This window comes from Brienomyrus brachyistius, chromosome 2 (assembly GCF_023856365.1).
Source record: "Brienomyrus brachyistius isolate T26 chromosome 2, BBRACH_0.4, whole genome shotgun sequence".
Lineage (NCBI taxonomy): Eukaryota > Metazoa > Chordata > Actinopteri > Osteoglossiformes > Mormyridae > Brienomyrus > Brienomyrus brachyistius.
The window spans coordinates 2,871,203-3,134,112 of NC_064534.1; the positions used below are offsets into that span (position 1 = coordinate 2,871,203).

Consider the following 262,910-nt stretch of genomic DNA (forward strand, 5'->3'; position numbering starts at 1 on the left):
CCATAATTCTATGTTACTGCATTACCAGATCTTATCTCATCCCTCAGGTTTTATACTTTAATGAAAGATGCTTTACTAGCCCCCCACCTCGAGCCCCATCAGGCAGGAGGGGTGAGCTCCAGGCTTCTCTGCACTCTGCCAGGCTGCAGTCATCGCCATGTGCCTCAGGCAGGACGCCGGAGGCCCAGGGCTTCCAGAACATTCCATTCACCTTCCCTCCTGTTCTCGGCTCCGCCGGATGCTGGGAGCTCGTCTCGCCTCATCCTGTGTACCTCTCAGGAGACCCCGAGGTGCCTGCCGGTGCTTGGGGACCTGATTGTGCACAGGGGAGGGTGGCTTTTTGCCTCTGCAGTCACACACAGCTGCCTCAGTCCATCTGTGTGTGAACTGTGTAGCTTCCTGCTGCTGCGGGGGTCACACTCCCCAGGGTAAGGCTGAATCCTGGCTTGCATCTCTGAATTCCATTGCATGTTGAGTCACACACTCGTATTTATATATGCCACTGCCATGCTTTAATAATTTGTTTACAACACTGCAATATTTCCCTTTATGTAACTTCTTGCAGGTTGCATTAATTGCAATGGATTTGTTCCTCCTGGGGATCCAAGAATGTCGGTAGCTGTAGTTCCCCCCACGCCATTGGCTGGTGGGTCCCCAGGGCTGCTGGCCAATCAGGGCCCAGCATTACCAACCCTCTGTGAGTAACCTTGGCCCATGTTTGCATGCCTTCCACTCCAACACGTTTAAACTAAATTTAAAAAGAAAGATCTGCGCGATATTTAAAAGCTCCACGGACAGAGAGATGAAGGCATGTTTCCTACCAGTTCTCACTGGATTTATGTTCAGGGCAGCTGCCATCACACTGAGATTAAAGTGATAGGAGTACAACCCTTGACTATTGTTTCATTTGACCAGGTTCCAACCGAGAAAGACAGTAAAACAATTTTTGAATTTGACTACAAAGCATTGAATATGCGCTGTAATTATTTAAGTAATTAAAGGGAATCATGTGTCAGTGCAGGAGTTTGGCTCATTTATATAAGTGTTTTTTTATGGAATTAACACCTAAATTGCTCATTTCACATTGGTATACTGGCTTCATTCAGCAGGAAGCAGGAATTTAGGCTCATTAGCGAAACCCCTCACTGGGTTAGATAACGGTTCCTCTTTGCTAACAGGTTACATGATTAACCAGCCGCACATCCAAACCAGGACCAGTAAGGCTTTTCAATGACAGCAACGAAACTGAAAGTTTATTTAGCAGCCTTCAGAAAATTATGTTACGTCTGCAGGTGTTTAGCGCAGTAATCAGATTAATTTGTTTAAAAAAAATAGGTATTTATTACAGATAAATACCACTGTTTCATTTTAAGGTTCAACAGCAGTTTCTTGCACATGATTTGCCTTTAGCTTTTAGAGGACAAGCGCAGCTCTTTAAATGCAACGCCTGATCTTGGGCGGATGGACATTAAATCAGACATATATTTAAAATGTTCTAATCTCCATGTACATTTTATTGTAACTTTACATCAAAACAAATCTACTTAGTCTTTATCACCACAGTAAAATGAGGCCTGGCCATTCATAACTTCACATAAAATCTCACATCTTTCGTTGGAGATGTAATTTCAGTCACTTAAGGATCATTAGAAAGAGATCATATTAAATATCGCTTCTCGAGAGCAGCAAAGCGAGGGAGAATGAGAAGATTTGTTTGTCAGTCAGTCCTGGCTGCCTCAACCCCCTTCGCTGTCTTTGTGCGAAGGGGAGGGTCGGCTTTCTGTAAATCTGCCGATGAAATGTCGACAATACAACCGATTTTCTGTCATTTCGGCTCGGCAGGCCTCGTCCGGTGGGCCTGTCACTCAGGGCCTCTTCATTTGGCGGGAGCGCTGTGCTGTGGCCTCTGACCTTCAGCCCATCCACCCAGTCCCCCTCCCGGTTCCCGCACTCTGCCAGGAGGGGGGCAACAGTCGCGCCTTTCAGGTCGGGTGGGTGTCGGGCCGGAGCTGGGGGCCGGGGTCTGTGCTGAAGGGGGCTTTTGTTCCCCGGCTGGGCAGTTCTGCTGGGCTGCAGGGAGAGCGATACGGAAAGAGGCTGAAGAGCTGGGAGTGGTCCGCATCGCCGGCCACCACTACGGCTCCAGTATCACCGGGGATGCAAGGCTTATCGATAACAGCTAGACCCAGCTGAAGCCTGGTCCTGCGGCGGTTTGATCTCTGGGCCGCTCAGTAAGGCTTCGCCGGGACCTGCGGCGGATGGGCGGCTTCATAGCTTGCCAGGCTCCTCTATCGCCCCCAGCCCTGGCCGCTCCTTCTACGCTTTGGCTCGATTTCTCAGACGAATGTGATATGAGGGCACTGAAAGAAGGGGATTAACGCTGAGATGTGTGTGTGTGTGTCTGTCTGTGTGTGTATGTGTGTATCTGTGTGTATGTCTGTGTGTCTGTCTGTGTGTTTGCATAGATCACATTTGGTCCCCATTTGGATAACCTCAATTTTATAAAAATATGTGAATACAATCAAAAAAGTAAAACTGGCAAAAGTTACTTTTGGTTAAAGTTAGGATTGGGTAGATATTAGGGGTCTCATGATTGAGATTTGGGTTTTTCCCATAGAAATGAATGGAAGGTCCCATTTAGATAGATTGGCCGACGTGTGTGTCTGTATGTGTGTCTGTCTGTATGTCTGTGTGTGTGCGTGTGTGTGTGTGTTTGTGTCTGTATGTGTGTTTCTGTGTCTGTATGTGTGTGTATGTGGGTGTGTGTCTGTATGTGTGTGTGTCTGTGTGTATATGTGTCTGTATGTGTGTGTTTGTGTGTGTGTGTGTGTCTGTGTGTGTGTCTGTATGTGGGTGTTTGTGTGTGTGTGTGTGTCTGTATGTGGGTGTTTGTGTGTGTGTGTGTCTGTATGTGTGTGTTTGTGTGTGTGTGTGTCTGTCTGTATGTCTGTGTGTCTGTGTGTGTGTCTGTATGTGTGTGTATGTGGGTGTGTGTTTGTGTGTGTGTGTGTCTGTGTGTGTGTCTGTATGTGGGTGTGTGTGTGTCTGTATGTGGGTGTGTGTGTGTATGTGTGTGTGTTTCTGTGTCTGTATGTGTGTGTTTGTGTGTGTGTGTGTCTATGTGTGTGTGTGTGTGTCCATGTGCTTTTTCAACCAGCACTTGACTCTCATACATTACTGCACTTGCTCCTGTCATAACATGGAACGTTTTAAAGGAAGGGTGGGTTCTGCCAAAGCCATTTCTTTAATTTCAGTCTTCAGTTCAAAGGGGGGGGTCCTCTTTAAATCTGACAGGTATTGTAATCTGACAAATAACATGATATGGGGTAATAACGAGACATCAGCAAAATAATTTGGTTTTCCTTTCTTACTGTAATTGAATAGGGTGTCTAGCTTATAAAGGCGTATGATGCTTTTTATACTAATCAGATGGTATCTTGGGTAATAATACTTCTGTATTTGTAGCAGCATATCACAGGAATAACATTGTTTTGTCCAGGAATCTAAGAGAATACTGCCAAAATCATACCTGTGCACTGTAAGAGATCCGCCATCTATTTTTACGTAATTAGTGTGACCTTCACATTTGGTCAGGCAACGTTAATTTTACCTCAGGTCACTGTGGCATGTGACAGTGACACGGTTAGAGTGGCTGCACTGATCAGAACCATTCAGTACAACATGGAAAAGCTCCCCAGACAGACAGTGTGCTGTTTTACAGAGCAGTGTGCATATTAAACTGCCAATATATAGTCAAATCACATCCTATAACCATCGCCTTATTAAAATAATGCATTTCTTTAATAGCAGACAATAAAATTTTTATCTCGATCTTGGTTACATACAAAAAAATATTACTTTGCATTACAATTCAGTACAATTACCATTACAGGAGTTCATCGACTATGGAAATTGTTGAGAATCTCTAGAAGATTCTGTAACCTGAACATGGTTGAGCTGCTGGCATGCCGAGGATGGGGGGTGGGGGGGGTGGGTCCTGTTTCGAGTGGCACTCTGCCACATACCCACCCCGCCGGCCTTCCCAAGGAGCACACCTGCAGAGAGGAGCTGGGAATTAGGAGCCCTTGAGGAGACTTTCAGCAGAGGAACTCTTTGTTTGAAAGCCCCCCCGCCCAAGGTCTCCATGAATAAGTTCACCAGGCAAACTGACCTCAGACTGTCTGATAGGTAAGCTGCCAAAATGAAGGCACACAGGCTGGCGACCTTTAATGGGCGGCCGAGAGGCCTGCCCCGCACTGGCAACAGGAGATGCTCTGAGGTTCATAAGCGGCTACATGTTTTGGGTATATTTTGTAAATGGAATCGGATCAAGAGTCACTTTCTAGGTGCCTTTAAAATGTTTTTGCTGCCAGCATGGGCTGTGAAATGTTGCATTACAGATGACGGCATGTGGTATGAGTTGCTTAGGTCATTATTTAATGATGTACCAGAGCTCTCTCCTTCCTCACCATATCTCGGGGATGGATGCATTAATTGTCACAGAAGCGATGGTTTGTGGTTTCTTTGCATGTTCGGATGCAGACAATCATTCCTCCCAGACCTCGCAGAGGGTGCTGGTTTCTCTCCACGTGAAGGTGTCTCTGGATGTGCTGAAATGCCATTACTACCTCGGTCCCGACTGCCTCCACTGATACAGGCTGTGTGCATCAATCTGAAATACGATTATTTTTCATGAAACTTCCTTCTGAAGCGTTGCTTATGTCTACAGCCACGATTTGAGCCGAAATTCAGATGAAGGTGTCTCAGAGGGTATCAACGCTCCAGGGCTGAGGAGTTTAATCTCACATCCGCTCTGTGTGTAGAGTTTGCATTTTTCACCTTGTCATGCAAGTTTTCTTTGAATTCTCTGGTTTCCTCATGCAGTCAAATTAGCAGTGAGTAGGGTAACTGGTTTCTCCAAGTTGCCTGTAGTGTGCATGTGTCTTGCGATCGATCGGCATGCAGTTCCGCCTGGTGCCTGCTGGTGTCTTCCTGACCGGGAAAAGTGTTTGGCTGGTGGGTGCTTGGATGCATAACTCAGACAACTATAACTATTAATTAAGCTGAAGGTAATATTTTCTTCATGAAATATCAGAAGTGCACTGCTGAGCTGACCATCAGCACCAGTGATATATTCTTATGACATTCGCAAAATTCTGCCGTACTAGAAAAAAATCAAGCAAACAGACGACTTAAGATTCTCAAGGTTTGGTAGAAAAGCTGAGGAATGATTTCAGCTGCTGTGATGGGAATTTCTAAGCAGTTACTACGGAATCGCATATTTTCACTTCCACTTCGTTGTGTATTAAAATATGGGCCAAGATGGTGAGGATCTTACATTTACAATAATATCATTTTTATAAATGATTTAAAAGTCTTAATTATGGGATGGAACACAGATGAGTGATTAAAATGTCTTTTATTACATCCCACTGACAAATGAATCAAAAACGACACTGTTCTTTTTAAAAATGTGTTCAAATCCATCTCTTCCACCATTTTAAAGATGAGTGCAGTTCTTCACAGTTCTTTGTTCATTAATTTCAGTTAATAATTCATACGCTAAAAGCTGTTCTCCTAACTTCATCTGGTTATTTCAGGCAACTCTGACCTGTAGCAAATTTCACTTTTCAGATTTTTTTGTAATTAAATGTAAAAACTGCACTGTAACACAGGTTACGGAATCACTGTAAAAAACACTCTTTTTAGGTGTAGTTAAGGTGCTGATACCTCTAACTCTGACCAATGGATAGATGGTTTCGTGCGGTTGACTGGACCCCCCGCCCACCCCCACATTAGCAGGGTGACGCTAGCAGGCTGAGCCGGTTGCATAGCAACACGATAAACTGTGCTGTCGCCTCCAGCAGATCCACAGAATATTTTTTTTAGCCCCCGGCTCAGCTGTGGGGCCTGAAGTCGCTAATGATTATTTCCGGAAGCTGGTCGAAGTCCACTTCATCCTTACAGCTTCTAAACGGCCGTTAATGGCGTTTCTGCCCTCTCTGGTCAGGCTGAGAGCAAAGTAGACGGAGGCTGGGCGCTTTGACCTGATTCACACTTACTGCGGATGCACCATGATGAACGTCGGCCATCCTGAACGTTCACACGTCCCACTCGTCAACGTCGGCCATCTTTCCCCCATGCATTGTGGGTGTAACTGCAGGCAAACTGGGGGCTTCGACTCACCCGGCCTCTGTTTTCGATTCGTCCATTCATCAGCTCCGCCACCAACCATAGGGGGGTGCAGATTTGCTGATTGGCCATTTCATTTCCGTCAATAACAGCATAAGCGTGGGGGTTTCAAGCAATAGGCTCTGGAAAATGGTGGGATGGGGGGGGGCATGTTATCGGGTCTTCACATCACAACAACCACAAAGCCAATGGTGGCAGTTTAATTTCCGCAAATGAATGGGGTTCGCTAATGCAAATGAGCATCTGGGATGTTCTTTGAGCCTGCGCAATACCAGCGCGTCGGACGCCAGTCCCACGCAGCCCCGAGAGAGAGGTGCTTGTGGCGCATGCTCTGACGGGGGTAAAGTGTTTCGTTATCTGCGAAATAAGAGCGGCGGCAGGTTGCCATGGTGACACGAGCAGGCACTGGAGGACAGGTGGAATGAAATCTCGATGGGAAATCCACGGATAAAATACCCATTACTGCCGTATTGTTTTGCTGGCAAAGTGATTGAATTATCTTAGGGACGTTTTTCTCCTACAACAGATATTGCTGCATACTGTTCCCCCGGCAACCATCTATACAACAGTCTCTAATATCTTCCGTATCTTTTCTAGCCATTTTTTTATCTGAGACACCAGATCATATAATGAAAGAAGAAAAGCCCCCCCTTCTTACTCCTCCCTTCTTTATGATTCATTTCTAATCTCTCCTAAGTTCAGGCACCCACCCCCCCTCCCCACTTGGGCTCAGTGGAAGGCTGGGGGCTCCTGTGATGAGTAACCCGATAAGGGTAAGATGGGCACTAGCGGTCACACGCGCACCTGGCAAGCGCGCACACACACACACACACACACGCGCGCGCACACCTGGCTGCCCCCAGCCTTTCATAGCTGGGCCGTGATGAGGACTGGCCCCCGACGGACTCAAACACCTGCTGTTGCAAAATAGGTTCCCAGTCGGCGAGCCTCCCTCTCCCAGCACTGGGGGCCCATTGTTTCTGTGCGACACAGCCAGTCAAGGTATTCCAGGACTCCGGCCGTTTCCAGGGAAACAAAGAACGGTTCATCTCATGGTAGCCCTTAAGGCCCCTGTGGACATGGCCAACACTCCAGCATGACTTCACTTCGGATTACATTTTAGAAAACTTTCACATATCATAGATGTACTTTATTGCACATTTTGACTGGTAAATGTCAAGGGATCTGACTAAGTTTTGGAGTGTAAACATACAGGCTCCATGAAGTGCATATGCTACTAAATTTAGTAATTTATAAAAATGATCAATAACCAAAATGACGGATCAGCTGATTTGGGGATTTCATTGGTTAAGCACTTATTACTCAGTGGTGTGTCCCAGAATGCACTGCTTGTTGGTTAGAGGTTCCCAATGGTTATTTTCATTCTTGAAAGACGGATATTCAACCCTGTCTCCGCACTGTGGGGATCAGCGACTTGCCCGCACCTCTTATATCAAGCCAAAGATGAAAAGGGGAAAATGACACATACAGTACAGTCCCCATGGCCCAACCTGGCAAGGCAATTAAAGGATTTAATGAAGTGATTGTCATTGTTGACACACCACAGCACACAGTGCAGAACAACGTAATGTGTCCTCTGCATATGGGTTAATATGCTACAGAGCCCTCGCTGACAGACTGGTGTCACGTTTTGTCGCAGATGGTGCTATTGGAACTAGAGAGGACCTCTCCGACACCGTCGACCCGAAAATGAAAAGGTGCTCCGGGTTTTCCTGTCAGGAATGGCAGAACTCGGAGGCCAGACGCGATCCCGCTGACGGGTGACTGATCACAGACGCCGGAACGGGGAGACCACACAAACCGCGATTCTTACGACGCTCATGAAGGGCCAAAGGTGGGGGCTGCTCTTAATGCAGCCTTTCATCTGCAGAGATTTACACGGATAGCTGTGTGCATGATGTAGGGAGGGCATGCAGGTATGGGGAGGGGGACGAGGTCAGGGGGACAGGCATCCCACTCTCCTGCCATCTATTAGTAACAGTATACAGCAGTGTCACTCCGTGTGTGTGTCAGAGATAGAGCAGGAGCTACCGGCAACCCTGATGTACTTCTGCTTTTCTCATGTTGGTCAGGGAGATACAAATACTTATTGTATTATGTTTCTAATTCCCCCCCCTCCCCCATATCCGAAACATGTCAATAAACATTCTATCCTTCAAACCCCCATGGACTTTTCACTATCCATCAACATCAAGTTTTTCTACGTGGAAACTTACCCGTCTCTACAAACTTAATGTTAACCGAACCAAATTACATTCCAGCAATTACAGCCGCTTACAGCAGTGCTTCCCAATCCGATCCTCGGGGACCCACAGACAAAGCTGGGAGGGAGCAATAAGATGGACTATCTGGCATGGAGTTGGGAAGGAGCAAAAATGTGGACTGTGCTTGGTGGGACGCGCCTCGGCGTCCATAAGAACGAGGGCGTTCCGGCGCTCAGTGGGACGCCCAGGCGCGTCCATAAGAACGAGGTGCTTTGGTGTTCATTAATGCAGTCGAGGGCTAATGCAGGCATGGCGCGTGTCAGGAGCTGACCATAGCGTGAGATCCACGCTGCTGCCCGCATGCACCTGTCGCCCCCACCCCCACCTCCAGTACACGGGAGACCCTGCACCGTGTCGAGCCCCAAGGCTGGCCTCGCATGGCTTGCTCTCTTTACATCCCCATGTGTGCTTACCCTCTCACTCTCAGCTGTCCATGACAGCAGATGACAGATCGATGGGAGGTGGGGGGGTGGGGGGGCGGGGTGGTGGAGGGAAGTCGCAATCGCTGTACCATTGTGCCGTGTCTCCCACCTCCTTTGCTGTCCACGCAAACATCACTCTTTGTCTGCTGTGTCATGGCACAACTTTATTGTCCTGGCCAACCCCCCCCCACCTTTGTTAGCGCAGACGATGTTAAGCAGGAGCAGACGCCAGCGCTTTGTTTGCAAGGCGCTCGTGGCTGTTTGTTTGCGACACCGCAGACACATCTGCACAAACGCAGTTGCTGCAAAAATGCAGTTCCAGTCAGCAGAAGACACAGAAAACAAACTACTAGCTAGCAGGCGCTTATGAATGATGGTTCTGCTGCCATTCTAAGCATATTTCATTATTTGACCCACAATCCATCCAGCATACTGTCCTGCATGTCTGTTTACATTATTCCAGCTCAACTTTCCAGATAGTAAATATTTTTTAAAATACAAGCTGACAGAAAATACAGAAAATGACAGTGTGCCGGTGTTATTAATTATAGCTAGCAAAGTTAGACCATGAAAACATAACTGAGGTTTTATCCGAATGTCTGAGACATAAGGGGAAATTTTTTTTATGAGTTTCATGTCAGCACAATGTAATAAAATAAAGTTTTAGAAAATCGGTTGCAGATTTAGCTTTTTTGCTGTGTTCGTTTATTGAATCCCTTGTGAAATGTGAAGTCCTGCACAGCTATAATAGAGCTGTGTTACGTACTTGAACGTGAACCGTCCAGTTTACATGCATCTGAACTAACTCCCTGCATGGACCCGGAGCTCTTCCCTCTCCCTGCCAGTCATTTTTGGTCATTGACCTAAAACAGCAGGACTCTGAGGCCTGTCGTTACCTGAGATCGTGACCCGAAGTGGATGACCTGTTACTCAGGCTGGGGGGCACAGAGAAAATCTGCCAAGTCACATGGAATAAAAGCAACAGTAAAGCACCTATGAGCCAGAGCAACGCTGTCATCCACAAAAAGTCGCTCTTACACCCCCATTAGATACCTGGACAGGCTTCTTGGTCAAGTGAATGGCATGGTAGCTAACAAAGCCCCCCTTCAGAGAAGATTACAACTTCAACAGGAAAGCCTTTGACTAGAGAACTGTTTGAAATTTTATCAATACCTTGATCATCCCCTTGAGGTCGGTAAAACCATTTTCTAATCAGGGCCGCCTTGGCTCTGCTGCCTGGGCGGCGTGTTGCCTTTAATAGCGAATTACCGGCGTGGACGGTGCGCCTGGCTTGTTTAACACGAGCCGCCCGCGGGATGACAGAGCTGCTCGGCTCCCTCCCGGCCGGTCACCCACCTGCAGCCACATTAGGTCAGATAGTCATCGGGGCTGCCAAACTGTCACTCGGCCGGTATGACAGTGAAAAGGGGGGAGCTGAAAGGGAAACGTGCTGCAGATAACATTCAGAGTCCGTGTTTTAAACAGCGCCTCACGGTTCAGCGGAGAGAAGCCAAAGCCGGGAAATAAAGCGGACTTGCAGGGCGCGTCCCCGGCCGCGCAGCTGCCTGTTTGCTTTGGTGCACGGAAACGGTAGAGATCCCGGCCTGTGCGCAAATCGCCATCTCCATGAGCACACGTGTGTATTTGCATGTTTCTCAATGATTTTACAACCAATCTCAATAACAATTTGCAGCACAAACCGGTTGAATCATTCGCTGCATTCATTTGTCCCGGTTAAATACTTTAAAAGTGGAGTTTAGCGGTGTGTCGGGTAGATACGGTGAACATCGAGGTAACGTGGGGAGGAAGGTTTCCATTGGCCTTGATCTTTTTTCCTGGGAAATATTTACTTTTGGCAAATAGATTTCAAAGGGCCACGCGTGGATTTCGGACTCATCTCTTGACAAACATCGATCCATATACAAAGACGGTATATTCTGCGCCTCTGAATACGAGCGACAGTAATGAAAAGCCCGATTTATTATTATCTATTATTCGTGATTACAGGACGTCTATATTAATACTTTACACACTTATCCAAGTGCATACAATATTATATCCTCGAAAAGTTGTTGTGACGCAAAAGCCCTGCCCCATTTGTAGATTATAGCAATCTTCATTCTCATTTGGATACAGATGAGAGCATGTCGGGGATTTTTTTTTCTGGAGTAGAAAAAAGAATAAATTAAAAAAACAAAACTCATCAACATTGTTATGTTATATAGGGGGCACAACTGAAATACTAGACGCCAAAATTGCAAAGCGTTATTGCTTGTTTTTCTTGTCCGTAAAGCGGCTCTTGGCGGCTGGTGTAATTACTCTCACACCATACAGCAGTCTAATTCATCGCCGCTGATTATGCATATGAATTTGGGAGAAAATCACATTAGCGAACATACATTATTACAAGTCGTGTCACTACAAATGTATTTTCGTGGGGTTTTTGAGGGAGCAGACCAGGGGAGCGCAATCTAATACAACTGTACAATTAGTCTTATTTCCATCGCCGGTCTGCTGCTTCGTCTGCCTCTCTTTCTAATCAAATAAAATTGAAATTGCCATAAACAGCGTGTGCTCGCCTCTTCTGCCGTGATTGGCAATATCACTGCTCATCCACAACGACAGATTTTATCGTTTAGGTGGATAAACAACTTACATGGGGACGCCCGGTTAGGTTTGAAGTCTCCGCCATATCCACGTCTCTCACTGTTATTAGTCCCAGTCAGGGACGGATTACGGACTGGGCCAGCGGGGCCGCTGCCCAGGGGCCCTTGGGGTGCAGGGGGCCCGTGGGGCCCCTAGCCCAAAACAATTTGCAACGCTTATCAACAATGTATTTTCGTTTGTCTATTTTAGAGGGCCTACATTCTTTGATCCTCTGCCTACAAGGGCCCCTGACCCTATAGGGAGGGCGTTTGGCTGCCAAGGGCCCTTGAATTGTGGTGGTGGTGGTGGTGGGGAGGGGGGGGGGGGCCCTCGCGAACGTTTTGCCCAGGGGCCCACACAACCCATAATCCGTCCTTCGTCCCAGTAAGTAAAAGGGACCCACACTGGACGCAAAACGGTGTGGCCATATGTCTGGGGCAGCAGGTAACACAGTGGACAATTACTCTAACATGAAAGTCGTTGAATGGAGTCGTGGACTTTGTTAAATATGTGTGATTGCTAGTTATCGAAATAACAAATTAATAATATAATTATATGGCACACTGCTGGATACACGTTGGAAGCATTCAGATGGCGAGGTTAATACAGAATCACGGATATGGCCAGAGTCTGCGTCTTTGGAAGGCGTGATCAATATGCAGGGATAGCATGGGAAAAAAAATAATTCCATACATAAATACACGCACTCATAACTATAATAATTACATTTCCAGTTGTCTCAATAGCAATATTTATGCGACATTTACTTGAAAAGATACAGATGTCATTTTGGTGTTACAATACTTTTAAAGGATTCTGCTCCATGTAATGTATTATCTACTGATGGGGTTTATTGCAGTGAACTGGCATTAAAAAAAACCATTTAGCGTAATACAACGAGGCCTATTACAAAGACATCAGAATGACAAAAATGAATGAAGACAAATAAACATCGACACTAATTTCGCAAATTACAATAAAATAAATATTCTTCACTTGATGTGCATCCCTGATAGCATTTATCCTGTCCCAGTGCTGGTTTCGGCTGCCTTTTTTAACTGTCACTTTTGTCTGCACTGCGCATGTGCAGTGTGTGCCTTCTCCTCATGTCCACTGGGCAGTTTGGCTTCTTCTTGCAGCCCAAAGACATGTGGTAAACTGGCACCTCTAAATTGCCCGTAGTGTGTAATCGTGTGTATGAGCTCTGTGATGGACTGGCACCCTGCCCAGTGTGCACCATTGCCTGGTACCCTATGCTGTTTGGGATAGTAGCCAACCCCCCCCCCCCCCCACACACACACCCACATACACCTACCCCTATCCATGATAAGTGGTATAACCTGAATTGGTTTATAGAAGAAATATCCAAGCAACAACAAATGAAAGATTTTAAGTAATATGTAAAAGTTATTAAACAACTAACCATTGGTAATTATTGATATAAATGCAAGAAGAAGAAGGTAAAAGCGTTTGTCACCGAACAATGTTCAACAATAGTGTCACAGGATTTTCACGATAAAACAAAAAATTCAAGTGTCAAGGGTGGAGGCAAATTACACTGAGAAACATGAATCTCACGTTCCTGTGAAACTTGGATAATTTGAGAACTCCAACGTTTAATCTGTAGCATGAAGTTATATAATGCAAAACTGTCGTTTCATGTCAATTAACTGACAGCTACTGAAAACCAGTACATTTATTGTTCAGACTAGCCTGTAGCGCCCTCTAGCGTTTCAATTTATGAAACGTGAACGAAAGCCGTGCGACTCATTTTGCACAGATGAAAAAGTAAATTGATATATCCTAATCCACATGATAACAAGCATAGGAAAACATAATAAATGCATTGTATATCGCAGTTATTTTCAGAAGCCACAAATTACGAAATTCTATAAAAAACAATTTTGGCGCATTGTTTAGTTCTTTAGATCTTCCCGGAGAATACAATATATGCCATTGGATAAATGGTGGGACATTTGTGAGTTATTACTAGACAAACAGAACAAAGTAGAAAACGGAGAAGTATTACAAGTGATCATTTAGAAAGAATGGAAATTCCCAGATCCTCTCCTGCGCGAATAAGCGCGTGCTCAATGCACCCACCGCGGGGCACGAGCGGGCCGTGCGTGATGACGTAGACGCAGCTCGCGGGCAGCCGAGGCTGAGCGGGTCCAAGAGGAGCGGAGAAGCTTCTGGGCTACTTAGCTAAGCCTGGAAAATGATAAAACATGACCAGGGAGAGGGTCGGCTCGCTCCTTACCAAGTAGAGTCAACAGGTATTTGCACCCTGTCGCTGTCCCAACCACCGCCGACACGAAGGTGAACTAGGGACAGGCAGTTAGCATTGAAAGTAGCCGTTAACATGGGAAGGGACGGGATCGCGGAGCGGGATGGGTGACAGTAATTTCGGGTGTCCGGGCGTCCTTTAAAGCATAAACCGTCGTCTGGGCCATGGGCACGGCTTTTATTGTATAAATTGCGCGATTATCCAGGCCTCCTTTCTGCCCGATTTAGCTGAACAGCTAACTGGCTAGCACCGCACAATAGCCCGTGCCAAACAGTAAAACGGGTGTCGGCCATTCCGGCTCATTTGTTCATATTTTTAATAAACACCGTCATTATTAAGCATGCTTGTACGTGTTTACTTTGACACATGCATAATATCAGCAAAAATGCCAGCTGCAAACTGCTACATAGTGATACCAATGTGCTTCATCGTAAGGATGCAAGTATTGAATACATATACTAAATACTCCAGAACGAATGAATAAGGCTTATAAATAGTGATGTTGAATCATGACAAATGTACTCTTATTTTACTGCATGAAATAAAAAGCGCTTTGCATTGATTTCAATTAATTCTGTTACATTGCGCACAAATTTATACTTAATGACGCTGGATCCTAAGTACATTTCTTTGAATGCTGTCCTTCAAAATAAACTGGAAAAGTATATAACATTTTCGTTCAATTTCAGATCTGTAGCGCAGTAGCTATGGAATCTGAGGCTAACTTGTACCATGTGGAGTTCCCAGACTTCTCCTGCTCCATCCTCCAAAAGTTGAATGAGCAGCGTCAGATTGGTCAGCTCTGTGACATCACGGTGGTCATCCAGGGCCACCGCTTTCGGGCCCACAAGGCCGTGCTGGCGGCCAGCTCGCCGTACTTTTGTGACCAGGTCCTCCTTAAGAACAGCACATGCGTGGTGTTGCCGGACGTGATGCACCCCGGCGTGTTCGACAGTCTGCTTCAGTCATGCTACACAGGATCGCTCTCGCTTCCGGTGGGGGAGATAGTGAGCTTCCTGACTGCGGCCAGCTTTCTCCAGATGTGGCACGTGGTTGACAAGTGCACCGAGCTCCTTGCAGGGGGCCAGGCCATCCTGTGCCAGAAACCTGGCCCAGGTGGTGACCATCCATCTCCAGGTTACTGTGGTTACAACAGCCCAAGGCTAGACCTAGACCCAGCTGCCGCATGCCGGCCGTGTGCCAAGATCACGGGCTACAAAGACAGGGAGATGGAGCGATTGGTGGAGAGCTGCTTCTCTCCTCGAGCCCTGGAGCGGGACGGCATCCTCGCTGCGTCTCCACCCTCTGAGCAGGACCATGGGAGCACAGAAATGGCCAGCCAGGACGGGGAGGACGGAGGCAGCGACGTGACGGAGTACCGCTACCCCCGGTCCCTTTACATCCGTCCCGGCGTCTTGTACCACAAGCGAATGGTCCTGGTCAAGCCAGAGAAGATGGAGCAGGATAGCTGTGAGTTGGGTGGCGCAGACACATTGGGGGCTGAGGCTACCGAGGAGTTAGATGGGAGGGACCCTGAGGGAGTGAACCCCTCAGAAGAGGGATTCACATCGGTTGCCAGCACCAGCTCCCTTGATGCCAGCATGGAGGAGAAGATAGAACTGGAGGAGACGCAGGGAGGTCAGCACTCGTACGACGAACCCCTAGACTTTTATGGTGCGTCTATGGAGGAGTTCTCTGCTGACAAAGTGGAGGCCCCTCCCAGGGCATCCAGGGAGGAGGCTGGGGGTCCCGAGAGGGAAGACAGCTTGGAGCCGGCCACCGGGATCCGGGAGGAGACCTCCCACTCGGGCTTTGCGGCCGTGGTCTACAAGCTGTACCCCTGCCAGTGCGGGAAGAGCTTCACCCACAAGAGCCAGCGGGACCGGCACATGGGCATGCACCTGGGTCTGAGGCCCTACGGCTGCGCTGTCTGCGGCAAGAAATTCAAGATGAAGCACCACCTGGTGGGCCACATGAAGATCCACACCGGCGTCAAGCCCTACGAGTGCAGCGTCTGCGGGAAGAGGTTCATGTGGAGGGACAGTTTCCATCGGCATGTGTCGTCTTGCACCAGGGCTCAGCAGGTCAAGCAGGAGGCCCACATCTGCTGATCCCATCTGCCTCAGCCTTGACAAAGGTGCTTACTACTGAGTTGGGAAAGGAACTGTTTTATATATAAATATACATATATATTATATTGCCTTTTTTCCCCCCAAGTTTCATGTTTGTTGCTGACAGGGACGGAGTACGGTGGTGCCTGCGGTTCACCAATGTTGTGGTCTGTGAACAATTTGGTTAACGACCAAAAAGTTCATGAAAAGAATGCATTGGTTTGCGCCCAATATTTGGTTGACGAACAGATTCCTCGACCAGATTCATTTTTTATACTATTGTAGCACTGTTGGCACGCGTGTCCCAGCATGCAATTGTAAATAGAAGGACCACAACAGGCAGCCGACGAGCACCGAACCCAAATACACAGACTGGAAACACAAGGTTGTCAGCCGCCGAACTGCAAGATGCACACGGTGGAACATGTACACATGCTAAATACACACAAGAATCGGACCAGGTACAAGCACACGCCTGACAATAGGGAAATTAAACCATTAACATTAACAACAACAACAATACAAGGGTTAGGGACTGTTAATAAAGAGCATGATTTCCCCGGCAAGCAAGTCTCCATGTCTCTCCCTGCTCCCGCGATACCATGTTGTGTTTTTTCTTTAAAGTTTTTACTAAACACCAAAAAATTAACAAAAATTATTTTGTTTATATATTTAAGCTTGTGAACAAATTCATCGAATTTCAATGCTTATGGGAAAAGTTGCCTTGGTTTGTGTTCAGATTGGTCCACAAGTCAGGAACGGATTGCATTTCATGAACCTCAGGCACAACTGTATTAATTTTCATTATATACTGTACATATGAAACATTTTACTATGTTTTTTTTTATTCTTTTGTAGTAGTTATCCATCCATCCATTGATTGCTGAACTGCTTATCTTGGTCATGGTCAGCTGGACCACTTTGGAACATTCTGTGGGCAATTCAGAGAGGGAGCAGCGGGGGATTGGAGCCCTTGAGCCTGGAGGTGTGCGGCAGCAGCGCCGGTCACTGTGTCCCGTTAGCAGTTATGTTAGCGCTTATTAAGGGCTTAATCACACGTGCACTAGATGTGCAAAATGATTCCTTTATGACTTTAAGGCATTCAGATCCCCTCCCAAGAATTTTCTTATGTTGTTGCATTTTTAATAGTAAATAAAATACCTTCTGTTCCATAAATAGTCATCTATAGACAACTTAAATGTTGGGTTTTACATGCTTTAAGTAGGAGCAACTTATAATATATTGTCCATCATTAATAATTTAACTAAAATCTGTTTAATTGTCTTTGAAGTCAGTCGTTGATTCATTTGCTGGCATTAATAATGCTTAACAATGGCTGTGATTAAGTACAGGAAGTCCCCCCCCCCAACATGAAGTCATTCAGTATTTATTCTGAGAGATATTTTGTCTCAACTCCTGGTTAGTAACTGTCTCTATACGGGTATTCTTTTCAGCCTAGCAGCATATGCAGTCATTTTTTTAATGTATGCATTGATGCCAATAGACTGACACTCAACATGCTGTTTTATATACCAATTCCAGTCTGCTGAACAGAAAAACAGCAGCTGCAGGTATTGTTTGCACAGTGAAGCTTATGGTCAGTGCTGTTTTCCTCTTGTTTTTGTTTCAAGTGTGGAGGCGGAGTGGAGACCCTATTAAGACTGCACACAGATGTGTGTATGTATGTATATGAACATCAGAGGTGTTTTTAATTGAAATTCCTGATTTTTTTTCTTTCTTTCAGAAGCATGTAAATAATACACAAATGCCTTTGGTAGATATTAAGTGTCATTTTTAAAATTTGTCATTGCTGTCACCTTGAATTTCTTCTGCTGAAACAAGTGCTACTGCTTTACCTTCACTGAGTACTTACTGCTCACCATATAAGTTAAATTACAAATAACAGTGGAAAATAAGGCATGAAAAATTAGTAGGTTTTGAAAACCAAGAAAACGGATTGCAAAAAGAAAAAGTAACGGTTGATTAAGATTTGCGTTCTAAAATAAAATCAAAAAGGTGTATTATATAGCATTTAACAGAGATTAATGTGTCTGAAATGTGAAGCGCCTGGTTTTGCCAGCCCAGAGGATGAAGTGTGTCACTGTTTAGGTTTCTCATTGTAGTTACAGGAGCTGCTGCATTCTAGGTAAAAGGTACTGACGTCTGTTTATGGTTTCTGATAGTACAGATTTTACAGTGCGACGTACTGGATTATTTTTAAAAAAAATCTATTTTGGTACTTTCCAACAATAAAAGGCTGGAGTGTCACATGGTATTTCCTACACCTCTTTTGTAATTTTATTTGAAATAGCGGTGATTTGGAACTCAAATTTTTCAATTTACTTTGCATGTTTTAGTACTTATTAATTATCCATAATTGCTTTGTTATGAAACCTATTTGGTTTAATCAGACATATTGGTGTATTTTGCTTCTTTTTTCCTGGCACTCTCGTGCCATTTCCTCGAGCTCACACTGCATTTTGTACTTTCCCTTTATAAAGGGGGATTCAAGTAAATTTTTTGAGCAGGATGACAACTACATGTGATTTATAAAACGTTAAACCTGTTTTCAGTATTTGTGTTCTGTACTCTAGTACTTAGAAATTTTACACTATGATTGTGTTAAAAATAATGGATATATCACAGTGATACTAGAACACTTTGTGTGTAGTTTAAAATGGTACTTTTTATTTATTGCTTTGTTTATATGGTTTGTGGGGGAAAGTCTGCCTACTCATAGAATATTATTGCCATTAGAAATTTCTTCTCATAGAAGAATATTGTGGCTCTTTTGTACAGAACTGTTGAGCAATAAATGTAAGCTGTTTTAATTGTATTTTTCCGGCATTTCATTTCAAGCGATGGCTCTCCAGGAAGGACCTGCACTTCGAAATGCCGCCACAAGGGGGCCAGTGTGCTTCGTAATTATTGCGCTTGGGGTCTGTTCACAGACGACATTGAGCGTGGGAAACGATAGCATGGGCCCTATGGGTCCCAGACCTCTGTTACATTACGGACAGGAAATATCATCACATTGGCTTTTGTTGGTAAAAAAGTAGCTGCTGTCTGGAAAGGATCCCAGTGATGTATTCACACCTGCAAAGTCCAGGTGATGATATTTTCTGTCTAAACAATCATTTTATTCAGTTGAGCAAAAGAACACATGCACCACTGTGAGCACCTGTAGCCTTTGAAATGTTTTATCTAGAATGAGCGCAGCTGAAAAGTTCATATGGGTATTGAATTCTACTGTTTTATATTCTCACTATAAATGTGTGTTTTTGTGCTTGAGGTGGTTATCAGTAGTAATTGTAACCTGCTGAGGTTTACAATTGACTTGCAGTGTAATTATTTTCCAGCATATTTGACTGCTGTTTTACGTAAAGGCATTTTATTTAGAGGTTTAGTAAAAGTTTTACTGATTTTTTTTCACATATAAAACATCTCATACTGTACATGAAGAACAGTTTGGTGTTTTTCTGTGTTTTTTGTAGTTTTCTAGAAAATTTGACTAGGAAAACGATGGTAAGCCAAAAAATTCTCATTGAAATATTGTGGTTTGTTGTAAAACATTTTCTTCTAAAGCCTTTTTTAAAAAAATAATTCAACTAAAGAAAATGTTACTATATATGGCAGTTTAGGAGTCACCTTTTCCAAAGTTCTGTGGCAAATGCCTGTCCTGTATCACGGGACTTTTAAGGGTTATTCCACAAATATCTTTAGATAAGGCTGATGAATAATAGTGGACCAGCAGAACATTGATTTGCAAGATGCATATCATCTGTAGTGTTTTATTCATTCATTCATTAGTTTTCTTGGGGTGGAAACTATTCTATCTAGATTTTTCTTAGTAATGTTGCTCGGCAACAAGTATTTCTCCAAAGGGGATCAATAAAGTTCTGTCCTGTCCTATGGCAGAAACTTTATGAAGCTTTAATCTTACTCGGTTATACTGTAGCAAACAATTTATATGGTTTTGAAAGATAAGTAGAATGTACTGGCCTATTCGCTGATGACGACATAAATTTCCTAATGTACACACACTAGTATTTTATTTAATCGTTTCCTTTAAACCGTTTTTTAATCGTTGGGTATATCAAACAAAACATACTTAAAATCTATTTATAGGTATTGGCGAGGGCAATAAAATATCCGGCGTTTTTTTGGCTATTCGTGGGGGGTATGAGCAGCCCAGCCCCATAAATACCAGAACTGTTTGGGCGCTCTGCCATGTACTGCTCAGCAGTAGCCTGGAGAGCCGGGGCTATGAGCACTCGCGGAGGGCGGAATTAAGGGGGGGGCATCAGTCATGTTTCCAACGGCAACCAGCGGAGGAGCCAATCGGAAGTGAGCTGATAAAACAGGATCGGCAACTGACAACTCTTCGCAGCTCCGCCCACCCTATTTCTCCTGGCAGTCCGTCACAGCGACATCCTCGACCCGGAAGTAGGCCCTCGCTTTACTTCCGGTGAAGAAAACCTGGAGAGGAAAAAAAAAAACATCAGCCGCGGGCGCGTAGCTGGAGTAGGAGGAGGCCCTGAGTAAAGTCTGCTGCTGTGGGGGGAAATGGGCGGCATTTGATCGGGGGAAGGTAAGGTTATTTCGTACATTTGATTCTGTCATTCGGAAAATAGAATAAATCGACTTCGGACGTCTTTAAATGAGCGTAAGGAAAAAAGTCGAAAAATCAGATGGCTGGCTCGATAGCCAAGAAGTTGGCGGATTTCCCAGGGCGAGCCTAGAAATCCTGTAATGTCAGTTAGCTACCAGGTCGGGGCTTTTAATGGGCTGAAAATAACCGGCTTTGGGTGATATCCCGTTGCAAATGATATATCGCCGCTGGCTAAACGGCTAGATGGGCTGCGACTTTGGCTAGGCGAGTTGTCCCCCATAGCAGTCAGAAACGCTGGGTTTCGAGCTATGCGGTCGGCACCCCGGAGAACCGGAGTCGGCGGCTAGTTTGGCTAACTAACGCAGACGGGGCCCTGCAAGTGACAGTTTTTCATTTTTCCCATATCCACCGCCGGCTTCCCCTGTACCCCGATGTTGTAAGGGACGCGGAGGCGACCGCTTCATGGGTCTGTTTGCACGAAGTCCACTTTTACTGGCGGGGTAAACTTGTTTTATTCCTCGTAAAAACCGATTTGTGTCACATTAAACCTTGAACGGTTGCACAGACATGTTGGGAATGTCCTCCGGCATTTAATTGAAACTGCAATTCGCCTTCGCCGTATTGTACGCAAAATCATACAAAAATTTCGATCGAAGGAAAACTAAAATACTGATAAATGACAGAACTGGTGGCTGCATTAGGTCCGGAATAGCGCTAGATTAAGTCCCTCGCATTTTGTAGCCATTGCGGTTCTCCTTATTTTGCCCTTAGCACGGCAGTCTATTTTTTGCCATATTTTTTATTGCGCATCCAAGAAATGTGTCAGAAACTTTTTGCGTTTATGAACTGAAATTGTGGGTTTCAAGGAGGCTCCGTGTCCGTATTGTGCGGCGTCGTTGACACTGGTGTATAGTTTCATTTGCCTCAGCGTTGCGCCGACTGCTAATTTTGTAAGATTGCGTTGGATTTGCTCGCACGATTTACATGTATGTATGTGTGTGTGTGTTTTTGCTTATTCGTACCTCCTTTAAATGTCGTTTTTTTAAAAACGTCGAATGGGGGTGTTGCTATGGAAACGTGCAGCGGTCGGAACCACGAAATGTCATTTTATGGAGCACGCGTTTGCACCGCGGGAGGTGCAAATGGACCCGTCACAGCTTCTGCACTGGATCCAATAAACCCTTTTTTTCAATTGCTCTCTTTAATATTTCTTTTAAAGAGAGTGTCATGAGTGTTAGCGGTCTACCAGCTCGACCATTCCAAATCCCGAAGACAATTTAATCGTTAAAAGTACATACTTTTGCCCCTTGTCCAGTTCCGTTGTCAAGTGATGTAGTTAAAACGGTGTCCAGTAGTAAATGTCAAATGACAATTAAGAATTTTCATTTTGTTCAGTGAGGGCAATGTCGACAGCATTCTGCCCATGTTAGGAAAAAATCCGGTTTTACTCTAGACATCATCACTCCCTCTGCAGTGACTTGGCTCTATTTTTCAGTCAGATAGTGCATACCTGTGTATGTTGTGCATACACATAATGGTATTGCTGCTTTTCGACTTTGCCTGGTAGGGTGTGTCATGGGACGCTTATTGGACTTGCCTAAAATGGATGCTCTAATGACAATAATTCAGAAGATAACCAAGGTGAACTGCTACATCACTGTGCACATTTCTTGAACTAACTGTGGAGCACAGCAAAATCAGGTGCATTATGTGATGATTTTTGTGTCATTTGAATCATGTGGTGCAGTCAATAAAAAGAGAATTGTGTTACCATACGACCCTCAAGGACCTCGATTTAAAGGTCTCCATGTCAGTTGCTCTTTACCGGGATGTATTTTTGGGTGATAGAATCCAACCATTGACATGTATACAGTAAACATTGTTGGACTAGCTGAATATTCTCCAGAGTTCGCACCTTGCATACATAATGTGAAATGTCTCATGATGAACTAAGGAAATGAGATTTCTTGAAAAACAGAGAATCAGGTCTGGAGCGCATGCATATTAAAATTTTCTTTAGGCGCATATAAAATTGCCTGATTAACTTTCTTGTCAAGCAATTTTCACTTTTCAAATGACTGTCTAAAATGAATTTATACAGCTTTCTGTGTTTTTTTTTCACCCTAGTTTACATATAAAATTGAGCTGTCAAACTGGTGCATGCAAATCTTTTTGCTTCTGTTGTAAGTAAATACTGCAATAAGCACCCATTGATTATCGAATATGACAGTATTTAAATATCACATCTAGGATCAGCCAGGACACACGGAGCAGCCTGAAGTACGAATGCCAGCCTTGTATTCATGTTTTTATTTGGTAGTTCATGGCTGTTTTTAGCCGTTTGGCCCCTTTGCAAAAAAATGTGTTTCTCCCATGAGAGCATAATTAGCAAGCAGCAGAGTGAAGAAACAGTTCTTGTATGAAGAAGATTTAATGTGTTCATGTCCCGGTCTGGCCTTTGGTGCTCTGTCCTTCAGCAAGGTGTGGAGTATGTACTGCTCTAGTGAAGTACCCCTCCCCCACCAAAAATCAAAGCTTTCAGGTGCTTGAAAAGCTGCTTCAATCTTATTAAACCTTAAAGATTGTGCAAGCGCTAATTCGTTTTCATGGCAACCAAAATCTTGGTATCTAGAGCACTGGTGCTACAGAACTACTGCTCTGATAGATTTCACATTTCAGGATATTTGTTATGGTAAGGCTGTCACCCAGAGGAGGATGGGGTCCCCTTCCGAGTCTAGGTTCCTCTCAAGGTTTCTTCCTGCTAGAGGGAGTTTTTCCTTGCCACTGTCGCCTCAGGCATGATCTCCATCGGGCTCTCTAAGTGTGATGGTGGTGTTCTGCCGTGGAGCTCCTTATTTGCAACCATTTGGTGCCACTCCACACAGGCCCATATAGGCTTGATGTTGCAGACTGCTGGTCTTCAGGGTAACTTTAGAACGGCAGCAGTTTTCCTTTTGATTCTCCAGTGAATGTCTACCATGTGCTGTCATGACTTATGCTACCTGTCTATCATACCATCTCACGGTATTTCTGCGAAATAAGGCGAAACTAGCAACCAGTGTTGTTGTGTGAGTAGTTTGCACAATGCCATTGTATACAATCTTCTGGCTAGATCTGGCATTGATGTTGAGGTGTAGATATGTGGGTTTGACCACATGTGAAGACTGGTGGTACTTGAACAGTGAAATGTTGCGTAAAAGGAAGGTTTGTTCTTAACTGGAAGTCTTTGCATATGAAGATGTTCCCAATCGTCATCATAACTGTGCTACATCTTGGTAATTATGACTCATTATGTAACTAAAGGATGCCCTCATTACAGAAAGTCCTTAACTCTGTACACGCAGAATTGCAAGATAGCATTGTATGGAAAATGTTTGCGAGAATGAATAATTAGTGAATAACATGCTGCCTAGAAAGTCTTTCTTTTGTGGTTGGTCGGCTTTATCATCAGGCACTATCTTACCTGCAAAATGTCTTGGCTAACCGAACCCTTTGGTTAACTTTGTTAGGTAGAGCTATTAATTGCTTTGATTTTTATTCCTGCATTACGTTCAGCAAGAATAGATTTTGAATTAAATGAATATTTTTTTTCCTGCCATGCTGAAAAGTAACCAGGAGAAGCACACATCATAGTAGGTACATGAAATGTTCTTATTTCTGATCCACTCCTTCACAGCACCCGAACAGCAGGCTGCAGAACAAAGCTGTCATGTCGGTTTTTAAGAAGGAGTTTTCTGCAAATGTGGCGTCAGATATGGCATTTACAGCATTTAAGTTAATTACATGTTTTTTGGAAAAAACAGAACAGCAGCATGCTGTGTAGGTTAAAACTCAGGATTTCCATACACATACTTCATTACTAACTCAGGATTTCCCATCGCGTACTTCAGTACATAAACTTGCTATTTGTTTTATTTAAGATGTTTAAATAATGAAGTATGCGATTTTCAATTCACGGCATGCTGTATGGAGGAAAAGGAATGAAAGACCGGAGTATGGGAGTATAGACTGTGAATGGGCTCGTGCAAAACTATAAAAATGTATAGTGCCTTTACAAGACAACCCAACACCCCCCTTGTCCATCGTGAGGTTTCACTGTAGATGTCATCATAAGCTAGTTAGGTAGACATTGCCCAAGCATTCTGGTTTCACTTATGTAGACAGTGGGCCATTTTCCTGGTTGTCCACTCTTTTTATGGATTTTTCAGATCTTGTTTGAATTATGTGTTGTGTGAGAAGGTGCTGTTTACTTATGAAGTCACTAAAGTGCATGACGAAATTGGCAAAGGGGCTCACCTTTGAAGTTATATGCAGAAATAGGTGTTTCTCGTGCACCCTTTTCTCTTAAATCAGTGAACCTACTGCAAAAGCAATAGTTTCCTTCTGCTGTACCAGTCTCCAACCAGTGCCATATGCAGAGTGCAAGGGCTTCTGGGAAGACAGTTGTGCATATCACATGTTCGGCGTGTATGTTTGCTGCATGTTTTGACCCGACGCCGCACGATTCTATCACGCCCCGGGGTCGGATCCGCAGTACGCTGATATCAAGCTATACATGCATTTTATTTTCTGGTATATCCTCCGCATGATGAGAACCAGGTTGATGTGTTTTCATCGTTGGCAATATTAAACAGACTTGGCAGTACAAAGTGCACAGGAATGGCTCTGGGCCAGTCATTGGGTACATGCTGGCCCTGTTGATTACAAATGGGCTCAAAGCCAGGCCCCTAAAGGACACTTTCATATCGAAGTCTGGTGATGAAATTTTAGTCACACTCTATGCACCATGTTCTGTATAACATGGGAAAAACTGGAGACACCTTTATTCACCTGATCAGTTATTTTTTTCTGAAATCCTTATTGGTATTGTTTATGTACACTGTGTAATGCCTTTGCAGAGTTTTGCAGGATATGGATGTTCCTCTGCTGATGTATGCAGCTGAAATTCCCTTTGGGATCAATGAAGTATCTATCTTACTGTATTGCAGGGAAATTGTCTTTTTGTGTTTTTTTTTTATGAAAAAAACGTCAGATAAGGCTTCACCTGCACAGGGTCTTTTTCTTAGCTGTGGTGCTGCTGTCATTGACAGTTTGGTTTGGCGATGATGTTTTTTTATTATTTTTTATCTCCGTCGGAGGCTGCCACCCCCAGGGGAACCGATGTGGCGTGTTTAAATGAAACCCCGTGCATGAACAGGCACTGTAGCGCCGCAAACATTAAACCGGAGTCTGTATAGGTGCATTCCTGAGCCGCTCCTGTGAGTCCTGCCCTCTGCTGTGTGACGTTCCGAGCTGACTTCTCATGTGAGAACAAAGGCAGGCGGGTGGAAGAAACCTGAGCAAACTCCTTGGTGCCCCCAGCCCTCTGCCCAGAGACCCCAGTCTTCTCTCTCTGCCACTCTGAGTTTCGCCCTTTCTGTGCCATCAGTGATGCATGTCAAACGGTGGCTGTCAAGTCAGTCAGTTGCTTCGCAAAGTCCCAGCCTTGGGACGTTTGGGTTATACTTAGACTTTCATCTAAACTGAGCATTTTTGTCTATATACCGGCTGAACACAATAATGTTTGTCTTTGCTGCTTTTTAACAGACATTTCCAATCCGCGTTAGAAAATGCGATGTTTTGAGAAGGGGGTTCCTCAGGGCTTGGCTGCAGGACACATTTCTGAGGTCTCTTCTGGCAGTTATATATCATTTAGTGTGTGCTGATAATACTGTTTTGTGATTCAAATTTTTATTCTGGATAGGCTTGTCAGCGATGAAGCTCGAGTCTAGGAGGCGATAGAAGTGTTTTCTGTGCCGCTGATGGTACAGCGTTCCTCCTTTGGCACCGAACCATGACTTTTTTGCCAAAACAGTTTCAGTGCGGCCAAAGAAATGAGAGAAGGGACAGCTTTGTCCACCAGGACAGAGGCAGAACAGTTAACAAAGTGCTATTTTTATCTGTACTGATTGCACCTTCCAAACGTGGGAGGTCTCGTTTTCCCTGACCAATTTGAATAGCTTTTTTTTTTTTTTTTTAAATATAAATTGTGCAGCGATTCAGGCACAGTGTAATTATCACCGTGCACTGAAAATTCCTCTCCGTGAGACTTCTCCCCTTGGTCTCCACGCCTCCCACCGACAGTGGCCCAGGTGATGCTAGAAAGCACAGGCAGATCACAGGGTTGCTTCAGTGCAGCTGTCCAAAGTGGAAGATGTTTTTTCGAAGTCAGCTGGCCTTGAAGCATTCTGCTTATCTCAGTCTCTGGAGTGAATTGTGTGCGTCTCTTACAGACTGAGGAGTGACCTGGGGCTGTGATGGAGTTCTCCTCGGTTAGCCTCCTCTCACATTTGGTGGGCGTCTCCTGCTGCGCCATTTACACATTCCCGCATTCGGCACGGTGGCTGAGACACTTCAGATCCTTCCTCTTAGGCCCTTTCCCCTATGAGCGTGTGGACCGACTGCTCTGTGGTGGACGTTGTTGGTCAGGATTGCAGTTTCATTGTTTGAGCCGTACTGTCTTTTGGGGGGTGGTTGTATGAGGCTATCCTGCATTTCAGTTGAATATATCAAAATAAGGAATCTAGCCAAACCACGGCCACGGGTAGCAAGCAGAGGACCTCACTCTGTTGCATGTCAAGTTCTTCCCACCGTGATTTGCTTGTCAAGCAAATTTGGCAGAACCGGACCTGCAGTTTTTGCAAAATGCGCAAAACCCTGCTTATCTTAAAACGGGGCTTTTTACCCTGCTTATTTGGCAGTATTTTGAATTTGCTTTTTATTACTTTATTAACATGTGAGAAGCAGGCACTGAGCCCTCTCTTATAAGGGCATTTTAAGGGTGGAAATGTGTGGACATAAATTTGCTGCAGACCCAAGTGAATTAAGAGCAGGTGATGGCGGTTACGGTCCACTGAACACTGAGCCTCGAGTCCACAGGAAATCTAGCCTGTAGTTCAGCTATTTTTCGTTCTTTTTTTTGGAATGCAGAAAAACAACTTTTATGTAATGAGAATAAAGTTAATTGCTTTTTTGTTCAGTATTATTAACAGTGCTGTTTCTTTTGTCTGTTTATTTAGCAGTGTATTTTTGAATGCACGTCTTCTGAAAGCATTGAACATAAATGAATTTGGGATCCCATGGCTTGACCCACATGGACCGGGTAACTGTTTCACTAGATCAGCAGAAAGTGCCCATCCCAGCACAGCCCCCCCCCCCACCTCCACCCCCCAAACCCCGGCCTTTCTGGGAAGAGGGTCATCCTCGCGGAGTGAAATGCTGAAATAGTCAAGGTGCTTATGTAACACTGGCAGGGTGATCGGGGCCACTGGTTTGCCATGTGGGCGGGAAGCTTTAACGGGACTGCAGGGTGCCTGGGTGTTTGCTGTCCGGCAGGGGGGGGGGTCGCTCCGAACCATGGGCGTTCCTAAACCTAAGATCCCATACTGGTAGATATCTAAGAAACAACTTACTGTTCCATATTTATAAACTCGACTCTTGTCCAGAGACTTCTATTTTTTATCAAAGAATTTTTTTTTCATGGAATAGAGCTTTGTGTTGGGGAGCCTGGTGAGAACGATATCGGAATACTGGATCCCAGATGCCGGCCCTTTCCTGCTGGACTGGTTTAGCGGGTTAGGAAGACACTGTATGTGTCTGTATGTGGCTATCTTGGCAAGGCAGGCTGGCGTGCTGCTGGAGGCTGTATAGGTGTGTGTTGATATGGGGGCGGTGGGGTGTTGTAGAGCCAGTGTTATCACTGTTCTGGCTCATCGGGCTTGTGGCTTATCTCGAAGCCGCCGCCTCGTGTGGCCCCCGCTCCTTCGCCCCCTCCCCCTTACTCTCCTCCTCCCCCTCACCCCTCTGCCCTGCCCGGATGGAGGAGTGCGGCTTGGGTGACAGGTGCCTCGGCAAGCCCTGGCAACCGGAGAAAGTGTTTACGTTCCCAGACTGCTGACTGGAGACCCTGGCACGCTGGAGATGTCTCTGGCGATTCCATGCATGGGGGGGGTGTTGGAGGGGGGGGGTAAAGCCAAAATGGGCTGCCTGTATGAATCCTGCGATTTTGTTTTGTTGGGAATGCTGACATTTCTCTTCTATTCTTCAGGTGCTCAGGTCGCCTGCAGCAAATCTACTCCTGCTGCCTCTTTTGATGATGAAAGCCTGTCTGAGCTGGCTTGGTACTAACCTGCTTGAGTAACTTTACCCCAAGGGAGAGAGAATCAAATGTCTCCAAGTTCTTTGTGTGTTATTGAGGCCCTCTCCTGTTTAAGGGGATAACAGGCTTGTGTGGAGGGTGGGATGAGAGGCAAGCTGGTCAGTGGGGCTGCGGTGTTCAGGACATGCGTACTCTTCTCACACACGTGTTTGCGGAAATGGCAGAAATGTTTCAGCCGCGCAGGCCAGCGAGTGTGAATGGGCAGCCTAATGTGGGACCTTCACCCTCCGCTGCCTCATGAATTGGATCATTGAGCTTGCTGTGGACTCGTGGTTTCTGACTGCACTGTGCAGGCCTGTCTGACAAACTTTCCTCTTGGAAATGGTCGCAGAAATACTCTGTAGCTTCTATTCTGCCACCTAAATGTATGACTTGGAATTTGTAGCATAGGGATTGTGGACTTGAGGTCGTACCAGAAGTAATCGTGCTGAAGATTACAGCGCGTTTCAGAAGTGTGCTTGTGGATCCGTTTATGGGCTGCCTGGAGCGTAGAGCATGTCTGAAACGTGTTCATACATGGAAGGCCCCGGCTATGCAGGCTAATTATGGCAGTGTACCAGTGGGGTGGGGGGATATTAGTGCAAAGATCTGAATTGGTGGTGAATTGAACATGGGTTGTCCTTAGGTTCAGTGCTTAGGGCTAAGTCTCTGCGATATTGGGGTCTCCTCATTTTGACTAAAGTTCATTTCCCTGTGCTCTCCCCTCCCCAGACCATCTACGGGAAAACGTGAGACGTGGCCCAGTCATGGAAGACGGCAGCGGCCTGATCGAGTTCGACGTGCCAGAATTCAGCAGCACGGTGCTCAGCCAGCTAAACGAACTGCGGCTCCAGGGGAAGCTCTGTGACATCGTGGTGCACATCCAGGGCCGGCCCTTCCGCGCCCACAAGGCCGTGCTGGCGGCCAGCTCGCCCTACTTCCGCGACCACTCCGCCCTCGGCACCATGAGCGGCCTCTCGCTCTCTGTCATCAAGAGTCCGGAGGTGTTCGAGCGCCTGCTTGCCTTCTGCTACACTGGCCGCATGGCGCTGCCGCTCAAGGATGTCGTCAGCTTCCTTACCGCCGCCAGCTTCCTCCAGATGCAGGCCATCATCGACAAGTGCACGCAGATCCTGGAAGGCATCCACTCCAAGATCAGCCTGCCCCCTGGTGGTAGTCCTGGGGGAGACAGCCCCCAGGGCAACCGCGATGGCTTCAAAGACGGGGGTGCCTTCCTCAACCCCGTGCAGGTCTCCCCCCCCTATTTCCCACTGCAGCCGACAGCTCTCCCAGGCGCTGCTGAGGCCCGGCCTGATGCAGGAGGTAAGGGCCCGCCCCGGCCACGCGCACCAGAGGAGGGCCAATCAGACCGTGGCAGCAGCAGCGACGGGGCCCCGGAGCAGGAGGCGGAGCTGGAGCAGGTGGAGCTGATCGGCCGGGACGGGCAGGTGACAGACGTGCGCGTCAAGATGGAGAAGGCGGAGCGGCCTAGCTGCTCGGACAGCTCGTCGGCCGGCGATGACGGGTACCACACAGAGCTAGTGGATGGCGAGCAGGTGCTGGCAGTCAGCGTGGGCTCCTACGGCCCCATGTTGCAGCCGGCCGGCTACACCTACCCACCGCTGTCTGCCTCCGCCTTTGTCAGCCTCAGCAGCGCCAGCCCCTCGCGCTCCATACTCAGCGGTTTTCGTGGTGGCCGTGCCCGTCCCAAGCGGCCTGCCGCCACCTCCCCTGAGGCTCCAGGCCGCCCCAAGCCTTTCAGGGAAGATGGGGACGCTGTCAGCGCAGCAGCAGCGGTGGTGGCGGCTGCCGCCAGCCCTGCGGCGAGTTTTGAGAGCGACGTGCGGGAGCGCAGCCTGCGGGGCCAGTGGTACCCATACAGCGAGCGGCTGGTCTGCATCTATTGCGGCAAGTCCTTCAACCAGAAGGGCAGCCTGGACCGGCACATGCGGCTGCACATGGGCATCACGCCGTTCGTCTGCAAGTTCTGTGGCAAGAAGTACACCCGCAAGGACCAGCTGGAGTACCACATCCGCGGGCACACAGACAACAAGCCCTTCCACTGTCAGATCTGCGGCAAGTGCTTCCCTTTCCAGGGCACCCTCAACCAGCACCTGCGCAAGAAGCACATGGGCGCCGTGGATGGCGGCAACCACGCTGACTCCCCCGAGAGGACGGAGGCCCCCGCCACCGGCGACGCCCCCCCGCCGGCCGAAGAGCCATCTGGGAACGGCGAGGAGAGCACCAGGGGCAGCCCGGAGGAGTCTCCGCACGGCTCCCGCTGTGATTTTTAGGTCTCGTTTGCGTTTCCTTCGTCGTTTCTCGTCGGAGCGTCATGGGGGGTGGGAGGTGGAAAAAAAAATTCATATAATTTTAACTGTCAGCAGTTTTAGCTCGGAATCCACCCTCCCGCCCCGTTATCCGATGCGTGGCTCGCATCCTCCGTCAGGGTTTTCTATGTCTCGTCAGTCGTTAAAGGGAGTCGATGGACAAAAAGTGGAAATAAAAGGTGCTTTTAAAGGATTCTCTCAAAGGGAAGGTGGAAGTTAAGTATTAATAATTAACGTGGGGGTGGGCTGAATAATCAAGGCCCCCCCCTTTCAGTTTGGTGTTTTTTCCTGTTTTAATCTTTGTGTGTTAAACATATTTACAAAGTAATATAGGCATGATGCAATAAGACAAGTAATAATGTGAAAGCTCAGATAAGTGATTCTCGTCATATCACGTCTTTACCTGACCTCTTTTTGCACACCAGGTTGTTGATGAAGCAGTAGCTTTCTCACGAGGAATGTCGTGGTTTTTGTTTTTTTTTTTTTTTTTGGTCACACATCCATCTCTTACCTCATGATACATAAACATGCTCATAACAGACAGTGTTGTAACATTTTCCGTGGGTTCTACCTCATAGCCAAGGACCCGGAAGGATGACGTTTACTTTAACAAAAAAAAAAATATATATATATATATATATATATATACATACACATGGGGTTAGGGTTACACTAGGGGAAGCCTGTGTGAGCCGCGTGTCTCTCTCTCGGCCATGGTACGCCGTGCCGTGGGGGCATAAGGTGCCATCAGCCCGAGTCGCGTGGTCCGGCGCCTTGTAATTTACCCGTGAGTGTCCACAGGAGTCATGCGTGATGTAGCCTTGGTGTGTGGATGGCGGCAGAGCACGCATGGTTTGCTGGCTCTGTCTACCGGGAAACTAACCTTACTCTATATATATATGAAATATATACTCTATATATATATATATATATGAAATATAGAGGATAGTAGCCAAGAAGCCCCCGCACTGGGCAGACCCGTGTGCAGTTATGTCATTTCTTTCACCTCTTAGCAGCCAGCTCACATTAATATGAAGCTTCTATGAAGGGGTTTCTCCTGTTTGATGGTGACAGATGTGGGCCAAGCCGGTCAGGGAGTGTACACTACACACAGGCGCACACGTGCAAATGCCATCGAGCAAACAAGCGAGTGGCGAAGGACTCAGCGTGCATGGTGCGTCTTGTTAAAAGGCTCGGAACGCTTGGACACAAGCGGCATGCCGCATCAGGCTTCCCAGCCGCGCTTAACCCCCCCCCCCCCCCCCCCCCCCCCCCCACCGCTTTTTCAGGTAATTGTATTCAGGACATATTTCTCTTCCCAACTGAATTGTGGCGTGATGCCCTGTGTGAAGGTCTCCCACGTGGCTTTCTGTGTTTTTTGCTGTTAGCCGAAGCGGAGGTGTTAGAGGTAGAGGATTGAGAAGAACTTGATTGAAATGATCCAAAGTCAAACCGTCGGTGCAGTTTGTATGTGGAAGTCGAGCGGCGGAGGTGAAACCGCGGTGGTGGTTCTGCCCGTCTGAGGAGGTGAGGTGGTAGAAGATGATTATTTCTATTATAGATCTGTTGGTTGAAAGTAGCTTTGGTTTTTGTTGTAGCGTTGACTTTGGACAAGCTTAGCCCCCAGCCTATTAAGTAACCCCTGTGAAACAGCACTTAGTCTGCCGGGTTTAAACCTCACAAACTGCTGGTTATGAAATAATTCAGCCGTTTGTGGGATTCCCAAAGTTTTTGCCTCCTGGCACTTCACTTGGACCTTGACACTCATTTTGTATGTGTGTGTTATCTCACTCATTCACTGTACTGTAAAAGGGCAACATCTTACTCTGCTCAGAGAGTCCAGTTATGTGTTTGAAATATATATCCTCTGAACTGTGTCACCATCTTGTGTTCAAACATGAGTATGGGCCAGGCTATTAAAAATTGGAAATATAATACATAATATTATGAGAAAAATATCATGGAGAGATGCAATTAAAATTGCACTTGGGTCTATGATATCTCTTGTGGTTGTCTAACTATATCCAGCTATCAAGCATAACTACATGGTTAGTTTTTAACTTAATCCACACGTCTTGCTGCTTCCGTTGTGCGTGCTCCGCATGCATATCCCGCAGCCGCTCCGTCGGTCCCGGCAGCTTTACTGTGAAGTTGTGACGTTCCCAGACACGCCGCCGTCTTAATCACGGTCATCGCCCTTTTTCATTCTACATTAAATGCCATAACAGTGTTTTGGTTTACAGCATAAAGCGTGCTTCAGAGAACATGTGAAATCTACCTTTGTCGTCTTATCCTTCTGGTCTTTGTGGTTGAATGTGCCACCACACAAGCTACCATGTCAGTCTGAGCTCTGTGGAACACCCCCCCCCCCCCAATCTCAGAACATACCGATTTGGTTGTAATGCAGACAGATGTTGCTCTAACAGGCAGGACTGTCCTGCAGAACCTAGAACTTTACTATTCCCCTCAAGGGTATAAATGTTTGCTTTATGTGAAAAGCTTGGCTTCCTCTGTACATGGGCAGGTGTTTAGCCAGAGCACACTTAACACCCGCCTTGCTTTCGCTGCCTCTAGGGGCTTCTGAGTGGGGGGAAAATATCGTGGAGGGGGAGTGGGGTGGGGGGGGGGGGTCGTCTGTTTGGTTTAAGGGATTTTTTTTTGTGAATAACACCCCTCTTTTTTGGTGCAAAATTCAGCATGTAGTTTTCAACCAAAGACCCCAACCAAAAAAAAAAAAATCCAGGTGTCACATTTCATTTTGTTTCTTTGTTTCGTCCTTTGCTCTTTTTGGATGGTCATGGACATGTGAGTGTGCAGATGCTCAAAGGGGAGACAGAGGAGATAAGGTCTGCGAAGCAGTAACCTGTGTGCTGCCTGAACACTTTACCTCATTGCATTTGAAGGTAGACTAAGCCATACCCATAATCCTCTCCAACATGAGGCTTTTTAATGGAGGGGTGCTTGAAGTACAAGAGGTTGCCTCCCCAACCCAGTACATCAGATCCTCATCTTAGCAAAAGACGACTTGTCACCTCACTCCCGTGCCGTAGCCTCCCTCAGAGCCAGTCTCTGCTCTTAATCGAGCCACACTAGTGCTGTGATCTGCTCCTCGTGCAGATAAGGGAAGGAACCGTTGCATAGAGACATTGCTGGCAAAGAGGAGAGTGACCTTTAGGCCATCTGGGCTGGTGTGGCACCATTTTATTAGAACATCTGACACATACTGTGATACCAGACGAACACCGATTTAAGGTGTTCATCACACAGTTGAGTCATTTGTGTACAGTCTGGTAATCATATTGTCTCCTCAAGGAACTTAGCATGCATACATACATGTCCGTATGTATGTAAACGATCTACACATGTACATATATAATGTAAATAATTTAACTTTTTATATTGCTACTGAGTTTGTTTTTTTTTTTTAAATTCCACCTGCCTGTAAGGGTACAGAATCCTCAGACGTTCTTCTGTGACAGTACTGATCGCGTCTCGCGTATACGCCATGGTGCCACCTCCATCGCAACCTGGCGTTACGCGAGGCCGTCCCACTATGTAATTCTGACGAGTGAGCTCAGCTCTCGACTCACTCTTGGATTTATATCTTATTGTTAAAATGTTCCTGTTCTGCCAGCGCGCTACTTTTTGAGGGAGCGTGGAGCATAGCGGTTTGGTTTCTCGCCGGTTTGTGGACGGGTGGGCCGGTGAAGACCGAGGCGGCCGCCCCTGCTTCTCAAGGTCCTCAGATGCCAACGGCTCTTTGGGAAGCCCGGGCATGCTTCCGAGATTCCCGCCGTGTGTGCTGCTTCAGGTCGCCAACAAATCCACTTCTGTGACCCTCTTCCATTTTGAAATGTGTATTCCAAAGGGTGTTTATGGAACGTACTCAGATTCCCTCTTTGAGGGACTCAACTATTAAAGGCCTCAAAAGGTTTATTTTTAGGGATGTTTTATTTTTACCCTCGAATGGTGCTTTTAGACTGGTCAGGTTTATTTATTAATTTTCTATATAAATGAGTATATGAACATATATACATGCATAAATACACTCACTATCGGGGGCGGGATACATGCAATACTTATTGAAAAGTATACATACTAATACAGCCATATTCTCAAGTCAGCTGACACTGACACAGTTGAATTCACTCTTTTTGTTCAAAACTTCACAGAAAAGGCTAGACGATTGGAGGCCTGAAACAATGTATGAATATAAGCGAATTAAAAATGAGTTTACAGGGAAGGCTGTTGTACTAATTACAAATAAAATTACAGCTTGCCCTACTTCTTTCTTGTTTTAAACTGAATAACTTCAGGTAGTTTATGAACACTGATCTGGTCAAAAAAAAAGTGAAGTCTTCCATTGCTTTGAGAAAAAAAAAAACATTTTCCACTGTGTATGATATAAGAGCAATAAGTTGTTTTGTAGGGCAGTGCACACGGTGCGCGCGAGCCGCGGGGCTGCCTGCTCTCTACGCGCGTGGAAGCTAACTGAGGGAGCCGAGCGGCAGATTTAATACGCTGATTTATTTTTCTACGTTTTTGTGAATGTTTGGACAGGTCGAGTGAACCATGCTTATAGGGTGCAGCCTTTTTTTTGTTTACCCCCAAGCCCTCCGTCCCTCACCGTCAGTGCTCTCCCCGTCCGAATTGGCCGGTGTGCTCCACGGTAATGTGGTCACGGGGCACCGGGCCCTGGTCGAGTGCAGTGCTGCACGGTGTTTTTATTAATTTAAAAAAAAAAAACTGCACCTCCGTCTGTGTCAAATACTAAAAGGAAGGTGAGCAGAACACCTGGGCTACCGCCACCCCCGTCCCCTAAGTAAAAGGTCATCTTGTACTGATACTAATCATTTGAGCTGGCCTGAGTGAGAGCCTTAGCGATTAGTCTTTTAATCCTGCTTGTCATTGTCGTTGTTATTTTATCAAACTAATTTTTCTCAAACTCACAGGTCAGTTTCTGCATGTCATGTTTCCTAACGGGACAAACAAAGTAGAACTCAGGGTTTCTCAGTACTGCGATGTGCCCGTCGGCACGCACTCCGGGAAAATGCACTTATCTCTCGTGGGGCTGTGCTGCCTCACGCCAGCGTTGCTCCTCTGTTTTCTGCCTCAAGGCTCTCTGCCCACCCTTTCTACCCCACGTTCCATTTCTAGGGAAAGGGGGGCGGCTTTAATTCCGTCTCTGTCAGGTGTTCGGCCACCTCCTTATAGTCCACTGTAACTACAACCTCACAACCCAACTGTGAACCTCAGAACTCTACTGTTTTTATATGACTGAAGTAAATGAAGCTAGTTAGAGCTGATGCTGAAACTATTAACTTGCCATTTACGAATTTATTTTATAGCATGAAATATATATTTATTCAAATGATATATATATTTTACCCATAATCATTCTGTGCTGCTTTATATTTTGTTCTTAAGCTTGTAAATTGCTTTTTTATGATACAAAGAAATGTCAATGGAAACAGTTGCGTTTGTTTGTAAAATAAAGATGCTGATTTGGCAATACCGGTGTCCAGACTTTTGATTGTTTTCTGAGACACGGGGTGGGTTTGTCTACCAGCTATTACCAGCAGATGGAGCTGTTGTATAGAATGAGAAGGCGATATCCCTTATTAATAACTATGGTGATTAACGTCAGAAGTTCAGATAGAATACATGTAGTTGTAATGTTATTGGTAGTAATATTCGTTTAAATTATGTATTTGTTTATTATTATTATTTTATTACTATTGTTTTATTATTATTATTATTATTATTATTATTATTATTACTGCGATGGGCTGGCTCCCCATCCTGGGTTGTTCCTTGCCTCGTGCCCATTGCTTCCGGGATAGGCTCCGGACCCCCCGCGACCCAGTAGGAAAAGCGGATTGGAAAATGGATGGATGGATGGATTATTATTAAGTGTACCATTAATATGAAGAGGGGCAGTTTTGGGCGGGAACTCTGTCCCCAGGAAATGTGCGCGTTAGTTTTTATTTTCTTGATTATTACATTATATTCCAAAGTGATCTAACTAACCAACCTTGTAATTTCATTTGAAAAGGTTATAGCCTAATTTATAGGAAAAATCGTGGACCCCGACATGATCACGTCTTAAGTATATTTAACATGTATATTACAGTGACATGGCAGTGTGGCGTAAAATACAACACACGATAAAAATAGCCGTATCGCCAGCGGCAGGCAATATGATTTCCAGGAAATGCCTATTACGTGGGCTTCACACAGACAACAACGGCGTGAACATTGTCTAAAACAACACAGAAACACTACTGTGTGTGTGTGTGTGTGTGTGCGCGTGGAGTGTATTTCGTAGAAAAATTTTATTAAAACTGGTCAGGATTGGCTGCGTAACCCATAAAAGTGAACAGAGCTTGACTGAAAAATCCATCTCAAAATGCATTTCGCAGGATGTGAGTTGTTTTGAGTGAAATATAATATTATTAGAGATATGTACTCAATAAAATAAATTATATACTCCTTATGGCATCCCATTTTGTATGCAATCTATATAGCGCCCTAATTATGCAGCTCACGTTAAAGCTCCAGGTCGAACAGTGCAAAAAAGCACCTGCGCACTCAAGGAAAACTGACATAGACGATTGGCTGTGCCATTGTTGGGCGTGGCCGACACGCAAAAGAAGATGTCTGATTCGCTGCTACATCTATCCGTCAAAGCGGCCGCACCTACCTGACGGATCCGTCTGTCAGGTCCGCGTTCGCACCGTGTTGGTCCTGCGCTCTGCTCCCTATTATATGCTGCCATGTTGCTGGCCGTGCGTGGATGATACGGCATACATTCCCTCCATGAGGAAGTGATATAAATGCGTGCAAGAGGCTAATGCTCTTCTGGGTTCGTCATACGCTCTCCGCGTGTTTCCGTCTAGCTGACCTTGCGTTTTAGGGCTTGATTGTGGCGCTCCCATTCACTGTGGACGGGATCCATTGGAGCGGTCAGACGCAACAGCCAAGGGACACAATCCGAAAAAGGTAAACGAGCATTTATTACATAAGGAGTTTCGCCTCATTGAATTGGCGTTTTGAAAGTGGATCACCCACGAATACTGAGAATGACATTTAACGGGGGACGGGAGGCTGTTTGACTTGCGTCATTGCATGGGATTTCGGACGTGGTGCGTGGATGTGAGAGTGAACTATTGCCATGCACGCATTTATCCGAGATGCCGGTTGGTGTTTATGCATGTCTTTAAATTTTATTGCTTGCCTGTGGTCTACTGCATGGGTCATTGAGCGTATATGCGTTTATTGCCCTTTATATATATATATATATATATATATATATATATATATATATATATATATATATATATATATATATATATGGGAGGGAGGTATCCTTGGCTTTGGCTAGGGTCATATGGTGTTTTCGCATGTGGGGAAGTACGGGGTGCTGAATAACTGAGTATGGAAGCAGCCTTTGCACCACCCGGGTTTGAGCGGTGACCCCCCGGTTAAGTGTAACGCAGCGCCGGAGACCGATGGTCCCGTTTTGATGGGCTGAGCTGGAGGCGCGTCTTCGGCCAGGGAAACCTGACGGTGCGCCTTGTGCACGTTTTAATGAAACCGTTTTGTGCATCTGTGTCTCTCTGTCTATCTGTTTCTGTGTATCTGTGTGTGTTTGTGTATCTCTCTGTGTGTATCTCCGTCTGTGTATCTGTGTCTGTGTTTAAATGGGTTTACAGTAATTCTCTGGCGCTAACGACAACACAAATGCACCATCGGTAGTCAAACACCATTTTATAAATTTTGCTTATTTATACTTAGGAGTGCAATGATTAGGAAAAATCGGGCTATTTCCTTTGTCTTTACCTGTTGAGGCGTAAAAAAATAAAAGGTGTTAAGGTTTCAGAGAGCCCTGTCCCTAGTGTGATATTTTGACTCTGTCTTGGTTAAGAATATTTCTTTGAAAAGCTTGGTAAGCAGAAGCAACCGTTGATAAACACGTAGCATCTTATCTGTGGTCTGTTAATCAACTTTCGTTTTTACTTTGCTGCGCGAAACGGCGGCGCGGTTCGCGGAAAATCCCTGCGCGCCGGGACCGGAGCAGCCGGACATTCTGCCTTTGCGTCCGCCCGTCTGTCTTCTAGGCGGCCTTGCGAAAGCGAGATGGGGGGGGGGGGGGGGGGTAAGAAAGAAGAAAAACCAGAAAGGGCACCTCGGCTCTGCCTACGGGCGTCAGGGCGCTGCCTACAGGCATACAGGCACGCTCCCCCGGAGGGCGCTCATTCACTGCAGAGGCATTACAGTGTTCCAAATCCGGAATGGTTCCGTCGCCTCCCAGCAGCCCGCATGAAGCCGGGTGTTTTTTTAAAATCAATTTCAATAATATGGCTTTTATAATATATATTATAGTTCAGCGATATTGAGGATAGAATGACCAGTAGTTAACGCTGTTTACTGATTATATACATTTTTGCAGTTGCTGTCAGTTTACTGACATCTAGTACACTTGTTGACAGTGATATCTCACTTTCTGTTCCTTTGTCAAGCAAAGCGCACGGTCAGCTAATGATTATGATGACCTTCTTGCTGTTTTTTTCCGTTTTGGTTCCCCTGTAGTCCATCTGCACTGTCTCCTTAACCTCTAGAATGACGTATCGCCAGACGCTGTTCGCAAACTTTCTGCATGATCCAGCCGACAGCTAACGTTAATCCCCGTCTTTGAACCTGCATGTTTAATGTTCCCTCTGGGCAGGAAAATGACGTTGAGCTATGGAGCCTCGCCTTTCTAGCAGGCGAGGATGTGGTGCCGAGTGTTTTGTGGCTTCCTCGGGTGTGTGACAAGCAAGCCCAAGAATGAAAACGCATTAATGTGATTGCTGCTCCTTGCCGGTGACGCTTCGGCATGACGTGTGGTGCACGCTATGGCATTTGCCTGCTGAGAGCTGCTGGTCATATGGATACCCCCCCAAGGCGAGGCTTGTTATTGGGTCCAATGATATTAATATGTAATATATAGGTCAGCAGCAGGGAATCCCATCCTTGTGACCTGTGCTGGGGACTGTGTGTATCTCAGCAGGTAAGTCTTCTGTGTCTGATCAGAAGGCCACTGGTTCTAATCCCAGGATCAGCAAAGTTATTTCACCGTTGGGCACTTCAGTAACGTCTCCAATTTGCTCTAGGGACTGTCTGACCATGCTTGTCAAAAAATGTGTGGAAGAGTAAAGAAGAAAAATGTTGCCCAGGTAACCCCCGGTAATAATAGTAGTTGGGTTTTGTCGATGTTGGCCACTCATCCCAGAATGTCCTGCATCTCTCCCTGTAGTTCACAAACCCAGAGCCTGCATGGATCATGGAGCAACAAAGGCCTGCAGCCAAAACGGCAAATTAATAATGTCCTGATTATCTAGTTAGTTTGGCTGTTGTGTAACGCTGCCTTACCCCTCATGGTCACGAGCAAATAAGTCAATAATAAATAATAATGTCGTGTCGAATTCTGTCATGTTGTCATCTTTGGCTGATGTGTAAATTGGCTGTAAAGCACTCGGAGGAGTTTGATATTAACAAAGGTGCCCCTTCTCCTTTCCTGTTTTCCGGAAATGTGAATGAGCAGAAGCTGTTTGAAAGCGTGTGAACCTTCCAGTTGAGGGCCGTGTGTTGGCTCATGCTGATGATGATGTGCAGGTGGAGCACAGGCTAATTCTCAGGGCTTTTTGTGAGCTGCCGAACTTGTCGTGAAGTCTTGATTACAGTAAAATGTGTCATGTACACATGCATTGCTCTGGAACTGAATGCCTCCTGAATATGGGGGTGAAAAAGCATGGGAGCCCCTGGAATCTGAATCGGCTGCGTACTTGCAGTTATTTTCTCTTTTCACTTTGCCGAGTTAATAACGAGAATGCATTGTTGGTCTGCCAGCTGTGAAATTGAAAGACTCTTGGATTCCACCCACTGGTGCTGCTCTGTGTAGTACTGGGTTGCAGAGACTTTTGGACACCAAATTGATTTATGTTGCCGGTGGCAGCAGTCGGCAAGGCGTTCATGACTTCAGGCTAAACGACAACCAGAAACGTGTGTGGAATTGAGCTCGGTTTAATTTTTAAGTGTGTGCTGGTGGCAATCGCATAAGAAATGTGAAGTATGTCACTGTGATTACGCTGAAACCTTGAGTAATGTGATAGGAAGCCGCAGCATGTTTTCTCATTTCATTCTCTGTCGAGTTCACTTGAATCTTGACTCTGGTCCAAAACGCAGGTTTGCTCCAGCAGTCCTTTTGCTTCTCGTTGGGTTTGTCTGATTCATTTGGCCAGGTAATCACAGTGAGGAGACCCCCCCCCCCCCCGTCAATCTTCTTGATTCAGAAGCTTGTCAGACACTCGTGGTCAGAGTGAGGTTTTCTGGGTCGAACGGCACATTCCTTTCATGAGTGTGAAGGTGTCTGGGAGGGGTTGTTACCCTTTCATATATGTTTATTCTTTTTTTATAATGGAAACCCTGCAGGTGGGTTTAACCGGATTAAAATCTGCTATAAGCTTGTCGGGATGTTGCTAAATCGACCGAGAATTTGGGCCTGGTGTAAGCTTGTGGCCTGGGGGGAGGGGGATCTTGAGCCATTTGAGGACTTGGCCAGACGACACAGTGCTCTGTTGTGAGTGGGTGAATTCATGTTCTCAAGGGACAACTGTAAAATCCTGGGGTCTGTAACGTTTTTAAAGACCGTTTAAGATGATTAATCTCATCAGAAGAGGCTGCTGTACCTCTGTGCATATTATGTTGCTCTTTCTTGATCTGAAAATTAGCAAAAACAGCAGTTAAAGTTTTATATATCAGAAAGACAGAAAAAAGTATTTTTTAATATTTCAGTGTTTAGTGGCTCCTGCCGTGGTGTTTCTGCTCGTCTGAGACGTACAGAATCTGTGACCCAAATGGGATTTTCCTTCTCTCCCACAATCGATCACCCAGCAGTGGTGTGACGTTCCTTATTGTGCTGTGTGAAGGCATCATGCATGCTTTGGCTTCTGTGGGCCTGCGTCTTGCTGAATATATTTGTCGCATTTTATTTATTTAGCTGATTTCTTTTATTGAAAGTGACACAGATTTTCGAGAGGCAGCAGGGGGAGAAACAGTCCCTGGAGTAATTTGGGGAGGGGGCATTTAAGCCCAGGGGTCCTACAATGAAATCATTCTGCTGACTGTGGGATTTGAGTTGATGACCTGCTGATCAGATGCAGCATCCTAACCCCCTGAGCCACACGCCTTCCCTCCAATAAATCAGTGCAGTTTCCGTACCGAGTCCTTTTTCATTACATTAATTTAACAGAGCCTTGTTGCCCAGTTTTATTTGGGGATGCGGGACAGCTGCCCTCGCCCACCTCCAGCAGAGCAGAGCCCCAGACAGTCTGAGCAGGACGTGCACCCGTCTCTCGCTCCATTCCGCCAGCATTTGGGGGGGGGTGGGGGGGGGCTTGGCGCCATGGCTACCCAAATGTCACTTCCCGCCTCGGGCGTGGAACAAAGGAGCATGCGGCCTGGCGCATGCCAAATGTCACGTGCTTGATGGAGCGGCTCTGCGGCCCCTGTGGGCCAGAGACATCTGTCAGGACACTGTTTGGAGGAGTGTGCGTGAGGGACACGTGTCCCTGCTTAGCGTGTGGCCCATGCGTGTTTACCTGAAGTTTTGTGGCATTGTGATGCTATGTACTGGAAAAGTATTACTGCCTTTTAGTGTCAGTTGCCGTTATTTTCAGAGGCTTTCATCTAAAATAGCATATATCTTTAACGTTAAACAATAATGTTTTTGAGAAAGCAATCTGTGGGGCAGGTGGGGATGAAAGGTCTTGCTCAAGGGCCCAGTAGTAAAATCACTTGTCCGACTCTAGGATTTGAACCAGTGACCTTGCAGTTACAGGCTCTCCCTGAGCTGCATGGTGCCCTCCAACTGCAAACTTGGGTCTAGACCAGTGGTCTCCAACCTTTTTTATTATTATTATTTTTACAGTGAGAGCTACTTTTGCAAAACAAATAATCTGGCGAGTTACCGACTAGTGGACATCTCGCTTGGCCTATTTGGCCAATGGGGGGGGTGGAAGGTGTCTTGTCTGATTAGAGATTTCTTGGTGATCGACCAGCTGGCGGATTCTGGTCTAGATGGACGGTGATGCGCAGTGGAACTCGCAGTGGGGTTTGTGGAGTGGGCAGGAAAGACATCCGTAGACCTGTGTGGGAATATCGGGGATCAAGGAGGAAGCGAAGTGTGAAGAGCAGAACCCAACAGCAGGAGATCGAGTCTTTCAGCGACTTTCAGTGCTCAAGCACAAATATCATATGCTGAGTAAACGGTACAAGTATTTCAGCAGCTGCATTTTGTGATTAGAATATTCTGCTAACTCAAACGCAGAGTTGGATGGTCTGGGGGTCCGTCTCCATTAGTATGGAAATGAAGGATCACAAACCTGTGCGATGGGCATTGCCTTGGTGGACAGTGGCCCGCTGTGGAAGATGGGGAAAGGTCCCATTTCATTGATGTTCTCCATTGGCTGGAAATTAGGAATGAAACGAGCTGCCTATGTGGGAATATGGATGACCAGGAATTGTTCGAGTGATTTGCCACTGCGCCAGATATTGTAGTTTTTGGTACTTCAGAAAAGTACCAAAAGTACAGTACTTCCTGTGCTGGTTTTCCACTGGTGTAAAAACTGGTACCAATGCCGAATGACATCACAATGCAAGGCGGGGTCTTTTGTACCGAATTTGGAAAATGGCTATAGTATACTATAGGGTTGGGCGATGTGCAGTATTAATACCAACATCACATGTCATGCACGTGCAGTTTTCACATCGCAAAGACCGTGATGGTCAGCTGGGTTTAGATCAGGCTTTTTCATACCTTCATACTGTCCGGACATTGTAGTGCAGGGGGTTTAAGTTTTACTCTTTACTTTGTCATACCAAAACTTAGCAAATGTTGCAATTTTAATGATTGTTCCTTTTCAAGATTATCCAGTACTTGTTTGTTTAAAAAAAAAAAAAAAAAAAAAGTTTTAAGTTTTTCCCCACGGCTTTTGCATGAATGCTACATGTCATCTCCGAGCCATTCGTAATCATTGTCATCCTCGCTGTTTAAATCAGTCGTAGGTGGAACTATGAGAAATGATTTATTTTAAACTCCCTTTTTGCTTTATAAATACCCCAATATTTATTACAACAAAAATCACGATATTTGCTTTTTTCCCATCACCATTATCATGCAGTCTCAGTATATTCCAGCAAATTCTTCATTTCTTGTCATGCCATCCAGATCATATTCTGGTTCTTCTGACCAAATTACAGTTAACTTGGGTTTCTTCATTTGTCCATGAATATATTATTATTATTATTATTATTATTATTATTATTACTATTATTACTTTTATTATTTTTGTCTCATTGTTTTCTGAGTTTGCCTTTTTGCAAAACGGCAGATGTATTGCATTTTAGAAGCAGGCTATTTGCAAGTCCCACACCAAAGTCGCCCAGCTGGTACTGGACCGGAAGTCCAAGGAAATGGGGAAAAAAAAACTTTTTTTTTATTACGATGCCTGGTACAGTGCTGCCTTGGCGTCAAAGGTCACATGCAGTGATGCATGCGGTCATTTTACCTATGACATCACTGTGTGACCCTCACCCCTACTATCCTGAACACTGGTCGTGGAGGACCAGTGGACATCAAAAACACGGTGGTCAATGTTTTGCCTAACATACATAACATCTGAAGATTTTAGTGATCAGTGGTCATTGTGGACACACCACAGCACACAGTGCACTACAACGAAATGTGTCCTCTGCATTTAGCCCCTATGTGACATTGCAGGGGGCAGCTAATTCAGCGCCCGGGCAGCAGTGCTGGGGGGCGGTACCTTGCTCAGGGTACCTCAGTGGTGCCTTGCTGGTCAAGGATTCGAACCTGAAATCTATCAATTACAAGTGCGCTTCCCTGACCATTAAGCCACCACTACATACAGATGCCCCAGATTTGGGGAGGCCTGACGGACCTTGCCAGAAGTCCTTATCCCTTACCGCTTGGCTATTGAATGTTACCGGAGGGGAAAATGATTCTTTTAAACACCACCTACTACAGATTTATTCAATTTGAACTTTGATTCTGAGTAATGGGGAAGCTTTTAATCCCTCTTTTGTAAGCAGTCTTTAAAAAATCCTTAGGCGTTTGGGTGATGAGCAGAATAATGAAGTGCAGATGGATTTTGGGCCATCCTGCTCACTGAAACATTTAACTCATTGGCCGTTAATGCCAGGCAGCATGTTACCCCAACTCAATACTGTAAACGCCGTCAACCACTGACGGCTCGATCGTAGACAGGGGTTTGACTCTGTCGGATTAGCAGGTCAAGGTAAGATCTGAGTATCTGTGCAACATGTTCACTGCAGTGTCAGGGAGCCCCGGGTTAAACTGCAGCATTGATCTATTTTATAAAATTGCCGTCATTCTTTTGGCTTTAGTTAGTCGTTATTTATGACTGTAAACTGAACTGTTAGCATTGCCTGCATTCCAGGGGGCGCTGTGCAGCTTAGTGGGTTAGACCGCTGTGTTTGTGACCAGACGGTTGCCAGTTAGACGGTCGCAGGTCCTTCTGGTCCCTGAGAAAGGCTCTGAATCGCCAAAATGTTTGAGGCACTGGATAGTACTTCTGACTCTATGCTCGACCCCTAGCTTTTGTACAGTGTGTGTGTGTGTGTGTGTGTGTGTGTGTGTGTGTGTGTGTGTGTGTGTGTGTTAAGAAAGAAGCAATCCAATATACCTGTACTCATACTCGTGCAAATTCATCACTTCTTTTTCTGTTCGTCATATCAGTCTGTGAAGCACATTTAATAGCATTACAATACCGGAATCTGATCCGGCATCCGTACCCAGTCTGCAGTGACATCAGTATCCTGGGAAACAATGTGAAATAGGCCTTAGCGCAGTGCAGAATCGGAGTGTGGTTAAGGACAATACTGAATATTTTTTTCTGTTTATTAGAGACCATGATTTGGAGGCTTTTGGGATGGGGGGGTAGTAATGTGCAGATATTGGAATTGATCTAAATCCAGTAACGTAAAATGGCCAGTGCAAAATGATCAATCAAGCCCGAGGAATGATAAACCGGGCAGTGTGTTTGGCACCCTCTTGGATTTCGTGAAATATGAACACTGTGAATGGTGTGTGTGTGTGTGTGTGTGTGTGTGTGTGTGTGTGTGTGTGTGTGTGTGTGTGTGTGTGTGTGTGTGTGTGTGTGTGTGTGTGTGTGTGTGTGTGTGTGTGTGTGTGTGTGTGTGTGTGTGTGTGTGTGTGTGTGTGGATTATGTTTGTATTACTTTGTGGGGACCAGATGTCCCCTGGAATGAAAAAAAAAACTGGATTTTAACATTGTTAACATCAAAATTTTTTGGGTCCACACAAAAATCTGTGAATGCAGTCAAAAAACTAAATATGGCAAGACTCATATTTTGCTTGGTTACTTATGGTTAAGGTTAGGGCTGGGTAGGGGTTAAGGTCATCATGTTGGGATTAGGGTTTTCCTCACAGAAATGAATGGAGAGTCCCCACAAAGGTATAATTACAAACCTGTGTGTGTGCGCGCGTGTTGAGGGGAGTGCATTTATGTATTAGATGGGAAGTTCATTAATTGAATAGTGTCAGTGATGATTTGCTGTGTCTGCTAATGGTCTGGACCAGTCGGATGTTGCTTTGGTGAAAACATTATGAATTTATGTAGAGAAACCAGTAACGCCGTTGCCAACAATCACACCAAAAATGTTAGATGGAAATTCTTCCGCTTAAATATCTGCACTTGGTAAGATTGAGACCATGCCTGTGTGATTCTTCCTGTTCTGATCTGCTGTCGTATTCGTTGGCCAATATTAAGGTTTCATCGGCATTGGTGGAAAAAACTCACTGATAGAAAGTGTCTCTCTGTGGGCTGGGATGACATTAAGTACTTTACACTGCTATTCATATTTTTTCTATTTTTGTTTTTCATTTCATTTTCAAGTCGCATCAGATTATTCAGACACGCACCCATAGTAGAAATGAGTGTATCACAAAATTGTGCTGTGGTCTCCTAATTTTTTCCATGGCTGTACATAAAATACTGTTCTGCCTTGTTTGTACATCGTTTTTGAGGCATTTGCGGTTCAATTTGAGAATCTTCCACGCTGGGATATGCAAGTAGCGAATGCTTAAAATGTTTCACAATTTTTTGGCAACAGCGTCACTTGCACTTCGCTGCGATCGCAGCCCCTCGTGTATCACAAGCTGCAGCGAGTGTGCAAACAGCCCGAGCTGGCGACACGCAAACCATACATTGCTTCTTTCCATATTACTCGCATTGTCTCACACCATCGCGTGCGCTTTTCTTAGAGGGATTTTACACTAAACGCTACTCCCACCTCGCATAGCTTAGTTTTTCACAAAGACTGCAAATCGCCGTGCTGCTAGTTGTTTCATATGTAAAATACTCCCAGATCGTCACAGCCACCTCCTGATGTTCTTATGCTCCTTGTCCTGCGGAGGGTATGCGCATGACGTCACAGCACGCGGAAGTCCCTGCGTCACCCCCACTGAGTGGCAGCATTAGTGTTCGGCTTGAATGCCGCAAAAAACGCATGCAGAACAACAGCGTGTGATTGTAGAAATCAGTTTAACAAGAAATAGCAAACTGCCGAAAACCAAATAAGTAAGTATCGGAAGTGGATCGGTCATGTTGTTTGTTCACCATGATGGTAAATAAAACAAGTCGCATTGAAATATAGTTTTATTAACAGGGAGAGACAGACTCATAACATAAATGTGCTTCCTGCATATATCATTTTGGTACGTGCCACCACGCTCACTCTAGTGCGCATGTTTGTAGACCACAGTACACATATTAGGACAATAATCACCAACTTGGTCACATACGGCTGAAAGCCGATCCGTCTGAAAGCCGGTTTAGATCGGTGCCGATGCTGATCCGAATATTAGATCGGTGCACCTCTAATTTCTACGATAAGAAATTATTTAAGATGGTTACGGCAGAGAGTTCGCGCTGTAGATAAGTTATATTCCTTGCCTTTCCGGTACAAATAAAGACCTGTCTCCCGATTTGCCGAAGCAGATGCAAACCAGGCATATTTAATAATGTTTGTGTGTGCGCCTGACGCAGAGACTGGCATAGTAAGGGTGGACAAGGCTGGGGCAGGGGAATCACGATGATGACTCAATATCGTGATGTCTGTCAGGATGGACGAAGCCCAACCCAGCTCTGTTTAATTTTGGCCCATATGAAATTGGTCTTTTTCAAACACTGGAACTCATAGCTACTGAGAATCTGTATTGCATTCAGAGGGAGCTTTTTGATCTCAGCCGGGCCCTAGTGCCAACAGAGTGAATGTCAAAGAATGTGGCGTTAATCCCAGTGGCTTGGGGCACCGCAACTGAGATCACAGGTGATGCTCCTGGGATTGGGGGTGCATGAAGCTGGTGGCCATGGGATTGGGGTTGTGCTGAGCCAATGATCCTGGTATTGGGGGGGGGTACAGGGGACCAGTGGCACTAGGTATGGGGGAGGCAGGGGGGTGCGTGGAGCCAACAGCATAGGATTTGGGGGTGTGGGCAGCCTGTGGCACTGGGATCGGGGCATGCGGAGTGGGCTGTGTTGACGACAGTGAATCTCCCAGAACTCAAAGCCTCATTTAATTTTTTTTCTTCCAGCCGAAACAGGAGCTTCTTTCTTCCTGCTTGGTACTGAACAGTCAGAAGCTGTGATGAATGATGCTTTGTTCTCTCCTCCTGGGTTGCCCCACCCATCCTCTCTCCCCTCTGGAGTCTCCCTGACTTCTGCCCCCCCAAGTCACGCGCACAGACACACTCCCTCTAGGACCGGGAGGCTGGACTTTGTTATTTGAATTAAATTTTCATATCCAACAGCCAAAATCCCTGTTTGAATTTTTGCAGATTTTATGTAGGTAACCATTAAGTCATCTGACATGCATTTCCTTGTTTATGTCGTGCCTAATGGCCCTTGTCACTTAACACACAGTACAGAATCTGCCACTATCCACAATGGCTGAAAGTAGCCTGCAAGGAAACTAGAGAAACACTGGAGGTTTCGCCTTTCAGGATGGCTTTGGCTCAGCACTGTGATGGGCTGGTTCTGTGGTATTACTGTAATTAATAGTCATTTCTTCAAATGATGAATCTGTTATAAAAATCTGAATGCCTTTTAAGTTTCTCAGCCCAACCACAGAGACACACACAGAGACACACACAGAGACACACACAGAGACACACACAGAGACACACACAGAGACACACACAGAGACACACACAGAGACACACACAGAGACTACCAGCTGTTACATGGTAACAGTCTCTGGTTAACAGTGTCAGTCAGGATGAGGCTTGGGGGCGAGAGGCTTTGCCTGTTTAACCACAGTTTATGCCTCTTGCACTTCCTAACACTCTGGCCCACTCCCCTTAATAGCAACAGTCAGTGTTTTGCTAGATAGGCAACGCTGCAGGAAGGAGGATAAATAACAGCCATAGCTGCTGGAGGTGCTGGTGAGATTGTAGAGGATGCAATGTTAGGTGGAGCTGGAAGGGTGTTGGTGATGTAGATGAGGTTATTGCAATGTTAGCTGGGTAACTATAGTTGCAAGGTATAGCTAAGGTTATTGCTGTTTTAGCTGGAATTGTGGAATGTAGATGAGGTTATTACAGTGCTGGGTGGAGTTTGGGAGATGTTGGGGTGTAGATGAGGTTATTACAGTGCTGGGTGGAGTTTGGGGGATGTTGGGGTGTAGATGAGGTTATTACAGTGCTGGGTGGAGTTGAGGTTATTACAGTGCTGGGTGGAGTTTGGGGGATGTTGGGGTGTAGATGAGGTTATTACAATGCTGGGTGGAGTTTGGGAGATGTTGGGGTGTAGATGAGGTTATTACAGTGCTGGGTGGAGTTTGGGGGATGATGGGGGTGTAGATGAGGTCAATTTAGTGCTGGGTGGAGTTTGGGGGATGATGGTGCAGATGTTGTTAATGCAGTGCTGGGTGGAGTTTGGGGGATGATGGGGGTGTAGATGAGGTCAATTTAGTGCTGGGTGGAGTTTGGGAGGTGTTGGGGGTATGGATGAGGTTAATTCAGTGCTGGGTGGAGTTGTGGGGTGTAGCCAGCACTGCTGCCTGTTAGCGAGGACTGGATCTTTTAATGCGGTCTGTCCCAGTGAGACCTGTGTGGCTCGTGGCCCGGCTGACTGGTGTGAGTTTCTCTCCGCTATCCATCTTTCTACGGTATCGGTCGAAAGCAGAGTTGAGCTCCGGCGTTCATGTGCTGGACTAATCCAGTTAGTGCCGTTGTGCTTAATCTGAGAGCCGAATCTGACAGTGGCCCACGGGAGGGCTCCCTCCCCCATATTTGTGGGGGGGCTCCCCCTGTTTTCATACTGCAGTGAACAGAACACATCACTGAATAAACCAGGTGAAAATCCAAGTATTTAACAACATGGAGTCTGCATGGATGTTATTTGAACAAAATCCACCCTTCCTAACCCTAGTGGATTTCATTTGACTGGTGCTTGAATGTGTTTGAATTCCCTTCAGTGATCTGAAGCATTGAAAACTAAAAAATAAATAAATAAAAAAAGGCTGATCCATACCTGAAGGAAGTTGAATTCTAAACGAGTATCTTTACACGTCTACACCATCTGCTCTCAAATTAACGCGTCATTTTGGTATCTGTGGGGGGTTTGTCTCGAGGCCAGTGCTTGTTTTAATCTTCTTGAAAAGCCATTGTTCCTGGTTAAACCAACTGGCCAAATTTGCAGTAGAAGCAACATTGTGTAATTCAGCAGATGCCAAAATATAACCTAGCAGCTAGAAGAGAGACTCAAATGCAGCCATGGAGAAGGCAGATTCTTGGAAGATGAAGTGGATAAATTTGGCATCATTCGTTTGGAGGCTGACTTTGTTCCCTGCAGGTGCTGTGTGAGGGGCATGGATGGGACACAAGGAGGGTCGAGGCCCAGGGTCGCAAACCGTACTGCCGTTTTCATTTTCTGTCACATTATTTTCTGAGGAAACCAAACATCAGCATCTAGAAAATACTGCTTTTGTTGCACTAAGCTGACCCAGCACTGTGTTTCTTAAGCTTGCCTACTTTATCTATGCATTCATTTGTACTTTTGAACACTTTTTGCTGCCTTTTCGATTTTGACTAACTTGTTTGGGGAAGAGTTTTTTTTTTTTTTTTTTTCCCCTCTGCAGATTTCCCATCAGTCATTGCAAAGCACTGTGTGACAAGCTGGTCAATAGTGTTAGACTGTGGCCTGATTATTCTCTTTGTCTGCCAGATGCCTTTAGATATGGCGGTTAGCAGGTGTGTGTCCCTGCACTTTGGTAAGCTGGGAAATTGGGGCTGTGTTAGGGTCTTGTGACTGTGAATGGGATGTCACCAGTTAGAATCCCAGGGTCACCGCTGAGCCCTTGAACAATGCCCTTAACCATCAGTTTGCTCTTAACCCCCAGTTGTTCCAGGGACTGTTTCACCCTGCTTTCTCAAAAAAAATTGTAGTGAGGCTAACTCCTTTAGCCTTTATTCTACAGGGTTGAAAAGGTAATGAGGCTAACCGCTTTAGCCTATAGCATACCGGACTGGGAAGGCGGTGAGGCTAACTGCTTTAGCCTGTAGCATACAGGGCTGGGAAGGCGGTGAGGCTAACTGCTTTAGCCTGTAGCATACAGGGCTGGGAAGGCGGTGAGGCTAACTGCTTTAGCCTGTAGCATACAGGGCTGGGAAGGCGGTGAGGCTAATGGCTTCAGTCTATAGCATACAGGACTGGGAAGGCGGTGAGGCTAATGGCTTCAGTCTATAGCATACAGGACTGGGAAGGCGGTGAGGCTAACTGCTTTAGCCTTTAGCATACAGGGCTGGGAAGGCGGTGAGGCTAACTGCTTTAGCCTGTAGCATACAGGGCTGGGAAGGCGGTGAGGCTAACTGCTTTAGCCTTTAGCATGCAGGGCTGGGAAGGCGGTGAGGCTAACTGCTTTAGCCTTTAGCATACAGGGCTGAGAAGGCGGTGAGGCTAACTGCTTTAGCCTGTAGCATACAGGGCTGAGAAGGCGGTGAGGCTAACTGCTTTAGCCTGTAGCATACAGGGCTGGGAAGGCGGTGAGGCTAACTGCTTTAGCCTGTAGCATACAGGGCTGGGAAGGCGGTGAGGCTAACTGCTTTAGCCTGTAGCATACAGGGCTGGGAAGGCGGTGAGGCTAACTGCTTTAGCCTTTAACCCACAAGGCTGCGGCGCCCCATATGTACAGAGTGTGGGTGTCTGTTTGCTTCTCTTGGAGCCTCCTGCTCCACTGCCTGCCACATGACCCTCTGTACCAGCAGAGCTGTGAGAAGTCACATGTACTGAGCCCTGTGGGTTCGAGGGCCGCACTCTTCTCAGGAAGGGAAAGCGTTGTGTTTTTTTTTTTTTTTATGTAAATGATGGTACACAGTGTGTTTCTGCCTGCCAGTAAATGTCTGTGTTCACTATTTGCTGTCTGCCCCCCCATAATTGTTTGTCCGTCTTGCATATTTGCTCGGGAGGCCAGTCAGAAGGTCTGCTTGTGACCCGCTGGATGGCGACAGTGTGTCTCATCTTACCGATCTGGGCCCCTTTTCCCTGCTGAAATCATGACATTCATGAAGCTGGTCTTTTTTTGTGGGGGGGGGGGGGTGTTGTTTGCTTATGGATGGTGCGGTAGGTCAGACCATTTCCAGGCGAAAGGTCAGATGTCATCATCTCTGCATCATCACTTGGGAGTGGGGGCTGACAGGCGAATCGGCAGGAGAAGCGACTCATTTCAGTTTTGCGTCTGTTTTTCTTTCTGGTATCCTGACTCGATACAAAGCTGGATCCAGGAGCCTTGGTGGCCGGAAGCGTGATGCCGGATTATGGCGGCGGCTGGCTGGCTGGCTGGCTGGCTGGCTGGCTGGCTGGCTGGCTGGGCTTTCCGTTTGCGATCATAGCACCGTTTGTGCTACCTTGTCATCATGCCTACCTCCACCCCCCGAATTTATGTCGGCTCTGGAAGCTGCTAAGGCCTCAGTTAAGTCCTACGTGTCACCAGAGGCTGTCATCTCCCCCCCCCCCACTCCCCAGTTAAATATAGACCCAGTGGCCGGTTGATTAGGTACACCTGCTCATTCTTCTAGTGGCTGCATTCGAATGTGTGACAGCGGAAAGGGATTCTCTTCCTTTGCCTCTTAGTGTAAAATTATCACAGGTGGTGGTTCCCTCATCTCAAACAGCTGGGTTGGCGGCAGATGTAACACAAAGGGATTCCATGCCGCTGCATCCAGTGCTTACGGAGGCCGGTGCGGTCAACCTGGACTTGGGGTTTCCCTTTCCAAAAACACCTGATTTGGCTTAGTTTAGGTTAGATGGATGTCGATTACATTTAGCTTTGTCATTACACAGAGTACTCAGGCAATGAAATGCAATTTAATGAGGAAGTGCAATGTAGCGCATTATAGCTGTACAACATATGTGTATGATAAATAAATGTCAGTGTACATCTATGCAGCGGTGTGGTATACGTGGTGTGGATCACTGTTTCCCAGCCAGTGGGACCCATTTTGATTTGGTCGTGGAGTGTGTAGTACACAGGGAGAATTCAGAGGAGAACGGCCATTGTTAAAGCCAACGGGAAGACAGGCCACATGTGCAGAAATAGCGGCTGAGTTTACGTCTTATTTTATAGCTCCGGTAATCTAACGAGAGGATTTATTCCGAACCGTCAGCCCCCTTCAGCGTGAATTAGGCTGTGTCCACATGGCGCCCAGCGGGCAGGTGTGTTGAGCAGCTTGTGTCCGGCCCAGTGCCTGGCACACTTCATTACCCCCTGACCCGGGCATCTGCCATCGGCTGCTCCTGTCTGACGTGGAGGTGCATGCGGCTGCCTTTCTCGCGGCTGTCATGGGCCCTGGACGACCCCATATCCATCAATGTGACCATGTCTGGAAAACGTTACTCGCTTGTTCCACTCGTGAAAGGATTTACGACGAACGTTTAAAAATTGTGCAGTAGTGAAGTGGATGGATGGGATTAAATCAGGTGCTTGTAGGTGTGTGAAAGCGTTGTGCCTGAATTTTCTGGAATGGGGGGTGGGGGTTTCTCAATAACTGCTGCTGAACATGCCTGGAGGACTGCTGCATGGTTTTTAAGATCTGATTTCGCTGTTTGGCCATTTCCCTTTTATATTTATTTATTTATTGTGGTTATTTGTTTTAGATGTTTGCTTTGACTCATACTCATAGCGTGCTGCCTGCGGGCAGCGCCGTGTCCTTCCCGCGTGCTGCCTGTGCCGTGTCCTTCCCGCGTGCTGCCTGTGCCGTGTCCTTCCCGCGTGCTGCCTGTGCCGTGTCCGTCCAGCGTGCTGCCTGTGCCGTGTCCTTCCCGCGTGCTGCCTGTGCCGTGTCCGTCCAGCGTGCTGCCTGTGCCGTGTCCGTCCCGCGTGCTGCCTGCGCCGCGTCCTTCCCGCGTGCTGCCTGCGCCGCGTCCGTCCCGCGTGCTGCCTGCGCCGCGTCCGTCCCGCGTGCTGCCTGCGCCGCGTCCGTCCCGCGTGCTGCCTGCGCCGCGTCCGTACCGCGTGCTGCCTGCGCCGCGTCCTTCCCGCGTGCTGCCTGCGGGCGGCGCCCTGGGCTGGACAGCGTGGCAGATGGTGGTACTTGTACCAGAAATCATCCCTTTTGGTGAAGGCCAGTTCCCATGGTGACCGACTGGTAAGTTGGTGGGGGGTCTGATCCCCCCCCCCCCCCCCCCCCATCTGATGGTGCATATAAGGAGGCCGTTTCGCTTGAGCCGTGATGATGTACTGCCAGAGACATGGAGAGAGCACCTCACCCTTCATCCCTTGGTCACCACTGTCTTTCTCACAAGCTTCCACTTTTGATTTGACATCCCACTGTGTCGCTTTTGCTCCCAGAAGGGGGCGTCCTGCAGGCTTGTGCGTGTGATGTATGTGCGTGTGATGTATGTGCGTGTGATGTATGTGTGTACACTGACACACAATGTGCTCAGAAATCGCCAGCCCTGAATTCTCCTTTTCCCGCAGCCTGTAATCAGACTCCGCCCTGATTCCTGTGTGGCTTCACGCTCAGAGAGGATCTCTCCTTTAGAGGAGACCCCCCCCCCCCACCCCAATCATCAGCTCCTTCTCATAACCCCCCCCAGAGTGCAATTACATGGAAGAGAAAATGAAAGAGTCATCAGTCACTGCTGTTTCTGCGTGTGCCTGTGCGGGTCTGCCTCTGGTGGGGCCAGCTGGCCTGTTATCAGTGTCACGGACACCGTAGGACAGTGTTTCTGGGCGTTTCTGCAGCTCATTCTGCGTCTCCTTTGTAGGCCTGCTGTGTGCGAGGTTCAGGCCTGCTTTTAGCGTGATCCGTCACGTCTGGCAGCCTCGCTGACGTGACGTGGAGCGGCGTACACCGAGAAATGCAGTCCCAGGTCTGGCTGGATCTGAAATTTCTCTGAGACGGTCGGGCCTGACTGGATGCTTGTCTCTGACTGGCCAGAGGTGGCGCCGCCGCGCTCTGACAGCTCCCCCTGGCTTTGATTGGTCGCCGTCCACTTCAACAACGCAGCCTTTGGTCAGGCGGGGAGACCGGGATTGGACAAGCACACTGCTCCCCTGTGTTAAGCTGGGTTTGCCGCAGGGTCCAGTTCTGGTTCTGAGCGCAGATGGACTTAGGTGCTCTTTGTACTTGTCCCCTGTTGTCCCCCCCCCCACACACACACATACACAATGCAAATGAGGGTAACTTCCTTAGTGAATATCTACTGGTCTGAACAAAATAGTACTCCAAAGGTAAACTTTCACTGGGGTTTCCCTGCACGGGCTTTTGTTTGGGCTGTGCTTCCCTGGGCTCGCGTGACGACGTGCGACGGTGGCAGGCTGTCACTGTCCCGCTGTCCCACTGGCTGATGCCGGCTTTCTGAGACATAGGCTGTCGTCCTGCACAGTGGATTGGGGATTGGCTCCTTGGGGCGCGTACGCCGTACCGTCTGCTGATTGGGGGACGCGTACGCCGTGCCGTCTGCTGATTGGGGGGCGCGTACGCCGCGGCGTCTGCTGATTGGGGGGCGCGTACGCCGCGGCGTCTGCTGATTGGGGGGCGCGTACGCCGCGGCGTCTGCTGATTGGGGGGCGCGTACGCCGCGCCGTCTGCTGATTGGGGGGCGCGTACGCCGCGGCGTCTGCTGATTGGGGGGCGCGTACGCCGCGGCGTCTGCTGATTGGGGGGCGCGTACGCCGTGCCGTCTGCTGATTGGGGGACGCGTACGCCGTGCCGTCTGCTGATTGGGGGGCGCGTACGCCGCGCCGTCTGCTGATTGGGGGGCGCGTACGCCGTGCCGTCTGCTGATTGGGGGGCGCGTACGCCGCGGCGTCTGCTGATTGGGGGGCGCGTACGCCGCGGCGTCTGCTGATTGGGGGGCGCGTACGCCGCGGCGTCTGCTGATTGGGGGGCGCGTACGCCGCGCCGTCTGCTGATTGGGGGGCGCGTACGCCGCGGCGTCTGCTGATTGGGGGGCGCGTACGCCGCGGCGTCTGCTGATTGGGGGGCGCGTACGCCGTGCCGTCTGCTGATTGGGGGACGCGTACGCCGTGCCGTCTGCTGATTGGGGGGCGCGTACGCCGCGCCGTCTGCTGATTGGGGGGCGCGTACGCCGTGCCGTCTGCTGATTGGGGGGCGCGTACGCCGTGCCGTCTGCTGATTGGGGGACGCGTACGCCGTGCCGTCTGCTGATTGGGGGGCGCGTACGCCGTGCCGTCTGCTGATTGGGGGGCGCGTACGCCGCGGCGTCTGCTGATTGGGGGGCGCGTACGCCGCGGCGTCTGCTGATTGGGGGGCGCGTACGCCGCGGCGTCTGCTGATTGGGGGGCGCGTACGCCGTGCCGTCTGCTGATTGGGGGACGCGTACGCCGTGCCGTCTGCTGATTGGGGGACGCGTACGCCGTGCCGTCTGCTGATTGGGGGGCGCGTACGCCGCGGCGTCTGCTGATTGGGGGGCGCGTACGCCGCGGCGTCTGCTGATTGGGGGGCGCGTACGCCGCGGCGTCTGCTGATTGGGGGGCGCGTACGCCGCGCCGTCTGCTGATTGGGGGGCGCGTACGCCGCGGCGTCTGCTGATTGGGGGGCGCGTACGCCGCGGCGTCTGCTGATTGGGGGGCGCGTACGCCGTGCCGTCTGCTGATTGGGGGGCGCGTACGCCGTGCCGTCTGCTGATTGGGGGGCGCGTACGCCGCGCCGTCTGCTGATTGGGGGGCGCGTACGCCGTGCCGTCTGCTGATTGGGGGGCGCGTACGCCGCGGCGTCTGCTGATTGGGGGGCGCGTACGCCGCGGCGTCTGCTGATTGGGGGGCGCGTACGCCGCGGCGTCTGCTGATTGGGGGGCGCGTACGCCGCGCCGTCTGCTGATTGGGGGGCGCGTACGCCGCGGCGTCTGCTGATTGGGGGGCGCGTACGCCGCGGCGTCTGCTGATTGGGGGGCGCGTACGCCGTGCCGTCTGCTGATTGGGGGACGCGTACGCCGTGCCGTCTGCTGATTGGGGGGCGCGTACGCCGCGCCGTCTGCTGATTGGGGGGCGCGTACGCCGTGCCGTCTGCTGATTGGGGGGCGCGTACGCCGCGGCGTCTGCTGATTGGGGGGCGCGTACGCCGCGGCGTCTGCTGATTGGGGGGCGCGTACGCCGCGGCGTCTGCTGATTGGGGGGCGCGTACGCCGCGGCGTCTGCTGATTGGGGGGCGCGTACGCCGCGGCGTCTGCTGATTGGGGGGCGCGTACGCCGCGGCGTCTGCTGATTGGGGGGCGCGTACGCCGCGGCGTCTGCTGATTGGGGGGCGCGTACGCCGTGCCGTCTGCTGATTGGGGGACGCGTACGCCGTGCCGTCTGCTGATTGGGGGGCGCGTACGCCGCGCCGTCTGCTGATTGGGGGGCGCGTACGCCGCGCCGTCTGCTGATTGGGGGGCGCGTACGCCGCGGCGTCTGCTGATTGGGGGGCGCGTACGCCGTGCCGTCTGCTGATTGGGGGACGCGTACGCCGTGCCGTCTGCTGATTGGGGGGCGCGTACGCCGCGGCGTCTGCTGATTGGGGGGCGCGTACGCCGCGCCGTCTGCTGATTGGGGGGCGCGTACGCCGCGGCGTCTGCTGATTGGGGGGCGCGTACGCCGCGGCGTCTGCTGATTGGGGGGCGCGTACGCCGCGGCGTCTGCTGATTGGGGGGCGCGTACGCCGCGGCGTCTGCTGATTGGGGGGCGCGTACGCCGTGCCGTCTGCTGATTGGGGGACGCGTACGCCGTGCCGTCTGCTGATTGGGGGGCGCGTACGCCGCGGCGTCTGCTGATTGGGGGGCGCGTACGCCGCGCCGTCTGCTGATTGGGGGGCGCGTACGCCGTGCCGTCTGCTGATTGGGGGACGCGTACGCCGCGGCGTCTGCTGATTGGGGGGCGCGTACGCCGCGCCGTCTGCTGATTGGGGGGCGCGTACGCCGCGGCGTCTGCTGATTGGGGGGCGCGTACGCCGTGCCGTCTGCTGATTGGGGGACGCGTACGCCGCGGCGTCTGCTGATTGGGGGGCGCGTACGCCGCGCCGTCTGCTGATTGGGGGGCGCGTACGCCGCGGCGTCTGCTGATTGGGGGGCGCGTACGCCGTGCCGTCTGCTGATTGGGGGACGCGTACGCCGCGCCGTCTGCTGATTGGGGGGCGCGTACGCCGCGGCGTCTGCTGATTGGGGGGCGCGTACGCCGCGGCGTCTGCTGATTGGGGGGCGCGTACGCCGCGCCGTCTGCTGATTGGGGGACGCGTACGCCGTGCCGTCTGCTGATTGGGGGACGCGTACGCCGTGCCGTCTGCTGATTGGGGGACGCGTACGCCGTGCCGTCTGCTGATTGGGGGGCGCGTACGCCGCGCCGTCTGCTGATTGGGGGGCGCGTACGCCGCGGCGTCTGCTGATTGGGGGGCGCGTACGCCGCGCCGTCTGCTGATTGGGGGGCGCGTACGCCGCGCCGTCTGCTGATTGGGGGGCGCGTACGCCGCGCCGTCTGCTGATTGGGGGGCGCGTACGCCGCGCCGTCTGCTGATTGGGGGGCGCGTACGCCGCGGCGTCTGCTGATTGGGGGGCGCGTACGCCGTGCCGTCTGCTGATTGGGGGGCGCGTACGCCGCGGCGTCTGCTGATTGGGGGGCGCGTACGCCGTGCCGTCTGCTGATTGGGGGGCGCGTACGCCGTGCCGTCTGCTGATTGGGGGGCGCGTACGCCGCGCCGTCTGCTGATTGGGGGGCGCGTACGCCGCGCCGTCTGCTGATTGGGGGGCGCGTACGCCGTGCCGTCTGCTGATTGGGGGGCGCGTACGCCGTGCCGTCTGCTGATTGGGGGGCGCGTACGCCGTGCCGTCTGCTGATTGGGGGGCGCGTACGCCGCGCCGTCTGCTGATTGGGGGGCGCGTACGCCGCGCCGTCTGCTGATTGGGGGGCGCGTACGCCGCGGCGTCTGCTGATTGGGGGGCGCGTACGCCGCGCCGTCTGCTGATTGGGGGACGCGTACGCCGTGCCGTCTGCTGATTGGGGGGCGCGTACGCCGTGCCGTCTGCTGATTGGGGGGCGCGTACGCCGCGCCGTCTGCTGATTGGGGGGCGCGTACGCCGCGCCGTCTGCTGATTGGGGGGCGCGTACGCCGTGCCGTCTGCTGATTGGGGGGCGCGTACGCCGTGCCGTCTGCTGATTGGGGGACGCGTACGCCGTGCCGTCTGCTGATTGGGGGGCGCGTACGCCGTGCCGTCTGCTGATTGGGGGACGCGTACGCCGTGCCGTCTGCTGATTGGGGGACGCGTACGCCGCGGCGTCTGCTGATTGGGGGGCGCGTACGCCGTGCCGTCTGCTGATTGGGGGGCGCGTACGCCGTGCCGTCTGCTGATTGGGGGACGCGTACGCCGCGGCGTCTGCTGATTGGGGGGCGCGTACGCCGCGCCGTCTGCTGATTGGGGGGCGCGTACGCCGCGCCGTCTGCTGATTGGGGGACGCGTACGCCGTGCCGTCTGCTGATTGGGGGGCGCGTACGCCGTGCCGTCTGCTGATTGGGGGGCGCGTACGCCGTGCCGTCTGCTGATTGGGGGACGCGTACGCCGCGCCGTCTGCTGATTGGGGGGCGCGTACGCCGTGCCGTCTGCTGATTGGGGGGCGCGTACGCCGTGCCGTCTGCTGATTGGGGGACGCGTACGCCGTGCCGTCTGCTGATTGGGGGACGCGTACGCCGTGCCGTCTGCTGATTGGGGGGCGCGTACGCCGTGCCGTCTGCTGATTGGGGGACGCGTACGCCGTGCCGTCTGCTGATTGGGGGACGCGTACGCCGTGCCGTCTGCTGATTGGGGGGCGCGTACGCCGCGGCGTCTGCTGATTGGGGGACGCGTACGCCGTGCCGTCTGCTGATTGGGGGACGCGTACGCCGCGGCGTCTGCTGATTGGGGGGCGCGTACGCCGCGCCGTCTGCTGATTGGGGGGCGCGTACGCCGCGCCGTCTGCTGATTGGGGGACGCGTACGCCGTGCCGTCTGCTGATTGGGGGACGCGTACGCCGTGCCGTCTGCTGATTGGGGGGCGCGTACGCCGCGCCGTCTGCTGATTGGGGGACGCGTACGCCGCGCCGTCTGCTGATTGGGGGGCGCGTACGCCGTGCCGTCTGCTGATTGGGGGGCGCGTACGCCGTGCCGTCTGCTGATTGGGGGGCGCGTACGCCGTGCCGTCTGCTGATTGGGGGACGCGTACGCCGTGCCGTCTGCTGATTGGGGGACGCGTACGCCGTGCCGTCTGCTGATTGGGGGGCGCGTACGCCGTGCCGTCTGCTGATTGGGGGACGCGTACGCCGCGCCGTCTGCTGATTGGGGGACGCGTACGCCGCGCCGTCTGCTGATTGGGGGACGCGTACGCCGCGCCGTCTGCTGATTGGGGGGCGCGTACGCCGCGCCGTCTGCTGATTGGGGGACGCGTACGCCGCGCCGTCTGCTGATTGGGGGACGCGTACGCCGCGCCGTCTGCTGATTGGGGGGCGCGTACGCCGTGCCGTCTGCTGATTGGGGGGCGCGTACGCCGTGCCGTCTGCTGATTGGGGGGCGCGTACGCCGTGCCGTCTGCTGATTGGGGGGCGCGTACGCCGTGCCGTCTGCTGATTGGGGGGCGCGTACGCCGTGCCGTCTGCTGATTGGGGGACGCGTACGCCGTGCCGTCTGCTGATTGGGGGGCGCGTACGCCGCGCCGTCTGCTGATTGGGGGACGCGTACGCCGCGCCGTCTGCTGATTGGGGGACGCGTACGCCGCGCCGTCTGCTGATTGGGGGGCGCGTACGCCGCGCCGTCTGCTGATTGGGGGGCGCGTACGCCGCGCCGTCTGCTGATTGGGGGGCGCGTACGCCGCGCCGTCTGCTGATTGGGGGACGCGTACGCCGCGCCGTCTGCTGATTGGGGGGCGCGTACGCCGCGCCGTCTGCTGATTGGGGGGCGCGTACGCCGCGCCGTCTGCTGATTGGGGGGCGCGTACGCCGCGCCGTCTGCTGATTGGGGGGCGCGTACGCCGCGCCGTCTGCTGATTGGGGGGCGCGTACGCCGCGCCGTCTGCTGATTGGGGGGCGCGTACGCCGCGCCGTCTGCTGATTGGGGGGCGCGTACGCCGCGCCGTCTGCTGATTGGGGGGCGCGTACGCCGCGCCGTCTGCTGATTGGGGGACGCGTACGCCGCGCCGTCTGCTGATTGGGGGACGCGTACGCCGCGCCGTCTGCTGATTGGGGGGCGCGTACGCCGCGCCGTCTGCTGATTGGGGGGCGCGTACGCCGCGCCGTCTGCTGATTGGGGGGCGCGTACGCCGCGCCGTCTGCTGATTGGGGGGCGCGTACGCCGCGCCGTCTGCTGGTTGGGGGGCGCGTACGCCGCGCCGTCTGCTGGTTGGGGGGCGCGTACGCCGCGCCGTCTGCTGATTGGGGGGCGCGTACGCCGCGCCGTCTGCTGATTGGGGGGCGCGTACGCCGCGCCGTCTGCTGATTGGGGGGCGCGTACGCCGCGCCGTCTGCTGATTGGGGGGCGCGTACGCCGCGCCGTCTGCTGATTGGGGGACGCGTACGCCGCGCCGTCTGCTGATTGGGGGGCGCGTACGCCGCGCCGTCTGCTGATTGGGGGGCGCGTACGCCGCGCCGTCTGCTGATTGGGGGGCGCGTACGCCGCGCCGTCTGCTGATTGGGGGGCGCGTACGCCGCGCCGTCTGCTGATTGGGGGGCGCGTACGCCGCGCCGTCTGCTGATTGGGGGGCGCGTACGCCGCGCCGTCTGCTGATTGGGGGGCGCGTACGCCGCGCCGTCTGCTGATTGGGGGGCGCGTACGCCGCGCCGTCTGCTGATTGGGGGACGCGTACGCCGCGCCGTCTGCTGATTGGGGGGCGCGTACGCCGCGCCGTCTGCTGGTTGGGGGGCGCGTACGCCGCGCCGTCTGCTGATTGGGGGGCGCGTACGCCGCGCCGTCTGCTGGTTGGGGGGCGCGTACGCCGCGCCGTCTGCTGGTTGGGGGGCGCGTACGCCGCGCCGTCTGCTGGTTGGGGGGCGCGTACGCCGCGCCGTCTGCTGATTGGGGGGCGCGTACGCCGCGCCGTCTGCTGGTTGGGGGGCGCGTACGCCGCGCCGTCTGCTGGTTGGGGGGCGCGTACGCCGCGCCGTCTGCTGGTTGGGGGGCGCGTACGCCGCGCCGTCTGCTGATTGGGGGGCGCGTACGCCGCGCCGTCTGCTGGTTGGGGGGCGCGTACGCCGCGCCGTCTGCTGGTTGGGGGGCGCGTACGCCGCGCCGTCTGCTGATTGGGGGGCGCGTACGCCGCGCCGTCTGCTGATTGGGGGGCGCGTACGCCGCGCCGTCTGCTGATTGGGGGGCGCGTACGCCGCGCCGTCTGCTGGTTGGGGGGCGCGTACGCCGCGCCGTCTGCTGATTGGGGGGCGCGTACGCCGCGCCGTCTGCTGATTGGGGGGCGCGTACGCCGCGCCGTCTGCTGATTGGGGGACGCGTACGCCGCGCCGTCTGCTGATTGGGGGGCGCGTACGCCGCGCCGTCTGCTGATTGGGGGGCGCGTACGCCGCGCCGTCTGCTGATTGGGGGGCGCGTACGCCGCGCCGTCTGCTGATTGGGGGGCGCGTACGCCGCGCCGTCTGCTGATTGGGGGGCGCGTACGCCGCGCCGTCTGCTGATTGGGGGTGCTTATGCTGTGCCGCTGTTGCCAGCAGTGTAGTCGGGTGGTGGTTGCCACAGCAACTGTAGGTTTTTTTTTGGTGTAAATTTATTTTTATTGTATCTTGTATCTTGCACTTCGATGGGGTGGAATTTCTAGTTATCACGTAGATCTGTGCTGGATCGATTGTGGGCTGTGACTGACTTTGCTGTGATTATGATCTTCGGTGAGCTCCGAGCTCTGGGAGTAGCAGTAGGGTTTTGTATGATTCCTCCGGCTTGCGCTTTGCCTCGTAATTTTTCCTTTTATCTCTGAACTTTGTATGCACTGTTAGGCGAGTTAAGCCTTTAGTGATATTTCCTGCTATCAGAATAATGTGTCCTGTCCCTTTAAGGCTGCGAAGGCCTGACTTAGTCCTGGGGTGATAGCGCCTCAGTGAGGCTCACAATGCCGCTGTCAGCCCTTGCCATTGGTGTCAGTGGGAATCCCCGGGGGTTTCCGAGTGTCTTGAGGATCCTTTCAAATTTACCCACGTCAGGTGGTTTCCTGTCAAACTTAACAATTCATCAAACCGAAAGGTGAAAGTGAAAATTGCAGTAGTGCCCCCCCCCCCCCCCCCCCCGTCATCGAAGATTCACTCACTGGGGCAGGATGGGGTGCCAGGCTTCAGTGGAAAGCTAGGTAGTGTCTGGAGCGGGGGCTACGGCATACAGCAGGGGCCACAATTTGGCCAGCTGGGGTCCGGGGTCCGCCATAGTAAACAGGCCGCGGCAGGCTCCGTTGCCCTGGTAACCAGGCTAGCCTGAGAAGTAGGCCATGCGTCACACCAAGCAGGGAGCGCGTGTGAAACGCAGGGGGCACTGTCCGGGCACCTCGGATTGCTGATGAGGGGCGTTCGGCCCTCGGTTCTCCTCATTATTCCTCTATAATGTCTGCCTTGCCCCCAGAAGTCGCAAACGCCCCCCCCCCCCCCCCCCCCCCGTGTGCTGCAGCTTTGGAAAGCAGCCGCTGATGTTCTGCTTCCTGCAAAGTCGCTCATCGGTGAGCCTCCATTTATAAAGAAGGTGAGATGCTGGAGCAGAAGTGCTGCTGCCTTCTCTGATTTTCTCGCCCCCCTGCTGCCTGTCGTGCGGCGCTTGCTGCTTCCTTAATGCTTCTTGCCGTGAGGCCGCAGAGAAAGCGGACAGCCACGCCCCCCCCCCCCCCCTTGTGACAGTGCCCGCCTCTGCTGACTGCCATTTTCAGTATTTAATTACCTTCTAATGCATGCTGACATAACTAGGGTAGCTAGTGGACTTTTGTTTCGCATACTAAAGTCCACAAAATTAACATCACAGTATTGTATCAGGAATATTAATGCACAAGATATTGGTTCTAATTGTACTGGGAGAAGTGATTTCCTCTGTCAGGGATGCGATCTGCATGCAGAAAGGTGCATTCTGTATTTAAGTAGATGCACAGGGACTTTGTAAAGGTAGGGCACCATTTATTTATATGAAACATACGATCTTTGCAGGTTGGGGCTACGGTCTACATTTGTCGGTTTCTTCTTAAGACGACTAATGGGAAGTAAAATGACTGAACCAAGAATTATTATTTGAATTTATGGTTATAAAGAGAGCAGACTGAGGGAGAAGGATCAGATGCGTCAGAGCTGGGGCTGGAGTAAATGGGAATGACCCCGAAGCGCAGACACACCCCCTGGCAGGTGTGCACTGCAGTGTCTGCTTTCGGCTAACCTGCGTGCCAGCGATCACCCGAGCGCTGATGTCATGATCTGCAATTTAAATGGAAAAGCTTCTATTAACAAAGGATTCACCGTCGTTCAGCACTCGTTCCAGTGTTCCAGTCCTTTGTGTTTATCTGTCAGTAAATTAGTAAATCAGTTTTCATCCAAGTCCGTTATCTTGATGGGTTGCGAGTTGGTCTGGACTGATGCATTGTGGGATTCTACGCCTGGAGATTTCAGCCGTGCGCGGCGGAGACACCGAGGTGCCACTTACTGGTGCTCTGCAGCTCGCATGTGCAGCTCGCATGTGCAGCTGCATTGCTGGCTGCCTGCGTATTTGCGAGATTGCAATCTGCACACGCTGGCCCGTATCTCCAGCATCGACAGCCCTGCTTCCTCTTCAGTCCTGAAGAATCAGGCCCTTGTTTGTAGGCCTCTGTGTAGAGCTGCAGGTGCCTGGGACCTTCCGTCAGTCTGCCCCCCCATTCCAACCCCCCCCTGGGCTTTTGGAAATGGTCATAACTGGAGATGCACCGATCCAATATTCGGCTGGAATGATGGCCTTTGCTCTCCTTTTAATAAGGATTTTATTACAGCGGTAGCCTCTTGTTGTTTTAATGTGTTGTTTTAGATGTTCAGCATGAACGCTAACGCTGCCACTCAGTGGGTGTGAGCGCAGTGACTTCCGCATGCTGTGACATCACACGCATACTCTTTGCAGTACGAGGCACGTAAGAACATCAGATAAGAGTGACGACTTAAGAGTATTTTACACTTTTAAGTAGGGCTGCCGCGATTACTCTATGTAAAAAAATGTCGACATCAATATTTTAAATCGAGGCATGTTTTTTTTTTATTTTAATAAAATTACTGTTATGGTTTTGAAAACATTTCATTATAATAAATGTTTTCCTTTAATGTCACTGTGTAAGTATTAGAGTAGTTCAATTGTACACCGTGGGAATTTTCGATCGCACACCATGGCGCCACTAGCGTTAAGCACGAGGACCTGAATCGAAAAAACACTGGTGCTATTCTGGATGATGGGCTGCCAAGTCGACAAAACCACCTTAAGTGTTGTCTATTCACGCTTATTAAATTAGTATGTGGAGAACTTTTTAAATATCTTTTGTCCTAGTAGCTGCCAAATACACTCACCATTAAAGCCATAAAGTTGTCTGCCTGCTATCTTAGAATCTCCGTTGAATAAGTGTTTGTGAAAATGCTTAGGCTAACACTTGAGCTTATTCTATATTGATTGACGGTCCTGGTGTGTATGTTCATGCCGATTGGGCTTGTTGGAACCAGTGTTATCTTAAACTAAAACTTAAAGGAAAACGGACATAAAAAAAAAATTGTGAACTGAAATAAAAATAAAAACTATTTACCAAACAAAAGCGTGTTGGACTTTAATCTGCGAGAAGTATCGCCGTACCGCCGACGTCTTTTACCTTGTGTGACCCCTGTATCTCCTCCTGGAAACTGAGCTGCCTGCGTCTTCACCGGCACTTCAGTGCTCATCACTTCCATGATTTACTAAGTCGCATTTGGTCCGCTCCGCTAACTTAATTTAATAAGCATAAGGATACGCTGAAACGTTTTCGGTATCACAATACGCATCTCATTAATATTTTAGTAATATTACTAATCTGGTTATCGAATTGTGTGTGAAAATAATGTATGCACAGTTCTGAAAAGTCGGTATCCATTATCTAAATTCCTGCAATGACATGCAGTTGGTGGTTGTCGAAATAAAATGAACTCAAATTAAATGGTTAAGTTGATTTTCTGGAGAAAAATTAACCATTTAGATCAATCAACCAATCGGCAAAATAGTCAATAGATTAATCAGTAGAAAAGGTCATTGGTGGCAGCCCTACTTTTTAACGGCAACTAGTAGCGCAGCGATTTGCAATCTGTATAAAAACAAAATTTTGAGATGTGAAAGTAGCGTTTAGTGGGAAAAACCCACTAAACAAAGCACACGCGATTGTGTGAGACAACGAGAGTAATATGACAAAAGCATTGTGATGTAGGAGGGGCTGTTGTCGCAGCGATGTTTAAGTGACGCTGTTGCCAGTGGGAGAAAAACTACTCTCATTATAAGCATTTATACCTAAAAAACACTTTAAACAAGATGTACAAATGAGTTGGAACAGGTCAGTATGTATGTAGCCTAATTAAAGATTTTGGCATACGTTTTCTCATCTTTATTTACTAGTTTAGAAATAATAATAATATTTAAAGTATGTCTGTGTATGGCCTTTGCTCTCCTTTTAATAAGGATTTTATTACAGTGGCAGTCCCCTGTTGTTTTAATGTCTTGTTTTAGATGTTAAAGACAGGTCTGTCTTCAAAACGTTGGACCAGTGCCCTTCCAGGTTCGCCCCCCCCACTCCCCCCCTTAATATCGATATTAAGTGTGACATTGTCTGTCCTGATCTCCCCCGTGTTGAGTTTTCAGTCCTGTGCTTGGGACCAGAAAAGCGTCCATTCTGTTAGTCTCTCCTGCTGCAGAGGGCAGTGTTGAGAATGACTTAGCATCGTTTTGGCCCTTGGCGAGTCGTCAGAAGGGAAAGACCCCCCCCCCATGATTCTGTGGCGAACCGAGACCTGAAATGCGTGACCTTTGCTTCCCCGTGAGGAGGATGCCGGATCAGAAATGGCGGGAGCTGAAAGCCGTCATCGGAGGAAAGTAGGCCTTTCCCTAGCAACCGGCCGCGCATAAAGGCCGCTGTTTATGCTTGACTGGTTGCCATGGGAACTGGCAACGGTGGACCTTTTTTTATATATATATATATATATATATATATATATATATATATATATATATATCACATCTTCATCTGTTGGTTAATAAGATGCCTGAAATGTTCCACAGAGATCTTCAGCCTTTGTGTGATCCTCCGGGCTGCAAACAGGCACTTTGGCGGGGCTGACTTCCCTGTATAAGTGGGAGCCCAGGCCCAGCCCCGCAGGAAGGTCAGACAAACGGACATAACACTGACCCTAACCCTGTCCATTCACTTGTTCGCTGGTGTCCTCTCTTTCCGATTCCCTCCTACTGAATCGTCTCAGGAGATGCAGCTACGTCTTTGAGGGATTGGTAATAGCAAGGCTGATTCCAGTGATGGACCTCAAGAAGTACTGGTTCTGGATTTGCTCGTGCTAGTGCCAGACAAGCAAGTCTTTATAGCTCAGTGTGTGTGGCAGATGTCAACTGGTCCAGCCTGCACAGTGCTGGTTCATTCATGGTTCCTCATTGGGTTAAAATGGTGATTGACACAGGCTGGTAAATCCTGCCCACCTCCTTTCTGTCCAGTCGTCTCCTGTGATTCGAAACTCCACAATCCCCCAGGCATCCGTGAAGCATCCTTGCTTTGGTTTCTGCTGGGATGCTGGGTGTTGCTTCTCTTCAGTGTCCCCTGCCCCTGTAACCGGATGGTTCTCTGTTCGCAGCCCCGCCGCCCCAGCCCCCGGCAGTGCATCGCTTTTGATTGAGGATGATGCCAGCATTTCTGCTGTGACTGGCTCGGCTATGTAACACTGGAGAGAAGGCCAAAATGGGTATGTACTGGTGATGGTGAAGCATGATACTAATCCATCCATCTTCCAGAAGCAGAGATCCAGTGCTGGGTCAGGCAGAGACTGCAGCCTATCCCAGGATGCACTGGGCGTGAGGCAGGGGACACTCTGCATGTGATGTCAGTCCTTTAGAGGATGCCAGCTTTCGTCAGCGAGCTGGAGTGGGATTTTCAATTCGAGACAAGTCTGCACAAACATGGATATTTATGTATATGTAACTGTAGTCTGTAGGGTTTGCAAACTGCCCCAACGCTTGTGATGTAGCTAATTTTAGGTTTATAATGGAGTAATATAGATTTTCTAGTGTGAGTGAAAGAGCCTGAAAGCACGAGTGAGACGGCAGATGCATGAGAGGAGGAAGCCTTGCACAGGACTCACAGGAATCGAACCAGGAACCGTACGTGAGGCCCAGCTTCTCCCCTCAAGTCAGTCCCTGCATGTGGTGCTGCTGATATTCCTACATCTAAGCAGTGAGGAGCTGTTCCATGAGGTCAAAGGTCACATTCCCATCGGGGCCCTTGCCTGTCGGTTGGGGCCCTTCTTCGTCCTGCGGGGCATTTTCCCCTGGGGGCCCTTCGTCACTCGAGCCCTTCCCCTCTCCTAAAGCACTCTCATCTCGTATCTTAGCAGCTCGCACATCTTCACCCTTGATCTTCTCTTATCTCGGGTCCATGGTCCTGCTGCACTTGGCTTCCTTGTCCTTTTCCCTGGTTTCTCACGTGCCTCATTCGGCTCCCGTCGTCTTGTCCAAGCTGGGATGCTGGGCTTAGGTGGAGATCGAGGGTCGCTGGAGTAGCTGGAGTCCAGTCCTTACTACCCTTCTTTTGTCTTACATTTTTTTTAACCACCCCACAGGTTTGTTCCCCGTGTTTAAGGGATACTGAAACCAACCGAGCTGAAAAAAATCAAATAGTTTGTTAAATGAACGACCCCCCCCCCATTTCCTCATGCTGAAATCCTTGGCTTTAGAAGCAGGAGCCTGCTCTTCCAGAGCCCTTTGCGGGTCTTTGATGTCTGTCTTTAATGTGCCCCTCCCACCCCCTGCCCAGCTGTGTGTTTAACCCCCCCCCCCCCCCCCGCCTTTCATCTCGGGGCCGCAGCCAGATCAGAAGCGTGAGTCATAGCATGTGACTCATCGCCTTGGACAAGCCTTGTGTAGCTCACCTGTGGCCCCCCCTCCCTACACACAGAGCCCGAGGGAACACCGATGTGCCATTATGGCCCCTCCCAGCATGGCGCGGTGGTAGGTGAGCCAGTTCTTTCCGGTTCCTACTTATCGGCATCTTCCCTCAACCTGGTTAGTTATGAGAGGGGTTACCTGAAACCAGCACTGCACAGCTTTTAAAACAGTCACACTCAGTGGTCAGTTAGCTGGGTTAGTTTTACGTCCTGAATGACATCTAGACACTGTTTTCAAGTTGGGGATATGGCAGGAGAAAGTAAGCAGTTTAACATTGGGAAATTTAGGTTATGCCCATAGCAATAAATGGAAAGTCCTCACAACGATAGGAATGTCTAATATGTGTGTTTGTGAGACTCGCATAGGAAATACTGAGAATAAAGTCAGTTTCTTGACTGTCAAGAATGTGAAAAAACATCAGGATACGGCAAAATAAAAACACAAATGAAATGGAAGGGATTCTATGTTGAGACGATATTTCTCTAATTGGGGTGTTGCTGCTGATTGGTTCTGTCACGTGCGTGTGCGTGTGCGTGAGTGTGCGTGTGAGTGAGCGTGCCTGTGTCTCTCCGTCAGGCCGCCGCCCCCCCATCCCACCAGGACAGCCTGGTCGCCTCGGTAACGGCAGGGCGCTCTTTCTGTGCTACTTCACAGTTCGTTTTTTCTCACCCCCCCTCCCTGTCCCGCTCTGTGAGTGAGAAAATGCTAAATTAAACACATCCTTCACCACAAGACTATCACAGTTTTAAAATTTCCTTAATTCAGAATTTTTACTCTGTCTTTTGTGTCCTGGAAGAGGGAAATAGACTCATCATCCAAGCAGTGGTTTCATTTACACGCAGAAGCTGATCCCGCACATGCAGCTTCTTAAAGCATCAACTCATGTCCCTGTTGTCATTCACCTCCTCTGGTCTTTTTCAAGTGCATTTTCACGGCTCTGGTTCCTGGTCCGCGGGCTTCCCCTGCCTGCTGCGTGTGTGTGTGTGTGTGTGTGTGTGTGTGTGTGTGTGTGTGTGTGTGTGTGTGTGTGTGTGTGTGTGTGTGTGTTTGTGTGTGTGCGTGCACATTCATGTGTGTCTAAACATTCGTTGGAAACCTGGGGAACTTCAGCGCAGTTGGAGCAGACCAGCTTCCTGCTCTCGTGAGGACAAAGCGAATAGCTCTCCTTACCTGAAGCAGAATCACTGAAACTTCCTTACCCTCCTCTGTCCCCCCCAGTGTCCCACTGCTGCTCTTAATTCCTTTGGGGGTGTGAGTTCTTTTTCTCTATCACTTCTAAAATGAAACTGACTCACCAAATAACTGTCAGCTGCGAGCTGAATGATTGTCTTTTTACCCACCCAGTGTGCAGTGTGCAGTGCGCAGTGTGCAGTCCTCCACAACAGCAGGTGGCGAGCTGTAGAAGGACATGGTCCTATGAGAGCCTCTGCTCTTCTAACCTTGGGAATGGGTGCTTGGATGTGAAGGTATTAGGGATCTTAGCGTGATTGGGTTAAATTTGGGAAGTGGATGCCATGTTCACGCTATTCCTCAGACTGCTGGCCTGTAGAGGGCTTGTTGCTTTCCTGTGATGACACCCCCTACAGGAGAAAGGCGGTTTTGCCCCCCCCACGGTCTTTTTAAACAGCGTGTGGCCAGACACGAGTGCTGGAACCCCTATCACTGTACCAAGTGCCACCATGTTTCCGGAGATAATTACTGAATTTAATTATGTACTTAAACCGTTTTTTTGACTGGTTCCTCATCCAAGATAACGATGGAGACGGTCACCTTTGGGTCCATCCCCATCCTCCATTCAAAGCTACTTTATCTTCAGGAACAGGGTCATAAACGGAGTTTGAATGTTGCTTTGAAATGGATGGTCTTGACAAAGAAAAAGGTCTAGTTTGTCATATCAAGGGAAGATGATTAACATGTTCAGCGTTATGTTGCTAACCTGTGTCTCCCTCTTCTGGTTATGCTAAGTATTGCAGGGTCCTTCCGTGTTGACTGGAATGTTTGCGTGATGGTTTTCAAATAGCAGAAGAAATACTTGTATATTATATTTATTATTATTATTATTATAAAATTTCTTTCTCTGAGGATGAGTTCTGCTAGTGTGTGCACTATTTGTTTTCAGAACCTTCTTGTTTTTGTTTGAGGTGACCTATAGCTACAATGCCAGTCAGTACTGATAACTGGGCCAGGTATTGTGACAGTGTCTTTCCAAGAGGGGCAGTATTGACCTGTGTACAGAATGTGATCGTGTGTTTGTGCTGCAGAGTGATCTTTTAAACATTAACGCTTCAATACCCCATTTCTCTTTTGCAGTTAACACATGGATAAACCAAATGAAACTGCTTGTCAAAATATTTTCGTTGAACTAATGTAGATTTAACTGATGCCTCATATTAGTGTGTTAGTTTTAATCAGTATCTCTATACTGAAGTCACTAGCATCTTAATGGTGCCTGCAGCAGTTGGCGTTGATTTTGAGCCCCACCTGACGAAGTCTGAGGCGTCTCATTGTTTGTTAACTTAGGCAAATTTCCTGTTACTTACATTCACACTTTATTTTAATCTCACTGAATAAATCACAAATATCACCATGGGAACTGACACGGATCAGCCATAACATTAAAACCTGAAGTGAAGTGAATAACATTGATTATCTCATTACAATGTCACCTGTCAAGGGGGCTGATATGTATTATACAAGTGAACAGTCAGTTCTTGAAGTTGATGTATTGGAAGCAAGAAAAATGTGCAAGTATAAGGATGTGAGTGACAAGGGCCAAACTGTGATAGCTGGACGACTGGGTCAGAGCATCTCCAAAGCGGCGGGTCTTATGGGGTGTTCCTGGTATGCAGGGGTCAGTACCTACCAACAGTGGTCAAACGGTGAACCGGCGATGGGGTCATGGGTGCCCAAGGCTCACTTATGTGTGTGGAGAGCAAAGGCTAGTCCGTCTGGTCCGATCCCCCAGGAGAGCTACTGTAGCACAAATCGCTGAAAACGTTAATGCCGGCCGCGATAGGAGGCTGTCGGAGCACAGAGCGCATCACAGCTGGCTGTGTTTGGGGCTGCGAGGCTGCAGATCGGTCAGAGGGCCCATGCTGAGCCTGTCTAACGGCGAAAGCGCCTGCAATGGGCATGTGAGAGTCAGAACTGGACCAGGGAGCGACGGGAGAAGATGGTCATCTCTCATTTATATTAGTAATATTTAAGGAGGAGAACAAGCCAGTGTAAATTAGAAAACAACCAAATATTGAACTGTACAGGGAAAAAATAACACAAAAAGGAAGGGCAGCCTGGGGGGGCAGATGTCAGTGGAGGAAGTCGCCGGTTGGGGGTGCAGATTAGCAGAATGACGTTACACTGTTTGTTTTATTAATTCTATGGAAAACTAAAGATTGATCTGTAACCCAGATCGGATAATGATTACAAATGGCCTTGTAGTTTGCGAGTGGTGACTGTGGTGACGAGACCCTCATCCTCCATTACGGACAGTGGCTGATCTTTCAGTGTGAACATCTCCGATACTTTAGCACTTGGCTTGTGTGCTGTGTTGCAGCTAACTTTGATACTGATTAAGTGTAACTATCAGCCGATAATTTTGATCAGAACTGACACATCAGACTAATGCCAATATCTTGATTCTTAGTTAATAGAATCATCTGATAACCATATGTTAATCAGTATATTTTTTTCTTAAGGTAAACATTACGTTTTACTTGGTTAGCTAGCTAACAACTTCATTGTCTTGACCATTGCTACTGTACCTAGCAAAAAGAACAACTTTTTTGCACTACAAAAGAGTGGTATTTACCAAAGGCGTTGTAGAGCAGTAATCATTATCGTACCCGCAAAGATCAAGCACTTTCTACATGATTAATGAACCTTCCGCTGTCATCCTACATTCTGAAAATGTGCAGGCCGTGCACTAGTGCTTTGTGCGTTTACTTGCAACACTTGAGTGTGAAGTGTGCAACCTGAAATTACCTCCAAAAATCGATTCTAAAGTTATGGATTGATTGCAGTTGAATCACTGCCTTATTAATCGATTCATCATGATGCATAAATTCAGCACTAATATTTAGTGGATGCCCATCTTGCAGCACCAGTTCTGTTAACTGGTAAAATAAACAATCCTACTGGGGTTGCGTTTTAAATGTTAACTGTAATACGTGTTTAAGTGCTGCTTTTCCGCTTGTGTGTCATTGTTGCTGTGACTTGTGTTTTTAGCATGCAGTTCCCCATATGACCTGTGGGTGGTGTTCTTGCGCTGCAGTACACTAAGGCTCGGAAATGATTCACTGAGTCACTGTTCCCTATACAGGAAAATCTAAAGATTCAGCTATTAAGGGGAATTAGTCAGTGAAACAAGAGCGTGCTTTCAGGCATTCCAAGATGTTCAAGACTGATATGCTGATAGCAAAATACAGCCACCAAATAGACAGAATGAAGGTGAAAATGTGGATGTCGTTTGATAGATGTATGATAATGTTTGATTAATGTCAGCTTCAGTCCCTGCAGAGATCTGCATTATCATACATATTCTAAAAATACCCTAAAATGTGCTTACTTTTATATACAAATTTTCCCTCTTGCTCCCTCTTGGGGCGGCACGGTAGCACGGTGAGTAGTGCTGCTGCCCCAATAAGAAGGTCCTGGGTTCGGGCACCGGGTCGGCCGTAGGTACTTTCTGTGTGGAGTTAGCACGCTCTCCCTGTGTTTATGTGGGTTTCCGCCGGGGACTCCGGTTTCCTCCCACAGTCCAAAAGTGTGCAGGTTAGGTTGACTGGCCCCGTAATTGTGTGAGTGTGCGCCTTGTGGCGTGTTGACCTGCCTATGCCCAGTGTTCCCGGAGATGGGCTCCGTCCCCGTGACTCCAGTTGGGATTAAGCAGTTACGGTAGGGATGGGCGATATGGCAAAAATGACACATCCTGATTTTTTTACAGTTAAATCACGATTTCGATTTTATCGCAGTATTTATACTGATTTGAATGATATTGATTTTTTTTTTACTATTTTGCAAGTTACTGCACAGTACAACCAAATATTTTCCTTTGTAAAAATATAGTCCTAAAGAACAAATCAATTTTGCCAACAAACTTATGTAAAGCTAAATAAATACTTAAAGTTACTGCAGAACAAAATATCAACAAGAACAAAACGCGCGAACCTTTTCTCTGCAGACTTTGCAAATAACGACTGTTTGTTCCTTGTCGTTTGGATAAAAGCCAAACCACTTCCATATCACCGATGTAGAGCTTTTTTAGGGACCAGCTCATCCATTACATCCTCACTTTCAGCCATCGCTTCCCGCTACACTCAGAATCAATGAGAGTGGTGGAGTGAGAACTGCACGTCACTGACGTAGTTCACTTTGGTTGGTTGAGCGCCGTTTCTATAAGGCGGGCTTTAAGCGGACTAGCGAATAGTGCGTTTTGGCTGAGGAAAAAAAAATTAGTAAGAGCATAGAGCCGCAATAGATAGAATGTAATCTATGTAGACGATTCCACGATCTCTCTGCTTTGGCAGGTCGTCAACACATAGATCGTCTTCGCGATCGCATATCGTCATACCGCCCACGCCTATGTTACGGTGATGGATGCTCCATCTTGGTGGTATGAGTAGTCAGGTGACAAGATCCCCATCACGTTGCATTATGGTGTAAATCTAGTATGCATCATACACTATGTTTTTTTTCAGTGGCATTTGCAGGAAAGAATGTAAACAGCACTAGGGAGCTGCAGGTGCCTCATATAGTGTGTTGTTGCTGTTATAGTGAGTGATTTCAAACCCAACCCGACCAGAGTGGTATACCAGGGGGTTATAGTGTGTGTGTGTGTGTGTGTGTGCGTGTGTAACCTGTCTGTGTTTGGTGTCATCACTGTTGTCTTTTTGATGGTATTTATTGAAACTTTAAACAGTGCTCTCCCTAGCCGATGTGCAAAAGTTCTTTGTTTAGAACGATTCGTGTCGTTATGTGGTGCTGTTGTGTTTTGTCTCACTATCATAAACAACAAATATATTTCTGGACGCCCTCCTGGCTGCGGGTTTATTCTCACCACAGGCCTGGCTTTGTGCTTCAGCCCCACGCTTCGCATTGACACACGTGTACACACACACACACACACACGCATACACACACGCATACACATGCATACACACGCATACACGGACACACACACAGACTTTTCCTTTCTTTGGTGACATTGGTGATGCTGTTACGATTCATGTTCCATGGTAAAAAGTGGACATATGGTGACCCGCTGGTCCGTGGCTCCTCTCGACCGTGTGGCTTTTGTTCGCTGCCAGTCACGATCAGTTGGGGTCGAGACGTTTTTTTTTTGAATGACGTCACCCCACTCTGTCTGAATGGATTTTCCGTAAAACAAATCTGTTTTTTATATACAATGTTTTTTTTAATAAGTCATCGTTCTCTGGCCCAAAAGGGTTATTTTTAATCTGTTTAAACATTCCTAATAAGGCCATTGCTCTCTGGGAGGGGCTGCCCCCCCACCCCCATACAAGAAAAGTGGATGGATGGATGGATGGATGGATGAATGGATGCTTCTAACAATAACTTATCTCTCTCCGTTTGTTTGTCTGTCTGTCTCTCTGTCTGTGTCTCTGTATGTCTGTCTGTGTCTCTGTATGTCTGTCTGTGTCTCTGTATGTCTGTCTGTGTCTCCGTCTGTCTGTCTGTCTGTCTGTGTGCATGCATCCTTCCTGCAGGCATGGATGAGAGGTCATGCATGTGCTGCAGCTGAGGCCGCTGGCCAGCCTGCCCCCCCCGCCTGGCCGGGAGCATGTACAAGAGAAATGGGCTCACGGCTGGTGTTGCCATCACTTCCCCCACTCCAGAGGTGAGTCTCGCCGCTGACTCCCTGCCATGTGACTTCGTCAGCTTGGCGGTTTGTTATGGCTCTAACAGTCCTTGTGTTCATCATGTACCCTTTGGTACACACAACGAAACAAATTAATCATTTACTGACACGGGCAGAACCTAAATTCTCACATGTGTTCAACACGGAAAATATTAGGCTAATTGTGGCTGTGAGTTGGTTATGGATAATGCTGGTAAGAGTCAGTCATTGTTGGCGGTTTGCCAACATTTTGGTTTCCCAATAAAACGCACCAGCACTATAGAGAGAGAGTAGCTGATCAGGGCAAGGCTGTCTGTCAGCTCTGTTATACCAAAGCCAGATATGTTGCTGGAAAGGCATCCAACATGCTCGCTCTTTTGAGAAGACATCATCCGAAAGTGTGTATGACCATAGAAAGGCAGATACACCCTCAGCAAGGTGGTCTCCCCCTGCTATTTAAGACGTTTCTGTCAGGAAATTCAGACTGGGCTGAAAAATAACTACGGCTATTGGGGTGTTTATCGCCACAGATGTGCGAATGTACTTTGTAGCACATGGGATTTAGTTCATTAGGATTGTTGTATTTCAGATTCTTTTTCATATTTAATTTTACAATGTGTAAATAAGCATCTCTTTTGTTTCTCAGACATGTCGGCTGTCCTTAATTGTCTTAGTTTGTAGTTTATTGATAAATAATTTCAAAACATTCCACTTTCCCCCGATGCTCTGCTCTGAAATTGCAATGAACCATGAACCAAAAAAACGGAGGTTTGTACCGAACCGTGAGTTACACCCCTACTGTTTGTGTGTAGAACAGAATAAGGTATGTGAATTCCTAAGGGAGTGAGGAAATGAATTCCTAAAGGATCACATTTGATTTGCGTTGCTTCATGGTCGTCGGCTACTGATTTAGTTTAGTATGATGTTAGTCATGGGAGTTGGAGTCGTAGTCTATTCCACCGCTGTTTGGGTACGATGGCCTCCGTGGTGTGTGTCTTGAGCAGGCAAAGTGGAAAAATAAGTCAAATGAAAAGGATTTAAATCAAGGCAGACATACATACAGGGTCGGGCGGGTCCCCCCAGGCTCGGACGGGTCCCCCCAGGGTCGGGCTTCTCATCAGGTTACAAAGGTGGACAAGCCTCCATTCACTGGAGCAGCAGCTAAATGCATTTACAGCTGGTGGCAGAGAAATATCAGTTTTTATTTAATACGCTGTCATAGTTTTGATGACATGATCAAAATTCTTCTGGGAAGATGACTAAATATGTTGGACTTTCAGGTCACCAGGGGATTCTGAACTCTTATCTAGACTGAGACAAAAAGAATGTCCGCTTATGACCTGGTAGGTGGTTGCTCTTAGGAAATATTCTCACTGGTTTTATACGGGATATTTTTGCGTTATTTCATTTTCAGAGGCTTCCTTTAAGCAGTGGACCAAGCAATTATTTTTCATTAAAACAATATGAAAAGCATGTCGGATATCAGACAGTTCGGTTGGTTGTAGCTGTGCATTTTAGCTATGCGTCAGGTGACATCTGCCTGCAATTCTGATTGGTCCATTTGCCTGCCTGTCCCCACCTCCTTCCAGGGCAGCAGCAGCTCGGAGTCCCTGGACGGGCGGGGCGTGGACTCTGCCAAGAGTTATGATGCTGTCGTGTTTGACGTGCTGAAGGTGACACCGGAGGAATTTGCCGTGAGTAGAGACCCGCCCTCAGTCCATCCTACATCCCATAGCCTGGAATTCCGCCGGATGCTTCTCAGTGCGTGATTAATTGTTCAAAATCAGCGTGACCGACTTATTTATATTTTTTATTGTTACAGGGAACCTACGGAACCTTAAGTATAACAATTTATCTAATTGATTTTGAAATGTCTTAGATCTGTCTTTTAAGGGTTGTGTAATTTTGCATAAACATGGAAAATAAGGTGAATTTATGCGTTTATGAATGAATAGCAAATGCTGAGCTAGCCTGTAAGTAAAGGCTTCAGCATCAGAAAACACTTTGCTGGCCAGTTAGATCTGCATGGACTGGGAATTGTTACTGGGATTACTGGTGCTTACAGGCACAGATAACATAGAAGAACAAGGAACATAAGAAAAATAATGTCCTAAAATAAAATAATAGAATAAAGGAATTAAACTATGCAAGCTGTGCAGTATAATTATAAGGACATTAAGGGGAACGGAGGTATTTGAATTCTGGAAAATAAAGGTATGAAAATATGACGTCCAGTAGATGGAAAAGATATACAAAGATGGGTGGAGAGTGAGTGGGGGGTTGGCAGAGGCGGGGACTGTGTCAGCGGGGGTCAGGGGGCTTATTGATGAGTTCAGCTGCTGAAGGGAAGAAGCTGTTTCTGTGGTGTGTGATTCTGGTTCTTGATCTGTCGATTTTCAGAAGAGGAAAGTTTAAATTCACCGAAAACTGGTTGGATGACCCCAGTTCTGCAGAATGGTCGAAAGCTGTTAATGATGAAGAATTTGAGGTTTATTGTGTAAGAAGTTCTTCAAACTGAGCACACTGGTGCAGGAAAGCTGTAGAATCTCTCCCTGCAAATGGGAAAAGCAAAACGGCCAACAGCCGCAAGGGCACCGAAACCGAGCTGAAAGCTGATTGGCTCCCAGTGTGCCCCCACCTTCATCCCTCGTGTCATTGGCTAATGATAAAGTTGCCCCTCTGAATTATGGTGCCTCTTATGCCCCTTCCTTCCACTGTAAAAATAATCAGAACAACCTAAAATAACTGCTGTCGTAGCATGTTTTTTGCTAATTTTGTTATTGTGAAATGTAATTTTAAACAGCATTAAGAAATCTTAGTCTTCCATCTAATTGGCCTAAGCCTGCAGATGCCCTGATGTGTGTCCCTACTTGCTCTCTGCCTTTTAATGAGACTGTAAGATGGTCCAGAGGAATAAAACTTTAATGTCAGTGGATTTTTTCAGACTCCCGGCCCGCCAGAGTCGTAGTGGGTCACCTATCGCGTGTGAGACTCCGGTCCCGCTGGGTTCTGGGCCATCACAAGAGGGACATCCCTCCGATTTGTTCCAGTGCTCAGGAAATTGGCTCGGCCTGGGTCCTCTCTGTGATGGGAGGGAAGAGAAATAGCTTTTGGCCCTGGCGGAATGTGGCTTTCCAGGGGGGTGGGGGCGGCTGAAATTCCTTAAAAATGCCCCCCTCGCTGTATCTAAGGAAACACTTACTGTGTTTTTTGTTTTTGATTGAGAACTGGGGAGGGTGTGTGAGACTCATTGGGATAGCCCTCTGTGTCTGTGACTGGAAGGCTATAGCCCTCTGTGAGTGGAAGGCTATAGCCCTCTGTGAGTGGAAGGTTGCTGGTTCAGATTGCTCACTTGACTAAGCAGCCACATCTTCATTGGGTCTTTGAACTAGGCCTTGTATCTCTGTGTGAAGGAAAATAACACAGTTCATATTAATTGTCTGCCTCTCTTCTCTCGCTTTGTCAGAGTCAGATTACGCTGATGGATGCCCCTGTGTTCAAAGCCATCCAACCGGAGGTAAGAACATCTAACTCTGCCGATTAGCCATGATTAGTTTGATGCTAATATAGCATGAGAACTCTGGCTCCCCCTGGTGGCTCAGTGTTTAATATCTTCCCCTGGGGACGGTGATGGGGGGGGGGGGCTGCACTGAACGTCTTTGCCATAGTGAGAGTGACCCCCGTCTGGGGACAGTCACTCCCTCCTCTGCACCTCTGCCCCCCTCCCTGGGCAGTCACTATTTCCTGGATGAAAAATGCACTCTTTATTTTCCCAAAAAATAAGTAAATTGAGCTTTAAATCGTCGAAATTCTCAGCGGATCTTTCTGAGCGGGAGAACTTGCCCTGGCAATGGTCAGAGTAGAGAGGGGAAGGGGGGGGGGTGTTTTATGCGATGGGAGGACAGCCAGCCCTCACAATCAGTGTCAGACCTTCATGTGCCAAATAGAAGCCATTTCCGATGTGTGCATCGTCTTATTGAACCTGGTGACATATCCGGTAGCCGTTTATTAATGGTGCCTGAATTGTTTAGGGTCTTTTAAATGCTAACAGGGCCTGATTGCAAAGCAGAATTATTCCAGTATCACAGAGAAATGTGATGTGTTAGAGCTAAAAGCTAAACTGTTGCTAGGGGGGGGAAGGGGAGGTGGTTCTGGCTTATTTTATTCCACTGCTTTCCACATACAGGACCGTAGAACCATCCCGATCCAGAATGTTGTTTGTTTGATGTAATTAGTCTCATTTTCGTTTGATAGTGATGCCAGGGCTGACCTTCTCCTGTCGGAAAGCTACAGGACACGGCCTAGGCTGCCGCTGCCTCGCTTTGGGGGGCGAGGCGGCCAACGTGCTCGTTTCAGAATCTGTTTGATCCCCCGAGTGCTTGTGCTCACGTCCACTTCCTGTAGACTGGAGCTGCTCTCCTGTAAGGTTCTCCGCAACTCCTTGCCTGTGCTTTACAAACCGCCAGCCTGTCCACTGAGCCCCATGAGCGCAGTCTCACCTACATCACCCGACCCAGGAAGCCGGCCGGGTACTGACCCAGGCGCCCTGCGGATGGGTTTGTTGTCAGGGTTTCGGGGGGGTAATGGTGGATGTGGGGGGTATGGGTGGTGGCGCACAAGCCTATTCCAAATCAAACATCTCAGTTTCTGTTTTCCTTCCTTCTCCGTATGTGGCCACGCAGATGTTGCAGGCGGTGCCACGAATAAGATCGGGACCTGGTCCGCCTCCACGGGCCGGGGGACCTCGTTCAATTCCTCCAGGGTCTTGGCCTGGGTCTCACATGCGTAGGAACGGGATTTCCTGCAGCTGAGGTCGGATCCCCTTTCCGTCTGCGAGCGGTCAGCGGAGCGGGGATGTGATTGGTGACCTCCCAGCACTGTGGCGTCTTAATATCCCATTGTTGCTCTGTTGCTGTAGCAGACGAGCTTACAAACAATGCAGCCGCGGTGGAAAATACTCCACATGACGGGCAAATAGCATGAAATCCTTCAGCTGCATTAGTCTGGTTTCAGTCTCATCATCTGAGCTCAGTTAGTTCCTTCACCTCAGGGATCACAAACATCAGCTTCTCCCAGCCTTACAGCCGTCGTCTTTCTGTGCCTCCCAGCAGACCCCTGGCTGAGCCACGTGGCTGAGTAACGGGCATAATGACACCCTATCAGTCTCTCAGTGGCCCGCTAGAGGCGCCCTCTAGAGGTTGGTGTAATAAATGGGGCTGTGTGCTGCCTGCCTTGTTATGCTGATGTTTGACCCGTGAATGTCAGTCTGGCACCCTGACCACAGCTGAGGGAGAAGCCATCTGCCTCTGGCATCACGGCCTGGCGTGCAAACAGCTCGGGCACCGCCCCCTCAGAACATACATATATTGTTTTTTTCCCCCAGACTGTTCCCCCATTGAGATCGGGCCTGTTGCCACTCCTTGCGAAATGGCCGTTACCGTTCCCTACCTCACTTGAAGCACCAAAGCTGGTCTGTTACCGGCTCTGCTGCGTGAAGCTCACCCCCCCACCCCCCAGGGGGCCTCCACATTGTTGCCCAAACTCTTAATGTTGGCAGCGTTTGTGGTCACAGCCGTCACTAAAGCAACGAGGTAAATAATCTGCAGCGGTGAAACTTGACCTGAAAATGAGAGAAGAGCCTTTTCCCTCTAAGTCTGGCTTAAAAGGAAAGATCGGGCAGCTTGAAAGTCGCAGAAAATGAGCTTATAGCTTTTAGCTATAGCTGCAGGTTTATTGCGAGTGCCGCAGATGAGCGAATTTTAGACTCACGATGCACGGAACGGCTGTAGGCCTGCGGTACTCAAAGTTTATCACAGTGCACTGCATTCCACCTGCATGGAAAAACTGGAGCACGGACTCCAGTTACAACAAGCACTGTAAGAAGCTGGGCTGCCGAATCAGCTGGATTTGTTCGCACACTCAGGTTTTCCAGCCCTTTGTCTGCACTGGGTGTCCTCCTTTGGCCCCCCACGCCCCCCCCACGCCCCGGCCTGTACCTCGGATGTCGTCTCGGGTGTGACAGCAGCCTTGGGTGTTTCAGCAGCATTACATGAAGCAGGAGATGGCTGTCCACCCGGCTCCCATCCCCAGCACATTGTGTGTTCTGCTGCCCATCTCATATGGTGGTGGAGTTGCGTAATAAGTGAAAACGTTCAGTGTCAGGCCTCGACGTGAACATGGTCTGTGAACGGCGCTGTGCCGGACAGCAAGCTGAGAGGGATCGTCCTAAACTCCTATTTTTTTTTTTTTGCGTGTAGGATGTTGTAAGGGGAGGCGCCCCAAGGGGGTATTAGATTGGGGGGGTTCCAGCCCAAGACTTTGTGGGGAGAATGAGCCCCACCCGAGGGGCCCCCATGGAGCCAGGAACACCCCGGGCATGGGCCCTGTCCTACGTGTGGTTAGGGTGTGTTTAAGGGGCTTGGAAGTTGCCATGGTGACACTGGCAGTCAGCATGTTATTGCTTGTCATGAGTTTGGAGATCACCAGTTATGATGGCAGTGCTGGCTTGCCAGGCTCAGTCGCTACAGAGGTCTCTGATTGGCCGTATCGCTGGCCCCGTGCACAGTGGTCTCTGATTGGCCGTATCGCTGGCCCCGTGCACAGTGGTCTCTGATTGGCCGTATCGCTGGCCCCGTGCACAGAGGTCTCTGATTGGCCGTATCGCTGGCCCCGTGCACAGAGTCTCTGGCCGTATTGCTGGCTCCGTGTACAGTGATCTGATTGGCCGCTCGGGAGCACCTCCGCACTAGCCAAGACGTTATCTGTAATTGACCACAGATGTTTCGGCGTCTCTCGACCTCAGCGAATGTTTCTGGAACCTGTACCAGGTCCAGCCCTGATATGCCACTTCAATCACTGTCCCTTCCGGCTTGTCGAAATGCTTTCTGCACCAGTAAAACGGCTCCCTTTGCCAGTAAATCCTTTCAGCTCTTCAGTAAAACCATTGTAGACCTTTAAATAATAGGGGTAAAATGCAGTAGATCCTGAGGCAAATTCAAAAATATATTTCTAAACTCGGGGGCTGTTTGGCTAATAATACGATGACAGGCCACTCGCCTGTGTACTTATTCACTGGCTGCTTTATTAGACCTGTTCGACTGCTCTGTGAAGCAAATATGTAATCAGCCAATCACATGTGTATTAAATAATGCAGATAGAAGTCAGGAGCTTCAGTTAATGTTCACATCAAACACCAGGATGGGGAAGAAAGGGGATTTAAGTTACTTTGAATGTGGGATGGTTATTAGTGCCAGGCAGGCTCATAATAAGAACAATATTATTTATTATTATTATTATTATTATTATTATCATTATTATCATTATTATTATTATTATTATTATTATTGTTGTTGTTGTTATTATTAGTACCATTATTATTGATATTATTAATATTATGATTATTAATATTGACTAAGGGGGCTTTAATGTCATACCCTCCACATACTGGTAGAGGCATGAAATAACGTTCCCCCAGGACCACGGTGTGACATACAGACAGCGAGTGACGGGGGGGGTTGCATGGGACTTACAGTCCAGAACACAGGACAGTGTGAATCAGGGGTTCACTGATAAGTGTAACTGATAAGTTATACAGCAGCAGCATAATTGGCTGGATAAATAAGTGCTGTGTATGAAAAAATGTAGACGGTGATACATTTGAGGGGTAAAATCAGACCCCAGCAGAGTGTGGGTGTTCTTTTGTCAGAATCCCCCCCATCTGCTGCTGGGGGGTGACGCCTGTCCCTCTGCTCCCTCTGTCCCAGGAGCTGGCCAGCTGCGGCTGGAACAAGAAGGAGAAGCACAGCCTGGCACCCAACGTGGTGGCGTTCACGCGGCGCTTCAACCAGGTGAGCGGGCTTCTCTCGTATGGTGTATGACCAGTCTGCTTTTCCCGGTGTCACAGACGACGACTGAGGCAGACGCGGAGAGAGGACAGGGGCCGACGGGGGCGCGGAGAGAGGACAGGGGCCGACGGGGGCGCGGAGAGAGGACAGGGGCCGACGGGGGCGCGGAGAGAGGACAGGGGCCGACGGGGGCGCGGAGAGAGGACAGGGGGCGCGGAGAGAGGACAGGGGGCGCGGAGAGAGGACAGGGGGCGCGGGGAGAGGACAGGGGGCGCGGGGAGAGGACAGGGGCCAACGGGAGAGGAGAGGGGCCGACGGGGGCACGCGGAGAGAGGAGAGGGGCCGACGGGGGCACGCGGAGAGAGGAGAGGGGCCGACGGGGGCGCGCGGAGAGAGGAGAGGGGCCGACGGGGGCACGCGGACAGAGGAGAGGGGCCGACGGGGGCGCGCGGAGAGAGGAGAGGGGCCGACGGGGGCGCGCGGAGAGAGGAGAGGGGCCGACGGGGGCGCGCGGAGAGAGGAGAGGGGCCGACGGGGGCGCGGAGAGAGGACAGGGGCCGACGGGGGCGCGGAGAGAGGACAGGGGCCGACGGGGGCGCGGAGAGAGGACAGGGGCCGACGGGGGCATGACAGGCTGACGGGCACACAGACGCGGACAGAGGCTGACGGGGGCGTGCGGACGTGGACAGAGGCCGACGGACGTGGACGGAGGCCGACGGGGGCGCACGGACATGGCTGGCTTACAAACCTGCACACGGCTGGCTTACAAACCTGCACACGGCTGGCTTACAAACCTGCACACGGCTGGCTTACAAACCTGCAGTGCTCGCTCAGAGCTCCAGCTGGGTGTCGAGCCCCCAGCCACCTGTCCTCTGCGACGTGATATATTCCATTTTCCTGATGTGGTGTGACTGGTTCCAGCTTTGGCTTTGCACGTGATGTGGCCCTGAACCCGGTCACATCTGCAAGGTCCATCCACGTAAGTGATATAAACGCCTGCAGCTGGGCTCTGTTATCGATCGATGGGGGGCTCATTATCAGCAGGATCCCTGATGCCTCTTGACACAAAAAGCGAGAGAATTCCTTTAGCACATTTATCCATTCCCTATCTTCCTGTAGTCCTCTCTCAAGTCAAATCATGTAATGCATACCCCCAGAGGCAGGGGGCACTGTGGCAGACCAGGGTTGATGGAACATGCTGCGTAGCTTGTACTTTTTAAATTAAAGGTTATCAGTTCAAATCCCAAGATAAGCCACGACGTCTTGCATAAATTCCCCCAATACAATAAAATCTGACTTTGCGTATAAAATGTAGGAAAGTACCACAGTACAAGTGAGGACTGATGGTGTAAAGCCCATATTTCCGAAGAACGTTTAACCACAGAGAAATGTGGTCTCACAATATGAGTATCCCACTTTCCCAGAGTGGAGCAGAGACAAGCGTAAAAGCCATTTCTCACTGTCTCTCTCACTGTCTCTCTCACTGTCTCTCTCACTGTCTCTCTCACTGTCTCTCTCACTGTCGTCCATGGCCAGCTCTCCATGGCCAGTTTCACTGCATTCTTCAGCTCGCCCCCAAAACCTGGCTCATGTTAATCCTAAGAAAGCATAGCTGTGAATTTATTTACGTTGCATGCACATTTTCCTGGATTTCATTTGGATATTTGCTATATTAAGCCAGAGATAAGAAAATTAGCTTTGAGATGCCACATAGAGCAATTGGGTTTTATTGATAATATAATGAAAGCCTTTATTTAGCTTTCCAGCCAAGCAGTGAATGGGTTGTTCTGCTTGATGTTCAGGCTCTGTTTGCGTAATTCTCTGTAGTTAAAAGCCAGCCTCTACTGTCATGTTCCCGGTGACAGTGGTGGGCCTGTAGCTTGTCCTTTTGATGGCCTACTGATGTTGAATTGGGGGTAATATTGGGATGAAGAGTAAATTTACGGTCATAGTACCCTGAGTACGCCCAATCTCAGAAGCTAGGTGTGTACTTGCCAGGGAATATGAGGCGCTGTGGGGTTAGGGGGCTGTGCTCAGAAGGGCAGCGGTTCAAATCCCTGGCTGATTGAGCCATTGGGACCCTGAACCCCTAATTTCTCCGGGGTCTGTTTGACCCCATTCTCTCATTGTTACATAACTTCAGATAAAAGTGCCTGGTAAATAAATGGGAAGTTACTTGAAAAAACAAATCCAGTATTTTGAAACAAATGTAGGGTAACATTTATTATTTTTTATACTGAAGCTTGTTATCTCAATTATTGTGTTTGGTGCTGTATTATGAGTAACTATGGCTATGTTGGGATTGGTATTTCACAAAGCAAATAATTTCTGACAAATTTCAGGACTTGCACAACCAGGTCATGCTGACATGACGGAGGGTGATTTCTGGGCCTTGGCGGTACCCTTGTAGCTCTTCAGATCGCGTTCTGTGCTGAAGGATGACACCGGAATCCCGTTTGCTGAGGGTGGAGGGAGAGCTGGCATTTGTACTGTATGGAATTACTTAGGAATTATTTACATCATCTGCAGGGATTGGTATATGATTATAGGGAAAAAGCCACTCTCTGAGGTGTCTCGGTTTTTAATGATTTTTTATTGAAGATTAGTCTTTATTTGAGCTAGTTAAGCAAGTGCTGGGTTTTGAGCTTTAACCCTAAAGGGAAGGTTTGGGTATGAAAGGAAAGACATTCAGTCAGTGAGCTTCATGCTCCTACAGTATGTTTCCTATCTGATGTTTGCAATGCTGCTCTCTGTAGCGACCAGAGCTGTTCTGTGTTCTACAGACTGGGCTGCGTGGCTGACGTTGATGTTTTTGCACATCTCACTCAGACAGGTCATGGGGTATTCGGGAACGCCACAGCGCGTTTCAGGGAATAAGCTCCCATTTGGCCGTTTGGCCGCCTTTCGTGCCATCTTCAATCAGTGGGCTCTCTGGCTGGTTTCTCTCCTCGGCCTGGAGTCCAGGACCAGCCTGCTGAGTGAGGAAGACCAATGAAACCATGAATGCGCAAATCGCCGGATAGGATTAATCTGGTGTCCAAAGCAGCGTGCTTACATACACAGTTTGCATTTGTGTTTTTTTTAGCAGATACCTTTATCGAAAATAACATGGAGAAAGTGGGTCAGACTGTATCCCAGGAGAGGTTGAGTTAGCGGTTAAGGGCCTTGCTCAGGCGCCCACTGATGACATCACTCTGCCACGTAGTTCTGTGACGTAGCTGGACGTGGGGGTGTGTGAGACCATGACACATCCTCTGCCTGCACACCCACCCTCCACATGTGCGATTGTGTTTTTTAAACAATCAGCATGTGAATTTACACGCACCCCTCCTGAGGGTCGCTTCTGATAATAACATGAGAGGCCCCCACACGCGTCCTGTTTTAGCAACCCGGCTCCTTTCGCCACGTGACCATGTGACTCGTCTCAGTCACCCTTTCCTTCCTTGCTGCCGTGAATCTGGCTCGGTGGTGGGGTTTTCGGCTCTCTCCTCTCCGCAGCGTCCTTGGCAGGAATAGTCACATGTCCATTGGGCCCTTCAGCCAAGGCCTTTAAGCCCCGCCCACTGCCGGACAAGTGACAGACCCTGTGCTCCGACCCTGTGCTCCGACCCTAAGCCGGTGTCTGTGTGTTTCTATGTACCAAGAGCACAAAGATCGTATTTGCGGTCTTGACAAGACCAGTGTTGGTAACATGGCTCCCAAGAACAAACTTGGGGAGCGATGAATGATGGGCCTGGTCTCCTTTGGTGAGGATGCAGACAATATATTCTTGATATTTGGGGCGGCGCAGGAACGACATCCGGGGATTTTTACTGCACCCGTGCTGCTATTCCTAGTCGTGGAACTAGTCATTGGCAGTGGAAGATGATGTAAAACAGGCATCTGAGAAGACAGGTACGGCCAAGTAGGCATTTGAGAAACGCCCTGCGTATGTCTGAGGAGAGCATGATGCGATTATGCGAAAAGAAGCCTTTCATACAAATGGCAAGTGGGGCATCCTCTCATTTTTCTCTCATTCCATCTGTGTGTTTCATGCAGGTCAGCTTCTGGGTGGTGAGGGAGATCCTGACCGCTCAGACCCTGAGGATACGGGCCGAGATCCTGAGTCACTTCGTTAAAATCGCGAAGGTGAGTGGGATGCGGCCAGTATGCTCGACTTCGCTCACAGGACACTTGCAGATTGGAAGTGACATCAGCATCTGCCGCAGTTTCGGAGTCACGACGTTAATGTGACAGTTTGACCCCAACAAGTGATAAAATTTGAATGCCCCCCCCCCACTTATCTCATCAGGAGGGAAATGACCAAACGGCACATTCCTGTCTGTCTGCTGGGGGGTGTGACTGCACAGTACGGGTGATTACAGAGCAGAGCAGTATCTCAGATAAGAGTGTGGTCAGTGTGGCCCTTCAGATGCCTCATGCATCTGTGTCTTTGGACAACGCCACGTGGACCAAAAGGGGTCAGTGCGCGGCTAATATCACGACCCCCCCCTCCCCCCGAAAAAGATTCCTCTCTCTTTCCGATCCTGCAGCCAAGTACACAAGAACCACATTTGCGATTAATTGCTATCGAAGCGTTTAACTGGACTCGACATCTGCCCTAAGAAATTCCCATTTGTTTTTCTGTGCTGGAACATTCTGGCAGCGAACTAATCAATGGTTTGGAGCTTTTGGCCGCCGAGCCGGCAGTAATAAATAGATGGAAGACCTCTTAATTCTTTCAGATTTTTATTTTGGAAAGTTCCAGATCTTCTGTCATATGCCCAGATGTCTTTGTAGTGCTGATACGTGGAATTAGGAGATTTAGCTGGAGGTGAAGATGATCCTGAATGTCATTCAGGTGTACAGAGGGATCAGCGAGTGCTCTTCCTGTCTGGCGGATAGATCAGTCCTCCAGGAGGAATGCTCCGGAATAGGATGCGTCTGTCTGTCGGTGTCCGTACCTGGCTACCTCAGGGGACTCTGAGACACACCTCGTTCGCAGGTGTACCAGTGCCCCCTTGCAACCATTTAAATTCTCCTTTTATTCTCCTAGTCCTCACTGGCCTGTCTGCATATACAGGACTGTGCTATTTGTCCGGACAGTAAGTGTATATTTACTTGGAAAAAAAACACAATTTAACAATGAAAAACATACAAATTAAGAGCAACACAACAAGAATTAAGAAGAATGTCTTCTGTTCTCCAAAAAGTGACTGATAACTAGTAGGATGGTTAGAGGAACTAATCTCATCGAGCGCACCAAGCCATTCTAAGGCATTTGTTAAATTTCATGGCTGGTTCAATTAATTAGTTTGCTAGAGGTATGGACCAGCCAAACAAGGTGGGCTAGTGGTTGAGTCAAATACATGAGTATGCTGGACTGGTACTGCAAATACTGGGGTGACTTTAAATTGAAATTGTAGAAATTTACCGACATCATTGTTTTACACAAACATAAAGATCATTTAAATATCATTATGTTTGACTGCCTAAGATTTTTTGTGGAATATACACACTAATTGACTAATTAAAAACACACGACTTGGATAATTCCATCTAATAAAGAGGCTATGTGTACATTCCTCTCACTGGCACCTTCCTGATTACCTCAAATAACCAGGTAAAATACATTTCCCCCTCCCAGTGACTGGCCCGTGACCTTGTGCCTCTAATAGATGGAAATATCTACATGTGCATTCTATTATGGCACTTTTCTGACAACCGGCAAAGTTTCCCTGCAGTGCCTGGGCCCTGAACCTGCTGTTAATTCTTTGAAATGTATAAATTGTCGTGGTCGGATTCCTTCTGCGTCGAGAATTTCAGAGGCACTCCCTGGCCTAAACATTTATCGAGTGTCTCTGAATGTTTGTGTGTGACAAAAAACGTGTGGTTTGCAGCTGTAAAGATCATTGCCCTGCTCTGTACTGCAGCTCTGCCTCCTTCGCCTCCGTCTTTCTCCAGACGGTGGAAACAAAACGTTCCTCTGGGCCCGTGACTGCTGGGCCCTGTGGGCCATCGAGTTTGGGCTGTGGCGGAGCCGTGATGTCATGGGCTGGCACGGGGCGGGGGGGAAGGCCAGACCGGGGGAACGGAAATGGGCTGGCAGGTCAAGCCGCCATGTCTGTCTCTGAACGGAACCGTCGTGTTCCCCAGGTGGAGGAGGAAGAGGTTCTGCAAAGAATGGGAACCACAGGAGTCTCCCGATCAGCAGGATGTCACTGGTCACGAGCAGCCTGACACTTACTACCCCCCAGATTTGAAAATGGGGGGGGGGTGATTCTTAGTCATCTGAGGCATCTCTCTTTGGGGGAGCAGTTTTAGGGGGGTGAGCTGGGTGGCTCATGTAACTAACAATGAGGAACGTCACAGGGAAGGGGGGGTTAGGGTGGGGGGTTTTTGGGAGGGTCACGCCGCCTCTCTGGTGACCTGTCTTCTCTTCGCAGAAACTCCTGGAGCTGAACAACCTGCACTCGCTGGTGTCGGTGGTGTCGGCCCTGCAGAGTGCTCCTATCTTCAGGCTCAGCAAGACCTGGGCGGTAAGGCGGCTTGCCGGACGCGGGTTCGAGGCTCTGGCCGTGCACAGCACGCTTACTGTTACTGCCCCCCCGTTTGTGCTCAGTGCTGTCTTCTCTGCGACTGCTAACTTCTTACTGAATACAGCTCCGCTGGTACAAAGTTTCTTTCCAGTATCCTTGCCTGACAGGTCTCTCTCCATCAAGCTGCCTTTTTAAATGAGCCTTTTGGCAGGAGCAAGCCCAGCGTTTTCCTTTATTTGAGATTCATGTGAATCCAAGGGTCAGTATAGGGTCAGTGCTATCTGGGGAAATACTGCAGCAGAAACCGTGGCGAGTCTCCACCCCACCCCACACACTATTGTACTTCATAATAAAATGGGTTATAAACACCGATGCTGGGAATTATTGTCGTTCTTCTGATTATGTTTTTCCCATAAGTCTGTGGGTCGCCATGGTTATGCCCGGGTTTTGCCCCTTAATGCTGGCTCGAGTCTGTCCGATATCTGTGTCTGATTCCTCGGCCGTTCTCGACACTGACCCAGGGCTCGGCCGCTAATCGGTATCTCAGGGAGGGTGATTCCGAGGGAGCACCGACTCGCCCCCGCGCTGTGTCCGGAAGCCTGGCCTCTGTCACACCCGTTGTGCAGAGAGAGATGGCGTTCTCTCGTCGCTGTGAATTTTCCCTTAGTGTCAGTTACTGGAGTCAGATTTTTGCACGTCCTAAGTTGGAGGAGCCCCAGATAGCCGACGTGTCTGAGAGGTTTATCTTTGTTTGCCCGTCCCAGATGGGTGGGTCCCGCGTTCTCCTGCCTAAATGAAATCGCTCAGAAAAGGTGCAGCTCCAGATGGGAAAGTGGACACCTTCAGTGTTTCCGAGGACGGGGGGGGCTGTCTGTGTCCCCTCTGCTGGCTCCCAAGGCTCTTTCCTGCTGCAGAGGAATGTACGTCCCCGTACTGCCTTTTCCATTAGGAAGTCTGACCGACCCTCGAAGGCTGAGAACAATTAGGGACTGCCTGTGAAGCTGCAGCGCGGGGGCGGTCTGTCTGCAGCGCGGCGGCGGTCTGTCTGCAGCGCGGGGGCGGTCTGTCTGCAGCGCGGCGGCGGTCTGTCTGCAGCGCGGCGGCGGTCTGTCTGCAGCGCGGGGGCGGTCTGTCTGCAGCGCGGGGGCGGTCTGTCTGCAGCGCGGCGGCGGTCTGTCTGCAGCGCGGCGGCGGTCTGTCTGCAGCGCGGCGGCGGTCTGTCTGCAGCGCGGGGGCGGTCTGTCTGCAGCGCGGCGGCGGTCTGTCTGCAGCGCGGCGGCGGTCTGTCTGCAGCGCGGCGGCGGTCTGTCTGTCTTTCTATGGGATGAACGGCACATCAGCAAGGTGTTTTGGGGAATGTCGCTTATTCCCTTTAATTAAGCGAAAGGGCCCTTTTTACTGAGTGCATGTTGATTACTTGGTCTGGCTCGCATGTAATGCACATTTGTAATTAAAAAATTTCTGGACATGACTACTCAGTGTGAGAGCTCCCTAGCACCCCCTGCAGTTTGAAAGCAGCAATGCCCAGGTGATTAATCACACGGTCTCTGACCCTTCCATGTCCTTATGGTGGAAGGGCCACCTGGATGAATCCGTGTACATTTGGGTTGACCGGCGGTTTGGGGGGGAAGGAGGTAGGGTTGCGAGGGTGTTGGACAGACAGTAAAGATTAAAATGAGGGTCATGGGGTCATATGCTTCCTACCCAGCTAGTGATACCTTGCATATATTTTACCCAGAGTTCACTTGCCTGGGCCAGAGGTCACAGCTGCTCCCCACAGAACCACGCAGAATTGGCCGCTCCGTCTGGGCAGAGCAGGGTTAGGGTTAGGTGGTCTGCCGCCTTCCTGATGAGTCGCTGCCTTCGCTGCTTCGTTTCTGCTTAGCTGCTGCACCATAAGCAGCAGATCCATAGCAGAAACCCGTCCTTTCAGGAGGGCCTTCTTGCCACAGTGCACTTTTTCTTGGACGTGCATGTGCAGCCCCTGCCCCTGCTGCGAGCTGGTAATCAGCGTGAAATCCTGTGTGGCACGTCTGGGGGGGGGTGACTGCGGCTTCCTGCACAGGCGAGAGTGCTGCGTGATGTCGGCTTCTCAGGCATTATTCCGGAATGCTTTGCTAAGACCATTGCTTTTGCTCCGTTTCAGTGTGAAAGGATGCAGTACCTGATGTTCAAACCATGCCTGACCTTTTTCACAGGAGGCTGTTCTGCCGTTACTGACAGTTGCTGTTGAGTTGTCATACTTGACATGCTGTAGTTTTGTCCTACTCAGTATTAATACTGCTCTGTTCTTCCTGAGCTGTAGGCTAAACCCCAGCTCTGTCCTAGATGAGGATGGATGGACAGATGGATGGATGGATAGATTTGTGACGGTCACATGTCACAGACCTTCAGACAGTATCTTACTGGCCAGAATGAAGTCATGTTAGGAATTTGAGGCACTGACTGTCACTGAGCGCTTATTACTACTGAGTGCTGCTGCTGACTGGACTTTCCGACCCATTCTGAAGTGACTGTGTGTGTATCACTGGCAAACGTTAACAATGGTATATTTTCTGTGGAATGAACGGACGGCAGTGTGGTCGTAACAGACCTGAAGATATATCCCCACTAACTTTTGGTTACAAGTCAGAAATTAATATTTAGCATGCATTCGCCATTGCAGTCCCTTTCATGTGGGTGGGGATTTGGGGTCCTAAGTGGTTACACCCCTCCCCATGGCTCATTATAAATTTTTTGCATGATGATTGATGACACACACAATGGCGGCAGCCTTTCCTGAGGATTGCTTTCTGTTCGACCAGCGTTCTCTTGTGATCGAGGTCAAGTTCTTCCTGAATTAAAGGCTTGTCTCCTTATCGCACACACACGTCGGTCTCAGGGCTGCCACCCACTGGGTCCTTTTGTCCTGGCTGTACGCCACACTCGTGTTGCTTTGGTGAGAAGGTCATTCCAGGTTCCCTTCTGCAGAGTCTCAAAAGTGAGCTTCTGCAGACAGAAATCGGCAGAGCGCGCTGACGGACGGGGCGTCCACTTCACTGCTGTCATCCAGAACAAACCCCCCCCCCATCTCCCTCTGGCCCAGCAGCTATTATGAATGAGACCAATAAAACACTTGAGGAGTCAGGAAACCTTTTTCTTAAGTCCTGGCCCCCTCCACCGGGGCCGTTTTCGCTCCTGCTTCTCAGAAAATGGCCCACGGGTTGTTAAGTTTAAATCTCTGAGAAATGGCCACAGTAGCATGTTTGCGTTCTGCAGAAGGCGTGCAGCGTGCCTCTGGGATTTTCACACACCCTTCATGTTGGAACCGAGGGTCAAATCTGTGGGCGATGACCATGGGTGATTTTCCTGGCTCTCTCGCTTTCATACACCTGCTGGACTAATTTTCCCCACCTCATGGTGTGGTGGGGGGGTGATTCATGCACGCTGTACTGGTACTAAGGACATTTCAAATATCCTCCTTTTTGTGAACCAGTACAGAATTAGCTGTACAGTGAGCTGCCCGTACCTGCTGAGGCAGTGGGTGCATTTCAGGAAAGGTTGGAACCCTCCCTCTCCCCCCACTGAAATGGCTGTTTCCCTGCTTGACCTGCTTAAGTGGGTCCTTCATGCACGGAGAAACAGCCTCTCACTCAGTCAGTCTTTCATCCACTCCTTCTCTCCTTCACTGTATGACACACGCAGATGCGGTCTGAGTGAGTTATATGAATTTACAAACAGCCCTTGGCTGTTTGAGGATTGGCTGCTTCAGATCAGCAGAGGAAAGTATGATCTTGAAACATGGAACAGAAGTATAATGAAAAGCACCCTGTGGGTAAATTTAAGGGTCACTTGATATGAGAATTAATTTCACAGTGATGATGGTCAGAGGATTACCAAAGGTAAAACAGCTTGAGGATAACAGAGATCCATGCTGGTTCTTACTTTTTGACCATACTCCTGGATAATTAAGTTGGCATCTTTGTGCATTAGTTTGTTTTCATTTAATTTCTTTGCCAGCATGGGGTATAACCTCCTTTTTTGCTAGCTGTAATGCTTGCCTAACAATGTCCTTATACAAAGAGAAAAGAATCGGAATCAGAATTCTTTGATTCGACAAGTACAAGGTGCAGTTGGTGGCATTAGGTATACAAACTAGACATAGAGGCAAGCGTGCACTGATTACAGTGTGTAAGGAGCGTGCACTGATTACAGTGCGTAAGGAGCGTGCACTGATTACAGTGCGTAAGGAGCGTGCACTGATTACAGTGCGTAAGGAGCGTGCACTGATGAGAGCCTGAGTGCAGCCATGTGGTGGGCGACACCTCAGCACCACACCAGTCTGAATGCACCAGTGTGAGTTTTTTTCCAGTACCTGGAGTCCCAATCGGCCCACAAACCCCCAAGTTATTCCCTGTAAGCTGGAGGACCTCCTTACAGGGCTGGATGTAGATTATCGTGATACACAGGATGAAGCAATTGTAGGTTGTGGGTCTTGCTCAAGGGCCCAATGGAGTGGAATCACTCTGGACATTCATGGGATTTGAACCAGCAGCCTTTCTGTTGCTGGCACAGATCCTTAACCCCAGAGCCACCATTCTGCTGTGGACATAGAAGAAATAAAAATGTGCAGACAATAAATAAACATACAGACAAATAAAGGTGAGACTGCCAGGTGTACGGCTGTACAGTCAGTCTTGGTTGGTATTGCTGCAGTTCAGTGTCCGTCCAGCAGTTACCATATAAGGCTACAGTATGAAATATGTACAGCTTCAACATACAAGATGCATCTTTGTCTCTTCAATGAATTAGATTTCTTGTTCCAGGTTTACAACACAACCCAAGTTAGATACGTTGGTGCACATTGTCTGATAGGTCACTGAGAAGCTCCTCTGATCCTTCAGGTATAAAACCGGCCGCGGTGTTTCACATGGTTCCTCAAGTAAGGCCCTGGTGGGGGTGTTCCCTCTGGTTCTTTCGGTAGAGGCCCAGCCGTGGTGTTCCCTCTGGTTCTTTGGGTAGAGGCCCAGCCGTGGTGTTCCCTCTGGTTCTTTGCGTAGAGGCCCAGCCGTGGTGTTCCCTCTGGTTCTTTGGGTAGAGGCCCAGCCGTGGTGTTCCCTCTGGTTCTTTGGGGAGAGACCCAGCCGTGGTGTTCCCTCTGGTTCTTTCGGTAGAGGCCCAGCCGTGGTGTTCCCTCTGGTTCTTTCGGTAGAGGCCCAGCCGTGGTGTTCCCTCTGGTTCTTTGGGGAGAGACCCAGCCGTGGTGTTCCCTCTGGTTCTTTGCGGAGAGACCCAGCCGTGGTGTTCCCTCTGGTTCTTTGCGGAGAGACCCAGCCGTGGTGTTCCCTCTGGTTCTTTCGGTAGAGGCCCAGCCGTGGTGTTCCCTCTGGTTCTTTCGGTAGAGGCCCAGCCGTGGTGTTCCCTCTGGTTCTTTGGGTAGAGACCCAGCCATGGTGTTCCCTCTGGTTCTTTGGGAAGAGGCCCAGCCGTGGTGTTCCCTCTGGTTCTTTGGGTAGAGGGCCCAGCCGTGGTGTTCCCTCTGGTTCTTTGGGGAGAGACCCAGCCGTGGTGTTCCCTCTGGTTCTTTCGGTAGAGGCCCAGCCGTGGTGTTCCCTCTGGTTCTTTGGGGAGAGACCCAGCCGTGGTGTTCCCTCTGGTTCTTTGGGTAGAGGCCCATGCCGTGGTGTTTTCTCTGGTTCCCGACACCTGGGGCTGGATTTCCACTCGCTCAGACGCTCTGCGAAACATTCTGCTTAAAGTCAGCTGGCTGTCACTTCAGGTTTCCACCAGGCCTCAGACGCTTCGCAGAGCAGAATATGATTGTGGAGAAAGAGCTGGAGTCATGGTTTCTGGGCCAACGGAACAGTATGTAACAGGGTGGTGCCGGTGCCAGAGGACTGTGGCTGGACCGTTTCTGCATGTGAGCGGTTCGAGTTTAGACCGGGGTGGCCTGGGGGCGATTAGGCTCCCCACCAACCTCTCCCTCCTCCGAAAAAAGCCAGCTGTAATGATCCATGACTAAAACCTCCCTGCTGAGCAGTCAACAATCCTGAGCAACTGCTTTCTCCTGTAGAGAAGTATTAAGTAGTTAAATGCAAAGCGAATGACGAGCCCTCAGAGTGTGTTCGGCACACTGGCGATTAGCGGCTCTCTGTTTAATTCGTGCTGTCGCTTATGGCTGTTCGTTAGTCTGTCCTTGCGGGTGTTTCATAAAGCAGGATTTCTTGCTTAGTCGGATAATTTGTTAGATATAAGGTAGTCTGGAGTTAGTGAACGAAGATGAAGTCCATTTAGCCTAGACTACCTTAAATCCAACAAGTTATCCAGCTATGCATGAAATCCTGCTTCACAGAACTCCTGCATCTTTAACAATCTTGTACATCAACACTGGAGTCAGTGTTAGGAATGTGACTCGGTGGGTTAGGACTCCATGCCAGTGATCGGAAGGCTGTCGGTTCGAATCCTGGGGTCAGCAGACTGATGCCGCTGAGGGGCCCCTGTTCAAGGCCCCTAACCCCCAGCTCCAGGGGCACTGCACACTGGCTGACCCTGTGCTGTGACCCCCGAACTTGCTCTCACCTGTATCTGTGTCTCATGGAGAGCAAGATGGGGTATGAGAAGAGAGAATTTCCCCATGGAGATGAATAAAATAACACTATAATTCTATTCTTGATTCTTTCTTGATTCTCTCGGCGCTGTTCTAAGACTTTATCGTGGATAAAGGGATGGGAAGAGCCACACAGCCTTGTGGTGATCTAGTGCTTGTCAACACAATATCCAGTCTGGACTCATTCACCAGGCCTGATTTACAGCCTGTGTGTATGATGTGTGAAAAGCACACAATTTCCTTACAAGGATGAATAATGTACCTCTGTTCTGTTCTGTAACATGATATTGAAATGCCTTCATCAGCACAGAGGTTTGGGCAGCTGTTCTGTAACCATGAAGGTCACCGTTAAGCTTCAGGACTTTGGGAATAGGGACCATGGTGGTTTTGAAGTGCAGCAGATGAGAGAAGCTGCCAGAGCATGCAGAAGAGAGGGCAAGTGATTCCGGGAGGTCCGGCTCACCGTCGGAGCAAACTGCAGCCGGGCAGCCATTGATTTAAGTTCCTTCATATTGGGGGCTCCTATTTGAATTTCTGTTCCACTCTGAAGGTATAGTTGAATTTTGTAGTGTCTCTGCGGTGTGCAGTTCCTGACTGAGGAGTGTGTACTGCTGCTGTTGGCCTAACAAGGACACTGTGTCAGTGTATTCGTCTTTGGAGGTGCCAGGTGTCCCGTTCCAAACTTGCCATTCTCACACTCCGGAGAGCAGGACTTCACAGCTGCTGTTTTTGGCTTGTGGGATTTTCACTTTTTCTTTTGGGATGGAATGAGAGAAGGCTTGTGTAGTCATGTTCGCCTAGCGGCACACGTTGGGGAAATGCGATATGCATCGGGATCTGCAGTGAATCCAAGCAGGGTGTTTCCGCAGAGCAGGGATCACCAAATCCTGTCCCGGAGGGTCTAGTCTACACCACAGTTTGCAGATTTCCCTACTAAACCTGGAAATGAGCTGGTGAGCTGAATGAGGCGTGTTTGAGCTGGGAGATCTGCAAACTGTGGCGTAGACCGGCCCTCCAGACTGGCTCTGTCCCCATCATCCCGGCTTCCTAATACAGTTTCCTGGGAGTATTTCCGGCAGGAATTAGGGAACCCCTCCATTATCTTTGCTGTTGAAACACAACATTTTTCCGTAAATGTCCTTCTAACTACAGGATTTTTTTCTGTATCTTTCCCATGATGTTCACTACTTGGACTTTTTACACTATAAAAAATGTGAAATAGAGAGAACTTGAAATATCAAGGCAACGTGATGTGACACATTTTTGAGTTTTCCCAACAAGCAAGACTGAATATGTTGCTTTAAGCTTGGGAATCTCAAAAATCCATTGCGTCACGTTGCCATGATATTTTAACTTATTCCCACTCCGCAAGTTTTTATACTGTTCTATAGTTTAGAATTTGATGGTTAGTGGGCTTGAGTATCTGATTGGCTGTTTGATCGTCTTTCTCAGCTAATCAGCCGAAAGGACAAGGCCACGCTGGACAAGCTGGACTACCTGACCTCCAAGGAGGAGAACTACACGCGCATGCGGGAGTACATCCGCTCTCTGAAGATGGTTCCTTGCATCCCCTACCTGGGTGAGTGTTCCCTGGGTGGTCCCTCTGATCTTCTGCGGTCTGCTGGAGACCTCCACGTTTCCATGAGCTGCCTATGGCCTCGTTTTGCTACCGGTTGAGCTTAAGCAGATCCCTCGGTTTGAGCACTTGTCAGATCATGGAAGGGTTTCTGCCTTAGGTGGCCTGGAACAGATCAGGCGTGTTTTTTTTTTTATAAAAAAAAATGGACATGTGACTTTCGCCTCCCCTCTGGTCGAGAGCTGGTTAGCTTAGTGGCGTTTTAGGAAATCTCAGTTTGTGTGGCAGAAAGCCGCGGGGAATCCTCAGCTTTGTGTGTGATATGTCAGCCCCACGTTGGCTGTGGGGGGGCTGTGGGGGGGCTGTGGGGGGCCCTGAGGCCGTGGTCTTCGTTGACTTTGCTGTCACACATGATCGTAATCGTCTTTTCCGGCTGAGGAATCGTGCCTTTTCATACGTTCACCAGGTACAAGGACTCTTCTCTGCTCTCTCCTGGAATCGGCTTCTTTTCCCCTGTGCTGGGAGAAATGTCTTCAGGAAGGCTAATGGATGCTACGTCCCCATCTCTCAGTGGCTGAGATTTCTGGCTTGATGGTTTTGTGGGCCCTCTGGGACAAAATGGGACCCGGTGGGAACCGGAAGCAGAGGCTGAGGAGCTTAATGGAAAGCTGTGGCATTTCACCTTTATCAAGGGGGCTTATGTGTTTTTCAAAGGTGCTGAAAAGCATAAAACCTGGTGCTGTGAAGCGCAGGCACTATTGTGACACATCGGCTAAATAAAGTCAGTACAGAGCTAATGAAATTCTCAGCGTTTTTTTTTTTATTTTTTATCAGTCTGGCCCCTGATCAAGCAGATGGAACTTTCTGTAACCCCCCCCATGTAATATTTGTAGTGGTTGGGCCCGTAAAAAGTCTGCACACTCCAAGTGCGAGATTCAGAGAACCTACCACATTGATGGAAATCCTGATTAAAGTAATAACTCTGTACAGTAAAGCTGCACAGTGCTGTCGTTTTGATGCTAAGCAGTTAATGTCACTCCCATACAGTCTTGTTTGGCCATACTGAAAGCTGCTGTGTCCTTGTAGAGTTTGAGGTATAAAGCTGCAGGGAGACCTGACCGACTCCTTTTTAATGACCTTCTTGGGTTACGGAGAAGGTCACTGCTTTCTTAGATGCCATGAATGTCCAGCAGGGGGCAGGGCAGCATGTGCGGTAAGCATCAGTGTGATGTTCCTGGGGGACTGGATGTGACACAACCCTCCTCTAAATGGGACGATGTTTTAAGGACAATTAGGGCTGCGCCCACAATGGACTGGACTCCTACCAGAGCTGTTCCCCTGGCATGCCCCCCCCCCCCCCCCCCCAAACACCAATGACCCTGACCTGGAGAAGCATCTAAAATTTGGATGGATGGATATGCTATGAGAACTTCTGTTCCAATTGGCTCTCCTGATGTCTCCTGGGAGGGTTATGTTCAGATGTTCGCTGTAGGACGGTTTGATTTTCCTGTAGGTGCTGAGCTGCGTGGGTGTTGGGTAGAGATCGGTCAGCAGCCGATTTAAACTGGACGATTTTCATTTTAATTAGTTGCTCAGTTGCTTTTAATTCGATCTCAAATACTGATTTTGTGGGAGTCCACTTCATTGTCTAATTAAGGCTGATAAGGCTTTGTGGAGCGAGGTCGCTCCCTTTTAAACAAAGCGTTGCCGTTTAGGATCCATCCAGGATAACGAGCTGAATCACGTGGGCCCCTCATGACCTGAGACTCTTCTGCCCCAGTGAACCAGATGTGCTCATGCTCCCGATTGGGCAGGCGGCTCTGCCTCAGTGCTCTGTCCCCGTCCTCCCGGCTTCCCTAATACAGTCCAAGGGAGTATTTCCGGCAGTGTGCTACAAACGGAGTCGTCTGAATGGCCACCTGTCATTCACTCCAGCTCTTAACCTCTTGGGCGTGTTGTGAAATCTCAGCTGAATTTGAATGGGGTCAGGTTTGGGCAGTGCGGGGGTGGGGGGGGGGGGGACATTCTATGTAAAGTGAGCGGTGAGCTGTTTCAGCTGTGGTTTGTAATGGGGATCAGTGATTCAGCTCACACAGCGGTCCGTAAGACCTGGGGGAGCCCTGACATCGTAATAACAGTCTGTTTGTCTTGGCCAGCGAATGTTTGTTTTGGTCTTGTGGCTGTTCTCTGTACAGGGGTATTTAAGTCACGTTTATAAGTAATTGAATCTGACTTGTGTGTGTGTGTGTGTGTGTGTGTGTGTGTGTGTGTGTGTGTGTGTGTGTGTGTGTGTGTGTGTGTGTGTGTGTGTGTGTGTGTGTGTGTGTGTGTGTGTGTGTGTGTGTGTGTGTGTGTGTGTGCGTATTTCTCTGAATGTTGTGGGGGAAAAAACCATTACTCACATCAGACTGCATTTGTGTGATGGCTTGTGACCTCACCCACTTCAGTCCTGCCACCAATCACTGTCTGTAGTCTCTGCATGTGACTGACCAATCACCATAAAACTCACATGTTTACTCCAGAAATTCTGATTGACCTTTTCATAGGTGACTTTTATGTAAGCCTGTAAGCATCTGTGGTTTAAAAAAATAAATAAATAAAATTCTGTTTTACAATTATTTTATTTTTGTTCATAGTGACTAAATTAGAAAGCATACTGCCATCCCACAGTAGACTGTAGTTTGCTGTAGATACTCTGTTATAATGATCGTCAGTCTTGCGCAGGACTTCACACGTTTATATTACACCCTGCTTTAATGATGAGGCTATTATGTACACAAGACAATGAATCTTCAAACAAGATCAGCCTTTATACGGTACATATGGTGGTGGAGGCCCTTGGGGATAATTTTAAAGATTTTCCTATCAAAAGTAGCCTATTGTAGCACACAGCAGTGGACGTCATATTGTCCGATGTTCCCTGTATCCATACATTGAGTACATGGCTGAGGTCTGGGGGATGTTGGATTTTAATGGTGCTCCCTCCTCCCACCTCAGACTACTTTTGGATATTTCTTGGTTTCATATCCAAGCGTTCTGGAGTACTAAGAACAACATATTTGTTGGCCAACAGACATTACACTCAAAAAATTCCTCCTAACTCCAGTCAGCCTTGGCGATTATCCAGTCCCTGCCGGCTGGGTCCTCAAAGGTAACTTGGATGTCTGATGCAATGTTCTCTACTGAATCGGTTGTTATATGCTAAATAACTGAGTTTATTGAAGTCCTTAAGTATTAAAAAAATGGGTTAGGAGATACTTGAATTGCCTTCTTCCTGTGAATAAATACTGTTGTTCACATGAACAGGAAATCTACTTGCTAAGCCTACTTGCCCATAAAAAATTCTGACCCTTGAAGGTTTCTACAAATACAGTGGATGCCTGTTCCGGTCCACTTGTTTTCAAGTCTTAGGAATGAAATGGGGGGGGGGGTTATTTATTGTATATTGAATAAATGTTCAGTAATTCCAGTCAAACCTCTGCTCTTCAGCTCTGGATGGAGTCTCTGCTCTTTGTCTCTTGCTAATCCCCACAGTGATAGGAGAACACAGCTGACTTTTGGCTTGACGCTCTTGTCAGGGGGATGGTCTCTGTTCAGGCTGCGTCTCCATGTCAGCACGCTATTCTTGTTCTATCTTACTCCCTTCCAGGTCTCCACCCACAGTCCGCGCTGCTTTTGTTACCCCTGTGCGAGTAATTTCAGTCATTGTCACTGCATGGTCCTCATACGCCGAAAGACAAAACACACACACACACACGAAAGCCTAAGGAAGGGTGGGAGGATAGCCGACACGCGGAGTGAGCCGGCCTATCCCAGGACAGTTCTCGGGTCCGGGTCGTGGTGGGGTCGCCGCTTTCTGGTTCTGGTCGCATCCCGTTAGTGGAAGGTGTTGGGGTTTGGCCGGACCATCATCACCACCTTCTTCAGCGAATAGGCCGCGCCTCGGAACTCGGCCCAGTAGACGCCGTCCTGATAGTGACTGCGATAGTGTCCTCCCCGGTACCACACGCCGTTCAGGTTGGCGTGTGCACAAGCGTTGTACCACCACCCTCCCTTCTGGTAATGGGCACAGTTGCCTGTGTGGAAATGCAAATGCTGTTAAGATCAGAGAGCCCCCACTGAGACATTAATGGATCCTACCGGGTCGCGTGATTGTGCTTAACAGAAATGCAGTTCCTGCCTCCAGACTGTTACGCTGTGGTAGCCTGGGCTGATGTTCAGCTCCAGCAAATAAACGTTCCATTTCAGTTCGGTGTCTTTCCTCTCCAACCGCACTCTTGTACATTTGATGTGTGGTTCAAAAACTTGAGTAACCATGCAGACATTATGTCATGGTTCCCTCTGCCAGACTTGATTCAGCTAATATGAATTGATTGGTTATATCAGAATGCCAGCTGTTGGAATACGTCGGCTAAATGGACTGGCCAAGCATGTCTGAGGAGAGTTTTAGAGTAAAGTTGGGAGTGTGTTTTCTGGTGTTTGATGACATGCTGTGTCACACAGGATGGAGTGGAGATGGTGCACTGCAGGTACCTGTGTATACGTCATGGTCCCTGTCTAGCGTGGTGAACTGCTTGCCGTTGTGCCAGGTCAGGGAGTCGCCCGCATTGCCGTGGTAACGGCCCACACGCAGCCTGTAAAAGTCGGCCTCGGGCTCCAGGCGGAAGCTGGCGTACTCGGCGAACACCCTCCGGCTCGACCAGTCCTCCATCATCACCAGCAGCTTGTAGTTGCCTTGGTTGGTCAGCCAGTAGATGTTCTCCAAGCCCAGCCAGTACTCTCCGTCAATGTTGCCAAATCCTTGCTGTGGAGCAGAATAGAGGCTCTCGTTAAGGTTCTCATGTTGCTTATCCCAATCCGTGGCACCATATTACTGATCTAGGTTAAGATGGGCTGACCTGTTTGACATACAACCCTAAGCAGATATTCAGGAGTAGATCTCATAAGAGCCAAATGAGTCTGTGGATCTAGAAAAAGTTTTGTCAATGTTGCTATTTCACAGCCTGTGGCCTGCTAGATTGATATAGAAGGTAGGCAAGTCATGTGACCACCATGATCAAGGAGTTAGGAACCTTGGTCCTCCTGTATGACCAATGGGGATTGGCGATCATGAGAAAGAAGGCTAAGCCCAATTGTAACAGACCAGCTGTCTAGAGAATACAGGAGGTGAGAGAGACAATGCGTGTGAAGGACCTTCTCTGCCACATGGTTCACATTTCTGGACGGCTTGGTTTGTTTGTGCTCTGCCTCATTTGTGCTCTGGGGTACGGTTGAGCTGGTGTTTATATTGAATTTCCCAGTTTAGGTGCCGAGAGCAGCGAATGAACTTGTGCTCGGTTCTGTGAAAATGTTTTGTTTGCGTATTTTCGGGTTTTAAAGTTGTTTGTACGTTTATGTTGCAATCACACGACATTCTTTTAGGGTCACTGGAGTAATTGTGCTGAAAAAGCCCTCTTCCCTCAGAATAAGGCTGTGGATGCATAAGAATGTTTATAGGGAATCATGGGAGATTCTCATGGTACCGGTGACCGCGGTGTGAACCACAAAGGTGCCGACGGTAACTCATTGTATGTCCTCATAGCTGTACATGAGGCTCTGATATTTCCATCAGACTTGAGCTCTATTCACACGTCAGCTTGATAGAAAGTCCAACACTAGTGGTTTTAGGACCTTAGCTGGTAGCACCTGTCAGGTGGGCCTGGACAGTGACGCTATATGGTCCAAATATCTCAAAGACATTGTATCGGGTGTCGGTTACACACAGGTTGAATCTTTAGTTTTAAATAGGCATGTATCAATATTTCATACTAGTCCCTGAATCGGGTCTGGTATCGGGGCCAATACCGGATGGCAAGTTCTAATGCTGGCTGTTTACCAGTGTCTGTATGTATTTCACTTTTTTCCCTGCAGAGTGCCTGGCTTGGTGCTGGAGTGGGGGGATTTCAATATTATTATTTATCCTAATATTTTTAAATCAGTATATTGCATATTGCTATAATGCATATTGGTATAATGCATGTCGGTATAATGCATGTCGGTACAGTATAATGCATATTGGTATAATGCATATTGCCCAGTCCCAATTGGTATCTGTACCAGTGAGTATCGGTACTCATACTGCCTAGTTTTAACCCTGAAATACATGCAGACTTCCTTCGTATCCTTAAATTACATTAAATGATCACATACTGGATATGGGGCTATAGTTTGTATATTTTTGCATAACAATTTCCTGCCCCCATTTACCGTTACTGATATCTAGTTGGATGGCTAGATGAACACCGCTTCAGTTCCCAAACGTCTCCTCAGGGGCACCTCAGCCGTTCCATGATTTTGTCAAATTTCACCAACAGCTCAATTAAATAATTAAATATATTGGTTTAAAAAGTCAGTGACAGATTGACTAGCTGTATGAGGTTTGCTAGTGGCCAAGTCAAACAATACATGGCTGCACTGGATGGTCGCTGCAAATACTAGGATGATTTTAGCAGAGGTTCTGAAATGGCTAAGCTGACACACATTGACAGGCATAATATTATAGTTTTACACCAACATGAGGATAATCTGAATATCATTTTCTTTGCCCGACTTTTGCACAGTACTGTGTGTGTGTGTGTGTGTGTGTGTGTGTGTGCGTGTGTGTGTGTGTGTGTGTGTGTGTGTGTGTGTGTGTGTGTGTGTGTGTGTGTGTGTGTGTACACACTCTCATGATTTCCCTGGTACATCCCCTCCTGCTTGGTCACCTTGTACACCTCCCAGTTCCCGAAGAAGTTCACCGAGCCGTCCTGCCGCCTCTGGATGACGGTCCAGCCGCCGGGGTCGTGCCGTTGGTCGCACCACACCTGCATCAGACGGTTGCCATTCTCAGGTTTCACCAAGTATATGCCGCTGGTGTCGTGGCCGTCTTCCAGCGCTCGCAGGCAGTCCTTCCAGGGCCCTGCAGGGGACGCCAGAGAGCAGCCTGGCATGACGTCGCTGAAGTCGCCGTCTGTTCAAAACTGGAGGAATCGTGTGTACATTCTGCATCTCTACATACATGTGCAGATCCTGCGGGTTGTCAGTTTTTTTTTTTTTTATATAGCGCCTTTTCACGATGGAGTTCCCCCAAGACACTTCACATGCGTGTGATGCGTTACATCATTAAGAGAGAATAATGCAAGAACAGGGAAAGGGAGGACAAAGAAATGAAAGAAAGAAAGGTAGATGACAATGGAGGAGAGGAACCAAAAACTCCCCAGAAGGGAGAGTGAAACCTACTGGGGGTCCAAGGTCAATTGGCTGCCCGACCCCCCCCTGGGCAAACTAACATCACTGAAACTGCAACTAACATTGCACGTGAATTGCAGCTAACAGGCTGTTGTCTGGTTAATGCTTATGGTTCCTGTGTCTTACAATGTGTGCCTGTGTCTCTTGCCTGCTGCCTGCAGAATCACGTGCCTGATAATAAAAATCAGTGCTGATGCTTTATCCATCCTGCTTTTCAGTAGCCAGCCTTTGTACTGGTGATTGTTTTCCCAATAGCTTAAGCCCCGGACGTCATGCCAAGCACGTCGAGTGGCTCGCCTTCCTGTGTGGGTCCGAGGCCTTGTCCTCAGCTCCCTTATTCCGTAACGGGGAAAAATAAACCTTCGTTTCCCATTGAGCCCTGACCTGTTGCTGCTGTTGTACAGGAGCCCGGGAGGGATTCCGGCTTAATCCAGATGGATTTGCTAAATCCCTGCCCAGGTATCCCAGAAAGCAGCCAGGTGTGAGACAGGAACCTCAGTCACGCACGTGTCTAACGGCTGCTGTTGGTGTTGCCAGGGACAGTGTGATTTAAATGATTCTTTATGTGCCATTTGTATGAGTACATCAGCTTGCTTCTCCTCGCATATCCCATGATGCTCTCCGTAGAGACACGCACACACGGGGGAGAATGAGGCTTGGAGTCTGAGAGCCGCCTCCGCTAATTAGCCAGCGGCCCTAGAGCATTTTGGGGGTTAGGGGCTGTGATTAAGGACCCAGCAGATTCGCACTTCCAGTCATCCAGTCACCATTCTCAGAGGTGTATTATCACCCCCCCCCATATAAGACTCCCCAGCCATTTTTATGAGTGGGATTTGCTGTCTCTGTCCAACACTGTCTCCATGAGGCCTCCAATTTAAACCCGAAAACCATATGATCCGCAGCACAGAACCAAGGAGGAGGTCTGTGTCATGATCACATGATCACTTGGGGACGGACCGGGTTCGAAAGTGCAGCAGCTGCAGAGCTGTCAGACGTTTTAACCTGGATGTTGGGGTCTTAGCCTCCATCTATAGAGGTAAATATACGCCTCACTGACGCCGCATTTCCCCTTCAAATGGCTCGGGTTCTGAATGGCATGAAGAGCAGGCCGTTTTGGGGGCTTTGGACGGTCTTTCTGCCCTGTAAATTATCTTTAATCACTGTGAAATATGAAGACAGATGGAGACGAGCACAGTGGCACACTGAAATGTCAGCCCCCCCCCCCCCCCCCCCAAGTGGTGAAGCAGCACTTTCACACCGTCCCCTTCAGCAATAATTTTTGGCCAAACACCTCCGGTAACAGGGGGTGCTGCACGCTGCATGTTCAAACAAGGTCTTTTTAACTGGGATGCTCACAGACATGCAGACAGCAGGCCGCAGCTTGGACCAAAGCGGGACTCCCCAATTTCTCCGATTTCCACTTAGACAGACTCCTGCTTAGCAGCAAAAATAAACATATGAACTGGTAGCTGTTTAAGGTGACGAGTTTGGCTCTGGGCACCTCTGGAACAGGACAGCATTCGTGCTCCTGCTTTAAAACGAACCACCGCTCAGGTTTCCGGTGCCTGGGCGGGTTTGTTTATTTGCACGTGTTGCCTTGGAAACCGCAAGCGTGACGTCCGAGAGGATGGCATCAGCTCAGCCGGTTACATTCCATCCTTTGCTTTGCTTTAATTGATTTAAACCGCTTTTGTTTCATTAATCTCCCCCCTGAAAGTCTGCACCCTGTCGTACTTGCGAGAATGGAAAGCAGGTTTAACTCTCAGCAGATGTTTGCAGCAGTTTTGGTGATACCCAGTGGCAGTCACGCCATTCTGAGGAGGTGCTACTGTAGCTTAGCGAGGCAATTTCACTTTCTCTCAGACAGGGGGCGCCAGGTGAATCTTGCCTAGGACACCGCATGAGCTTTGACCGGTACTGACGGTATCTGGTAGCTGGTTCAGCCTCATGCATTAGTGGATCATTCCCGGTGTCTCCTCGTGTCCGGAGCCCTCAGGCATCATGCCCCGGGTGCTGCCTCTCACCACGTCTCCACTCCAGCCCAGATCTCCTTCCTCCACTTGATATGCTCGACAGTAGGGCTACTACTCCTCTCAGACGGGGAAGATTCCGCAGGGCAAAGTGCTCTGTCTCTGTTGCCCGTCAAGGTCTGTGAGGAATTAACAGGATTCCAGGACACAATGTCCCTACCCCTGCTTTGTTTTGATGCGCTCCGTAGCCTCGCGTCTGTAGCTCCCTCCTCCTCTGTCACTCCTCCCGCCTCGGTGTCGCTCCCGCATACAGCCTGCCTGCATTATTCCTTAATGCTGAGTATTTTGGTGAGCGTTTTGTGCTGGTAACGTGATCTCAGACCTGGGTGGGGTGATGCCCAGAAGGGTCCTTCTCTAGTTGATTAGCCTCCCAAATGGTGAACTTTCAGGCCTTTGAAAGGTCACCGTGGTTTAACCTCCCTTAATTTCCTGCTAACTGTTGATTATCAGGGCCGGTTGGCCCGCTAGGCGACATTGGCTGACTTAGGGGGCGCAGCCCGATACTGACGGGCCGGATGAGAGGGAAACAGACAAACCGATCTGTGAGAGGAGTGTAAAGCAGAGAATGGGATGGGCGCACTGCAGGCTGGGATGATAACTAGCCGGTAGTGTTAGCTTTACTTAATCACTTCTGTCTGCTTCTTAATGCTCAACAGGTTTTCACACAACCAGTGTTGGGCTTAATTGCTTAAATGCAGGCCATTGGAGAGGAGCTTAGTGAAATGGTGGAGGAGATGGCCTCAGAGGAGGTGTTCATAGGGACAGCGTCAGACAGGCGTTCGATTGATGTTTGTAGCCCTTCTTACTATGTGGTTGAAGTCGTGGCATGCAGCAGCGATAAAAGCGCTACCCCTGTCCCGGCCACGTCGTCACTGTACGCATCAGTGGGCACTGCTCATTTGCAGGACCACTTCTCATGGGAGCCCAGCTGGAGCAGCGTCAGCCTTGTTAAAGCGTGCCCCGCCCCCGCTCCGCCTCGCCCCCACCCCCGCCCCCTCCCTCGCGTGCCCGACTAGCCGTAGCCTGGCCCAGCTGGAGTAAATGACCTCATCAGTTCCTTGATGTCGAAAGCGCTTTCGGTGATGCGCGCCCCTCGCCCCACTCTGTTTACATTGTGCATCCTGGTCTCCCCCGGTAAGAAGGCTTCAGAAGGGAATGTTGGACATCCTCTGTGTCGTGGCTTTCTGTGTAATGTGATACTTAGAGGCGCTCGCGCTATTAAAGTGTTTTCACTGTCATTTTGAGCGGAGTCGTTAACCGTACCGGTGGTCTTTTATACTTAGATTTATTATCGAGGGTGAAAGCCCACAGCTGTGGATCCATGGAAGTCTCTCCTACACGTTCTGCATCAACTGTGTCAAAGTCCCTCCCTAGTTGCAATCACGGCAAGATTTACGGCAGAACCGGCTCAGAGCCCATGTCCTGTTTGTCCTGCTGTGGTTCTCTGCACCGTGCGCTGTACTGGGCAGGACCAGCGATTCTCCTGTTCGACTTCAGAAAAAGCTTGGAAACATCAAACACGTTAAATGAGACCAGATGACAAGGTAGTTAACCCCAAAGCAAGTTGCGAGGGAACTTGCTAGCAATTAGCAGCTAGTTGTGTGTATTTGCTGAAAAACAAATGCTTTCTACTGGTCATCTGCATTTTTACATTTGGCATGGGCACTGGTACAGTGACAATAATGGATATTATAATTCTCTGTTCTTTATAGAGGAACTTTTTTTCATAGAGCAGGACAGATGTTGCATGTTGTGTAAACCATCCCAAGTGAGGGACAGCTTCCAGGTTCCCTTATTTCAGGGCCTGGCCTGTCAGCACAACATTATCTCAGCAATAAACCCCTGCTGGGGGGCCGGTGTCTTTCTTTCTAGCATGAACCCACAGTCCCTGGGAGAGTGTGGCGTTTACTGACTCAGTTGGCTGATGTGCTGCCTTCTCCCTGACAGATGGCGCTAGCTGTGAGCTGATTAATGCCTTGGGAAAGAGCCGAACCCCCCTCCCAGGTGTCCTGGGACCCTGTTTATCTGCGATGATGCCGTTATGGCTTGTTTTTTGTCTTTTTTTGCCTCCACACTCAGAGATCCAGGATTCCTGATATTCCGCGCTCATGTTTGCTTGATGTGACGCAGCTCTCCTGTGGCTGCTCGATTGATGGAGACATTCGTTACTTACAGAATTCGCGATTCCTTCTTTAGGTCACAGTTTGCAGGAAATGCTGTAATCTAGTCATTTTCCAGTGTGGTTCTTGCAGAATGTTCTTACATGGTTCTGGCTGACCTTAGAAAATTGGGCCAGATAGTAATAGCTTTGTTTTGACACTAACTGAAATATGACATCGTATGTGGTTTCAGGGATATCTGCTGTGCTCTTTGTCAGGGTGGGTGGTCTGTATTAAACGACCGCCGTCTCTGGTTCACTAACTGCTAACAGGAAGTTGTCATGGGTTGGCATGACTCACCTGAAGGCTTGATTGTGACGGGGGGGTCACCTGTCCCATTCGATGTGGTCGGAAGAGGTGATGGCGCTTTGAGGTTCTGGTCGTTCTGGATGTCGTTGGTGATCTGGTTGGTAATGCGGGGGTAGGTGGGCGGCTGGTAGGGTCTGGTTTTCGGTGGAGGCTGGGGTGGGGGCGGGGCCTGCGGTTGGGGCTGTGGCGGTAGGCGGGGCTGTGGCGGGAGGCGGGGCTGTGGCGGGAGGCGAGGCTGGTGGCCAGGCCGGGCGGCCAGGGGCATCCTCAGGCACTGCTCCTCCAGCCGACTGATGGTGGCCGTCTGATTGCTGGCCAGCATGGCTAGGTGCTCGTACTTGTGCTCCAGGTCCTTGTAGCGGTTGACAAGCTGCAGCATCTCTGATGTGTGGTTTAGCACGCGGCTTTCGAGCTGCGAGAGCTCCAGCGCATTGTCCCGCTTGCGGATGATCTCGTGCAGCAGCTGCATGTAGAGCTGCGTGACGCGCGAGTTCATGTTGCGGCTCTCCTTGCGCAGCAGCTTGACCTCGTTGACCAGGCCGCCGTCCACCTCCACCATCAGCTGCAGTGTCTCGATCTGCCGCTTCTGCTTCAGCAGCTCCCCGTTGAGCAGCTCCAGTTCCTGCTTGTGGACTCGGTTCTCCAGCAGTGAATCTGGCTCTTGCGAATTCACACAGATGGCGCCCGTCACCTTCCTCTGCGGCACGATGAAGGTGTATGAGCACTTGTCCTCCTGTTGGCCGTCACCAGTGGCTCGCCCACGGCGTGAGCGCTGTGGCCGCCCGTACAGGAAGTCGTGCTCTGGGCCACCCTCTCTGCCCTCGAACTCCTGCGCCTCCTCCACCCCGGAGCCGGGTCTGGAGACCAGGAGCTGGAACAGCAGCAGTGTGGTGAGCAGCTTCATCGTGGGCAGGATGGGCCCCGGTACCGTGATTCCCGTGGATGGTGGCCTGCTAGGGACAGAAAGAGCGGGGGATCAGGGTGGTTGTGCTTGCAGCGTTTATCTGCATGAACAACTGCTTCTGGAACCGAGAGGATGTGTTACGAGAACAGCTATGAAATGCTGAGGAACACGTGCCACGTAACAGGCTGACACCCAACAGTGGTTCCAGTTCATTCTGAACCCTTTTTATTTTAAATTTCAGCACAAGCATCAACACTAGGCCATGCTATTGGGGCAGTGTGGCGATTTCCCAGAATGCTTCACTGGCTTGCAGGCTTCTGCCCGCTCGCTGAGACAGCTGCCATGCAGAGTGTTGCCCTTTTAGGTTGCATGTCCTATTGTTAGTCCTGGACCATCAGTTTGAGGCTTGTTTTGCTTGTAAAACTTCTGTCAGCCTGCTGCAAGCTGTCGACACATTAACGATCAGCCAGACATTCTTTCCGTGCTTTATGTGGACCCAGGTGTCTGCTAACATCTTATTCATGCTTTAATGTTATAAAATTTCTGTTTAACATCATGGTGATACAATAAAAATGTTTGGACATCGAATATTAGCATCTGTCTTTGCAAACACCCGGGGCAGCGATTCAGCTGATCCCAGTGTGCATGTTCTGGAGTCAGAGGTTCTGGGTCCAGGCCACGTGCATGAGCACTTTCGCAAAACCCACACAGGCCGTACTGGCGTTTACAACCCTGACGTCAGCGGGAGGGAGACTCCTGTGCTCAGGAATGCCGAGGTTCTTGCGTGTGGCTCATTGGTTTTAATGCTGAAACGTGTCTGTGTCCTGCGTGCCGGGGGAGCCGGGCGGGAGCCGGGCGAGCGAGAGCGTGCTCTGGGGGAGCCGGGCGGGCGAGAGCGTGCTCTGGGGGAGCCGGGCGGGCGAGAGCGTGCTCTGGGGGAGCCGGGCGGGCGAGAGCGTGCTCTGGGGGAGCCGGGCGGGCGAGAGCGTGCTCTGGGGGAGCCGGGCGGGCGAGAGCGTGCTCTGGGGGAGCCGGGCGGGGCGAGAGCGTGCCGGGGGAGCCGGGCGGGCGAGAGCCGGGCGGGCGAGAGCCGGGCGGGCGAGAGCCGGGCGGGCGAGAGCCGGGCGGGCGAGAGCCGGGCGGGCGAGAGCCGGGCGGGGCGGGCGGGAGCGTGCTCTGGGGGAGCCGGGCGGGCGAGAGCGTGCTCTGGGGGAGCCGGGCGGGCGAGAGCGTGCTCTGGGGGAGCCGGGCGGGCGAGAGCGTGCTCTGGGGGAGCCGGGCGGGCGAGAGCGTGCTCTGGGGGAGCCGGGCGGGCGAGAGCGTGCTCTGGGGGAGCCCGGCCGGCGGGAGCGTGCTCTGGGGGAGCCGGGCGGGCGAGAGCCGGGCGGGCGAGAGCCGGGCGGGCGAGAGCCGGGCGGGCGAGAGCCGGGCGGGCGAGAGCCGGGCGGGCGAGAGCCGGGCGAGCGAGAGCGTGCTCTGGGGGAGCCGGGCGGGCGAGAGCGTGCTCTGGGGGAGCCGGGCGGGCGAGAGCCGGGCGGGCGAGAGCCGGGCGGGCGAGAGCCGGGCGGGCGAGAGCCTGCTCTGGGGGAGCCGGGCGGGCGAGAGCCGGGCGGGCGAGAGCCGGGCGGGCGAGAGCCGGGCGGGCGAGAGCGTGCTCTGGGGGAGCCGGGCGGGCGAGAGCCGGGCGGGCGAGAGCGTGCTCTGGGGGAGCCGGGCGGGGCGAGAGCGTGCTCTGGGGGAGCCGGGCGGGCGAGAGCCGGGCGGGCGAGAGCGTGCTCTGGGGGAGCCGGGCGGGCGGGAGGGAGCGTGCTCTGGGGGAGCCGGGCGGGCGAGAGCCGGGCGGGCGAGAGCCGGGCGGGCGAGAGCCGGGCGGGCGAGAGCGTGCTCTGGGGGAGCCGGGCGGGCGAGAGCGTGCTCTGGGGGAGCCGGGCGGGCGAGAGCGTGCTCTGGGGGAGCCGGGCGGGGGAGCCGGGCGGGTGTCCTCAATGATTGTGTTCAGAATCCCCGATTTTATGCTGGTTGGATCTGATAAATTTATGGTTACCGCAATCCATGGTTACAGTATGATCTCCGGCTGACATGCATGTGGCGTGACACGTGTTTGTCTTCCGTGCACCTGGTGTGTGAGTGCTGTTTGTTTCTGCTGGCCTGGGTATTCTGGCACTGTCCTCAGGACGTGCGCTCGAGCAGAACACCCCAGAGTGGGAAAGTGGCCCTTGGGGCTCCTTCAATGGGAATCCGTTGTGGATCATAAAGGGGCGGGGCCTCAGTGGCATGATGTCATCACACTGCAGTGAAAGTGCACATAATGTCCACTCAAGAAGTCATACGAAAAGGAAAATTGTCAGAATTTTTGCTTGTTTGTTTCTTCCCTCTTCTTCTCGGATGAATGACGCAGAATTTTCCTCTACATCTTCGTGGCGCTGACTGGTGTTGATGGGGTAATGGACGATCTCAAGCCTACGGGGCTCCTGCATCCAGGGTGGCGATCTTTGCCTCCCGAGAAGACATTGCTGCGTGGAGCTCGGAAGCATTGGGGGGGGGGGGATTTAAGTAGGAGCTGCACACACATGACCTTTATTACTTGAAGTGGGAAATGCATCAAAAGGTTTTTCTGCCACCTCAGGTGACCAACACCCCTCCTCCTAGCTCAACTGCACCCCCCCCACACCCACCCCCCCAATCTTCTGGAATCTGGGACATTTTCCATGTGGTCTGTGATGGTCCTGTGAGACCTGCTGAACACTGGTTTGAGTCGTCTTATCAGAGTGCTTCATATGGTTCACCTTATATGACATGGAGGCAGGTCCAAACAGTGGAGAACGTGGACAGGACACCCCCCACATAAACCCCCCCCCACTCGCTAGTGATGGCGAGAGCTTCCGGCCCCACATCCCAGCTTCAGGAAACCGCACTGTGAGTAAGTCCATGTCCCGGGAAAGCTGAGCCAGCCGCAAGCTTCCGGACAGCGTCACAGAGTGGGAAATCCGAGGAAACCCCCACTACCTCAGCATGTGCACTGCGCCCCTAATGCCCCTACAGTGCGTACATCACTGCTGCCGGTACTATTTACTGTTATAATGTAATCAATGGACATAAAAATACAGCTGGAATAGAGCGAGATGCAGGTTCAGCATTTTGGCCCAAACTCACAGATCCCTCAAACACCCCCCCCCCCAGTGGGGTGGCCAGGTATTTTCATGGGATCACACGAAGCGAAATACATAATCACCAATAACAATAATAATCTAATTTGAAATAAATGTTACCAATTTAAAACGCAACATGAATAATTAGAATAAACCACATTTGCAATCAGTCAGTTAAAGGACCACAAGGGTTTTCAAACCTGTTCGTTCAGGAGTGCAAACAAGATAAGCAGGCAGACGGAGGTCATGTCCTACCCAGTTAGTGCAACTTGATGGTTTCGCTTGGAAATAAAATCTCTACAGCTGCATTTGGGGGTGGGCACAGGGGCTTCTAACGGGCTTGTACATCTGGGGTAATTTGTAGTGAGAACCACCCCCCCCCCCTTTAGGCATGTGGCTCCCTGGATGTTCGGTCTGCACCGTGAGGCTCCCTGGATGTTCGGTCTGCACCGTGAGGCTCCCTGGATGTTCGGTCTGCACCGTGAGGCTCCCTGGATGTGCGGTCTGCACCGTGAGGCTCCGTGGATGTGAGGTCTACACCGTGAGGCTCCCTGGGTGTGCGGTCTACACTGTGAGGCTCCCTGGGTGTGCGGTCTGCACCGTGAGGCTCCCTGGATGTGCGGTCTGCACCGTGAGGCTCCGTGGATGTGAGGTCTGCACCGTGAGGCCCCCTGGATGTGAGGTCTGCACCGTGAGGCTCCCTGGATGTTCGGTCTGCACCGTGAGGCTCCCTGGATGTTCGGTCTGCACCGTGAGGCTCCCTGGATGTGCGGTCTGCACCGTGAGGCTCCGTGGATGTGAGGTCTACACCGTGAGGCTCCCTGGGTGTGCGGTCTACACTGTGAGGCTCCCTGGGTGTGCGGTCTGCACCGTGAGGCTCCCTGGATGTGCGGTCTACACCGTGTGTGCGGCTGGCTTACCGGGGAGACGTCACCTACACCGGCTTTCCGTTCAGACCACCGGTTGTCCTGGCACAGCAGAAAATGCCCGTGTGTCCACAATGAAAGTCATCACAGATGTGGGGACCAAACCCAGCCCTGGTTCCACACGTCCTTTTTCACCAGGTCGCGCTCTCTGTGCCAGTTCTGCTTTGGACCAAAACCTCGAACGCTGTGAACCTTCCGGAAAGTCCTCTTCAGTAGTGGTTCCACTGTGCATATGCAGCGTGGCTCAACGAGGATCCCTGCATGATGTTTAAAAAAGGAGTCTTTGTGTGCGGATGAGCTGCTGCGATGGGGTGTTTCACACCTGGGGAATTAAGGCCGGTAGCTGAGAGACGGTCCCAGGCGGGTTCTGTCACCCCGTGGAGGAGGATCACTGACGAGGAGATTTCATGTCTGCTTCACTGCTCTGAAGCTTCAGTGTTTTTTAACCACCCTTCCTCCCTCACCCCCACAAGTTTTTTCATGATGAATTAGATCCAGCCACAAACATTCTCTCCGTTGTCAGACAGCGATTTGCGCCGCCCTTTCTCCTCCCCCCGGCACGAACAGAACTCCAGGTCTCCGCCCCCAATCACACAACCTTCCCCTGGTCTCCCTTCTCTGTTCCATCCCTTTTTTTCAGCCATTGCCAGTGATGATCTCGCTGCCTGCTGTGATGCCATTTCCGAAGCGAGCAGGCCGTGTCCTCGGGCTGCTAGCGGAGCCTGGCACCGTTTTCAGGGTCGCCTGTAATGTTGGTCTTGACCACAGCGTTCCGCTGAAAGCACTAACCACCCAGGACTCCCAGCCCTTCCCGTCCGACGCGATGTCTTACGTCCCAGTACTGTGTCAGTCACCTGCCTGCACTCAAAGAATCATTCATGCAGTCTGTGGAAAAATAGTTAATTACTTGGACTAGTACCCTGAAATTCCACAGAGTTTTACCCTGGACTCTGAAATGTAATTGCATTAGCTGGTAAAAGCTTCTCTTTAAAAAAAAAAAAAAAGTCCTACGTGTGAGGTTTAGTGTGATGTTTTTAAATAAATTCCTCTTCCCTGACTTGTGTGCACAGAATCAACTGAGGGTTTTGTGGAGATTTTGGGCTGATGTGAGTGTTCCTATCGGGAACGGCAGTGGAGCAGAATGACTTCTGGGATCTGTCCATTCTGGCCCATGTGCTGTTCATCTGAAGCATCAGGCTCCGGTGCTGCCCCCCCTGTTCATGCCGAGGGGATGGTCCATGTTTGCCGAGGGGAAGGGTGACTCCAACTGCTTCTTTTGGAGATGTTGACATTCCAGGAATTAGAGGTGATGTTTGCCACCCGCCGTCCCCCCCACATGTGCCTCCTCACATGAACAGGGCCCGACCCCCCCATCCTGTAATGTTTCCTTAAGTTGCCATGGCAGCCGTTTGTAATCTTCTTCTTTCCTTCCAAATGGAAAGTTTTTAATTGCCGCTTTATGAGGTCCCTGAACCCCCGCCAAGTCTCCACTGCTGCTGCGCAGTGCACCGCAGCTGTGGCCTGGCCCCCTGCACTGCCCCGACCTGGGCTACGGACAGGCATCACTAATCAACTGGGTGCTACGATCTCTGACCCAGGCCTGGTTACCATAGAAACACAAACCCCATTGTGGTGTGGGGGTTTGTCAGCCCCTGTTTGCACGGCCATGTCAGGACACAGAAAAGATATAACACCTGTGCTACTCCACTGTATTGTTTTTCCTTTTTTTGGACATAATAAAATGTTAATTGTGGGTCAGGATTACACCCCATGTGGGGATTTGTTGTGGGATTATTCCTCTGTGGTCTGGATTACACCCCATGTGGGGATTTGTTGTGGGATTATTCCTCTGTGGTCAGGATTACACCCCATGTGGGGATTTGTTGTGGGATTATTCCTCTGTGGTCAGGATTACACCCCATGTGGGGATTTATTGTGGGATTATTCCTCTGTGGTCAGGATTACACCCCACGTAGGGATTTATTGTGGGTTTTTTTCTCTGTGGTCAGGATTACACCCCATGTGGGGATTTGTTGTGGGATTATTCCCCTGAGGTCAGGATTACACCCCACGTGGGGATTTATTGTGGGATTATTTCTCTGTGGTCAGGATTACACCCCACGTATGGATTTATTGTGGGATTTTTCCTCTGTGGTCAGGGTTACTGGTCGGCGTCCAGTGTGTTGTCAATACACTGCATTACTGTTTTGTTTGTCATTGGATTCTAAATACCCCCAAAATACCCCTCCCCCCACTTCTTTTGAGGCATCAAACACAGATAATGTTCACAGCATCTGTGTAATTTTTTTACATTTAAAATTTAAATAATATTGAAGTGCTGGCTGTCCTTTCAGCTCCATATAAAAACACATATTGGAATGCTGTTTATCACATCCTCTGTTCCCTGGGAAGGGCCTGATCCCAGCAGTGGAAAAGCGATCAACGGAAATGGACCCTGGAGAGAACATCTGGTAGTCAGTGTTTGTAAACGTGTTAAATGCCCCTCACCTGAACAGTGAAAGGCAGTCACTCAGTTACCAGAGATAAGTGCAGATCAGTGCATACAAAACACTGAACTATATGTGTGATTCCCTAAACAAGCAAGCATCAGCATTGCATTACATGGAGTATAATGCTGTTTCACGGTAAGTCAAGTCTACTGGGCTTGTTGTCATGTCGTCCATGTACAGATGTACAGCACCGAAGATTAACGTTCCCCAAGGACCATAGTGCATCTTGCAGACACTAACATACTCTCACGTGCGTGAAATCACTCTCAATGACAAACTAAACTTTTATTTAGTTTTTATTCATGGTTAAATTTTAAGATTCGTCTTTAGTTTATTGCTTGCCTAAAGCATTGATTATTGCGTCAGTTATTTACTGAAGATTTTCTTTTCTACAGATGTTTAGAGAGTAATACTTCACTGGGATTTAATCTCTTAAATACCCGGAACATGCTGCCTGGCTGAGCAGAAGCTGAAGTGTGTTGCTCTGGATGTAATGAGGTGTTACTGTAACACTTTGCAGATGATTGTCTGGGTCTTTACCTGGGGGGGGCTATGAGGGAATTTGCGCTGCTCTTAGACCTGGGGGATGCCAGGCCTATGTGTAACAAAGCTCACTTGTCCGTCCACTTCCAGGACGTCCAGGGTCAATTTAGTTCAGTTTTATTTGTGTAGTGCGTTTTCACAACATTACATTGTCTTAAAGCGCTTTACGTTATCCCCGCCCAAAGCCCCCAGTGAGCAAGCCAGAGAGGACAGTCGCAAGGAAAGACTCCCTAGAAGGAAGAAACCTTGGGAGGAAGCAGACTCAAAGGGGGAGCCCGTTCTCCAGGGGCTAGCAGAGGAAGTCAAATGAGCAAGATGGCAAAGTCCCAATTCACATCGGCCCAGTCTTAATATTTGACCTTGGGGCCCCGACAACGAGGGTTTGCTGGTCATCTATTGATCATAAACCCCTGATGCAGTGTTTTTATGGCCTGTGGATTCACACAAGAATTTAAAAAGCCAGAAACAAAACATGTCGGTTTCCATGAAAACGGGGAGGCTCTCTGATGCCGTTGCTTCAGCTTGAGGACGGCTGTCGCTGGTGCGCTGTGGTCAGAGTGGTCTGCTACTGGTCTGCTAGAAATATCCACGCGTCTCTCACCAGTCGTGCAGTTGCATTTCTGGTGGTGACGTTCGGGTCGCTGACGAACCGTCATCCTTACTGACGTGAAATTCACGCCTTAGAGCAGCCCATAGCTGCAGATGTTCGCAGGAATGCAGTGACATTCTCCAGTGCTGAGAGGCGTAACTGGATAGGATAAAGCCGTTAGGAATTAAGAACCTGTTGAAACCAGTGGAAAGTCATCCAGTGTTTTCAAAGAAGTGCTGCAGACTCTGATGACGCTAATGATCTGCATGCTTCTCTTGTCTCTGGTGATGCACATTCATCATAAGACTTAATGACTCCATTTCTCCGTGCTGTTTATGTACTGAAAACTGTGATTGGCTCTCGGGGGCAACAGCAGCTCGCGACTGGCTCCGTAATATGCAGTCAATTAAAAGTAGAGACGCCTCTTGGACCGGGGCATGCTCCAGACCCTAACTATGTGTATCGCAATCGCCGGCAGGCGTGGGCAGTGCAGAGGAGGTGTGGGGGAGTTGCCAAGCCAAGTTTCTGCATAGAAGGGCAGATTTAAAGAAAGTTTATGCCGACAAAAGGAATTTTTGCAGGTCTGATTCAGAGGAACATCCTGCACATGGGCACATCAAGGAATCAAAGTTTTACCAGAGGTGGCTGGATAGATGTTGCTGCCCACCTGTAGCTGATGGCGATCTTGTATATAATCAGGTCTGACTCCCATTGAATAGCCACTAATTAAAATTGATTTTATCAGATCTGCTGATTCTGCTGTCAGCATGGTTGAAGGACTGTGTTTAAGGTCTACAGGAACTGAAGCTTGATGCTGGGTATTGTTTGTGTTCCTCTGAAACAGTCCATGCCATCGCTGGTCTGGGCATCTAGCCTGAAATAATAAATAACACCTGCAACCCTGGTAAGGTTACAAGCATGCAAGATGTTCCAGAGATCCAGAGGTAGTAAAGGTTTAGGTTTCAGTGAAAATTAAACTGGGAAACTGAGCAGAAAAAAATGTCAAATTCAAGGAAAACGTACCTGAGCTCTGCAATGTACTATTTGCATTACATTACATTTTATTTAGCAGAAACTTTTATCCAAAGCAACATACGGTTGAGACAGTAGGGTCAGACACTCCCTAGAGGTATTGGGGTCAAGGCCCTTGCTCAAGAGCCTAGTGGTGAAATCACTCAGCTGGCTCTGGGATTTGAACTTGTGATCTTCTGATACCAGACGTGGCATCCCGACCTGCTGGGCTTCACACACTTGGCTGAAATGTCAGTCCTCTTGCATAACACTGTAATTTACATCATTCATGCTATGCAAAGCATTTTACTGCCTCTCCCGTTTACTCTGCCTGAGTGTTAGTTTTCTTTGGTGCTGTTGTGGTGCTGCGTGTTACAGGGTCCTCAGGTGAGCTCTTGGCCCCGAAGGGAGTTCAGAGCTTTTCAGCTGGATGTCTGCATGCTTTGGCGTGTTGTTCTGCAGCATCGGCGTGTTGTTCTGCAGCATCGGCATGCATGCATGGCTCAGGTGCACCCAGACACGTATCAACAGAGCACAAGCAATCACATGGTTTTATTCTGCATTATTTTCCCTTCACACAGTTATCACACCCTGTGGTCTTTGCCTCTCCCTCTACTCCCTCTGCCTCTGTCCAGCTCTCGGAGCTGGAAGGTCTGAGACCTTAAAGGTTCCTGCCCATTATTTCCCGTTTCAGGGTCTGCTTTTAATGAACTGTGATCCGTTGGCATTAACTGGTGACGTATGTGCTATTTGAGCAGTAAAAGCTTAAACAAGATGGCAAAAGTACGCCAACAAGGTCTTCTGCTCTTGACGTTAGGCTGGGATTGTTTGATCTGCTGCACAGGAATTTTACACAATCATCCAGCATCACCAGCTTCACAGCAGTAATGAAACGTGCCGGTCTTGACCATAAAACCTATTTCTCGTGAAAACGGGCAATCTGATGCGGCCCAGCTGTGACAGCTGTTCTCAGGTTATGATGATATGACTAACTTCACGAGGTGTCAAGCAAGTCATCTAAGGACACAAGAGGTGTTATGTCCGGACGTTACGGGTTTATTGTTCATGTCAGGGAATAAAATGCCCAGTTAATGTCTGTGATGGCGGCCATTTTGGAACCCCTTAGACCCTTGGGCTAGCTGTTAGCACGTTAGCAGTTTGCTGTGGGTTTCTCGTTTATGTCAGGGAATAAAATGCGTAGTTAATGTGTGCGATGGCTGCCGTTCTCCCTAGAGACCTCCTCGGGAACCGAGTATTCAGGGCGGACCGTCTACTTTTCAAAGTGAAGATTGCGAAGCAGCTGCTGGCTTCTGCTGAAGTGTCCATGAAAGGAGGCTTTCAGGTTGAAAGGGTTTCTCTTAGTCAGGATGCGGTTGCGGTGCAGGTGAGTCTCGCCAGACTTCACCCAGAAAACTCTGATCAATGGGCCTTGCTGTTCCCCAGCACCATTTGAGATGATGACAGCTGTCCCGCCTTTCGTCCTCGTGGGGAGTCCGTGGGGTGCAGCATGAATAAGCCCCATGTTCTATTTCTAGGTGGTTCATGGTGGGGGGGGGCTGTTGGCTGTTCCCATAGTGACAGTTGGGATGCGCCACTCTATTTTGAGTGTAGCTCCTGACGCACGGGAATCAGTGTCCTGTGATCATGTACCTGCATCACACAAGTAGGGAGCCTGAAATATGGTGTCGCTGTGCTCCCCCCCATGGACCGGGGGCGCAGGCATCGTGTGTCCTGGACACCCTGTTTATTTCTTCCAGAATTCTGCAAAATCTCTTATTTTTCACGTGAAGTATGCGTGTTTTTTATTACTTTGTCTGAAAAGACTTCCTAAACTCCAGGGAAGATCAGAAGTTGTGTTTTATCAATCATCAGTTATTTGTCGTTGTGGACTAAGTGTTTTGGCTCCTCGTCCTGGGCTTTTGACTTTCCTCAAACTTTGCTCTGCTTTCACTGGTGGGTGTAAGTTAAGGTTACCTTTAAGCGGCCTGTAATAAGCACATCAGCAGCAATGCGTGCCTGGTCACATGCAGGCATCTTGGGAGCCACTGTTTAATGCTTAAGATTTGGCGTCAACTGTACCGGAGTCCTTTAGGAAAGAAAATCAGTTTGGTCATGTGGTTCTACCATTTGTGGTGTTTTCCAGATTGCTTTGTATTCTTTGGACTGTCCAGTAACCTTACAATTATCACAACAGCAGTGGTGATTTTTGTGAATTGTCCCTTTTATCGTATTTGAGGGCCACATTCAGATTTCCAAACATACGGCTTTTTATTTAAGTTTGCTTCAATGCAAGAAAATTGTGCAAGAAGATAAAAAATTAATTCATCCATCCATCCATCCATTTTCTTGCAGCATGCAACAAAAACACCACATTTTTATATATGGAAAATTTGTGCAATGTTTAATAATACACTGATTACATAATCAGGTGTATTCCGGCTGACAAAGCCGAGGCTGAGTTTCTCTTTTGCGTGTTTAATACCATTTCCAGTCCTTCCCAGTGTATGACACGTCCGCGGCCCTGGGATCCTCAGCCTACGTTAGTTGGATATTATGGCCAGTTTTCTCTTTGTTTTTTAACATTGAAACTTGATTTCCATATCAAGTTCTGCACTGTAATATTAAATTCATAATGCCTGCATTTCACACACAGCGGGACCAGAAGCAGCTGGGGTGTACTCACTTTTGTTGCAAGCAGTTCAGACATTAATGGCTGTGTGTTGAGTTATTTTGAGGGTACATCAACTTTACACCATTATACAAGCTGTACACTGATTACTTTACATTCTATCAGAGTTTCATATGTTTAGCGTTGTCCCTTGAAAAGATATAATAAAATATTTACAAAAATGTGAGGGGTGTACTCACTTTTGTGAGATACTGCATATGGGCAGTGATACATATATGTTCAATTCTATGTGTCGCCTTAACAATAAATATTGTCAAAAAGTTTTTGAATTGTACTGAATTAATTTGACAGTCAGGTATTGATTATGTGCAATGTTGATACAACTAATAGGCTACTTAAATTAATAAATATGTGTGTGTGTGTGTGTGTGTGTGTGTATGTATATATATATAATATATATATAAAATCACACTAAATAGTTAGACATTACGATCTTCCGGACCTTTGTTTCAAGACATTCTCTCTAACTGGGCCTATTTAAATTTTAGTTTAACACCCCTGTATGCAAACTATGTTAGTTCTGATCGTATCTCGTTTCAGGAAAACATTTTCGTTTCGTTTTTATTCGTTGACGAAAGTGTCAGTACACTTCGTCATAGTCTTAGGCTTCGTGAAATAATTTTTATTTAGTTATCGTCTCGTTTTAGTCTGAAAATAAAGGTCGTTGACGATAACTATGATGAAAAATTTTCGTAAAAAAATTTCTGCAGTATGTTCAGATTCTGATCTGATCACTTCTCAGTGCTTTCTGAGTTGGCTCCCTGTGCCCAGTCAGACCTGCCATCCTTCCTTCACCATAACCCCGCGTTGGCACGGCTCCCCTCTCTAAAGTTTGCTTGTCTTTACATTTCTGACTTCTATCCCAACCAGAGAAAACGGGCGGATAAAAGCGGGTAAATCTGAATCGGGCGACCGCTCGCTGCTCGCTGCTCGCCGCCTTGCTTGATTTGGATCTGCAGCTTCTCAGCCCTGTGACATGCATCTTTACTGCTCCAGCTGTGTGTTTACTGTAACATGATCTTTAGTGACTAGATGGTCACTGGTAGTTTTGATAACTCGTTACTTTATCGGTGTTGGGCGTGCCTCTTGTTTAAATCACTGATAATTACTTCTGCTCTTCAAATATTCGAGGATTCAAAAGGTTTATTGTCATGTGCCAATACCTGACTGTCAGTACAATGAGATCTTTGCTTAAAGAGCAAATAATGGCAAAATTCAGAATAGCGAACAATGCTATGTATGGCATATATATCATAACGTGTACATAGGACGCCGAGCTCCTGAGGCTAGTGAGGTAGTGGGTGATTATTACCAGTGGTGACTGGAGTTACCCTGCTAGTTATGAATGCGTGTAACCTTCCTGTAAATGTCGGGTAGCAGCTCGTCCTGAGTCTTGGATTTCCACGTCATCGGCAGCAGAGGCATGTCTGGGCTCCGTCGTTTGCTGTTAAAACTTTCTTTGTCATAGTCTATGTTCTCTTTATTGCTTATGTTCTGTTTTTCGTACTCTATTCATCCATGTTTTTTTCTGCATCCTTCCTGACTTTTTTCTTTATTGCATTAACAAGGATAGTCTTTCAATTTCATTGTACCTTGTGCAGTGACGACAAAGGCATTCGTTCATTCATTCATTCATTCTGCTCCTGTTCATCCTTACTATCCTTCACATTGTGTATTTTTTTGGTGCTTTTAACACCTGCTGAGCTGAATTGCTTCGGAAGTTGGAAATCCATCAGTTAATGAGAGGTAATCAAATCTCGGCACCCATGACTGTGCTGGAACTCAGGCCCTGCCTCACTGGGGTGTGGCCCCATATCTCTCATATCTATGGTCTTCTAGGCGTTCATGTACCGCAGGGTGCTCTCTCCACAAGGTGCGTGAGTCATTCCGGTTTATTTTAACACAGTATTCACCATTCAGCAGGGCTTGGAAAGGGCTCTGGTCCGGCACTGGTCCGCAGCCCATAGTTTGAGAAACGCAGCTCTGGAGTCTGCTGGTGAAGAACGGTCCCTTTATTAAATGATAAACAATGGCCTCTCACCTTGGCCAGCGCGACTTATGATCCTTTGTAGGTTGCTGGACCGCAGTACGAGCTTTTCTTCCAGAAAGTTCCAGCCCTTCACCGTGACCCGTAAAGCTGCTTTGGTCTTAGACCCGCTCTTGGACGCAGACATCTGTTTCCAGGATGGGGCCGGGAGCCGTGAGTGACGCAGCAGGGCCTGTCTGAGGTAATCTTCCCGTCTGCCAGACGACCCCTGGGAATGTGACGGAGAGGTCAGGGCCGCTGAACGGAACGCAGCCGGGAAGCCAAAACACACACTGACCGCGGCTCGGACACCGGGCCGCAGCTACGCCTTTGGCCAAACCATTCCCTGATCTCCACGCTTATCAGCCTGCCCTCCTTCACCTGTGCTCTGGGCTCTTTGCGGACAGAGAAGCTAAGTCACACGCGTTTATCTGGTTTCTCTGTTGGCATTCATAACTTCTTCAGTGGTGGTTTAGCCATTATTCCGGTTGCTTCGTTAGATAGCTAATTAGAAAGACCCAGGGAAAGGCAAGTGTGATGCCTTCAAGGTGCTAATACGTATCCAGTGTGGACTTCACCGGTTCCAGTAGCTTTTGCCCCCAAAAGCTGAAGGATTTTCTGTTGATCAGGTTACATCCGAGCCCATTTGAGCGGTTGGTTGGCCGTCAGTTCGTGTTATAGGTATTAGACTGTTTATGTCTGTGAGAGATGCCAAGGGGTCTTAATGGAAAAGGCTGTCTGTATTGTCATTGACAGAGACGTTACTATTTCATATTTGTTTCTGCAAATTTTTTTTCCCCACAGACTGTGCATGACTTACGAGGCCTCAGAAATTTCCTCGTAGAAAAGCACATAACCTTTAATGCAACAATGAGGGCAGTGTTTCAGCATCAAGGCATCGAGGCCCCCCCCCCCCCCCCCCCAAAAAAAAGCCAAGCGACCTTTCCCTGCTGGTGAAGGGGCGGGTGCAGCTAATGCTCGTGCTTAATCGCTCCCTTCCTCCTCCCTTGTAGGCCTTGGAAAATTCAGTGGCTGTTCGGAGAATTTCAGCATTGTGTGACCAAGCTGAATGCTGTGTGTCTTTTTACGATTTTTTTTTTATTGATTTATTAATGCGAAACTTTCAGAGCACTGAAGCGAATCACTCGCATTGTGCTGAAGCTGCAGTGAGTTTTCATATCCCAGGTGTCTGCACAATTGAACATCAATTGAATGTTACCAGTTAAATGAGGGCAACTTTGATTCACTGTATGCAATATTACCGTTTACATTCAGCTTAAGTCTGCACTGTGGATGTGAGTCAGTGCTTCTCGTGTGGCTAACATCAGTGTATGTTTATCTCTGCTATCTTCATTTAAATCCCACGACAATGAAAAAATATGGAAAAGACGATCTTAGCACGAACCCCGGACCATCCAGAGCACTGACCCTCAGTGATTCACCTCATTCGTTTGCAGCTCAGTCTTCAGTCGCGTTTTGCTGCCATTCGGGGTTTTGTCAGGTTTTTGCGGACAGCCACAGTGTCGTAGTGAACAAGCAGAGGGCTGGATTGCTGACAGCTGAGCCATGGTAGCCCAGGCTTGTGCCTGTAATCCAGAGAGCCCTGCAATAACACTTTAGCTCAGCTGCCAGCCTGTTTCCCTCGTCAGTGTTTCCGTCGTCTTGTTGGGAAGGATATTTACCAGATCTGCTCACATGTGCTTCCTGCGGGTGGCGCTGTGACTGGCCAGGCCTCATGGCCCTGTTGCTCCTATACCTTAAGCTCAGGCTTTGTTCTTCCGATGCTGATGTTTCATATCGATGGTCCTCCTTGCACAGACCCCAGTTCACGCCATGCTGCTCTGGCAGAATCACGGTCTTAAGCACCATCGCGGTTCCCCCTCAGTTCACATCTTGCATCCTGCTATATTGAGTTACCCCCACAAATTTGCAGGTGGCTTGTTGGTGGTCCTGTGCACCGTCATCCTGCAGAACCTCTCAGTCATTTCCTCCCTGCAGGACTGGTCTCAGCAGCCGGCTGAGCGGCGGAAGCTCCGAGCCTGTGGATGTTGAAAGCAGAAGGGTTTTCCTTTGCCATACTTCCACACCAAACCTTAAAGCACAGTCACGTCTGTCCTGCTGTCCCTCTCTGTTTCCACACTCTATCTCCACATTGTCACAGAGGTCTGCCCTTCATGGTGTCCGTGATTTGGGTTTTATCAAGAAGACGGTGGTTTTTTTTGTGCTGGGATTAAAAATCATTAGTTACAGTAAAGCATAAATTAGTCTTAAGGTCTAAAGCTGTATTTGATATGTGTGCGTGTGTCCCCGTGCTGGGTCCGTAACATGTCAACTTGTAATGGGTTCAAGTCCCTCGGCCTCTGAGGGCGGTGTGTCCCATGATGACGATGTAGCCATGTGTCCCACAGCTTGTGATGGGGGTGTGTCCCACGAGGTCCATGTGCCTGGGAAATCCTCCTTCACAGATTGGAACAACATCCAAGGAAGGAGGGAGGGGTGCACAAGAGGAGAACCAAGACCGCACTGCCGTCCTGTGGAATCTCGTACCTCGGGATGTTGTCCGAGACCACGCTGCCGTCCTGTGGAATCTCGTACCTCGGGATGTTGTCCGAGACCACGCTGCTGTCCTGTGGAATCTCGTACCTCGGGATGTCGTCCGAGACCGTGCTGCCGTCCTGTGGAATCTCGTACCTCGGGATGTCGTCCGAGACCGCGCTGCCGTCCTGTGGAATCTCGTACCTCGGGATGTCGTCTGAGACCACACTGCCGTCCTGTGGAATCTCGTACCTCGGGATGTCGTCCGAGACCACGCTGCCGTCCTGTGGAATCTCGTATCTCGGGATGTCGTCCGAGACCACGCTGCCGTCCTGTGGAATCTCGTACCTCGGGATGTCGTCCGAGACCACGCTGCCGTCCTGTGGAATCTCGTACCTCGGGATGTCGTCCGAGACCACGCTGCCGTCCTGTGGAATCTCGTACCTCGGGATGTCGTCCGAGACCACGCTGCCGTCCTGTGGAATCTCGTACCTCGGGATGTCGTCCGAGACCACGCTGCCGTCCTGTGGAATCTCGTACCTCGGGATGTCTTTGAGACCGCGCTGCCGTCCTGTGGAATCTCGTACCTCGGGATGTCGTCCGAGACTGCACTGCCGTCCTGTGGAATGTCGTACTTCGGGATGTCTTCCGAGACCACGCTGCCGTCCTGTGGAATCTCGTACCTCGGGATGTCTTTGAGACCACGCTGCCGTCCTGTGGAATCTCGTACCTCGGGATGTCTTTGAGACCGCGCTGCTGTCCTGTGGGATGTCGTCCGAGACCGCACTGCCATCCTGTGGAATTTCACGCCTCGGGATGTCGCCTGAGACGTGTGGAATTCTTGTTTTGTGACTCTGATTACACACGATATTTATTGACTATCAATCTGTCCTGAATAAAACTCATTCTGGACAAGACTCTGAGGTCACAGAATAACCAACTTTTTGGCTGACATGTAGGATCTCCCACCTGTCGGGGGTGTGGGGGGAACACCTACCATTGCAAAACAAGTAGGGTTTCCATGGGTAAATGAGATGCCAGTCATTTTGCTTTGTGTATGGAGAGCAGAACCGCAAAGGGAGGGATGTCTGTTGTCCAATGATGAGAGAGGACAGGGCAAGGTGCCCCTGTGCCCCCCCCATGCCCCATGATGTCGGGGGAGGGTGTTTCCCTACCCATAGTGGAGACTCGGGCTGGAAAGTATCCCCAGCTGCCCAGGAATGAGCTCACTTCCTGGACGTGCTTCTTAGTGCTCTTTGTGTGCAGTAGTTGTCCTGCATGCTACACACTCACATGAAAGCCCCCCTACTCTTCCTATAGGCAAGAGCCCACTCCATCACAGCGCCACCTTGTCATCCCCACATCCCCTCCTTTTTATCTAGGAGCCTTAGTTCTTTCACTATGTAAATGTAATGGACATAATCATTATGACTATGGATGAACAGGCTGGGGCTCCGGAAGCCTCCGGAATGGCGTGGAAGGTGGCCAGCATTCAGCCGCCCGTTACATAATGTTGTTTTCAGTTTGTTTGTTTAGCATAAGAAGCCTGCAGAGATAAGGGGGGCTGTGTTTAGTTTTTGGTTTAAAACAGTGGTTCTCAAAGTCAGTCCTCAGGCCCCACTGCCCTGCTTGTTTTCCAGCTATCCCTGCCCCACGCACTGCTGATTACCTGGATCAGGTGTGTTCAGTCAATCAGAAGCTGAAAGACAGCTGGGACTTGTGTGTGGGGCAGGGATAGCAGGAAAACAAGCAGGGCAGTGGGGCCCGAGGACCGGGTTTGAGAACCACTGGATTAAAGCCAGAGCAGCACATTCGATGTCAGGGACACAGGTGTGATTGATGGTCTGGTGGTTCCATGTAGGCCATCTCCATTAGCTGTAGGGTTGGCCACGGCCGGAATGTTCCACTGAATCGCACGTATTCATTATATATAGATGTTCAGTTATATAGAAACGTATCTCCCATATCCGGCCCAGCGCCGTGCTACTGGCAACATAACCATGGCGAAATGTGTACGTACTCCTAACGATGTGAAAGATGGAATCGTGGAAAAGCCATGTTCACTACGGAAATACAGCCACGGTGTTCGTTTAAAATCCATTTTGGCTTAATTTTTAAGAGCATTTGAATTCAGTCAGACCTGCTTTATTGCATTTATAACATTCATTTATTCACTGCAGTTGCAGACTTAAAATATAAAGTTTTGAATTCATGTGTGTTTAATAAAAAGTAAAAAAAAATGTGTAATTTTATGCTCATTTATATACGTTTTTAATCTTTCACAGCTTTGGGACTTGGGGCTTAAACATTTTTCAGATCGACTTTTTATTATTTCTTGGATCTTCTGGAAGAGGGTAAAATTTGAGCACAATACAGTCTGCAGCAGCCTCGGTCTGCAGTGAGCACAGTGCATTTTGTGGCAGCCCTGGTCTGCAGTGCACACAGTGCATTCTTGCAGCAGCCCGGTCCGCAGTGCACACAGTGGATTTTGTGGCAGCCCTGGTCTGCAGTACACACAGTGAATTCTGCAGCAGGTCCGGTCTGCAGTGAGCACAGTGCAGTCTATGGCAAGTCCGGTCTGCAGTGAGCACAGTGCAGTCTGCAGCAACCCTGCCACTGTATGAGGTGGCAGTGTGAGTTAGTAACGCTCCCAGGGCTGATGGTTGTTGCTTTGATGCTGTGCCTATTGCTGCATTTTGATTATTAGAGGGTGCCTGTTATGACACGCCAGTGATGATTGCCCTTGAGTCTCTGCTTTTAGACTGGGGGGGCAGGGGGGGGGGGGGGCTTACAGTTTTTATACCCATTTCCTGAAAACCCATGCTGTACCTGGTGTGCACTGGGAGATTACAGTGGGAGATCACTGTCCCTAGTTTCCTTAAATCCTTCATTAAAGTACATCACTCGGCATCATTACTAATGAAACGAGCGGGTTGCCCTATGGGGGATGTTTGCTGGGGTTAAGGTGACGCCGTCCTGCTCTCCAGCTGCAAATAACCTCATCATGCAGCCAAAGATGTGCATGCAGCCATGCAGGCAGACAGCACAATAGGAGCAGCCTCTTTGGATTCTGCATGCAGTTTTAATCCCAGTGTAAAGGGGGGTAGGACATTCATACCAGCTGGACCCCACTGGGGACTTAAACCAGTCACATCATGATCACATGATCGGGCCCCTGACTGTACCGGGCCAATGGGGCTCCAGCAAGCTCCCAGCACAAATCCCGCATATGGTTTAATTACCCAACGCTTTGCTCTGCTAAAGCCATGAGTGAGATGGGTGAAGACTCGCTTCCTGGCCTGTGTAGGCAGGCTGGGCGGACATGACAACGAGGAGGCCCACCATCCGGGGGGGGAGGGGGGGGTTATCCTTCCAAGGGTTCATAAAGTGTGTGGCTGGATTGTGGCTGTTTCCTTTAAAGAAAGACAAGGCTGGAGGAGATCTCCGAGCCCCGCCCCCCAGCCCCCCCACATAGGGGAGGGGGGTACGCAGTGAATCAGAGCAACGGGCCCAGGGTCAGGTCACCGATTTGGAGGGCAGTGTCTGTCCCCACGCTCAGACACATGACACTCTTAAAGCTTTGTTTTGAGTGGGAGGGGGACCAAGCTGATGGATTATGAGAATATGACAGATTTATTGTGGGCTTTTTGTACTTTAATCTAAAATCCCTCCGGTCCTGGAGGATTTCCCTGGTATTCTGGTTTATGTGTGTGAAGCAGTGCTTGTCTGAAGAGTCGTGTGTTTGCTTGTTTCTTCAGGGAATTAACAAAGGTGTTTATTTCTGTGTCTTCGCTGTTTTCTCACTGTCAGGCTGAGTAGCAGGCAAAGGTAGCGGATCTGGATGCGCAGACCGTGGGCTCACCTCACCGCCCCACGTTCACCAGGCATCGACCCCCCCTCGTCACGCGTCTCAGTGTGTCATGGCTGGCTTTTCTTGGGGCTGGCATATTGGTCGGTCTCTGTGAGGTTACCTGAGGTTACCTGGGGTGGGGGGGGGCATTCACGGTGGGCCGAGGCTCCAGCACAGGGGGAGACTTCATTTAAAGCTTCATTTACACTTCCTCATTACTCAGATGGCCAGTGTCTTGCACCTATAGCAATTATGCTGCATTCCCATCTATGGCCAGCAGAGGGACCCATTTAACATTATCATTCAGTGTCCTTCCTGAAATGCCAACCCTTTACTGACTGAGATGAGCCCGTCTGCGTCCTTGCAGAGGGGGCTGCATGCAGAGATGTGATCCCCTGTTGCTCTGAAGCTATATTCTTGTTTTTTGATTTTAGCTTGTTTTGGCTGATCCCCAGAGGATGATGGGAAACTCGGTTGGTTCTCTCAGTCATGGCGTGGAAAAGATGCACTTCCCATGATACTGGGAGTGAGCAGAGAAATTGGGGACTTTATCAGAGGACTGGAGCAGAGACAGGTTTGGCAAAATGTGCAGGGAAGGGAGGAGATCTAAACACGAGACGAGAGAAATGGCCATGGGAACCGGGCAGGGATCAGCTGCAGTGGGGCGGGGATCAGCTGCAGTGGAGCGGGGATCAGCTGCAGTGGAGCGGGGATCAGCTGCAGTGGAGCAGGGATCAGCTGCAGTGGGGCAGGAGTCGCGGTGTTTATTTGTGAGCAAGAGGAAGCAGACGTCAGTCGTGCGTGATGATTGGCGGAAGAGCACAGGAAGTGGCCGACCTGAACCTGTCACCTGACCCTGGTGTACAGTGGTACAGTGGCCTGCTCTCCAGTTTTAATTTAACTCTTAATGATATCTCTGCTTTTGGTGTTTAAATCATGTGTTCAGTTGTCATGGCTGTCAGGTGACAATTGGTTTATGTTGGGGGTGGGGGGGGGTATATTTTTCAAAAGTTTGGCCTGAGTCGTCACAGTGAAGTCTTTGTGGGAAGGGGGTAGGTCACTCCAGAGAGGCTGCAGGGTGCAGAGAGCTTCACCTTTGCTTGCAACGTTGTCTTCGCATCTGTGGGCCGCATCCAGTTGCCTGTCATGCCGAACCTCATTCACTCACTGCCCTTCACTGGCCAACAGTAGAAACGTTGCCGGTCTTCTGGCTGAATCGAACATCCAGTGAAAATGCAAATATAAGACGTCAAACATGAGTCAATAGCTGCTTCTCATTACTTTTTACGACTCTTTTTCGGTAATCAGTCAAACGCGTTTGCTTACAGTCAGTCGCGTATTATTTCATGCAGTGTATTTTTTAGGCACGCCTGTGACCAAGCCTGTCGTGGTGATTTACGGCCGTTTTCCTCAGGCTGTCAAACACAAGTGAACACGGCAGCGATGGGGAATTTCTGAATGATCCACGACCCCTTCGAAGAAGCACTGGAAAGTAAATACTGTCACGTGAACGGGCGAGTAGCTTGAAGTCCGATAAAGTAGGCTGATGGTGGCTGGTCCAGTGATCCAACCGCAGCTGTATCCCAGTTCAAGCCGACATGTTAACCCAGACTGGCTGTCTGGGAAAATTACAATAAATGCAGCAGTGCGGGCAGCGGTACACTATACACAATATGCACAGACAGGACAATAAATATTGAAACACATATAGAAAGACATTAAAATACACAACATTTGGTGTTATGAAAAAGTCTTAGACGGTCAAAGAGAATATTTTATCTGGGTAGTAAGTGTATTTGCGCTCAGAACACATGTTACATTTAACATTAGAAATAATACAAATTAGCTGTAACACAATTAAATTCTCCAAAAAGTGACTGATATCTTGTATGGTTGGAAGAACACCTCTTCATTTCCCGAACCCCTTCGTGGGGCACCTGTCACTCCATGGATTTGTTCAATTTCACCACCAGCTCACTTAATTTAGTTTAAAAAAATATCAGAGGGATTGATTAGCCAATCAGGTTGGGGTAGTAATACATGGGTTTACTGGATGATCGCTGCAAATGAGAGGTTACAGAATGATTATGTTCACACCCTTTGAACACTAGACAGACATACTGTATAGTTTTACACCAACATGAAGATCGTTTAACTTTCTTTGACTGCCTGAAATTTTTGCATGGTACTGTACAAAATATGAGACCAGAAATGCAAAATACTAGAGACGGATACAAGAAGTAGCTGAGTATTGTAGTGTTTATATAGAATTAGAGTTAGCAGGTATGATACTGTACTGCCTTGTACACGACTGTGGGCTTAAACACAACCATCAGTGAGATCTTCATACTTCCATCTTCCATAACACACATCCAGTACAGTTGTCATGGTGACCATACTGCCTGTCCCAGGCAACATTCTTACTCTTTTAATGCCCTTAATACCTGGAACCACAGTGACCACATGAGGAAGGGGATCCCATGAAGTACTGGTGCAGTAATGCTCCTGAACACTGTTGGATTGTTGAGCTGGTCCTTGTCAGCCCTGAGATGAGCTGCAAGGCGGGCAGCCCTGAGATGAGCTGCAGCGTGCAGGTGGGCAGGCGGCCCTGAGATGAGCTGCAGCACGCGGGCGGCCCTGAGATGAGCTGCAGGGCGCAGGCGGGCGGGCGGCCCTGAGATGAGATGCAGCACGCAGGCGGGCGGGCGGCCCTGAGATGAGCTGCAGGGCGCAGGCGGGCGGGCGGCCCTGAGATGAGCTGCAGGGCGCAGGCGGGCGGGCGGCCCTGAGATGAGCTGCAGGGCGCAGGCGGGCGGGCGGCCCTGAGATGAGCTGCAGGGCGCAGGCGGGCGGTCCTGAGATGAGCTGCAGCGCGCGGGCAGGTGGCCCTGAGTTGCAGCATGCGGGCGGGCGGCTCTGAGATGAGCTGCAGGGCGCAGGCGGGCGGGCGGCCCTGAGATGAGCTGCAGCACGCGGGCGGCCCTGAGATGAGCTGCAGGGCGCAGGCGGGCGGGCGGCCCTGAGATGAGATGCAGCACGCAGGCGGGCGGGCGGCCCTGAGATGAGCTGCAGGGCGCAGGCGGGCGGGCGGCCCTGAGATGAGCTGCAGGGCGCAGGCGGGCGGGCGGCCCTGAGATGAGCTGCAGGGCGCAGGCGGGCGGGCGGCCCTGAGATGAGCTGCAGGGCGCAGGCGGGCGGGCGGCCCTGAGATGAGCTGCAGGGCGCAGGCGGGCGGGCGGCCCTGAGATGAGCTGCAGGGCGCAGGCGGGCGGGCGGCCCTGAGATGAGCTGCAGGGCGCAGGCGGGCGGTCCTGAGATGAGCTGCAGCGCGCGGGCAGGTGGCCCTGAGTTGCAGCATGCGGGCGGGCGGCTCTGAGATGAGCTGCAGGGCGCAGGCGGGCGGGCGGCCCTGAGATGAGCTGCAGCACGCGGGCGGCCCTGAGATGAGCTGCAGGGCGCAGGCGGGCGGGCGGCCCTGAGATGAGATGCAGCACGCAGGCGGGCGGGCGGCCCTGAGATGAGCTGCAGGGCGCAGGCGGGCGGGCGGCCCTGAGATGAGCTGCAGGGCGCAGGCGGGCGGGCGGCCCTGAGATGAGCTGCAGGGCGCAGGCGGGCGGGCGGCCCTGAGATGAGCTGCAGGGCGCAGGCGGGCGGTCCTGAGATGAGCTGCAGCGCGCGGGCAGGTGGCCCTGAGTTGCAGCATGCGGGCGGGCGGCTCTGAGATGAGCTGCAGGGCGCAGGCGGGCGGGCGGCCCTGAGATGAGCTGCAGGGCGCAGGCGGGCGGGCGGCCCTGAGATGAGCTGCAGGGCGCAGGCGGGCGGGCGGCCCTGAGATGAGCTGCAGGGCGCAGGCGGGCGGGCGGCCCTGAGATGAGCTGCAGGGCGCAGGCGGGCGGTCCTGAGATGAGCTGCAGCGCGCGGGCAGGTGGCCCTGAGTTGCAGCATGCGGGCGGGGCGGCTCTGAGATGAGCTGCAGGGCGCAGGCGGGCGGGCGGCCCTGAGATGAGCTGCAGCACGCGGGCGGGCGGCTCTGAGATGAGCTGCAGGGCAGAGGCGGGCGGGCGGCCCTGAGATGAGTTGCAGCACGCGGGTGGGCGGCTCTGAGATGAGCTGCAGGGCGCAGGCGGGCGGGCGGCCCTGAGATGAGTTGCAGCACGCGGGCGGGCGGCCCTGAGATGAGCTGCAGGGCGCAGGCGGGCGGGCAGCTCTGAGATGAGCTGCAGGGCGCAGGCGGGCGGGCGGCCCTGAGATGAGCTGCAGGGCGCAGGCGGGCGGTCCTGAGATGAGTTGCAGCACGCGGGCGGCCCTGAGATGAGCTGCAGGGCGCAGGCGGGCGGGCGGCCCTGAGATGAGCTGCAGCGCGCGGGCGGGTGGCCCTGAGATGAGTTGCAGCACACGGGCGGGCGGCTCTGAGATGAGCTGCAGGGCGCAGGCGGGCGGGCGGCCCTGAGATGAGCTGCAGGGCGCAGGCGGGCGGGCGGCCCTGAGATGAGCTGCAGCACGCGGGCGGGCGGCTCTGAGATGAGCTGCAGGGCGCAGGCGGGCGGGCGGCCCTGAGATGAGCTGCAGCGCGCGGGCGGGCGGGCGGCCCTGAGATGAGCTGCAGCACGCGGGCGGGCGGCCCTGAGATGAGCTGCAGGGCGCGGGCGGGCGGCCCTGAGATGAGCTGCAGGGCGCAGGCGGGCGGGCGGCCCTGAGATGAGCTGCAGGGCGCAGGCGGGCGGGCGGCCCTGAGATGAGCTGCAGGGCGCAGGCGGGCGGGCGGCTCTGAGATGAGCTGCAGGGCGCAGGCGGGCGGGCGGCCCTGAGATGAGCTGCAGCACGCGGGCGGGGCGGTCCTGAGATGAGTTGCAGCACGCGGGCGGGCTGGCGGGCGGCCCTGAGATGAGCTGCAGCGCGGCGGGCGGGCGGCCCCTGAGATGAGCTGCAGGGTGCGGGCGGGCGGCTCTGAGATGAGCTGCAGGGCGCGGGCGGGCGGCCCTGAGATGAGCTGCAGGGCACAGGCGGGCGGGCGGCCCTGAGATGAGCTGCAGCACGCGGGCGGGCGGCCCTGAGATGAGCTGCAGCACGCGGGCGGGCGGCCCTGAGATGAGCTGCAGCGCGCGGGCGGGCGGCGGCCCTAAGATGAGCTGCAGCGCGCGGGCGGGTGGCCCTGAGATGAGTTGCAGCATGCGGGCGGGTGGCTCTGAGATGAGCTGCAGGGCGCAGGCGGGCGGGTGGCTCTGAGATGAGCTGCAGGGCGCAGGCGGGCGGGTGGCTCTGAGATGAGCTGCAGGGCGCAGGCGGGCGGGCGGCCCTGAGATGAGCTGCAGCACGCGGGCGGGCGGCTCTGAGATGAGCTGCAGGGCGCAGCCGGGCGGGCGGCTCTGAGATGAGCTGCAGGGCGCAGGCGGGCGGGCGGCCCTGAGATGAGCTGCAGCACGCGGGCGGGCGGCCCTGAGATGAGCTGCAGGGCACAGGCGGGCGGGCGGCCCTGAGATGAGCTGCAGCGCGCGGGCGGGCGGCCCTGATGAGTAGCAGCCTGTTTGTTCTGCTGCCTTGGGAACAGTAACTGTGACAGAATTAGCCTCCCTTAGATCTCTGGGGCTCATTTAGGTCTCTGCTGCCCCAGAATTTCAGTTCCTAACCTAAATTATGTTTGTCACAAATTTTCAAACCTCTGAACTGCATTCTATTAACACATTTGTCACATGTGCTTAACAGTGTTGTGTAAGCGGAACACTTTCCGGAAGCTTCAGCTACTGTGCGTATTTATGGTGTCGATCTGCTGGGTTTTTCAGACGATTTTGTAAAATATTTAAATTAGTTCATTACGCTGTTTGCGGTTAAATTGTAAAACTGATTTGTGGGCTGTTTTGACGTCCCAGAACCTCCCCAGGGTTCTGTATTCATCGTGTTGGAAAGTCCTTGTAGTGCCATGTACACCGGCGAAAGCGGATTTTCTGTTCAAGGCCATTTTGTTTATTTTTTTGACATTCATTTTGAAACATGATTTTATGAACACATTTCACCACGTGTTCAGTTTCACGCTAGACTGGAAGGTAAATCAGATTCCAACAGCCCAGCTCACAAAGCTACGGAAAAGCTGCGTCAAACAAATAACCAAATGTTGCGCCTGAAACAATGATATATTGTTTTTGAAAGCAGACTATTTAGTGTTTTAGAAGAGTTTCCTAATGGACACACCCTGAGTCGTATTCAGATTTCAGCACAATCTATTCATCAAAGTCGAGTGAGTGAGTGAGTGTGTTTAGTTAGTTAGTTAGTTGGTTAGTTGTTAGTTTTTCCTTTTTCTTCTACCATGTGCTGCAATGAGAGCTATGCCTTTGGCCACAGTCAAAGGCATAGGAGACAGTTTGATATCGGGGGTGGAGCAAAATTTCATATGAGTGAAGCCAAATTAAATATTGTTGATAGCCATTCCCCCAGCTCCCCTGGTTACAGTGTATGGTACAGCCCAGGCACGGTAGGGGACTAGCCCCTTCACCCCTTAGTCTTTGCCTGGTGTGGGGTCCGCTGCACCCTAAGAAATCTGAAGGGGTAGGCAGAGCTGCGGCTGTTCTGATTCACATCATATTCCAGATCGAGCCTCAAGAAGAAAAGAACCTGATTGTGGAGCATCATCCATGCGTCTTCTGCTGTGCCCCCCCCGCGCCCCCCCCCGCCCCCCTTCCATATTACAGCTGGTAATCCTTCACACCTCTGAGGATTTTTCTCAATACCGGCAACACAAACATCGGTTTTGGTAACCTCCCAGAAACGAACTTGGGGTTCAATGAATAATGGGATTGGTCTTGTTTGTTGAGGATGCAACCGACGTAGCCTTAACATTTGGGGGGGGGTTGGGGGGGCAAGAACAACATCGAGGGATTTTTAATTTCCTCTGTACCTTCTGTTCTTCCGTATTGGATTTGGTCAATGGAAATGGAAGATTTGCGTACAGGTGTGAACGTAAAAGTACACGCATTGAGAAAAATTGTTCCTGTCCCAGTCTGGCTTTATTTAATGATTTCTTTAGTGTATGAGTAGGTTCTGCATGTGCCCCCGCCCCCAGGTATGGATAGCTTTGGGCCGCCAGCATGGATATGGCCATCAAATAAATCGTGTGCTAGACGTAGAAGGAAATATTGACTGGCTGGAGCAGATGAAGGAGAAATGGCAGAGACAATGGGGGCAGTATGAATCTCAGCAGTCATGGCACCACGATTAAAACAATTTGAAAGTGGTTTTTTTTCTGTAGGAAATCATGTTCTGCCTGTGGCCTAAATTAATTTATGTGGACTACATCCTTGCGTGTTGTGCTTTGGATTTCCTCTCCTTGGAGTAAGTGGTCATGATGTGAAGCACAAGCATCTTCCTCACACATCATAAAAATGTTTATCTTAAAACAAATAATATCCACTGCAGATTTCTGTGGTACTTATTGCCTTGGCAGTGATTATTAAACCAGCGGGAATTCTCTGGGGAATGTAAGATTCATGCGTGACTTTCTGGACAGCTCATACCCATAGGGGCACTGCAGTGGTTTTCCCGACGCCGTCCGTGCTGCAGTGACAGGCAGCGGCTTAAGCACAGCAGCCAGATATCTCAGGATTCACTGTATGTTTCCCCATTATCTTGTGCTACTCGGAAGCCCACATTGGTCTCTGCTCGTTCAGATTATGTCCGATGGGTAAATAGAGAAATCTATTCTTATCCACGAACCCCACGTCTTTTAGACGAGTGGTCTCCGAAAACACCTATCCCCTCCCTTCTTTCTGCAGGGATCTACCTCTTTGACATGATCTACATAGACTCCGCCTACCCCGCCTCCGACAGCATCATAGAGACGGAGCAGAGGACCAATCAGATGAACAACCTCCTGCGGGTCTTCTCTGACCTGCAGATGTCCTGCAGTTATGGTTAGTACCTCCTGGAGTAGAGAGAACTTCCAAAGTGGTGCAGTGTCCCCTGGACAGGAACCCCTCTTTCTCTCGTGGGCCCCCCTGCAGCCTCTGCTGCTTCTCCACATCTGTACTGTCGTTATGGAAACTGAATCCACATGTTTGTCACAGCATCTAACAAGTGCTCTTGTCATTTCATGGTATTTTCTTCCCATCCTCCCTTAGAGGGACATGTTTATATTTTAAATAACTAAGTGTCACGCGATGCACAGACGAATCTCAGAGTATCTCGGGGGGGGGGGGGGGGGGGGGGGGGGGTGGGCAGCAGTGAGTGTAATGCTTATGAATTCGTTAGCATCTCCTAGGTGACAGGGATTAATTAGAGGGACCTGGACAGACCTCTTACCCTGCTGTGTCCCATCATAGATCACCTGGGGACGCTGCCTCACGTACAGAAGTACCTGATGTCTGTCCGCTACATCGAAGAGCTCCAGAAGTTCGTGGAGGACGATAACTACAAGTAAGCCTGAGCCGTCTCTCCTGGGCTGTGTGCGCTCCCTGCTGGGGGTGGGGGGGCTGGGGTGTCTAATCAACAGGAAGTGGAATCCGCACGGCCGGGATGCAGCTCTGACACTTCTGCTACGACGCTCGACCAAGGGGGGCGGCAACATTCGTCAGATATAATGCAGTATTTCTGTCAGTCAGAATAAACTTCTCGCATTTGTTGCACGGGTGGAATCGATGCCTTGATGGGTCTGACAGTGTCTGCCAGTGCGCCAGAGGGGTGTAATCGCGGCTTGCGCCCGTGAGGACTGCCAGTGCGCAGAGGGGTGTAATCGCGGCTTGCGCCCGTGAGGACTGCCAGTGCGCAGAGGGGTGTAATTGCAGCTTGCGCCCGTGAGGACTGCCAGTGTGCAGAGGGGTGTAATCACGCTTGCGTCCGTGAGGACTGCCAGTGCGCAGAGGGGTGTAATCGCGGCTTGCGCCCGTGAGGACTGCCAGTGCGCCAGAGGGGTGTAATCGCGGCTTGCGCCCGTGAGGACTGCCAGTGCGCCAGAGGGGTGTAATCGCGGCTTGCGCCCGTGAGGACTGCAGTGCGCCAGAGGGGTGTAATCGCGGCTTGCGCCCGTGAGGACTGCCAGTGCGGATGGCTTTCCCGCACACGTCCTGCTTGTGCTAGAGCTCTCAGAGCTGGCCTCGTCTCTGACTCCAAAGCGCCGGTCAGTGCTGTCGCTTATTACTCCGCCTTTATTAATATCTGCCCGCTTGCTTGGGGGAGCTTTTCACAGCAGAGAAAAGCCAGGCCCACAGTGACCTTACCCCCAGAGTGAGTCACCACACTGGTGTAAATGCGTCCCAACTATCCGTGCTCGGCCTCCTGAAAGACTCCTCATTTCCTCTCATTTCTCTGTCATTTCCTCTCATTTCTCTGTCATTTCCTCTCATTTCTCTGTCATTTCCATATCCATCTATCTGCTGTGCTACTTATCCAGTTCTGGGTCACCATGAGCCTAAGGTTTGTCCCAGGAAGCACTGAGAGCACGGCAGGGGCACCTTGGATGGGATACATCCTATTACATACATGCATTCATGGATTGATCAATGGATGGAAAAAGATAGGGATGGAGGGATGGATGGATGCTGTCACACATAACCTCAATGACAATACTATGTTCCAGCCAGCCAGCCAGCCAGCCAGCCAGCCAGCCAGCCAGCCAGCCAGACAGACAGACAGACAGACAGACAGACAGATATATATATATATATGCACACACATACATGCTAAGACACGTTATTAGTCTTAAAGGAAAGGCTCCTTCATGGAGGCAGATACCTTTCACAGTGTGCTTTTCATCCAGTGTGAGCTCACCACTGGATCCCAGTTGGGTCCTGGGCTCATTCCCTTCTGGTTTTTCTGTTCCAGAATGACAGCATGTGTTCTGCTATACGGTTACGCCATTAACAAACAAAAAAACTGCTTTTAATCATTTTTTTTTTGGAAGTTGGCAACGCTGATCACAAATGGCCCCAGACGGAACCAAGCCTTGAGGCAGGATGTTGGCAGATTGTTCACAAACACCGTGTCCGTTTCGGATTAACGCAGCCTGGTCTACAAATGTGCAGGCAGCGATAACGAAACACAGGCTCGCATTCCGCAAAACATACTGTGGGACGCGGCCAGCTGTCACCTAGGATACCTTGTTTTCCTGCTTGTTTTTCGCTTTCCAAAGGAATAATGGTTTTGAAAGATGCTTCCCGTCCCACTCAAAGCGCATCAGAAGTTTGTGTCCACGAATCACTGTCCAGCACATGCTCAGGGCCAGTGCCAAATGATCCAAATCACCTTAAATGCCGCGCCCAGACGTGTTCTCCTTCCTTCATATTGAGTGTAACGGCCTTCTGCAGAAAAGGAGCCGGATTTGAGGTCCGACGGAGGCTAGATGCTCTCAGGGGCTGCCATGAGGCCTGTGTGCCTCACTGAAAGTTTTAATAGACACAGAGCCTAATGTAACAAACCCCAAAAGCCCAGGCAGTCTTGCTGGGAGTCTTGGCATCCCCGCTTGTTTCGGACCCACACTGGGTGCTGTTTTTTCACCAGAACACCCTGGGCTTGGGGCTTGTGATAATGTCCGATAAATTCATTTTTTTTTTTCTTTTTTAAGACTCCTAGATATGTAATATACTATATGTATTAATTTACCAGGGTATGATAGCGTGCTGAGGTCAGCACTTACTTCTGCAACTTAGTTCTGTGACAAGTGCAGCTCAGAAGAATTTTAATGTTGATTAGCTGTCTTGCTTTGAGGCTCACGGCCTTAGATCTGCATCTGCAGATACTTATTCTGGTCTGCTGGGGCGGAGACCTGTCCTACAATCCAAACCAGTCACCGGCTAAGTAATGGGTCCATGTCCTTAATCACTAAATGCTACAACATTCCGTATAAACCAGGCATCCTTCATTGTTAAAGTCAAGACAAAGAGCGAGACAGAGATACCTATTTGAAGTCCCCCGTAGATTTGGTTTGTAAAGCATTTATGTAACATTTTCTGATGCTAAAACGCTATAACATGCATTATCCTCTGTATGTGTGTGTTTCATATTGTGAGAAAAGCTTTGTCTACATTGGCCAAGCATGCCGCAATTTTGCGAGACCTGAAGCAGATGGTGAGGTCAGACTGTAACGGAACGGAGGCGCGATCGTACTCGCGCCATTTACTCACCCTTGGCGTTCAAGCCTGTTTGAAAATGAAGTAATTCTCCTCTTCTGCAAAACATTTTCTTTCGCCTTTGTCATCACATTTAAAATTTCCAGTAATTAGCCATGATGTCACACCACCTCTCCCACTTAAACTTACGACCCTTACCGGGGGGCGGGGCTTTCCAACATAACGATGTGTTTAACTGGCTCTGCTGGGCGGCCAGCCGGCTGCGTGGCGTGTGTTTTTCATCTGCCTTCTCCACATCAATTCAGAAAGACGTAAAGAGTGGCACGAGGCCCAGACACTTGACAGCCTCTTTCCAATTAACTCACTTGTTCCAGAGGTGACTGCGTTTTGCCGGATATCGGCTTGTTGGCATCTCCGAGTCCGAGGAGGAATTGGGTGATCGAACGAAAGCAAGCGCTTTTTGAACAAGCCATGCGACAAGGACACCCCAGCTATCCGATCCTCGACAATAGGAATCACCGGCTTCGATAGCATTTCAGTGGGCCCTCAGCGGGCAGGACACGTCAGAGTATAGCATTCTGGTGGTAGGTGTGAATTATCTGATAGCTTCACTCAACTGGCTGCTGACTTTTCTTTAGATTGTGTGATTGACTAGAACACAATCATGTAATTATGGTCAAAAGACTGACCAGGGCGTCTTACAGCTCCTTAGTTGTTGAATGGAGATTCAGTAAAATAGGCCCAAGCAACTCTGTCTATACAAAGAGACCACAAACACGGAGATATTATTTAATCTCACCTCATGGGTCCTAAAATGCTTTTGTTCTCAATCATTAGCGTTTCGTTTGGTTGACGTACATGAACAGGGACTTCAAAGTGGTCGATTGACATTTTAAATGGCACTAGGGAAAGAAGTCTGCTCCCGTTTACAGATGACGATTGATTTAGCTCTGTGGGATCCCTAATCGGGCTTCTATTGCTGTGCCTGTGGAGAGTGTCCTAAGTGAAGGGACTGGTTGAGAGCACCCTCAGTTGTTTATTAAATAGTGAGATCCTCATGCAGATAGAATTGACCTGTATCGCTCCATTACACTGGCGGAAATGATGTCGTCGCTGTTTTTTTCCACTTTCACAGTGGAAAGTACATATTCCATGTGCCCTGAGGCCCCTATGTGTGGAAGGGCACCTTTCCAGAATGAACCGGAATCTTGTCACTGGAGCTCTTCCTCCCGAGCTTTTGCCCCCCCCATTTCATCTGAAGGACATAAGGAGGTGTCTGGCGGTCGTAGTGAAACATAGTGCCTAAAACAATGAATCACTATTAGAAGCTTCTGGAAAAAGGAGTTGAGCAAAGGGAATGAGGTGGCATGACATGTCATTTCCTTCTGGAGGAAGGAGCTTCCTGTTGGAATTTGCCTGCAGGCATGGCTCTGAGATCTGGAATGTGTGACCCACGGCTCTGAGATCTCGCAGGCTTCGAGCTGGAATGTGTGACCCACGGCTCTGGCCGACAGGGTGTCGCAATGATGCCATCTCACCTAAACCAGCTGTTGGGTGAGCTGGACTTTGTGCAGGCGTGTGATTTTGAGGATTCATCTTTTGAAAAGAATCTGAATGTAAAATTGCACTTGCTGCTTATTTTGCTGTTAGCTGCTTATTTTATTTGTTAGCTCTTTTTTTCTCTTAGTTATAGTAGTGCGTGTGTTAGCTCTAGGAGTCCCTGTCTTAGCTATGGGGGTCCCCGTTCGATAAGTGGCATGTTAGCTATGGGGGTCCCCGTTCGATAAGTGGCATGTTAGCTATGGGGGTCCCCGTTAGGTAAGTGAGGTGTTAGCTTTGGGAGCCGTATATGGACAATCTGATGGTATAAACTTGTTCTCCGTCTCTCAGTTTAGGCCGAGGAGCGAGGATAGGCTGTTGTTTGGGGTAGGTGGGGTCTTTTATTATTTTCATTTTTCTTTGCACCACTTCCTGTGGGTGGTCTGCATCTTCCAGACGTCACATCAGCTGGACGCACCACTCTGTGCATGGCTCGTAGACCTGCATGGTGCGTCTCCCAGACCAGGTGCTGGTGCTCAGACAGGATGGTGCCGCAGTGCAGCATCGGTGTGGAATGAGAGCTTTGAGAGCTACCCGTATTATTTCTGTTGGATGAAGTTTGAGCCGCCATAACAGTTAAGTGCTTCTCCAAAATTGTTTTTCAGGCAGTTTAAGATGCTGGAGATACGTTAATGCATTACAGGCCTTGGATAACTCACTAAGAGTGGAAGTTACTTGAAACTGTTTCATTTACAGTTTAATGCATGTTGGAAGTGATTCACCAATTGGCTGAAATTGCTTGCAGATGCTAATTAGTGTCTAGTAGCACTTGGGTAGTTACTGTCAGATTCCCGAACAAAAGCTGTAAGCCACGCTGGAGGAGAGCGTGGACTTTATGGTGTGCTTGTGGTGTTCAGAAGGTTTCATAAAAGGCGGCCCGATTTGCACACGTCGCTCCATTACGGGAAACATTCATCTGGTGCCACACTGCTGGTCTCCTGACTTGGGAGGAGGCTGCTTGGCTGCTGGTCCCACCCACCCGTCTGCCATTTCTCTGGATTCCTCCAGGGGGGGCTGTGCTGTTCCTCAGCTCTCAGTTTCTGTTCCTGCACTAACTATAGGCTTTTGTAGCCCAAGCGAATTCGCCTGAATTAACCCTCAGACAGCTTGCTGCAGACAGTCCTTATTCGCACATGATTTGCATTGACTGTAAAAACATATATATATATATATATATATATATATCACACACAGACATATGTGTATGTGTGTATATGTGTATTTTATATTATTATACTCATTGATTTGAGAGCTGACATCTAAACTTTCATAATGTTCATGCAGAGAAATGTTAACAGTACAGTGTCCCCAACAGTATAAGTGCCGTTTTTGCACGATTTTTAAAACTATAATAACTTCCAAAGCATAAATTCTACAAATATACAAAAAACTTTAGAAAGTTTATTTTCTTAAATTGCTAATTTTTTGTTATTGCATTGCAACATAATCGCTGTCCAGTAGATGGGGCAATTTTTGAATTTTTTCAAAGGCTTAATCAGCTGCTGCTTGGTGACTGAATGGATTGGTTTTGTGATCCCAACCTTAGAACCACACTGAGAAACAAGTTACGATGCGTCCACAACAGTTTTCACGTGACCCCCCCCCCCCCCACCACCACCACAAAAAGTGTCGACAAATTTGTCAGGTTACCTGAGAAATTCATTAAAAAATCGACTGTCCGATGTTGTTTTTTGTAAGCTTGTACATTTATACTTTGTAAGTTATTAGAGCTTAAACTCCACTAAGGCTTTTTGGGACATCCTGTATTGGGACATCCTGTATTGGGACACCCTGTATTGGGACACCCTGTATTGGGACACCCATTGGTGTTTTATTTTTAGTTATTCATAAGTGAAAATCGCATCCTCACTAATAAAGCTTTTCTGTCCGTATTAGTGCTGCTGCAGACAGAATTGCAGAGGGACAGTGGGACGCTTGTAGTATCCAGCCTGGGGAGCGGGTGGGGGGGCTTTCCTTTCAAAACACCAGCACTGCCTTTTCTATAAGGGTCATTAGGCCACTACTGTGCAAGCCCATTTTCCAGCAGAATGATGGCCATAATAAGACTTTTCACTGTAATTAGGGTGGAAAAAGAGTGTTTCACTGGCCCCCTCCATAGCCCATTTTCCACAGACCTACAGTAACTTCTGGAAAGAAGCTCTGTCTCTGCCAAGAGGGGGCACTGTGCATCAGGACATATCCGATGATCTGGAAACGAAACTGTTTTATAAGGATCAAAACAAATTATAGGGCATCACTTCCCAGGCGTCTTCCCGTGCTTCGTTAAGAATATTCGGAAGCATGGCATAAGGCGGAACCCTTTCGTAGCTCTGGTCAGGATAACAGAGAGTCTGAAGGAGGTTGGAACACCGACCCTGAAGCGCCTGTACCGTGTCTCGGACACGTTTGCCTGTCTGCTGTGTGCCCTCCTCTGCATGTGGTTGTAATTCTCCAAATCTGAGTACGTTATTTCAGCCGGTCTAGGAAATTACTTAATCCATCATTTGTTCAGAAACCCTCGTCCGCTTTCCGGAAATGGAATGTACTTCATAACTCCATGTGGTCCTTCCATGGATGGTTCCTTTACTCGTACAGCCTTCTGAAACCTTCTGATGTGTATTTATGTTTTTATCAGTTTACAAACAGTTATATAGGCATGTGTCTGTCTGTGTGCTTATCTCTGTCCGTAATACAGAGCTGGAAAGTTCAAGTCCGGAAAGTACAAATCCAGACCAAGGTTTTGTTACACCCAACCAGTTCAGTATAAAGAGTTACTTTCACAGAGCACTCAACTGGTTCTGTTGAAACATAACCTGGCCTGGATTTGTACTTCCTGGACCAGAACATCTGCAGTAATGTTTATGTCTGTCACATCTATGTACCTGACGATTTCTTAGTCTTTCATCTTTGTGTTTATTCATCAATGTAATTCCTCGGTAAGGAAAATGGCTGTTTGGCTTTAAATCACCAAGCTGCTGCCGTCTGTGATGCATGTGCGACAGACTTTCTGCCAGACTCGCTTAGTGAATCAAAGATCATTCAACAGAAAATATGTAAGCATTGTAAAGAAGAGGAGTCCATACTACATGACTTGCTGATCAGTAAATGCTGTATTCAATGATGAATCCTATTGGTCTTGCCTGTGCAAGTCTCCAGAGAGTATTACTTTGATGCCAAACCCCGCCCCCAGCTAATGTGTAGTGTGTCTTACCATTTACATTCATATCTGCTTTTTCATGGTGGCTAGAAGTGTGTGTATGTGTTTGTATGACTGGTCATTAACACGATGGCCACCGGGGGGCCACCTTCTACTCTCCATCTCCATGTAGCTCCTGCTTCACCGTTCTGAGGCCTTATCTCTCTGTTGCAGGCTGTCCCTGAAGATTGAACCTGGGAGCAGCTCTCCTCGCCTGGTGTCCTCAAAGGAAGACCTTGCAGGTAATGGAGCAAGCCCCCCCCCAGCCGAAACGTCTTTTGTCTGTCCCCCCTGAACCGTTGCACCCTTCTTATCCGTGGGGGACATTTTCTGAAATCTTGCACATAGCAGGTGGGGTGGACGTTCCACTAATATTTCCTGCTTCTATTGAAATGGCCCCCACCTTCGCAGAATGTCCCAGATCTGGTCTGTCTTTTCACTCAGGGTTTCTACGCTGCTCGTAGCGGTGAGTAGACGCACTTTATTGAGAAATGCTAATTGGTCGAGGGCCTAGTGGGCAGGACTGGGCTTCCAGTGGCCTTTTGTTGTGGAAAGAATGAATCTGGTTTGAGTTAAATTGGCTTGATGCTCAGTAACTGAACCACACTGTACGTATTGGTCCTTGTAACACAACAGTGAATATCAGTATCATAAATCCCCATAACTGCTGGGGGGCACCATTTGAGCTGTACACTGTCTCACCATGCTGTCCGACATTTCTCACTGTTACTATAGACGTCTCTTGTAACGTTACTCGCTTTGTTACTATGGACTCCTGTAACGTTACTCGCTTTGTTTAATCCGAACTCCTGTAACGTTACTCTTTGTTACTGTAGAATTTTGCAACATTACTCATTTTGTCACTATAGACGACTCCTGTAATGTTACTCGCTTTGTTACTATGGACTTCTGTAACGTTACTCGCTTTGTTACTATGGACTCCTGTAACGTTACTCACTTTGTTACTATGGACTCCTGTAACGTTACTCATTTTTTTTACTACAGACTCCTGTAACTTTACTCGCTTTGTTACTACAGACTCCTGTGACTTTACTCACTTTGTTATTACAGACTCCTGTAACGTTACTCGCTTTGTTACTATGTACTCCTGTAACGTTACTCTTTGTTACTGTAGACTCTTGTAACATTACTCACTTTGTTACTATAGACTCCTGCAACATTACTTGCTGTACCTGTTACTCCATCGTAAGGGACCTGACTTAGGCAGCATGTACCAAACTGTGGCTGGCCATGTACCAAACTGTGGCTGAGTTTCCTAAGGCTGGAATATCCACAAGAGTTACAGAGCTCTTTTATATGCTTGCTGTTAGCTTGGTAATGGTTTCCTACTTGTTAGGTTGGTTAACCCTTTTAATGCAATACATGGAACAAGAAGGCACTAACCAGTATTTACTGTGACAGTTTGTCAGTTAATTAGGCCTCTAACTTTCACCCTAACGTCTGTACTCTGTTTGAATTAAGTGAACCAGCATAAATGTAATTTAATGAACTTACATTTAACTTAAGGTTGAATATAAATAAATTGCTAGCATTAAGGTATCCTTGTGCCATGCAGTAATCACCATTCCAAACCTTGAGCAAATTAACCCTTAAACTCTCCAGCACACCGGAGCAATTCCAAACATACTGAAGCTGTCTGCTTTATTTCACTTTTTTCCAAGCTGTCTGCATGCTGCAGGGAATTCTGGGATACAGGGTCACTGGGTTTTGCATGCTGGACACACCGTGGTTGGTACTACCCGTGGATTCACATATCCAGCATTTGCTGCCTTTGGCTTCTGTGCCGGTTCACTTCTGTCTCTCTTCAAAGCCTCGTGAGGGCAGGCGATCCGCATGGACCCTGTATGTGATCAGCAGGCCTCTGTCGGGTCCTGTACGTCGGCCCAATGGCTCTAAAAAGGGTCAGAAACAGACCGAACCCAAACGTCGTCTGTCTGACACATCGCCTCCAGTTAGCATTGCGCTCTTATCATTTATATCGCTTTTTTATAGCGAGTTTTCCATATACACATTTGGGATGAATGGTGCGATTATACCGTATATTGTTTAATGTTTCCATAGAAACGTGAAAACACTGCCCTCTTGCCTATCCCTCCCCTTTAATAATGTGCTTTTGGCCCAATCACAAGATCCCTTTAAATGGCCACGGGTGTCTAGCTGAATTCCTGGCCGGGCCTGCCCGTGTCTCCTGGCTTTCCTATTGCCTGGCTTAATGGGTCCAATTAACTGCTAATTATCTGTATTTATTATGCGCTATGCTTTTCCCTGAAACAGAGTGTAAATATAGTATTATTAGTAACATCTGCATTCTCCAAATTAAATCTATCCAGGATACCTAAATGACAGAGGCAATGAGGACTAAATAATCATGAGACATAATGTAAAAAGGTCAACTGCACACAATCCTGAGTCACAAGCACCACTAGGAAAGGACTTCATCACCCCTGGATTGAGTGTGAGAATCCTTGGTCACTTTGCAGATTAAAATGGCAAATTTCTGATATCCATCCTGTTTCTGGGAGTTTTTCTTTACTGGTCTGGTGAGTCTAACAATGTTTTTTAAAAATGTAATTAAGAAGTGTCTGGTGTTCTGGATGCAGCACAGTGTTGTGGACCCCCCCAGACTGAGCCGCCTGCACCCCCCGCCCCCCCCCCCCCACACACACACCTGCACACACACCCAAAGCTTGCACCATAATCCTAAGTAAGTATGTCTGGAAAGCTGTGCCCCAGGACATTTATTTGCAAAGCCACAGTAAGCTGTTAATGATGAATCATTTTCACCTGGTATTACGGCAGCAAAGAATCACAGAGAAGCTGCTGCTGTTGCTCTTCAAGCAGAAACTTAATCCTGAAAATGACTTCAGGAAACTGTCCAGCTGTGTAACTCAAAAAAAAAAAAAAAAAAAAAAAAAAGCTTTGACTAAAATCTAAGGCCAGGGAGAGACGGGAGCCACCTCAGGGTGAGAGGGGAGCCACCTTAGGGTGAGAGGGGAGCCGCCCCCAGGGTGAGAGGGGAGCCGCCCCCAGGGAGAGAGGGGAGCCGCCCCCAGGGAGAGAGGGGAGCCGCCCCCAGGGAGAGAGGGGAGCCGCCCCCAGGGAGAGAGGGGAGCCGCCCCCAGGGTGAGAGGGGAGCCACCTTAGGGTGAGAGGGGAGCCGCCCCCAGGGAGAGAGGGGAGCCGCCCCCAGGGTGAGAGGGGAGCCGCCCCCAGGGTGAGAGGGGAGCCGCCCCCAGGGAGAGAGGGGAGCCGCCCCCAGGGAGAGAGGGGAGCCGCCCCCAGGGAGAGAGGGGAGCCGCCCCCAGGGAGAGAGGGAAGCCGCCCCCAGGGAGAGACGGGGGCCGCCCCCAGGGAGAGAGGGGGGCCGCCCCCAGGGAGAGAGGGGGGCCGCCCCCAGGGAGAGAGGGGGGCCGCCCCCAGGGAGAGAGGGGGGCCGCCCCCAGGGTGCGAGGGGGGCCGCCCCCAGGGTGCGAGGGGGGCCGCCCCCAGGGAGCGAGGGGGGCCGCCCCCAGGGTGCGAGGGGAGCCGCCCCCAGGGTGCGAGGGGAGCCGCCCCCAGGGTGCGAGGGGAGCCGCCCCCAGGGAGAGAGGGGAGCCGCCCCCAGGGTGAGAGGGGAGCCGCCCCCAGGGTGCGAGGGGAGCCGCCCCCAGGGAGCGAGGGGAGCCGCCCCCAGGGAGCGAGGGGAGCCGCCCCCAGGGTGCGAGGGGAGCCGCCCCCAGGGTGCGAGGGGAGCCGCCCCAAGGGTGCGAGGGGAGCCGCCCCCAGGGAGCGAGGGGAGCCGCCCCCAGGGAGAGAGGGGAGCCGCCCCCAGGGAGCGAGGGGAGCCGCCCCCAGGGAGCGAGGGGAGCCGCCCCCAGGGAGCGAGGGGAGCCGCCCCCAGGGTGCGAGGGGAGCCGCCCCCAGGGTGCGAGGGGAGCCGCCCCCAGGGTGCGAGGGGAGCCGCCCCCAGGGTGCGAGGGGAGCCGCCCCCAGGGTGCGAGGGGAGCCGCCCCCAGGGTGCGAGGGGAGCCGCCCCCAGGGTGCGAGGGGAGCCACTGGAGAGCATGCATCCCCAAACATTTCCACCTGTGACCCCTGAAATGACAGCCTGACACGTGTGACCCCTGCCTTGCTGACCAGGGGGGAGGTCCCCCTAGACAGATTTATCGCAGTGACTGGTTGCAGTCATCCATCCATCCATCCATTTTCCAAACCGCTTATCCTACTGGGTCGCGGGGGGTCCGGAGCCTATCCCGGAAGCAATGGGCACGAGGCAGGGAACAACCCAGGATGGGGGGCCAGCCCATCGCAGGGCACACTCACACACCAGTCACTCACACATGCACTCCTATGGGCAATTTAGTAACTCCAAATAGCCTCAGCATGTTTTTGGACTGTGGGGGGAAACCGGAGTACCCGGAGGAAACCCCACGACGACATGGGGAGAACATGCAAACTCCACACACATGTGACCCAGGCGGAGACTCGAACCCGGGTCCCAGAGGTGTGAGGCAACAGTGTTAACCACTGCACCACCATGCCGCCCCTGGTTGCAGTTATGATTATGTTAATTTTTTATGTATTTAAAATGCTATAAATATATTCTGGGAATCCTCTGTCGAACATCACTTTGCAAACCCTGGTCTACATCAGTCTTCCTCAGCCCAGAAAGGCCTCCCAGTTCCCAGCACACCTAAGTCTAACTGGAGGGGAAATGTAAACTGGAATATTGACAAATAAAGCTAAAGCGAAAATGCAAATACTCTTGTATTTTGTTTGATTACTTATGGTTACGGTTAAGGCTGGGTAGGGGTTAGGGTCGTCATAGTTACCACTAGCAGGTCTGTGTGTGTGTGTGTGTGTGTGTATGTGTGTGTGTGTGTGTGTGTGTGTGTGTGTGATGTCAGGCTGATGCCAGCTGGAGGGGCATCAGCAACACTGCATGCATCAGTTGTCCCCACGCAGCAGCCATGGTTTCGGTATGATGACTATGACTAGTTGCACAGAGTTTGCAATAAACCGCAGCCATAAAGCAGGATCTCGTAGTCGAGCCGCAGCAGTTAATGATATGATTTCGCCCTTTTCATCCATCCTTGAACTGGAACTGCAGGACGCAGGTGACATTAAGCTCCGCATGTGGGTCTCATCACTGCGAATCCTGGAGCCTCGTAACCCAGGTTTGTTCTCCCGTCTCCCTCAGGCCCGTCGGAGGTGGCGGCTTCAGTGAGGTTCAGCCGCCGGCCCACCTGCCCCGACACCTCGGTGGGGGCGCACATGCCCACCCCACCCCCATCTCGCCACAGGAAGAGCCACAGCCTGGGCAACAAGTGAGTGCTTTTATACGCCCGAAGCTGGCGTTTGGCCTGACTGCTAATGCAGTTGCATCTTGGCTCCACTAGAGGGAGGTAGATGACCAAATGTGATGCCCGCTGAAACCTGCTCTGCATCCAGGCCCATGCATATGACCGGGCACAGTCTATGCCCCTTCTGATGCCTGCTTTCTCTTTTCCTCTCTTTTTTCTTTCACCTTTCGCCCCCCCCCCCCCCCCCCCCGTGTCACCCTCACACTCAGCATGATGTGCCAGTTCAGTGTGGTGGAGAGCAGGAGTGCCACCTTCCCCACGGAGAAGCCCAGGCACCTACTGGACGACAGCTTCCTGGAGTCCCAGAGTCCTGCCAGGAACCACACGCATCACTCTGTTTTCACCAATGGCGTGTCTCTAGGTGCCCCAATCCCCGCCCCCTTCCCCGTCCACGTCCGTAATCAAGGCCCTTGATTCTCAATTGTATCTCACTTTGGGTAAAAGCATCTGCTAAATAAGTAAAATTTACTCTCCAGAGAAGCTCCACACACCTACGTCTGTCGGCTTGATGCCTCAAACCGGGTCACTGATACCCTTCAGTGACCAGGTTGGGAATCTCTGTCTGACTCTCCTCTCTCTTCTGCCCCCCCCATTTTTAGGTAGCAGTGAGAGTTCCTTCAGCGAGGACCTCTCCTCTGGAGTAGACAGGTGAGCTTTGCACGCTGCAGTCACGCCTCACCCTTTGTTCGCTAAAGTACGTTCCTGAAGCCATATCAGCTTTTCTGCATTATGAAGATGCCCCCCCTCGTACTACTTTGCTCCATTATACCCCCAGCAGTGCATCAGCAGCATGTGGCTGCATAGCTCAGTGGGTCAGGGCGCTGTGCCTGCGGTCAGAAGGGTGACCGTTGGACCCCTAAGCCAGACCCTTAATCTCCAGTGTGTCCCAAGGACTGTCTGACTCGCAAAATAATGTTTGCTGGTAAATACACACAACGCAAGTATGGGGAAGATGAACAAGGGCTTTCAGAATATTGCTCTGTGGAGTATGTGTACTGCACTTGGGTCTGAGGCCCCCCCGTCCAATGAGACGGTACCGCGGCCCAAACTGACGTGTAAATCTGCAAACAGGGTCCGCATGTATGCCACGCTGGGCCCCAACTGGAGGGTGCCGGTCCGGAACTCTCCACGGAGCCCCAGCTGTGTCTTCAGGTAGAGTGCAGGTGGTGGTTGTGGTGCGGGGTGGGGGGTGTGTCACAGGTGGTGGTGGTAGGGGAGGGTGTCACAGGTGGTGGTGGTAGGGGAGGGTGTCACAGGTGGTGGTGGTGGGGGAGGGTGTCACAGGTGGTGGTGGTAGGGGGTGTGTCACAGGTGGTGGAGGGTGTCACAGGTGGTGGGAGGGTGGGTCATCATGGAGCTCTGCATGCTTCACCGTCACGCTTGCCCCCCCCCCCTTCCCATCCACACCCCTCCTATGCCCTTTGAAATGGTGGGAGGTGGATTATTTGATCTGGGGCCTCCCAGCTGACTTCAGCATGGATACAGGTGTCGCTGATTTAATTGACCGTTCCATCTTTCCTAGGGAGGGGGGAAGGCCCTCCTGTTTGCGGGGGCTCTGGGCTGTCACCCGTCACAGCCTACGCATTAGCCGCCCCTGGTCACATGACATCACAGGCAGTCTCGGGCGTGGGATGGAACGCGGATGAGGTCTGGCCTCTCAATCCCAAAAACGCGTGCGGATGAGTACTGTACTGGTCTTCATGACGTGATGTTGATCTGAAAGCTTTCGCTTGCCGGTGAGCTCACTCTCCGTCAGCCCAGGCCCTCCAGGCTTTCTGCTTGAAGTTTGCATCATCTCAGCTGGACCAGCTTATGTGCTTCCTCTCTTGGCATGAACACTGTGAACTGGGACCAGCCCGACACTTTTTGGTACCTTAAGCAAAATCTGATCAGTCTAGTTGTCATCGGTCATCTACCTTCCCGTTCTGATCATATGGGCACTAAGAAGCTGCCCGTTGGCTTATGCCTTGGGTCGGCCCAATCTTGTAGCCAATAAGAGGGCAAGAGAGCAAGGAAACAACTGAAGATTGAACCAACGATCATCCTGTGTCGCTGGGGGCTAAGTATCTGCAGTATCTCCAGAACAGTGGATTCTTGAACTTGAGCTTTTCAGTGGCCTGTCTTGCTGGCTTTGGGCTGCTTCTACCTACTGCGGGCGCTGCAGTGCCAAAGAGCGTGCCAAAGAGCATACACTGTTACGCCACACCCTTCACGTTCCTGCACATTCATGCTTGTGGTCCGTCTTTGGTCCGATCTCCATTCTGACTTCCTGCTACCATTCCCCAGTCAATGAACGACTGAGGTGCCTTTGCGTCACAGAGTGGACCTTCAGCACTGTTTTCGATCGGTACCTGATCGGCCCCCAAACCTGGTGCGTCGGAAGTAGGTGGTAATGGGGGAAATTGGGGGTCCCAAAGCTTTTCAGCAAGAGCTAACCCCCCTGGGGCGGGGGGAGAGGTGGTCCAGAGGCCCCGCCTCTATCCAGCCCGGTGGGGTTGCACACCTGTGGGACTGGAAGGACTGGCGGTGGAGGGGGGGTGACCTCGTCATCATTGCTCACCATCGCATTTCATAGAAGCAGAATGTAAGCACACCTCTTTCATTGAGGGCATTTTTTGTTTTGATAAAAGTCTTCTCCACAGACTACGAATACAGACATGTCCCAGGCACAGATCGTTTCTTGTAATTTGTGCATCACACTGGGAAACTAATCATCACCTTTGTTTGAGAGATTGGCACCTCTGTCCCAGAAGGTTGCAGATCAATTGGCTTACACCCCCTATGTTAACAACGTGCTCCCTTACGAGCAGAATATCTTGTCCTCTTTATTGATAATTAGCAATTGTTTCCCTGAAGTGGAATATTCTAAGTGCTGTGGAATGGGGGTGTGAGTGGATCGTGCCATAATCAGGGGTCACATTCTCAGACTGGCTGCTTCAGGATATCCTGGGAAAACTTGGACTGGGGCTTTCTGGGACAGAATTTTCAGATCACCACCCAGGATATCGCTTTGAAATAACTGGGATCTGAAACCTAACTGGATTTAGGATCCACTGGCCACTTGTGCAGGGTTCCAACTCATGCCGCAGGTTGTTGGGTAACATCCCGTTCTGTTCGAACCCCACAGCCCTTCCGGCGCCAACTCCACGTACGAGTTCAGCACCATGAGCAGCGTCACCATAGATGGGGCACTGCGAAGGAAGACTCTGCTGAAAGAGGGCAGGAAGCCCACGGTGAGTGACGCCCGGACCCCCTGGGTTACTCACGCCCGTTACGGTGCTTCTGTCCCTTGAATCTATCGAAGATTTAATATAATGAGGCTAGCAGATACTTCTGCTAATGTGGAACAGAGATTCACTTAAAAAGGAATGTAACCCTCAGGAAATGGTGTTTTCTCCTGGTCTGTGTTGTCGTGAGGTTTTCACTCGAGGAACAGAGTGTCCCAGGCTGAAGTCCAGGGGCCTTTTTTGAAGAAAAAAATAGTCTTGCGTTGCCACCCAGGATTGTTCCATATTGAAAAGTTAAACAGTGTCCCATTTTGAACCAGTACGGTACAGGATTCATCCTGTAATATTAATCATACCCACCCACCTTCTCCACAAATTATTTTATTTTTTTATTGCAAACCCTTCTGCCCTACACCATGGGATCCTGGTAAATGGTAGGGGGCCCTTTAACCGTGGTAATGCACCTCTGAGAACAGTGCTACTGTATCCTAGGGCTGGGCTATATCATGTTGGTTTATATTATATGGCAAATGCAAAATAATCAACAGGGCTTCAGGTCTGAGGCAAAGCATTTGGCCGGACGGCAGATTTTCGGTACTGTACAGACGTTTATATACGGCTATAATTTGGAAAGCAGATTAGTAGTACAGCTACAATATTAATCAGATGTGTTTTATGACACCCATAAGTTAGTAATCTGTAAAAACTTGGCATATCTTTATGTTTATCAAATTTGGATATGCACTGTAGCGGGGCACACGACATAATACAGTTTTGGTATACTATGGTTTGGTATACTACAGTGTGATATGCACTGTAGCAGGGCACACCACATAATACAGTTTTGGTATACTATGGTTTGGTATACTTCAGTGTGATATGCACTGTAGCGGGGCACACCACATAATACAGTTTTGGTATACTATGGTTTGGTATACTTCAGTGTGATATGCACTGTTAGCGGGGCACACCACATAATACAGTTTTGGTATACTATGGTTTGGTATACTTCAGTGTGATATGCACTGTAGCGGGGCACACCACATAATACAGTTTTGGTATACTATGGTTTAGTATACTTCAGTGTGATATGCACTGTAGCGGGGCACACCACATAATACAGTTTTGGTATACTATGGTTTGGTATACTTCAGTGTGATATGCACTGTAGCGGGGCACACCACATAATACAGTTTTGGTATACTATCGTTTGGTATACTTCAGTGTGATATGCACTGTTAGCGGGGCACACCACATAATACAGTTTTGGTATACTATGGTTTGGTATACTTCAGTGTGATATGCACTGTAGCGGGGCACACCACATAATACAGTTTTGGTATACTATGGTTTGGTATACTTCAGTGTGATATGCACTGTAGCGGGGCACACCACATAATACAGTTTTGGTATACTATGGTTTGGTATACTTCAGTGTGATATGCACTGTAGCGGGGCACACCACATAATACAGTTTTGGTATACTATGGTTTGGTATACTTCAGTGTGATATGCACTGTAGCGTGGCATACCACATAATACTGTATAGGCCCCCCTTGCCACCCTGACCAGGATAAGCATCTCCTGCAGAGAGCCAGAAGCATATCTTGGGGAGACTCTCACACGAGTTACATCCACGCCGAATGTTAGCTGTCACGGTTATCCTGTTCTTCCCCCTCTTCCTTCCCGTGCCTATAGTTATCCTCCTGGACGCGCTACTGGATCGCCCTGTCCGGCTCCACTCTCATCTATTTCGCGGCCAAAGCCCTGCGACCCACTGAGCGGAAACATGTGAGTGCCTGTGTGTCCAGCGCCCCTGTGTGGTTATGAGGCGCTATTGCCATGAGAGAGCGTCGGGCTGTGGCTCTGCGTCATGGGAAGTTCTGATAAGACTCACAGAGCATGCAAGTCTATTCATGTCACCATGTCGTGTGCTGATGCGCTTTTAAATGGTACGGAAAATTCCAGTACAAGTCGACACCCTGTAAAAAGACAACCATCACTGGCTGGATGGCAGTGCTGCCGGACAACCCAGAACATCCCAACATTTTCCAGCTGAACGACCCAGATAAAGGTGAGACAGGGCAGGTCCCAGTCTGGGCACAGCTGTGTCCATGTCAGAGTGAATCAAGCTGGTCCAGCACATTGAGCTCTCAGTAACGAATACAGTCCAGAATATGAGTGTCCACAGTTAGCATGCTGGAAGTCGCAGGGCTGTGATAGTGCTGCTGGTGGCTCCAGGTCTGAGCCTGTTCCCTCCACAGGGAATGTTTACAAGTTCCAGACGGGATCGAGGTTTTCTGCGATTATCTGGCACAAGCACCTGGAAGAGGCCTGCAGGAGCAGCCGGCCACAGGTTCGAGCGCCGTCACCCAGCTGACAGCTAGAGTACCACTAATGAAAAGTTAAAAACTTGCAAACGGGACATGTAGTTCTAACCGAGAAGCAGGAGGTGTGATCAGCGGCTGTTCGCATCCGTCGTTGGTTTTTCTCTGGTAAAATCTGTAATTGATGAGTAGATTGATGTTTAGCAGAAAAAAGGTCATGTTGGTCTGATGTCTCACAGCATTCCAAGAAAAAGGCAAGGATGCTGAACAGCACTGAATCTTTAACTTGTGATGAACCTTTCTGGCACAAAACATTATGAAGCTTTGCTTATGAGATGCTGTGATTCATATTTCAAGGGTATCCAAGGAAGCTGAAGGCTTTGAGTCACCTTTCGGCACAATGCCAGCCTGCACACATAGGGGGCGCTGTGCAGCTTAGTGGCTTAGTGATTCTTTCGCATATCTGTGAGGTGATATATTCAGATCCTGTGGGGCTTAACCTCCAGTCGCTCCAAGGTCTGGCGGATCCTGCTTTCTCAGAATATGCTTCCCTTTAGATAAAGTAACTAATGTATTATGAAACTGGAATCTTCTTATGCTAACTGACCCTCTGCTCTTATCCCAAACTCTGTCTGTAACACTCAATGAGAGCAACATGCCTGTCAAAATAACTACAGAGAGTGAACTGTCATCTCCATTTCCATAGCATGTAGCTAAGAAAGGCAAGAATTATCCTAACGCTGACTCTCCCCTCCCTGCTAGATCCCCACCAACCTCATGTCATTTGAGTAGTCGTTTGCCAGGCGAGAGGCCTTGGAGAAAAGTGCCAAATTCATCCGTATGGGAAGCGGGACTTGACAAGCACAGCTGGAGCCTCCTCGGGGTGTAAATCAACACCGGCACAGTTTGGCACAGGCCGCCGTTGCAGTGCCGGGAGGCAGTGCACTGGAGAGCTCCAGGGCGGCATGAACTTTTGGCATCTGGATCTGCAACGAGCAGCAGGGACAACTGTGGAGCAGAGACCTGAGACCCAGGGACACTGAAGGCAGTCTGCTGGATGGGGCTGGGGCACGGATCCGGAAACCCGACTCCACAGAAGGCGGAACTGTCCCAGCAACCTGCGCACAGAGAATGCTTCTCAATGTAGATTTTCTTTTTCTCCATTTGTCTTTAGTTAGGGTGCTTATTCACAGCGGAAGCGAGAAGCCAACCCATGTTGGGTTTAACAGACGGATGAGTGGAATGTATACAAAAATATACAAAACAGTGTTAGGAGAGCAGGGTGCTGCTGAGGTACATGAAGGACGTAGACTCTCCGGGGACCTGCCAGGGCCACAGGGCCCGCGGCCCCTCCACTCTCCTCACAGCGCTGTCACCCAGCATGCTTTGCAACCCTAAGATGAAGTAAATTTACCGCTCTTCAACACGTGCAACACACGTGTCATACATGACAAACCAAGCAGTTCTGCTGGCTGTAGATGTGTAAATAAATAAAAATGCGAGTCTCCAAAACCCACATGCCATTTTTTTCATTCATTTTCTATTGTTTTCTGTTTGTTTTGTTGAAGCTCATTCACATTCAGCATTGTATGGTTAAACTAGACGTAATATTGAGTTGATGCCATTTCACCTATTCAGACAGGAGAAGTGATCCTGGGATTTAATTTATTTAAATGTTTGCTGTACACTTCCGTGCAGTATAAATGTGACATTAGAAAGTTAGCATAATTCAGTGTTACGGAGTACAACAGGTGTGCTGCATCATATGCACCCTCTGAGAGGCCTGTCCGCGCCTCGAAAAATTAATTTGAATGAATTTATTTATTATTTATTTATAAATTGAAATGAGTCACTTGGGTAATGGGACACCTTGAAAAGGATGCTTCCCGCTAAGCAATGAGTTCATCGCTTAAAAACCTGTGTTTACTACTGAGCATCTAATATGACCAGTTGTACTGGTTTTGTGGGGGGAGGCCCTATAACAGTCAATATGTTATTGTTTTTAAAAAAAGATTTCCTAAAAACCACAAAATGCTGTGGGCAGAATTTCCTGTGGTGATGTCTGTACAGCATTTGTGACGTTAGATTATTCTGTCTAATGAAGAAGGGAGCAAGATTCCTTCTGTCGTACATTTTACCTTGGATTTACTTTAAAGACTTCTTCAGTAACGCTTGTAAGACACTTAGACACATTTTAGCATATCATTGTTAAATTAGTTTTATGTTCAGTGCCTGTAGATGGACGGCCGTGATAGACAGTATGTCATTGAATTTCTAAATCCATAACTAGCAAGAAATCAATGAAATCAATCATTTCACTAAATAACAGCTGAGCCCTTCCATTATGAGGCATAAAGAGTAAATGCAGCATTTATGTATTTTTCCAAACTTGGCGTCTGGAATGACCTGCCTCGCTCCACCCCAGCATGACAGAACATAGCCCATCATTCAGCTCGATCCATCTCAGGGCAACATGAGGGCATATTACCGAGCCGGCACAGTGCCATGTCATGCAACACTGCTGTCGATCTCTGCTGGTTCACAAAAAGATAAAAAAACGACTGCAAATCACCAGATTACAATATACAAACAACAGTAGCAATACCCATAACATTAGAGGTACAAATGAATTAAGATAAAATGAGTAAAATTATTGCAAAAGGCCTCGTGTGGCCTACATCGGTGAGGTGTTTAAAAGTCTAGTGAATCTGAACAATGCAGATGAATGGTTATTACCTGGAAGCAGTTATTTTGTACATAGAAATGGACATTACAATGTTTAGCTATAATTTTAGAGTGCTGAAACGCATGGTTTATCCCATCTTGTACACAGAAGAATATGAGCTGGGCTTAATTAAGCTGCCTTTTTTTAAATGTGGTTTTGTTTGCAAAGGAAAGTCTGCTTCAGGAAGACGCTGCATGTTTAAACGGAAATGCTTTTTCTCTGCTGTCTGTGTCTTTCTTCTGCTACCTATCAGTTTTACTGACCATGTGAATATTTTGCTAATTTATTTGTTACCTTTGGCCTTGTGATAAGTTGCTGTATTTTTTTCAGCTTGTAACAGTGACAGTTTCTCAGATTAAAACAAAAAATCTTTCTGTAAATCATGTAGTGTGATTTGCTTGAATTTTCCTGCATTTTAAGATTGGAAAGGGGTTGGATTAGAATTTAAATTAGAACTGAAATTTCTACATAATGGCAAATCAAAAAAAAAAAAAAAGAGAGAGATTTTGTCGTCTTCATCTTCATTCTTGTCTGCGGTTTTCCCGCTGGGTGTCACCGTGCAGAGCTGGCCAGACCTGCTCCGGGATAGTGTGTGGCCCAGTGTGTTAGGCCTCTGCGTACGTGAGCACAAGGCTCCCATCTTCAGCAGAATGCTCACATCCTCGTTGGGCCCATAATCAAGGCCTCAATCGCCCTGAGATACTCCGGGGCTGACTGTGCTCAGAGCCCAAGCTTCACTCTCACCTGTGTACATATGAGGAGAGCGCTGTGTGATGTGGAGGCTGTGTGATATGTGGAGGCTGTGTGATATGTGGAGGCTGTGTGATATGTGGAGGCTGTGTGATGTGGAGGCTGTGTGATATGTGGAGGCTGTGTGATATGTGGAGGCTGTGTGATATGTGGAGGCTGTGTGATGTGGAGGCTCAGGAATTCCAGTATACAGTTCAGTTCCTTGAAAATGTTTTCATACCCCTTGAACTTTTCCAGTTTTTCTCACATTACAACCACAAACTTAAACGTATACTAATGGGATTTTATGTGATAGACCAACACAAAATAGCACATAATTGTGTAGTGAAAAGTTTTCATACATGGTTTTCAAAATGTTTCAGAAATAAAATCTGAAAAGTGTGGAGTGCATTTGTATTCAGCCCCCTGTACTCTGGTACCCCTAAATAAAATCCCCTAAGTGAAGGCCTCCGAGATTTGTTAGAGAACGAAAGACAACAAACAGCATCATGAGGACCGAGGAACACACCAGACTGGTCAGGGAGTTCTGGAGAAGTTTAGGGTTAGATTATAAAAAAAATATCCAACCTGCAAACCTACCAAGACATGGCCGTCCACCTAAACTGACAGGCCTGGCATGGAGAGCACTGGTCAGAGAAGCTGCCAAGAGGCCCATGGTCACTCTGGAGGAGCTGCAGAGATCCACAGCTCCGGTGGGAGTATCTGTCTATTAGTCATGTACTCCACAAATCTGGCCTTTATGGAAGAGTGGTAAGAAGAAGGGCATTGCTGAAAGAAGGCCAGAAGAGGTCCCGTTTGCAGTTTTCCGCCAGTCATGTATAGGAAACACAGCAAATGTTGGAAGAAGGTGCTCTGGTCAGATGAGACCAACGTTGAAGTTTCTGGCCTAAATGCAAAACGCTATGTGTGGCAGAGAAGTAAGGCTGCTCATCACCGTGAAAACACCGTCCCCCTGTGAAGGATGGCGCTGGCAGCATCATGCTGTGGGGATGTTTCTCTTCAGCTGGGACAGGGAAGCTGGTCAGAGTTGATGGGAAGATGGATGGAGCCAAATACAGGGCAACCCTGGAAGAAAACCTGTTAGAGGCTGCAAAAGACCTGAGACTGGGGCGGAGGTTCACCTTCCAGCAGGACAACGACCAGCAACATACAGCCACAGCTACAGTGGAATGGTTTAGATCAAAGCATATTCATGTGTTAGAATGGCCCTTTCAAAGACCTAAATGTCAGCATGGGTCTTCATTTCATCCTCCAACACTTCGATTCTCCTGGATCCTACGCCAAAGTCCTTTTTGTGGATTTACTGCGATCATCCCAAATCTGCTCCAGGACAAACCCTCCCAGCTGGGGGTGCCAAACTCCACCTGCAGGTGGATCACTGACTTCCTTTCCAACAGGAAGCCGCATGTTAAGCTGGGGAAGCACATCTCTGACCATCTGACCATAAGAACCAGTTCTCCTCAAAGCTGCGTCCTCTCGCCCCTGTTCTGCCTCTACACTAACAGCTACACCTCCAGTCATGGGTTTGTCAAGCTACTGAATTTTGCAGACGACGCCACCCTCATTGGGTGTCTGTCATTAAGATATGGCCTGAACTACTGACGATCCATGTCTGTGATAACCACGGAGGAAAGGTGAGAAATGAGTGCATGGTGGTTAATCTGACGTCACTGTCAAAGTATGCATGAATGAAAAGGACGTGGTGGCCATTTTACTGGGGAACAACGATCATGACGGTAGACTGTTGTGTGTTTGGCTGAAAACCCAAATCTAAGTTTCTTTTGTACACCTTCTGTTCACAAAAATCAAGGCGAAGAAACCGAAGAACTATCAGAGAAAAAATGAATAGAAAGAAGACATTGTGTGATGAGCATTTCCTTACAGGCAGTATTTCAATTAAATGCACACGCCATGACGAAACAAGCTAAGCAGCCAGAAGACAGAGGGGTGGAAATGAAATGATCTGGCTCCCGGCTCCTCTGCCTTACGAAAGTTGCAGTATAGGTGCTACATGCTTGTCTTATCTCCGCTGTCACTAAGTTGTTGTTTCAGAGCTGCCTTCAGGTTCTCCGGTTTGAATCAGGTTTCCAGGGAATGCACACGTGGACGGCTGTGGTTTTTTCATCCCAGGTGTTCCTCTTGCACTGTCCTGCTAATTGTCTGCAGTCTGTGTAGAAAGCATTCAAGGAAGAACTTCCTTGTACTTCGTGCACACAACAATAAAACTAACCAACCAGCAAGCAGGAAAAGGCTACAAGCTGTACGCATCATAATATTTACACAGCTACAAAGGTAAGAAAAGGAAGCAAGCTAACTTAGCTAAGACTAACAGCATTCTAGCTGCCTAACAATCTAAGAAACCACATGTAAGTGAGCAAAATTGTTTTTTTTTTGTGATTCAGCATCAAATACAGACAGGCTGTCTGGAGAGGTCAGCATGAGAGTCTCGAGCTACAGACTGGTGAAGCTGAGTAAGTTGCCGCACAATTAATAGGGAAGGAATGGATTACAGTTTTTCTTGCCTGCTTTGAAGCATTTCTCAAATGGCAATTAACTTTTGCTAAACTACTAGAGTGATTCCCGAACCATAATGTCACTTCTGCACAGCAGAACAGTTTTCATTGCTTTTCACAAATTTCCCAATACTTCAGTACATGGGTTTGTTCAGTTGTCTTAATTTGGCACAATCTTCAGCTGCTTTAGTGTAGTTCAGTGGATCTCAACCTTTTTTGCATTGAAACCCAAATTTTTACCATACCATGTATTTCCGTTTGGCTGTTTTTGTGTTACACAGTGCTGTGTGATGACTATTTATTTGGTATTATACAGTGGCATGAGGTCTGAAAAATACATGCGAGTGCTTTTATTTCCAACTGTAATATGAAGCATAGCAAAGCTGAAACGAGCATCTTTAATATGAATAGGTATCAGTTTGTTGGGCTGTGCTGCGCTGCAGTCGCTAACCTGTTCGTGCAGTGACACTTATATCTCCCATCATGCAAAGCGACACACCTTTGTGTTTGATGTAAATAATTCCCCACCATTAGGGTGTTTAAACTAGAGTAGGGTAAAGGCATTTTTGTTGCCTGCAGGTGGAGTTTGTCAAATACACTCTTTTTGTAAGGATTATCCTGCCACACTTAGACAAAGATGGTAGATATGTGACCTGAACCTTTCTTTCAAACTATCAAAAAGTATCACTTGGCTAAAGGGAAATGAGCATGACACTTACATTCATAGGTGGAATTATTAGCTTTTGAGACATTAGTTAATTGTCTGGGATACGTTACAGGCTTTTGCTGTGCTATATGTACTAACTGTTTGGCGAATGTATGGATATGTTTCATGAAATGTGCCGAAAGAACCAAGAAAAATTGTAACATCCATATTGTTAATCTACAGCTGAGGTTGAAGGTCAGATGTGTAAATCTGACACAATTACATTTGATTTGGGAAATTTATTTGATTGGATTTGGGATTGAAATTTAGTCAATCCTACAGAATGAGGAATAATTCATAGAGAAATATAAGTTTGTCTTTTTCTTAGTTAAGTAGTTAATGTTCCTCTTCAGTGACTGTAAAATTGTGATACGGTGTGTTTATGAGTCACTGTTTTCTTTCAGCAATGGTGAGAGGAGTGTGAAGTCTGTGCGTTTTGTGTGTACACAAGTGTGTTTGGGCCTGATGTTTCGGTTATCTGTATCGTATTAAGCCCTCAGGTAGAAGAACTCTCACTGAGCATACAGCCATATGGGGGGCCTTTGTTTTCAGGGGGGGGATTTTTGTGCCTGTGTTTCTGCTTAGTTAGGGAGGTAGTGGTAGGTTTGTGTCTTTTCTTTCCATGTTTGTTTTCAAAATACGTTACTTGGTGGCTTATTTTGCTTCAGTTCGCGTTCGGGGTTCAGTTTGTTGCTTTGGCCACCATCTCTATTCCGACGTTTATGGGTCAAAATAAATCGAGACACTTTAAGCAGTGTGTTGAGCTCACCTTTTGGGTTTGGATGTCCTAGATCTTGGTTTATGTGCGACCCTGTTGAGCCAAGGGCATAACAAATAATTCCAATTTTTTTAATGTATGTAGCGGGTGGAACCTACATCCGCATAGTAGGGATACAAAACTCTGCCCTGTATGACTGGAAATCAACAGGAAGCAGGTCCCCAACCCCCCAAGGCGACTCGTCTAAAGCCTACCCTGCCCACACTGAATATATGAGGTAGCATGGCTTCAGCATTTGTGCGTGTCGCAGTGATGACCTGAAGATATAAAATGCGAGAGCAATAGTACCCTTCTATTCTTTTAGTGTAAGTCACCCTTCATTCCCCTAAGCTGCAACACCCATAATCGGAGGTTGAGGCGTCTCTACTCCAGAGAAGATACCTGGAAACCTTAATCTGAAGAATAGATCCACCACATGAAGTTCCAGAGTTATTACACAAACAAACAAACGAAAATCCCCCACTGCACTGGAGAATGAATGCCCTCCATCCAGATCCACTGCAGTTACTTGTCCAAGAAACAAACTGATCCCACCTTTTGTCAGACCTCCAGTGCATTGGATGCTTTCTACACTGAAGTCCTCCGCCCAGACCTGCAAAGTTAAACGCTGCGTCCAAAACAAGGTTAAAAATTAACTCCTCTGCGGCGTTCCACTCCACAGTGTGCAAAAGAAGATCTGGGAAGAGAGAAAAGAACTAAAATCTTCTTAGTTGCATTCCCAGTGGGAAAGTTCACCTCCGCATTCAGGGAACTGTTGAACTTAGCAGCAATATGATTCTCAAAGGAAAAAAAATTGATCTTGTCATCTCCCCTTCTGTCCATGCACTGTGTTGCACTGTATAATGTTGATATGACCTGAAAACTAAAGAACAATCAACAGTTCATGCTGCCACCAAAAATTTCATTTCATGTGAATCAAAATACCTACTTTTGTCATTGTAATCCAAACAAAACTACTATCTTTCCACACAACCTTCCCTGGTGGCTTCCTCTTGTACTCCCACATGCTGATTGGCTACTATACTATCCACTTAATACTTAATGCATTTGTCACATATATCACAATCTCATTACGTCTTTATGTCTTGTAACAAAATACACCGCTGCCTTGGTTTGTGAGCATTATTAGTTCTGGAAATATGCTTGTAATCCAAAACACTCGTATATCAAAGCCAATTTTCCCATAAGAAATAAGTGAAACTCAGATGATATGTTCCACAGCCAAAAAATATTCATATAAAAATGATTAATATGAAATATATATTCCCTGCTGTTTAGCAGCACTTAGGTCCCAATTTGAAGCACACTACCTGGGTAGGCACGTGGAACGTCTTGTCTCTCCGGTAAGATGACCATCTTCCTCTACTGTCGGGGGAGCGTTCTAAACTCCACGTTTCAGTGGCATCACTCTCTGAGGTACGCAGGCCAGGGAGTGGCCAGATCTCTGTAGGTGGGTATACTTACTATTGGTCTGGTCGGTCTGACGGCTGCCATACTCAGGGAGTAGCTGTTGCTGTAGAGGATTGGCTACTTCCAATCGTGTCTTATGTCACTCCTTTCTTGTCTGTTGTCTCAGTGTGTGCTCCGACCGCGGTGAATGATGTCTTGTTGAGGGAGACATTTTATTCACAACTTCGCTTGGTGGTTGAAGGGTGCCCCCAAGGTGACACTCCTCTGGTCATGGGTGACTTCAGTGTGACCACTGGCACTGACAGGGCTGGCTATGAGGATTGTGTCGGTCCCCATGGGTCTGGAGACCGGGGTGAAAGTGGCTCCATGTTCCTTGACTTTGCGAAAGGTCAGGGACTGCAGGTTGCTGGATCTTGGGTCCGACTTGAGCTGTATCATTGGACTTGGTATTCCAGCACTGGTGGTGCGGCGAAGGAGATCGATCACATCCTCGTGGGCAGATGCTGGAGGCTCCTGCAGAACTGCAGGGTCTACGAAAGTCCCCAGTTTGTGAATTCTGACCACAGACTTGTTGTTGCTACTCTGACAATTCAGCTTAGATCCAGTATGCTACCACCTAGTAGGAGAATGAGAGTGGACTTAGTCAGACTCCAAGATCAAGCTGTTTCTGCTGAGTTTGCATGCAATTTGTGTGAGGATCTTGTAGACTTGGGTGTGACTGCCGATTCTAATGTGATGTGGGAGACCTTCCATGATGAGACCCTGAAGGTTGCTGAGGGTGGTGTTGGTGTTGCCAGTGTTCCCAGAAGGAGGTGTTTCATCTCGCAGGGCACCCTGGGTATTATCATGAGGAGTCGAAGCGTACGATTTGGTGGCAACTCCAGTCTGTATTTGGAACTGAGAAGGACACCTGTGAGGGACCTGAGGACAGATAAGGAGGAGTTTGTTAGACGAATTTGTGAGCAGGTGACACGCCATCTGTGGTCTACTGACTCACGTCCTGTTTACAGAGGAATTGAAGCATTATGCACATCTGAATCTGTTCCTCAGAGGTTTGTGCAAGGCAGGTGATGGGGCGGTCCTAATGGATGACAATGCAGTTATGACTCGCTGGACTGGAAAACGGGACTTGTAGTTTCTATCTGGAAAGGGAAGGGTGATCGCCAGGATTGCGGCATCTACAGGGGGATAACACTGCCTTCAGTGCCAGATAAGGTCCTTGCTAGGGTCATCCTTAACAGGATCCTTGATCTCTTGCTTGCCTGTCAGCAACCAGAGCAGTCTGCTTTTACGCCTAAGAAGTCTACCATCGACCGTATCCTTGCACTGAGGGTTCTCATCGAACACAAGTGCAAATATTGGCAGAGGTTCTTTGCAACCTTTGTCGATTTTTGTAAAGCGTTTGACATTGATCGAGTTACCCAGTGGGACATTCTGAGACTTAGTGGGATCCCCCTCGAAGTTACTGGACACCATGGTTAGCCTGTACAATGGTACTCTGAATGCTGTGGAGGAAGAACCTTCTGGGGTTGGCCAGGGGTGTGTTCTTGCTCCTACTTTGTTCAATGCTTGTATGGACTGGGTGTTGGGCACGGTTGTGGGGTCCAGCGGTTATGGGACATCCGTTGGTGAAGAAAGATTTACTGATCTTAACTTTGCCTACGATGCCATGATCTTAGTGGAGTCAACAGAGGCCCTGATTGGGGCTCTCAAGAGACTAAGTGAGGAGTCTGAGTGTCTGGGATTGCAGGTGTCCTGGATAAAGACCAAGATCCAGGCATTTAATGACTTCTTAGGCACAGCCATCAGTAGTGTGTCTGTCTGCGGGGAGAATGTCAACCTTGTTGAGAGATTTACCTACAGAGACAGCAACATTCATGTCTCTGGTGACTCTTCCTATGACGTCAGTAGATAGATTAGAAGAGCATGGGGGGTCATGAGGTCACTGGAAAGGAGTGTATGGTGTTCCCGATATCTTTGCAAGAGGAGAAGCCTTTAGAGTCCCTGTCCAGCTGTATGGATGTGAGACATGGACGCTATCCAGTGAGCTGAGACAAAGACTGGTTTGACATTGTATCGAATGAGCGGTTGCTAGAGGAGTCCTGAATGAGGCACATTACCTGCATTGCGATGGAATGTCAGTTACGGCACTATGGTCACGTGGCGCGTTTCCCTGAGGGTGATCCCACTTGCAGGATACTCATTGCTGAGGACCCAAGTGACTGGATCAGGCTAAGGGGACGCCCACGTAACACCTGGCTGCGGAAGATGGATGGCCATTTCTGGAGGGTGGGACTGGATCGTGTGTCAGCCGGGGGGATTCGCTGTGCGGAGGGTGTGACAACGCACTGCATCAGCGCATGCTCCTCAACCTGACCTGACCCATCCGTCAGGTTCACCATTAGAGGGGGTGCGAGGCCCCTGCACCGAGACAGACAGCAGATTAACATGCCTTATAGTGCTGTCGCCCACCCCAGGGCCATAAGGAGAAAAGTAACCAAACAAAATCGTTCTGGGTGTTGGGTCACTTGTGCTGCATGGGCTGTGCCCATTGTTTTGATACAGGCTGAGGAGCCACGTAACCTTATATAGGACAAGTGGTATAGAAGAATGAATGATTATTAGGGCACAATAAGTCTCAGATGAACGTTTCATTCCATTGTGTCCCTGCATGCTTTGAAATCACAGTAAACTTTGACTGAAAGTGACTGAAATCTGTGTTTCAGAAAAAAATAATTGTCTGAAAAAAATATGTTTAAAAAATAAATCTATAAGGTTTCCCCCAAACATTTTTGCATAGCACTGAAATAATTTTGTGCACTGTTTATTTAATGCCTCACACCTCTGGGACCCGGGTTCGAGTCTTTGCCTGGGTCACATGTGTGCGGAGTTTGCATGTTTTCCCCATGTTGTTGTGGGGTTTACTCCGGTTTCCCCCCACAGTCCAAAAACATGCTGAGGCTAATTGGACTTGCTAAATTGCCCGTAGGTGTGCATGTGTGAGTGAATGGTGTGTGAGTGTGCCCTGTGATGGGCTGGCCCCCCATCCTGGGCTGTTCCCTGCCTCGTGCCTATAACTTCCGGGATAGGCTCCGGACCCCCCGCGACCCGGTAGGATAAGCGGTTTGGAAAATGGATGGATGTTTATTTAATTTTATTCACTATAAAATGAGTGTCATGACCCGCTCACCCGATCCTCCTGTGCCACGCCCCCCTCATTAACCCCGTGCGGATTCCCCGGGTCTATCAGCTGTTTCGAGTTGCCTTCGTTAGTTCTGTGCATTTAAGTCCACGTCAGAGCACGTTTCCTTACTTCGGTCATTGCAATGTTGTATATTGTTAGGCTGTGTCTTCCCTAAGCCCCTGCGTACCCTTATTAAACCCCTTTATTTTCCCTCAATCCTGCTCTCCTTTTCCTGCTTCCCCGGTCCATGCTGTGTAGATCCTAACAGTGAGCCAATAATTCTTGAGCTGACTGTAACTGTGTGGAATGGGTAGGGCTTTAGGACCAGGCAGGTAGCGGGTTTTTCCCGTGAAGTTCAGCTGCCCATATTAAGGGCAAGTCTTACCTGTAAGGCAGCCTCACTGGTGATTCAGCGGTGTTTGTAAGGAAGGGAATTATCCCATATGGCCGTGTGGATTCACCTGCTTATCTAAGAACGTTGTAGGGAATAATTCAGTTATTTGGATTCATCCCAGAGCTCAAGTAAGTTGCTTCATGTTTTATTTTAGAGAAACTCAAAGACCAAATAAACGCTTCATGGCTTGATGCTAATACCACTGGGCTTTGTCTTGCGGCAGCTCTGATAGTAACAAGGCTTCCTGCTTCATCTGGAAGGCTTTTTTTTTGTTATACAGACCTTAACTTAGTCAGCATATCTTCTATGGAGTGGCATTCCACCTGTGTTGGTTTGCAAAGAGGGGTTTATTATTATTATAAGGAAGCAGTTTGCATCGATTTGATTTAAGTCAAAGCATCAAGATACACAAAGCATGCCTGGGTTTTGGCATAAACCATTGTTTTCCCTTCTTCTGAATTTTGTGGGTTTTGTTAGTTTTACTTATTTGTAATCTTGTTGCCGGTTTCGCATTAATGTTTGTGTGCTACACTGTGACAACAGGTATGAGCTGTTTCTGCATAATTCCTGTTCATCTTGAACTAATCGTTTTTATTTGTTTGTTTAAGTTGATTCTTTGTAGTGAATTCTTTGTAGCAGTGTATTTCTACCTGAAAGCTTTGAGTCTGAGACATGACATATAACCGAGCCTAGATACAGTCTCAGCAGATGTTCTGCTTTACGCACAGGTATTACAGGCTCCGTTATAGGTTTGTGTTTGCCAGTGGTCTGTTTTTATGGTGGTCTGCAAGGCTGTTCTCTCAACCACAGTCTGCATTGGGTGGGGTACCAAGCCCCTCTCATCTGTGTAGTTTCCCTCAGGTAAAGGTAAACATATCAACTATATCAGGGCTACTCACCTGGCAGACTCCACTTGACAGTTTAATCTGCGTGATCAGCCCCCCCCAACTCTGCAGTATTAATAGAGTAATTATGAGAGAGGCCCCTGCTCTATTGTAGATGTCTAGTGTTGGTTACTTGAGACTCCTCTTTAGCTGAGGTCCTTGCAATTCAGCATTACGGTTTACTTGATCGCGCTGGTACAATTCATGAGACATTCTTAACACTCTCAAGACTATAACAGGATTTCTCAAAGCAGTTAATACGTATACAGTGGCACAACACTGCAGTTAAGCTGTAAAAACCTGTGTAACTTAACCAAAGCAATTAGCTCATGTCTCAAAAGCAAATAATTACCCCGATGAATTAGTGCCACCAAAATGAAAAGTACAATCAGCCAAAACACTTAGATATATCGTCAGTGCGTCAGTGTAAATATGCTCCTCGGCTCCACAATTCTGAATGATAGTCGGTTCCCACTTTCTCATTCCCACTGACTGATCATTTGACTTTAGCAAAGTGATACTTTTTGATAGTTTGAAAGAAAGGTTCAGGTCACATATCTACCATCTTTGTCTAAGTGTGGCAGGATAATCCTTACAAAAATAGTGTATTTGACAAACTCCACCTGCAGGCAACAAAAATGCCTTTACCCTACTCTAGCTTAAACACCCTAATGGTGGGGAATTATTTAGATCAAACACAAAGGTGTGTCGCTTTGCATGATGGGAGATGTAAATGTCACCGCACGAACAGGATGGCGACTCTGAAGCTGCACAGCCCCCCTCAGAAGACTTATCTATGCATAGCGTGTATGAGGCCTTACAGCACGCAGCCCTGGGGCCTGGTTAGCAGGCTGTGCATCCGTCACAGTGACACCAACACAATCACACAAGACATGTAGGTGTATTTGGCTTTGCGCCAACTGCAGATCCTCTGAGCGGTTAGATCAATGCTCCTCAACCATTCTGGTCCCACATACACCTTCCTGTGGATAAAGACATTCTATTTACTCAAAATATTGACATACGCATTTTAAAACATATACCGAGTCTATATTGCATCTGAAATAGACTACAAGTTCCAATACTCAAAATGACATTTTATCAACTAAACTAACAATTATTGACTAATGATTAAGTTTTGTTACAAAAACAGATTTTTTTTTTCATTTGGCTGGTTACAGTAACAATGCTATTTGCCATAAAATCGTGTTTTTGTCAGGATTTTATTTAGACCTGTCTATAATTTTATTTAGCCTAGTTATTATTTTGCTATAACAAAATCATGTGTCATCAAAACACAAATTCGATTTTATTATTAGCATGATGTTAATGTGGACAAACCTTTTTAGCGAAGTAGACTGACCACCCAACAACCTGGGTATAATTTCAGACCTTGTCATATATTAGTCATTACTATGAATAATAGAATAAATATTAAAATATTCATTACACAGTAATCCTAAACATGTTCCATTGGTTGTTACCTTCAGTCAGTTGTGGCTTGGCCTCCTCAGCCTTCTATTGTGTGACTATTGACTTGTGATCAGCAGATGATTAGAAAGTGATGCTCCACCTAACAGGCCCATCTGTAAACTCCTTATAATATCCTTTGTTGTCAGAGTTTTCACTCACATCACGTCCCCTAAATGCCAGTTGCTGTTTGCCCACAAATGAAACCGGACCGGTCATCATTTTCAGAATCTGACGGCTTTTCCTCAGCACATCGCCATGTTTTGGCTAACTGGAGATACGCACCTTCATCGATCACACTGACAGTCCTCACTGGGACAGCGTCTCTCAATCTGAAGAGATAACAGGAGTTTATGTTCCTTTGGCACAATACATATATTTATCATAAAGATTGATAATCATTACAGTTTATACACAAAGTACACAGAAGAATGAAAGTACAGGTCAGATTACAGTGCAGACAGTGCAGTAAGAAGTGGACACACCCCGCTTGTAGTCCTTTCTCGAATTTTGGAGGGACATTCAGTTCTCGGTGACGCCACTATTGTCCCATATTTTCCCCACTTCTTGATGACTACCTTCACCGTGTTCCATGGTTTTTTCATTTTTTTGTACCCTTCTCCAGACTGATACCTTTCTACAGCAAGATCCCTTCGATGCTTTGTAGGCTCTCTGCGAACTATGGCCCTTTCTGTAGCATGCAACTGAATGAATGCCAGGCAAATCCTAGTAGGACAGCTGAACTTTATTTGGGGTTAATCAGAGTCTCTTCATGGCAGATGCAGTGTGCACACTTATGCAACCAGCTTATTCTACGCTTTTTTTATTTTTTTATATTATACCCCTAGCAAGTTTGTTTTTTAATTGAATTGTACAGCTTATAGGTCACATTGAAGGTGGGTAGTTTTGAAATTGATCGTGGTTTTTATACCACGAAATCCTGGCAGTTTAACAGGGGAGTGCACACTTTTTATCTCCACTGTATATTTAAATAGAAATTAGAGATTTATGCATAATGTTTTGGTGTTTATACTAGTGAGCTTATATTCTTCGTTTCTGTTCAGCATGAGGTAAACTTTTATCCATTGTCATGGAATCAAAGTAGCGAGCAAGAGCATTAGTATCTTTGGGAGAGAGGGTAAGCATGCCAGTTATTGCGTTTAGTCTAGTTAAGCTTATTTAGGTGTTTAATATTTGTATAATATTTGGTGAAATAAATACATTTTACAACATTTAAATTTCTACTAAATTTGTTTAATGAAATACTTAAAGATGAGCTGCTCTGTTGTAAATCACAACAGTCCTGCCCTGGTCCACAGTGGTGCACATAGTGGTATGTGGTCAGTCAGTCCCTCCTGGAGATTCACCCATCACAGTGGTGTGCGCTCACTGGGCCCCTCCCGGAGGTTCACCCATCACAGTGGTGTGCGCTCACTGGGCCCCTCCCGTAGGTTCACCCATCACAGTGGTGTGCGCTCACTGGGCCCCTCTTGGAGGTTCACCCATCACAGTGGTGTGCGCTCACTGGGCCCCTCCTGGACGTTCACCCATCACAGTGGTGTGCGCTCACTGGGCCCCTCCCGGAGGTTCACCCATCACAGTGGTGTGCGCTCACTGGGCCCCTCCCGTAGGTTCACCCATCACAGTGGTGTGCGCTCACTGGGCCCCTCCCGGACGTTCACCCATCACAGTGGTGTGCGCTCACTGGGCCCCTCCCGTAGGTTCACCCATCACAGTGGTGTGCGCTCACTGGGCCCCTCCCGGAGGTTCACCCATCACAGTGGTGTGCGCTCACTGGGCCCCTCCCGGAGGTTCACCCATCACAGTGGTGTGCGCTCACTGGGCCCCTCCCGTAGGTTCACCCATCACAGTGGTGTGCGCTCACTGGGCCCCTCTTGGAGGTTCACCCATCACAGTGGTGTGCGCTCACTGGGCCCCTCTTGGAGGTTCACCCATCACAGTGGTGTGCGCTCACTGGGCCCCTCCCGGATTTTCACCCATCACAGTGGTGTGCGCTCACTGGGCCCCTCCCGGACGTTCACCCATCACAGTGGTGTGCGCTCACTGGGCCCCTCCCGGAGGTTCACCCATCACAGTGGTGTGCGCTCACTGGGCCCCTCCCGGAGGTTCACCCATCACAGTGGTGTGCGCTCACTGGGCCCTCCTGTAGGTTCACCCATCACAGTGGTGTGCGCTCACTGGGCCCCTCTTGGAGGTTCACCCATCACAGTGGTGTGCGCTCACTGGGCCCCTCTTGGAGGTTCACCCATCACAGTGGTGTGCGCTCACTGGGCCCCTCCCGGATTTTCACCCATCACAGTGGTGTGCGCTCACTGGGCCCCTCCCGGACGTTCACCCATCACAGTGGTGTGCGCTCACTGGGCCCCTCCCGGAGGTTCACCCATCACAGTGGTGTGCGCTCACTGGGCCCCTCCCGGAGGTTCACCCATCACAGTGGTGTGCGCTCACTGGGCCCTCCTGTAGGTTCACCCATCACAGTGGTGTGCGCTCACTGGGCCCCTCCCGGAGGTTCACCCATCACAGTGGTGTGCGCTCACTGGGCCCCTCCCGGAGGTTCACCCATCACAGTGGTGTGCGCTCACTGGGCCCCTCCTGGAGATTCATCCATCACAGTGGTGCCCGTGCAGTTGCAGAGTCTCGTTGACAATAAATTAACGTCCAACAGAACATGGTCTCCCAGTGGCACTCACTCCTGAAGCCCCCCCAGAACCAGAAGCTGCCACACTACTTAACCTGGGCTGGCACCATCCCAGTGACGGTGTAGCAGGCCATCACACACCACCAGCAGTCCTACTGAGACCAGTAACCCTTCACAGCTGGAAATGTTCTGCATAAAGATACAGACACTACAATCTTCCCTGAGTTTTGTTTTAGTTCTGCTTTCCTTTCAATTAACCTCAACATGTTTTTGGACTGTGGGGGGAAAAGCAGAGTACGTGAGGGAAACATGCAGCTTACCAAATTAATAATTAATCCACACGCTATGATAAATTGAAACGAAAAACATCCTGCTTCTGTTTGTCAATGAAAATAAATGGGTATTCTGGATAGCAGCTATACAATGGTGCTGCATTTCATTGGTTAACAACACACGGCCTTCCCACTCGCCACGAAAAGTTTTTTTTTCATACAGAATGCCTAGATGAAAAACAATTCACAGTTCAGAGTGGTCCAAACATGCTCATTTCAAGGAGTAGGAAAGATGGATTCCATGAGCAATTGCATGAGCGTCCATCTACTTTATCGGCTTATAAACAATTTTCACCTTAGATTGATCTCAGCCCTGATCTTTGGTGCCGTGTCCCATTTCGAATACCCCCCCCCCATTCCCCAACCCTATACGAGCCTTGCATTCTGGCCCTCTCTGGGTGTGGCAGAAGACAAACATCTCCTTTTGCAGTTTCAAATCGATGACTGAAAACACAGCTGCCAGAGAAGAACATTTTCCTGCTGGTTTCCATTCTACCACTTTTGTTCCCTGAAGAGTTAATGTTTACACTGTGACATACTTTCCTGTAGCTGCTCTTTGTGGGGCGGCTTTGCCTTCAGGGTTAAACATTAAGCTTATTTGCAGTCCTCTTTAAAAAACTGGTGTTTAAGTTTGCATGTAATGACTGTTTCAGTTGTGAATTGCACTTATAAAGTCATTTTTCTCCCCAGTATTTTTTGTTTTGAATAGGGGAGACTGTGGACGGTTGTTGACAGGTGTCAATTGTTGAGCAGCATTTTAACACATTTCACCGGTCAACCCCGGCTCTAGAAACAGCCATGATGCTTATGAAACACGTCAAAGTACACAGCAATGCAGAGGTGTGACGTTTCACTGCTTAACTGCGAATCTCAATGCCTCTGATAACACAGAGAGTCACTTACAATAAAAGTCTGGACCTCTTAGTTTGGTGAGTAAACAAAATCTCTTTTATTCCAGCAATCCAGCAAAGCGTCCCGTCACACTCTGGCACTTGGTATCAAGTCACCCGGAGCTCACAGAGCAAACAGCTGATAAACCATAACTCCCAATTCCCGATAAGGACTTCTAAATCCTGATTGGTCACGAAACACCAACAAACCGAGCTCAAACGTATAACAAACACAATTCTCCTGCTCTATTGGTTCACCTTGGTAGCAAGGTAAAATCCACCCATCTAGCTCAGTTTACCGGAATCTGTCTTGGCTTCTAGACTCTACTTGAGATATGTATATGGATATTGATTATATGACATTGAATCACTGTTAATATTTGGGTGTTCCATTGATGAATGATTAACACATTGACGTCATTGTCATTGAATCACTGCAAATACATGGTTAACATATCAATGACATGATATCAATTAACATGATTACTTATATATTTGCACTACCACGTAACATACTATATATTGTCTGCAGCACCTATTTTATAAAGCTATAACTCATGCACCAGTTGGGTCAGCTTTGAATCTCTTCCTGCAGGTGGTTTCTCCCCTGCCTCTCCAAGGTCCGAGCTTTCTTCAGGCTCTGTGGAACTGCAGGCAGCTATCAGGAAGCGAGGTCACACAGTATTCAAAACAATCTCTTCTTGCCTAAGACATAACAGACCCAATATACCTCTCCTTCCGGGCCAGGGACGGATTACGGACCGGGCCAGCGGGGCCGCTGCCCAGGGGCCCTTGGGGTGCAGTGGGCCCGTGGGACCCCTAGCCCAAAACAATTTGCAACGCTTATCAACAATGTTTTTTCATTTGTCTATTTTAGAGGGCCTACATTCTTTGATCCTCTGCCTACAAGGGCCCCTGACCCTATAGGGAGGGCGTTTGGCTGCCAAGAGCCCTTGAATTGTGGTGGTTGTGGTGGTGGTACTGGTGGTGGTGGGGGGGCCCTCGCGAACGTTTTGCCCAGGGGCCCACACAACCCATAATCTGTCCCTGTCCCAGGCTACCAATGTCCAGTTTTACTTCCATAATGGGTTTATACCACTACCTTGTGCTCATGAGTCACAAATCTCACAGGTTATCATGCGGCCAAACTAAAGAAAGTCAACGTGCTGCAGAGTAGATCTGAAAGGAGAATTAACTTGGCTAGTGAGTTGCACTGTTGCGGGGTTGACATGTATACAGCTGTAAATGGTACTGTACCCAAAAATGTTTCAAGGATAGCGGTTAACCAAAATTTAAGTCAAATTGTTGTGAATCATTACTGCGGAAAAAAATAAAATTTCAATGAATTTTTAACATACAAAATAATAGTTCGTAACCGATTCTGGTTTAATCTAAACCTTTAGTAATTTCATTTCCACTGAAACCAAATCTGTTGTACCAGTTAATTTACACTTCGTATAAAGCTGGATTAGCAATCAAATTTAAACCACCCCTCGAAGAGGTTTATGTTAGGTCTGTTTCAATTTTATTGACACCATGGCTACAATTCTTTGCTGGGTGGGATAGGAGGAAAGAGGTTCCATGTAGTAAAATTTGAGACAGGTTAAATCCAGCTGAATTTTTTAAAGCAATGGTGAGTTCTCCCAGTGGTATTTATTTACTAAAGAGTGTGTCACATACCTTGGTGGGAAGGTGAGACCAGCTACCATGCATGGAAGTAAAGGATCTCTACTGTACCCTCCACTTCTCCATCTCTCAGTAGCTTTGCATTTTCATGCTACATGGAGTTATCAGATGGCTGACAGGGATTGTTTTGGGATTGTTACAAGACCACAGTATGCAGAAATAGGCCCACAAGCGCCAATGCTAAAATGAAAGTTACATGGAAATGCAGAAAAGGAGATAAAAACGGAGTAAAAATTGAGCAGACTGAATTATTTTTCTATCCCAATTACATTTAAGGCACAATATTTCATTGTTATTTAAGGTGCCTCATCAGGAGAGCATCATGTCAGAGGCACTTACACAGCATATGTACACTGAACAAAAATATAAACGCAACACTTTTGTTTTTGCTCCCATTTTTCATGAGATGGACTTAAAGATCTACAATTCATTCCAGATACACAATATTACCATTTCTCTCAAACATTTCTCACAAATCAGTCTAAATGTGTGATAGTGAGCACTTCTGCTTTGCTGAGATAATCCATCCCACCTCACAGGTGTGCCACATCAAGATGCTGATCTGACATCATGGGTAGTGCACAGGTGTACCTTATACTGCCCACAATAAAAGGCCACCCTGGAATGTGCAGTTTTGTCTCACAGCAAAATGCCACAGATGCCACAAGCATTGAGGGAGCGTGCAATTGGCATGCTGACAGCAGGAATGTCAACCAGATCTGTTGCTCGTGCATTGAATGTTCATTTCTCAACCATAAGCCGTCTCCAAAGGCGTTTCAGAGAATATGGCAGTACATCCAACCGGCCTCACAACCGCAGACCACGTGTAACCACACCAGCCCAGGACCTCCACATCCAGCAGGTTCACCTCCAAGATCGTCTGAGACCAGCCACTCAGACAGATAATGCACGGCCCCATGTTGCAAGGATCTGTACACAGTTCTTGGAAGCTGAAAATGTTCTTGCATGGCCAGCATACTCACCGGACATGTCACCCGTTGAGCATGTTTGGGATGTGCTTGACCGGCGTATACGACAGCGTGTACCAGTTCCCACTAATATCCAACAACTTCGCACAGCCATTGAAGAGGAGTGGACCAACATTCCACAGGCCACAATTGACAATCTGATAAACTCTATGCGAAGAAGATGTGTTGCATTGCATGAGGCAAATGGTGGTCACACCAGATACTGACCGGTTCTGAGTCCCCAGACCCCCAATAAAGCAAAAAACTGCACATTCCAGGGTGGCCTTTTATTGTGGGCAGTATAAGGTACACCTGTGCACTACCCATGATGTCAGATCAGCATCTTGATGTGGCACACCTGTGAGGTGGGATGGATTATCTCAGCAAAGCAGAAGTGCTCACTATCACACATTTAGACTGATTTGTGAGAAATGTTTGAGAGAAATGGTAATATTGTGTATCTGGAATGAATTGTAGGTCTTTAAGTCCATCTCATGAAAAATGGGAGCAGAAACAAGAGTGTTGCGTTTATATTTTTGTTCAGTATACATATAAGTACATGGAACTTATAACAATGTAGATTTATGTCCGTTAGAGAAAACAATGTAGGTCTTTCATGAAAGCCAAGTGGTGTAAAATGGACATTCATAAAGCAGTTGACACCTGCATGTTTTACTTATCGCAGTAACAAGATCAAGTGTCTAAGGCTGTCCTTCTCTTTGCCATGACTATGTGTGCTGCTTTATTTTTGGGGAGATCTGTCTCAAAATTTGAACAGTTCCAGTTCATCATCCAGGCAATGTGTCTGCAAACTGAACTGAAAAGCAATAGTGCAATCTGTTACACTCCCATCTAGGTTGGAGCCCAACAGAAAGGAAAGGAAAAAGGGAAGACAGGACAGCCAGAGGCTGGGAGAAGGGAAGGAGACGGGACACAAAGGGAATCTTTTTTAAGCTTTTTTTTTTTAATAGTTTTTCACAGACACTTTACAAACACTAGGTGTAACAGACTTCGGGAGTGACAGAGGCCAAAAGAGTAAACAAAAACATATCTAATGAGCACAACCCAATCTTAGCTAAACCTAAGGGCAAACAAAAGGTGGAAACGAAACAACAATACCTATGCCTAACCCCCTAACCAAACAAATAGTAATCCCCACATTGAGGATAAACCAAAAGGCAGTCACTCCATATACACCTAGTTATTAGGTATAGAAAAACAAGCAAGCACTCAGCCAAAGCAAAGGTATCTGAGGGAGTAACTGAGAGGGGAAGTCGAAGTACAGGCAAGAGATCAAAACCAAGCAAGTAGTCAAATTGGGGCGAAGGCACAAGGAGGGGCGAAGCAAGAATCGGAAAACCAGGAACAAAAGAGTCATAGAAGAGAGAGCAAAACACACATTCCAGTAAAGGCAAAAGCGAAGGGAGAGCAAGCAAACAAGCGAGGAGTGAGCAGCCAAAGTGACGAAGCGGCAACCTTTTCTGTTGGCGAACCGAAGGCGAGGGAGGCGGGGCCAGGTCTCGAAGGGAGCGGCTGACGATGGCGAATGAGCAGGACATCCGGGGAACATGCAGGACATCCTCCTGGAACTTAGTCCCGCAGACCCTGAAGTACAAGTCAAGCCCGAGAGAGGGCATTAGCCACTACGTTACTAACCTGGTTGATATTACACATATGAGAGAGGAAACCTAAGGGGTTATGATCACCACCGGCTGGGGACTATCCCCCACATACACTTCAAAGTGTTGCAGTGTGAACAAGAGAATGAGGGCCTATTTCTCTGTGGCATTATATGCTAATTAGTGCTTCACCGATTTTCTGGAAAAATAACAAACGGGATGATCACGACCACGGTTGACGATGGCGACTGGGCAGACACCAGCACCGAGGCCACTAGCATCCACTTCTAATTTGAAGGGCTTAGAGAAATCTGGGGTCACCAACATGGGAGAACTGCTGAGTAGCAGTTTGACAGGTGAAATGCAGCTTGACAGGCTGGAGACTAAGCGAAGGACACCCCGTTTCGTAGCAGCTGAGTTAAGGGCACAACGACATCCAAGAAATTCCAGCAAAACCATCGGTAATAGCAGGCCACCCCCAAAAACCATTTTTGAGGAACAGGAAAAGAACTCATGGCCTGGACCTTTAAGTCCAGGGGCTTGACCACTCCACATCTGACCAATTTCCCTAGATAACGAACTGTACCTTGTCCAAATTCACATTTCTCAAGATAAAGGATGAGCAAAGCTTTCTGCAACCTTGTAAAAACTTACTCCAGCAAATGTATATGCTGCTCCCATGAATCTGAATAAATAACAACATCATCTAAATAGGCTTCACAGTTCTGAACATCACAGAGTCCCCGATGCATCAATCTTTGGAAGGTAATGGAGGCATTATGTAATCCAAATGGCATTACGGTATATTGCAGAAACATGTCAGGGGTGCTAAAAGTGGAAATTTCTGAGGCGCGTGGAGATAACGGAACTTTCCGATAACCCTTCAACAGGTCTAACTTGGTCGCGCATCTGGCAGAGCCAATGCGATCTACACAGTCTTCCATAAGCGGGAGTGGATAGACGTCTGGTTTGGTCACGGCATTAACCTTGCGATAATCGATATAAAAACGGAACGTACCATCAGGCTTGGGAACCACCACCCGTGGAGAAATGCAAATATTTCTATTGCCACAACGTGGGTCATATAATCTCGGTCTGCCCCGTGCTTAAGTGTAAGGTCGTGCTGCAGCCAGAAAGGTGCATGTTACTGCCTATTCCAATGGCACTTCACTGTCATCCTGTGGTGTAGAACCTGCTTTCAGACCGTTTGTATTCACTGGTTCTGTTGCACTCAGTGAGACTGAGACATGGCACCCTGTGACTATCCAGCAGGATACGGGAGCCGCTTAGTCGTTTTTGGTGGAAGGGGTTATTTCCCTGTGTAAATATACTTACTGTGGTACTTACTGTGGTTGTTTTGGGTGAGTAGGTTGACAGATGGGTGCTGCATGTAAAATGCAGTCTGACAAAAGCACAAGAGAACTTCTAAACCTAGTTTTCAGTGGGTGGTTTTACTGAATTGCTGTCATAGGCTGAAAGGTTAAATAATTTATGGTAAATTTATTGTCAGACTGGCAATAAAAATGGGTGAAGCATTGGAAGACTCTTCTGCTAACAAACAAACTGATAATAGATGAGAACTGCATGCTGGAAAAATGGGTTTGAAGAGTGAATCTCATATTCAACAAAGCGAACTATCAGATCAAGGTTCTCCAGTGCTCAAAAAAATACTGAAACAGCGTTGAGGGACCATTTGTAATAGCTGATGTACTTTATTCCTCTGCAAGTGATCTAATGATCTTTGTTTCTGCGTAGCAAAGAAATTTTGAAAACAAATAAAAATTCTTCACTTTGTCTTCCAATTTATGGACTAAATTGTAACAGTTAAGGCATTGTGCATTTATATATTTTTTATCTCTCTCCAGGTTTCCAAACCAGCAGTTGCAACTTCATGGAGAAGACTTGTTCAAAAAAAGTTTTTTTTTTGTCATTAATACTTCTTGGAATTATGTGTATCATCTATAGGATAGTCTATAAAGTTCCCTTAGGGTGGAATCTGACTATATATCCACATTTATGGGGCAATAATTTATATATAACAGCTGATCTGAGTAATCAGCGTGTAAAGTACTTGACTGAGCAAAATATAACGCCGATTAAGGACACAAAGCATTTCCTGGTCTCTGCCTACAAAGATCACAGGATTGATGGAACCATTCGTATCATTAGCATATTTAGGAGGGATGATGTCAGAAGACTGTATTGTATCATTGGATGTGTCCAACGTGGAAATCTGGTTACAGCAGCAGAGGTCGACATACACCGTGATCATTTTGGGTTCCCTTACCAGACCACAGACCTGCTGTGTAAAACTGACCCAAAGTGTGATGCTACAAATGTCACCATCAGTAATACTCCATACACCTCAGACATTCCAGACATGATCTTCCTTCCCATACGAAACAGAGAGAGAAATGAACACAACTTCAAACACAATTTCACTGTCTGCATCTCCAACCTCTTTGGAACATATAACAATGTACTGCAGTTTGTGCAGACCATAGAAGTGTACAAGCTCCTGGGCATAGAGAAAGTGGTCATCTATAACACCAGCTGTGGCCCAGACCTCGATAAGGTTCTGCAGTACTACAGGGAGGAGGGTACACTTGAAATCCACCAATGGCCAATAGATCAGTTCCTCAATCCCTCCAAGGGCTGGAACTTTGAACAGCATAAAGGTGACCTCCATTACTATGGGCAGTTAACTACTCTGAACGACTGTATCTACAGAAACATGTACAGATCCAAGTATCTTCTGCTGAACGACATTGATGAAATAATTGTGCCTTATCAGCACGCTACACTGGAGCATCTCCTGGAGGACCTGCAAAGGCAAAACCCCACAGTAGGAGTCTTTCTTATCGAGAATCATATCTTCCCCAAAACCCTCTTTGATGATACGGGCCGGTTCCATTTAGCACAATGGGAAAAGGTTCCAGGAATAAACATCATGGAACACATCTACCGGGAACCTGACAGGAAACATGTTTACAACCCCACCAAGATGATCATAAACCCCAGGCAAGTGGTGCAGACATCAGTGCATTCAGTGCTGAAGAATTACGGAGACACATTGAGAGTTCCACCTGGTGTGAGCAGAATTGTACATGTCAGAGTTCCTCTACAGGGGACACTCACCAAAGAGCAACTGATTGTGGACACAAAGCTGTGGGAATATCAGAAGGACCTTGTGCCAAATATTGACAGTGTGCTGAATAAGTCAGGGATCTACGACTGAAGTATTTTACTTCAGTATTTAACTTCTATGAATATTTTTTTCCTACTAATGTTTTATATTTGTATTAATATAACTTACCAAAAGTCAAAAAATGTTGTTTAGATTTGATAAATTGCATATAAAATATATATAAAATTCTATATATATCATTAATGAGCAATGGCACTTTATTAAAGTGGCATTTACACACGGCTTAATCCATGCATTTATTTAATGTGTGTTTTATATAAATGTTATTCATATTCAGGGATGACTCAGGGCTTGTACCTTAAGTTTTTTATAAAAACGCAAAATCATGCATTTGTTGATCTTTCATGGATCTTGATTTTAATTTTATGGATCTTATTACCAGCTCACAAAAATATTACATGTATGGCATCTGCACCTGATTTCATTGTGTTGAAGTTATGTATGGATCCATAAATTACAGATTTTCTTGATCACTCTGGCACATTTCATGATAGATACTTAACATTCTCAAGACTATATGAGCGTTTCTCACAACAGTTCATGCATATAGTACAACACTATGGTTTAGCTGCAAAAGCGTGTAACTGATCCAAAACAATTAGCTCCTGCCCCAAAAGCAAATAATTCCACTAATGAATGTCACTGCCACAAACATGAAAAGTACAATCAGCATCGTTTAACCATGAGGGTCGAAGTGCTTAGATGTATTGTCAAAATGTCAGTGTAATTATGCTCCTGAGCTTCACAATTCTGAATGATAGTTAATTTACATTTTTTTCATTGTCACTGACTGACCATTTCACTTAAAATTTAACTTATTCATGCCTGACACCAGTTTCAACATTGCAAGGATCTAAATTACAGCATGTAAAGTTTACGAGAAAGCACTCGCATGCACATGTAACTTCTACAGATCTGAAGATACAGTACAGTAGCAAATAAAACAGTCGCAGTCCTGCATAACCCAGAAAACAGCAGTATGGCAATGCAAGAACAACAAAATGACAACTAAATCATGTACAGTGGAAGCCAAAAACACAATGATGGTGTATCTTCGCAGTTTATGGAAATATTTTTAAATATTTTCAAAGCTTAGTTAACTCTATTGCATGTGATGGCTAACACGGTGACACACACATATACCATTTTTTGTGTAAAATTATCACAATGACAAACTACATTATTCTGATAAATAAGATCAAAGCAACTGAATATTGTGCCAAATGACGACAATTCTATAAAACCTTTTGCATATACGTACTGAAACATTTGGAATTTTGTATGAAGCGATGAGAAGTGTTCTGCTGTGCAGAAGTGACGACATGTTATGGGGATTGCACTTGTTATTTGTCATTTAAGAAATGCTCAAAAAAACTGATAAAAACTGTTATGCAACAGAATAGAATAGAATGACTCTATTGTCATACTTACACTGTCAATAAAAGGAATAAAATAATATCAGATGCACTTTTTGCTGATCTGCATGATTTTCCATGATTGTCATAGGGACCCGGGAGCCTTTTCCTGGAACATTAATTGAAATAAATTTCTTCTGAAAACATTATCATGACCATTTTATTCTATCATTATGTTTTGTTCGTTAGCCGTAGTATAAACCACTTTGCGGTGTGTGGTTATATGTAGCATTGCACCGAGTTGTCATTGATTGTCGCATAACCGTACACCTCGTTGTGTGCGTCTCCTAGCCCTGTGATTTTGTCGCCGTTACATTCGTTTCCCACACATTACTCTGATGATGTTGCTTGTGCTGCTTCCTGTGCTCTGCTCAGCAGTTCCTGGCATTGTAGTCTTTCATACTTCTTTTTCCTCTACCCTGTTTAGACGCCCTGTGGTCCTTGTCGTCTGGCACTGTGGCTTCCCTGCATCCGCAGTTAGTATGAATCAGCTTTTAGTCTGTGGAAACCAATGGATCAAAAGAATATTACACTCTCTTGTAACACCAGGGTAGAGGTAGCCCTGTTTTGAGCTAAAATATCCTAGTACTTAGTGCTATTTATTATGCATTGAGTCCTTGGGCCACTAGTGATGGAAGAGCTAAACGATTAATGATCCATCAACATAATGCATCAGGCGTTTGTCTTTATATAGTCCTCTTTTGAAACCAAACATGCCAATGGTGTGTATAGCCATAAAGCTCAATTTTGGCCTCATCTAACCGTAACACTGAAATCTGATTGTAGTTAAAATGACATCTGGCAAAGTTCAGGTATTCTAGCGTTACGTGCCGTAAGGTTCACTGGAGGGGTTGCCCTGCAGATCCTGCTCGTCGTCATTTGCATGTTGATCCCTTCGACTCCGCCTCTCGGATCTGGCCACGCCCCCGGTCTTCAACGCTGCTTCCAGGTCCCAGACTGAAAAGGCCATGGCGGAAGAACAGCGGGAGCTCTGCTCACTGTTTGGATTAATGTTTGGCTTGCTTGTGTTTTGGATTTATGGTGTATGACAGTTTTGGTGTATTGGTTTCTGACTTTTGCTTTGCCCTCTTGTACCTTCTCTCTGGTTTGACTGTTTCTTTGGTTTGATCTCCTGCCTTCCTCTTGACGATTCTTTTGCTCGCCCCCTCGGACACTGTCCCTCTGGTTTTGTGTTTCCTGTATGTTCGTGTCTGTCTCGGTGCGTAAGGAGTGACTGCCTTTTTGTTTATGTGTACGTGTGGTTTACTGTGGTTTTGGTTAGGGAGTTAGGTTTAGTCTTTGTCATGTTTTTTGTGCAACCCATCCGAAGAACTTGTTGGCATTTCTAACAGGTGATTTTGAAACCTGATGACCTGAAACTCCCTCATTGCCCATGGGAGTAACAGGCACATGTATCATCTTCTTGGAAAATTTTCTAGCACTACTGAGACTTTTCATGACTATTGCCCTGATGAATCATTAGTGGTATTTTAAAACGTTTCTATTCTCTTTATATCCATTACCTGACCCGTCCCAGTCAACATCTACCTCTATTCAGTTGAGAACTCTTTGGTTCTCCCATGGTGATGGATTACAAAGGGATCTTGCATGCATGTAACCTCATATTTATAACTGAGTGACACAGGAATGCAGTTGCTGAAGTTTCAGACCAAGTCAAAAGAATAGAATTTCACAAGGTGCTGTATAGTGGGAACGTATATAGATTCTCCGACCAGTGGTGCAGAACCAGTATGTTTATTATTTGTACAATTTTTACATTGTGTTTCACGCTAACTGTCCCTGAGCGGGTAGGATTTTAGTCCCTGACAGGCAGGCGGTTTAGTCGGTTAAGTATTCATGTTCACCAGTAAAGTAGCTCACCAGTGATTCACCCGGGGAATTATTTTCCATGGCTATGCGGCTGTTTGGGACAACCCTGTTTATTTTCACCCCACAGCTCGAGTAGGTCGTTTCATGTTGTGCATCACGTTTCGTTATTCATTCATTTCGTTTTTTTTTTTATCATACTAATACACGAGTCATATAACTATAATGATAACTATAGACTGAGACCCAATATCATTTGTCGAGTGAGAGGAGGTCCGTCTGCTACCGGTAAATTTCACTGGACTGGAAAAGAAAAATTATTATTATTTGCATATCCAAAAAACGAATCATCTCACAACCCCTCCATGCTATACTTTTAAATTTACTGTGCAGACAAGGTCAGGTTTTCAGGGTCAGTACCTGTTTGTCCAAGACTTCAGTGTGTTTTTTGTCCTTTGCTGCCACCTAGCACTGCTGTGGGGGAATTCGTGTCATGGTTAAAATGATGCTGATTGTACTTTTAATTTTTATGGCAGTGACTAATTCATTAGTGCAGTTACAGTGGATGTTTTTTTTCCTTTTTTTCAGTTTATTTGCCAAATACACATGGATTTGACCTGGTGCGACTGTGCAGGAGAACTTGAAAATAAGAATTGAAAGGTTAAAAACAACAATAAATAAAACGGCAACAACAATAAATAGAAAAACAGTGACAATGCATAGAACAAAAAATGGGGCTAAGAGTATGCATGTAGCCTAAGGAAGTGTTCATGCAAAATTATTGAGAAGGTTTATGGTCTTCAAAAATAGCTATTAAGGTATCTGGTTGTCCTGGTGCTGATTGAGCAGAACCTGCAGCCAGAGGGGAGCCCCTTAAGGAGGTAGTGGGTCGGGTGGCATGGGTCCGACACAATCTTGCTGGTCTGCTTACTGGTCCTCACGTCATGCAGAACACTCACATGCACCTGCTCCTGGCTATTAGCCTCCTGGCTGTTCGCATGATACATTCCAGCCTGTTTTACTGCAGCAGTGCATGATGGGTACCACAAAGTGATAAACGCCTCTATAGATAAGTAGCTCTGTTGAACTGGGTTTGGACATCGGGAGAGATGTTAAGTCTCAGCATCAGCCGGAGCAAAAACATTCCCTGGTGAGCTTGTTTGGTGATGGTGGTGGAGTGAGTCTCCTATCTTAGATCTCAGGTCTCTGCTGATTGTAGTTCCCGAGAACTTGACCGCGTCAACTTTAACTGCTGGCTTGATGAGCTGATGAGTAGTGGAGGTTGTGCAGGTTGCGATTTGCAAAACTCAGTGATTATCTCCAATCTTGTCGGTTAAGCTCCAGGTTATTATCATGCTGCCAACTATGTCACCAGATCCCTGCAGGCCGACTCCTGATTGCTCTTGAGGAGGTCAAGGACCGTGGTGTCATCAGCAAATTTCAAGCTTGATGGCTGGATGGTGTGAGGTGCAGTCATTGGTGTAAGGAGGTACGGAGAAAGAACACGGCCTTGTACAGCGCCGGTGCTGGTGGTGGAGGAGGAGGGGGGCAGACAGGTAAGTGGCAAGACAAACCTGCTGCTTCACGTTGGATAAAAAAATCAGTGATCCAATCAGAGATGGGTAGGGTGCTTGGAGATGTAGCAGCTTAGTGAACAGGAGGCCTGTGAGGATGGTGCTACATGCCTAACTGAAGGCCACAAACAGTGGTAGACGTAGGTGTGGGGCCTATCTAGGTGCTGAGGTTTGTGATGGAGGCTGAAGTTCATAGCTTCATCTGCAGAGCGGTTGGCTCTGTAGGTGAACTGTAAAGGGTCAAGGACAGGTTCTGTGATAGGTTAGAGTTAGGGCAGGATGAGTCAATGCAATACTTAATATAATGACGCCCATGGATCCTTTAACGGCTGTGAGCATATTGGCTCAAATCAGACTGCAAACCACATTTCTTCCTCCTGAATAATAGGTCCATTGGGGGACACTCTGAATGTGTTCCTGGATTCAACAAGGGAGGGGCTTGTGTTTTGTCTTTAACCACTCAGTCCACACTGTATGACATCACAGTGGTCTGTTTTTTTTTCTCATTTTCAAACTCAGTGCTTCCCACCATTGAGCTGGGGATGGTGTATCCCTCAGCATGGTAAGCCTCTGTGACTATGAGTGTAATGTCAGCAGTTCAAGCCTTCTTGGTGTTAACATGATTATTATTATCATAAAAAAAAAATGAAGATTTGCCCGTACAGCATGTGTCTATGTTTTTATCTATGATACACCCCTTAACAAAAGTCAAACACAATAAAACGGGTTTGTCACAAATCTATGCACCTCACCTGTGGTGATGTCATACAATGAAGACTGTGATTAGATAAAGAAGTGAAACGCAAGCCCCTCCCTTTTTCACCCAGGAACACGTCAAACTCGACCAAATCAGGGCGTGTGACCCACCATGGGGGAGGCTGACAGGCAGCGCCGCTTGAAGCTTATGTGGCGTCCCCCCCCCCACCCCCCCCCACCCACCTGCCAGGAACATATACGGCCTGCTAATTCGGCACCTTCTCAACGGCCGTCTGTGTCACCTGATGTGTTGGCCAGCACTGATCTCCCCTCTGGTCCTCCTTTTTAAAAAGAAGGACCACTACTCACTTTCAGGAATACCCCTCATAAATATGAAAGTTTGAAATGCTTCCAGGTGCCTTGATACGTAGACAGACCCAGGGAATTTAGAATTCTGGGAGCTGGTTAGACCTGCTCTTTCAGAATGACAATTTGTTTTAGCCTCTGGCTACCGCTAAGTGTTTTTATTTGAAAAAGATTACAATGTATTTTATTAATTAGTTATGCTACAAACATAAGTTACAGGCTGTGATTGTCGGGTTCTTATGAGTAAGGGTGTGATGCCAAGTCACTGAATGGGTCTGGGTGCGGGAAGCAAATTGACAGTTCAAAGTGAAATTACTGTTGGTGCCCCAATGTTATGGAGCACTTTGGTGCCACCTTGAAATGCAAACAGGACTTTGGCACGTGGAGGAAAACAATTGACGGAACTTATTGTTTTGCAGGGCGCAGCACGCAGAAACCGTGCCAAGTGGAAATGCAGTACTCAAGAGGCAGTGTTTTTCAGTGAGTGTCGCAAGGAGAGCGTAACACAGTGAAAAGCAAGACCGTCATTTCACTGCTTTCACTGAATGGCCCATTCTTCAGTGCTCAACTATGCACTGTAAATACTTATAGTTATCTCAAATTAAATACATTTATTGACATTACTTAAGTTTAAGTTTTTGCAATTCTTACTAGATTTTATCGAGTTGCTGTTACTTCCATGGAGAAAAACACAGTAAAGTTCACTTCAAATAATCTTGTATACAGGATTGCCAACTTAGGTCAGCTGGCTGGCTTGAGATTTCCAATTTGAGACAAGTCTGCACACACGTGCACATAATATAGATTTACCGTAACATTTCTTGTGTGAGCGTGAGTGTCACGCCAGATGCGTGAGAGATGGCAACCTTTTGTATAGGAGGGATTCAAACGTATTGTGGAATCACCTCGTGTTGTCATCTTGGTGCATTGTCAGTTAATGTAAGGAGTACTTGGAGAGTGTGAATGCAAGCCAGTAGGCCTATATTGTCACACCAGTCATATTCAGTACACTGCATACAATGACGTGAAATAACGCTACATTAAATGCCATAAAAAGCAAACTAAATGAAATAAAAACAAATAAAGAGAAAGTAGATATTATTGGATGTGACCCATACTATAAAAGCAAAATGGTTGGGGAACACCCCCCCGGCTCCGGCCGCTGTTGTCATTTGTGGATAACATTGTAATGGTAACGTTAAGCAATAATGTTTTTACCATTTTCATAACCAATCAAAGGTAAGTCAGCCAGCTTTCATCAGCCTTATTCAAACAAGTTACTGTATTAACTACCTGTTAATGCCACATTCCACTTCCTGCCTTCAACATGTCTGTTAGCGCTCTTGTGCATCTCGTAATGTCTGTATCGGGAGACAGCTATAGAGTAAGCTGCCCTAAATATACTCGAGGAAAAAAAAACTTCCAGAACATTCTAAAAAGCCCAACTGAAATTTACCGAGCACTGTTCGCCAGAGAGACTGACAGATAATAATATTTTCTATATTTATAATTACATTTTCTATATGTCCTTGTATTTGAAATATCCTGTTTTATCATATGTGTTTTTCTACCGAACATGTACAAACTTATTTTTCTCGTATTTATTCTCTAAACAATACGGTATACCAACTATTTACAAAATAAATGGGGAACTACCGCACTAAATTGAGAAGAACAGGGTGTGTAGATGTTGGTATAAATGGAAACAAACAAGGTGTTCCAGGAATGGCATTTGAAGGCCGCAGAAGGTCAGAGAGGTTCGAGGTGAATTATTTACCAGGTCTCCCAGATGGGCAGAATGAAGAGAGCATGGAGGCTGAGAGGACAGCCCTGGCTGAAGAAATGAGAAAAATGAACCGCAGTGCAACTGCCATTGCATCAAAGATGGAGCAGAGCTTCCCACTGCATAGACGGGAGATTGTAGAGACTGGAGCCCCAGTGCAGGCAGTGATGGAGAGGTGGCCAGCTCTTTCTACCGAAAAACAAGTGAGCATGGGACGTTTATATACCTGTTCATTGTTATTTTATCTGTCAGTGACTTTTTTGCTGCCTTGGTCTGATACACACCACGCTTTGTCACAATCTTCAAGTCTAAGAGAGGAAATGTCGGGCAGACATTGATTGAGTTACTGAAGCAAGTTGATGTTGGGGTTAGTCAATTTTAGTTTTGTTTTACCTTTGTTTACCTAAACAGTCTTGGACTATCAAACTAACAACTGCCGGCATGTTTTCTTTCCAGGACTATAATGTAAATATTGCTAATTCTTGAACTTAAATTGTTCTTATTCCTTAGAAGCCAGATGTGACAGCAATGAGGTTTCTTGTTCTCTAAAGCCTCCCTGTTCTACTTGGCGATGAACCTGATGACTTTTACAAGACTTGCTTTGTAAGTTCTGGTGTAACTAAAGCCCTGCTTAAGAGTAGCTTTGCAGTTTGCCGTAAGTCTATACAGTTACAAAGAAAGGCATCAGTATTGGGAAAAAGGTCAAAGTAACATGGCTGGATGACTTGTTTACAGTTTCTAGCATGTTCTTGTTTAGGTGAAACATTATATTATATTGGTGGTTTTCTCAATTTTTTCCTATGCAGGATTCAGAGAATGAAGAGGCCTTCACTCAGATGTTTGTAAGGGTGCTGACTTTAATCAGTGAAGATACACCTCAATGCTCTCCAGATCAGCTCCATCCTTGGTGCAGTCGAGACTGCAGTCGTTGTTGAGGGAAAGATTGTAATGGGTGATCTCTACAACCTTCCACACTTTGTCTCCTGTTTGGCCTGTCGTATTCCTTGCATTTAGAGTATCCCAAGTCCATGAAAAATACTTTCAGCTTCATTCAAAAAGTACTGCTTGGTTTGGGACAGAACAAGCTTTCGCCAAAACTGCAGACACTAAAAAATGTCCTTTTGAGTTAGATTTTCATGTCGTTATGGCCATCTGATTTACAAATACAACCAAAACCCTGATTTAATTTTCATTATGGTGTACCAGGGATGTACAAGAATTCTGCGATTCAGAATGTTTTATTTGATTTGTTTAAATGATTTCGAACTGTTTTAATATGATTTTCTTTGGGCAATGTCTACATGACTGTGCACTTTGATATCTTATTTTTGATGCCATGAAGGACTACTTGATAATTACAGGGCAAGACATTATTTATTATTTTCACAAGATGGCAATGTGACAGACGTGATCAAACGACAGATTTGGTTTTTTTTTGCATACTAGAATATACTGAAGGCAACAGCTGAAATTGAATAAATAATATCAGGAAAAGTGGAAATTATTGCTCATCTTTATTTAAAATTGTATTTTTTTCTATTAAATTGGATGCCGTGTGGTTGGATGTAAACAGTAAGGGAAAAATAAATGGAGTTATCTGTACCTGTCTCACTGTTTTAATTCTTGGTTTAGGATAAAAACATGTTGATGTTTATTGTAGGAATATGAAATCTGTTTTGTGTAGTACTGAAATCACACCAGAAAACTTTACTTGGTCTTTTTAATCAATTAAATCAATCGGTTAACATCGTTTTACCAAGTGAATCTGATTTCTAGTTTGAGTAAATTGAACTAGAAATACTGAGTAATAGTTAATACTACTTTAGTTAGTCCAACTTGAAGAAATATGTGATTTGAAATACATTTGCAGTTTGCTTTACTGTACTTCAAAATAATGTGACCCCGTGGAGGTGTAGTAAACTTGTGAAATATTGGTCATTATAACAAACAAATCCTAGTCCACATTACTTGAGCTGAATAAGTACATTTACTAAAACTTTTCAAGGCAATCGGTTTGCATGCTTTTTTAAGTAAAGTCAACTAATTGCATTTTACAGTGTCATGGGCTTGCCCGTAGTCTCTCCTTCCCTCTTTCTCTCTCTCTGCCTGTTCCTCTCCTGCCTACAGGGGGCGCTATGACATCAAGAAGCCCCTTTTGCTGGAAGGTCATAAAAGTCAGCAAGAGGAGCCTGAAAAGGGAGAGGAGAGATATTTTTGTGCTGGCCTTTTTGTTATCTCTCTGTGGGGCTGGGTACTATTGTGATATATTTTTTTCATTGTGATACTGTTTTTTCCGTTTGTATGGTTGTGTTTGTATACCACTGCTGGAAGGGGGTATGCGCCATTTTCTTTGGTTGCCTCCTTTGTACCTGTTTTGGTGTAGTCAGGGAGATAAGGGAGGGTAGCTGTAAGTGTTTTTACTTTATTTTGGTAGGTAAGTGTAGTGTGTGTTGGGTGGAGGCAGTTTGGGGTTTCTCTTTGTTATCTTGGCCGGCTTGCCCCTGGAGAGATGGCATGACCTTTTTTATATAATACATCTGTTGTATGATAGGTATGTGGAAGGCCAGGCACAATAAATATACCGCACTTAAGACAGTTGAAGTGTGAGGTGTTTTCTGTATGAACCTGGTGTGGTTTCTTACGTATCCTATCCTGGAGACGTAACAAGTGGAAGCTCGTCCGGAATTCTTATGTGTTTGCTTAGCGTCTGCAAATTGTTGACTCTGTGGGATCCTCTATTTACAGTGCGGAAAATAAGTATTGAACGCTTCAACATTTTTCTCAGTAAATACATTTCTAATGGGGCTATTGGCATGAAATTTACACCAGATGTCGGTAACAATCAAAGTAATCCACACATACAAAGAAATCAAAACGAATAAATCCACAAATTAAGTTATGTGTAATAAAGTGAAATGACACTGGGAATAAGTATTGAACACGCTTACTGAAATTTATTTAATACTTTGTAGAAAAGCCTTTATGGGTAATGACACCTTCAAGACGCCTCCTGTATGGAGAAGCCAGTCACATGCATTACTCAGCTGGGATTTCGGCCCATTCTTCCACACAAACTGTCTTCATATCTGGAAGGTTCCGGAGCCTCTCCTATGAACTCTGGTCTTCAGTTCTTTCCATAGATTTTCAATTGTATTCAAGTCGTGTGACTGACTGGCCCATTCTAGCAGCTTTACTTTCTTTCTCTGAAACTGACTGAGAGCTTCCTTGGCTCCGTGTTTGGGATCATCGACTTGCTGAAATGTTCACCCTCATTTCATCTTCAGCTCCCTGGTAGATGGCAGCAGATTCTTATCAAGAATGTCTCGGTACGTTTCTCCATTCATTCTTCCTTCAATTATATGAAGTCTGCCAGCACCATATTCTGAAGACCAGCCCCCACCACGATGCTTCCACCCCCAAACCTCACTGTTGGTGTCGTCTTCTTGTGGTGATGTACAGTGGCATTTCTCCTGCAAACATGGTGTGTGCTATAATATCCAAAGAGTGCAACTTTGATCTAATCTGACCAGACTATGTTCTCCCTGTATTTCACAGGCTTCTCCAAATGTTGTGCAGCAAACCTTAAACGAGCCTCAACATACTTTTTCTTCAGCAGTGGAGTCTTGCATGGTGAGCGTGCATACAGGCGTACAGACATGCAGGCGTACAGACATGCAGGCGTACAGACATGCAGGCGTACAGAGATACAGGCGTACAGACATGCAGGCGTACAGACATGCAGGCGTACAGAGATACAGGCGTACAGACATGCAGGCGTACAGAGATACAGGCATAAAGGCGTACAGACGTACAGGCATACAGGCGTACAGACATACAGGCGTACAGACATGCAGGCGTACAGAGATACAGGCATAAAGGCGCACAGACGTACAGGCGTACAGACATACAGGCATACAGACGTACAGGCGTATAAGCATACAGACATACAGGCATACAGGTCATGGTGGTTGAGTGCATTACTAATTGTTTTCTTTGAAAAGACTGTACCTGCTAATTCCAGGTCTTTCTAAAGCTCTCCGCCAGTGGTCCTTGGCTCTTGGACAACTCTTCTGATTATTCTTTTGACTCCTCTGTCAGAAGTTTTGTGAGGAGCATCTGGTCGTGGTCGGTTTATGGTGAAATTATGTTCTTTCTACTTCCGGATTATGCTCACTGGAACATTCAGAAGTTTAGAAATACGTCTGTAACCAAAGCCATCAGTATGTTTCGCAACAATCAGTTTGAGAAGGTCCTGGTTGAGCTCTTTGCTTTTACACATCATGAGATGCTTCTTGCGTGACACCTTGGTAATGAGAAACCTTTTTATAGGCCATCGATTAGGACTAAACCAGTTGATATTAATTTGCACTGATAGGGGGCAGGATTGTTTTCTAAATACTGACAGATTTCAGCTGGTTTCTTGGCTTTCTGTACCCTTTTGCACCTCCTTTTCTTCACGTGTTCAATATTTATTCCCAGTGTCATTTCACTTTATTACACATACAGTGAGGGAAATAAGTATTTGACCCATTTGCTGAATTCTTAAGTTGACCCATTAATAAAGAACTGAGAAGTAATTTCACTGGTATGTTTATTTAAACAGCAAAAGATAGATTATTAACAAAACAAGCAAGTAAAAATCATTATGTAATAGTTGCAAACCAATTTGTCATTTATCTAGGGAAATAGGTATTTGATCCCCTACAAGCCAGCAAGAAATTAGGTCAAGTACATGTGCACTAACACAACACAAGTAATACTTAATTAAGTATTAACAGGTATCAAGCCATCATTGTCATTTAAGCAGATGCTCAAATAATTATTTCCCTCACTGTAACTTAATTTGTGGATTTATTTGTTTTTATTTCTTTGTATGTGTGGATTACTTTGATTGTTACCAACATCTGGTGTAAATTGTATGTCAGTAGCCCCATTAGAAATGTATTTACTGAGAAAAACAACGCGTTCAGTATTTATTTTCCCCGCTGTAGCTGCCAGCCTTGTGGTATTGTGTGTGCTTTGGTGTTCACCCTGGTCTGAAAATGCCATTCTCCTTGGAGACTTTTGTACTGCAGCCATCTCTGGAGGACTCGCATTCATGTAAGAAGGCCGACTTGGAGTTGGTGGCTGGATTCTACAATGTGGAGTTTCTTCGGGCAGCACGCAAGGCCGAGATTCGAAGCCTGATTGTGGAAAAATTAGTTGGGGAAGGGGTTTCTCCTGAGAGAAGTGAGCCAGGTGTTGCTTATGAAGCAGTGGGAGCTTTGCCATTGGTGGGGGCCACAGCGACGGCTCCTGTTCGAGGCATAGAACCTGCATCTCCTCCCGAGGCTGAGACTGTGCCATTAAACCCCACCGCCACCGAGTTGCCAATTGAACGTCAGAAGCATGATACACAGCTATTGTGTTATCGCACTGCGGCGGCAGACACAGCTACCCGAGCACAGACACCTAATCCGGTCTTTGATATAAGTAAACACGTTACACTAGTGCCACCATTGAGAGAGTCAGAGGTGGATTCCTATTTTACTGCTTTCGAACGTGTAGCTGCCACTCTACACTGGCCACGAGACATGTGGTCCTTGCTCTTGCAGAGCAAGTTAGTTGGTAAAGCTCAAGAGGTTTGTTCCTCGTTAAGCATACAACAGAGTATCGATTATGATGTGGTAAAACCAGCGGTCCTTCGCACATATTAGCTTGTACCAGAGGCCTACCGGCAAAAGATTCGATCCCACATGAAATCTTACGTAGAATTTGCCCGTGAAAAGTCAGGATTGTTTGATAAGTGGTGTAGCACTTCTAAGGTGGTTAGTATGGAGCAGCTAAAAGAGTTGATCTTGTTAGAGGATTTCAGGAATTGCTTACCCGAGCCAACAGTGGTGCATTTGAATGAGCAAAAGGTGGCCTCGCTCTCTGATGTAGCAGTTTTGACTGATGAGTTTGTGCTGACACATAAAACTGTTTTAAGTCTGTTTTTATTGGACGGTCTGCTTTTGCTGCAAATGGTCGTGACCGTATTCAGCTAACCGTGATGAGCGAGAGGTTAGTGCTCCTCACCCTTGGTGGTCGGGGGAGGCGATTGTGTTTTTATAGTGAAAAGCCAGATCATTTAATTGCAGACTGTGGTGCTTGGAGAAAAATATCTCAGCCTAAGTCTGTTGGTAGTGTTGATGTGCAGGTGTGTAATACTGACATTGAGGAAACGCTCAAGCCATTCATGGTGGATGGGTTATTATCTCTCTCTGAAGCGGATAGACTGGTTGCTGTTAAAATATTGCGTGACACCGGAGCAGCACAGTCCTTTGTGTTGGACAAAGTGCTTAATTTCACAGAAAAGTCCTTTTGTGGTTCACGTGACTGTCCAAGGTTCTAGCTTGAATCCGTTAAGGGTGCCCTTACATCAAATGCTTCTTGAGTCATCTTTATCTTCAGGGTTCACACGGTTGGGCGTTCTGAGTGAGTTCCCTGTTAAAGGTGTTGATGTTATGTTGGGGAACGATGTTGCTGCTGGGAAAGTGTTTCCCCTGCCTGAGGTTGTTACGATCCCCGTTAGGTCTGATGATGGTTTGACAAGGGCATACCCCTCTGTTTTACCCACTTGTGTGTTGACCCGTGCTCAAGCAAAGAAATATGGTGAGGATCTAGAGTTGTTCAGTTTATTTGAGGAACCTGAAAGGTGTACTTCAGACCTCTCCAAATCACAAGGTTCTAAGAGCCAAGTGAATTCCAGTGACCAGGAACTATTTATAAGTTCTTTGACACTAATGTCAAAAAAGATGTTTGGAAGGCATCAGAGAGGATCCAACCTTAAAACACTTCTTCTCGTCAAAGATGGAGCAGGAAAAACTAGAGTGTCCAAGTGGATATTATGTACTTGATCATTTGTTATGTAGAAAGTGGTCCCCACTTAGTGGCATTGGGGGAGACAGTGTTCATCAGGTTGTTGTACCTGCAGTTTTCAGGTGCTATGTGCTGGAATTGGCACATGACCATGTGATGTCAGGTCATTTAGGTATTAGCAAGACCTAACATCGCATTCTTCGTCATTTCTTTTGGCCTGGACTGAAAGCCGGTGTACATTGTAAGTCATGCATGTCAGGTGGTAGGGAAACATAACCAGGTCATCCCTAAGGCCCCTCTCCATCCCATACCTGCTGTGGGGGAGCCCTTTGACCGTTTGCTAATTGATTTTGTAGGACCCCTCCTGAAAGCTAAATCAGGAAAGCAATATATACTTACCGTAACGTGTTTGGCTACCAGGTTCCCTTGCGGACAATCATTGCCAAGTCTGTTTCCCGAGCTATTCTGCACCTTTGCTCTGTGTTTGGGTTACCAAGAATCATTCAGTCTGACCAAGGTTCCAACTTTACATCCACATTGTTCGCCCAGATATTACAAAGCTTGCATATTGAGCATAAAACATCATCTGCGTTTCATCCACAATCTGAAGGGGCTCTGGAGAGATGCCAGAGTTTTAGCCTGGAGTGTGATCATGGGTCAGTGGGATGAAGAGTTTCCCCTGCTTATGTTTGCTATGCCTGAAATGGTGCAGGAGTCAACTGGTTTTAGTCCTAGAGCAAGTGTTTGGACACTCTGAGCGTGGACCATTAAAGCTTTTTAAAGATCAGTTGTTGGCGGAAAAGCCAGTTCAGATGAATGTTCTTTCTTATGTTGAGAAATTTCGTGGCAAGTTACAGGCTGTATGTGAGGCTGCTAGCCAGACTCAGAGACGCTATGATCAGCATGCTGTCTTTCGTGAATTCCATCCAGGTGACCAGGTATTAGGGTTGTTACCATCCCCTGGTTCCTCTCTTCACACAAAGTTCTCTGGCCCTTATTTGGTTAAGGCTAGAAGTAGTCCTACTACTTATGTGATCTCCACTAATAAGTGTACCATCCAGAAAAACAATTAGAAGGGTTCATATTACACACAGTTTATTGATGAAATTGGGCCACATCACACCAAAATGCAAATATTTGCTCTGCTGCATCAGCTCAGTTTTGGAAAGCACATGCCAAAATTGTGCCACTAGGAAATGTAATCACTGTCCAATCACAGGTCACTAGCAAGCGGGGGGTGTGGTCGCGGAAAACGGAAATCGCTTGTGATTAATGAGGCAACAGCCATTGCACCCCAGCTGTGCCCCTGTTAATGGGCTGTATTCATAGATGGGTTGTATTAAGCTTAAGTCATAGTCAAAGTACACGTAAATGACAATGAGGTGGCGGCCATTTTACCAGGGGCATCTCCAGGGGCAAGCCGGCCAAAATAACAAAGAGAAACCCCAAACTGCCTCCACCCAACACACACTACACTTACCTACCAAAATAAAGAAAGTAAAAACACTTACAGCTACCCTCCCTTATCTCCCTGACTACATCAAAACAGGTACAAAGGAGGCAACCAAAAAAAATGGCGCATACCCCCTTCCAGCAGTGGTATACAAACACAATTAACCATACAAACGGAAAAAAACAGTATCACAATAGTAACCAGCCCCACAGAGAGACAAAAATATCTTTCTTCTCCCTTTTCGGACTCTTTTTGCTGACTGTTATCTTTTAAATATAGCCTATCACCATCTTTGGCAGTAATCTAAGGAACGAAGCTGCTTTGGTGATCAGTGCAAATTGCCTTAATGTAAAGTAGTTAGTAAAATAGGCCTATGTTTTTCACTTAATGTCAGTATAGGGTATAAAAATAGAGCGATTAGCAAACTGCAGTGCTGTGCTCTACAGCTTGTGAATGAACTTGCTAGCCTGCTGTAGCTGGTGACATTCTAGTTAATTTCAACAGGCATGGTCAGGCAGTGACATCTTGGGGTTTGACATATGGAAGCCTTCATTAGCGATAATTCAGCTACTTTTCTTCCTAAGGACAAAATAAAATTTCTATGAGCTAAACATAACAAACGCACACACAACAATTTTGTATGTTTGTATAGCTGTTTTACTTTATTGTTTATTTTTGTTTCTGTTATTTTTGCACTTCTTTTAGATGCTGATGATTTTTTGCCTTTTTTTCTTCCCTCTCCTTTACAGATGCAGCAATTGGAGATTTTATGCTTTCTACTTTAGTCCTATCATTCTTGACTTATCTTTCTCACTTACTCCTCCTTTTCTTTTCTTTCTTTTTCTCCCCCTCCTAATTTGTCCCTCCTCTTCGGCCAGCTCGGCCATTGCAATATTTTACATGTGCTAAAAATAAAATGGCTCAGTCCGTTTTGTCTGAACAAAATATAGCTTTTTATGGTCCTGAACACTTGTTATAAATTTTGTTTATATGAATTCTTTCTTTAACACTGGAAAAAAAACATCGAACTTCCTGCATCCGAGCAACGTATGACATCTCCGACGTTCCCTGGTAAATTGGCAATGAAAAAACAAGGCTGATTTCATGCCCTTACCAAAAAATCTAAATTGTGTGAGGCCCTTTGGCTTTTTCCGACTGGTCAGTTTGAGACTGGTTGGACGTGTTTATATGGTGAAGTTTTTTTTTATTCGCATTTGAAAATAAAAGGCCAAAATCGGCATATTTCGGGGTGGGTGACGTCATCCGAATTACAACTCACCAGTAACAAAATGGACACTCCGTTCATTACTGTACCTCACTGCGCTGTCCAGGTAAATCAAACGGAATCCGAAATTGCTGACTGCAAACTATCTTTTCCGGGGTCTGCCCGTTATCAGCGTTGCTATCTGTGCTATGCCGTTACCTAGCCAAATTCGCGCAATCTAATAGGATAATCTTTATAAACACTTACCGACATGAGACGATTAAATTCCACTAGTTGATATAGTCTGATATTAAAGGTTGGTTATGCTACGAGGTCTCCAGTGAGTTAAGTTTACATACAAACCCGCTCGCCTATTTTCTCTTTTCTCGCAGGTCCGTCCCCCGGGGGCAGGTTTATATGTTGCTACCCAGGGAGTGTAGAGGTTCTTTAGGTGAAAACTGCCCCCCCCCCCCAAAAAAAAAAAAAATAAATCTACGTCTTTGATCGTTGCCCGCCACGATGCATTTGATTTGCCAGTTAGGGTTAGGTATAATGCTTATAAGACTTAAATGTGTCTTGAGCTAATCGCGTGTTATTGTTTGGTAAAGTACTTACAAGGTTATTTACTTCAAAGGGATGTGTAACATCTGCATTTCTCTTTTATGTCAGAGGAACAGCCATTTTCAGCAGATAACTTTCAAACAACGTCAGACCCCGTGACTCACCCCGTTAAACAATAGGTCCGCCCCCCGTCATATTACGTTATATTTAAAAACTGCAACTGTATTTGTGATGCGAGATTATCAAACAAATTAGTATTTATTTTGGCAAATAAAGTAACAGGGGGATGGGGGAGCGATGGGTGAATGGAGCCAACTTAAATATTGGGAGTTACATGCAGCTCCCCCTCCCCCTCCCTACGCAGCTGGCCCGGAGTAACGCTGCTCTCAGATCAGTGACTTTCTAGTTACCTCATTCCGAAGAAATTCAAGGAAGTGTTTTTATATCGCACTTCCAGATTTAGTAGTAATTATAAATCTTAAAGAATTCGGCTGAAATTCATGTACTCGAATATCTGAAGGTGTGTATCACTGTTTGTTACCTATACCTACACCGCCGAGCGATTCTTCTTGTTTTTGTAGTGCTATTTATGCGTACAGTTATGTAACTGTATATATTAAACTGTATATATTATATTTGAACTTGTATACAGGACGCGTGCAAAAAATCACATCGTTAAGTGGGACAAAGGGTAAACAGTGACAGTTTTTTGTTCGATACTCTATTTCTTTACGTCTCTGTAGTATATTAAACTAAATTCTTGAGCTTTCGATAATACTTTTTTTTGTTTAAATAATTAATAATTAGGATCACATTTTTAAAGTGAACGAGAAAGTAAAAAAGATTTATTTTTATTAAAAGAACCCTATTTTCGATAGATTAAATCAAATTAAAGTCAAATGCACGACAGTACAAAAACGAGGCTGACGTTTCTTATTCGACAGTTTCCTATTCGTAAGATCCGTGCCGCCTTAAATTGACATTATACGCGTTCTGTCTCGTATAGTTCTTAAAAAAACATGCATTTTTTTCTGCTGCACTCCTATAGTGTAAAACTCTAGTCAAACAAACAACGAATTTATTTTTGTATAGCGCATTATCACAATATTACATTGTCTCAAAGCGCTTTACAGCATCCCCAGCCAAAGCCCCCAGTGAGTAAACTGGTCTTTACGGGAAAAACTACTAATTTCAGAAGGCATTTTTTAATTAGTAAAATATCTTAAAACTCAGGATATATTAACTATAATAGTTATTGTATCAGATAGTATTGGGCTTTCTAACAATTATTTTGTCATTGACAAGTTAAGTCGCTGTCAATATGGCAGAACATGCATTGATTTTCAATGGGTCTTAATGGGAAAAAATACTAGTTTTGAAGGACATTATTTTAGAAATCCGTCAGTAAAATATCTTAAAATACAGTGTATAATAAGTGGAATAGTTGATATGTGGCGGTTGAGGGCGGGAGCCTTGATGGACCGATCGTCGGCTATGGAACATGGCACTTGGTACAAGAAATGTAACCTCTTTGGTGGGATAGTTCGGAGCTAGAGCCACTGTGGGAGGTAGAGAGATACCAACTAGATAAAGTTGTGCTCACTTCGACGCATGGTTTGGGCTCCGGTACCAAACTCCTGGGGAGGCACTGGACTCTATTCCACTCTGGAGTTGACCATGGTGAGAGGCACTAGGCAGGGCTGGGTCTACTTGAAGCCCCCTGGGTCGGCACCAGCAAGTTGGAGTGAACAAGTGAGAGTGAGGGAGAGGGAGGTGTCCCGCCCGGTGAACGAGTAGGTCACCGCCCATTCGACTTGGAGCTGGGGGACAGTTGTCTGTGTGTAATTGATATACACAAGTCCAGAGTACCCAGCCTTCTTGGAGACCTTGGGGGGGGGGGGGGGGGGGTTGTTGCTGAACGGCTCCCCTTCTGGGCACTTCATTGTTCTCCTGGGGGCTTTAACGCTCACGTGGGCAATGACAATGAATCCCTGAAGGGTGTGACAGGGAGGAATAGCCTGCCTTATCGGATTCTGAGCGGTGATCGGTAATTGAACTTCTGTACTAAACGCAGTTTGTCCATAATGAACACCATGTTCTAATATAAAGTGTGTTCATAAGTGTACCTGGTACCAGAGCAACCTAGGCTGCAGTTCAATGATGGATTTTATAATTGTATCTTTAGATATGTGTCTGTATGTTTTGAAGAGAGGAGTTGAGCTGTCAATTGATCACCACCCGGTGGTGACCTGGTTCTGATGGCAGGGAAAGATGCCGGATAGACCTGGTAGGCCTCTGTCCGGGAGATCTGAAGCTCACACCTCCAGCAGTACTTCTCTTGCATCAAGAGGGAGTGAGGAGCTGCTGAGGCTGAATGGGCCATGTTCTGTGACTCCATTGCTGACCATGGAGAAGGACCTTTGGTCAGCATTGAAAAGATTCTGGCGAACTGTCAGGCGACTCAAGAGTAGGAAGCAGGGATTCACTCATGCTATTTCAAGCAAGGAGGGAGAACTGTTGACCTGAAATGGAGATAAAGTCGGGCAGTGGAACGAATATTTCCTGAATCCTTGCAGGAGACCGATAAACGGATCGGTGCAGCACCTGAAATAATGCCGACGCTGTACTGTTCAGTCATGGTAAAGCTGGAAGGCAAAGCTTTAGATTTACCAGTCGATCTATGTTTCAACCCTTACCTATGGTCATGAGCTTTGGGTAATTACCGAAAGAATGAGTTCGCAGATAGAAGCAACAGAAATGTGTTTCCTCCGCAGGTTGTCTGGGCTCTGCCTTAGAGATAAGGCGAGGAGCTTGCACATTGAGAAGGGGCTCAAAGTAGAACCGCTGCTTCTCCTCGTTGAAAGGAGCCAGTTGAGGTGGTTCAGGCATTTATTTAGGATGCCTCCTGGACGGCTCCCTGGGGAGGTGATTCTAGCTTGTCCAACAGGGAGGAGGCCCTGGGGCAGACCCAGGACATGCTGGAGAGATTTCGGAGATCTCTTAGCTGGCCTGGGAACGCCTTGGTATTCCACTGGTGCAGCTGAAAGAGTCTCTGGTGAGAGAGAGGTCTGGGCATCCCTGCTTAGACTGCTTCCCCAGCGATCTGACTCCAGATAGACAGCAAAAAATGGAGGGATAGATGGGTAGGTGGTTTTCAGCTGAAAAAATACTAGAATTCAGTATCAGTAAAAAAAAATCATTTTGGTGCATCAATACTACTTATAATAATAATAGTATGAAAAGTAGTCGTACATTCTGTTTATTTTACTGACGAGAGGGAAAAAATGTGAGCCTGTTAAAACCACCCAGTTGCACTTATTTATAAATTATTTTAAATGTGTATTGTGGCACTTGGCAGACCAAGTGTTATGGGTTGTCGGGAAACCGGATCGAGGAAACAGGAGCGAGACTCACAGAATCAGGTGAACTAGGGGTTTAATCAAACAGGCAGACAAGCAGGACCAAACGACATCACAACGTCAGTGACCGGACTGGGGAAACATACTCGAACGCGGACTTAAATACACAGGACTAATTAACGACAACTAGAAGTAGCTGGTAACACGGGGATTCCACACGAGGTAGCGAGGGGGCGTGGCACCCGGGAGGATCGGACAAGCAGGGCATGACACCAAGGTATTTCAGTAGTGGCCAAAGAGACGATTCCATACGAAGTTGCTCTTTTAATGTAGTCCTGGGCATAGATATGAAAGCCTGGGTGCCTTGTCTCGCTGTTCCACTTATTGCCGCTGTCATTGCCACCATCTTGGAGTGGTACGTACCAGACGTTCACACTGCGGGTGGAGAGAGCGTCAGTTCTAGCTGCCAAGCCCGTAATGCTAACGACTCTGACATAGATGGAGTAGGCGGGGACAAGGTCACTCAGTATACTTGTCTGGGGGCTGCAATCAAACTAATATGTAGCTCATCTTTGTGTTTACTGCCAATAATTTATCAAAGCACATGTAATTATATTAAACACTAATGCTAGAAATAAGTAACATTAAATTTACCAATGATTTGCATAATTTTGCATGCTATGGCGCCAAAAATAGTATGCAGTTTCCATAATTTGGGGCTGGGGGTACCAGTTGGGCATTGCAGCAACATGCTGGACTAGTGCCAGCAGTGTAAATACTGTAAGTAGTGTAAGTAGCTCTGTGTGTTTGTCATGTATTGTTATTGTGGAGTATGTATAGTATAGTGTTCATTGTTGTAAATAGTGGTGCACCCACTGTGTGTAGTACTAGTCAGTGTGTGTGTTGTAAGTGTGAGTGGCAGAACGTCAGTAAATGTCATTTTTGCTGCTTTCCCGCACAAAGGAGAAGAGCCACTTTTGTTCCAAGGGCTGTTCAACTTGTGAACTTGAAGCTACTATCACCCTTTATCAGCCTTTATGCCGCAAACCTCATGAAGTATATTCTCATTTCCCACTACCTGCTGACCTCCCCAATCTTGCATCATTGTTAGTCTGTTAATTTATTTACTTGCAATTTTACATTTTATGTATATACTGATAACCATTTATCATTTTATCTCTTTACTATTATTATTATTATTACTTTATTCTGATTTTTTTTTTCTATTTATCTGGTTCTGTGTCTGTGCAACACTTCTCTATGTGTCTTAAATTGCCCCTTGTGGACAAATAAAGTTTTTTTATTTGATTTGATTTTCTTACATCATGGTTTAAGTCAACTGATGTAATGCACGGGGATTTCCTGAAACATTCATTATAAAACTTTGCATATTTAAATTGAAACTTCTTTGGGGGCATGTTGGACTGATTAGCTGGCAGACTAATGTAAACATCAGTCATCACTCATGCGTAACATTCTGGTCTATATATTTACCCAAAGGCAACTCCCATGTAGTATTTGCCAGTGCGGACTAAGCGCACTGCGCGTGGCTTATTCGAGGGGTGGGACACCCTTGGATACTTGCGCTAAGTGCGTGAACATGTCCGGTTTTATCGCACCATCCGCACTCTCTATGTTGTTCTTGTTACCCGAGTTATTTTTCGTGTCTGCTGTCCCTTCAGCATCACTTGCCCGCTCTCCATGGGTCCCTGTGAACCAGTTCCTGCACACTGCCAGTTGCCTGCTCCCCCTGCTGGCTAATCTGCTGCAGGACGTCCTCAGTCTCCAAGGTAAGGTTCATTCTCAAGTGTAATTTCCGGGACAGTCCCTTGTCCCTCATGCTGACAATGAATCTGCCTGTAATGTGCTCATTTCTGCTAGCACTGAATTAGTGATTCTTGCTCAGCTCTTGCAGGGCTTTTCTATGACTTTTGGAACCATATGGCCCAGTGTGCCAAGTTAAAACTGTGTGGCGGGTTGAACTTATGCATGTTTATCTCTACCCATATACGTCTAACACCTCGACAATGAAGTAGAGAGAGGCAGGTTCCCATATTCAGAACTATTATTTTATTAAACTGTAAAGTTACACGGACGTATGTTACATGCTCCCTATCTCTACCTCTTTCCAACCTCGTTCTCACACATGCAGGTCCAAACTATCATGAGTCACATGCACTGTCTGTCAACCAAATTATCCGCACGCCAGCACAATCATTTTCAGGGTTGTTTTTGGCTCATGAGTTTGGCAAGCTACAAAAATAACCCGTTTAATTACTCAGGGCTAACTCATGAGTAAACGAAACCACGAATGTGAAGGCGTTACTGCTTCAAAGTAACAGTGGAAATCTAGGCTTGGGCATCGTTTTGATACCAACACCAGAACTATACCTTGATTTTGATACCGGTTTCCAAACAATACTTTGTTGATACTAATATGTTTTTAAATCAGTTTCAGCAACAACAAAAATACATTAAACATTATAGCACAAATTGTTATTTTTTGATTATTAACTGGGGGATCGAAATGACATTGCGCCCGTTTCCCGCTCATAGGAGTGGTGTATTTTAAATGAGGTGTGGCTGGGTGCATGTTGGCTTCTTCCTGTTTAATGCAGTGAAATGACATTGCACCCATTTCAAGCTCATTGGTTCCTCAAAGATATAATTACAAACAACCTGTCTGTGTGTGTGTGTGGGGGGGGGATTAGGTTTATATTACATTGTGGGGACCAAATGTTCTCCACAAAGTAATAAAAACCTCTTATTTTGACGTTGTAGGGACCATTTTTCAGGTCCCCACAAAGATTTGTGAATGCAGTCAAAAAAGTAAAAATGCCAAAAGTCTCATATTTTGTTTGGTTACTTATGTTTAAGGTTAGGGCTGGGGGGGTTAAGGCCGTCGTGCTGGGATTAGAGTTTTCCCCATAGAAATGAATGTAGAGTCCCCACAAAGATATAATTACAAACAACCTGTCTGTGTGTATGTGTGTGTGTGTGTGTGTGTGTGTGTTGGCTGAGCAAAATATAACACTGATTAAGAACATGAAACCTTTTTTGAATTCTGCCTACAAAGATCACAGGATACATGGAACAGCTCATATTAGCATCATAGAAGAACGATGGTCTCAGTGTATTTAGTTAATCACATTAATCGATGTAGCTTCTGTGTTTTGAAACTGCCAAACGTTAAATTGGCCAGTAATCAGGATTTTTTGTCTTATCTCTCTCCAGGTTTCCAAACGTTCAGTTGCAACTTCATGGAGAATACTTGTTCAAGAAAAAGTTTTTTTTTGTCATTAATACTTCTTGGAATTATGTGTATAATCTATAGGATAGTCTATAAAATTCCCTTAGGGGGGAATCTGACTATATATCCACATTTATGGGGAAATATTTTACATCCAACAGTTGATCTGAGTAATCAGCATGTAAAGAACTTGACTGAACAAAATATAACGCCGATTAAGGACACAAAGCATTTCCTGGTCTCTGCCTACAAAGATCACAGGATTGATGGAACCATTCGTATCATTAGCATATTTAGGAGGGATGATGTCAGAAGACTGTATTGTATCATTGGTTGTGTTCAACAAGAATATTTGGTTACAGTAACAGAGGTCGACATACACAGTGATCATTTTGGGTTCCCTTACCAGACCACAGACCTGTTGTGTAAAACTGACCCAAAGTGTGATGCTACAAATGTCACCATCAGTATTAATAGATCCACCTCAGACATTCCAGATATGGTCTTCCTTCCCATACGAAACAGAGAGAGGAAAGAGCACAACTTCAAACACAACTTCACTGTCTGCATCTCCAACCTCTTTGGATCTTATAACAATGTACTGCAGTTTGTGCAGACCATAGAAGTGTACAAGCTCCTGGGCATACAGAAAGTGGTCATCTATAACACCAGCTGTGGTCCAGACCTCGATAAGGTTCTGCAGTACTACAGGGAGGAGGGTACACTTGAAATCCTCCAATGGCCAATAGATCAGTTCCTCAATCCCTCCAAGGGCTGGAACTTTGAACAGCATAAAGGTGACCTCCATTACTATGGGCAGTTAACTACTCTGAACGACTGTATCTATAGAAACATGTACAGATCCAAGTATCTTCTGCTGAATGACATTGATGAAATAATTATGCCTTATCAGCACGCTACACTGGAGCATCTCCTGGAGGACCTGCAAAGGCAAAACCCCACAGTAGGAGTCTTTCTCATCGAGAATCATATCTTCCCCAAAACCCTCTTTGATGATACGGGCCGGTTCCATTTAGCACAATGGGAAAAGGTTCCAGGAATAAACATCATGGAACACATCTACCGGGAACCTGACAGGAAACATGTTTACAACCCCACCAAGATGATCATAAACCCCAGGCAAGTGGTGCAGACATCAGTGCATTCAGTGCTGAAGAATTACGGAGACACATTGAGAGTTCCAGCTGGTGTGAGCAGAATTGTACATGTCAGAGTTCCTCTACAGGGGACACTCACCAAAGAGCAACTGATTGTGGACACAAAGCTGTGGGAATATCAGGAGGACCTTGTGCCAAATATTGACAGTGTGCTGAATAAGTCAGGGATCTACGACTGAAGTATTTTACATAGGGGGGGGTTTAACTTCTACAAATATTTTTGCCACCGTTTTATTTTTGTTACCATTATTTTATATGAATTTTTATATAAGTGTTAGTCATGATTGGGGATAACTCACTTATCCCACAAGATTTTTTTTATAAAAAATGCAAAGTCATTCATTTGATGAATTTTTATATGGATCCATAAATTAATACAATAAAGGGAAGAAGATAATATCAAATGTAGTTTTTGCCCCTTTGCATGATTGTCCATTATTGTCATAGTGACCCAGTAGCCTTTTCCTGGAATCACAGCGCTACATGCATGGGACCCCCAGGTGGCATCGTAGTGCTTCATAATCACAAACGGGGGGCAAATTCACCTTATATTCGAAATTCACCAGAACCTACCTTGGATGTTTGGATAATTTAATTCAGTTTTATTTATATGGTGCTTCCAACAACATTGATGAATTTTCCCACTGTGCAATATTATTTATTTCTGTGCTGTTGCTACAAAATTCCATAGAAAACCTTCCCCGACATTCTTTGCACTCTTGTTGTTTATTGTTGTCTGTCATTTACAATCACTATTAACGTCCAAATGTCTTTTTACTGTCTAAATGCATGTTTGTGTATTAGTGCTACTGTCAACCTGCAATTTCCTTTGCCTGTCTGTCAAATCTAGCAGCAGCATCACTAAGCATGTAACAGAGTGCCGAGCCTGAAGTCCATTAGAGACAAGAAGAGACCCTGAAAGAAACCAGGCTCAGGCGGGTAGCCCGGCCTCCTCCGGCTGGCACTGCGCAGTACTAATGCTCGTAATGCTGCATTACCTACTGATTTGAATATTTGTCTTATTAGGTTCATGCTTTGTTTGGTAGGTGTTGTTTAGCTCCTGCTCCAATTCTGCTTACACTCGTACCTGGGCATTCATTGGAAGCTCAGCCTAGCTGCACTAATGCTTAGTTGACTTCTTGATAGCCAAATGTTTATAATGTGCTGTTTGCCTTACGAGTACATCGCTGTGGACGAAATTGTTTGCTAAACAAAATAAAGTGCAAATTGTTGTGATGCAATCCAGACAGATGGTGGGACAGCACAGTTTGCCAGGCTACTCGTTAACCAGCCACATTCTCAATTTTACTGACATGCATGAAAGGTTCAATAATAACACTTAAAGAGATGGATAAAATGAAAATGGTAAAAACATTTAGTTTGGTTTCTAAAACCTTGTATTGCCAAATATTTTGTAAACAGGACTATTACAAGTGACTTTCATTTTTACTTTGTTACATTGTAACATAGCAAACAGAAAACAAAGGGGAAAACACAAAATAATTGGAGCATATAGGATCAAAAACAAAGTAGGAAAAATAAGAACTAACTGAAAGTAACACAACCGGGAAAGCTGGGAGCTGGCCTGGGAGATAACCAAACATGGCGGACCACAATGCCTGACGGAGGAAATTAACAAAGGCAGGCACTTAAATACAGAGATAACAATGACTAACAGATGTGAGCTATAAGTGTCAGGGTCGTGGGATAAGCGGGTAATGCGAACGGGCAGGAATCAGGCAAAATTCAGGAAAATCTGGGGATTTATTAGGGGAAAGAAGCTACCGGCAGGATAGGTCGATGATACAGACATCTAACATGAATGGCGGACAAAAAACCAGGGCAAGACACGGACTGAAATAGGCGAGACTAGATGAAAATAATCGGACACAGCTGGGGAAGATCAGGGAAGCACGCGTGGATAATCAGGGGGCGTGGCACACGAGGATAATCAGGGGGCGTGGCACACACGAGGATAATCAGGGGGCGTGGCACACACGAGGATAATCAGGGGGCGTGGCACACATGAGGATAATCGGGGCGTGGCACACACGAGGATCGGAGGAGCTGGGTGTGACAATAAGGGACTAGGGGCAACAGTTGTTTGAGGCCATTTAATTCAGTTTTCAATTCTATTTGCATAGTGCATTTTCACAGCATTACATTGTCTGAAAGCGCTTTACATCTATATTATTCCATTACAAACATGAAATTGGCGACATAAAAAGCATTGGGGTAGTTTGCAAACCTTCAGACTATTTAGAAGGTAATAAGATGGTTACATAGGCCTACATGTAAATGCGTGTACACTTATTTGAATTACTCATAGTTCAGTAATTTGTACAGTACTGTAATTTGAAAAGTGTTTGAAACACCTGTAATGTATTTTGAAACATAATCAAATTAAGTAAATTGGGACTCTGTCTATTTTATTACCTTATATTCATATAATAAATATATAAAATAGTAATGGAATTAGATGGTATTCTGCCCCAGACAATAATAATAATAAAAATATCAGTTATAATGATCATCTGCTTATAATGATCAATTTCACCCATGCATCCATAATCATTATAAGCAGTTTCCACTGTACCTAAAAATCCAGTCCAGTCAAGTGACGTGAACTTCATTGTCGTGCCTGCCATACATAAGTATACAGTAGTACGAGATATTGTTTCCTCAGGACCACAGTGCAACATAAGACCCATGGGCGGTTGTATGTCTTCTCCTGCTGTCCTGCCAGCACCCACCTCATATAATGAGAAAACGCCCCACTGGATGACCTGGAGTGGGACCCCTACTACTCTGGCCCTGAGTCCCACTCCATGGGCCCCAGTCCAGGACTCGGGCCACCCTTGTCTGAAGCTATGGAGTGGCCACCAGTATCAGTCCAGAAGAAGTGCGGGTCATGTTTCTGTTTCCTGGAGAGGGAGATGGGGGCACACCATCTGAGGCAGTGGTTCCAGTTCTGACTCCTACCCTGCAGACCCCTCGAGGCTCTTCTGTCCCAGACAGGTTCCTCAGCATCCATGGGTTCCAGTCTGAAGGTCCCAGTGGTGCCCCCTTGCCCTACAGTCCCAGTGGTATACCCTGGCCCTCCAGTTCCCGCGGTGCCCACCTATTCCTATTCTGGTTTCGATCCTGGTTCCTGTCCAGTGGGTCCCTCGGCATCATCTGGCCCTGCTCTGCTGCTCCCACTCCTGTGCTCCCCAGTCCTGTTATTGACATCATCACGTTATTTCTTGTGTATGTCTGCAATTTTTCCCAGCACCAGCTTCCCTGTTTCGACCCCTTGTGGTCAGTTTCTTTCATTGTGTTTAATAAAGCCCCTCTTTATTTGATCCCTATGCCTGTCCCTGAAGGTAACATGCCGACACACATCTACTGTATGTTGTGCGCAGACTTCCCATTAGACCTTGTTGAAGCAAAGTGCAACCTCTTTTTGTTTACTTGATTGATTCCTCTGTTGTGGTCCAGCACTCTGACAACTATAGAACTAGGAGTGAAGCCTGTTCTTCTGTGCCAGATTGAACATACATATAACAATCAACTGACCAATGGTTACTTTTAATCATGAATCCATCCATCCATCCATTTTCTGTAACCACTTACCCTGTTCTGGGTTGTGGTAATCATTAATCCATATTCGTTTAATTTAGCTAACCCTGAGTGTGGGCACCAAGCGCTCGCATGCATAACATGAACTTTTTGTACAGATTCTAAATATCTAACAATATTTGACAAATATATTGTAGTGCTGGCGAGATGTGCTGGGATGTTGTAAAGCCCCTTGTAGTGTTGTTGGTACTGTTATTACTTGTTCCCAATTGTGGTGTGCATGTTTTCCCATGTCTTACTGTGTATGAACTCTTTCTGATCTTCAAGTGTCCTTAGCTTCGTATAAATCTCCCACCGTGTGTGTCCCTTAAAGTCCGGCATCTGACCTCCATGTGTTTTGGTTGTTCTATTTGGTTTGGTGCTTGTCGGGTACCTGTTATAGTCCTTGTAAGGGCCATCATAAAAGAGTTTGTTCTTCCCTGTAAGCAAATTTCCTTGTCATTTGCAGTTTCCGTAATGCCTCGGTTGGGCCGGTGCTACAATATTAAAAACAACATTTCATAATTATCTTATAATTGCTTTTCGTAGACTCCGTAGCCATGTTACCTGCAGTGCCCTTCCGTAATTCGTTCTGTTTGTGTTGTGTGCGTGCCCGGCCACATGGTGGCTTTGGATCACTAACTCCCGACTCTGGAAATCGACATATTATTGAGTTTGGCGGAAGCAGTTCACTGACTCTCTTAGTAGTCTGGCATTTTGGCAAGTTCGGTTCAAGCACTCCCCTCCTGGAGCCGACACCTTATCGTGGTGGAGGGGTTTGCGTGTTACAATGATCCCAGGAGCTATGTTGTCTGGGGCTTTATGCCCCTGGTAGGGTCACCCAAGGCAAACAGGTCCTGGGTGAGGAACCAGACGAAGTACGGCTCAAAAACCCCTTATGAAGAGAAAAATCTTGGATTCACGGTTTCCCTTGCCCGGACGCGGGTCACCGGGGCCCCCCCCTGGAGCCAGGCCTGGGGGTGGGGCTCGATGGCGAGCGCCTGGCGGCCAGGCCTACACCCATGGGGCCTGGTCGGGCGCAGCCCGAACAAGGCACGTGGGTCCCCCCTCCAATGGGCTCACCACCCATGGGAGGGGCCATAGGGGTCGGGTGCGAAGTGATCTGGGCGGCGGCCAAAGGCGGGGACCTTGGCGGTCCGATCCTCGGCTGCAGAAGCTAGCTCTAGGGACATGGAATGTCACCTCTCTGATGGGGAAAGAGCCTGAGCTGGTGCGCGAGGTTGTGAAGTTCCGGCTAGATATAGTCGGACTCACCTCGACGCACGGCTTGGGCTCTGGAACCAGTCTCCTTGAGGGGGGTTGGACCCTTTTCCACTCTGGAGTTGCCCGCGGGGAGAGGCGCCGAGCGGGCGTGGGCATACTTATTGCCCCCAGGCTGGGCGCCTGTACATTGGGGTTTACCGCAGTGGCCGAGAGGGTAGCCTCCCTCCGCCTTCGGGTGGGGGGAAGGGTCCTGACAGTTGTTTGCGCTTATGCGCCAACCAGCAGTTCGGAATACCCACCCTTTTTGGAGTCCTTGGAAGGTGTGTTGGAGAGCGCTCCTCCTGGGGACTCCCTTGTTCTGCTGGGGGATTTCAATGCTCACGTGGGCAGCGACAGTGAGACCTGGAGGGGCGTGATTGGGAGGAACGGCCCCCCCGATCTGAACCCGAGCGGTGTTTTGTCCGTGCTCGTCACGGATTGTCCATAATGAACATCATGTTCAAGCATAAGGGTGTCCATATGTGCACTTGGCACCGGGACACCCTAGGCCGCAGTTCGATGATCGACTTTGTAGTCGTGTCGTCGGACTTGCGGCCGCATGTTTTGGACACTCGGGTGAAGAGAGGGGCGGAGCTGTCAACCGATCACTACCTGGTGGTGGGTTGGCTCCGCTGGTGGGGGAGGAAGCCGGCCAGGCCTGGCAGGCCCAAGCGTATAGTGAGGGTCTGCTGGGAACGTCTGGCGGAATCCCCTGTCAGGGAGAGTTTCAACTCCTACCTCCAGCAGAACTTCTCCCATATCCCGGGGGAGGCGGGGGACATTGAGTCCGAATGGGCCATGTTCCGTGCCTCCATTGTGGAGGCGGCTGACCGGAGCTGCGGCCGCAAGGTGGTCGGTGCCTGTCGCGGCGGTAATCCCCGAACCCGTTGGTGGACACCGGTGGTAAGGGATGCCGTCAAGCTGAAGAAGGAGTCTTATCGGGCCTTTCTGGCCTGTGGGACTCCAGACGCAGCTGACGGCTACCGGCAGGCCAAGCGGAATGCGGCTTTGGCGGTCGCTGAGGCAAAAACTCGGGTGTGGGAGGAGTTTGGTGAGGCCATGGAGAACGACTTCCGGACGGCTTCGAGGAGATTCTGGTCCACCATCCGGCGGCTCCGGGCGGGAAAGCGGTGCAGCATCAACACTATTTATGGTGGGGATGGTGCGCTGCTGACCTCAGCTCGGGACGTTTTGGGTCGGTGGAGGGAGTACTTCGAAGACCTCCTCAATCCCACCGACACGCCTTCCAATATGGAAGCAGAGTGTGGGGACTTGGGTGTGGACTCGCCTATCTCGGGGGTGGAGGTCGCTGAGGTGGTCAAAAAGCTCCTCGGTGGCCGGGCCCCGGGGGTGGACGAGATTCGCCCAGAGTTCCTCAAGGCTCTGGATGCTGCGGGGCTGTCCTGGTTGACACGCATCTGCAGCATCGCGTGGACATCGGGGGCAGTACCTCTGGACTGGCAGACCGGGGTGGTGGTCCCCCTCTTTAAGAAAGGGGACCGGAGGGTGTGCTCCAACTACAGGGGGATCACACTCCTCAGCCTCCCTGGTAAGGTCTATTCGGGGGTCCTGGAAAGGAGGGTCCGCCGGATTGTCGAACCTCGGATTCAGGAGGAGCAGTGTGGTTTTCGCCCTGGCCGTGGAACAGTGGACCAGCTCTATACTCTCAGCAGGGTTCTGGAGGGTTCATGGGAGTTTGCCCGACCAGTCTACATGTGTTTTGTGGACTTGGAAAAGGCATTCGACCGTGTCCCTCGTGGGGTCCTGTGGGGAGTGCTCCGGGAGTATGGGGTACCGGGTTCCCTTTTAAGGGCGGTTCGGTCCCTGTATGACCGGTGCCAGAGTTTGGTCCGCATGGGCGGCAATAAGTCGGACTCGTTTCCGGTGAGGGTTGGACTCCGTCAGGGCTGCCCTTTGTCACCGATTCTGTTCATAGTTTTTATGGACAGAATTTCTAGGCGCAGCCAGGGCGTTGAGGGCGTCCGGTTCGGTGACCTCAGGATTAGGTCTCTGCTTTTTGCGGATGATGTGGTTCTGTTGGCCTCATCGAGCCGTGACCTTCAGCTCTCACTGGAGCAGTTCGCAGCCGAGTGCGAAGCGGCTGGGATGAGAATCAGCACCTCCAAATCCGAGACCATGGTTCTCAGCCGGAAAAGGGTAGAGTGCTCTCTCCGGGTTGGGGATGGGGTCCTCCCCCAAGTGGAGGAGTTTAAGTATCTCGGGATCTTGTTCACGAGTGGGGGAACGATGGAGCGGGAGATCGACAGGCGGATCGGTGCGGCGTCAGCAGTCATGCGGGCGCTGCATCGGTCTGTCATGGTGAAGAGAGAGCTGAGCCAAAAGGCGAAGCTCTCGATTTACCAGTCGATCTACGTTCCTACCCTCACCTATGGTCATGAGCTTTGGGTAGTGACCGAAAGAACGAGATCGCGGGTACAAGCGGCCGAAATGAGTTTCCTCCGCAGGGTGGCTGGGCTCTCCCTTAGAGATAGGGTGAGGAGCTCAGTCATTCGGGAGGGACTCAGAGTAGAGCCGCTGCTCCTCCACATCGAGAGGAGCCAGATGAGGTGGCTCGGGCATCTGATCAGGATGCCTCCGGGACGCCTCCCTGGGGAGGTATTCCGGGCATGTCCCACTGGGAGGAGGCCCCGGGGAAGACCCAGGACACGCTGGAGAGACTATGTCTCTCGGCTGGCCTGGGAACGCCTCGGGGTCCCCCCAGAGGAGCTAGACGAAGTGGCCGGGGAGAGGGAAGTCTGGGTCTCCCTGCTGAGGCTGCTGCCCCCGCGACCCGACTCCGGATTAAGCGGGAGATGATGGATGGATGGATGGATGGGTTCAAGCACTGTCCCGGCAAATTTCATGACCAAAATCACAAAGTTCTGACTGTGCTGAAGGTGTAGTTAATCCGCTTATACATTTTCAGATCGCCATAGCCTTTGCAAACAGCGTATTCTGTATGTTTTGGTGTTAGTTTTTATCCTTTAATGAAAGCATTTTAGACAATACGTTTGCCAAAAGATGCTCATGTTTTTATCAGGTTTTTGGAAGCTGACTGTTCGTTTATATTTAAAATGCTAAAGCCTATTCACGTGGTTGTTTTTCATTTTCATTAGACCGGAAGCGATCAAAATACAACCACAGGACTTGGAGATGACCAATATTTTAATAAAAAATAAGTAGCAGCTAGTAGTAATGGGAAGTTTGATTCGATTTACAGAACGAATTTTACCGAAGTGTTCGTTTAACCGAATCGAACGTTTGATTCAACGAGTCGTCGATGGGGAGGGGGTGGGGTCTGTTTCATCTCTGCCCACAGCTCCTGCGTCTTCTCTATTTGCCCTCCATTCGCCGTCAGCTCCGCCTCCACGGCCACGCCCACTTTTCGTCATATGCACCGCTCGTCACTTCCGGGTCCTGAAGATGAAAAGCTGTTAGTTGGCGCCCTGATCTTTTGATTATTGTTATCAGTTTGCTTGTCGGGTTTGTATTACTGTGTATGATTTTGGGTGATTTATTGGTTTTCTGATTTTCGTATTGCCCCTTCCAGTACATTCGCTGTGTCTGGTCTGCTATTTGATTTCGATCTCTCGCTCTGGTTTGGTTTACGTTTTCGCGCGCCCCCTCGAACATTGTCGCTTTGGTCTGTGTGTGTGTTTTGGTACGTAGGGAGCATTTTTGTTTTTGCGAACGTATGTTGAATGTTGTTTATTTGGTCAGGAAGTTAGGTAAGAGTTTGTCATTTGTTTTTTTTCTTCTTTTTTTCGCACTTAGCTCGGTAGCTGGGTTTTGTTTATTGTTTTGCCTGTGGTCACTCCCGGGGGCTGTTCCACGAAGCGAGCTAATCTCAAAAGCCAGGCTTATTTCGACAATCCCGGCTAAATTTTTCCAAATTCGGTTCCACGAACGAGGCTAACCTGGAGCTCTGCTTAGTTACTATGTCAACATATGTTCTTGGACAAGCCTGCTCTGTGGCAGGTTAGCTGTGAAGCTTAGTTTAGCTTGATGAATATGATTGGGCAAGCCATATGATGTCACAGCATGACATTCTGCGGGGCTGGGATTATTCTGCTGCTGTTCTCACTCTCTCCCTCACACACACATTGACCTTCCAATATAAAATTATTACAGATTACATAATAATAATAATCGATACTTTATTGATCCCCTTGTCTGCGAAGGGCTGCCACCTGTAGTGGCACCCAGGGAGCTGGGGGTTAAGGGCCTTGGTCAAGGACCCACAGGCTGAGGCTGGGTTTGAACCTGCGACTTTCTGATTACAGGCACACAGGCTTAGCTTGCAGAGCCACATGCAGATGACTCTCAGAAAGTTTAAAATGACAAGGAGTGCATTGAAGGCTTTTACATGAATAACCATGGCGTGCCCATTTATTCATAATCCAGTTGATGAGGTAGCTCATTCGTAGAGCTTTAAGGCAACAGGTTCCACAAGTACTTTGGCCCAGGATAGGTCCGTTGCATTTTCCGGATGATTATTTATACGAGCGCTATAGATTTAGTAGACGCAGTATTGCATATTTGTGTCAGTTATTGGAACCTTACATTTCTAAAAACACATGTCGCTCCAAAGCCCTTACGGTTGCACAGTCTTTGTGTATCGCTTTGCGTTACTTTGCCAGTGGTTCACTTCTGTACAGTGTGGGAGATGCTGAACATTTAAGCAAAGCTACAGTGTGCCGTGAAATCATGAAGGTTTACGTTGCATTAAAGTCCTTTTTAAATATATTCATTACCTTTCCTGGCTAACGAGGAATCCTTGCCATTAAGGAAACTTTCTTTGGAATTAATGGTGCTGAATCTTTAAACATCTACTCATTTACAGCACATAAATCATTATCCGATAAGTAACTGAATTTAATTTGTCAGGCTTTCCTAACATCATTGGAGCCATTGACTGTACACAGGTGAGGATAAAGGCCCCAGCAGGTCCAACAGAGCCTGATTACATAAACCGCAAATCATATCACAGTATTAATGTGCAGGTAAGTACTGATAATACCTCACATTTATATATAAGAGGTGAAAGTGTAGTCGTCCAACAATATCAGTGTATGTCATCACCATTTCCTAAAATGTTTCAGATGGTATGCACTGCTGAACATCTAATTTCAAACATTGTGGCAAAATGGCCAGGATAAGTACATGATGAATTTTTCACGAGTCTTCATTGGCTCAAAGCCTCAGACAAGGCAAGTCAACTAAAATTCACAAATACACTATAGTTTATTATACTACAGTCTAATGTGTCTACATTCATTCTATTATAGGAATTTTTCCTGGTGTGCTGCTTGGTGACAGAGGGTACCCATGTCTACTCTCTCTTCTCACACCATATACAGATCCTGCAACACAAGCAGAAATACATTTCAGCCATGCCCATTGTAAGACAAGGGCACGCATTGAAGTGACATTTGGACAGTTAAAATCCAGGTTTAACTGCCTGCGGCATCTCAGAGTTACACCAGACAGAGCGTGTGACATTGTAGTAGCCTGTGTGGTTTTGCATGATGTGGCCATACTGCAGCAGGAGCGTATGGCAATAATGATGCAGGATGAGCAATGGGAAGAGGGCCCAGCAGTGGAAGACCACATGGGTGGTAGAGCTGTGAGAGATGTGTACGCAAACACATTTATGTATTTTTTTTCCCCCAAGAAACCATTAGAGACATTTCTTCATTGTTATTTAATCTTTCACATCCTGTTGGGGGGAAGCATTTACAACAGTGAACACTGAATGTAGACATTAAAATGATGTTAATCACTTACATCTCTCTCCAGTTTATTAATTTCAAGCTTCAGTTTTTTTATTTCCAGTTGTCTATATCCAAGGTCTGCTTTTCGGGCGTCTATTTCCTGGAGCAAATACCTCTTGTCAATAGCACAGATATCTGTCTCATTAGAAGGGACAAATAAGAATTATTCATTCATTCTCATTAATTACATTACACAGTTTATTACCTTCTTCCTTTGACGGTCTAAGTACATGTGGGCTGTGCTGATGAGGGCTGAGTGTCGCCCACCTGGTTCTTCAGACTCCTTTACACAGCAAATACTACATGGGTTTATAAGGAAGAGACAAATGTTATTCGCTGCAAAATAGCTTAACGTTCATACGGCTCGCATTTCTGAGCAAACAGGAACCGTTTCCTCATCCTGTGTCGTGCATGGCCCAGCGATCTGCAAAAAGGGAACATTTGTGGTCATGGTAAATATAACCAGCAATGCAGTAAAATTCAACTTTAGTCACATACAAAGTACGACATGCAGTGGTATGCTTATTGCTGTACAATGCCTGGCTATAAGTATTAACAGTACAACTAAAGTAAAAGTGTTTCCATTAGAAGCGGGACTTAACTTACAGAATTAACTTAAGTGAACAAAAACCACAATACATGACAGAATTAGCAGCAGATAAAGGCATTGGACTGAAACATTAAATACAAAAACCCACAGTTATTGCAGTGTATTAAAGTATATGACTAAATACAATACTCACAACAGATTCTAATGACTGTGGTTCAGGATCCAAGAGGGTCAAGACACCATCCACCACTGTAATGCATTAGAATATTTAAGACATTTAACGGAAAGCAAGGCAGACAGGGGAAAAACAGTAAAGACCTACCATACCTCTAACATAAGATTGCACATGACTAGAAGGAACAACGTCTGAGGATGTTCCTCCCTCAATCCCATCAATAGGCCGTGCGCGGTTCTGTGTAAGGGCCATCACCTCGGCTGGGGTACAGGCTGCTGGAGGTGGGCCCCCGGCTGTGGGAGGTGGGCCCCCGGCTGTGGGAGGTGGGCCCCCGGCTGCGGGAGGTGGGCCCCCACCGCTTGCAGCAGCCGCAGCTCTCTTTTTGGTGGCTAAATTATACAATGCAAAGTGTGCCATTCTGATATTTTTGTATTTAATCTTCACTTGCTGCCAGGACCTTTTCGTTCCACTCATGCTGCTCCTGAAACCAAACATTATTAATAATTACAATTATATATCACTTTTTATCCAAGATGGACACATATAATTAACATGCTGTCCTGTTTATCAATGTGTTTAAATAACCTTAAAGTACCTTACAAATGGTAACAAAATGCATATGTAATAGGAAATATTAATGACTATACATTTTGAAGGCTTAAATCTGTTCTCATTTAGTTGTTAAATATTTTTACATCCTTAACACAAAGGTTACTTAAATCATGTTCTCACGCATTTAACCTGTCAGCTATTTTCTGCCATGCAGCCTCATGAGCTTTGATAATACGGCTCGTGTTCCCCTTTCTAGTTATTATGTCTCTGTGGTCCTCATAGGCTTGCAGTAATAATTCTTGCTCCGCCTGGGAAAAAACCGCAGCTCTTTCCTTTGCTTCCATTCTTACTTATCCAGCATCGATTAACAAGGCTGCCTTTTATATCGCGTGGACGCGCACGAGTCTCGCTTATCAAGTCTGGCTTGAATTGTATTAAATACACCTGAATTTTGTTCGTGGAACTCAATGAGCCTGAAGTGAATTGTTAGGCTAACTCAAGCGAGGCTATTACAAATAATCCTCGATTTTATAAGCTCGCTTCGTGGAACAGCCCACTGAACTCCTTTGCGCCGGGTTATTTGTACAGTGTTCGTTTTGTGTCAATAAAAAAAAAAATACCCCTTTCTCCACTATTGTTCCCTTGTTCGCCGCACCCTGTTTGTCCCTTTATCCCATTTCCCCTTTCCTTTGCGTTCTGTTAAGCCCTAACCCTAGACTGGGGCTCGTAACCCATTTGCATAAATTCTAATTTTAAACTGTGCTTATTTACTGAAGAAATTAAAACAGCTATAAACATTTTCTTTGATTCATCAAGTTCTATATGTTCTTAAGTCAGACACCCTGAGATCAGGTATTAAAGGCAGGCTCAGCGGATGGCCTTCCTTATGTCTTACATTTACATTTACATGATTTGGCAGACGCCCTTAGCCAGAGCGACTTACATAAGTGCTTTGAGACTCTGCAATGAATTTCCGATGCTAGCTCAATAAGGACCCAAGCTATGAATACTATCTCTGATAACTCCATTGAGTAGTGCAGAATTTTTTTTTTTAATTATTTTTTTTTTTTTTTAAACACACACCAGAAAAAGAGTCGAGTAAGAATATAGAAGTTCTATGTCAGGTATTTCTGAAAAAGAAAAGTTTTGAGTCGTCGCTTGAAGACAGTCAAGGATTCAGCTGTTCGGACATCTAGGGGGAGTTCATTCCACCAATTAGGTGCCAGGACAGAGAAGAGCCGAGATGCGTGTCTTCCTTGTGCCTTGAGGGGAGGAGGGACCAGTCGAGCAGTGCTGGAGGATCGGAGAGATCGTGGTGCAGAGCGGGGTGTGATGAGGTCCTTTAGGTAGGATGGTGCCAGAGAATTTTTGGCTTTGTATGCGAGCATCAGTGTTTTGAATCTGATGCGTGCAGCTACAGGAAGCCAGTGGAGGGAGCGCAGCAAAGGAGTGGTGTGGGAGAACTTGGGAAGGTTGAAAACAAGACGAGCAGCTGCATTCTGAATCAGTTGGAGGGGACGGATGGCGCTCAGTGGTAAACCCGCTAGAAGCGAGTTACAGTAGTCAAGGCGTGAGATGACGAGGGACTGGACGAGTATCTGGGTAGCCTGAGTGGAAAGAAATGGACGTATCCTCCTGATGTTAAAGAGGAGAAACCGACAAGAGCGAGAAAGACTGGCGATATGTGAGGAAAATGACAACCGATCATCTATGGTAACTCCAAGGTTTCTAGCAGAAACCGAAGGACGGATCAGGGAGTTGTCGAAAGAGATCGCAAGGTCCTGGAGGGGGGATGAGTCAGCCGGGATGTAAAGCAGCTCAGTTTTACTAGTGTTGAGTTTTAGCTGGTGAGTGGTCATCCAAGATGAGATGTCTGCCAAGCATGTAGAGATCTTAGTGGAGACATGAGTGTCTGAGGGAGGGAAGGAGAGGATGAGTTGAGTGTCATCGGCATAGCAGTGGTAGGAGAAGCCATGTGAGGATATAACTTCGCCAAGAGATTTAGTGTAGAGGGAGAATAGGAGAGGGCCAAGAACCGAGCCCTGAGGGACACCGGTGGAAAGACAACGTGGAGTAGATGTGGATCCATTCCATGTCACTTGGTATGTTCGGCCTTCTAGGTAGGAAGCCAGCCAGCACCAGGCCAGGCCACCAATGCCAAGACTCCTAAGGATAGATAGGAGAGTTTTGTGGTTGACCGTGTCAAATGCTGCTGATAGGTCAAGAAGGATGAGGACAGATGACAGTTTGGCTGATCTGGCAGCATGTAGCTTCTCAGTGACTGCTAAGAGGGCAGTCTCTTCCATGTAATAGATGTCAGATTGTTACATCTGACACTCCCCTGTCAACTTAAAGGATAATTTGCATGGCTAACTAACCCATCCTCATTAATCACTTTTAATTTGTAAAGCCGCCAGTTACCTATCCCTGGTAGCATATGCCACAAGACGAAGGTACACCCTGACTGGGATGCCACACTAATAAAATCTGTCATTTGAAGCATATGCTCTAGGGCAGGGATCTCACGGTATCGGGTCACAGGACAGACACAAGGTTCAAGGGGGTAGCCCGGCAGAAAGCACGATGCAAAGTGGGTTTGCTAGTTTCATACCAGTGCATTCCTCATTTTCACATCAAGGGCGCTTGTTGTCAAACAATTCACTTTGTGCGTTTCCCGCTCATAGGAGTGGTGCATTTTAAATGAGGTGACATTGTGTAATGAGTGGTGACATGGTAGGCCCAACCCCTGACAGGGGGTTCTGCCAGACGTTCCCAGCAGACCCTCACTATACGCTTGGACCTACCAGTCCTGGCCAGCTTCCTCCCCCACCAGCGGAGCCAACCCACCACCAGGTAGTGATCAGTTGACAGCTCCGCCCCTCTCTTCACCCGAGTGTCCAAGACATGCGGCCGCAAGTCCGACGACACGACTACAAAGTCGATCATCGAACTGCGGCCTAGGGTGTCCTGGTGCCAAGTGCACATATGGACACCCTTATGCCTGAACATGGTGTTCATTATGGACAATCCGTGACGAGCACAGAAGTCCAACAACAAAACACCGCTCAGGTTCTGATCGGGGGGGCCGTTCCTCCCAATCACACCCCTCCAGGTCTCACTGTCGCTGCCCACGTGAGCATTGAAGTCCCCCAGCAGAACAAGAGAGTCCCCAGGAGGAGCGCTCTCCAACACCCCTTCCAAGGACTCCAAAAAGGGTGGGTATTCTGAACTGCCGTTTGGCGCATAAGCACAAACAACAGTCAGAACCCGTCCCCCCACCCGAAGGCGAAGGGAGGCTACCCTCTCGTCTACTACAGTAAACCCCAATGTACAGGCACCCAGCCTGGGGGCAATAAGTATGTCCACGCCCGCTCGGCGCCTCTCCCCGCGGGCAACTCCAGAGTGGAAAAGGGTCCAGCCCCCCTTAAGGAGACTGGTTCCAGAGCCCAAGCCGTGCGTCGAGGTGAGTCCGACTATATCTAGCCGGAACTTCACAACCTTGCGCACCAGCTCAGGCTCCTTCCCCATCAGAGAGGTGATATTCCATGTCCCTAGAGCTAGCTTCTGTAGCCGAGGATCGGACCGCCAAGGTCCCTGCCTTCGGCCGCCGCCCAGATCACCTCGCACCCGACCCCTATGGCCCCTCCCATGGGTGGTGAGCCCATTGGAAGGGGGACCCACTTGCCTTGTTCGGGCTGTGCCCGACCAGGCCCCATGGGTGTAGGCCTGGCCACCAGGCGCTCGCCATCGAGCCCCACCCCCAGGCCTGGCTCCAGGGGGGGGGCCCGGTGACCCGCGTCCGGGCAAGGGAAATCGTGGTTCCAAAATCTTCTTCTTCATAGGGGTTCTTCTGAGCCGCACTTTGTCTGGTTCCTCACCCAGGACCTGTTTGCCTTGGGTGACCCTACAAGGGGCATAAAGCCCCAGACAACATAGCTCCTGAGATCACTGGAACACGCAAACCCCTCCACCACGATAAGGTGTCGGCACCAGGAGAGGAGAGATTATTTCATTCATTTTTATTTATTTAACAATTTCAACAACATTCATTCAATTGTCCACTGTACAATCAACTGTCTTTTTACTGCCTAAATGTGTGTGTTAGTGTATTGTGCTACTGTGATCCTGCAATTTCCTTTGTCTGTCTTATCTATCAGCAGCATTGCCCAGTCCGAGATAATATGTAATGAGATTAAGTGCTTTGTATTATTAGCTTAAACTATTGCAAACAGGATTCCCCCTCCCATCTTCTCATATCTCTGTTCCCCATTACTTAGACAGCCTTCCTCCACAAGCCCCTGCTTCTCTTTCTGCTGCTACCAGATGTATCTTGTCTTTCTTGCTTTGACAATTCCCTCTAATTGTGCCCAGTCAGTGTGACCCAGGGTGTTCACTCCAGTATATTTTGACAAAAACAAATAGAATCTTCTTGCCTAAGGCCTAAAACAGAACAACAATGCCATAATGTACCCAAGCCCACCTAACTTTCAGTTTTCTTCCACATTCCCCTCTTTGAACACGTGAAAAACCCATTTTGTTCACAAAATATTAAACTTGGAGTCCATCTCGGAATCGTCCTTATCCCACTCGGAGTACTGATATCCATGGCTGAATTCACACAGGGAAGAAATAGAAGGTTGGTGCGGCAATCCAGATGTCCGCTGGCCACTGGTGCCGTCTAGTTCACACAAACATGGGTCCACATGTCACCTAGCACACGCCGAAAATCTGCAAGATAAGCCAACAGATCCCCATCCACTGTTTCCAAATGAACATGTTGGGACAAGGTGAACAGCAGCACAGGTCGCCTCAACGCTTCACAGAGGCCACGCCTCTCAAGTACAATAAGGCGAGTGGAAGAACATTCACCCAGGAAAGTCCAGTCTCCTGTCCAATTTTGGCCAACCTCAATTTCAATGTCAGATTTGCCCCCTCAACCACGCCCCCACTAGAGGAATGATGAGCACAGTAATATTTTAGATGAATGTGCAGCCAATGGGAAAACATTGACACAACCTCTGCTATAAAAAGGCAGATCTGTTGTCCGTAATGATCCTTCTGGGGATTCTTCACCGCAGGATCATCTCTTTGAGTAAATTATTTGCTACCGAGGCGGCATCCTGGCGTCGGCAAGGGAATGCCTCCACCCATCTAGAAAATAGGTCAATTATTGTTGTTTCAATGCGACCTACCAAGTGGTTCTTTACTATCCTGAGCCTCTCCCATTACTCATCTTCCCATTCTGCTCCTGACCTGTCCCCGTTTGAGTCACCTGGTGTGCTCACCTTTTGTCCTTCGTGTGTTCATAGGACTGACCCCTCCCGCTTCTGAAATCCCTGGACCTGTGACCTCGACTTCAAGTATTGCTTGTTGATTCAAGGTCTGTCTGCCCGGTCACTCTAATAAACTCATCTTTCCCTGCATAAGCTTCTGCGTATGACACTTGTATTGGCAAACATTTTGGAAATGGGACAATTACTAGTGAGTGTCTGTTTTATTTTCACTTATCATTCTCTCATGTACTTCATAAATTAGATTTTTTTTTAAATGTTGTGGCAGAGATACGTCTGGAACACACAGATGCCTGATAGAATTTTGGGACTGACGTTTCGGAAGGACAGTGAGCACGCCATCGCGAGACCACATACGAGCTATGCAAGGTCGGCAATACTGGGTACCGCAGCCCTCCGGCAACCTATGCTCCCTTTTAAAGAATGATTTAAAAGAACTGTTTGATCAGGATATTATCACACAAATCACCAATTGAATTACATGTTGTTTGAATCTCTCCCACTGCTTATTGTTTGCCCGTTTCTTCTCATAGAACTCAAGCTGGGAATGAGTTGGATGAGGAGAAAAATGGTATAAGCATAAGGGCATGTGTGTTTATTTGCAGGTGTAATAGGGAGTACGCACGTCTTTACCTTAATTTCCCTTTTGGGTCCATTGATCGGATCAGGATAAGTGGCGTCATCCGACGAGTCCGGAATATTCGGCTGGATTGAGGAAAAGTGTCTCGCCATTCCACTAATGGACTATCCCGCTCCTCCTCGTCTGTCCACTCAGCTTAATCCCATTGATCCCGGACCAGCCCCCAAATCTGTGGTAGAAATTTATGACACTCAGTAGGTGCTTCAGAGGATGACGTTGCTTTATTGGTGCCACCCCAGCCAACATAATGGTACACAAACAGTTTGTGCCCCCCCCCCTAGAACTGGCACTGACTCCAGGGTTTAAGTGATTCCATTAGTACTTTTTTGTGGTACACCCTGTTGCATGTGCACTACAGTACTTACAACATTCTGTAGTGATGGGATACATTACATCGACTCTTCGGAGCTCGTCTTGTCGAACTGAAGCACAGTGACGAGAGTCAGAGTGGGCTGGGAGTCGGCGCTTGCTGCGTTTACGCAAATCATGTGATCGATTACGTCCGATTCATCCTGAGTTGTCTGAGGGGTTTTATACTGTTGGATATTTGACATCTATATAAAAGAGAGGTGAAACCTTTGGGCGTCGTGGGGATCTTTTACGGTTGGAGAGATTGACTGCTATCACTAGATTTAGGCCTAACTAGGCCTAACACCTACTAGCATCCCTGCTGAGAGTTTCACGGGCCATTGTCCTCCTGCTTTTGTTGTGCAAACACACCCATTACCTGTGAGGCCTGGCACATTTGCATTTTTTTTACTCAGAGTAGCTAAAATCCAAGGCAGGCCAAACCTCTGTGTGTGACATGGAAACCTTCACAAAAGTCTGCCATATCTATACCAAATATCCCACACACTGACTGACCTGCAAATATGAAAGACACACATTCACAAAATATATGCAGACACAAGTCTGTTTTATTTATAAAAAATTGAGTGTTTCAAACTTTGCAGTGTTTGCAGACCCAGTGACCATCATCCCTGCATTTGGCGCAAGTGAATTTGTAACACTTTGCATAGGTAAACCTGCTGCAATTTCTGTTGCAGTTCTCCTGTACCTGACACTGAGTTGTCCATACAAGTCCTGGCACAGCAGCAGCCTTCCTCTCTGTCCCCATTGCCTTTTGTTGCATAAATCGGCAATGGAGTTCCTTGGCTAGAAGACTCAAAAAGAATCTTCTTTTGCCTTCCCACCCTGTACATGCCTTGTACAGAACGTAGGAATTTGCCACCACCAGGTCCAGCATGTTGTAAAATACAGCTACTGGCCACCTGCATGTTGCTGCTCTTACGGATTACATGCGCGCCATTTGGTCCAACACATTTACACCACACTATAACAGCAGAGAGAGAGAGAGTCATGAGTGTATTTGCTTTTTTTCTACCTTCTTTCTATATAGGCCTGTATAGTACATATCAGAAAACATTGTAGCACTGATGTAAAATTATACACACATTCACACACATGGGGAAGATGGTGGCACAGGAGGTAGTGCTCTCGTTCGGCAACTGGAGGGTTGCAGGTTCGAGCCCTGGTTCCTCCTGACCCCATCAAAGTGTCCTTGAGCAAGACACTGAACCCCAAATTGCTCCCGGTGAGCAGGTTGGCACCTTGCATGGCAGCCTCCGCCACCAGTGTGTGAATGAGTGTGTGGATGGGTGAATGTGAGGCATGAAATGTAAAGCGCTTTGAGTACTCGTAGGAGTAGAAAAGCGCTATATAAATGCAGTCCATTTACATACCTTCATGTGGTTATAGTCTGTTATCCTGTTGGGTTTCCTCTTTCTGCCGTCACAGATCGCCACATCTTGGTGCAAGGAACTCAGAACACATACAGTCTTGTTTTTTTAGGTGCATAAATTGTCAAGGAGACACTGCCACTTCTAAGCACTGACGTGGAGAATTCCTCTTGCTGTACAGTGTCCTTTGCAATTGGAGGAAGTTCATACCGAACTTTATTCCCTGTGCCCAGTAGTGTTGTTTTGCACTGAAGCAGTCTGTGTGACAGTGCCAGTGAGGTGAAGAAATTGTCCGTTGTGACATCCAGAAATGGCTCCATCAGACTCATGACCACGTTCTCTGCCAGCCTCTCCCTTTTCTGATGACTGGGGTCCTTTCCCAAGTTAGGGGACACGTTGCAGACGTATTTGATCTCCAAATCCGTGGCTATCCAGAACTTGATCCCAAATTTGTCCGGCTTGGATGCTATATACTGCATGGACAATGAACCTTGGTCGAGAACAGCTGTACATCTATGGTCATGTGTTCTCCTGGAGTGAAACTTTCAGCACAGTTCTTGGTGAAGGCTGGCAGAGAACGTGGTCATGAGTCTGATGGAGCCATTTCTGGATGACGGGAGAAATGTCACGATGGACAATTTCTTCACCTCACTGTCACTGTCACACAAACTGCTTCACTTTACTGGGCATGGTGAATAACGTTTGCCGTGAACTTCCTCCATTGGCAAAGGACACTGCACAGGGAGAGGAATTCTCCACGTCAGTGTTTAGAATGGTGCGCATGTATTCAGTACAAGCAGCAACAAGCAAGTGGCCAGTAGCTGTGTTTTACAACATGCTGGACTTGGTGGCAATGAATGCCTACGTTCTGTTCAAAGCATCTACAGGGTGGAAAGGAAAAAGAAGATTGTTTCTGATTCTTCTAGCCAAGGAACTCCATTGCCAAATACAGGGATGATGGTCACTGGGTTTTCAAACGCTGCAAACACAGACTTTGAAACAGATAGACACACTGTGTGGGACAGTAACCACTGAGACAAAAGGCAGAAAGATGACGAAGAGATGAACCTGGAACTGAGGCACGGATACATCAATTTTTCACACAAAAACAAAATTCACTTTTGGTGTTATAATTCAGTGATGGCCAATGAAAATGAAATGACATTTTATTCTGTATGTGTACGAGCATGTCAAAAATCATGGACCATGACTTCACTCAGCTTATGACATTTATATACAAACATGCATTGGAGACTGAAGTGTTAGCTTGTTTTCATTTTATTCATTTCATTCTATTAGCAACTTTCCATTCTATTTTCACTCAATTTTTTTATAAATAAAACAGACTTGTGTTTCCATATATTTTGTGAATGTGGGTCTTTCGTATTTGCAGGTCAGTCAGTCTGTGGGATATTTTGTATAGATATGGCAGACTTTTGTGAAGGTTTCCATGTCACACACAGAGGTTTAGCCTGCCTTGGAAAAAATAAATGCAAAAAAATGCAAATGTGCCAGGCTTCACAGGTAATGGGGTGTTTGCACAACAAAAGCAGGAGGAGGACGGAGCTGAAGAAAATCTGCGAAAATCACAGCAGGGGTGACAAACACCTTGGGACTCTCAGCAGAAAATAAAAACTAGGTAAATCTAGTGCTATACAGTTTGTATTACATACAACACCTTTTGATTCATTATGGAAAGTGTCTCTGGAAATGGCAAAAAGCGATCCTCAGATTATAACTACCGATAAGGTGAATGAATATTGATATGGCAAAATACGAAATTAGTTTATCCATCCATTTTCCAAACTACTTATCCTACTGGGTCACAGGGGGTCCGGAGCCTATCCCGGAAGCAATGGGCACGAGGCAGGGAACAACCCAGGATGGGGGGCCAGCCCATTGCAGGGCACACTTACCCACCATTCACTCACACATGCACACCTACGGACAAATTAGCAAGTCCGATCAGCCTCAGCATGTCTTTGGACTGTGGCGGAAAACCAGAGAAAGGCCCACGGCGACATGGGGAGAACATGCAAACTCAGCGGACAGGTAACCCAGGTGGAGACTTGAACCTGGGTTCCAGAGGCAACAGTGCTAACCACTGCACCACCATGCCACCCCCGTGGAGGCGTAGTAAACTTGAGAAATATTGGTCATTATAACAAGCAAATCATAGTCCACATTACTTGAGCTGAATAAGTACATTTACTAAAACTTTTCAAGGCAATCGGTTTGCATGCTTTTTTTAAGTAAAGTCAACTAATTGCATTTTACAGTGTCATGGGCTTGCCCGTAGTCTCTCCTTCCCTCTTTCTTTCTCTCTGCCTGTTCCTCTCCTGCCTACAGGGGGCGCTATGACATCAAGAAGCCCCTTTTGCTGGAAGGTCATAAAAGTCAGCAAGAGGAGTCTGAAAAGGGAGAGGAGAGATATTTTTGTGCTGGTCTTTTTGTTATCTCTCTGTGGGGCTGGGTACTATAGTGATATATTTTTTTCATTGTGATACTGCTTTTTCCGTTTGTGTGGTTCTGTTTGTCTACCACTGCTGGAAGGGGGTATGCGCCATTTTCTTTGGTTGCCTCCTTTGTACCTGTTTTGGTGTAGTCAGGAAGATAAGGGAGGGAAGCTGTAAGTGTTTTTACTTTATTTTGGTAGGTAAGTGTAGTGTGTGTTGGGTGGAGGCAGTTTGGGGTTTCTCTTTGTTATTTTGGCCGGCTTGCCCCTGGAGAGATGGCATGACCTTTTTTATATAATACATCTGTTGTATGATAGGTATGTGGAAGGCCAGGCACAATAAATATACCGCACTTGTTAAGACATAAGAATGGGCACGAGGCAGGGAACAACCCAGGATGGGGGGCCAGCCCATCGCAGGGCACGAGGCAGGGAACAACCCAGGATGGGGGGCCAGCCCATCGCAGGGCACGAGGCAGGGAACAACCCAGGATGGGGGGCCAGCCCATCGCAGGGCACGAGGCAGGGAACAACCCAGGATGGGGGGCTAGCCCATCACAGGGCACACTCACACACCATTCACTCACACATGCACACCTACGGGCAGTTTAGCAACTCCAAATAGCCTCAGCATGTCTTTGGACTGTGGGGGGAAACCGGAGTATCCGGAGGAAACCCCACAACGACACGGGGAGAACATGCAAACTCCACACACATGTGACCCAGGCGGACACTCGAACCCGGGTCCCAGAGGTGTGAGGCAACAGTGCTAACCACTGCACCACCATGCTGCCCCAAATTAGTTTATAATAATAATAATAATAATTATTATTATTATTAGTTCCTCTGCTTGTTCAATGGGCCAATTCTCTCCTTCCACGGGGAAGGCTGTGTTTCCATTACCTTGTTGTAAAACATCTGTCAAATGAATAAATGTAAATGATTATATTCGTATTAGGCCTATTTATTAGTATTGTACTGGCCAGGTTTGCACTGCTCCACACATCTGTCATATCCTCCTGACTACCAGGGAAAAAAATATTTTCAAATTACTTTTATTTTTCCTTTTTCCAATTGTTTGAAAGGCAATGAGCATACTGACAAGTTTTATTTTCACAATATGTTGTGTCCACCACACTGGACAACGGAAGTTAGTATATCCGAAAACGAACCATGAACACAACAAGGAAATTACAAAGAAAATATCAAGAATCAGTATGAACTTTGACTGGAACTAACACATCATTGTTAGTGTGGTGTTTGTATTTTGGAACTTTTATGTATTTCTTGTTTATGGGGTATGATATTTCAAGAAGCAGTTCCCCTTCTTTGAAACACAGAGAAAGATCTTACACTTACTGCACATCACGTATGTTTTGCTGTTACATCCAGATCTGCGACACCTGGATGCATGTGCTTCATCCACCATTTCTGGAAGATGGATGGCTCCATAGTGTCTCAGGGATGCATTCGGCTGAGGTTTCCACTTGACGTGGGGGAGTGTAGTCATCTTCACTCTCACTAGAGATTCCAGCTGGACCATGGGTAATCAGCTGCTCACCAAGTAGCAATTTGAATTCAAGAAACTTCAGTGGTTTCTTCCCTTGAAGCTGGCAATCATTCCTGTACTGAAGCCATGCACTGGCGATTGCCAAATCAAAAAAGTGCAAAATTACACGCACCGTCCACTTCCGAGTGCGAGTGGCCATCCTGTAGAAACTTAGCATTCGGTCGGCCATGTCTACTCCACCCATGTTGCTGTTGTACTCAGCCACTGCCAGTGGTCTTGACACCTGAACATACCTTTTGTCCTTCTTAGACCATCTATTGCATGTGTCTTGAGGCTCAATGCCAGAGGCAGAGGATGCCATGACCACTGGCTTATTGTCAAACCACTTAATGATAGCAAGTTCAGGAGGGCTTCGTCTGACCACCATCTCAGATGTCCCTCTTCCTTTCTTTTTGATGGCCTGGTCCCCTATAATGTTGCACTCCTTTGGAATTCTGTTCTTCATCAGAGTTCCAGTTCCTGTCAGCCCCTTCTCCACCAGGGTGTTCAAAAGGTCGACGGTCGTAAAGTACCGGTCAAAGAACAAGTGGGTTGCTCTGGGAATGGACTCAGTCAAATGAAGAACAGCTTGTGCTCCGATGCCCTGTCCTGCTGTGATTGGGAAGGTGGTCTTGCCTTGGTACACAACAAAATCTAAGACCACGACATTTGGTGTGGCCAAGACAAACACCTTCAATCCAGTTGGGTATGGTTTGCCCAGAACATACTAGCGAACTGGGCAGCGGCCAGTAAATGGAATCATTTGCTCGTCAATGGACAGTTTTTGTGCTCTTGGAAGACTCAAACATCCTTTCCTCACTTTTCCTCATCTGACAACTCAATATCTGAGTTTTCACCAACAATTTGCAGCAAAATTCTCTCTGCCTCTGAAAGGGACTCCCTTCCTGCTTATGATAAACAAAATTTTGGTGATAATTACAACTGTCCACTAAGGAGGACATTTTAATAAATGCTCACTTATCGTGGAAAAACATTCATACATTACAAAATTAATTAAAGTGTTTTTTAGAGATTCATGTAAAATAGAACAACAACATTTCAAGATAAAATTTTATCAATAAAAAAGATTAAGCACTTACTTTTCTTCTTTCCATAAAATGTCCTGGTGGTGATAGATGCCATTTTCTTAAAGGAGGAAGAGGAAGTTCCCAAAGCCCCACCCCTATAAATCTGGTATTATTTAAAAGTCTCGAATGTCCTCTTTAAAGCACAACAGGAGTTAATTAGGTAGCATGCAGGATATGAGAGATATTCAAGTTTACAAATGTCCTCTAGAGAGGACAAAATTGAACTGCTGGTAGTCTGGAGGTGTGGCAGTAAAACATTCTCAATGTGCTAAATATTTTCATTCATATATTTCATTTTCATTTCATTGACTGTCAAGCAAATACAAAAAAACTGAAAGGAACATAATACTTTATTCATTCGACGAAAAGGCACATGGATTTCAATCTCCAGATTGTTCGAATCGTTGCCGAAACCCACCAGGTGTCTCCTTATGTTTGAAAAAGGTTCGAAGACTCGAAACACGTTCCGGCAAAATATGAGGAACGCAGTAAACTACATGAAACTTCGTGGGCCCATCAACATTATGTCCTTCAAAAGAATTTGTAAAATTCACCTTTCTTTATTTTGTCAAAGGATTCGCCTTTTTCAGCAGTTACCGTTTAAATAACGTCAAACGCATGATCCATCTCTAAACAATAGGTCGGCCCCGTGTCAGATTACTTTCTGTTTCAAAACAATGCGTCCCGTGTCAGCCAGCTGTTCCTATGCCTCGCTGTCGTCCGCCCCAAGTCACCCACTGTTTCTAGATCAATGACTTTTTCGTACAGGCTTATGCAGAAGCGAAGTCTACTTCCTTTGTAACAGTCTTTAAGAATTCTGCTGAAAATCAAGCAATCGAATATCTGAAGGTGTGTATCTATTTTTTACCTATACCAACACCGCCGAGCGAATCTTTGTAATTTTTAGTCTAAATTAATAAAAATGCTGACGAGAATATAGCCAGACGTTTTTTTGTGACAATCACTAAAATAAAAACGTGATTTGAATATGTGTTTAAAACGCATTTTGTCCCCACTGCATGCTTATCTGATGAAAATGTGGACTGTTCTCGCTGCTGAATTGTATTTGCTACAAATACATACTTTTTGCGGAACTAAGAACAACTGAGCGGAGCATATAGCGCTAAATTGTGCTGAATGGTTGACGACAAGCACCGGCGCTAACTTGGAAGTTCTGCATAAGTACTGGGAAAACAGAAGTAGTGCAGGGAAAAATAAACAGATAGAATTACTGTTGTATTTCACTTACATTAAATGCTTTTTTGCGTGTGTCTCCATATTTCTTCATCAGAAAAATTTGTTCCAAAACTGAAGTACTTTTGTCTGGTGAAGAGAGAACTGGTGCTATCGATACTGTTGCAAATGAGTATCTAATCCAATAGTGATAGTATCAATTAGTATCTTAGCATCTATATACACTCGTGGCCAAAATTGTGGAAACACTTTAAATTTTTAGGGATTGCAGAACTTTATCCCACTTACTCGATTTGCTTATTTAATCATCAGATGTCTATTTGTTAAAATCATTTGATTGATTTTAAACATCCGCGTTCTGTTTTTGTTTTTCTGTTTTAAAATTAGAACGAAATAAAACAGGAAAAGAAAAAAATAGGCGACCTGTTTGTTTCCCCGTTTTTCTGTCGGTTGGGATGATCAGCAACCTCTGCTGGCCAAGCGGGGACATGTTTGGCCGACAATGGAGTCCAGACATCGGCGAGATAAAAATAAAATTACAGAAAATGCTGCTACTTTTGTCAATAAAGAACACTTAATTTTCATGGTTGATGTTATTTAATGAATTCTATTTATACTGAATTTTTTGGCTAAATCATAAAACACATTTCAATACACAGTTTATTCTTGTAATTTTAATATGATTTCTTGTCTTTTTTAAATCTCATTACTGGTTTTTTACACTGGTACATTCATTCAGTAGAAAAAAGAAATACAATGTCGCAGCATTAGTCCCAGTCATGAACTACGAGCTGATATTTGTGCCAATATGAATAGTGTATATTTGAATCTGCAGTTGCTGCATTTAAAATCTGAATTTATTAGTTTGAATCTGAATTCTTTGAAACTTGAAACTGCATTTATCCTACTTGGAAAATGTAACGCTCTATACTTACAAATCCACTTCTCCCAATTCAATTTAAGTTCTCACGATTCATTTTCAATTAATTGAGATGCACAATCCGGGTCCTTGAGGAAAAGTAATCGACCGCAGCTTCACAACGCAGCTCATTTCCACGTTTACGACAGTTCTGCAGGTTCGGGTAAAGTGGACGCGTGAGCCGCAAATGCGAGATTCAGAGGTTTGTCATTACAATAGGTTAGCGCAGCTGCACGAGTCATCATATACGTAATAAGAATTTTAATTTTAATCTTTATCGCACCACCACTTCTGACAGGTTGCCAGTACTCTGCTACTCTGAGACAAGCGTCACGCGAGAGTGGCAGGGCGGCGCGCGCAGTAACTACAGTGTTGTTGAGGCGCTTCTGTTGTTCCCAACACCCCCACCGCAGTTCTCACGGTCAACACAGTAGCGACACTTTTATTTCTCAACTTTGAGCACGGCTTATGCATCAGTTCTTTAATGCAACGACTGCAGATTCAAATATACACTCTTCATATTCAGTTTCTAGAGGCACAAATATCAGCCCATTATTAACAACTAATCACGCCCAAATCCATTCAGTTCTCCTAATCCTTAACTCTGTCCTTCCCCACGCCCACCCCTTTCCTGTCATTTTGAAATACAGGGAAAAAATATTAAATTTATTGGGAAAACTGTTTAAAAAAAAAAAAACTAAAATTCCAGTGCAATTTCAAAACAAACAGCACTGTACACTTTGCATATCAAATTGCTTTGTCATTTCCTATCAAGACCTTTTTACATACAGTGATCCCCCTCTACAAATTTACCAAACAGCAGTATGTGAGATTATAACATTATATTCCGATCCCGTTATGGCTGCTATTGTGAACATGTCCACATCTAGTCCTTTACACACATATTGCACGTATTGCGCTCTTGCACAACTTGCCTAATTTGCACAACATAACTTACTCACTTTACTTACCCTGTACTGTATATATGCACATTCAATCACATTCAGATATTATATGTAGATAGGTGTGGTGTAAAAATTACTGCCCCTCTCACCCTCATTGTGATCTGTCCTGTGTGTTGTTTGTGTTTCATGTTGCACTCATGGTTTAGGAGAACAATATTTCTCACTGTGTACTTTATTGTGTTTTGTTTCGGATGACAATAAAGCTCCACTTACTTATATTGCTGACATACACTCTGAGAAATGTACATTGTAAAAGTTGCCAACCTGTCACAGAGTATTACAGGAAAGGCAAATGACTGAAATGCTTGAAGTGGTTTAATTAAAAAAGGTTGAGATGAAGATTATGTTTAGAGCTTAAATTTACAATTAAGTATGGGCAATTATGGATATATCTGGTAATTTACTCATTTCAGTTTTTACTTTTCCTTGATGGATATTTAGTTTATAAGCAAGTTTGGAATATTACAAATAGTAGAAAAATGTAGAAGATTTTGCCTGCTGCTCGCCTGACCACCATGGGCTTCAGGGCCTGTAGTTATGCGGCCCGTCTTTGAAATCTCTCTCTCTCCCAATATCCATAGTTCTGATTGTCTTTCTACATTCAAATGTTGACTTAAACCTCATCATTTTAAAACTGCCTATTCACTTAAATTTTGCTACTTTATATTTATTTGATTTATGGTAATTTTGAATGTTTATATGCATAAGCATATACAGATGTAGAAGTATGCATGCATATTGCGTTGGTTGTGGTTTGTAAGGTGTAAATAAAATGCATTATTATTATTATTATTATTAATATTATTATTATTCATTTATCATTTTAAAAACATGTTTCATATGTACAAATTGCTCCAAATTTTTGTGGATGTGATTTTATAGAATGGAAATAGGAAAATACATATCTGTGGATAGTATTCTGGATCACAGAGCTTATTTATGGATTACATAAAATATAACACTGATTAATGAGCCAAAGCATTTTCTCGTATCTGCCTACAAAGATCACAGAAGCTGGAACCACGTGCATTATTAGCATTATGCAGAATAATGATCTGGCGGTATTTAATTAACCATATTAATCATTGTGCTCTTGAAACTGCCAAACATTAAATTTGCCTATAACGAGTATAAACAAAGTTTTTATGCATTTATATATATTTTTTTTTCTTTTTCCAGGTTTCCAAACCAGCAGTTCTTCATGGAGAAAACTTGTACAAGAATTTTTTTTTTTTGTCATTAATACTTGGAATTATGTGGATAGTCTATAAAGTTCCCTTAGGGGGGAATCTGACTGTATATCCACATTTATGGGGAAATATTTTACATCCAACAGCTGATCTGAGTAATCAGTCTGCAAAGAACTTGACTGAGCAAAATATAACGCCGATTAAGGACACAAAACATTTCCTGGTCTCTGCCTACAAAGATCACAGGATTGATGGAACCATTCGTATCATTAGCATATTTAGGAGGGATGATGTCAGAACACTTTATTGCATCATTGGTTGTGCTCAACATGGATATTTAGTTACAGCAGCAGAGGTTGACATACACAGTGATCATTTTGGGTTCCCTTACCAGACCACAGACCTGCTGTGTAAAACTGAACCAAAGTGTGATGCTACAAATGTCACCATCAGTAATTCTCCATACACCTCAGACATTCCAGATATGATCTTCCTTCCCATACGAAACAAAGAGAGGAAAGAGCACAACTTCAAACATAATTTCACTGTCTGCATCTCTACCCTTTTTGGATCTTATAACAATGTACTGCAGTTTGTGCAGACCATAGAAGTGTACAAGCTCCTGGGCATACAGAAGGTGGTCATCTATAACACCAGCTGTGGCCCAGACCTCGATAAGGTTCTGCAGTACTACAGGGAGGAGGGTACACTTGAAATCCACCAATGGCCAATAGATCGGTTTCTCAATCCCTCCAAAGGCTGGAACTTTAAAGAACATAAAGGTGACCTCCATTACTATGGGCAGTTAACTACTCTGAACGACTGTATCTACAGAAACATGTACAGATCCAAGTATCTTCTGCTGAACGACATTGATGAAATAATTATGCCTTATCAGCACGCTACACTGGAGCATCTCCTGGAGGACCTGCAAAGGCAAAACCCCACAGTAGGAGTCTTTGTTATCGAGAATCGTATCTTCCCCAAAACCATCTTTGATGATAAAGGCAGATTCAATTTAACACAGTGGAAAAACGTCCCAGGAATAAACATCATGGAACACATCTACCAGGAACCTGACAGGAAACATGTTTACAACCCCACCAAGATGATCATGAACCCCAGGCAAGTGGTGCAGACATCAGTGCATTCAGTGCTGAAGAATTATGGAGACACATTGAGAGTTCCAGCTGATGTGAGCAGAATGATACATGTCAAAGTTCCCTCTGGAACGAGTCTCGCCAAAGAACAACTGTATGTAGATACAAAGCTGTGGGAGTTTTCGAAGGACCTTGTGCCAAATGTTGACAGTGTGTTGAAAAAATCAGGGATCTTCAGGTGACAGATTGGGACTGCAAGTCCCGTTTTCCAGTAAGATGGGATGACGCTTGACTCCCAGATGGAAGCAAAGATGGCTTGGAATGCCAGGAGGACAGCCTTACCACCAGTCCGGAGAAGTTCACCTCGGATACCACAGATCCCTGCAGCCTTCCCTCCCCTCAGCTGATTCACCACCCGTGCAATTTCAGTGTGATTAGGTGGTTCACAGCTGATTGGAACCGTGGACCCAGAGATATCCAACATCCTAGCTAGAGGGTCAGCTTTAAACACCTGCTCAAAGTAGCCGGCCCAGCGCAGTGCAGCCAAGGAGTGATATCAGATGCCATCAGAAAGAGCCGGTCTGCTACAGCAATAGCTACTCCCTGAGTATGGCAGCCGTCAGACCGACCAGACCAAAAGTAGGTATGAAGTAGGTATAGCCACCTACAGAGATCTGGCCACTCCCCGGTCTGTGTACCTCAGAGTGCTGCCTGAAGCTCCCCCAACAGCAGAGGACAAGATGTTCCATGTGCCTACCTGGATGGGTCACCTCAAACTGGGTCCTGAGTGCCGCCATGCAGCAGGCGCGTGTTGAATAAATCAGGGGTCTTCAGCTGACAGTGTGTTGAATAAATCAGGGGTCTTCAGCTGACAGTGTGTTGAATAAATCAGGGATCTTCAGGTGACAGTGTGTTGAATAAATCAGGTATCTTCAGGTGACAGTGTGTTGAATAAATCAGGGATCTTCAGGTGACAGTGTGTTGAATAAATCAGGGGTCTTTAGCTGACAGTGTGTTGAATAAATCAGGGATCTTCAGGTGACTGTGTTGAATAAATCAGGGATCTTCAGGTGACAGTGTGTTGAATAAATCAGGTATCTTCAGGTGACAGTGTGTTGAATAAATCAGGGATCTTCAGGTGACTGTGTTGAATAAATCAGGTATCTTCAGGTGACAGTGTGTTAAATAAATCAGGGATCTTCAGGTGACAGTGTGTTGAATAAATCAGGGATCTTCAGCTGACAGTGTGTTGAATAAATCAGGTATCTTCAGGTGACTGTGTTGAATAAATCAGGGATCTTCAGGTGACTGTGTTGAATAAATCAGGTATCTTCAGGTGACAGTGTGTTAAATAAATCAGGGATCTTCAGGTGACAGTGTGTTGAATAAATCAGGGATCTTCAGCTGACAGTGTGTTGAATAAATCAGGGATCTTCAGGTGACTGTGTTGAATAAATCAGGTATCTTCAGGTGACAGTGTGTTAAATAAATCAGGGATCTTCAGCTGACAGTGTGTTGAATAAATCAGGGGTCTTTAGCTGACAGTGTGTTGAATAAATCAGGGGTCTTTAGCTGACAGTGTGTTGAATAAATCAGGGGTCTTTAGCTGAGGCTTTTAATTTCTACACATATTTTTGCTACAGATTTATTTTTGAAACTTACCGAAAGCCAAAACATATTGTTCAGATCTGATAAATTGCTTCTTAAGGAAGACATTCAATTACAATTAATACAATAAAAGGAAAAAAATAAAGAAAATGCACTTCTTGTGTTTTCTCTTTTGCTGGCGTGTTTTCGAATTTGTTGGTGTTTTGACCTTCAGGGCTTCCGTAAATGAATGAATGAATGAATGAATTACAGTTTTTCTCAGTTGGTTTGGCTCATTTCTTGAAACAGAAATTACATTCTTAAAACTATAACATCATTCTGCCAAACAGTTTTACAGTTCTGCACAACATTACAGCTCACTAGTAAAAGCTCATATCTCTCCCAAAACAGTTTACCCATGTGCCAAAACTAAATTCAACCATCCCCTACACTGATCCCCTGTGATGTCCTCGCACGCAGCATCCATTGCATGGAGCAGGGACCTCTGGTCTTGAGCCTGATGTTCATATTCTGTACCTCCAAGCGGAAAAAAACTCCTCAATCGGATTGAGGAAAGGAGAGTGTGGTGGTAGTAGCTCCATTAGCATCCTTGGATGGGTAGTGAACCAGCCCCTGATGAGCGGTGGAAATTCACATTGGCCCACTGGCCAATGATGTTACGACCACGTCTGCGGCCCTTGGCCAGGTTGAAACCAGCCTCATCGACAAACACCAGGACGTGAGGTGTTTCATTCCCTTCTAATGACATTATTCTCTACAATAGTGAAAAAAATCAAATCAGTCATATAGAGGAGTCATACACAACAGTAACAGAAAATTACATTGGATTGTTCTATATTCTCCACAAGTTCAATATAGCCTACTACTGGCCACTGCTCCAGTGGTTCCAAACCTGGGGTACAGGCCTATGCAGAGGCACTGCAGGGAGGATTTGACACAAAGAGGAGGGAGAAATACTGTTTTCTGTTGCAGTTTTTAGGCAAAATACTGTCGTTAGATAAAGCTAGATTCTGAAGGTAAAGAGGATACTGAAAACCAAAAAAACCTCATGGCAAAGAACTCTGAGGATCTGAGAAAAATAATTGTTCCTCTACATAAAGATGTCCAAGGCTGAAAGAAGCCTGCCAGCACCCTGAAACTGAGCTGCAGCACGGTGGCCAAGACCATGCAGCGGTGTAACAGGGCAGGTTCCACTCAGAACAGGCCTCGCCATGGTCGACCAAAGGAGCTGAGTGAACATGCTCAGCATCATATCCAGAGGGTCTTTTGAAAATAAATATATGAGTTCTGCCAGCATTGCTGCAGAGGTTGAAGGGGTGGGGGGGTCAGCCTGTCAGTGCTCAGACCACACACCGCACACTGCAACAAATTGGTCTGCATGGCTGTCGTCCCAGGAAGAAGCATCTTCTAAAGATGATGCACAAGAAGCCCGCAAACAGTTTGCTGAAGACAAGCAGACTAAGGACACGGGTTCCTGGAACCATGTCCTGTGGCCTGATGAGACTAAGATAAAGTTCTTTGGTTCAGATGGTGTCAAGCGTGTGTGACGTCAAGCAGGTGAGGAGTACAAAGATATGCATGGTGGTGGGAGTGTCATGGTTTGGGGCTGCATGAGTGCTGCGGGCACTGGGGAGCTGCAGTTCATTGAGGGATCGATGAATGCCAACATGTACTGTGACATACTGAAGCAGAGCATGATCCCCTCCCTTTGGAAACTGGGCCGCAGGGCAGTATTCCAACATGATACCGAGCCCAAACACACCTCCAAGACGACCACTGCTTTGCTAAAGAAACTGAGGGTAAAGGTGCTGGACTGGCCAAGCATGTCTCCAGACCTGAACCCTATTGAGCATCTGTAGGGCATCCTCACATGGAAGGTGGAGGAACGCAAGGTCTCTAACATCCACCAGCTCCTTGATGTCATCATGGAGGAGAGGAAGAGGATTCCATTGGCAACCTGTGAAGCTCCAGTGACCTTCATGCCCAAGACAGTTAAGGCAGTTCTGGAAAATAATGGTGGCCACACAAAATATTGACACTTTGGGCACAATTTGGGCATTTTCACTTAGGGGGGTACTTACTTTTGTTGCCAGTGGTTTAGACATTGATGGCTGTGTGTTTACTTATTTTGAGGGGACAGCAAATTTACACTGTTATACAAGCTGTATACTGACTTCTTTACATTGTATCAAAGTGTCATATCTTCATTTTTGTCCCATGAAAAGATATAATAAAATATTTACAAAAATGTGAGGGGTGTACTCACTTTTGTGAGATATTGTATATATGTTATGTTTCTATTTTCAGCTGAAAATCCTCTGATGGATTCTAGTTACACACATAAGATGCAATTTATAACTGAAGTAAAATGCTTCAGTGAGAGACCCCTGATTTTTTTCAACACATTGTCAACATTTGGCACAAGGTCCTTCGAAAACTCCCACAGCTTTGTATCGACATACAGTTGTTCTTTGGTGAGACTCGTTTGAAAGGGAACTTTGACATGTATCATTCTGCTCACATCAGCTGGAACCCTCAATGTATCTCCGTAATTCTTCAGCACTGAATGCACTGATGTCTGCACCACTTGCCTGGGGTTTATGATCATCTTGGGGGGGTTGAAAGCATCTTTCTTGACAGGTTCCCGGTAGATGTGTTCCATGATGTTTATTCCTGGGACGTTTTTCCACTGTGTTAAATTGAATCTGCCTTTATTATCAAAGACGGTTTTGGGGAAGATACGATTCTCGATAACAAAGACTCCTACTGTGGGGTTTTGCCTTTGCAGGTCCTCCAGGAGAAGCTCCAGTGTAGCGTGCTGATAAGGCATAATTATTTCATCAATGTCGTTCAGCAGAAGATACTTGGATCTGTACATGTTTCTGTAGATACAGTCGTTCAGAGTAGTTAACTGCCCATAGTAATGTAGGTCACCTTTGTCCCTTTGGAATTTCCAGCCTTTGGAGGGATTGAGGAACTGATCTATTGGCCATTGGTGGATTTCAAGTGTACCCTCCTCCCTGTAGTACTGCAGAACCTTATCGAGGTCTGGACCACAGCTGGTGTTATAGATGACCACCTTCTGTATGCCCAGGAGCTTGTACACTTCTATGGTCTGCACAAACTGCAGTACGTTGTTATAACCTCCATAAAGGGTAGAGATGCAGACAGTGAAGTTGTGTTTGAAGTTGTGCTCTTTCCTCTCTCTGTTTCGTATGGGAAGGAAGATCATATCTGGAATGTCTGAGGTGTATCTATTAATACTGATGGTGACATTTGTAGCATCACACTTTGGGTCAGTTTTACACAGCAGGTCTGTGGTCTGGTAAGGGAACCCAAAATGATCACGGTGTATGTCGACCTCTGCTGCTGTAATAAAATATCCATGTTGAGCACAACCAATGATACAATACAGTCTTCTGACATCATCCCTCCTAAATATGCTAATGATACGAATGGTTCCATCAATCCTGTGATCTTTGTAGGCAGAGACCAGGAAATGCTTTGTGTCCTTAATCGGCGTTATATTTTGCTCAGTCAAGTTCTTTACATGCTGATTACTCAGATCAGCTGTTGGATGTAAAATATTTCCCCATAAATGTGTATATATAGTCAGATTTCGCCCTAAGGCTATGTTATGGATTATCCACATCACTGCAAAAAGTATTAATGACAAAAAAAAATATTTTGTAAAACACGTTTTCTCCATGAAGATGAAATTGGCTGTTCAGTATATCTGGAGAAGGAAAACACAGAAAATTATAAATGCATAATATCTTAACTGATCATACCCATTATAGGTTAATTTAAGATGTCTGGAAGAGCACAGAAGCAGCACCCATTAATAGGGTGAGCAAAATATGCTGAGATCATCATTCTTCATAATGCTAATATAGTCAGATTCCCCCCTAAGGGAACTTTATAGACTATCCTATAGATTATACACATAATTCCAAGAAGTATTAATAACAAAAATAAACCTTTTCTTGAACAGATTTTCGCCATGAAGTTGCAACTGCTGGTTTGGAAACCTGGAGAGAGATACAAAAATATATAAATGCATAAATACCTTAACTGTTTATACTAGTTATAGGCAAATTGAACATGTTTGGCAGTTTCAAGAGCACAGAAGTGACATTGATTAATAGGGTGCACTAAATACTTATTCCTCTAAATGCTGATAATGCAATAACCCATGAAACAAAATACATTCTGTGCCACAAAAAGGATTATTTAATGACAAAATCAAGCAATGTGTCATTTTGCTCATTGAAAGGTAAAGTGCAATTACATTTTGTCCACAAAAACATGAAGACGTGCACAGAATTGATAGCACCTTGCATTTCATGGACAGAAGGCTGAATGTATCTGATTACCTGAGTAAAAAGGTCATTCCAATCACAAAATGCATGTTGTCCACTAAATAACTACATTTTTTGGAGCCACAAAATGCATTTCGTAATTTTTGTTCAAGATTTGTTCAAAATTTGTTCAAGAAAAGGTTTATTTTTGTCATTAATACTTCTTGGAATTATGTGTATAATCTATAGGATAGTCTATAAAGTTCCCTTGACTATATTAGCATTATGAAGAATGATGATCTCAGCATATTTTGCTCACCCTATTAATGGATGTTGCTTCTGTGCAACTCTGCCCAGTTGATTCTCAGATTTGCCAGGGGTGTGTTCTTGCTCCTACTCTGTTTAGTGCTTGCAGATTTACTGATCTTGGCTTTCCTGATGGTGGCATGATTCTGTGAGTGTGGTTCGGCTCATAGGATCTTTGGATAACTGTGTCCGTACAAGTGTCCGGCTGAAGTATGCAACTCTGTGCTCCCCTTTGGGTCCCACCTGTGACAGCACAGCGCCTAGTCCCACGCTACTAGCGTCCGTGTCCAAGATGAAGGGGAGACATGTACTTGGATACGCCAGCACAGGGGCATCGGCGAATGCTGCGCAAAGCTGGTTGAAAGCTGCAGCACAGGCATCAGTCTACACAAAACCACTTCCCTTCTCTGTAAGACAGTGCAGCGGTTTCACAATGCTGGCGCAGTCTTTAACAAAGAGTCAGGAAATGATGTACCTCTTTCCCGTTACATGGGGTAGGCCTCGCACCACTGCCCTCTTTTCGGACCTTCCCCACTGACGACATGGCCCAGGTAGCACGTTCAGCGCTGGGGAAGGGAGTACTTTAGACGTAACCCTGCCTACCAGATCGCAGAGAACACAATCCTTAGGTTCCTGACACGTCAGTTAGGTCAACTGCACGTCAGTTGTTTGGATAGCCAGTTGGCGCAGCTTCACTGGTACCAGGTAGCACAAAATGGATCCTGTGTCTGCCAAGGCTCGGCAGGGTGTTTATGCTACCAGGCAGTTAAGGTACAGACCCATAACCTTGCCAAGCCGGCCCACTCTAGGTGCAGTTGTTGGGCTTAGACTGCCTGGTGTTTTCCTGTTGTTGTTCGGGGTGAGAGCGTGGTGCTGGGGCAGGGCAGTCATAAAGAAAGTGCCCAAGCTCTCCGCAGTGGTAACAGGGGGCAGCTGCTGGGGGGCGGGGTCTCCACCGTGACTCTGCAAAGGTCGCATGCATGCGCTGGTCCTCCTTGCTGTCTCAGCCCTCGGGCACACAGATGCAGCTTCTGCGGCTTGATGTTGCTGACAGGGACAGGATTTCCACAGCCCTTTCTGCCTTCGCTAGGGCCTCAGTGAGCATGGCCGGCATCTACAATTGGATGTGCTGGCGCAGATGCCTCAGTGTTAGTGTCTGAATAAAGGCTTGCCATGCCAGCTCTTCCTGTGCGGAACCGGGAAGTCCGGGTAACTCCTCCATATGAGGATGTGGAGGTTCACAGCAAATGCCCCCAGGGTCTCTCCATCCCGCCTTCACCGGTTCGCGAGCTCAGTCCTCTCTGCCTCCACGGACCGCTGCTGGCCGAACCGCAGCCCCAGCACCACCTCCAGGGCAGCGACATTTTGCTGCTCACCGGGGGCCAAGCTCAGGAGAGCCTGGAGTGCATCCCCCTCCAGCATCAAGGCTAGGTGCACCGCCATCTCTTCTTCGCTCCGGCCATTGTGCCAGGTGGCTGGGCACACTTGGACCAGGTAAGTGTCCAGGGGCGTCTTCCCTCCATAGTGCAGGAGCTTCTCCGCAGGTCTTGCGCTCTCTTGTGTCAGCGCACTTGCTTCTGCTCACTCTGCTGGCAGGCGGAGTGGGTGGGTTGCGCTGGCACCATCAGGTTTCCCCGGGAAGGCACGCTGCTCGGTTCCCGGGGTCTTCATATGCTCTTCAGGCGCTCCCTACCATGGCCGCTGTAAACCTTTCTCAAAATATTTGAGATGATTCCAATAATGAATGTGATGATTCCAATTCCACTTCTGACACCATTGTAATGGGTCAGTGAACCATGCTTGCAATAATTAGCCAGCAGAGTCACTTCATGGTACAATCACCAGGTGGAGTTTATTACACCTGTACCACTTCAACCAACACACTCGCACTGCCCACCGTGTGTATTAGGAGTAAGTGGGGTGACAAGCACCGTGGGCAGCGCCAGTGCAAACACATACACATACATACACAGACACTACATACAACGATGATCACTAGTCACTACATGACATAGCACACAATACATTTATAACAACATCAGTAATTACTGGAACTATTTACAAATCTGGCATCAGTCCAACATGCCGTGCTGCCCACCGGTACCGCTGCGCTACACTATTTAGAGTTTTGTTCTAGATTTGGCAATATTTGTACAACAAATGAATATCAAAAGTTGTGTGGTGCTATTCCAGAAGGCCTTCTTTTGTTAATTAAATGTAATTCTGGTGGAGTAAAAGAATTTAGCAATGACAGAATTGTATTATCTATTCAGTGGATTAATATTTTGGATAAAAAAATGTACTAACAATTTTATAAGACAATTATTGGTTCGTAATACCTGTTCTGCGGTAATGTATAGATGGATCGTTTACCCAAATAGGAATTGGTGTTCAATCTGGGCTTATAAATATCTGCTTAACAACAAAGTTACGGAAATGCTGTATAACACACAGCTGATATCCAAGTACTGGTACTCTGTCTAAGTTTATTGATGTTAGTGATGCCTGTGTATTTTGTAAACATTATACCAAGTCCGTTGAGCATTTATTTTTAATGTGGTTTTGTACTTTTTTCAATTTAAAGAGAAGAATTGGAAAAGAAATCCCTATTCAACTGTGTTATATTTTACTAATTTCGATTAAATCCAATATTGAAATCCAACAGAGATTAGCGTTTTCTAGTTAATCTCTTGATAATATTGGGTAGAGTTTCTATATTCATAAAAGAAAATATTCCAGAAAGATACCGTTATTTATGTCTTTTATACATTCTAATCTTTGTCCTTACTCTTCTGCATTGACAAATATAAAGCTTCGGCACAACAAAAAACTTGGTAACTTTGGTAAGGCTTTTCAAGTTTACTTAAATTATTTGTTCTTTTTGTCTTTTTTTCATACTACTTCTTTAAACACTCGTGCTACTTGTATTTGTATGAAGCTTCATGACTGTGATATGCCATGCCCGTATGCGCAATTCCATAAATAAAAAAGACAAGCTCAGCTGCGTGAGGTAACGGGATTGTTCGCTAAGAATTGTGGGAGTTGAAGTTGATGTATACACTCGGGGAAATAATTTTAATCGCACGAGAGACGTAATGCATGTTCTATTGTGCTGACAGCAATTAATTTATTTCGCCGATGTCATACGTCTGTTAAAAAGCTAAATACCATGCGCTACATCAACTATCACACGTAAAATAAGTTAGAAGATATTTTGCTGTAGGGTAGCTAAAATAATGTCCTTTGAAACTGGTATTTTTTCCATTATGACCCATCGAAAAACAATACATGCTCTGTTATATTTACAGCAATTTATTTTGTCAATGTCAAAACATCTGTTAGAAAGCTAAATACCATCTGATACAACTTATATCCCGAGGTAGAAATTTTTTTATTGTATTTTTTTTATCCCGTCTGAAACTGGCACTTGTTCCCATTAGTACCCGTTCTTTTGACTAGAGTTTTTACACCATATAGTGTTGCAGAAATAATGCATGTCATTTTAAGAACTATAAATGAATTACATCTATTTAATGCGGCACAGACCTTGCAAATAAGAAACTGCCGAATAAGAAACTTCAGCCTCGTTTTTTAACTGTTGCATTTGATAAATAATTTTAGTTTCGTTTGATTTGATCCATCGGACATACGGTTGTTACTTTTAAGAGGTGGATATTGATAAATTGGGACAGATTTACTTTCTCTTTCACTTTGAAAACGTTATCCGAATTATAAATATTAAAACACAAAAGTATTATCGAAAGCTCAAGAACCACAGAATATACTACAGAGACGTAAACAAATAAGGTATCTAACATATAACTGTCACCAATATTTACCCCCGTCTGGCAACGATCTAATTTTTTGCCCGCGTCCTGATGATCAAAACGGGACACAGCATTTTATACAGAAAGATAATCCAGCTAGAATGACCATCATACACTGGTACGGCTGTGTAAACCATCAGGCGAAAACATACTTTCAGTGGGAATGCCATTTCTGATGAAGGGCGCATTTAGCATCTGTGAACAGTTACGCAAATATAACTGTACGCAGGACTAAGACTAAATAAAAATTCGCTCGGCGGTGTTGGGATATAAGTAATAAACAGTGATACACACCTTCAGACATTCGATTACTTGCATATCAGTAGAATTCTTGAAGATTTATAATTATTACTAACACGGGATGTACGGTATAAAAACACTTTCTCGAAGCGCTTCGGGGAAAAAAAGGCAACTGCATTAGTAAGTAACAGATGTGCGAGCAGTGAGTTACTTAAGGTTCAGGGATAACCAGAGCCAGGGTCGTAGGGGGCTTGAAATTCCCAATGTTGGCTTAATGTGTCTATTCCCCCCTCCCCTACCCAAACCTATTCAAACGATCTTTTTCATCGGAGTAAATGCTAGTTGTTTTGTAATGTCGTACTACGACACATCACCAATGTGGAAATGAAACGTAATGACCAGGGAGGCGGAACTGTACTATATCAAAATGGATCACGGGGTCTGACGGTTTTCAACGTTAACTGCTGAAAATGTCTGTTCTTCTGACAAAAACGAGGAATGCAGATATTAGAGCTTCTTTTGAAGTAAAAAAAATCGATTGTAGGTACTTTACCAAACAATAATCCTGCACAACTAAGCGGGCCAAAACTAGCCAAAATAACAAACCAACCAAGACTAGCTATTCAGAGTGGAACTACATTACCTCAAAACACAAAACAAATAAACAAGTTAACAGAAATCGCCCTCACTCCCAAACTAACCAAAAACAGGAGAAAAGCACACTCAAACAAAAATGGCACCCACCTCCCTACCAGGCTCCCAAAAGGGGTTAATTACAACAAAGAAAGAAAGAGGAAATAAACATTGCTTATAGCACACCCCACTCTAAACCAGGCCAAATAACCTCAACCACCAACAACAACAACAACAACAACAACAACAACAACAACAACAACAACAACAACAACAACAACAACAACAACAACAACAGAGGTTTGACTCTCTGTCAGGGGCAGGAGCGGCCAGGCTTTTATCTCCAACCTCAGTGTCTCTCAGCCAATCAAAATTGGTCTTGTTAACAAGCAGGTCTCCACCCCCTGGTTTTCTTCATTGCCTGTTTCTAGAAGAGAGTAGAAAACTGACATCACAAGCAACCTACAATGCAGCATCCATGCATGTACACAACATCTTGATACCAGGATAATTAAGGATGTCTTAGGAGATAACACCTTATTAATATTATCATTTTTTATTCAGACATTCTTGTACCATCCTCCACCCATCACGGACAAAATGTACAGCATTCGAGTAGTAATGCATGAAATTAATTTTAAAAATCTAATGTTTTCCTACTAGTAAAATGTCTTTTTTTTGGGAATCCACCCATGTAATCAGTTTTTTGTTTTTCATTTTTATATCATTAATCTCGAAATATGAATTTGACACGTTATTTGTCTCATTGTACAAAGTCTACTAATTCACTTCAGACTTTCAAATAAAGTTACATTTATATGATTGTTCCACAAAACAACACTGTTATTCAACATTAATTTATGGAGCATTTCACCACCTTTCCATCGTATTTTTTAATAAAGTGACCCCATCACGGCGTGGTAACTGACGTGACGGGTTGGTTCACTCTGATGAGGTGATATGGACAAACTGTCTCTGTGTGGTCTATTGATTTTAGCTTTCATCTAAAATTAGAAACGTTTAATTCTGGAGATAAATGTAGGCCTGACTTGATGCAAGATCCAGAAATATATTGTAGCGCTGACCGGATCCGTCGGGGCCGGTACCAGCAATGTAAATAGTGTATATAGGCTGTGTAACGGTCCTGGGTTGTACTGTATTGTATTGTCAGGTTACTGTTAGTGTCAGTGTTAATTGTAAATAGTGGTGTGCGTGTGCCCACCTTGTGTGGTGTAGGTGGGTGACCATCATGGTGGACAGCTTGAGTATGTTGTACCTGTGAATGGCAGACGGTAGTAAAACGCCATCTTGAGTTCAAACTATGGGTGTGAGGCAGGGACCAAATCATGATGGGGCACCAACCCATTTCAGGGGGCATGTGTGCACGCACACACACACGCACACACACACACACACACACACGCACACACACACACACACACGCTCACACATGTAGGGTATACCTGTCCTTATGGGGCCTGTTCATTCACTTTTGTGGGAAAAATGCTAACGCTAACTATAAAACCTTAACCTCCACCCTGCCCTAACCATAACCACAAGTGATCAAGCAAAATACAAGAGTTTTTTGCATTTTCAGTTTTTTCATAGCAGTCACTGATTTTTATAAAACAGAGTTTTCCCATATGGGGACCGGTTTCCTGGGTATATCAAGGCCATTGGTTACAAGCTTGTCCGCTGTTCTTTTCAAGGTCCCTCCAAAAACCGAAAACCTCGTCTTGCAAGCTCTGGGCGAGAAAAGAAGAAAAGTGTAGAGCAGACACTTGTGGATTTGTGGCTTGTAGATAATCCAGCACTGGGTTTGCTTGTTCCCAGAGAGCTGGGGGGCTTTTGTGTTTGGAGGGTGACACTGTGCTAAAGCAAATGAGCTCTTTTCGCCACCTTTGTGTACAAAAGACCAATGTGCAGAGTAGTTTGTTGGTGGAAGTTGCCGAAGCATGTGACTTAAATCTCTGAGTTGTATTTGCATGCATGGTTTTCAGAGAAGTCAATGTGAATCGCTGCCTCTCCTTTTCACAGGTTTTTTCCAGCTCTCTGCTGTAAGAATATTGTTGATTTATCATGTTGAACTGATGCCTTCTGAATTCATACAAAAGTGTTGAATGTCTTATCTGTCCTCCATTGTTTTCTTCACCGTGACCTTGACAGTGCTAGGACCCCCCCCTAGCGTCTTCCCTTGCGTTTTCTGCAGTGGCTCATAGATTGAACACGACCTTTGCCATGCCAGTGCGGTCGAGCAGCTGAAAGACCCTGAGCACAGTGAAAAGCCGACTACGCCATCCCAGGAATTTTACCCAGGGAATGTATGAAGGATGGTCGAAGTGGGTCGCAAACACACAGGTTCGGTCCACTGAAGTGGGACAGGGACACGTTTGGGACACGCCTGCCACATGTTCTGACACCGGTCTGAACTTATCCCAGTGATCAAGATTCAGTATAATATCAATAGGGGGCACCATTTCACCTGCAAACAACGCTGTCTACGGATAATCCCATGTACTTGCGTGCATGTTACCATACGGCAACAGCGCATCCCAGTCTGACTGATTCCGTTCCACAAACAATGAAAGCATTTCCAGCAGGGTGTGATTGAAATGTTCCCGTGTCTGTGTCTTATGAATGCCTTGGAAAACCTGAGACTCGAAGTTCCTGCCTTGATCAGTGTACACTGCTCAGCATACCGTACCTACACACCCACTCTTCTGTTACTACTCGCGCTACCTTAATTGCTTCCCGATTCTCCAAAAAATAGCTTTCTGTCCACTTTGCTGGGACATACTTATTCCCCCTCTCCGTCTCTGGAATGGGTCCTGAAATATCCAGGGCTGCTCTCTCATACGGCCCTGCAGACACCACGGCACCTGTGGGGCCCCCACCGCCGTCAGCGATGCACACTCCATACATCAACGCCTAATGTCCCCCAGCCACCCCAGCCTCGAGAAACAGTCCCGAACTTTATCTTGGACCTTCTGCACTCCCCAAGTGCCTCCCAGTCATGGTATTATGTAGCCAATACTGTACAGGAGCTACCATACTTGCAGGTACCACTGTCTCTGCTGGTCAGTTCCCTTCAGCCCCCTGCGGTCTTGCTACTTTCCGCACCAACATCCCTTTTCGAACTTCCAACTCATCGCAACAGAGACCTCGCCTCTGCAGCGGCATGTAGCTTCCCTGCCCTACGTGCAATTATATGTCGGAAGTTAGCCTACTGTTCCATCCACCGGGCCAACTGCGAGCCCCCTCCGTGCTTCACAGTAGGTATGGTGGTCTTTTCTTTTAAAGTTTCATTTTGTCTTCTGTAAGCATGCAGCTCATGTGACTGACCAAAAAGCTCCAGGTTTGTCTCATCAGTCCAAAGGACATTCTGTCATTTTCTCCCAGAAACTTTGGGGCTTGTCAACATGCATTTTGGCGAATTCCACTCTGGTTTTTCTATGTTTTTCTGTCATTAGTGGAGCCTCCTGGATCTTCTTCCATGGAGCCCATTATTATTCAAAATGCGACGGATGGTGCGATCAGAAGGTGACGCACCTGGACCTTGGAGCTCAGCTTGAATGGTTTCCTTGGCTTCTCCTACCATCCCCACTATCCTTTTAATCAACCTGGGCTGCATTTCCTTTTGCGTCCACATCCTGGGAGGTGGCTACAGTCCCATGAACCTTGAAAACTTTTTAATAATATTGGCAGCTGCGGTCACAGGAACATGAAGCTTGCTGGTCTTATAGCTTTTACCTTTAACATGGTTATCTATAATCTTCTTCCTGAGCTCCTCAGATCGCTCTCTCCTCTGCTTTCTCTGGTCCATGTTCAGTGTGGTGACACAATGATACCAAACGACACAGTAGCATTTTCTTTCCCTTCAAATAGACTGAATGGCTGATGAAAAGCTTGAAGGCTGTGGTACTAATTAAGGTTAAACAACCATAATGCAATTTAGAGGCACCAACAAATTCCACTATGTCCATATTATTTTAGCTATTTAATATTTAGATATTATTTATCTTTCTTCCTCAGCAGTGATGGTCGGATAGTGTTGACAGCACTGGAGAGATCAAAGAACATAATTCTCACAATGCTTCCTAGATTTTCCACATGGGACATGGATCTGTGCATGGAAATGACTGCGTCTTCCACACCAATACGCAGCTGATCGGCGAACTGCAGAGGGTCCATAGAAGAATTCAGCAAGGGTCTGAAATAGGCCAGGATAAGCCTTTCTTTGGCTGTGATGTCAGTGTCACCAGTCCGTAGTCATTCAGCTCCTTTGGTGCACGGTCTTTGGTACTGGCATAAGACAGGAGGTATTCCACAGGACCGAGGCTCTCTGAAGGCTCACGCTGAGGTTGAAGTTCTGTTGAACCATCCCACACAGCTGGTCTGCACAGGCCTTGATGACTCTGGAGCTGATGCCATCTGGTCCAGCCGCCTTCCTCACCTTAGTCTTCCTCAGCTCTCTTCTCATATGATCGGTTGAGATGATCAGGCAGGAAGGGGGAGGGGAGGGAGGTGAGGGTGCAGGGGGGTCAAACGAATAGATCATCTAGTGGGGGCAAGGGCCAGAATACAAGATGGGGGTGGGTATGGGGCATGATAGTCATAGGGAGTCTGTGCACTGTAGTGTTCAGTCAGGGGACTGAAGTGATGGAGTGGGGAGGGGTGGCAGGGACCTGTCACAGAATACAACAGGAGATTGGGGGGGGGGCTAATGCCAGAATTAAACCTGTTAAAATAAACTGGGTTAATGCATTTTCTCAATCCTAATCCCCCTCCAGCTGCCTGCTGCTTGATTCCTCATTTCTGGAAATACTTCTCAAGCTGTAAAATGTGGGCATGAGCCACTGTGCGAAATGTCATTTGTCTTGGCTTCACAGTCACATTGTCAGCCACGGTTACATGATTTACGGCTTCAGGAAAAGCACCATCCAGACATGTGGGAAGGAAGGCAGAGGACACGGGTGGTCAGAACATGTATCGACACATCAGTAGACAAACATAGTAGATCCCCCTGTAGTTTCTGCAATCCAGGCGGTGACCCTTCCCTTTGTTAGGAACAACAAGGACCATTTCCCAGTCAGTTGGGATGACGCCCGACTCCCAAACGTGAACCCAGAGATGTCCAACATCCTTGTCAGAGGATTAGCTTTAAACAAGTGCCCAAAGTAGCCAGTCCAGCGGGTCACAACTGCAGTGTCATCCATAAGAACCGCTCCATCACCCACCGCTCCGTCACCCACCACTCCATCACCCACCACTCTATCACCCACCGCTCCATCACCCACCGCTCCGTCACCCACCGCTCCATCACCCACCGCTCCGTCACCCACCGCTCCGTCACCCACCACTCTATCACCCACCGCTCCATCACCCACCGCTCCGTCACCCACCGCTCCATCACCCACCGCTCCGTCACCCACCGCTCCATCACCCACCACTCTATCACCCACCGCTCCATCACCCACTGCTCCATCACCCACCGCTCCGTCACCCACCGCTCCATCACCCACCGCTCCGTCACCCACCGCTCCATCACCCACCACTCTATCACCCACCGCTCCATCACCCACTGCTCCATCACCCACCGCTCCGTCACCCACCACTCTATCACCCACCGCTCCATCACCCACCGCTCCATCACCCACCGCTCCATCACCCACTGCTCCATCACCCACCGCTCCGTCACCCACCACTCTATCACCCACCGCTCCATCACCCACCGCTCCATCACCCATCCTGACTGCGGCTCCCTGAGAAACATATATGGATGTGTGTAATGCTTCGATTCCTCTGTAAGCAGGATGTAGGTCACTAGACCACAGATGGCGTGTCACCTGCTCACAGATTCGTCTAACAAACGCCCCTTATCTGCCCTCACAGACGTCCTCCTCAGTTCCCGGTACAGACTGCAGTTGCCATCAAACTGTCTGCTGTGGCTCCTCTCGATAATATCCAGGGCACCCTGCTAGATGAAGCACCTTCTGGAAACACCCACAAACCCTCAGCAACCTGCACAATTTTGTCACAGAAGGTCTCCCACATCACGTTAGGACGAGCACTCGTACCCAAGTCCGCAAGTTCATCGCTCAAACCGCCTGCACTATCATTATAAAGCCTGATCTTGGAGTCTGGCCTCGTCCAGCCTTATTTTCCTAGTAGGTGTAACCTACTGGACTTAAGCTGAAACTTCAGAGTCGCAATAACAAGTCTGTGGTCAGAAATCATAGGCACTTCTGCAGACCCTGCAGTCCTGTAGGAGCCTCCAGCATCTTCCCACGAGGATGTGATCAGTCTCTTCAGCGCACCATCAGTATTGGTGTACCAAGTCTAACGAAGTGGCTCAGCGCACGGGAATTGGTCAGAGTGTGTTAGCTTAGAAATATCAAGACCTCTCTGAAATTCACCACAGCATTTGTTGTGTCCATGCAATATACCCACTACTTGTTGATCCGACCACTGACATACCATGATTAGCTTATCAGTACCTCATAAAATTATTCAATAAATTAAGTTAATTAAGTAAATGACCTGGTGGTGAAATGAAGTATGACTCCAGGAGTTATCTGTATTGTTATTTTTAATTCAAGTTAAACATAATTACACGGATCTGTAGAAAGAATGCAAGTGCTCCACCTTGTGGTCATAGGAAGGTACTACTTCCCCACAGGCGAGCGCCTACTACAGTACGTGCCTTTCGTAGCTCAGCAAAGAGGAAATGCATCTGCATTTAGTACTGGCTTAAAATAGCTGTGTACTGTACTTCAAATGTAGTTGATGGAATCGTCGCTGTTTTAGCAATACTACGTTGCATCAGTGTTAATTTTGGCAGCAAATTTTCATTCAGTTTTAATCATAGTCTTTTGACTAAAATGTGATTTAGATTTAGTCATAATTTAGTCATCTAAATTATTTTAGTTTTAGTCTAGTTTTAGTTGACTAAATATCATAAGATTACAGTCGAGTAAAACTACAGTTGATTTAGTCGACTAAAATGTTCACCAAGATAAAATGAAACATGTTAAGGAATGGTATTAAGGTCTGACTGTGCAGTACACAAATACACAGATTTTACTCTTATTTGAAACACAAACATATGTTTATTTACTCGGAAACTGAGTACTGTAAAATCAGTAGTGCCATTAGTGCAAAAATAAAATCACTTCAGAGAAAAAGTGCGTATACTTTAATGCCACCAGGCCTGCTCTCTCTGAATATTAAAATAGAAATGTTAAAATAAATATTTGTAGATGTAGTTTATTGGTGATTTCATGTTTGTTGAAGTTTCCGCTTTTTAACAACTGTATAAAGTAATAGTATTTGTTATTTAAATTTTAGTAGAATACCCCTGTATGCGAACTACATTAGGTCTGATTGGATCTCGTGTCTGGCAAACATTTTCATCTAGTTTTTATTCGTTGACGAAATTGTCAGTACACTTCGTCATAGTCTTAGGCCTCGCGAAATAATTTTTATTTAGCTATCGTCTCGTTTTAGTCGGAAAATAAAGGTCGTTGACGATAAGTATGACGAAAATTTTTTGTCAACGAAATTAACACTGCGTTACATGAGCAGTGATCCCTATGGAAGCCCGTTTCTGCCAATTGGATGGAAAAAAATAAGACCCCTTAAGTCATTATAATGTGAAAAATTCTCATAATGACGTAGAATCATGAAATACCCACTATCGGTGTAAAGTGGAAACCTACAATTTACAGAATACTCACGGCTACACGTTAATGCAACACATGCATTAAACCGGAAACATTACACAGTATTTACACTTAAACAAAATACACAAATTCACATATTCATTTACGCTACCTAAAGACACACGCGGTGCAGTGGAAAACATGCCGGTAACTGTATAACGTACTGTAGTCCTGCTGACCAACCCTGCGACGTAATATTACGTCAGCCAATCATGGGCAGTGGGTGGGATCACTGCTCAAACGACATCGCATTGCGAAAACAACGTCTATCCCGTCGACTGCATTTGAAGTATGCAGCTTCCTTATCTAGCAGACTGATAATTTACGCTATCTGGCGTAGTATGTGTATAGTAACATAATGAAAAGAACGTTTTTCTGCTGCATCAAGAACATTCTGCACCCTCTAGGCTTGTGTATTGATTATCTATCCCCGCCCATCCCTAAATAATACATGTTGATTGGTATGTCTGCTGTTTAATACACCAATTGCAATGCGATTGCCTGTGGTTGCTTTTTAACATCGATACGGTTTAACTTCTTATATGTTCTTATAAAATGAAGTTTTTTTCTTTATAAAATGTAGTTTTTTTTCCAAAAAACAGTTGTTGAAACAATTGTGTGTTTTTTTTTTTTTGGGGGGGTAATTTTTTTATTAGTTGGGCCAATGCGGTGCTAATAAGTCATTATTTCAAGTTTCTCGTTATTTTGAGATACAAAGTCATTATTTGGAGAAGGTTTCCCATTATAATGACCTATGGGGATGTTATTTTTTTTCATCACATTGGCGGAAATGGGCTTTCATAGATCCGAACCGCTTTACACGATTGGCTGCCAAATTGCCGTGGGTCTGATTAGCAACAGTCCAGAAATTGCACGTCTGTAAATAGTCTAAATGAATGTGTGCGCGTGTATTTATTTTAATTGTAAATTTCAGAACTGTTTATGTTTGTTGTGGAATGCACGTGTCGTGTAGATTGTTGGCAAAGATGTTAGAAATGATGCACCCTGAGCTAATTCCAAATTGTAACTTTTTTAAGAGGGGCAATGCATTGTGAACTTTTCTGCTGGTGCAACAGTAAATGCAAATTGGGAAATCTTACCACCCCTACTATACTGGAAAGAATTGGCACAAGGCAGGGAATGACTCAGAATTTGCCAACCCATCACAGGGCTCACTGACAACCAGACACACACACACACACACACACACACACACACACACACACACACACATATACACCTACGTACAACTTAGCAATTCCAATTCACCTGAGTATGTTTTTGGACTGTGGGGGAAACCCCATGATAATATGGGGAGAACATGTGTGCTAAGCACAACACCACTGTTCCTCCCTGCGTACTGGACGTTACATACGAAAACTCTGTCATTTATCTGGATGTCTGTCACACTTGTTGTGGATGACAAACTACACAGGTGACAGACGAGAAATTCAGGTTGTGGAAATGGCAGAAGTCCACTTCAAAGCACAGCAAGGCAAGTTCAGCAAAGAGCAGGATCAACACCTTTTTCTATGCCGAGGTCGTTATTGGCGCTAATTATAAGTTACTGTTCCTGGGGGCCTGGAGGCAGGTGTGTTCACCGTAATCATCATGTGAGGCAGGGTGTGACCTGGCTGGGTGGGGCTGCGGAACTGTTGATTGGCCCATGCAAACTCAAACTTATACTCAGGGGACACAGGAAGTGGTGAAAGGCAGCAACACTGTCCCTTGAGGCCTAGACCAAAAAATATATATTATATTAGATTCAACTTTGTCGTTGTACAGGTAGCCTACAATGAAATGCAGTTTAGCATTAAACCAGAAAGTGCAAATAGTAAAGAGCAATAGACAGTGGGTGCAAGTGGTACATTAAGTGCAATAGACACTGGATGCAAATGGTACATTAAGTGCAATAGACACTGGATGCAAATGGTACATTAAGTGCAATAGACACTGGATGCAAATGGTACATTAAGTGCAATAGACACTGGATGCAAATGGTATATTAAGTGCAATAGGCACTGGGTGCAAATGGTACATTAAAGTGCACTTCTAAGGTACAATAAGGCAGCATACAAATGAGAATTGTGTTTGTATATATGTATTTTTTTTACGGAATTTGAATTTACAGGTAGTATTTACAAGATTCTAAATACATAGAATACTGATCAGTTTGTATAGATATGTGAGATACATGATATGGGTCGGTCCATGGCAAATGAACCAATGTCCAGAAAAGTTCCATGGGCATCATTCCTGATTTTGATGAAAATTTGGTATTTTGATATTATAGAGAACACTGAAAATTCCCCAAGTTTTATAGACAAATTCTGATGCAGTTCAAAGTTATGGCCCTTTCAAATTTGGGTGCCACGCCCCTTTTTTGCACTCACGAATCACGCATATAATTTGTAAGGGTTTTCAGGAGACCACATCTTCACTTCTAAGCATGCTAGAGAGTTAAAAATTTCTCTCCTGGCATACTTGTCCCTGCTCTTTCCATCCATAACTTTGGACTGCATCAGAATTTTTCAATAAAACTTTTAAAAGTTTTCATCAAAATCAGGAATGATGCCCATGGAGCCCCTGGTTGATTTGGTATGGACTGACTCATATACAAAATATTTTATGTATAAATAGATATATGTAAACAGGTGAAAAATATATAAAGTGCAGCCAAAGGTTATAGATTTTTAGAAAGGTCAGTTACTGAGTAATGATTGGGAGTTCAAAATGGTGGTAGTGTCATCAAAGAAGCTGTTCCCAAACCTGCTGGTGTGGGACCTACTGTAAGGCTCCTTTATTGCCCTGGTAAACAGTCTATGGTTGGTGTGCGAGGCATCTTCAATGATGCTGTGAGCCTGTTGCAGACACTGCAGGTCAGCGATGGCCGGCAGCAGGATGCCGGTGATGTGCTGGGCAGTTTTCATCACTCATTGCAGAGCCTTCCTGTCAGCTACGGAGTAAAAGCCATACCACACTGCTGGGGTGTTTCTCAATACCAAGAAGGCAAAGATTGCACTTGTGGTCTCAGTAAGAGAGGTGTTGCTAAATTGCCTCCCAAGAATGAACTTGGCGTGTAATGAATCATGGGATTGTTCTCATTTGGCGAGGATTCAGCCGGTGTATCCTTGACATTTGGGGTGGGGCAAGGACAACCCCCAGGGATTTTCACCGTCCTCCATACTTCTGTTCTTGAATATTCTAACTAGCCTTTGGCAATGGAAAATGACGTAAAACAGGTACACAAGAAGACAAGTATGGTCAAGTATGCATATTGAAAAACACCCATAAACTGCATATGGTTTATATCAACGGTGTGCAAGCCCTGCAATGGGTTGGCGCCCCATCCTGGGTTATTCCCTGGTCCGATACAGGCTCCGGACTCCTCCATGGGGCAAGTAGTACAGAAGAATGAATGTTTATTGAATTTATGCTTCTGCTGCCTGCAAGACCACTACCTCCACTTCCGGCACCTACCCTCCAGCCTGCCTGCCCTTGGCTCACGGATGCCTCTCCTTCCTCCCCTGCTGCTGTGCCACTGTTGATCTTGCCATCATGCATTAAGCAGCGCGTGCCTGCACCGGTCTGCCCCTGCATCGAGACTGAAATTTCAACCCCTGTATTAGCTTAAATTATATAATCTTGTTTTGTTTGACTCTTCTGCCGACCCCTGGAGGATGGGCCCCCCCTTTGGGTCTGGTTCCTCCCAAGGTTTCTTCCTCTTAGGGAGTTTTTCCTTGCCACCGTTGCCTTTGGCTTACTCACTGGGGGGTCTTTACGTGGCAGAAATGTAAAGCGCATTGAGACAATGTAATGTTGTGATAATGCGCTATATAAATAAAATTGCATTGCATTATTAGGAGGACAGAAAGCTTTAGACAAACCCTGTTTTGTTTCATTGTATACCTTTTGAAATGACAAAAGGTCATTCGACCATCCTTATAGATCTTTTGAAATGCCAGAGTGCATGTTGTGAATGGCGAGATGCAGGATGCAGGAGTCAGGGTGAAACAAATGGGTTTATTTAAAGGAAAAACAAAACAAGGATTAGAAACAAACAGGATCACGGGTGACTGCAAACTGGAAAGAAAGGCAAGGGCTCACAGGAATGATAACATTAACGTCG

The 262,910-nt window shown here is 47.4% G+C and overlaps 8 protein-coding genes and 3 long non-coding RNA genes across 66 annotated transcripts; 7 read left to right on the forward strand and 4 right to left on the reverse strand.

Moving 5' to 3' along the window:
• Positions 1–13,665: 13,665 nt before the first annotated feature.
• Positions 13,666–18,779, forward strand: LOC125714292 (zinc finger and BTB domain-containing protein 43-like). Of its 2 annotated transcripts, XM_048984817.1 has the most exons (3): positions 13,666–13,821; positions 14,522–15,969; positions 16,802–18,779. In XM_048984817.1, the coding sequence occupies exon 2, from the start codon at positions 14,540–14,542 to the stop codon at positions 15,941–15,943; it is 1,404 nt and encodes a 467-aa protein (XP_048840774.1). In that variant the 5' UTR covers positions 13,666–13,821; positions 14,522–14,539; the 3' UTR covers positions 15,944–15,969; positions 16,802–18,779. The 2 variants fall into 2 exon arrangements, with proteins under 2 accessions (XP_048840774.1, XP_048840773.1); XM_048984816.1 differs by having other exon boundaries at positions 14,522–18,779.
• Positions 18,780–20,415: 1,636 nt separating this feature from the next.
• On the forward strand, positions 20,416–33,435 carry zbtb34 (zinc finger and BTB domain containing 34). The gene is made up of 2 exons (XM_048984803.1): positions 20,416–20,534; positions 29,464–33,435. Exon 2 carries the CDS (start codon positions 29,499–29,501, stop codon positions 31,023–31,025), a length of 1,527 nt encoding a protein of 508 aa, XP_048840760.1. The 5' UTR covers positions 20,416–20,534; positions 29,464–29,498; the 3' UTR covers positions 31,026–33,435.
• A 4,311-nt stretch (positions 33,436–37,746) lies between these two features.
• On the forward strand, positions 37,747–161,524 carry ralgps1 (Ral GEF with PH domain and SH3 binding motif 1). 3 transcript variants are annotated; one of them, XM_048984798.1, is made up of 21 exons: positions 37,747–38,063; positions 68,475–68,582; positions 76,506–76,636; positions 78,226–78,330; positions 80,103–80,153; positions 84,400–84,483; positions 88,519–88,608; positions 90,906–90,998; positions 99,037–99,163; positions 139,420–139,557; positions 139,966–140,059; positions 147,677–147,744; positions 152,703–152,829; positions 153,075–153,226; positions 153,465–153,513; positions 153,937–154,017; positions 155,993–156,098; positions 157,791–157,883; positions 158,061–158,166; positions 158,357–158,448; positions 159,182–161,524. In XM_048984798.1, exons 3-21 carry the CDS (start codon positions 76,580–76,582, stop codon positions 159,209–159,211), a joined length of 1,743 nt encoding a protein of 580 aa, XP_048840755.1. In that variant the 5' UTR covers positions 37,747–38,063; positions 68,475–68,582; positions 76,506–76,579; the 3' UTR covers positions 159,212–161,524. The 3 variants fall into 3 exon arrangements, with proteins under 3 accessions (XP_048840755.1, XP_048840756.1, XP_048840757.1); XM_048984799.1 differs by lacking the exon at positions 68,475–68,582; XM_048984800.1 differs by lacking the exon at positions 153,937–154,017 and having other exon boundaries at positions 37,748–38,063.
• Positions 101,763–116,369, reverse strand: LOC125714127 (angiopoietin-related protein 2-like). 2 transcript variants are annotated; one of them, XM_048984802.1, is made up of 5 exons: positions 115,898–116,369; positions 110,916–111,874; positions 105,904–106,097; positions 103,694–103,964; positions 101,763–103,236 (listed from the first exon to the last, which is right to left on the reverse strand). In XM_048984802.1, the coding sequence occupies exons 2-5, from the start codon at positions 111,826–111,828 to the stop codon at positions 103,037–103,039; spliced, it is 1,578 nt and encodes a 525-aa protein (XP_048840759.1). In that variant the 5' UTR covers positions 111,829–111,874; positions 115,898–116,369; the 3' UTR covers positions 101,763–103,036. The 2 variants fall into 2 exon arrangements, with proteins under 2 accessions (XP_048840759.1, XP_048840758.1); XM_048984801.1 differs by having other exon boundaries at positions 110,916–111,877.
• Positions 161,525–170,790: 9,266 nt separating the features above from the next.
• On the forward strand, positions 170,791–184,738 carry LOC125714356 (beta-1,4-galactosyltransferase galt-1-like). Its single transcript, XM_048984888.1, has 2 exons — positions 170,791–171,007; positions 183,253–184,738. Exon 2 carries the CDS (start codon positions 183,279–183,281, stop codon positions 184,623–184,625), a length of 1,347 nt encoding a protein of 448 aa, XP_048840845.1. The 5' UTR covers positions 170,791–171,007; positions 183,253–183,278; the 3' UTR covers positions 184,626–184,738.
• A 6,907-nt stretch (positions 184,739–191,645) lies between these two features.
• LOC125714521 (uncharacterized) lies at positions 191,646–194,769 on the forward strand. Its single transcript, XR_007383768.1, has 3 exons — positions 191,646–192,459; positions 192,767–192,859; positions 193,063–194,769. It is a non-coding gene; the product is annotated as an uncharacterized LOC125714521 (long non-coding RNA).
• Positions 194,770–200,172: 5,403 nt separating this feature from the next.
• Positions 200,173–202,452, reverse strand: LOC125714527 (uncharacterized). Its single transcript, XR_007383769.1, has 2 exons — positions 202,021–202,452; positions 200,173–201,128 (listed from the first exon to the last, which is right to left on the reverse strand). It is a non-coding gene; the product is annotated as an uncharacterized LOC125714527 (long non-coding RNA).
• On the forward strand, positions 201,640–210,509 carry LOC125714345 (beta-1,4-galactosyltransferase galt-1-like). Of its 2 annotated transcripts, none has more exons than XM_048984876.1 (3): positions 201,640–201,880; positions 207,356–207,463; positions 208,908–210,509. In XM_048984876.1, exon 3 carries the CDS (start codon positions 208,934–208,936, stop codon positions 210,278–210,280), a length of 1,347 nt encoding a protein of 448 aa, XP_048840833.1. In that variant the 5' UTR covers positions 201,640–201,880; positions 207,356–207,463; positions 208,908–208,933; the 3' UTR covers positions 210,281–210,509. The 2 variants fall into 2 exon arrangements, with proteins under 2 accessions (XP_048840833.1, XP_048840824.1); XM_048984867.1 differs by lacking the exon at positions 201,640–201,880 and adding an exon at positions 202,468–202,834.
• A 15,354-nt stretch (positions 210,510–225,863) lies between these two features.
• LOC125714510 (uncharacterized) lies at positions 225,864–235,469 on the reverse strand. Its single transcript, XR_007383766.1, has 4 exons — positions 234,790–235,469; positions 233,500–234,594; positions 227,940–228,115; positions 225,864–226,743 (listed from the first exon to the last, which is right to left on the reverse strand). It is a non-coding gene; the product is annotated as an uncharacterized LOC125714510 (long non-coding RNA).
• A 26-nt stretch (positions 235,470–235,495) lies between these two features.
• Positions 235,496–241,831, forward strand: LOC125714382 (beta-1,4-galactosyltransferase galt-1-like). 50 transcript variants are annotated; one of them, XR_007383673.1, is made up of 4 exons: positions 235,496–235,626; positions 239,035–241,515; positions 241,550–241,583; positions 241,684–241,831. XR_007383673.1 is itself a non-coding variant. In XM_048984930.1 (2 exons), exon 2 carries the CDS (start codon positions 239,110–239,112, stop codon positions 240,385–240,387), a length of 1,278 nt encoding a protein of 425 aa, XP_048840887.1. In that variant the 5' UTR covers positions 235,496–235,626; positions 239,035–239,109; the 3' UTR covers positions 240,388–241,831. The 50 variants fall into 50 exon arrangements, 1 of the variants encoding a protein (XP_048840887.1); XR_007383675.1 differs by having other exon boundaries at positions 239,035–241,407; positions 241,440–241,515; positions 241,550–241,831; XR_007383688.1 differs by having other exon boundaries at positions 239,035–241,407; positions 241,440–241,471; positions 241,574–241,831.
• Positions 241,832–241,885: 54 nt separating this feature from the next.
• LOC125714319 (beta-1,4-galactosyltransferase galt-1-like) lies at positions 241,886–251,352 on the reverse strand. 2 transcript variants are annotated; one of them, XM_048984818.1, is made up of 2 exons: positions 250,482–251,352; positions 241,886–245,489 (listed from the first exon to the last, which is right to left on the reverse strand). In XM_048984818.1, the coding sequence occupies exon 2, from the start codon at positions 245,460–245,462 to the stop codon at positions 244,086–244,088; it is 1,377 nt and encodes a 458-aa protein (XP_048840775.1). In that variant the 5' UTR covers positions 245,463–245,489; positions 250,482–251,352; the 3' UTR covers positions 241,886–244,085. The 2 variants fall into 2 exon arrangements, with proteins under 2 accessions (XP_048840775.1, XP_048840782.1); XM_048984825.1 differs by lacking the exon at positions 250,482–251,352 and having other exon boundaries at positions 244,345–244,426; positions 244,521–245,650.
• Positions 251,353–262,910: the final 11,558 nt, after the last annotated feature.

What these genes read in the sequence shown, in the direction of transcription:
- LOC125714356 (XM_048984888.1), top strand. Translation starts at nt 183,279, where the DNA reads ATGGAGAAGACTTGTTCAAAAAAAGTTTTTTTTTTGTCATTAATACTT.
- LOC125714319 (XM_048984818.1), bottom strand. Translation starts at nt 245,462, where the DNA reads ATGGAGAAAACGTGTTTTACAAAATATTTTTTTTTGTCATTAATACTT.
- ralgps1 (XM_048984798.1), top strand. Translation starts at nt 76,580, where the DNA reads ATGTACAAGAGAAATGGGCTCACGGCTGGTGTTGCCATCACTTCCCCC. An exon ending in CTCAAAGGAAGACCTTGCAG is followed by an intron (nt 147,745 to 152,702) that starts GTAATGGAGCAA and finishes CGTCTCCCTCAG; the next exon opens with GCCCGTCGGAGGTGGCGGCT. An exon ending in CTCTCCTCTGGAGTAGACAG is followed by an intron (nt 153,514 to 153,936) that starts GTGAGCTTTGCA and finishes ATCTGCAAACAG; the next exon opens with GGTCCGCATGTATGCCACGC.
- zbtb34 (XM_048984803.1), top strand. Translation starts at nt 29,499, where the DNA reads ATGGAAGACGGCAGCGGCCTGATCGAGTTCGACGTGCCAGAATTCAGC.
- LOC125714292 (XM_048984816.1), top strand. Translation starts at nt 14,540, where the DNA reads ATGGAATCTGAGGCTAACTTGTACCATGTGGAGTTCCCAGACTTCTCC.
- LOC125714345 (XM_048984876.1), top strand. Translation starts at nt 208,934, where the DNA reads ATGGAGAATACTTGTTCAAGAAAAAGTTTTTTTTTGTCATTAATACTT.
- LOC125714127 (XM_048984802.1), bottom strand. Translation starts at nt 111,828, where the DNA reads ATGAAGCTGCTCACCACACTGCTGCTGTTCCAGCTCCTGGTCTCCAGA. An exon ending in CGTCACAATCAAGCCTTCAG is followed by an intron (nt 106,098 to 110,915) that starts GTGAGTCATGCC and finishes CGTCCCCTGCAG; the next exon opens with GGCCCTGGAAGGACTGCCTG. An exon ending in GGAACTGGGAGGTGTACAAG is followed by an intron (nt 103,965 to 105,903) that starts GTGACCAAGCAG and finishes TCTGCTCCACAG; the next exon opens with CAAGGATTTGGCAACATTGA.
- LOC125714382 (XM_048984930.1), top strand. Translation starts at nt 239,110, where the DNA reads ATGTGGATAGTCTATAAAGTTCCCTTAGGGGGGAATCTGACTGTATAT.